The 277,108-nt window shown below is 40.6% G+C and overlaps 31 protein-coding genes, 3 non-coding genes and 1 pseudogene across 57 annotated transcripts; 19 read left to right on the top strand and 16 right to left on the bottom strand.

Moving 5' to 3' along the window:
• The first annotated feature begins 7,855 nt into the window (after positions 1-7,855).
• On the top strand, positions 7,856-11,224 carry LOC115733735 (endo-1,3;1,4-beta-D-glucanase-like). Of its 2 annotated transcripts, none has more exons than XM_048281753.1 (7): positions 7,856-8,131; positions 8,475-8,496; positions 9,524-9,650; positions 9,879-9,969; positions 10,065-10,154; positions 10,725-10,825; positions 11,052-11,224. In XM_048281753.1, the coding sequence occupies exons 1-7, from the start codon at positions 7,981-7,983 to the stop codon at positions 11,190-11,192; spliced, it is 723 nt and encodes a 240-aa protein (XP_048137710.1). In that variant the 5' UTR covers positions 7,856-7,980; the 3' UTR covers positions 11,193-11,224. The 2 variants fall into 2 exon arrangements, with proteins under 2 accessions (XP_048137710.1, XP_048137711.1); XM_048281754.1 differs by having other exon boundaries at positions 11,080-11,208.
• Positions 11,225-21,371: 10,147 nt separating this feature from the next.
• On the top strand, positions 21,372-24,886 carry LOC115728286 (endo-1,3;1,4-beta-D-glucanase-like). Its single transcript, XM_030658633.2, has 7 exons — positions 21,372-21,546; positions 21,890-21,911; positions 22,958-23,084; positions 23,318-23,408; positions 23,504-23,593; positions 24,131-24,231; positions 24,458-24,886. Exons 1-7 carry the CDS (start codon positions 21,396-21,398, stop codon positions 24,596-24,598), a joined length of 723 nt encoding a protein of 240 aa, XP_030514493.1. The 5' UTR covers positions 21,372-21,395; the 3' UTR covers positions 24,599-24,886.
• Positions 24,887-25,470: 584 nt separating this feature from the next.
• On the bottom strand, positions 25,471-27,210 carry LOC115730184 (sm-like protein LSM2). Its single transcript, XM_030660781.2, has 3 exons — positions 27,106-27,210; positions 26,787-26,945; positions 25,471-25,894 (listed from the first exon to the last, which is right to left on the bottom strand). Exons 1-3 carry the CDS (start codon positions 27,106-27,108, stop codon positions 25,775-25,777), a joined length of 282 nt encoding a protein of 93 aa, XP_030516641.1. The 5' UTR covers positions 27,109-27,210; the 3' UTR covers positions 25,471-25,774.
• A 1,462-nt stretch (positions 27,211-28,672) lies between these two features.
• Positions 28,673-44,746, bottom strand: LOC115730183 (BTB/POZ and MATH domain-containing protein 2-like). The gene is made up of 5 exons (XM_030660779.2): positions 44,672-44,746; positions 35,714-36,096; positions 32,567-32,915; positions 30,142-30,418; positions 28,673-29,096 (listed from the first exon to the last, which is right to left on the bottom strand). Exons 1-5 carry the CDS (start codon positions 44,729-44,731, stop codon positions 28,918-28,920), a joined length of 1,248 nt encoding a protein of 415 aa, XP_030516639.2. The 5' UTR covers positions 44,732-44,746; the 3' UTR covers positions 28,673-28,917.
• Positions 38,703-43,675, top strand: LOC115728283. 3 transcript variants are annotated; one of them, XM_048281750.1, is made up of 5 exons: positions 38,703-39,068; positions 39,719-39,899; positions 40,522-40,930; positions 41,282-41,362; positions 42,765-43,675. In XM_048281750.1, exons 1-5 carry the CDS (start codon positions 38,979-38,981, stop codon positions 43,264-43,266), a joined length of 1,263 nt encoding a protein of 420 aa, XP_048137707.1. In that variant the 5' UTR covers positions 38,703-38,978; the 3' UTR covers positions 43,267-43,675. The 3 variants fall into 3 exon arrangements, with proteins under 3 accessions (XP_048137707.1, XP_048137708.1, XP_048137706.1); XM_048281751.1 differs by having other exon boundaries at positions 38,707-39,068; positions 39,710-39,899; positions 40,543-40,930; XM_048281749.1 differs by having other exon boundaries at positions 38,707-39,068; positions 39,710-39,899.
• Positions 44,747-47,887: 3,141 nt separating the features above from the next.
• On the top strand, positions 47,888-49,610 carry LOC115728278. Its single transcript, XM_048282657.1, has 4 exons — positions 47,888-48,033; positions 48,199-48,279; positions 49,207-49,260; positions 49,310-49,610. The coding sequence occupies exons 1-4, from the start codon at positions 47,888-47,890 to the stop codon at positions 49,608-49,610; spliced, it is 582 nt and encodes a 193-aa protein (XP_048138614.1).
• A 525-nt stretch (positions 49,611-50,135) lies between these two features.
• On the top strand, positions 50,136-51,836 carry LOC115742584. The gene has a single exon (XM_048281755.1). The coding sequence runs from the start codon at positions 51,013-51,015 to the stop codon at positions 51,715-51,717; it is 705 nt and encodes a 234-aa protein (XP_048137712.1). The 5' UTR covers positions 50,136-51,012; the 3' UTR covers positions 51,718-51,836.
• Positions 51,837-55,306: 3,470 nt separating this feature from the next.
• LOC115742507 (RNA demethylase ALKBH10B-like) lies at positions 55,307-60,127 on the top strand. Its single transcript, XM_030676830.2, has 7 exons — positions 55,307-55,975; positions 57,554-57,684; positions 57,817-57,934; positions 58,078-58,191; positions 58,285-58,400; positions 58,548-58,702; positions 59,126-60,127. The coding sequence occupies exons 1-7, from the start codon at positions 55,429-55,431 to the stop codon at positions 59,625-59,627; spliced, it is 1,683 nt and encodes a 560-aa protein (XP_030532690.2). The 5' UTR covers positions 55,307-55,428; the 3' UTR covers positions 59,628-60,127.
• Positions 60,128-61,319: 1,192 nt separating this feature from the next.
• Positions 61,320-62,528, bottom strand: LOC115742525 (probable galacturonosyltransferase-like 4). Its single transcript, XM_030676866.2, is given in 2 exon segments — positions 61,320-62,240; positions 62,242-62,528. Coding segments are annotated over 2 exon segments (1,071 nt in total). The 5' UTR covers positions 62,404-62,528; the 3' UTR covers positions 61,320-61,331.
• An 853-nt stretch (positions 62,529-63,381) lies between these two features.
• Positions 63,382-65,477, bottom strand: LOC115742560 (protein RESISTANCE TO PHYTOPHTHORA 1, chloroplastic). Its single transcript, XM_030676947.2, has 4 exons — positions 65,106-65,477; positions 64,528-64,738; positions 63,931-64,100; positions 63,382-63,845 (listed from the first exon to the last, which is right to left on the bottom strand). The coding sequence occupies exons 1-4, from the start codon at positions 65,376-65,378 to the stop codon at positions 63,819-63,821; spliced, it is 681 nt and encodes a 226-aa protein (XP_030532807.2). The 5' UTR covers positions 65,379-65,477; the 3' UTR covers positions 63,382-63,818.
• A 983-nt stretch (positions 65,478-66,460) lies between these two features.
• LOC115742543 (probable indole-3-acetic acid-amido synthetase GH3.6) lies at positions 66,461-69,283 on the top strand. The gene is made up of 3 exons (XM_030676924.2): positions 66,461-66,882; positions 67,283-67,390; positions 67,529-69,283. The coding sequence occupies exons 1-3, from the start codon at positions 66,593-66,595 to the stop codon at positions 68,868-68,870; spliced, it is 1,740 nt and encodes a 579-aa protein (XP_030532784.2). The 5' UTR covers positions 66,461-66,592; the 3' UTR covers positions 68,871-69,283.
• A 1,694-nt stretch (positions 69,284-70,977) lies between these two features.
• LOC115742491 (pentatricopeptide repeat-containing protein At4g02820, mitochondrial-like) lies at positions 70,978-75,046 on the bottom strand. 2 transcript variants are annotated; one of them, XM_030676796.2, is made up of 2 exons: positions 74,742-75,046; positions 70,978-73,097 (listed from the first exon to the last, which is right to left on the bottom strand). In XM_030676796.2, the coding sequence occupies exons 1-2, from the start codon at positions 75,027-75,029 to the stop codon at positions 71,841-71,843; spliced, it is 1,545 nt and encodes a 514-aa protein (XP_030532656.2). In that variant the 5' UTR covers positions 75,030-75,046; the 3' UTR covers positions 70,978-71,840. The 2 variants fall into 2 exon arrangements, with proteins under 2 accessions (XP_030532656.2, XP_048138452.1); XM_048282495.1 differs by lacking the exon at positions 74,742-75,046 and adding an exon at positions 73,955-74,131.
• An 8,631-nt stretch (positions 75,047-83,677) lies between these two features.
• On the top strand, positions 83,678-85,599 carry LOC115742559 (LRR receptor-like serine/threonine-protein kinase ERL2). Its single transcript, XM_030676946.2, has one exon. The coding sequence runs from the start codon at positions 84,108-84,110 to the stop codon at positions 85,332-85,334; it is 1,227 nt and encodes a 408-aa protein (XP_030532806.1). The 5' UTR covers positions 83,678-84,107; the 3' UTR covers positions 85,335-85,599.
• Positions 85,600-87,881: 2,282 nt separating this feature from the next.
• On the bottom strand, positions 87,882-97,433 carry LOC115742514 (LEC14B protein). 4 transcript variants are annotated; one of them, XR_004015576.2, is made up of 11 exons: positions 97,110-97,322; positions 96,253-96,768; positions 95,902-96,021; positions 94,603-94,680; positions 92,936-93,109; positions 91,343-91,420; positions 89,802-89,977; positions 89,155-89,313; positions 88,850-88,910; positions 88,080-88,417; positions 87,882-87,996 (listed from the first exon to the last, which is right to left on the bottom strand). XR_004015576.2 is itself a non-coding variant. In XM_030676846.2 (10 exons), exons 2-10 carry the CDS (start codon positions 96,679-96,681, stop codon positions 88,226-88,228), a joined length of 1,467 nt encoding a protein of 488 aa, XP_030532706.2. In that variant the 5' UTR covers positions 96,682-96,768; positions 97,329-97,433; the 3' UTR covers positions 87,882-88,225. The 4 variants fall into 4 exon arrangements, 3 of the variants coding, with proteins under 3 accessions (XP_030532706.2, XP_030532705.2, XP_030532707.2); XM_030676846.2 differs by lacking the exon at positions 97,110-97,322 and adding an exon at positions 97,329-97,433 and having other exon boundaries at positions 87,882-88,417; XM_030676845.2 differs by having other exon boundaries at positions 87,882-88,417.
• Positions 97,434-103,681: 6,248 nt separating this feature from the next.
• Positions 103,682-106,437, bottom strand: LOC115742486 (gibberellin receptor GID1B-like). The gene is made up of 2 exons (XM_030676789.2): positions 105,904-106,437; positions 103,682-105,177 (listed from the first exon to the last, which is right to left on the bottom strand). Exons 1-2 carry the CDS (start codon positions 105,940-105,942, stop codon positions 104,182-104,184), a joined length of 1,035 nt encoding a protein of 344 aa, XP_030532649.1. The 5' UTR covers positions 105,943-106,437; the 3' UTR covers positions 103,682-104,181.
• A 13,280-nt stretch (positions 106,438-119,717) lies between these two features.
• Positions 119,718-121,953, top strand: LOC115732382 (probable indole-3-pyruvate monooxygenase YUCCA10). Its single transcript, XM_030663018.2, has 4 exons — positions 119,718-120,329; positions 120,725-120,958; positions 121,097-121,219; positions 121,759-121,953. Exons 1-4 carry the CDS (start codon positions 119,718-119,720, stop codon positions 121,951-121,953), a joined length of 1,164 nt encoding a protein of 387 aa, XP_030518878.2.
• A 4,396-nt stretch (positions 121,954-126,349) lies between these two features.
• On the top strand, positions 126,350-127,756 carry LOC115742581 (probable indole-3-pyruvate monooxygenase YUCCA10). Its single transcript, XM_048282656.1, has 3 exons — positions 126,350-126,961; positions 127,364-127,482; positions 127,747-127,756. The coding sequence occupies exons 1-3, from the start codon at positions 126,350-126,352 to the stop codon at positions 127,754-127,756; spliced, it is 741 nt and encodes a 246-aa protein (XP_048138613.1).
• An 8,991-nt stretch (positions 127,757-136,747) lies between these two features.
• Positions 136,748-136,820, top strand: TRNAA-UGC. Its single transcript has one exon. It is a non-coding gene; the product is annotated as a tRNA-Ala (tRNA).
• On the top strand, positions 136,807-142,216 carry LOC115742554 (protein tas-like). Of its 7 annotated transcripts, none has more exons than XM_048282999.1 (12): positions 136,807-137,051; positions 137,130-137,229; positions 137,343-137,451; positions 137,935-138,050; positions 138,806-138,866; positions 138,997-139,119; positions 139,205-139,306; positions 139,396-139,460; positions 139,613-139,659; positions 139,817-139,881; positions 140,353-140,407; positions 141,716-142,216. In XM_048282999.1, exons 1-12 carry the CDS (start codon positions 136,994-136,996, stop codon positions 141,874-141,876), a joined length of 1,062 nt encoding a protein of 353 aa, XP_048138956.1. In that variant the 5' UTR covers positions 136,807-136,993; the 3' UTR covers positions 141,877-142,216. The 7 variants fall into 7 exon arrangements, with proteins under 7 accessions (XP_048138956.1, XP_048138954.1, XP_030532799.2 ...); XM_048282997.1 differs by having other exon boundaries at positions 136,811-137,051; positions 139,613-139,716; XM_030676939.2 differs by having other exon boundaries at positions 136,812-137,051; positions 138,806-138,862; positions 139,011-139,119; positions 139,613-139,716.
• Positions 142,217-143,751: 1,535 nt separating this feature from the next.
• Positions 143,752-145,956, top strand: LOC115742553 (pentatricopeptide repeat-containing protein At2g22410, mitochondrial-like). The gene is given in 2 exon segments (XM_030676938.2): positions 143,752-145,106; positions 145,108-145,956. Coding segments are annotated over 2 exon segments (2,025 nt in total). The 5' UTR covers positions 143,752-143,849; the 3' UTR covers positions 145,876-145,956.
• A 2,496-nt stretch (positions 145,957-148,452) lies between these two features.
• Positions 148,453-150,312, top strand: LOC115728290 (protein SLOW WALKER 1). The gene has a single exon (XM_030658636.2). It carries the CDS (start codon positions 148,572-148,574, stop codon positions 150,153-150,155), a length of 1,584 nt encoding a protein of 527 aa, XP_030514496.2. The 5' UTR covers positions 148,453-148,571; the 3' UTR covers positions 150,156-150,312.
• Positions 150,313-151,226: 914 nt separating this feature from the next.
• Positions 151,227-162,319, bottom strand: LOC115742465 (sister-chromatid cohesion protein 3). Its single transcript, XM_030676756.2, has 22 exons — positions 162,119-162,319; positions 161,783-161,987; positions 161,299-161,411; positions 160,956-161,048; positions 160,625-160,788; positions 160,309-160,545; positions 160,083-160,227; positions 159,801-159,979; positions 159,506-159,648; positions 159,294-159,418; positions 158,231-158,404; positions 157,699-157,860; positions 157,425-157,625; positions 157,202-157,339; positions 156,667-156,870; positions 156,423-156,567; positions 153,538-153,644; positions 153,223-153,360; positions 152,835-153,100; positions 152,636-152,760; positions 151,775-152,083; positions 151,227-151,552 (listed from the first exon to the last, which is right to left on the bottom strand). Exons 1-21 carry the CDS (start codon positions 162,149-162,151, stop codon positions 151,776-151,778), a joined length of 3,405 nt encoding a protein of 1,134 aa, XP_030532616.2. The 5' UTR covers positions 162,152-162,319; the 3' UTR covers positions 151,227-151,552; position 151,775.
• A 962-nt stretch (positions 162,320-163,281) lies between these two features.
• LOC115742503 (NPL4-like protein 2) lies at positions 163,282-167,367 on the bottom strand. The gene is made up of 2 exons (XM_030676826.2): positions 166,149-167,367; positions 163,282-163,796 (listed from the first exon to the last, which is right to left on the bottom strand). Exons 1-2 carry the CDS (start codon positions 167,130-167,132, stop codon positions 163,542-163,544), a joined length of 1,239 nt encoding a protein of 412 aa, XP_030532686.1. The 5' UTR covers positions 167,133-167,367; the 3' UTR covers positions 163,282-163,541.
• Positions 167,368-174,111: 6,744 nt separating this feature from the next.
• Positions 174,112-177,665, top strand: LOC115742427 (rho GTPase-activating protein 2). Its single transcript, XM_030676704.2, has 4 exons — positions 174,112-174,911; positions 175,667-175,787; positions 175,888-176,238; positions 176,670-177,665. The coding sequence occupies exons 1-4, from the start codon at positions 174,571-174,573 to the stop codon at positions 177,279-177,281; spliced, it is 1,425 nt and encodes a 474-aa protein (XP_030532564.2). The 5' UTR covers positions 174,112-174,570; the 3' UTR covers positions 177,282-177,665.
• A 1,165-nt stretch (positions 177,666-178,830) lies between these two features.
• LOC115742431 lies at positions 178,831-179,226 on the bottom strand. The gene has a single exon (XM_030676713.2). It carries the CDS (start codon positions 179,224-179,226, stop codon positions 178,831-178,833), a length of 396 nt encoding a protein of 131 aa, XP_030532573.2.
• Positions 179,227-183,282: 4,056 nt separating this feature from the next.
• On the top strand, positions 183,283-183,354 carry TRNAP-UGG. The gene has a single exon. It is a non-coding gene; the product is annotated as a tRNA-Pro (tRNA).
• Positions 183,355-183,594: 240 nt separating this feature from the next.
• TRNAP-AGG lies at positions 183,595-183,666 on the bottom strand. Its single transcript has one exon. It is a non-coding gene; the product is annotated as a tRNA-Pro (tRNA).
• Positions 183,667-185,743: 2,077 nt separating this feature from the next.
• On the bottom strand, positions 185,744-189,589 carry LOC115742430. 2 transcript variants are annotated; one of them, XM_048282698.1, is made up of 4 exons: positions 189,241-189,589; positions 188,619-188,881; positions 186,109-186,151; positions 185,744-186,075 (listed from the first exon to the last, which is right to left on the bottom strand). In XM_048282698.1, the coding sequence occupies exons 1-2, from the start codon at positions 189,517-189,519 to the stop codon at positions 188,621-188,623; spliced, it is 540 nt and encodes a 179-aa protein (XP_048138655.1). In that variant the 5' UTR covers positions 189,520-189,589; the 3' UTR covers positions 185,744-186,075; positions 186,109-186,151; positions 188,619-188,620. The 2 variants fall into 2 exon arrangements, with proteins under 2 accessions (XP_048138655.1, XP_048138656.1); XM_048282699.1 differs by having other exon boundaries at positions 185,744-186,099; positions 186,136-186,151.
• LOC115742429 (secoisolariciresinol dehydrogenase) lies at positions 185,926-188,285 on the top strand. 3 transcript variants are annotated; one of them, XM_030676707.2, is made up of 4 exons: positions 185,926-186,060; positions 186,171-186,242; positions 186,828-187,343; positions 187,887-188,285. In XM_030676707.2, exons 1-4 carry the CDS (start codon positions 186,029-186,031, stop codon positions 188,173-188,175), a joined length of 909 nt encoding a protein of 302 aa, XP_030532567.1. In that variant the 5' UTR covers positions 185,926-186,028; the 3' UTR covers positions 188,176-188,285. The 3 variants fall into 3 exon arrangements, with proteins under 3 accessions (XP_030532567.1, XP_030532568.1, XP_048138654.1); XM_030676708.2 differs by lacking the exon at positions 186,171-186,242 and having other exon boundaries at positions 185,985-186,060; XM_048282697.1 differs by lacking the exons at positions 185,926-186,060; positions 186,171-186,242 and adding an exon at positions 186,358-186,725.
• Positions 189,590-191,924: 2,335 nt separating the features above from the next.
• LOC115742426 (auxin response factor 2A-like) lies at positions 191,925-198,983 on the bottom strand. 4 transcript variants are annotated; one of them, XM_048283009.1, is made up of 15 exons: positions 198,718-198,983; positions 198,439-198,558; positions 197,895-198,007; positions 196,826-196,921; positions 196,649-196,705; positions 196,225-196,377; positions 195,792-195,876; positions 194,830-194,920; positions 194,500-194,664; positions 194,281-194,400; positions 194,002-194,077; positions 193,702-193,873; positions 192,999-193,552; positions 192,392-192,582; positions 191,925-192,264 (listed from the first exon to the last, which is right to left on the bottom strand). In XM_048283009.1, the coding sequence occupies exons 2-15, from the start codon at positions 198,521-198,523 to the stop codon at positions 192,168-192,170; spliced, it is 2,055 nt and encodes a 684-aa protein (XP_048138966.1). In that variant the 5' UTR covers positions 198,524-198,558; positions 198,718-198,983; the 3' UTR covers positions 191,925-192,167. The 4 variants fall into 4 exon arrangements, with proteins under 4 accessions (XP_048138966.1, XP_048138967.1, XP_048138969.1 ...); XM_048283010.1 differs by lacking the exon at positions 198,718-198,983 and having other exon boundaries at positions 192,999-193,324; positions 193,388-193,552; positions 198,439-198,686; XM_048283012.1 differs by lacking the exon at positions 198,718-198,983 and having other exon boundaries at positions 192,999-193,324; positions 193,496-193,552; positions 198,439-198,685.
• LOC115742428 (probable indole-3-pyruvate monooxygenase YUCCA10) lies at positions 195,573-206,276 on the bottom strand. Of its 3 annotated transcripts, none has more exons than XM_048283013.1 (4): positions 205,565-206,276; positions 204,953-205,186; positions 203,857-204,087; positions 195,573-195,584 (listed from the first exon to the last, which is right to left on the bottom strand). In XM_048283013.1, exons 1-3 carry the CDS (start codon positions 206,213-206,215, stop codon positions 203,881-203,883), a joined length of 1,092 nt encoding a protein of 363 aa, XP_048138970.1. In that variant the 5' UTR covers positions 206,216-206,276; the 3' UTR covers positions 195,573-195,584; positions 203,857-203,880. The 3 variants fall into 3 exon arrangements, with proteins under 3 accessions (XP_048138970.1, XP_030532566.2, XP_048138971.1); XM_030676706.2 differs by lacking the exon at positions 195,573-195,584 and adding an exon at positions 203,600-203,849 and having other exon boundaries at positions 203,965-204,087; XM_048283014.1 differs by lacking the exons at positions 195,573-195,584; positions 203,857-204,087 and adding an exon at positions 203,600-203,849.
• Positions 206,277-229,035: 22,759 nt separating this feature from the next.
• Positions 229,036-229,968, top strand: LOC115742521 (classical arabinogalactan protein 26). The gene is made up of 2 exons (XM_048282903.1): positions 229,036-229,857; positions 229,918-229,968. The coding sequence occupies exon 1, from the start codon at positions 229,284-229,286 to the stop codon at positions 229,755-229,757; it is 474 nt and encodes a 157-aa protein (XP_048138860.1). The 5' UTR covers positions 229,036-229,283; the 3' UTR covers positions 229,758-229,857; positions 229,918-229,968.
• A 564-nt stretch (positions 229,969-230,532) lies between these two features.
• LOC115742520 (protein NETWORKED 3C) lies at positions 230,533-234,077 on the bottom strand. Of its 2 annotated transcripts, none has more exons than XM_030676857.2 (3): positions 233,915-234,077; positions 233,196-233,337; positions 230,533-231,504 (listed from the first exon to the last, which is right to left on the bottom strand). In XM_030676857.2, exons 2-3 carry the CDS (start codon positions 233,308-233,310, stop codon positions 230,741-230,743), a joined length of 879 nt encoding a protein of 292 aa, XP_030532717.2. In that variant the 5' UTR covers positions 233,311-233,337; positions 233,915-234,077; the 3' UTR covers positions 230,533-230,740. The 2 variants fall into 2 exon arrangements, with proteins under 2 accessions (XP_030532717.2, XP_048138859.1); XM_048282902.1 differs by having other exon boundaries at positions 233,196-233,340; positions 233,922-234,077.
• Positions 234,078-254,055: 19,978 nt separating this feature from the next.
• Positions 254,056-257,949, top strand: LOC115742468 (protein TRANSPORT INHIBITOR RESPONSE 1). Of its 2 annotated transcripts, XM_048282489.1 has the most exons (4): positions 254,056-254,744; positions 255,890-256,382; positions 256,719-257,519; positions 257,620-257,949. In XM_048282489.1, exons 1-3 carry the CDS (start codon positions 254,131-254,133, stop codon positions 257,514-257,516), a joined length of 1,905 nt encoding a protein of 634 aa, XP_048138446.1. In that variant the 5' UTR covers positions 254,056-254,130; the 3' UTR covers positions 257,517-257,519; positions 257,620-257,949. The 2 variants fall into 2 exon arrangements, with proteins under 2 accessions (XP_048138446.1, XP_030532623.2); XM_030676763.2 differs by having other exon boundaries at positions 254,057-254,744; positions 256,719-257,949.
• A 5,420-nt stretch (positions 257,950-263,369) lies between these two features.
• LOC115732181 lies at positions 263,370-265,128 on the bottom strand (annotated as a pseudogene).
• Positions 265,129-277,108: the final 11,980 nt, after the last annotated feature.

The raw sequence follows: 277,108 nt of genomic DNA, 5'->3' as shown, positions 1-277,108 counted from the left end.
ACTGTGTGTGCTCGTTAAAATAGCTGAGTGAAATGCGTGAAGCTGTTTTTGGACCTTATGTCAAATTCGAACTTGATGAATTGCAATAAACTGTTATGGTCGTGTAGCTAAGAGGTGCTCCAACTAGTACCTCAGCCTGACAAAGCAAATATGAGTCGCAAGAATCTTGAGATAAATGTGGTCATATGTCTTGAAAATTCTGAGGATGATATTTTGATGTGCAGTGGCCAGTTCTATAGACCCATCCGGGAATAGAACCGGACTGGTTCCACAAATTGAGAACTCGAAAGCACCCATTGGTTTCATGAATCCGCTCAGAAATTGGACCAACGGTCTGGTCCTATACGATTTCTAGATGGGTTCACGGACCCCAGATTTTGAAACCCGTCCTTCGTGGGCAGCTCCCAATTGCAGGGATAGGAACCAATCACCCCTATTTTTTATGTCCAATTTTTTTTAACAATATTGGGAATTCAATTCTTGCTATTTTTCTTTTTCTTTTTCTTTTTTTTTTCCTAAATTCAGAAATAAGATTAATAGTTTGATTCTAATTAAAATTCTCCGGGCCTAATTTATCCTTGAATGCTGTTGCACCCAAATGATGAGACAAATGGTATGATTTTTTACTGTGCGACATTCTCAAAATCTTATGGGAACAATTAGACGTATCACGTCCCTTGTAATCATTCAATTTAACCAAAAGGAAGAATGTACAAGTAGTATGTAACTATAACACATGAGATGATCACTATCGAGAGGTCTAATGGTGAATGGGCCAACTGTCTTTGGATAAACTTCTATACGACCCCGTGTTGTGTTGCTTGGCTACGAGCGCACCTTGTGTGGAGAGAAGTCCCAACTCTTATAACACCACGCTACGTAATTTCTCAAATGCCTTGCTATCGCTATCCATGGTTTTTCGGGCACCATTTGCCCCTGGCCGCACTGTATTTACCAATATCGAGGAATCTAGGAGGCGTTGGAACTCCCTCGAGATCACCGAAGACTTATCCGATCACCGCACAATAGGTTCATGACTAAATTGACACAATTGAAACATTTAGAACTTGATTGGCCACTTTATAATAGGTTTGAGATTTTTGAACAATTTTTCCTGACGAGCATAATGCATAATAAGTTTACGGTTTTTTTTTTTGCAAAACTTTATGTAAACTTATTTTTCTCCTGATCTGCTCTCCCAGTTTGTGAATGTATGTACTGTAGAATAAGTAGGTGGGTTTTTCCTAGACATTTCTAATCTTAGTCAATGGAGCATTAGGTCAGTGAGGGAGTGATCGCTTCTGCTGCGCTTTGGCTCCAGCCAAAGTTTCGCTCCGCGCGGAACGCACGCGTTGCTTCGCGACATGGAAGTCATCTGAATAAAGTTGAAAAGTCAACGGAGGGTGTACAGAACAGGTGGAGCGATGTCATTGGATCCGGTAACACCTATTCGATCAACTGTCTAGATTATTCAATTAATCACGTCGGATTGGAAAAACCAAAGGGCAAATACCATGAATTAAAAGAATACCTTAAATTATGGTCTATTATGACACAAACATGTGAAAACTTTTTTCTGTGTTACTAAAAATCTTAAATTTTCCCATTGCGAATACAAATATGGGCAACTTTTTTTACGTCACAATAAAATCCAAGCTTGTACCGATGTGATTGACTATATACCTTGAACTATAGTTCCAATCGGGATATATTTGTCACGCCGATATAGTTTGGAGTTTTTTATGACATAAAAAATGTTTGGGGTATTCATATCACAATTGGCAAGTTTAGGAAATTTAGTGGGGTATTCATGTCAAAGTGGTCATAGTTTTTACATAGTTTTCGTATTTTACTTTCTTCTTTGTATTAAAGCTATTATTTCTTCCATAAGAAATCTAATATGAATCAACTAAATAGAACACGATATAGAAAAACCAATTCACATATAAATGATTTCAATTATTTTTTTTTTTGTGTGAGATTTGAATTCGGTACTTTCTGCTACAATAGCATATTTTAAAAATTCAAGGTTTTAGATGAATGCGCAGTTTAATATACGATAATTTTGTCATCTAGAGTATCTTTTAACTTCTAAGATTAATTCCATGAAAAATCCTCGTATAATATTGATAAATAAAGGGCAACAAAATCATAGTTCAAAAGTACATTAAATCTACAACTTCCTGACAAGTAATGCTTTCTTACGAACACTTCGCTCAATTGCTTTCTTGATCACCTCCGGGTCCACGTCTCCCCTGACCTCCACCAATTGCTCCTCTGTGTTCATGTCCACGTACTCCACTCCTGCTCTTTCAATTAAATTTCTCCAGTCAATACTAAGAAAACACACCCAAAACGAAATCAATTATGAACTAATTACTCAATTCTTGAGAGCTATGAGCATCACACAACTAAATTAAGGCACAAGTTTACAGAATTTACCCAATTAGTGAGTCACATACATACACACACATATACGTTTGTACACGAATGTGCTATATTGATTATGGTTGTCGGTTGCGGTGGTGGAGGGTGAAACTTCGACCCATGGCCGGTCCTACTCGAGCAGCGCATTTGTTCGGGTTCGGTTCATATAAGATAGAGGTAGTAGTGAAATGCGTACCTCGTATCTTATCTAGTGTCTTCCAAATCTTGTCTCGGCATCCGCGACAGCAATTGATACTTACGAGGAAAACGTGACACTACATCAACGTGTTCAAACACAATAAGATGATTTCACTCACGTAAAAGTTTACATTAGAAGTAGCGATTCAAAGCATTACCGAAATCTGACCTCCCACCCCCCCAAAAAAAAAAAAAATGCATTACCGAAGGCATTGGAACTGGGTGAAGACCTCGTAGACCTTACGCAAGAAGGTGAACCTCGAACGGAGACGGCTTTGAAGGGGGACAAGTCTGAATTGCAATTGACCTAGAATGAAGCAACATATATATACATATGTATGAATTTATGTATATGTATGTATGTATCAAACTGATGCAGAATATTCAATTTTGTAATGGAAATAAGTCTTGACGAGGAAAGGAAATATTGCAGATACAAAAGTTGTTCATTGATTTCTTGATTTATCCTAGAAATTTCATTTAGATTGGAATTATTGTAGAATGTTTGGTTTTTCATGGGAACTTAAATAGGATTTCATCAATCCAATAAGTCAACAGTTTGGATTTGTGTTTCCCATAAAAAGATTCCTCCGATCATCAGAAGTTATTTCCCTTTCTTTTTCTCTATTATTCCTGCCCAAGTTTCACCTTTTATATTTTTATTTGCGATTTCTCGTGCACGGCCGGGTTTTGATCGGGAAAATTACCAAAAAAGTTATAAACCTATTGCATTAATACCAATCCAGTCACGAATATGTTAATTAGACTAATTTAGTTGTAAACCTTTTTTGTTTGGTACTAATTCAGTTCGTTCAGCCAATTTAAGGCCGGAATGGACACCAATCGTCCTACATGGAAACTCCCGCATTGACATGAATTTTTTTTATAACTTTTTTAATTTATTGTAATTATTTTTTTCGTTGCATTTTTATTCTTTTCCCCATGTTCTTATCGGCCGGGGTCGGCCTTGCCGGGCCAAGGAGGAGCGCCGGCGAGGCGCGCCTCGCCAAGTCTGACGGTGCCTCGTGCGATGGCGAGGCTTATCCGACTAAAGTCACCAATATCTCTTACCTTTTTTAAGTTACACTCTTGCGGCAACATTCGCCAACCCCCTTTTTTAATCTTTGTGGCCATGACCCAAACTTGTATCGATATGACAAAAAACTCCGTATCCATTATGGATCGGCAATTTCACTACATGGAATCACGCTTCGCGGGACGAAAACATGGTACACACACAAAAATTCCAACTTTTACTGGGAACTAAAATCCTAAACGACCGACTCCTGCCAGATTGCATCCAGTCTTATTCCTCCTGTTCGTCTTCCTCCCGCCATTTGCATCATCACTCAACGAGCACGGCCCTTTTCCGGAGATGCTTATGAATCGCCGCCTTGATCGCCTCCGGATCCGCGTCCCCTCCGACCTCAACCAACTGCTCGTCTATGTTCAGGCCCACGTTGCTCACCCCTGCTTTCATTCAACCAAAGCTTCTTCTTCATCATCGAGTTGCCAAGGAAAAAAAAAAAAAACAACAACCCTCCCAACCAAAACGACAGGGATCATCAAAAGTAATTGAGAGCCAAGAGCGTGTTACACACGTGACTCGCGAGGCGGGCGTTCGGTTCGAATACGACGAACGTGTAGGTAGTATGCTTACCTTTTATCTTGTATAGTATCTTCACAAGCTTCCGCCGGCATCCGTCGCAGCAACCGATGCTCACTTGGAAAACGCGCTGCATGCACCAACGTTGTTTGATTATTATAGCAGAGCAGAGCTTTTGAATTAGAGTTGGGGGAATCAAAGATTTACCGCCGACATGGGAATTAGGTGCAGATCCTCGTGAAATCCTAGGTAAGGAAGCGAAGCTCCAAGAGTGATGGCTTTGGAGATGGACAAGGCCAAGCCTAGGGCGCTCTATGTCTATATATAATGGAAATGAACGTTGAGAAGGAAAGGAAATCTCCTGGATTTAAAAATTCCCGCTGATTCCTCTTGATTTATGGATTCAACGAGTCAACGAATTTGGATTTGACTTTCCATTTGCTGTTCTTCTCAAGGATCTCGATGTAATGTCTCGAGTTCTCGACATTACCTTGTTTTAAGACATGGTTTCACCGATAGTTAAGGGAACGAGCTTTGTAATAAATCAACGATATTCGTTTTCGATCGAGTGGAAGTTTCCACCGATCATGGCAAGTTGTTTTCCTTTTCCTTTTTCTTTTTTTAAGTTTGTTGCCCGAGTTCCATATTCTTTCCTTTTTTTGTTTTTTTGCACTTGCGCTAGTATTAATCTCGATAGGAAAAATATCATTAAGGCTGCGTTTGGTCGTCGGGATTTCTGGTCGGGATAGAATTAGATAGGATAGGATAAGAAATTTAGAAATTTGGCCATATCTTATCCACTGTTTGGTGAACTGCTGATTTAAAGTCGGATATTCTCATATCCTATCCTATCCCGCATTTAGTAGAAACCGTATATCAATATAAAGGACATATATACCCCTACGTGATGCTCATGAAATATTCCGATCTTATTACTATAAAAATAACGTTCTCATACACAAAAAAACTTGAAAATATGCACATTTTATTAGATTTTCAAACTTCTTTGCAAAAATAAATAATTAAAATGAAAATAGAAACAAATGAGAGAAGAAAGTTGTTGTCATTCTAAAAGTTAGCTTTTATATGACGGATAAGAGAAATTCTATCCGACCTTATCCTACCCTCTCCTCTCAGATTTTTTTATCCTGGTTATATCCCCTCTATATCCGATATTATACTATCTGGGACACCTACTAAACACGGGATAGGATAAAACATATCATATCCCGAGTTTTATACGGACGACCAAACGCAGCCTAAGAGTCTCAAAAGTTATGCTTGTTATAACACCAATATCTCAAAAAGAATTTGTTATAAAAAAATCCCAAACTCGTATTAGTATGACAAAATCATTTGTTTGCTACAAAAAGTCCTAAATTTCAAACTTTTTTTTTATAACTGAGATTTCCCACGTGCAATGGAATATTCCTCGGGATGGTGGGAGTTTTTGTTAATACCACCGGGTAAGTCTCCCAAGACGTGGCCACCGGGAGTCGAACTTGGGACATCATCAATTTAACTGTCTAAGGCTCGGGCGTCTTACCAATTTATCCGACGCCTCATTGGTTCAAATTTTTCTTTTTGATGTGACCTATACCCCAAATTTATATCCGCGAGTTTGTAGCACTACCACCAAAGGATTTTGACGACCCCAAAACAAAACAAAAAAAGAACTTGAGATGTTCGTTTCACGTGGGTGTGATTTAAGATTTTTCATGATACGATAAAAAAATTTCGGGATATTGGTATTACAAAGAGCATAGATTATGATTTTTGGTGGTATTCATTGTCCTCGATAGCATGGCACAAACAAATGAATTGTCACATAGTTGAAGAAGGATCTCGAAATGAAGTATTAATACGAGTAGCATTACTACAACATCAGGTCCATTTTGCTATCTCCATTCGACTTTCACTAATTAAGCCATATTCCACTCGACATCGCAAGTTAATTAGTCGGTAGTTAAGTATTTTGATTTAGAGTGTGTGTAATAAATGAAATCCTTGTCAGAATCGTTGCCACAGAAATGAAATAAAAATTTTTTAGGACGTACTTGTTTTGTAAAAAATAATAATATGAAAAATAATTTTTTAAAATTAATCGTTTGTATTGCTTACAAAAAAAAATCAGCTATTTGCCAAGATGTTAAATAAAAATTATTCTAGTAAATTAATTATTTTTTATTAGCTAATTACTTTCAATAATTAATTTTAAAAATATTTTTCAAATCAATTATTTTCGTGAAACAAATGGGGTAATTTCGCCGACTTGATGGCTTAATGCCAAAAAAAAAATCTCAACTTTTACTTTTGTCCCAATTCTACCGGTCTAATGCAAAAAAAAAAAAAAATGAGAGTTAAGATAGTTTATCCAAATAATCAAATCTTCACGTCTAGCCGTTCTCTGGGACATTGATCCAAACAAATAAGTTGAGATTTTTTTTCATGTCAATTTTGCTCACGTGTAATTCATTAACGTCATGAAAATACCACGCAAGATTAACTAATCATGATTATGGATGAAATGCTAATAGTGGTAGAATACGAGACAAGAAAAAGTTGAAATTTTTTTATGAAACAGAAAAAAGGTTTTTGATATAATTGATACAAATGCTAAAGTTATAGTTTTTTGTTTAGATATTAGGTCGGTAAATTGGGATAAAAGTAAAAATTTAGATTTTTTCATGAGACAATTTTTTTTTTTGGAATATAATTAGGAAAGACCTTAAAAAGGGCGTTTTTTTTTTTTTTTGGGTATTGGGCTCCAATTTGATAAACTTCCCGTTGTTCACGTGTTAACCACATGTTGCACGGCAAATTTGCCGTCCACGTTGTCAGCCGTCAAATTATCGAGATTTAATCTCCTCCGTTGATTGGCATGGTAATGTCAGCCGTCGGATAAAAACTCTTACGTGTCAGTTGTGTACAAGCCCAGGACCCTCTTGACTAGGGGTGTGCATGGTCCGGGCCGGTCCGGTCCCGACATGGAACCAGGGACCAGACCGTAGTCCCGGTCCCCATATTTTCGGGACCAAGGACCGGACCGGGACCGGCGGTCTTGGTCCGGCCGGGTCCCGATCCGGTCTCGGTCCCGCCCAAGAGGGGCCGCTAACTATTGAAAATCTAGTCAACTTAATAAACTATACCATGATAAAAACATAGCGATTCGCTATGACTTTTATGATCGACGAACTTGACCAAAATGTTTGAATTCAATACCAAATCAAGCCATTACATGATAAAAACACCACCAACCGCACTCAAAAAAGCCTGCAAAGAGAAAAGATGACAAAAAACAAGATGGAAAATAAGACTAAAAAGAGAGTCTTGAGGAGGAGAGTGCGACCGTGCAAGGTTGGGAAAAAAATGGGCGGTGGACTTTTATTATTCTGTTTTGTTTTTAATTTTTTTTGCAATTGTTTATATTTATATATAAATAATTATATATTATTAGCGGTCCGGTCCCAATACAAGAAACCCGAGGACCGGACCGCCCAGTCACTGGTCCCATTTATTGGGACCGGAGACCGAACCATCCACCTCAAGGACCGAACCAACCCGGCCGGTCCGGGCCGGTCCGGTCCAGTTTGCACACCCCTACTCTTGACAGACCGACGCTGTTCTTTATTTCTCTGTGTGAGCAAGAAGAGAAGCAACAGAGTTTCCATTACCAACAGTTCCAACTCCCGTGGAAGCTTCTCACTGTCTCTCCATCGCAGAAGAAGAAGAAGAAGAAGAAGAAAGCCATGTCAGACACTCAGTGCTGTGAGAACCCTCCGACACTGACCTCCACGAGTGTCGGAATTGGATGTGTCGCAGAGATCGGAGGCTTGAAAGCTTACATCACCGGCCCCCCTGATTCCAAGCTAGCCGTCGTCCTCGTCTCCCACGTTTTCGGTACAATTTCCTTTCATGGTTTCTCGCTCTTTGCAAAATTTTCTCTCCATTTCCGAATCAGTACCATCACGTATTTGCATAAAGTTTGTTAATTTGTTGCAAGAAAGCTTGAGCTAAGCATGTGTTGCAGAAAGCCAGATTTCTTGTGCCGTTGTTCTTGAGTGTGTGAGTGGAGAAGAAAGGGAAAAAAGCACGATTATTTCATCCTTTGTCCTCACTTTACTCTGTTAAATGTTCCCTGCTCTGGCCAGTCAAGGATCATGTTCCACTTTTAGTGGTGTTTGAAGGCATGTTTCTCTGGCTTGATTCTGATATAACTCAATCTGTGTTTACTTTTATGCAGGTTATGAAGCACCAAAGCTGAGGTAAGCTGTCATCCAATCCCATCCCCCTGGCTGTAATTAGAGAAAAATCCCTCTCTATAACTCCAATTGTTCAGCTTAGTCTTGAGTCATGACTAGCATGTTTGTTCTTGTCCATGTTTGCACTTATCTAGCTAAGTTAACTGAAAGCAACTTTGCTCATGTTAGATTTCATATACGTAGTCTTTGATTCTCAGGCAACGATTTATTGTAACATTCTTGGACGAGGAAGGAGTACATGTATGCATTCGTGGATCACATCGACTGATAGGGCACAAATTGACAGAGTGGTCGGATTGAGGCTGACTTTATTGAGGACTGAGTTATTGAATTATTTGTGAACCTAAAACAGATATTGTGCAAATGAACTACATGTTGTAGTTTAAGACTCAAAACCTGCTTTTACCTTTATTTCAGTGATGAGTTCCTTAGAGAAAAGGTTTACATGTAACATTGCAATCGGTACTAAGTTTTTGTGCAAGAAACTGTCCCCATTTATTAACACTAACATTTTCTTAGTGTACAAGCTTGAGCAAAGCAAACAGAATTAATCACCCCATTCCTTATACAGTTTTATCATGAGCAACTCAATCAACTTCATGAAGAAGCTATCTTTTCTATTGGTCATGACTTCATTGAATAGAATGCGGTTAATTCTCCTTGACTCTGATCAGTTGACATCTCGACTCCTCTTGTATTTGTTATCTGCTGATATCTAAAGGGGGTGCCACTATTTCATGAAATTGCTTCTTCTGAGATGCTTTTACTCGAGATGTTGTGATTCTTTTGTGAGTTCAGAGTTTGCCCTGACAATATCATTTTGTTATGTGCAGTTTTCTGGATTTTCTCATTGATAGATCTGTGTCATAACTGAATTATGTGCTGTGGTGGCATTTTCTCTATCAAGAAAAGCATTTTAATCTACTTTTATTAGGTTTTCAAATTTTGCATGCAGAATATAGCTGTGCTAAAAAATCTATGATTCTGTGCATACTATAAAGACTTAACCTTGTTCGCTTGTGATTTCAAGGAAGCTTGCGGACAAGGTGGCCTCTCACGGATTCTATGTGGTGGTTCCAGACTTCTTCTATGGAGATCCCTATGTACCTGACAATCCTGAGAGACCTATTGCAGTCTGGAGACAATCTCATGGAACTGTATGCTTTTTAGTTCAAGTCTCTGTTTAAAGGTTCTGCTATACTTTATGAGAAATTTATGTTTTCGACAGAGTGTTTTTCCGACTTATAAATCAGTGGTCTTCTTGAGTTTCGCTTTTCTCGATCTACATATGGATTCTACCTATATTCTTTCTTCTGTAAGAGAGCTGACCTCGAGAGTTCTGCTATGGAAGCATTTTCGTCATATCACTTGCTGTTCTTGTATAGGATAAAGGATTTGAAGATGCCATAAGAATTGTTTCTGCACTGAGAAGTGAAGGTGTGTCTGCCATTGGAGCTGCAGGATTTTGCTGGGGTGGTGAGTCTTCTTGTTGCCTTCTTCCACGAGTCTTATCCTGATATAGTCCTCAAGTATTCTATATAAAACTCTTAACTTTGATGTTTGATCATCAGCAAAGGTGGTTGTGGAACTAGGGAAGTCTGATCACATTCAAGCTGCAGTGCTGCTACACCCTTCACGAGTCACTGTGGATGATATTAAGGGTAAGTAAAGCTGAGCAAAGAAGCAGGATCCACATTTTTCAGCGGATTTAGCCTAAAGTGGTCCATGCATTTCTGCTCTTGACCGCTCTCTTGGATGAAACAAATATGTCTCTGGCGTTAATCAAACTAGATTGGCCTGACATGTGTGATCTTATCCTATTGATTTACCTAAAGGCCAGAGAATCTTGAGATGGCGAAACGACTTTTAGCTGTCATTTTTCCAATAACTAACTTTCAGCAGTTGTCTCGTAAAAGGTCTTGATTTTACTACGTAAGTGCACGTAGTTGTATGGACTTTGGTCTCAAAAGTTCGGCAGTGAAATTGACATCATGTTTTGCTATACATTGACCAAGAGCACCAGCTCATAATTCGTTGCTTGTATAGTAAGTGTTCGCTTTCTTCGTTCAATGATAGAATGTAGTGCAGGAGTTTCCATGTTATTGCCACAGACAAGCTCATGTGACAGATTTATAACGATGACGCATATGGATATCAGAGAATATAAGCAATTTCACATGCCCACTTAGAAGCTATGTAGATGATGATCCAACACTGTTTTATCTTTTCAGAGGTCAAGGCTCCCATTGCCGTATTGGGCGCTGAGCACGACAAAATGTCTCCACCAGAGCTGCTCAAGCAGTTCGAGGAGATCTTATCCGCTAAACCCGAGGTAAACATCTCCATCCCTGCTGTTAATCCATGTGTTTGCAGTGCAAGTACTACTATCTTTTGTACGTTTGACCTTTGAGATCACTTCCTATCTCGTGTTCTTTTAGTGCCCGTCGCGAAATTGAGTTTAGCAGGAAGAGTACACTCTCATGAATTGGGGAAATAGCTCTATGTGGATCATAAATGGACATGACTCCTGAGGCTGCGAGATCTGTTACCTTCTGCAGGTTGATGGGTATGTCAAGATATTTGCTGGGGTGGAGCATGGTTGGACTGTGAGGTATAAAGACGAAGATGAAGTGGTGGTGAAGTCCGCTGAAGAAGCCCATAAGGACATGCTGGACTGGTTCACTAAGCACTTGAAGTGAAGATGAACTTGGTCACCTCCTACTGCCTCTACACATCCAAGGAAGAGAATGACAAAGCTCATATCTCTGAACGCTTTTGTATATCAAGATCTGAATCATTCTTCGGTAAAAGTGAATCTTCTAACGCAGAAGCTTAAATCTACGACTTCCTAACAAGTAATGCTTTCTTACGAACGCTTCACTCAATTGCCTTCTTGATCACCTCCGGGTCTACGTCTCCCCTGACCTCCACCAATTGCTCCTCTGTGTTCATGTCCACGTACTCCACTCCTGCTCATTCCATTAAACGTACTTGAATCAATACCAAGAAAACACACCCGAAACGAAATCACTTATGAAGTAATCACTCAATTCTTGATTTTGGTTGTCGGTTCCGCTCTGCGGGTTCGGTTCAAATACGATAGATATAACAGCGAAATGCGTTACCTCGTCTCTTGTCCAGTGTCTTCCAGCAGTTGATACTCACAAGGAAAATGTGAGACTGCATTGTTCGAACGCAATAGGATGATTTCACTCACGTAAAAGTTTACAGTAGAAGTAGCAATTCAAAGCATTACCGAAGACATTGGAACTGGGTGAAGAGCCTCGTAGACCTTTAGGCAAGAAGGTGAAGCTCCAACGCAGATGGCTTTGAAGAGGGACAAGTCTGAATTGCAATTGACCTAGAATGAAGCAACATATATATAAAACGGATGCACAATATTCAATTTAGTAATGGAAATAAGTCTTGACAAGGAAAGGAAATATTGCAGATACAAAAGTTGTTCATTGATTTCTTGATTTATCCTAGAAATTGCACTTAGATTGGGATTATTGTAGAATGTTTGGTTTCTCATGGGAACTTAAATAGGATTTCGTCAATCCAACAAGTCAACAGTTAGGATTTGAGTTTCCATAAGAAGTTTCCTCCGATCGTCAAAAGTTATTTACCTTACTTTTTCTCTATTATTCCAGCCCAAGTTTCATTTGCTTTCCTTTTATATTTTTATTTGCGATTTCCCGTGCACGACTGGGTTTTCGATTTTCGATTAGGAAATTTATCAAAAAAATCATAAACCTATTGTATTAATATCAATTCCGTCATAAAACCGCCAATTGGACTAATTTAGTAATAAATCTTTTTGTGTTGGTACCAGTTCAGTTCATCCAATTAATTTAAGGCCGAAAACCACCGACGTGGAAACCGATCATCCAACGCGCTGACATGAAATTTTTTTAATTATTTTTTTTACTTTTTTTTATTCTTTTCCTCATGTTCTTATTGGCAGCCACAGCAGGTGGGGGTTGGCCTCGCTGGGCTAAGAGGAAGTGCCTACGAGGTCCGAGTGGGAGCACCGGCAAGGCGCATCTCGCCTGGTCTGGTGGTGCCACGTAGGATGGTGAGGCTCATCCGACTAAAGTCACCAACATCTCTCACCAATGCGGCTATATTATTCTTGATAGGGAAAATGCCATAAAAAAAAAAAAACTTGAGTTATACTACGTGGCAACATTCGCCAACTCCTTTTTTTTTCTTTGTCGCCATGATCCAAACTTGTATCGATATGACGAAAAACTCGGTATCCATTACTGATCGGCAATTTTACTACGTGGAATCACGCATTGCGGGACGAAAACATGGTACACACAACAAAAATTCCAACTTCTACTGGTAACTAAAATTCCTAAACGATCGATTCCTACCAATTGTATCGACTCTTATTCCTCCTGTTCGTCTTCCTCCCGCCATTTTGTATCATCACTCAACGAGCACCGCCCTTTTCCGGAGATGCTTATGAATCGCTGCCTTGATCACCTCCGGATCCACGTCCCCTCCGACCTCGACCAACTGCTCGTCTACGTTCATGCCCACGTTGCTCACTCCTGCTTTCATTCAAACAAAGCTTCTTCTTCGTCATTGCAAAATCACAGGAGTTGCCAAGAAAAAACAGGCACCCCCTCCCCCAAAACGACAGGGATTATTTCAAAAGGTAATTGAGAGTCAAGAGTGTGTTACGCGTGACTCGCGAGGCGGGGTTCGGTTCAGTTCAAGTACGATGAACGTGTAGGAAGTATGCTAACCTTTTATCTTGTATAGTATCTTCACAAGCTTCCGCCGGCATCCGTCGCAGCAACCGATGCTCACTTGAAAAACGCGCTGCATGCACCAACGTTGTTTGATTATTATATCAAAGCTTTTGAATTAGAGTTGGGGGAATCAAAGTATTACCGCCGACATGGGAATCGGGTGCAGATCCTCGTGAAATCCTAGGTAAGTGAACCGAAGCTCCTAGAGTGATGGCTTTGGAGATGGACAAGTCCAAACCTAGCGCGCCCTCTCCCTCTCTATATATATATATATATAATGGAAATGAATGTTAAGAAGGAAAGGAAATCTTGTGGATTTAAAAATTCCCGCTGATTCCTATTGATTTATGGATTCAACGAGTCAACGAATTTGGATTTGACTTTCCATTTGCTGTTCTTCTCAAGGATCTCGATGTAACGTCTTGAGTTCTCGACATTACCTTGTTTTAAGACATGGTTTCACCGATAATTAAGGGAACGAGCTTCGTAATAAATCAACGATATTCGTTTTCGATTCAATGGAAGTTTCCACCGATCATGACAAGTTATTTTGCGTCTTTTTTTTTTTTTTTTCAATTTGTTGCCCAAGTTGCATATTCTTTCCTTTTTTTTGTTTTTTGCACTTGCACTAGTATTAGTCTTGACATGAAAAATACCAGTAAAAATCTCAAAATTTATGCTCGTAATTGTTGCAAAAGTAAACGGCGATCTTTAGAATCAACTCAGAAACATAACACCAACTTGAAATATGAGAGAAGAGATAAAAGAGAAGTGAGGAGCAAATGTTAACTCTTTTTCATTGCCTCAACAAGTTTACAAAAGCCTCTATTTATAGGCTAGATGGTACATTACATTGGGAGAGGAAAAACGGCTCATGGAATGTGAAAGGTGCAACATCAATCCATATCAATGTACATCAATGTATATCAATGTATTTGTAACATACATTGGAAGATGAAATGGTGAAAGGTGAAGCATCCACCTATAATTAATATATTTATAACACTCCCCCTTGGATGTTCACCATTTTTATTATACACTGTTTAAACCGCCTCATTAAAAACCTTGCCAAGAAAAACCCAGTGGGACAAAAAACTCGGCGAAGGGAAAAAGAGTACAGTGTGTATAATACTCCCTCTCATTGTAATAGTCATTGCACGTAGGCTGCCTCATTAAAAACCTTTGGCAAGTAAAAACCCTATGGGAAAAAAACTTACAAAGGGAAAAAGAGTACAGCCATAAACCTTCCGGGTTCCATCCTTCGAGGATGGTTAATTCGCTCCCCCCGATTGAAGTAGTCGCCTAAGTCGACGCATCCCTATTCCATATACAAGTTTTTCAAATGTGGAAGTAGGTAGGGATTTAGTGAACAAATCCGCAAGATTGTCACTAGAGCGAATTTGATGAATATCTATTTCACCTTTTTCTTGAAGCTCGTATGGATAAAATAACTTAGGTGAAATATGTTTAGTTCTATCACTTTTGACAAATCCATCACGCACTTGTGCAATACAAGCCGCATTATCCTCAAAAAGTATAGTGGGGGCATCATGAACCGAGGATAAGACACATGAATATTGAATGTGGTGTATCAAAGTTCTTAACCAAACACATTCTTTGGCGGTTTCAAATAATGCAATAATCTCAGAATGATTTGAGGAAGTAGCAACTACACTTTGTTTTACTGACTTCCATGAAACTGCCGTACCTCCACAGAGAATAACAAAACCAGTCCGTGACTTGGCATTATGAGGATCAGACATATATCCAGCATCCGAATATCCCACCAATGTTAAATCTTTGTTTCTTTGGTAAAGTAAACCAAGATCAACAGTTCCTTGAAGGTAACGTAGGATATGTTTAACGCCATTCCAATGTCTTGGGGTTGGATTGGCACTGTGTCTAGCTAGAACATTTACTGCAAATGCAATATCGTGTCCGGTGCAATTTGCAAGATATAATGATGCTTCTATGGCGCTAAAATAAGGAACTTCAGGTCCCAACCTATCCTCGTTTTCCTCTTTAGGCCTAAATGGGTCCTTGTTCAATTTAAGTAAACGTACCAACATTGGTGTGCTAAGAGGATGAGATTTATCCATGTAAAATGTCTCCAATATCCTTTTTGTATAATTAGACTGGTGCAATAAAACTCCTTCCGGGAGGTGCTCGATCTGCAGGTCAAGACAATACTTGGTTTGACCCAAGTCTTTCATTTCAAATTCCTTCTTTAGGCAAGAACGAGCTTCTTCGAGCTCTTTTGGGGTTCCAATTATATTTAGGTCATCCACATATAGGGATATGATGGCAAAGCCATTTGATGACATTTTTATGAACACACACGGATATATTACATTATTTACATATCCCCGCGTCAGGAGGTAATCACTTAACCGATTGTACCACATACGACCTGATTGTTTAAGACCATATAATGATCTTTGCAATTTGATACAGTACATGTTACGATTTTCATTCTTTCCCATATGGGGAATCGAAAATCCTTCGGGGACTTTCATATATATATCGGTGTCAAGTGACCCATATAAATATGCAATCACAACATCCATTAAGTGCATGTCTAGATTCATACTTACTGCCATACCGATCAAATAACGGAACGTAATATTATCCATTACGGGAGAATAAGTAACATCAAAGTCTATACCGGGTCTCTACGAAAACCCTTGGGCAACTAGTCTCGCTTTATATCTTACCACATCATTCTTTTCATTGTATTTTCTTACAAACACCCATTTATATCCAACAGGGATAACATCTTTGGGTATTCGGACAACAGGTCCAAAAACACAACGTTTATTAAGCGAGTCTAGTTCCGCCTTAATTGCCTCCTTCCATGTATTCCAATCTGAACGCTTCTGGCATTCAAGAATGGATTTTGGTTCCGGATCCAGATTATCTTTTGAGACAGTCAGCGCTACCGAGGAGGCAAATGAGTTGTCGACGACAGTTGTAATTCTATCATATCTCACTCCCGTGTTCATATAATTTACTGCAACCTTTATATTAACATCAACCAAATCCTCATCGTTTCCCAAATCAATAGGATTTGGCCGTTCCGTATTCCCGGAATTGTTATTTGGGGCAGCTGCACTAATTTCACCGGGATTGCTTTCCTCTGCGGGAGGCGCATTGGGTGACCGAATGTTTTTTCTTTTCCGCGGATTTATGTCTTTAGCCCTCGTGGGTCGTCCACGCTTCCGGCGTTGACTAGGCTCATCAGACATTTTTGGTCCCAAAGGGATCTCCACTCTAGGTGGTGCGTTTTCTGCAGGAATATGGGACTTAGTCACCCCTTTATGATCGATAAATGCATCTGGCGGTTTACTTGCTAAATGTTGCAAGTTAATAATCTTCCGAACTTCAAGTTCAGTCATGCTTGTACGTGGATCAAGATAATTCAATTGATTTTCCTTCCAGGAAATTTCACGGCATTCTTTAAGCTTCGGGCTTTCTCCCCCCTAATGCCGGGAAATGTGCCTCATCAAATATACAATCGGCGAACCGGGCAGTAAACAAGTCGCCCGTCCGGGGCTCCAAGTATTTTATAATAGATGGAGATTCATATCCCACATAAATACCAAGTCGACGTTGAGGCCCCATTTTGGAACGCCGTGGAGGTGGTATAGGAACATATACGGCACAACCAAATATTCGCATATGGGAAACATCGGGTTCACATCCACGTACAAGTTGAATCGGGGAGTATTCATGATATGCAGTGGGTCGAATTCTAATCAATGATGCAGCGTGCAATATCGCATGTCCCCATAAACTAAAAGGGTAATTTAGCTCTCAACAGCAACGGTCTAGCAATCATTTTCAGGCGTTTGATTAAAGATTCCGCTAAGCCGTTACGTGTATGAGTATGTGGCACATGATGCTCCACGTCTATCCTAATAGCCATGCAATAGTCATCAAAGGCTTTAGACGTAAATTCACCAGCATTATCTAACCGGATCTTCCGGATCGGGTAATCGAGGAATTGCACACGTAATTTAATTAGCTGAGTGAGTAATTTTGCGAAGGCCATATTACGTGTTGACAACAGGTCAACGTATGTCCATCGCGTTGAAGCATCAATCGGGACCATGAAGTATCTAAAAGGTCCACATGCGGGGTGGATAGGCCCGCAGATATCTCCTTGAATTCTATGCAAAAATATAGGAGATTCAACCCTTACTTTAGTAAAAGACGGCCGTATAATTAATTTACCCTCAGCGCACGCATCGCATACATAATCGGTGGGTGAAGGGAGCCCACGATTTGTTAATGAATGTCCAACTGAATGTGTTAATATTCGGCGCATCATATTCGACCCTGGGTGACCCAAACGGTCATGCCATGATTGAAAACATTCTGGGTTTGTAAACTTCGGGTTCATCGCAACATGTTTATTACTCACATTTATGTAAGTATAATATAACCCGGAGGAGAATGATGGTAACTTTTCCATAATTTGTTTTCTGTATCCACTCATCCGAGTTAGATACAAGTATTCTTTACCACCTTCGGTCTCGGTTTCAACGTGAAACCCATTGGAATGAATATCTTTAAAGCTAAGTAGGTTCCTTTTAGACCGTGGGCAAAATAAAGCATCATTAATAAAAATTTCTGTGCCCATTGGTAATATTACACGAGCTTTTCCGGAACCTGTAATTATATTACTATCGCCTAAAATAGTGGTAATATTCCCTTCGCATTTTTTTAATGCCTCAAAGAACTTCCTCTGCTGGAGGATAGTATGTGTAGTACCACTGTCTACAAGACAAAGAATACCATTGTTCTCCTCGAGATAATTGCTCAGCATCATTGATGACTAACATAAAAGAATAAGAAATGAAATTATAATATTAAACGTGAATATTATTCAAAAACTAAGAGAATACATGTGAATAAACATAAATTTATATATATTGCTTAATCTAAATCCAAAAAATGATCAATATCAAAAGATATATTGTCAAGAGATGATTCTTTATCCTCCATAAAGGGCTTGGTTGCAACATTGGCTTCCATTTTTCTCTCATCTTGTTCCCTTTGATAGAGGTCAACCAGGTGCTTTGGGGTGCGACAAGTGCGAGACCAATGGCCCGTAGAACCACATCTATGACAAACATTGGCACCAACCTGGTTAGGTACTTCTGGACCTTCTTTACTTTGTGGACCACGTTTAGGTCCTTGTGAACCTCTATCTCGGCTCTTATAAGGCTGATTTTTCAAGTTACGCCCTTTGCCCTTCCAATGCCAGTGACTCTTGTTTTTATGACGTGCAACATGTGCTTCGAGCACAAAGTGCGATCCAAGAAGACGAGAGTTATGATTTTGCATCAACAACTGGTTGTGCTTTTCCGCTACAAGTAGTGCAGAAATTAATTCTGAATGCTTTGAATAATTCTTTGCCCTATACTTGCTCTGGAGTACAAGGTTATTGGCATGGAAGGTAGATAATGTTTTTTCCAACATTTCAATCTCTGTGATCTGCGGCCCACAGAGTCTTAATTGTGATACAATTCGATGAATAGCAGAATTATATTCTGCTACGGACTTAAAATCCTGAAAGCGTAAATTGATCCATTGAAACCTGGCATGAGGAAGGACCACTTCTTGTTGATGATCAAAGCAATCCTTCAGGGATTGCCATAGAATTGCAGGGTCCTCCTCAGTCAAATACTCGGCCTTTAAATCTTCATGTAAATGGTGGCGAATGAAGATAAGAGCCTTAGCCTTCTAGGCCGGGGTATAATTAGATTCTGGGAGAATAGATCGACTAAGATCTAATGATGTTAAGTGTATCTTGACATCAAAAACCCATGTTAGATAATTACTTCCGGTAATATCTAACGTTGCAAACTCTCTCTTGGTAATGTTTGACATACTTAAAAGAAAATGTAGAGATGTTAGATAATGAAGAGGTAAAGATGTGTTACCTCGAGTGATATCCAAGATTCTAACCGGTTCGTGCTGATAACGTGTTGTAAAAGTAAACGGCGATCTTTGGAATCAACTCAGAGACATAACACCAACTTGAAATATGAGAGAAGAGATAAGAGAGAAGTGGGGAGCAAATGTTAACTCTTTTTCATTGCCTCAACAAGTTTACAAAAGCCTCTATTTATAGGCTAGAGGGTACATTACATTAGGAGAGGAAAAACCGCTCATGGAATGTGAAAGGTGCAACATCAATCCATATCAATGTACATCAATGTATATCAATGTATTTGTAACATACATTGGAAGATGAAATGGTGAAAGGTGAATCATCCACCTATAATTAATATATTTATAACAGTAATAACACCAATATCTCAAAAAGAATTCGTTATAAAAAAATCCCAAACTCGTATTAGTATGACAAAATTATTTGTTTGCTACAAAAAGTCCTAAATTTCAAACTTTTTTCTTTTTGGTGTTACTGATACCCCAAATTTATATCCGCGAGTTTGCAGCACCACCAAAGGATTTTGATGATAATAAAAAAAAAAAAAGCACTTGAGATATTCGTGTCATGTGGGTGTGATTTAAGATTTTTCATGACACGAGAAAAAAGTTTCGGGATATTGGTATCACAATGAGCATAGATTAGGATTTTTCATGGTATTCATAGTCCTCGATAGCATGGCACAAACAAATGAATTGTCACATATTTCAATAAGGATCTCCAAATGAAGTATTTATAAGAGTAGCATTACCACAACATCAGATCCATTTTGCAATCTCCATTCGACTTTCACTAATTAAGCCATATTCCACTCGACATCGGAAGTTAATTAGTCGGTGGTTAAGTATTTTTATTTAGAGTGCGTATAATAAATGAAATCCTTGTCAGAATCATTATCACAGAAATGAAATAATTTTTTTTAGGACGTACTTGTTTTGTAAAATAATAATATGGAAAATACTTTTCTAAAATTAATCGTTTGTATCGCTTAAAAAATCAATTATTTGAGAAGATATTAAATAAAAATTATTCTTGTTAATTAATTATTTTTTATTAGCTAATTACTTTCAATAATTGATTTTAAAAAATATTTTTCAAATCATTTATTTTCGTGAAACAAAAGGGATAATTTCGCCAGGTTGATGGCTTAATGCCAAAAAAAAAATCTCAACTTTTACTTTTGTCCAAATTTTACCGGCCTAATACCAAAAAACTCTCAATTTTAGCATAGGTCCCAATTATATTCAATTTTTTTTATCTCATAAAAATTCCAGACTTTAATTTTTGTTCTAATTCTATTATCATCGGTCTTCCATCCCTAATTACCGTTCGTTAATCCTACATGGCTCGAATTTTCTCACAAAGCTTATTAATGAATCTTCAAAATTGGAAATTGCAGATTTTACGTAACAACGAGATTTAAGATCATTTATCCAAATAGTCAAATCTTCATGTCTAGCCGTTCTCTACGCTATTGAGAATGAGGAGAATCTGAAATGCGCCGCTTCCCGGTAATGTGTAGGGAAAGCAAACAACATAAGAGAAGTTAGAATTTTTTTTTTATATCAATTTTGCTCATGTGTAATTCATTAATGATGTGAAAAATGTCACGTAAGATTAGTTAATCGTGATTATGGATGAAATGTTAACAGTGATAAAATATGGCCAAAAGTAAAAGTTCGAGATTTTTTATGAAACAAAAAAAAATGGATATGATTGGAAAATATGCTAAAATTGAAGTGTTTTTTTTTGATATTAGGTCGGTAAAATTGGGACAAAAGAAAAGTTCAGATTTTTTTACGATATAAATTTTTTTGAATATAATTAGGACAGAAGTTAAGATTGAATATTTTTTTTTTTTGGCTCCAATTTGATAAATTCCCCGTTGTTCACGTATTAGCCACAGTTACACGGCAAATTTGTCGTCCAGGTTGTCAGCCGTCAAATTGTCTCGATTTAATCTCGTCCGTTAATTGGAATGGTAATGTCAGCCGTCGGATCAAAACTCTTACGTGTCAGTCGTGTACAGGCCCAGGACCCTCTAGAGTCTAGACCGAAGCTGTTCTTTATTTCTCTGCGTCAGCAAGAAGGGAAGCAACAGAGTTTCAATTACCAATAGTTCCAACTCCCGTGGAGGCTTCTCACTCTCTCCATTGCAGAAGAAGAAGAAGAAAGCCATGTCAGAGACTCAGTGCTGTGAGAACCCTCCGACACTGAGCTCCGCGAGTGTCGGAATCGGATGTGTCGCAGAGATCGGAGGCTTGAAAGCTTACATCACCGGCCCCCCTGATTCCAAGCTCGCCGTCCTCCTCGTCTCCGACGTTTTCGGTACAATTTCCTTTCATGGTTTCTCGCTCTTTGCAAAATTTTCTCTCCATTTCCGAATCAGTACCATCACGCATTTGCATAAAGTTTGTTAATTTGTTGCAAGAAAGCTTGAGCTAAGCATGTGTTGCAGAAAGCCAGATTTCTTGTGCCGTTGGTCATGAGTGTGTGAGTGGAGAAGAAAGGGAAAAAAGCACGATTATTTCATCCTTTGTCCTCACTCTACTCTGTTAAATATTCTCTGCTCTGGCCAGTCAAGGATCATGTTCCACTTTTAGTGGAGTTTGAGGGTATATTTCTCTGGCTTGATTCTGATATAACTCTATCTGCGTTTACTTTTATGCAGGTTATGAAGCACCAAAGCTGAGGTAAGCTGTTATCCAATCCCATCCCACTGGCTGTAATTAGAGAACAATCCCTCTCCGTAACTCCAGTTGATCAGCTTAGTCTTGAGTCATGACTAGCATGTTTGTTCTTGTCCATGTTTGCACTTATCCAGCTACGTTAGCTGAAAGCAGCTTTGCTTGTGTTAGATTTCATTTCCGTTGTCGTTGATTCTCAGGCAACGTTGTCATATCGACTTATTGTAATATTCTTGGACGAGGAAGGAGTGCATGTATGCATTCGTGGATCACGTCGACTGATAGGGCACTAATTGACAGAGTGGTCGGACTAGGGCCAACTTTATTGATGACTGAGTTATTGAAATATTTGTGAACCTAAAACAGTTATTGTGCGAATGAACTACATATTTTAGTTTAAGACTCAAAACCTGCTTTTACCTTTATTTCAGTGATGAGTTCCTTAGAGAAAAGGTTTACATGTAACATTTTCATTGGTACTAGGTTTTTGTGCAAGCAACTGCCCCCATTTATTAACACTAACAGATTCTTAGTGTACAAGCTTGAGGAAAGCAAACAGAATTAATCACACCATTCCTTATAAGTTCTATCATGAGCAACTCAATCAACTTCATGAAGAAGCTATTTTTTTTAATTGGTCATGACTTCATTGAATAGCATGTGGTTAATTCGCCTTGACTTTGATCAGTTGACATCTTGACTCCTCTTGTATTTGTTATCTGCTGACATCTAAAGGGGGTGCCACTATTTCATGAAATTGCTTCTTCTGAGATGCTTTTACTCGAGATGTTATGATTGTTTTCTGAGTTCAGAGTTTGTCCTGACAATATCATTTTGTTGTGTGCAGTTTTCTGGATTTTCTCATTGATAGATCTGCATCATAACTGAATTCTGTGCTGTGGTGGCATTTTCTTTATCAAAAAAAGCATTTTAGTATGCATTTATTAGCTTTTCAAATTTTGCAAGTGACAACATAATGTTTTCTTGTTGTATATAGCTGTGCTCAACATGCCATGATTCTTAACTTAACGTTGTCTGCTTGTGATATCAAGGAAGCTTGCAGACAAGGTGGCTTCTCATGGATTCTATGTGGTAGTTCCAGACTTCTTCTTTGGAGATCCCCATGTACCTGACAATCCCGAGAGGCCTATTGCAGTCTGGAGACAATCTCATGGAACTGTATGCTTTAATTTTTAGTTCAAGTCTCTATTTAAGGGTTTTGCTATACTTTATGAGACATTTATGTTTTCCAAAGAGTGTTTTTCCGACTTATAAATCAGTGGTTTTCTTGAGTTTCACTTTTCTCGATCTACATATGGATTCTACCTATATTCTTTCTTATGTAAAAGAGCTGACCTCGAGAGTTCTGCTATGGAAGTATTTTTATCATATTACTTGCTGTTCTTGTATAGGATAAAGGATTTGAAGATGCCATAAGAATTGTTTCTGCACTGAGAAGTGAAGGTGTGTCTGCCATTGGAGCTGCAGGATTTTGCTGGGGTGGTGAGTCTTCTTGTTGCCTTCTTCCACGAGTCTTATCCTGATATAGTCCTCAAGTATTCTATATAAAACTCTTGACTTTGATGTTTGATCATCAGCAAAGGTGGTTGTGGAACTAGGGAAGTCTGATCACATTCAAGCTGCAGTGCTGCTACACCCTTCACGAGTCACTGTGGATGATATTAAGGGTAAGTAAAGCTGAGCAAAGAAGCAGGATCCACATTTTTCAGCGGATTTAGCCTAAAGTGGTCCATGCATTTCTGCTCTTGACCGCTCTCTTGGATGAAACAAAGATGTCTCTGGCGTTAATCAAACTAGATTGGCCTGACATGTGTGATCTTATCCTATTGATTTACCTAAAGGCCAGAGAATCTTGAGATGGCGAAACGACTTTTAGCTGTCATTTTTCCAATAACTAACTTTCAGCAGTTGTCTCGTAAAAGGTCTTGATTTTACTACGTAAATGCACGTAGTTGTATGGACTTTGGTCTCAAAAGTTCGGCAGTGAAATTGACATCATGTTTTGCTGTACATTGACCAATAGCACCAGCTCATAATCCGTTGTTTGTATAGGAAGTGTTCGCTTTCTTCGTTCAATATAGAATGTAGTGCAGGAGTTTCCATGTTATTGCGACAGACAAGCTCATGTGACAGATTTATAACGATGACGCATATGGATATCAGAGAATATAGATGGTGATCCAACACTCTTTTTATCTTTTCAGAGGTCAAGGCTCCCATTGCCGTATTGGGCGCTGAGCACGACAAAATGTCTCCACCAGAGCTTCTCAAGCAGTTTGAGGAGATCTTAGCCGCCAAACCCGATGTAAACATCTCCATCCCTGCTGTTAATCCATGTGTTTGCAGTGCAAGTACTACTATCTTTTGTACTTTTGACCTTTGAGATCACTTCCTATCTCGTGTTCTTTTAGTGCCCTTCGCGAAATTGAGTTTAGCAGTAAGAGTACACTCGCCTGAATTGGGGAAATAGCTCTATGTGGATCATAAATGGACATGACTCCTGAGGCTGCGAGGTCTGTTACCTTCTGCAGGTTGATGGGTATGTCAAGATATTTGCTGGGGTGGAGCATGGTTGGACTGTGAGGTATAAAGACGAAGATGAAGCGGTGGTGAAGTCCGCTGAAGAAGCCCATAAGGACATGCTGGACTGGTTCACTAAGCACTTGAAGTGAAGATGAACTTGGTCACCTCCTACTGCCTCTACACATCCAAGGAAGAGAATGACAAAGCACGATCATTTCTAGCAGTAGCGGCCTATCATCTGATGGAAGTCGATGCTGATTAAGAAAATGTATTTCCCTACGCAGATGTAATTTAGCTTAGAATAAACAGACCCTGGCCACTCTCTGGTACATGGCATGCAGTGCCGGGTTCAACTAAAACCTGAATATTTTCCTAGCATGGAGTAACGGGAGCATATTAATTTACAGGTTCCTGCAATATTTGCTTCATGTCAATAAGCACCCAAACGAGTACCGACATGCACGAGACTGCACTGTTGGGCCAACCATGCAGCAGGTTCAAAAGATCTAGGTTGACTAACCATTAAGGTAATTCACCGCAGATGTTCTACTTGCCTGTAAGACTTCCCTCGCGTTAGGAACATAAAAAATTGCACGTCTCGTCCACAGATACGACCAAATACTCTGATTCAGTTGGACCATATAAAGAACGGACTTTGACTAACGATTGCACCTGTGATTGCTCCATAATAGGCTGATCAAGAGCCTAGAGAAACTTCCCCAGCAAAGAGGAAAATGGGAAACATGAAAACAGAATTTGACTAGTAATTTAATAGTTTTAACTCGTTCAACTACAGCTATGCTGCGAGCTGTTCAGTAAAAAAGATTAGAAAGCTCTTTCCCTCTCACCATTTTGCTTCCTCTATAAAGTCTAGATGGATATGACCAGCCAATTTCTGACAAATATCGGTCCGTGTCATAAGCTGTGAATCCATATCATTATTTCTCACAATTTGCGAGATGTAAAGGCAGGTCCTGTAGCATCCAAACTGTATACTTAAACAAAATAAAAACCACTGAACAGTGAAATTAAATTGAGCATACGACAACCATTGTCATGGCCTTGGCAGCACACTTCATGCATTTATGACATAGACAAGTTCTTTTTGCTTTTTTCAGGACATAGGAGGACATAAGAATAGTTCAAATTTTCAAGTTAGTGATCACCTCAGGCAAAAAACAGTTCCCCAGGTGACAAGAAGAGCCAAATTTTCAGGGGTCATAGCACAAATGCTAATGAGACCACTATGTCAAGGTTCCAATATCAGCCAATATAAATTGGTCCCTCAACCATACAAATACAGTTCAAGCATCTCATCGGAAACTTCAACCACCCCTAGCTTCTCTTCTTGTGGCATCATGAAGCAATTCAATATCAACTCCATCAGGAGGTAGCTGAACATACCTCACCACTGATCCTCTGATAAAGCAGTTCCGGACTGACAGCTACAAAAGGCAGAAAAAACCATATTAATCCTTAACGTGTGAGGACTGCCAATGCATAGAACCAACAACTACCAAAATCCCTTGAAACAAACTTAAATCTCCAGAATCTAAAGCATCCAAATAAATTGACTCGACCAAAACTCCAATGAACAAATTAGCTCACAGTCAAACTAAGACAAACTGCACCACATCTCTTGTCCGGTAAAGTTGACCCAGCATTTGCTAATGGAATTAAGGGGACAATGGTAGATTTTATTACAATGGTGAGATTAGCTTTTAGCTTTGCATCCATCAACCAGATGTATAATATCTCAAAAAAACATCACATGTATCCACCAAACATCCAACTTATAATCTATCAGCGCATTACATGTTTAAGAGCCCATATCAAAAAGAGGTCATCAAACTAGGGTTCCAGATTGAAGTGACAATTTCCCTCATTACTAGGGGAGCAACATATTGCATATAATATCATCTTCCACAAGCACGCAACTAACCAAAATATGAACACATTCTCCTTTTCCTCCAAAATTACACACTCTACCGCTCCAAAACCAAGTAAAGAGTTATGTACAATACAGACAGTAACTGGTCCGGCGCATTCAGCACATATTCCCTCTCATAACCAAAGTTCCCCTATACATAATCTGGAGGTCCTACTTTCTTAAGCGAGACTAAGAGACATAATCTGAAGAAGCGCAGTACTAGCCACGGAATTCCTAAAAGTCCTAACCTTTGACAGATCGAACAACCGCAGCCATCACCACAGACGAAACGAATCAAGAACATCATGAGACAGAAGACACTAAAAGCACCAAAACTCAGCTAGAAAGAAGGAATAAAAAAGAAAAAGAAAGAAAGGGAAATCAAGGGAGGAGGGGGAGAGGCGCACCATGTGAGGGTACTTGTCCTGATCGACAACCCTAGTGTTCTCGAGCTTGATGTTGAGGTACTGATCGACGGAGTGGAGCGTGCCCCTGATGGCCAGATCATTCTTCAGCTCCACGGTGACTTCTCTGCCCACCAAGTCCTTGAAGTACGAGAAGAACAACTGAAACACACGACACACAGCGCATCATCGAAAACCTCTCACGGAAACACTAAGTCAAAAATGAAAGACCGCTTCCGATTCTGAGCGAGCAACAGAGAATCGCCGAGCAGCGAAAACCCTAGGCTCGAGTCACAGAAGGAGAGGCTTAAGAGAGAAGTACCATCGATGCGACTGGAAAACTCGCCGAACGACTCCGAGAGAGAGTGAAAGAGAGAGGGAGAGGGGTCGTTTGTGCAAAGTGCGGGCGGCGGGGCGGATTGTCGATTTTATTTTAGGCAAAATTACGTTTTTAACCCTGGAAAGCCATCTGTAGTTAATTTAACCTTTCATGGTTAGTCTATTGGATTCATAGCCGGCTTACCGGGGTTCCCATTATCTAAGGGTGAGCATGATTTCAGGTATCGAGAATTGAAAAATCAAACCGATGGAAATAGGGTACATTTTAGATTTTAAGACATGTGGGATAAGTTTTAGGTTCTAAAAATTGGAGAACTAATTTCGATGGGCCCTACAACGAGCTAATATATTTTTGTTGTTTTATGCATTCACAAGATTTTATAGTATTTCACGATGTTCGATGATAAGTGAGCATTTCTCCCCCCCTCCCCAAAAAAAAAAAGATGATGAACAAGTAATTTTGCAATTCCGACAATATCTATGACTAATAATAAGACTATTACTTTGCTAATGTTTAATATTCCTCTTGTGTTTAAATATAAGTTATGGTTCGTGAATTATAACAGGAAATTGTGGTTATTAGAGGTGATAATTTACTGCAGCCATTCAATTAAGAGCACATGTATAAACTAAGGTAGATCCTGAAATCAACTCAAGAACTTATGACAAAATAGATTCTAGGTTTCAAGGTATGCAATGTAAGATTCATGTTATAACGAAAAATCGATTTTGACGGGCAGGCGGAAGGAAAATGAAACCTTTCGCAACTGCTACTATTTTACTGGATATGTGAATATTTCTAAATCAATTTATTAATTAAGCATAAGTTTCGGTGCCAAACCCAATACCAATTTACAGAGGAAAACAATGCCTTGTACTAGCGCATGGTCGGTGGTTTTGCTTTGGGCACATTTACAAATGTGCCTTTTGTATGGAGCGGATGCGCCAACACGACCGAAACCAGATGTATCTTCCCTTTCTTCCCCGATAGAGGAGATAATGATCCAGACTAAGCTAATCGGACCCGAATCGTTAACTGAATTTTACTCGACCCACCCATTTGCAGACCCCATGCACCAGGCCTCGATTCCGCAATCAAAGACCCATGTCTTTGCATCGCAAGCATCTACTTATGAAGTGAGCTCGCCGCATCGCGCTTCCTTATCATTGCGCTCGTTTATGTTCCTTCAACAATGAGGGTCTGTCCTCACGTTGGACTGACCGAATCGACTCCAACCGAATCGACATTTCTGGCACTTTCTAAACCATCCAGATATCCTTCAAAAACAACAGGCTGTATCTGCAGGCACGATGGATTTTCAGACAAGCAGCGGAGTCACATGAACTGTTTATGGCCATGACATTCACCCTGCGCAAAGCTCTCGAGCCACCCCCATCATCTCTAAATATAGGCACACCCTGAACAATAGCAAGTTATTAAATCTACACACAACCTTTACGTGCAAATGCCTGAGAGAGAGAGAGAGAGAGAGAGAGAGAGACCATCGCTTAATTTCGGATGTCGATGTTGAGTTTGAAGCATCTTGAAGAGTTCTAATTTGGCCGACAAGAACATAAGATTAGAATGACAAATCAAGAAGCAGCTACAAAAGGTTTGCTTCACATTACAACCCAATCAGGACAAAGGAAGAACAAGATTTACATCTCATGCAAGTCAAATGCCAGAAGCTAAGGATAGTTTTTTGCTCCTACATTTTATACTTTTTCAATTCTCTTATCGTTCCCTCTTCTTGGCTACAATTGAAGTTTTGCAGAAAAATACTTTTTCACAATGTCATATTCTTTGCTTCACCCTTCTCCCATTAGCATCACTGCCATCGAGAATGCCTTCATTTCCGTGACTGGAAACAATCATTGATTGCTCAGTCGCTCTTGCCACATACTCCAAGAGTTCGGTCAAGACTGAGGGACAGCTCTCCTTCAAGTACTCAAAACCGTCCGTTTGCATCACAGCTGAGAAACAGATTGGACAAGCTCCCGTTAAATCTCGTCAATCAGATGGCTAGTCAAACAACCAATCAACTAAAAGGGGAAAAAAGCTAGAAGGTAATCAGAGATAAAAATGGTGCAAAAAACAAATCAAACCTAAAAACTAGATCAATTTTCCTTTTTATCAGCCTTTTTGAAGGACTTGCGGTTCATTCTTACACCAACGGAAGGCCTTTTAGGGAACTATTGAAGCTATTGAGAGATTACCAACTACTGACAGTAATGAAGGTTACAAGCTTCTGGTGGTCACGAAGCCAACAAGTACAGTTAAATAGTGTACCTAGTCTAAGGTTAATGAAGCGTTCCCCAACTTTGATAGGTAAAGCATTGTAAGCAAATAGAACAAAGAGCTCACCTTTTGTCTCTATTAGAGTCGTGAGATAAGTAGTGATAATAAAGCACCCAACCCAATGGCTAGGTTCTTTCAGCAAAATCAGTGAGAAAAAAAGACGAAATTAAATCCTATATCTTGCCTGACCTTAAAAGACAAGCAAATTAGGGTCCTCTTGGAATCAGAAAAATTGTTCTTCCATGGTGACCCAGCTACCCTACATTCTTCTTAGTAATTTTAAATAGTGCTCAGTACACAGAGGATTGTACCAATTATTTTTTATCCACACCAGAAAAGTCAAATAGAAACCTAATCAATCCGTACAGGAAAGAGGGTTAAAGTACACTACAATCCTAATTACAATCCCCTATTCACCATTTGTCTATCCAACTTTTGCCAGCCAACTTTAAGTCATCTAGAAGAATGAAGGTGCTGTAAAGATCATCATCCAATGAACCAATGTTTCCGCATGAAACAGTAAATTTCAAAAAGGATGTCTACAGAGAACTTCCACAGAACACATGCTAGGGACAATCAACAATCAATTCTTTCACAAAAGAAGAGAAAGAATATCCAAATTATACTACATACTTTGTCACAAGAGAAACTAACATCAGCATCAAGTTATGATAGAAAGTCATAGGGTGCTATGGAAATAGTTAAAAGAAAAAAACTTACCCCTCAAATTTTCAGGCATCGCCACAAATCTGAGACACACAGCTTTCAACCGAAAGCAGTGGTGCTGCTCTGCCAATGCCAAGGTAGTTGCTACGGTATTTATGGCAACATCCTGACAAAGATTGGCCTCACATAGCAACCGCAGTCTATCAAGGCCATACCTATCTGCTGCTGCAAGTAAATGCTGAGACATCAAAGTTGAAGCCCACTTTGAATCCAGACCAGTAAGCTCTTGAAGATCAGGCAGAGAATCAAAGTATATAAAATGAAGCAATGCCTGCAAATTATAAAGTTTAGTTATCAAGACTTCTGCCAAAGGGGAACCAGTTCATGTAAACAATTGATAAACTTTAGTGATACAGCCAATCACTTAAAAGAGATAATGAATAAGCAACACAATCATCCTCCAGCTCCAGGTTAGTCCGGCAAACCATGCTAATGCTACGATTATGAAGTTCAGACTTTTAACACCACCAGTTCTAACTTGTTTTAGCCTGAAATTTTCTAATAGAAACAATAAAAGGAACTGCTGTTTTCTGTAAAGGATGGCCCATATCCAAATGGCATTCACATGGTCATGACATCTTCACAAGAATTTTTTTTTCGGAAATTGGTGGACATGCATTTTTCCTCTTCATTTCGATAGTTGTACTGGGCCAAAATCATAGTAAATGGAACGGCGATGATGATGATCACGGTGCTGAGGTAGCCGCTACTTGCCAATTGATAATGATAGTGGAAGTATGTATGACGTTATGGTGGCAATAACCACTTACAAGTGCCAAGCTAGAAGCTGACTGACGACCAATGGCAACTGTCCATGTAATAGTAATGGTTGGTTCCATAGTACATCAGAACATGTACAAGGACAAAAAGAAAGAAAAAAAAAAAAAAAAAAAAAAAAAGAGAGAAAAATCTAGTACATCAAAATTGTACAAGGACAAAATGAAAGAAAAACAAACAAACAAACAAAAAAGATAAAAAAAGAATCATATGACTACATGGAATCATAACAAGGTTACCAAAGCTGGATAGGAGTACATTGCAGAAGTAAAAAAAAATTCTGAACCCTCGAACAATCTTAGTATCAGCATGGAGGATCAATTGGAAGAGGTTCAGATCAATCTGAAACCAGCGCTGTCAACCTAAGAAAATTCCCAAAAATATCCATGCCAAAAGAAAGGCTTTCAGTTTTCAGATTATTCAATCTTCATATTTGGATGGCAGAACTTGCATTTTCCTTTAATAATTCCTGACCTTGCCAAATATCATTCTTCTTCATAGAGTCTAAAAAAAGATGATCGACATGAGATGTGCTACGGTGCAACTTACATGAAGCCAAAGAACATTAGTTGTATATACAGTGGAAAAAAACTAAGGAGAACTGAAAAAAAAAAAAACCCAATATCATTTATAAAAGAAAAGACCAATTTTTACATAATTCTCATGGAGCATAAAAGACTTACAACAGCGATTGGTTGAAACATGGGAGTGAAATAAGCCCTTGCTATCACCACAGCAAAATTAGATTTTTTTTTTTTCCTACTAGCATGATTAAGGAATGAGTTTAGACCATAAAAGAAACTTTCCTTTATAGGACAAAGACAAATTTAATTGCATCTGATCAACTCCCAAGACATGCAGACAATGGCCGAAACTTTTACCACATAAAATGCCTTCCCTCAAGTGTACTTTATTTGGCCTTTTAGCAATTTACAATCACTTAAAGCACGACTACCCAGGTTCTCCAAGTAATTTTTTAATTACATCCATCTGATGAGAAAAGGGAAGTCCTAAGTACACAATTTTCACATGATGCAGTATTTTGTACATCTAAACGTAGAGAATAAATGGACAGAGTAGCGTCCAGACATGGAAGAAGTTAAGAGACCAGAAAGACCACACAACAGGAAAGGGGAAGAGAGCTGCCCATCAATGAGAAAGCAAAACCTTCAAGGACACTGTATACCAAATTATATTTCCTTGACTTAATCTATCTGAAATAAACCACACAGTACATTTCACTGTATGCTAAGTAAAAATAAGCACCATATTAATTATTTAACTTTTGTAAAACCTTTTCTGAAAAAGAAATTGCTGCATTTGATTGCTATATTTTTACCCAATAGCACTCAAAAGACTTTAGCCACCTAAATTAATAACACTATTTCAACCAAAAAAAATTAATAACACTAAGCTCAATCAACAAAGACAACACGAAAATGATTCCTGCGCTTGAAAAAAATTAGTTGACATCACTAAACAGACGTGATGATGCTACATGTGAGCGGAAAACTGGAGTGGACTCAACCTAGGATATTATCAAATTAAACATGAATTAGCAGAATCTAGATGCGCAAAGCAGATAAACCAACTCAAACAAATTCCATGACAAAGAAGACAGACAAAGAAGGCAACATTAGACCTTGAAAACTGATGGCTCCATGTCTTCAACTCTTATACGCTTTGTATTTTGATCTTTCATTGGACCATAAAGTTGGGCTCTGAATACAGGGGATCGAGCAGCAAGCACCAGCTTGTGAGCAGGAAAAACTTCACCATCTACGTCAAAACTTACATCAGCTCCTTTCCCACTGTCCAAAAGCTTGCCAAATTCTTGGCCTATACTAGAAGGTGGTACAGGTATGGAGAAAATCTTTGGTCCTTCTGTATGTGATCTAACAACACCAACAATACAACGAACAGAAAGAGTGTCGTCTTTAAGGTAGTCTGATGTCTCAAGAAGACTTCGCTTGAAAAATCGTTTGTAGCCCCTACAGCAATTCGTGGAGATAGGTCATTAAATACTAGATACTCAGACTTACCAAATTTTAGATGAAATATAACACAAATGAAATTTGAGAAACAAAAGAAATGCATCCACTGAAAAACCAATATTTTTTTTTGAAGTGTCATATCAAACCTAACAAGAATGGCAACTGAGTGATCTATCATTGAAAGAATCACAATCAATGACCATGATTTCCAATTGGATAGCCTCATGGAAAAACCCATTCAACAGTCAGATATAATTGGTTGAAGTATTAAACAAATCGCAACAAATTTAGTAATCAGGTCTTCACTTGCATCTCTCTATCAATCCAGTTGCCCCCAAAAAGCACCAAATTAACACCATAAAATTGTAGTGTTATGCAGCGGGAAAGAGATACAAAAGTTTACTACCTTAAATTTACTATAGAAATGAAAAATGAGAGACTACACCCAGCAAAATGGAATGCCTATGCCACATATGTAAGGGATACATGCTTTATAAGGGCCTAGGAGATATCAACCAGGAAATGTAGAATAGACTATTAAAAAATTTAATAGACTGTTGAACAATTTTAATGGATTTCAGCAACTATTCGGATCAATAAGCCCAACCAAAAATTCATAATTGACCTCAGCCATGCATCTAATTGTCCCACCGAGTAAACTTCTTCCCAAGCGCAAGCCTACCTCAATAAAGTGATGGTAAATAAATGTCCAACACTCTTGCGGGAAAAAAAAATCTTATCCTATCACATACAGCAAGCTGTAGGCAGTTCAATAGGTACTACATTGTAGCACCAGCTTCAAACTTTCAAGCTCTCTAGGTGATCTATCATCAAAAGAATCACAATCAATGACCTTGCGATATATTTGGTCGAAGTATTAAATAAATCGCAACAAATTTAGGAATCAGGTCTTCGCTTGCATCTTTATATCAACCCAGTTGCCCACGGGGAAGCACCAAACTAACACCATGAACTTGTAGTGTTATGCGGCGAGAAAGACACAAAAGTTTACTACCTTAATTAACTAGGGAGATGAAAAATGAGAGAACACACACCCAGCAAAACAAAACGCCTATGCCACATGTTTAGGGGATACATGCTTCATAAGGGCCTAGGAGATATCAAAAGGGACACGTAGAATAGACTATTAGAAAATTTTAATACACTATTGAACAATTTAAACGGATTTCAGCAACTATTCGGATAAATGAGCCCACCAAAAAAATATCATAATTCACCTCGGCCATGCATCTAATCATCCCGCCAAGTAAACTTCTTCCCAAGCGCAAGCCTACCTCAATAGAGTGATGGTCAATAAATGTCCAACGCTCTTGCAACAAAAAATAACATCTTATACTAACACATACAGCAAGCTGTAGGCAGTCCAATAGTTACTACGTTGTACTAGCACCAGCTTCAACCTTTCAAGCTCTCTAGGAGATCCATCATCAAAAGAATCACAATCAATTGCCTCGATTTCCCATTTGATAGCCTCATTGGCAAAGCCCATTCAACAATCAGATATATTTGGTCAAATACCAACTAAATCGCAACAAATTTAGGAATCATGTCTTTACTTGCATCTCTCTATCAATCCAGTTGCCCCTGGGGAAGCACCAAATTAACACCATGAACTTGTAGTTGTTATGTGGCGGGAAAGAGACAAAATTTTACTACTTTAAATTTACTAGGGAGATGAAATATGAGAGTCCACACACCCAGCAAAATGAAACGCCTACGCCACATGTTTAGGGGATACATGCTTCATGAGGGCCTAGGAGATATCAAAAGGGACAGGTAGAATAGACAATTAAAAAACTTTAATAGACTATTTGAACAATCCAAACGGATTTCAGCAACTATTCGGATAAATGAGTCCACAAAAAAAAAAAAATCATAGTTCACCTCGGCCATGCACCTAATCGTCCCGCCAAAGTAAACTTCTTCCCAAGGGCAAGCCAACCGCATAGAGTGATGGTCAATAAATGTCCAACACTCTTGCAGCAAAAGATAACATCTTATCCTAACACATACAGCAAGTTGTAGGCAGTCCAATAGGTAATACGGTGTACTAGCACCAACTTCAACCTTTCAAGCTCTCTAGAAGCTCCGAAGCCAGTGAACCAATAGGTTCATCTTTCTATTCCACCACATATGTCTTTTTACATCAAAAAATGCCAGCTTGCATCATATGTACTCCTAAAAGCTTCTCGTGTAACACAAACGTGGAATGTTATTAGAAATTGCCAATCTGCCAGTCCAACAATCATTTTCTGAGTGGACACGCAAGAGATGATGTTCCGGCAGAAGGTCCCAATCATGGAAAAAAGCTCAATAAGCAACCTAAAAGATCAAGCTCACAAAGACCTCGGACTCTAAATGAAGTTCATTTGTCAGTACACTACCATTCCAAAAGTACACTAAATACCTACTCTTCCAACAGTACACTACACAAGATTATCTTACCTTATGCCATACATATATTGCTAACATTCCCAAGAAAAACTCTAATTTTTGTAGAGCAGAGTAAATCAACTACAAATAAGAACTCCAAACGCATCTATAAATAAATGCAATGTGTAACAAACGCCACTGAATAATTTAGCAATTGAACAAACATAAAGTGAAGCTGCTGAAAAAATCACATATAGGGGACAAGCCTATATAAAACCCTCAATCATGCAGCCAAAAACAAACGAAACACCGGATTCTCACAGCGAAATAGAAAGTTCCAAATCCAGGTAAAAGGGTTTCGAAAGGAAAATAAAGAGACCAAAATCTAAAAAAGCACGTACCACATGCTACCGCGATATTTAAGAGTGTAAGGCCCACTGTCGAGCGTCCGCCCAAAATGGCTATGCACTTTGTGCCTCTCCTTCCCGCTCTGATCCAACAGCGTCAACTCGAAAAGCGCCCTCACGTCAGATCCCTCGCTCGCCAGAGCAATGAACAAGGACACATACGCCGCATTGTCCTCGACGCTCTTCCCGTCCGGATAGAAATAGATCGCCCACTGGTAACCCCCTACGGTGAAAGTGTCGGACGCCTTGTACTTGCCGATCCCGATCCCTTTGGACAGCGAGTACCCGTTGATCTGGAAGTGGTGGGAGCCATTGATGGTGTCGGTGATCGACGTCGACGAGGAGGAGGGGGAGGGGGAGGGGGAAGACGAAGAAGCCTTCGAGCTTTCGTCCAGGACCTTTCCCATGCAAGGAGTCGCACAAATCGACGCTCGAACACGCTGCGAACACCCCCCCAAACAACGAATTCCTCTCGGGGAGAAATGGGGGAAATTGGGAGGTGGGGGGGATCGAGGGAATCGGCCGCGAACCCCGATTCCGGCTCAATCCGAAGCGGGGAGATGCGATCGGGGGAGAGAATTTCCCGGGCGGAGAGGGAGGGTTTGACCGGCGAGGAAATCTAGGGTTTGGGATTGGAGGAGGGAATTTGCGATTTCGGGGAGGGGGATTTGGGTAGGGTTTCGTCCGATTGCGAGAGAGGGGAAAGGTAATGAAACGACTCGGACTCTGCATTTGATGACATGGTGTTTTTTATTAAGGGAGGACATTTATTTATATTGTAATCTTTTGGGGCATGTGGTGAGGAAGAGGAGGAGGACCGAGGAGCCCTCCTGGTACGACTCAGAGGAAAAAAACAAAAATGTTCACTCGCATGAGATAATCGTATCGCCAGAGAAAATTCACTGTACCACGTGGCATAAAAAAAAGGGCATGTGGTGAATTTCTTGCTTTTTCTTCTGATTTATGCCGTGTTTGTTTTGAGAAAAGTTTCAAGGACAAAAAATTCAAGAAATTATTTGTAGGAAAATATTTTCCTTTTTTTTTCGAATTAGGGAATTCATTTTCCTAATTTTAAGCATGCATATTTTTTGAGCACGTCACCACCGCCACCTCCACCTCCACCTCTGCCGCTCCCATCTCCACCTATTCCCTTGCAAAGCAAACGAAATTCACAAACCCTCACGCCAAGTTTTGAGCTCGAGCGGCCATGGAGGCTAAGAATTTCGATGCTAGATTCAACCTCAAAGCTTTTGGCTGCCATGGTTGGTAGGTGGTCAAGTAAGAGCAAACGAATATTTTCCTCTTTTTTTTTAGGTTAGAGAATTCATTTTCCTAATTTTAAGCATGCATATTTTATTTTGACTACAATTAATTTTTCGTTGATCGATCATTCTTAGCAAACCAAATGCATGAAGGTTCGGAAAATAAGTTTGCGAAAAAAATCTTTCGCAGCCCTTAGTTGTGACATCTCATCGATTTTCACAACATCGTGGAATTAGTAAAGGCATGTTATTTTTATGATAATATGAGGATAAACGAAATTCGTAATCGTTGCTTGTCATGAATTTCAATGCTCGTGCATTGTATTTGTTGTGATTTTGGGCATTATGTACATGGAATCTCGGTAAAAGGAGCATTTGAAATTAACATTTTGTTTTTTTAGTGAAGACCCAAAATGCATACTTGAAAAGACAACAACGACTACTCGCGTGTTGTAGGCCCGATTGAACATTTTGTGAAAATTAGAGGCCTACGACCCTTTATCCTTAACCTATCAACGTGTTTATTTCACTGAAAACTTTATAGTAGATGAAAGTATTTTTTCGTGAAAAGTATTTTCAAGAAAAGCAATTATTTTTTTTATTTGGTGATTTAGGAAAAGTAATTTCCTATTTATTAGAAATTTCCCCAATCTAATCTTGTTATATTTGGTCTACGAAAACGTTTTCCGTAAATGTATTAAAATCGGAAAAAATAGTTTCCCAAAAAGTTTGCAAGAATACACATCTCGAAATACATACTCACGACAATGCAAAATGATTTTCCACGAAATGCTTGATTAGATATTCCCGAGTGTTTTTTGCTTGATCATTTAAAGTACTATTGTCTTATTGAGTTGTCAAATAGTCCAGACAAGCCTATCAAAAATCCACCTCCACGTTTGGATGTTTCATCGCGAAAAGATTAATTAGCTACTTTTAATTTATTCATGTTGAGGAACCAAAGCATCCAAGGGAATGAAACGCGTTAATTTGGGTTAATTTCATAACGCTCGCGAAAGTAGATGCAAATTCTCAAAATACTCTCCGAAGTACGGATTTTGTCACAAAATAGTCCCTAAAGTGGGATTCGAATCCTCAAAATGTACTTTATAGCGTTTGTTGTAATTTATTGCTGTTCAAGGTGAAACTCATTTTCACGAAATAAACGACTTATTTCTGCATAAATAAATTCACGATGATAAACACAGTGTTCTCATGTTACGATTAGTCATTTTGAGGTTTTTACGTCTCTTACATAGTAGGCCTTACCGACACGAGAAACGGAAAACATACGAAAGTCGTAGGATATTACTTTCGAAAATTACGAGGGGAATTTTGAGACAAAAAATTCATTTTATGCAGCCGTCATTTAGTTATACGTCGGTCGCGGAAGGCATGACGTATGAATTTATTTTGGATAAGCTAAGGAAGAGTGACGCACTTCCTCCCTAGCCGGGCCCCGCGGAGGAAAGATCACGTCCGCAGATCAGCCTCGCCCCCCTCCACGAAGTCAATCAACGGTGGGAACCGGATCATCCACGAACCGGGAACTGCAGGCGGGCGACTGAGAGACACTGGATCGGGCCACTCCTCTTCAAGAAGATTCCAAAAGGGAATCAACACTCCACCACCTCTTCGTCGTATCCGGACGCCAACCTGGAATTTCAATGCTCCATCGCGAGTGAAAATCGTGAAAAATCAGAGACCGCAAATTCTAAATTTCTGCCCGGGCGAATCGCGAGCGTGCGATTTCCGAATTTCTTTTTGTGTTTTTTGTTTATTTTTTTTTCATCAATTTCGAAGATTTTGGTTCAGGGGAAATCGGGAGGTGTGGTGCGAAGGAGGATAAGTCTGTGGTGATTTGACGAAAGGAGACGAGCGGTGGGAGAGATTTTGGCGTCGGAAACTTCGTATCTCTGAGCTGAATTTCTGTGTCTTTCTTCGTCTTCTTCACTCTCTCTCTCTCTCTCTCTCTTTCTCTGTCTCTAGTCTCTCCTATGATGGCAGAGCTCTGCTTGATGGCTTCGCATGGTTATCCTCCGGGGATCGTCCTCAGTCAGGAACCAGGCGCGAGCAGAGTCATGAAGGTGAGTCTCGACTTTCTTGGTGTCTCGGTTCCGTCGTTGCGGGTTGAAATTGAATGAATTAGGGGCGTTTTTTGCCTAGGGATTGCTAAGGCGCTTTTCATGTCGACTGTGTTCTCGATCTTGTTCTTCTTGTCGTAGCAGCTCCGTGCTTGCTGCTTGGCGCTCGATCTTAATTGGGTCATGGGCGTTTTGACCTTTGTAATTTTGTGGTGAGTTGCGGATTTCGGGAGTTTCGAGGCTGCACTGCCACTGTGCACATTGTTGACTGGGCCTGATATGTTGCAGAAATCTGGTTTTTTTGGTAGATTCATCTATTTGAGATCTCCTGGTCACGATTTTCCTTTCACAACTCCATTTTGACCTCTATGCCGGATGCTTAAAGCTCGGTGATTTCAGGTTTAAAGAGAGTTGCGAAGTTGCAATTAAGTTGGGCTTTTCATTGGTGTTTGCACGTTGCGGACTTTTGTCTTTGTTGATTCTGACCTCCTCAATTGTTAGGTGGTTTCGATCTGCATGCAGTGATGTTTGATCAGGATTTTCTTTTGTTCTGGGTTAGATCATCGAAATGGCCAATGTTGGTCACGGTTCAGTTCCTTATTATTTGCATCTGCATTCGGGAAATCTAATTATAGAAAGTGCAGGATCTTCAGCCATTTTTGCCTGGTGCTGGGACAAGACAAGACATTATAAGGTTGGGATCCATGACCATCAGTCCTAATCAATTGAAGGAGTCAGTGGAACCCCTGAATGGACGGTTTGCAGCGAAACAGTGTGTGCAGAGTGATTCTGCGGAGAAAGATCCTGTGATTCTAGATTTGCAAGGTATGCACTTAAGATTAGTTGAAGATCATGTCTTTTTCAAATAATTCGCGCTATATTTCAGCTTGTCCAAAAGGAGACGACTTGAAATAAAGTGTTCGCGTTCTTTCTAAGTATAATTTCTTTCTTTGTCTAAACTTTTTTTTTACAAACTTCAACTCATTGATTTCATTTGATGGAAATCTCACCCTTCATGCTACAGAGATTATGAAATTTTCAGGTCACAGCTTTAAAACATCTTACCACAAAGCAACTTAAGATTCTGAATTTGTATTCATTTGCAAGTGGCTGACGGTGTAAGCAATTATATTATGCCACTTGAATTTATAGAATCATAATATTAATCGAAACTGTACTAGCAATTTAGTGATGGCACTTGCATTTTTTATGGTCAGAAAATTAATGGAAAATGAGTCTCAGCAGCAAATGGAGGATTACTGTTGGGGCTGGTAGAACTGGCTATAGTGCTGAACCATCTATATAAGTTTAGGAGATTGCACAAATCAAGATATGCTGTTAAAGAGGACGATATAGCTTTTGTAGGATACATATTGAAGTGCTCTTTGCAGTTTAAATAGGATACTTGTCATGACAGGTGGTGGTCAAGTAATGTAATTTTTATTTGTTATGATTGCAGATGCTGTGCCCCTAGGCACTGGAATTGCCAAACAATTCACCCTGCAGAGAGAAGTGTTTGACATTAGCATGTCTGGGTTGAGTTATGCAGAAAAGGCTGGACTAGATATGTCTCCACTATCTCATTTAACGGGTCTTCAATCAGTGGAAACTGACATGCATCGCCTGCCCATCATTCCTTCTCTCGTCTACCCTAACTTTCAATTTTCCACTCAGAGCGCTCTCTCAGACTTCATGGGAGATTTGGTTCGAAATTCAAAGATAACCATTGACTCCGATGGTAGAGTCTTGATCGCAGATAGTGGGGCTGAGATGAGGGATCTTCTCTCAATTGTAGCGGAGTTTTACCTATCAAGGAACTTAACTCGAGGGAGAAAGCTTTCAATGCCAGTTCCTTACTTCAGTAGGTATGACAACCACGACTTGACATGCTTAACAATGCTTTAAACGGAGTTTTCTGAATTGATAAATTTTCCTCTTTCTTTCTTGTCCTTATAATTACTTTTGCGTGCCATATGTGATGACTAGAGCTTGAACTAATAGAGAGCACTGTGTGCGTGTGTGGATCTTCTTTTTCGCTTGAATTCACATTTACCCTTTATCATACAGTACATTTTCTTTATTCTGTTGCTTTGAGTTGGAAGTTTATAGGATAAGTACATATGCATTTATTTGAACATCTGAGTTGGTGTTCCTTTCCTTTAGTATTGAGGCTATACTAGTGGGCTAATGGATGTTATAACTGGTAAAATTTTCAGGGAAATGTTTGACAAACCAAGGATTCACATCCATGGGTCTTCCTTGAAGCTTGAAGCTAATGCAGTTGCTCCTGTAAAAAGGTAATTTTGTGCTGAACTTGTAAGATTTGTAGTTTCTTGCACTTTTTTATCAAGTCAGAATAAGCAGTGTCATAGATATTTCTGCCACATCACAGAGTGCGATGTTTATATGTGTTAGTATAGTCTTTGAATAACTTATATTGATCCACGTACATTTTCCGAGCATTGTTGTGTTGGTCGCGTGACCAATGGAAACAATATTTAGTACCAGAAATAGTTTATTTGCCCTTTGTGTTCCTCATTCCTTGTGTTGTAATTTGTATTGGTGCAGATAGTATGATAATAAGATGCTCACTTTTCCTTGCTCTCTTGTCCACCATGATGGATAGAGTTTTAATGGGGATTGCTCATAGATATCGAACTATATTTGTGGAAAATCATGTGATTTAGCAAGAGTTGTTGATTTGAGGGATTAATTGGATGGTTAGCCAAATTTGCTCAGCCTGAATGAGCATAAAATATAAGGTTCTGCCCGTTTCCTAGCGCAGATTACCATTGGACTACCTATTCGCAGATCATAATGGACTCAATTCCACTTGTATTTGCCAAATGAAAGGAAAATACAAACGCTCCGGCTATTTACTTTCAGAAGGAGTAGAAGCGAGATTTGCAGCTGTTTGCATAGCAGAATGAAACAATGTGAACGGATGTAAGCTTTGTTGCCCCGAACACGATTGGTGCTGACCAGACTAGTTGCTACTACGGTAGCAGGAGAGGTCAGGTGGTGACGACTCAAGCTTTTCACACCGGGCATTTCTAGTCATAAGGGAAGAGAGGTCAAATAGTCTATCCTAAAAAAAGACACATGTTTGCCTCTGGTTCCTGATAACTGATTAGCATGTCGATCATCATTGGTTAAGCAGTCTGACACAGTTATTGTTTGAACTGGGGATTGGATAAGGAAGGATAAGAAATAGGGTTGGCATCATATGAAACATGGTTAAAGATATTCAATATCAATATTGGTAGAAACGTATCAATAGTATCTATAAATATTCGATCATTACTATAAAAATAATGTTCTCATACACAAAAAAAACTAAAATGACACATTTTATTAGATCAAACCCTTCAAAAAAAAAAATAAAAAAAATAAAACAAATAGACAAGAAATACTTTACGGAAAGAAAACCATCCGACCATCCACCCCCTCCCAGGATTTTTACCGGGTTATATCCCATATCCGACATAACTATCCGGACCTACCAAACACGGGATAGGATAAAACAATCCTATCCCGAGTTTTATACGGACGACCAAACGCAGCCTTATTGTTTTGAACTCTTTTTTGTTGGATATTGCCTCTCTGATTTGATTGTCCTAACCGGTAGTTTTAATTATTATTGCATATACCAAAGAGCATGGTCCTTACTGCTTGTTTGAATGTGTTGTGATCTCTCAGTCCTGAAAAGAGCAAGCTCAAGCAATTATCAAGGAAAAAGAACAGCAGAAAAGTGAGTAGAGAGAGGGATCTGTTCAAAAGAAATTACTTCCATGCATGCGAAAGCCTTCTCTCCATCCTGGTGGACAAGAAACGGCAGGGGAAAACTGCAGTTCTTTCACTCAAGAAAGCTGGACCGGAACTTCCTGAGCTCCTGAACCAGTTCTCTGCAGGCATTGCTGGTACAGGCATAGCTGTTCTCTTTTCTGTTATCTGTAAGGTGGCCTGTGGACGTGTTCCTTTTTGTGCATCCAAAATGCTAAGCACTGGGTTTGGGTTTGGACTGGTTTGGTTGTCCTGGGCGGTGAATAGACTGAGGGACACAGCTATTGCCATCGGCAAGAATCCTGGAAAATTGAGCTTGAATGAAGATGAGATGGTGAAGAAAGTGGATAAAAGCGTGAGGGAGATATACTTTAGAGCTGCCACTCTAATGGCTGTGGCTGTGCTGAGGTTTGTTTGAGCATTGGGCTTATCACTTCCATGGAGGGAGGATGGTTTGAGAGCTTCTGGGATGCAGTCAAAAGTTGTGATTCGTGATTGAACCTGTAAATGGTGTAATTAGTTTGGGTAACTAATACCTTAGGTCTGTCTGGAGGGGAAGGAATTTTGCTGAAGTCTTTAAGTGATTGGGCTCAAGTGATGATCTGGTAGAAAGTCCAAAGCAGTCAATTCCGACATGATCTTGAGCTCGCCTTAAAGTGTTGTCGTACCTAAGATGCCATAAATTAGCTTGTGCATTAACCAAGCTGAGTTTTGCGTGGCTAGAGATACTCTGTCTTTAACGTAGTTCTCTGTATGGTAATCTTTTCATTCGATACAAGAGTATACTGGATTTTGTGATTTTCTAATCTAATTCCATCTTGATCTGCTGGGCCACTGTAATAATGGTACTGGTAAATCGGTGATCCTGTTGGTTTGGTAAGCACCCAATTCCTTTCCCAGCAAACACCTTAGTTTTTTTCTGTGACATTACTTTCTTTCCCTTTATAAGATCCCAATCGATCTCTTTTTCTCCTTTGGAGTCGTCTGCGCTCCGCAACTTGTTCTTGGTTTTGGGAAACTTTCGTCTCCACTTGCTTGTAGAAGATTCAGGTCTAGTTTATATTACTCCATCATTTTCCTCTCTTTTGTTCATTTTCTTTCCCCAAAATCCTAGAACGGGCAACAACAAAGAGATTGCTCCCGAGAACAAACATGTCAGACCAAAAGATTTCAACGAGGGATGGGTGCATGATAGTTTCTTTATAAAGAAAATAAACTCTGATCGGTACACACACTATATCATAGTTCCCAGTTCGGCTTTTGTTTATGCTTTGAACTTCCTGATTATTGAATTTGTAAATATGCCAACTATATCTAGCAGACGAAGGTAAGGGAATTTGATTGTCGCTGTTGAACTATCAATTGGGTAGTTTTGGAACACGATTGAATTCATGTAGTCTTTCGACCCAAAAATAAAAAATAAAAATTCAAGTAGTCTGTTCTGTCTACCTCAAGCATACCTTTATCAGTTTGCAATTCGTGAAATAGTTTGGGTCCAAATGCACTTGTACCTAATTGAGGACCACAAAAGTAGAATTTGCCTAATGGAAAAGAGAGAGAACAGATAGAGGAAAAGAACTGGTTTCAAACTCCTTCCTACTTTTTTAGTCAGCTCAGTTTCGAGGCTGGTTCCTATTTCTGATCTCTCCAACAACAGCCATTGAAAGAAACTGAAATGAGTTCACATCGTCGTACTCACCAGAACTTGCTCACACAGAATCTTTCAGGCCCTTAAAAAAGCTTGAACACGCACAAGATGCCAAAACAAATGTCCTCTTCGTGCTTTTTCTCGTCTTCCGAAAAGCACCCAGCAGAACGATTACCATCCAAAGGAGGAAATGATTATTCTTGAGCGGAGGATTCCCAGAAAACCCAGCTCTCATCAATTAATAGAGGAAAAAAATGGCTACTTTGTCAAAATTTCCAGCAACTTAAGCAGAATCCAATTCTCACCCCTCCTTTTCAATATGCTTTTCAGATGCTGCTCAAGAGTTTGCCTTTGTTGAAACTGCTGTCGCATTGTGTCTCGCAGCTCTAAAGCTACTCAATCCTCCAGTCTTCTCCATCAAGGCATTTCTAAATTTTCTTCCTTCCAGATAATCCACGGGCGGGGAAATCTCGGATTCAATCGCGAGCCGTTGAATCACTTGGAAACGATTGATAAAGTCCAACTCCTTAAGCAAACTATCTGGGAATCTCGCCTCATATTCCCTCATGACTTATGCTCGACTTAAAAAAAAATGACTTGGTTTTTCGCACAAGGATCACGAAAACTAGTCTACCAAGTTATCCTTATTCCATTCTTCCTTCCAACCTGTCCCCTATTCCACTCCATCTGTATAAAAACTCGACGGAGTTCGGAGCTTTATGAGCTGCACTTGCTCTTCATCTCGTGATCATTTTCTTCGGCACACAAAACTACTCTTTCTTTTTTCCCTTCTGTCTCTGACCGACTATGAACAAGAATGAGAAGTGTGAAAAGCGTTCTTCTGAAGTCTGTGAGAAGATATCCCGTGCTATCTGTCGAATAGCTCGAGGTGGGCAAGCGCCGCCCAATCCTGCACGGTCAGAGGCCGATCCATCCGTTAAGGCCCTCGACATCCAGCCAAAACCAGAAGGTGGTCGTCGAACTACCTTGGTTCTTGGAAATGGCGAAGGAAAGTCCTCCACCTCGGATTCGGGGGCTAATAAACCCAAGTTGGAGAGCACTATGACTGTTGATCAAGGAGGCAAGGGGGGCAGAGATGATATCGACCGCAGGTTCTCCGACTACATCAACAAAACGTGGCTCAAGGTTAGGTCTGTGTCAAACATTGGCGGAGGGAAGAATCATTCGCCTGCGAAGGATACCAGGCAGGACCATTTTGCGGATTATATTACCCGAGCCAAGAAGAAGCTGAGAACAACTTCAGGCATCAGCCGCGGTGGGGGGTAGGAGTTTTTCCTCGAAGGGAAGAGTTGAGACCCACCTAAAGTCTGAAAGTGAATAACTCATCGCAAGTCTCAACTTTTGATGAGAAAGTCGTGATTCTTGTGGTGGTCCTTGTCTGAATGCCATCTTCAGTAGTTATTGGATGCATGAAATGGCTCAAGCTCAACCAGTTGAATAATTTACTTTTGGGATGAAAGCAGCGGGTTTTGTTTTCATCTTTTATGTGGGAAATAAATTTGTAACTTTTCCAAATGTTCTAAAGTGGGAAAAGAGCCGTGGCCATGTGTCGTCTGGGGTTGGTTGAAATCTTTGTAATTTCCATTTGTTCATATGCTTGTGTCCGATTTCAAAATAGTTGACCTTTTCTTGTTCTTTTGAGTGCGCTTGACCTATGTTGTGGCTCTTGCAGTCCAATTCATGAACGGAGTTTGGTTGTTTGAATGTATGAAATATGGAATAACTAACTGCAATTGCCCATGTTTCGAACGCCTAAATTTTTCGGAAACGTCTGCTAAAATCCTTCCATAATCTAGCAGATTCAACTTACAGGAGAATGGAGTACTTGAAGATATAGCTGTGAAGATAAACCATGAATTTTAATAAATCGAATAAACAATACAAGCCATTTCGATACATGATTGAATGTTGTTAGCCATTATGTCCAGCTTGAAGAAAACGTCTCTTCTTGCTTTGATGAACTGCAGATCATCCATTATATTCAGCTTAGACATCTGTTATCAAAATGACATTTGCATTTAAGGAGCAAAATCAGCTTTACCTTATGTAACCTTAGCTATTGATCAAGCTATACCGTACCTGTTTTTCTAGGCCTGTTCGGACACACGGTTCCCCATGTCCCATCGCATTACAAACTGTGATCATAGAAAAAAAAAAAAACCTTTCTAGGGGCAATGACACGTCATTGAACTGAGCGACATGTCATCGTTCCATTAGATGATTGGTTTGACAATGATACATAGATGCCTTGGCGTGCATTAAGAGTTGTTAAATCACTCTATATTTCGTATGGAAAATCAATGAAGCAAGATTTTGCAGCTCTAGCTAATTGCCTTTTCGGTCGGGTCTGTCGGATTGTCAAAAGATTTATTGCGATTATTTCTACTACGAAATAAGCCATTCTTGTTCTATATTTGTTTGAAGAAAATACTTAGCCAATTCCATGCGAGCCATCACCGATAGCGATAATCAGTGATTTGAGAGTTGATCTAAACTTACACGTCATGCATTAGAGATCGAGCACACTACTATGTGCTTCTTATCGCGCTTATGTATGAATTACTTGAACTCGAGAGGGTTTGCAACCCATTGGTGCCGGTCCTAAACTTTATTTGGTTCTTCAGTGCTAAACTAGAAAATGAAGCGCTCTCGCTCTTTCTGGGTATACGTTATTTCTTCATCTAAGCTTGTAGATTACAAACTTCAGCTCGTTGATTTTAATCGATGAAAAATCTTGCTCTTCACGCTACAGAGGTTATGAAATCTTTTCAGGCCGCTATTGATTATCAACCTCACAGTTTCTTGAAACATCATAAGATTCAATGGAAACTGTACATTTGTATAGTCAGAAAATCAAATGGAAACTGAGTCTCCGCAGCAAATGGGGGATTATTGACGTGGCCGGTAGAACTGGCTAAACGGCTGAACCGTCTGTATTGTTTGAGGAGATCACTCAAATGAAGATATGCTGCCAAAGAGGAGGATATAGATTTTGTAGGACATGTATTGAAGTGCTCTTTGCGGTTTAAATAGCATAATACTCGTCCTAAAAGGCGATGGTCGGAGTAATGTGGTGCTCATTACTATGATTGCAGATGTTTGCTCCAGCTCCATGCCGCTAGAGGCACTGGAATTGCCGAAAAGTTCACCATTCGGAAACAAGTATCCAAGTGTAGCATGTCCAGATTGAGTTGTGCGGAAAAGGAGGGACTACATATGTTACTACTATCTGATTTAACGGGTCTTCGGTTGGTCGAAACTTACATGCATCGTCTGCCCATCATTCCTTCTCTCGTCTACCCTGGCTTTCAAACTTTCCACTCTCAACACTCTCTCAGGTTTCACGGGAGATTCAGTTCGAAATTCAAAGATGACCATGAACTCCGATGGCAGAGTCTCGATCACAGATGGTGGGGCTGAGATGAAGGATCTCCTCTCAAGTGTAGCAGAGTTTTACCTATCGAGGAATTTAACTCGAGGGAGAAAGCTTTCGATGCCAGTTCCTTACTTCATTAGGTATGAGTATGACAACAACAACAACAACAACAACCTCATATGCTTAACAATGCTTTAAGAGTAGTTTTCTGTATATTGATCTTCTTTCTTCTATCTTTTTGGCCCTTATGATTAGCCTTGCAAGTCATATGTGATGACTAGAGCTCGAACTGGTAAAATTTTCAGGGAAATCTTTGACAAACTAAGGACTAACATCCATGGGTCTTCCTTGAAGCTTGAAGCTAATGCAGTTGCTCCTGTAAAAAGGTAATTCCATGCTGTACTTGTAAGATTTGTAGTTTCATTCACTTTATGAATAACTTATATTGATTCACATTTTCCGAGCATTGTTGTGCTGTTCAGATGACCGATGGAAACATCATTTAGTACCAGCAAAAGGTTTATTTTCCCTGTGTTTCTCATTCCTTGTGGTTGTAATTTGAATTGGCGCAGAGAGTATGATAAGTTTTTTTTTTTTTTTTTTTTTTAAAAAAAAAATTTTTTAAATTTTTAAAATTTATTTTTTTTTTTTTTTTTTTTTTTTTTTTTTTTTTTTTTTTTTTTATTTTATTTTTTTTTTTTTTTTTTTTTTTTTTTTTTTTTTTGGTGGGTGTGGGGTTTTTTTTTTTTTTTTTATTTTTTTTTTTTTTTTTTTTTTTTTTTTTTTTTTTTTGGTTGGGTTTTTTTTTTTTTTTTTTTTTTTTTTTTTTAATTTTTAAAATTTTTTTTTTTTTTTTTTTTTATAAAAAATTATTTTTTAAAATAAGATGCTCACTTTTCCTTGCTCTCTTGTCCACCATGATGGATAGAGTTTTAAGGGGGATTGCTCATAGATGTTGAACCATATTTGTGGAAAATCACGTGATTTAGCAACAGTCGTTGATTTGAAGGATACAGATTACCATATGACTGCCTATTTTCACAAATCATAATGGACTCAATTCCACTTCTATTTGCAAAATGAAACAAGGAAAAAAAAAAATTGCAGACACTTGCTTCGGATATTTGCTTTCACAAGGAGTAGAAGCGAGATTCGCCGCTGTGTGCATAGCAGGATGTTGCCTCTCTAATTTGATTGTTGTGCTGCTTTAGTTATTAAAAAAAAAAAAAAGGTCCTTACCAGTACTCATTATTGCATGTATTGAAGAGCATGATCCTTACTGCTTTGTTTAAATGTGCTGTGATCTCTCTCTGTCCTGAAGAGAACATGCTCAAGCAACTATCAAGGAAACAGAGAGCAGAAAAGTGAGTAGAGAGTAATAAAGCTGTACTGGAACTTCCTGAGCTACTGGATCAGTTCTCTGAGGGCTGCTAGTCTCTTTTCCGTTATCTGTAAGGTGGCCCATGGGAGTGTTCCTTTTTGTCCATCCAAACTCCTAAGGACCGGGTTTGGGTTTGGACCAGTTTGGTTGTCCTGGGCGGTGAATAGACCAAGGGACACAGTTATTTACATCGGCGATAATGCCGGAAAATTAAGCTTGAATGAAGATGTGATGGTGAAGAAAGTGCATAAAAGTGTGAGGGAGATTCACTTCGGAGCTGCCACTCTAATTGGGCTTAACATGGCTAGGTACTTTGTGTTTAGTATAGTTCTCTGAATGAAAAGATTACACTATGTTGGGTTTTGTGATTTCCTAGTATAATCCCATCTTGATCTGCTGGGCCACTGTAACAATGGTATTTGTGAATTGGTGATCCTGTTGGCTTGGCAGGCCGACCCGATTCTTTCCCTGCGAACGCCTCATTTGAGATCTCGGTCAATCTCTTTTTCTCCTTTCGAGTCGTCAGCACTCCGCAACTTGTTCTTGCTTTTCGGGAACCTTTCACTCTCCACTTGCTTGTGGAAGGCTCAGGTCTAGTCTATTTTGCTCTATGACTTTCCTCTCTTTCGTTCATTTCCTTCCCCTGAAATCAAGAACATGATCCAATAAACAGATGGCTCCAGAAAATGGGAACAAAATAATCAGACCAAAACAATCAAACGTATGGTAAGAACATGAGCAGAAATCCATACAGCCCACCATGTCCGAGTTCCTAGTTCAACTTTCTGGTTAAATTTTCAACTTTCTGACCATTGAATCAGGAAGAAGTCAATTATACCTAACTGACAGATCCAGGAAAGAACTGGTTCCAAACTTCTGCCTTCTGTCCTTTCCTAGGCCTCAGTTTCTAGGCTAGTAGTTCCTACTTCTTGCCTACGGAAAGAAATAAACTGAATTCAGTTCACGTTCACACTGTTGGAAAAGCGAGGCTCTCTGCCAGCCACAGAGAATCTCTCAAGGCCCCTCAAGAAAGCATGAACAAATTACAAGATGCCAAGCCCAAACGTCCTGCTCATGCCTTTCTCCTGTACCCACAAAGGCACCCAGCAGAAGAAATTACCATTCAAAAGAGAGAATGACGATGATTCTTGAGTGGACTGTCTCCAAAACATCCAGCTCTAATCAATTCGTAGAAAGCAAAACTGGCTCATTTTGTCAAAAATATGCAGAATCCGATTCTCAGCCCCCCTCCTTTTCAATATGCTTCTCAGATGTGCTGCTCATGGATGGTTTCTGGCCTCTGTTGAAACTTCTGTCACATTGTGCCTGACAGCTCTAAAGCTAGCCTGATCCTCGGATTATTCTCCATCGTGACGTTTCTCGGGTTTCGTCGTTCCGGATAATCCATGGACAGTGAAAGCGCAGATTCAATCGCGAACCGTCGAGTCTCTAGGAAAAGTTGACGAAGCCGAACTCTTCACGAAAAACTATCGGGGCATCTCACCTCGTTTTCTCTTGTGACTTATGCACGACTTGAAAAGGAAAAATTACTTGGTTTTTCGGCACACGAATCAGGAGAACTACTCTATTAAGTAATCCTTATTCCACTCCAATGGTATAAAAACTCGGCTGGAGTCCGGAGCTTTGCGAGCCTTACTTGCTCTGCACGTCGCCATCTTTTTCTGCAAAACTCAAGTCTACCCTATCATCTTCTTTTTTCTTCTGTTCCCGACTGAACATGAACCAGAACGAGAACTGGGATAAACCTTGTTCCGAAATATGTCAGAAGATATTCTGTGCTATTCGTCGAATAGTTTCGGGTGGGCAAGCCGCCGATTCTGCAGAGTCAGAGGCCGATCCTTCCATCTACATTAAGCCAAAACCAGAGGGTGGCCGTCGAATTACCTTGGTTCTTGAAAACGGCGAAGGGCACTCCTCGATCTCTGGTTTTCCTGACAATCGAGTGATAGTCACCGCGCGAACGGAACCGGCGAAGACCCCAGGGCACCAGGGACCAGGACAATCCGCCAAAATAGCAGCCGCCGCCGAACCAGGATTGCCAGCACGGGGTTCTCGGACGGAGAAAACCGGGCCAGGTTCGAATACAGCCAGGAGGGACGGTGAGGTCACGATAAAGCACGGGGAGAGAGCTGATAAGCCCAAGTCGGAGAGCACTTATCAAGAAAGCAAGGGAAGCGGGCATGATATGGACCACAGGTTCTCGGACTACATCAACAGAACCTTGCTCAAGATCAGGTCGAAGTCCAATGTCGGCGAAGGGAAGAATCATTCGCCCACGGAGGATACCGGGCACGGTCGTCACGACCATTTCGCGGATTATATTAGCCGAGCCAAGAAGAAGCTCAGAACAACTTCAAGCATCGGCGGCGGCGGCGGCGGGGGCGGGGGCGGGGGCGGGGGGAGGGGTTTCTTCTGGAAGTGAAGAGTGAAGAGACCCACCTGGAGGTATGGTCAGGAATGAAGGTTTTCAGCTCACAAAGGTGTCTGGTTCTTTGATTTTGCAAATGGCGGTCCTTGTCAGAATCGACATCTTTGGTTTGTTTAAGTTTAATTACAATTGTGGATTAAGATTATGGATTTTCTCCTTTTCTTTTCTCTTTTCCTTTTGAATGTGCAAAATAATTTTTAACTTTTCCAAACATTGTGAAGTTGGAAAAAGAGTACGTGCCCGGGGTTGGTAATTTCTCATATGATTTGTGTATGATTTTTAAAGGGTTGACTTTTTTCTTTTTTCCATCCGAGTGTGGTTGACCACCTATGGATGAAACATATGGTGTGATAATAGCCTTGAATCTTAATGAATTTGCAGAAATAATATAAATCATTTAACGTGATTTTAGAAGAATTTTTAAAATTCGTTTGGTAAGGTAATTTTTGAAACAGAAATCCATTTGATTACGCAGCTTTTTTTTTTTCTTATCGAATTTTTTTTTTTACTATAAAAGTAGTTTCGAAATCTGTTGAAGAAGTAAAAAAAATTAACTTCTGATCAAAAATTGACTTTTAGAGCAGAAGTGTTGTCGTCCGTCGAATGGGGTAAATGACAAGATCAAACTCCCTTTGCGTCGGAAGCTGTGCTCGTAGGGAATAAAAAAAAATCATTTTTATGGGTAGTGGGACATCAGCTCCGACCAACTTTGAAGTCCCTCGTATATCGAACCGGGGGAAACGACATCGTTCCATCACATGATTGGTTGACGGAATATCCAATCATTCGCTCTTATTGTCGCTCTCCCTCCTTTTCTTTCCTTTTTTTTTTTTTTTGTAATTTCCTGCTTGCCTTGGTGTGCGCAAAGAAAAAGGAAATAATTCACCAAGTTGGCCTTTTTTTTTCCCTTTTACAAATGTGGAAAAATATTCGGAATTGAATTTATTGCATGGCACTATTCATTATTCATTTATCCACGTCTCTTCCCAATCTTTGGAAACTCCGATAATTCATACACCCCCTCAATATAGAAATTCAATGGTTGTAACACTTTCCGATTTACTAAAACAAATTGCAAATACATATATAGTGGTCGCCCTCCCCTCGGCTAGGCGAATGAGGGCAAGCCTCGCCCGCCCGTGCGAGGGCGAACTCCGCTGGTGGCTTGGGGAGGGAAGATGGAAAAAAAAAAGAAAAGAAAAAAAGCAAATAACTAGAATGCCCTTAGTCAAATCCTTCTTTGAAATAATAAAGACATTTCATGCCCTTATTTAAAATAATATCCATTTCATATTCTTATTTGAAAAAAATGAGATCACGTTAAGTCCTTATTTGAAATTTTTCCAAAAATCAATGAGCAATATTATTGCATCTCTAGCTAATTGCCTTTTTGAAAGTTCAATAACTTTCTTTCTATTTAATTATCTTCATAAAAGAGTAAGCTCGGTTTCAGTGAATAATCTCGATCCTTAAAAAATTTTACTCCACGATAGTCGGAACATCCCGTTGCGAAATCCCACAATATAATATTTGACATTCGAGAAATTAAAAAAAAAAAAACCTGGTTAACTCTGATTCGTGAGTCCTTTGTTTGTTACATGTTGATTAAGCACCGGAAGGTCCAATTTTCAGCTCTAGTAAGATATGTCGGGCTCGGTCAAGAAATTTGATGTCCTTGTCCTTTCCTAATAATGGAGGCTTCTTTATGACTCCGGCCTACAGAAAAACATAAGCATCTTTCAATCCATCCACAATGTAAAAGTACAATAAATAAATTGAGAAATTGTCCAATCAGTCATATATCTATTATATGGATGTCAATTCAGCCTTAAACTCTTCGATTTTGCCGATTTAGTCCTAGTCCTTTTGTGCAAAATTCCAATACAATCTTTCCGATCAATTTTCGCCACGTGGCAATGTGCCATGCGGGGCGACCGTCAATGATCGGACTGCCACGTTAGCAATTTTTAGGCTAAAGTCGTTTCCTTATTTTTTTTTCTCTTATTTTAAGATTGTTTCTTTATATCATAGTAATAGGAAAATTAAAAAGAAAAAAAACAAAACAATACAGTTTTTTTTTTTGGGGGTTGATACTAGACACGACCCCATCCACTCGCACCAACCTAACAACCGTTGCAAAAGTTTTAATGCATTTTATTCATCTTGGAATGTGCACCCCACAATAAAAATAAAAATAAAAAATCTAGGATTCCTATGAAGGGTAAATGGTGGTTCAGCTATATTACCAAATACTAATGATTCAACATGCAAGGGTGGCTTTGATTAGTATGGAAGTCTTCCAATTTTAGGAAGTCACTTAAGAATTTGACATTTTGAGTCAAAATGCATTTTGGAGGGTCCGGATTTCTTTCCCCTTTTATATATGGATACAGCCTAGACCTTCGCCTCCAAAATCACCCTCAGTGATCTTACTTGGCATTTTCATGTCGTTACTTAAGTTTTTTCCCAAATTTCTAGGTCCAAGAAATGTCTTTGGAGATGATTTTCCATATTAGCCAAAACGATGTCCTCTTGAATCTAAAATTTGAGTAAAAATAGAGCAATTAGGGGTTGGCTTCCTTAAATTGCTCTTACTCTTAAGAGAGTCTCTTTTTTTCATATCGCTCGAGGATCATCCATTTTGCTTTTCGATCTTCAATCTCTCATGCTCGGGAGTGTTCCATCTCTCGTGGTTGGAAAGCTTGCGCTCTAGATGCTCGAATAGCTTGTGGTTGGAAGTTTTCTATTTCTTTATTGTCAATGGAAATTTTTGTACCGAATGATAGAATTGGGACACGACCTAAAATTTAGGGTTTTTCATGGGATAAAAAAATTGAGGTAGAATTGATATTATACCTAAAATTGGATTTTTTTTATGCAACAAAAAAAATTTCAAGATAGAATCGGAATTTTAGTCTAAAGTTAAGGATTTTTAGGGTATGAAGTGAAATCAATAAATTTAGATCGAGGGGAAATGACTTGTCCTTCACAGGAACTTGCCAAATTGCACTAAGATGATAGCTCACATCTTTTTTTCAATTTCCATCATGTTGATCTTAAAAATGATTCAGAAGTAATGTCACAAATACCAAAATTAAATCCATAATACCTTTTTTGCACTCTAAACTTTGTAGTAATGTATCTAATAAGAGTGCATATATAAATTCACGCCGTGTACCCTCAATTACCAATCATATCATTTTCTTCCATGGCAACAGAGAAACACCCTGTATTTGCTTTCCGTTGGAAGAATTCCGAGGTCCGGACGAAACCTTTGACGAAGTAGTTTAAGGATTTACCTTCTTTACAATCTAAATTCTGCAGCAATGCATCTAATGAGAGTACATATATACATTCGTGCCATATATCTCCAATTGCCAATCATATTTTTTTCTTTCCCGATAGCAGGGAATACCCCGTATTTGTTTTACGTTAGAGGAATTCTAAGGTTCGGACGAGACCTGCGACGAAGTAATTTAAGGATTTACCTCCTTTGCACTCTAAATTCTGTAGTAATGTATTTAATAAGAGTACATATAACATATTCACGCAGATTTTGGAATTATGATAACGTCCTATATAATACGTATGTCTCCCCCATCAACCACCACTTCCCTTGCTCCAATCTCTCTCCTTCTCTCTCGTCTCGAAGCCGATCCGAGACTAGCAAATTTGATACTTTAACGGACTTCTGCCGCGACGCCAATGGCGGCGGGACCCACTTCTCCGGCCAACAACCCGCCTCGTCCTCCGGCGATGCAGATGTGGCGACCATACCCGGTCCTTGCCGCCGACGCATTCGCCAGGGACACGATGGTCGCTTGGTTCCGCGGCGAGTTTGCGGCGGCAAACGCCATCATCGACGCCCTCTGCGGCCACCTGGCGGAGCTCGGCGGCAGAGCGGGGTGGTCGGAGTACGGGCCGGTGTTCTCTGCGATCCACCGGCGGAGGATGAACTGGATCCCCGTGCTGCAGATGCAGGAGTTCTGCTCGATTGCGGACGTGGAGGCGGAGCTGAATAGAGTGGCCGCCAGGAGAGCGGTGGTGGCGGCCGAGGAGGGGTCAGTTGAAGTCGAGGGCGAGGGGAGGAGCGAGAGCGTCGGCGCCGAGGAGGTGGAACAGAGCGGGCGTTTGGAAGGAGAGAAAGAGGCAATTTCCGAGAAAGCGAGGGAAAGTGACGGAACCGGCGGCAATGGCGATTTCGAGACGGTGGACGATTCACCGGCGACAGGGAGCGATGCTAACGATTCAGGTTGATTCGTGGGTTCATGCTCTTTCCTGTGTTTCGTTCGTGGACTATGATATCCAACCGCATGCTGTAGACAAAAAATATTCAACAATTAAAAGTTTTACCAATCTTTTCATTTACACTAAAAAAGTTAATACCATTTTTTTTTTCCTTAAAACATTTTCCTTATATTTTACTGAATTACCAATTTTGTACTTTTCACAAAACCATCTTAGGCCCGTTTTTGTTTTCTATAATCTAAATGGTTCGGGTGTGGAGACCCGGCAATCCCAGACTCGTGAAACACCTCATGAATCCCATGAACTGATTAACTTTATGTCTTTCGGCCCGTGCAGGTGGCTTTGATTAGAGCAATTTCAACGTTGTCTGGTGGGATTTTTTATTTGTTTCTTTTGCGCGTATGCCGAACATACGACCGTATTCGACCAAGAATAAACATATTTAACGCTTAACTATTTTCTTAGGTTTGAATTTGCCGTCAAAATAAAACGGAATTTTCAAAAGTCAGTATTTCACATGACTGATATTAACTTCCAAGTGTTCAAATTTCACTTTTTTTGTCCCACCATTTCTCCGATCTTCTCTCGATCGAACGGGAAAAAAAGACACGGGTCGGTCCTAGGATCTCGAATTCTGTTTTGGGATCGAATTCAACGTCCGAATTCTTTCCTCCTGAATCCTTGATCTCTGTTTTGCGGAGATTCTTGTCGCGAGAATTTGAATCTAGAACTGGGTCGTCGTCGTTCATATGACCTCCCCCCGGTTCTGTTCAACGTCAGACTTCGATGGTTCTTCGAGCGGATGCATGCCGGTGCGCCGAGATTGTGATTGGTTTGGAATTTGGAGCCACGCTTTTCTTGGAAGGCCTTATTTTTGAACCACGCTAAGCAAAAAAACCAAGAGTGACCAGCATCTCAAGATCCGCCACGCCGAACAGTTTTTGGTATGCTGTCTGAAAATCCGATGTTGATCAAGCTCACGGTCTGGTTCCGATTCCAACTGTGACCAGCTTCTTTCTTTTAGTGATTTGACGTTACTTGGGCTTTGTCCGTGTTGATTTCTCTCGGTCGGACCCATTTTGGGTCGTCTGGTCTTTCGATGATTTGGTGTTTCATCCCAGAGGAAGTTCTTGATGTCTCCAGGCCAGTGCAATTCAGTTTGATCTTGCCGGTGTCGGTCTCCGACCGGTATTGGCATGCCCAGAATGACAAGTCAAGCACGATTGCCTTCCTCGTTCCAAGGACATTATTGCTCAAATTGTATGAACTCATGATTGTTTCTTGAACAGGGAACAATCCTAAAATCTGCATTGAAATTTTGGGTGGAGCTTTTGATGGTTGGTAGAATAAGCAATCATCGAGAGCGATTGCTATATTTGCAGCTGTCTTTTGATCTAAGATCAATATGGAATGGAACGACGATTCGATTTCGATGTCGAGTCCTTGATTTCTCCTTTCCTGCAAAGAAAGCAAAGACAGATGGAAATTTAAACTTGTCCTCTTTAGCTGATTGTGGAGCCTCTTTTCCTCCTACAGTAGATATCTATTGATTCACATGCATGTTCCTCTTGATTAACATTAGGTTCACAAGAGTTGCCACCCACACCAGCAAAACTCGAGATATGCTTCGACCACCAGGACTGCGGCAGGCGTTTAACCCGGATCAAATTGACAAAGGGCTTCAAAGCAAAGGAAGCGGTTGAAGGGCATATGGCAAGTGTTTCCATCCAAACTAGAGATCTTTTCTTTTAACGGGAATGAGATTTTGAATCTATTCATCTAGTCTTCCATCCATGAAGAAGACAGCAATCGGCCGTACTGATGGCCGAAAATTGCCGCTGGCAGGTGAACGTGGTGAAGGGTCTGAAACTGTATGAGGATATATTCACTGCTTCAGAGCTTTGTAGATTGAACGACTTCGTTGATGAACTCCGAGCCGCTGGCCGAAATGGAGAACTACCAGGTGAGCTTCCTAAGATGGTCACTGTGTCTGAACAAAAGGGCATCTTTACATTTAGTGTATGAGCTCTTTAATAGAACTAATATACGCAATTACGTAGGCCGATTGCTGATTCCTAAATCATAGTGCAAAATTTGACTTTACAGGGGAGACCTTTCTATTATTCAATGAGCAGATAAAGGAAAACAGGACAGAGTTGATCCAGTTCGGGCTTCCATCTTTCAAACATATAGAAGAAGATACAACAGACAGTGCAAGAAGTAAGTCCCCTAGGATCTTTAATGGGATCATAGTGTGAGGAGTAAGCTTTTCGTTAAGCTTTCCTTAACCGAGCGACCATTTTGTATTTACAGGTAAGATTATGCCCATTCCAGTTCTTCTCCAAGATGTCATAGATCACCTGGTTCAGTGGCAGTTACTGCCGGTTTATAAAAAGCCAAATGGTTGCATCATTAATTTCTTCGACAAGGTACTTTCTTTGATTAACTGCATCAACACGGGTTTCCAGTACTTCAGGACAGAGTTGGCAGGATGTAATGCTCCGTGTAGCGCTCCTAACAGTTTGGTTTTTGATGGTGTTAGATTCAATTTGAAACGGATGAGATTTTTCATGCAGGGAGAACGTTCAAGGCCTTTTCTAAAACCTCCCCATTTGGATCACCCAGTCTCGACTCTTTTCCTTTCCGAATCAAGAGTAGCATTTGGCCGTTCTCTGATGAGTGATCACGAGGGGAGCTACAAAGGCCGGCTCATGCTTTTGTTGAGAGAAGGGTGAGTTATTAGTGATTCTATTGAATCTGGAGGAGCAGATATCTAATTACTCCCTCCCCCCACCTTCCTTCGATCTATAGTTTCTTGTTCAATTCTGCGTAGCAAAGTTAAATAGACGACGCCCTCTCACGACAGAAGACTTAATGATGATGTGCAGAGCTTTTTGCAGACATATGTTATGCAGGACATGTGCTCTGCAACTAACTTTGTTTATATTAGGTGCTGCACTTTCATTTACATTTCCCATTGTTTCAAATTTGCTGCTGAAGAACCTTCTTTCGTTTCCCGTTAGTTAGTTGAACATATATCATGGAAAGCGGTTGGCCACATGTATCGCCATGGGTTCGTTGTTCTTCATCATGAAGCTTCTATAAGTTTATCATGGACATATGTTACCGCTGCTATTGATGATGGATTTTGTAGGTCTCTTTTGGTGATGAGGGGAAACAGCGCCGGCGTGGCAAGACATGCCATGTGCCCTTCTCCAAACAGGAGGGTTGCCATTACATTCTTCAGGATACGACCCGACTCCAACCAAGACCAAATCAAGTCATCAACCGGTGACATGGCCCTATGGCAACCGGGCATGAGGAGCCCATTTGCAGCATCAAATGCAGGTCTCTGTGGCGCTGATGCAGCAGACATAATTCCCTCATTGGGAATCCTCCGTGGTCCGGCGGTCATGTTGCCCCCAATGCACCCTTTGTTGTTAAGCCCCAAGAAGATCCAACCTGGAGGTACAGGGGTATTCCTGCCTTGGCCCGTAAAATCAAGGAAACCGGCACGATACCTTCCACCTCGCGCCCGGAAAGGAAGGGTTCTCGATCTTCCATCACCAGTTGAGACGCATGAAGCGGACTGCACTGCTTCATTAGGAGATACCGGGACACAAACTGGAGTCTCTCTTGGAAATGGCCATCTTTAGGTGCAACCGTCAAGGACTTTTTTAAGTATAGTAAGCATTAACTCGACACTTGAGAAAAGCGAGGGCCCTGAATTTGGCAGATTCTGTGTCGACCGTGTGTCCAATGCCACATACCGAACGTATTGTTCGGTCTGTTAGTATTAATCGCGAAGAAAGTCTGACTTGAACTTAAATCTAACGGAGGCACTGGATAGAGAAACAGAACACTTTTTTGGAAGCTGTGAGCTTCTGTGCCACCATGTTCTCGTGTGGCCTTTTAGCAGGTTTGCTTGTTGTGAAAACAAGGTGTCTGTGCTGTGTCATGATTTCAAATTCCCTTTTTTCGTGTCATGTCTTATGAGATCAGGTTCTCATGTTAGGACCAATCAGTTAGGTCGATGTAATTTCTTGTAGATGCTAATCAAACTGCAAGACTATGATGTTGTGATGACAAAAGCCTTGCTGCTTGACCTGTTCTTGCCGGCATTTCGGTGGCTCATGCATCATTTTGAGCTAGAGAATGCTGCGTACGCTCTCAAGTTGTTCCTGTCTTATTTTGCGAATAGAACCTCAGTAAAATGCATACTTTGTCATGTGACTGTGTCCTTGTTCGGAGGAAGAGAAGAGACGGGCCAGATAAATGTCGATATTACTGTTCTTTGAAAGGTTTAAAATGTTAGATGTCGAATGATAAACCTCATGATGAAACGAAAAAGAAAGTCCAAAATAAAGTATGCCACTCCAGATTAATCGATTTATATCATAGGACTTAACCATGCCAGTTTCACAGTTATATCTCTTCAATCCATTATTTCTCGAGCAAAATCAATTTGGATTGTCAATCAAGGGCGATCAATTTTCCGACAAGTTCTTAAAAAAGCGCACATCTTACGTACCTTTGAAAGTTCTGCAATACTGAGATCATAATTCCCTTTGGTAGGGCGCTGTTGAGCATGGCAAACTTATCAGGCGAAGCGTGTCAACCTAGGGTCGAATTAGAAAAATGCCGATCAGTGGATGATGAGCAGTGGTGTAAGACTGAAAAAATTCAAGAACACTCACCCTTCTCTATTTGCAACATTGCGCTAGGCATGAAACTGCAACAGATAAATCTCAGTTGAGGAACATAAACTAAAACTCAAGACGGTTTAAGACATCTTGAATACTAGAGCATTCTTTCGCCGAGAACTGATGAACAAACAATTAGGAAGCTTCACATTAGCTCCTAGAACGAAGGCGAGTAAGTTTTTTCCAGACAAGAAACCTGAAGCAGAAAAGCGGAAGAAGCTAATATTCACCTTCATTGTTGGTCCGATGAATCAAACCTCGAACGGTTTAACCCCTTTAGACACGGAAGATGAACATACAAGAATTATTTGTCTGAACAAAAAAAAAAAAAAAACAAAGATCGAATAAGAATTAAAAGCTATAAACTTATTCTGGATTATCTGATGATACTCACCATTTGAAATCTTCTCCAAACAAGCACCATCAAGATGAAAATGAATATCTAGTGGATACATAAGGGCTTATGCTTCAAGCAATGTTAGCTTCAAATGTTCTTCAAGGTGTTAATGAGAAAGAATAATCTTTGGCAATGTTAATTTTTTGTTCTTTTTGGTCAAACTACCCACAAATTTTTTTTTCTACAACCCATTTTCTTGGTCCTCTCATAGAGATCAAGACTTCAACCTTTTTTTTTTGCAGCACCCAATATCTTCCATATTATTCCTCTAATGAAGGTTTTGATGAACGGTAGAGATCATAAGGTGCCCACAAATGGTCAACCGTGCATGGCTTTCTTGAGTCCAACCTTAGCCAAGGCTTGCCTTTGCCACTCCAATGGAGGAGGCTTATGGGGCCAGGATGGAGAGCCCTGCATTTGCCTTCGAGATTGTCACCACCCAAGCCATGTTGATTCCATCTGTGGTCAACCGCTTTTATGTTCCCAGCCAAAACAAGCAAGAATGGAGGCAATGAGCCCAAGTGGTATATCCTCTTTTGCTTCTGCACGGCCATCCATTCCTCCACCCTTTGGCTGTACCCTCCTTGCCTCCACTTCTCGACGTCAACAACCATCACGCCGGTGTTGAAATAGCACGGCCTCCGCCCTAGGAACGTCCTCGCAAGGGCAGGGTCTGACCAGAAGAGCTCCGTGAAGTACTTGGTGAAGTTGGCATGGCAGTACTCGGGGGCGGCCAGGACCTTACCCTCCAGGTCCACCTGCCACAGGTCCACAATGTCGTCGACCACCACAAGGTCCGAGTCAAGGTAGACTATACGCTTGACATCGACGGGTATTAGGTCTGCGAGGTAGATCCGTGCATAGTTGAGGGGCTGGTCGAGCGCTTGCCGGATTGACTTGGATATCTTGCCACGCACCCGGTTGGAGTCGAAGCGGTAGACCCGGAAACGGAGGTAGGGGAAGGTGGAGTTGATGCTGGAGAAGACCTCAGGCTCGAGCCGCATGAAGAGGAAGTGGAACTCGAAGTTCTCAGGGCAAGTCGAGTGCTGCAGGATCGATAGGACGGCAGCCATGGTGCCCCTAAGATAATTGGCATCAAGGGTCATGGCGACGTGGATGGTGGCATTGCCCGGCGGGGAGCTGCAGGCCTCGCCATTGCGGAACGCAGGGGGCCTCGCGGAAGACGGGGATCTCCGGAGACAACGGCTTCCGGATGAAGCCATGATGGATGCCACCGGAGGGGGTCGCGGAGGCGGCCGAGGGGCGGCATAGGAGGAGGAAAGACAGGAGGCCAGCGAGGAGTGGGAAAGGAGAAGGGCTCCAAGAGGCCATCCTGCCCTATTTTGAGGGTTTGTTAACGGGGAAATTTAGAGAGGAAGAAATCCAGGAGATGATCAGCCATTGTCAGGCTGGCTAGGAGATTCTAGGAAACCAAAAGGTAAAATCAATGGAGAGAGAGAGAGGTTGGTGAGATTGCAGGGATGAGAAAACTTCTCGGAGGAGGAAGCTGTTTCTCAATTTGTTGTAAGAAGAGACTCATGTCATGTTTATGGCAAGAAATTTGGGCAAATGGGCATGGATTCAGACAAACTTCCCTTTGCCTGCTCTCTCTACAGAAATAGTTATTGGGATTTGTTGTTTTAAGCTTTTGTTTTGCCGCCCCCTCCATTGTCTCCGCAAATGCAGACGAGAGGATTTTTAGGGAAGCTTTTTTTCAGGGTATGCTGTTAGATTCTCTGCCTTGTATCGAGAATTCTAGTGCAAGATAGTTAAAGGTTCCAATACCAATTGATCCGTCAACTAACTACCACTTTCCTGGAGCTATATTAGGGCGGATATGGGTTTGACTAATTGGGAAAAAGAGTCATAGCCCTACCATTTGTGGTCATTGCAGTTTTCATGTCACCTTAAATAGAAGGCAAATAAACAGAATCCCGGACTAAAACACAACAAGCTCACAAACTCAATTTACCTCAGAAAGCTCTTCCATGTGCCCAAAATCTGAATTTAACTTCAATTTTTCCGGCAATGGCTTCGTTTGAACTACGATTGCGGAGCTCCGACATGAAGTAAGTTTATTTTGCTTCAAGTTACAACTGACGTTATTTTCCTCAACTTCTTTTTCGTCCTAGCAAAGGAACCAAGATGAGAGCCTCTTGAGAGGATATTCCATCTCAGAGGTGACAATGATCGAAGATGAAATCATGGTCATGGTCTCTTAAAGCATAACATAAGTACACCTTCATAGCTGTTCTCTACCGACATACACAGTTGGTCTAGGTCTTAATGATGAAGCTCACCTAAGTTGGAGAAGTATGGATGCATGACATTGATTGAAGAAACACAACAACATCTTTATACCTTGAAATTACTCTACAACAATTTTGTTCCTCTTTCCCAAGTTGTATATATGCAAATTCTTGAACGTTGCTCTGGAATCCCTTACACAAAGCCTAGAAAACAAAGATACCAAATAGAAATTCGCAAAGGCAAGAAAATGAGCGGTAACCAGATTTTGACTTCATTGAGGGATCGATTCTCGTGATTATACAAAAAAATATGCTCCCTTCTTTCTAATTGAGGCAATTGCTCAAACGCTGCCAACTTACAGAGAGACCTGCTTCTGATGGTATGTTGCTCATGATAGGCTGTCTATCCATCATGAGGTGAAGGCAGAAAAACTTGCACAGTCAGACACTGGCCTCCGAGCTCATAGATACAGTTAAAGAGATGTCCTTTTTAGGCCTTTACTCTGTTTCTTGAAGCCACCCCATCTGTTTCAAAGAAGGAAAATAACATCCATCAATGGACCATGTATCCTTGAATTCAGAAAGGGATGTCAAGAATGCAAGGCCTTACCTTCCACGCATACATCGCAAAGAAGGCCACGGTATCTGCAGACCAGACAACTGCAAAAGACTTCCAAAAGAAGGGGATTATGACATTGAGTAATGGGATGAGAAGGAACAGATAGTTTAGGGCTTCTTTCTCATTCTTTGAGCAGTCTCGGGCCCGAAGAGAAGGAATTGCTGCAAAAATTAAGCAAGATGTTTATGATGCTGCCTTTAGATTAACAAGGTTGGAGTACATCTTGATCTAGGTGGTAGAGAAAACTCAGATAAACACACTTCACAAGTATTATTTAAGTTCGTCCAGATAATTTCAAAAGCCACCTCGTTCAAAATGTACCTGATTATGGTCTAAACGAGCAATTCGAAACATCAATACTCCCACCAACTCTCAAAATTTGCCACAGGCAGAAACAGCTTCAACCTAGGGGCACCGGACCCTTACCGCGACCCAACAAGTTTTCAGTTCAGTTCCCATCTTTCCATCCCGTGAAATTACCAAACATCCAAATGTATATTAAGTGGTATAAGAAGGGTGGCACTAGCAACTCCATATCTGTTGGATGGTAATCTTAACATTGAGACATAATGTTGGAGGATGACTTACTAAACATCCAAATGGACCACATTCCCATCAACCTCCATATATCGGGCTCGTTCGACGGAAACAAAAGATTGAAAGACAGAGCTCCGCCAAGAAGCAATGAGGCATAGCCTTGCACCTCAAAAACTGTATACAAGGCAGTTCCGGGAACAGCAGGGTTTTTCGTGGCTGTCGAAGCTCTTGGAGCGAAGGTTGAAGCAGTCTTCTGAACCACCTGTTTTTCAGATGCAACGAAACAAGAACATCAAGAACAAAGAATCGTATATAATCATTCAGAGCACCAGACAAAAGTTATGAATTCTTCGAAATTATATCCTCAGTTCCTCCACGTGCAAACATTAAACGCAGGGTCATCTGGATCAGTTCAGCGAGAATTAGAGCTCCAAAATATCTCAGGGGTATTCCATTAACGCGGAATGAGATGCAAGATCAAGCTCCAATGAACTCTGAATCCTAAAATCATCCCATCTTATCTCCAACCCAAGTCGAGAACCCAAAGAGAAAATGCCCCCAAGAATCCGCACAACAAAAAGACTCAAACGGAGCGCACATACCTCAAAAAAGCAAGGTCAAAGACGTACCTTCTTGAGGTCCTTCTCGAGCGCAGCACTCGAAGCTGACGTCGAAGTGGAGGGTCGGTCGGGTTCGTCCGGTTCCGCGGCTTCTTGCTTTTCTTCTCCTCCTTGCTCCGCGACAGCCCGAGTGTCTTCATTCGTTGAACTCGCGACGATCTTGAAGCTCCGGCGGCGAGCTCGAGGAGGATTAGGGAAGGCATTTCTGAGGAGGAAGCTGGAAGGAGCGACCTTTGGTGAGAGATGGCATGCGCAGATGGCCGTCGACGCCAGCATGTTCATCGGCGAATTCTCACTGCATGTCCGTTCGAGAATCGGGGATGGGTCACTCCCTCTCGGGACGGAGATAAGAAACGTAAGGCAGGCTGAGACGGGTCGGATCTAAGGCTGATTTTCATTAATTAACGAATTTAACAAAAAAGTAAAACCTTTTTTTTTTTTTGTTTGCAAGTACTAAAAGTAATAAATGAATACAATGCATATAATATAAATTTAGAAAAATACTTCTCTCCAATACTGTCAAGGACGATACAATCTCAATCGTAGATCTACACATCATCACCACGTATTTTGTATAAAACATTCATTGATTAAAAGATCGTGTAGTTAGAAATAACCGACCTAAAATGCACACGTCATTTGCAAGGTTATTGGAAAAAAAAAATCTTCATAATCTATAAGAAGTCGATTTGGTCGAATATAGAGCTTTGTGATGAGATCGATAAGGCTTTCGGCAACCTATATGACAACCACCAACGGTTACATAATGTAGTCATCGATGATGGTAGAACTTATCGATAATTACAAATAGTGATTATTGATAATCATAAAATACAACTATCACGAATATCTTGTTTCGATGACTAAACCAATTTATAGCTAGTTATTGTAAAGTTGGCTAAGTGTTGGACATAGAGAGAAGGAGAAAGGAGACAAAATTAAGATGCCGATTAAAAGGCATGGATGTCGACCTATGGTAGCGCAATAGTGGCATTTCAAAAGTTGTACACACTCGCGGATAGAATTGGCATGTGACATGCAATTTTAACCGCATGTAAAGTATTAAGTGTTTATAAGCGGTTGTCTTAAGTAACCGATAAAACGATTATTGATGTACTTTTATGAATTTGTTAATGTTAATCAAAGATTTTTAGTGTTCACTAATTGGGAACGAACCCAAACGATAGGATTCTATCAAGAGGCCACCAAAAATAGAATTCTATCGAGATGTATTCTACCAATCCAATACTGCGGTGTTCCGGTTGGACCGGGCCCGGTTTGATAAGTCCGCCACTCGGCCCATTTCTCTAACCGACCACAGTTCAAGATTTCAAGCCTCAAGCTTCAACGGTCAAACTTCAGAGTCAACTTCTGACTTTCAGACAAAACTCACCAGAAAACTCCAAACTCGAAGATCTTCAGGGGGCCTTTTCCGGCTTGGTAAGTTGCGGCAGCCCCCCTTCCCAAAACCTGCCCCACCGTCTTCACCGGACAAGATGACGACCGACGGCGAGATCCTGGAGAAGCTCGAAGGCCTCACCCAGGACGCCGTCCGCCACCAGCTGGAGGCTCTCCGGTCGATCCTCCAGCGCAACGGCGGCGCGCGTTACCTCCGCCCCTTCCTCGGCGGCCATACTGCGCCGGTCGACGTGGTGACTTTCCGGCGCGAGGTCCCTCTGTCTAGCTACGACGACTACGCCGACCACATCAGCCGTATGGCCGACGGGTTTGTCAACGGTGGCGACCCGATCCTGTGTCTTGATCCCCTCGTCTGTTTCTTCTACAGGTACGATTGCTTTGTCCACACAGCAATTCGAAAACTGCTGAAATGTTACCGTAAAAGTTCGGAATTTGATTTTGTTCTAATCTAATTATGGAGAAGATGAGAAGACACGAGGTTCTTTATTTTGTTGAGGGATTTCACCTTCACTGGATGCTTCAGCAGTTTTGGTCCAGTTAATCATAGTTCGAGTATTTTTGTTGAACGTGCCAAAAGATTAATTTACTTAAAATTCGCGTCTTCTTCGAGCTAATCGAACATCTGCTTCCATGGAAGAGTCAGAACGGTGTCGAAAACTGAAACAAGCTAAATAGAAGGAGATTGATGAGTTGATTGACCATTGCTAGTAATGCGATATATAGCTGTTCGGTTGTTGTGGACTATGTTCATTGTGTTCGATTGGCAGCTCCGGAACGAGTTCCATGAGGCCAAAGATGATTCCTTACTTCGACACGCCTCTGTCAAGAGCGGCTTCATTCATAGCTCACCAGGCCGGCGCTGCAGTACTTCGGAGGTAAATTTTCTGTTCCGAATCTAGCAATCTCTTGTTATGCCATTCTTGCAATTGTCTTGCCGTCTCCTGTCACTTTTGTCAATGATTGGATTTCTTCCGAAATGTGCCAGAGTAAGAGGAAGTTTGAATCTTTCTTAGGTTGTTCCCCCCGAGACCATCAGCAAACAAAAGTCTCTGGTTTGTTTATGCCGATAATGTCAGTCATACCAAGGGCGGGTTCAAGGTTATGGCAGCCACGGCATACCCGCTGCACAATAACAAAATGAGCTCATCGCAGTTTCTGTCTGCTTCCATTAGTCCACGAGAGGTCATTCTGGGATCAGATGTCGACTGCCAGATGTATTGCCACCTTCTGTGTGGCCTTAGACACTTCAATGTGATCGACAGTATCCGAGCACCGTATGCCATTGGATTAGTTAGAGCATTTTGCCTTCTGGAGGAGAAATGGGAGGTGCTCTGTGAGGATATAGAAAAAGGGTTCCTGAGTTGGGATACCTCTGACACGGCGATGAAGGATTCCATCAACGAGGCTCTTGGAGGGCCTCACAGCGATCTGTCTGAAAGAATTAGGTTGATCTGCAAAGAGAACTCTTGGGATGGGATTCTGATTAAGCTATGGCCGAATCTGAGGTACATCAAGTGTGTAACGACAGGAAGTATGATGCATTATTACCCAAAACTCAAGCACTATGCGGGAAAAGTTCCGATTTTAGGTGGAGACTACTTCACGTCTGAATGCACCGTGGGCATTAACTTGGAGCCGACACAACCTCCAGAAAAGACCCGGTTTATAGTGCTGCCGACAGGGGCCTATTTCGAGTTTCTCACCTATGATTCCAATGAAAACAGTGTCACTGACAGGGAAATCGTGGATGTCTCGGGTGTTGAGGTTGGGAAGGTTTATGAAGTAGTCGTGACCACTTACAGGGGATTTTATCGGTACCGGTTGGGCGACATAGTCAGAGTGACTGGGTTCTACAACTCATCTCCTGAGCTGGAGTTTGTGATGAGAGCTCCTAGATCTTCTTCCGAGATAGTAACTGAGAGGAACTTGATATCCGTGGTCGAAAAGTCGCAATCCCTGCTTGAAGATGTCTTGGAGGGCGAAATCACTGAGTACGCTTGCTCCTTGGACTTAAACTTGAGCCCCAAGCAATTGAAGATTTATCTGGAAGTCAAAGGCGTCTCATTCGAGGACAAATTGAAGGACAGTATGACCGGTCTTACAAGGTGCTGTGCATTGCTGGAGGACAACTTCGGAGGCATCTACAAGGTGCAGAGAGAAAGAGGCGCACTCCGGCCTCTGCTGGTGTATATTGTAACTCCCGGAAGCTTTGATAGGTTATTGCATATGGCGACCGAGAAGGGAGCTCCCGCTAGTCAGTACAAGCATCCCATGATTATCCGGAATCGCGAAATTTCTGATTTCCTGGAAGGAGTTGCTCTTGCTACTGTATGTTCGGATTCAAAGGATGCCTGAAAATCATCCTAAATTTGTGTCGAGTCTCAACTTGCCTCTCTGCATCATTGCACTTGTCCGGGTAATTGGCATGTTTCTGATGGTGATCTCACCGGCCCCTCTGTGATGGATTTGGGTTGATTATAGTCGTTGATCATGTGCATATCGCATTACACCTGCAAAATCAAAAGTTCATGATTGTATATGACCAGGGATCGTGGTCGAGCCAAGTCTTTCCCCATTTCTTGGGGCTCCATGTCAGGGATGGTTCTAGACATATTTCAGGTGAATGTGTACTTCAATTTGGACATATGATACAGATTTCATTTCATGTTTCCTGTTCTAAATGCGCGACCTTACTGTAATTACCAATAAAATTGTTGCATAGAATATGCATAACATTATATGATCAAAGTCTCTATCTTCTCCGAAAATGAACCTTGTAAATCTAGTATTTTTTTAATGGCCCTACTTCCTAACTTTGCTTAGACAGAAATTCGAGTTAGCTTTATCCATTTCAGCTTAGCTCTTAATCTTACTCCTGTTTTGAGTCCATTCATATAGATTGGTCGAGTTTAAGTTTGCATATTTCATGTCAACCGAAGCAAACTTTGATGATTCCTAGCCTACGAACAATTTAATTAGCAAGCATATTATCAGCATTCGACTCGCTATGAACTGAATTAGTTTTCATATTCAAGTCCAAATATCGAGGAAAAACCTCAAATTCCATTCAAACATTAAAACCCTTTTTGTGTTTGAGATAGTTATTTAAGGGCAAAAGGACATCAGAAGTGTCAAAACTTGTGTATGCCATTCATTTTAGTACCAAGACTTTTTTTTTTTTTGGATAACTTAAGTGCCAATTTTTTTGTAAAAATATCACTTATGTACCAATTCCGATCTAGTTGGCTGGAAATCTCACATGACCTATTTTTATTAGTATTTGCAGTCAACATGGCTCACGAATGTCCAATCAGGAAATTTTAAAAAAACAAAGTCAATTAACTTAAAAAATTTAAAAAAAGAAAGAAAGAAAGGGTGGCACAGCCTCGCCGCCTATCTAAGTCCTCTATCTATTTATTTATTTTTTATTTTTAAAATTGTTTAGCTTATTTTTATGTTTAAAAATCCAAGTGAATTGAATTTTTTTCAAAAATTTACCACATCATATTTAAAATTTAATTATAAATGCTACGTAATCAATTTTGCGGAATTTCTCCGATTTGGCACTAAGTGAACACCGTACATAAATTTTAATATTATAAATAAGAAAAAACGAACCGAAAATGATTTTGTCGTTTCTGAAAATGCCATCTTTTCGAGGTACCTGGATTAGAACTTCATCACCGTTCCACTTTTATATTTTTGGCAAAGTCAAGAATCAAAAGTGGTTTGGTTATCCAGATGTAGAGATGATGCATATTGAGCCAGTTTAGGATAAAAATGGGTGCCTCAGATCTCAGATGTTTACACGTGTCATTGGACAGATGAATTTTTCAATTTTCAATATTTTTTTTGGTCGACTATTTTTTATTTTTTATTGTCAATAATCGAGGTAAGCTTTGGTACATCAATTTCATCACCACCTCGTTCTCTGCTTGGAGAAGAGGGAGTGCATATTTGGTTTAGATCCTATTTCTTTGGATCCTTTTGGAACTGTCCTTATCTTCTTCTGTCAACGTTCAATGACCTCACCAACCTAGTTCTTTGGAGGTGTCCTAGAGGTGAATGATGATCTTCAAGCACCAAGTTTGTGCAAAAATAAGGTGACCCAGTACCTTTATTTGGTTCCCATCCTAATTGTCCGAAGACGAAGAGAGATACCCGCTCGGAATGGTCGACATAATCCCCATTTGGCGATGAGAATTTTGATTTCGCTATAGTTATCAACTTAGTCAATCATGCCCTAATAGCAAACAATCTCAATTGCTAAGGTGATTGGACAGAACTACCGGACAGATGTACCCCATGAACCATGAGATGTCAAGCTTGGGTTATATAGAGTGCAACCTCCTAAAGATTGTGCCACAAGGAAATCATACTATGTAAATACCTCTAATTTGAGGGAGAATGACCTGTCTTTAACCGGATTTGAAAGTGTCTATGCATGGAAAAAAAAAACAAATTGATGATTATCCCTCTGAGAACTCTGTTGTTCAGTTTTGGTTCCAAAAAGGAAGTTACTCACCTAACTTGTCCATTCATCAACTGATTATACATCAAAACACTCTGCCGAATCAAATAACTTCAGAATTGCAAGCTATAATAGAAAAGAACCGAGGGAATATAAGCATGTGAAAACAGGGGTGGCCTTGGCAAGCACTAGGTGCCAAAAGACACTGCACGGTCTGACGTGGGTAATGCAGCCAATGCTTAAACGATCCTGAGAATGTCATTCCTGTTGATAATATAAACTGGAACGACTTTGAATGATTCACATCAAGCGCCTATTGCTCCGACGAGAATACCTGTAATTCTTGTGAGTTGCGACGTTCAACTTTTGGGATTTGAAGGAAGTTCGAGGCTGAATCTTGGTTCGGGGTCCAACTCTCTCCTCCCTACTCCACGGATGAAGATGATGTTCCTTATGGATTTCGATGCCGCACACAAGGCTGTCCATTGCCTCCAATGCTAGCAACCGCTTGAGTAGCTGGTGACCAATTTAAATGAAAAACAAATTGCTTGCACTGTCCAGGACATGGACCTTCCCATATCAATGCCTGCTCTGACAGATAGGAGTGGATTCAACAAAGAAAAGTCGAGAAAAATGCCATCGCCCAATCAACAAATGACTGAATAAACCCAATTAGCTTGTTGACTTGAGGACTTGCAACTAAATCCAGATGAGTGTAACCTATCTCAATTCCACAATATAACTGTCTACCTAATGAATCAACATAAATTATCAACCAATTATGCAGAATGAAAAACCTCAATCATCTGCATCCATATGAAAAGGCATTTTCTTCCTTTATTTTCAAACCTTCGTTAGGAAAATTTGCATGAAACTTCGGTCACGCACATTTTGCTTGTTTCATCCAGTAGCTTAGAAGTGTCATCGTTCATGGATACACCATCTTTCTTCATCCGCTCACCAATAACAAGTGGCATCACACCAGCTCTGGCGTAAGTTCGCAGCAGTGAATTGTAGACCTCGGTACTCACATGGCCAGCATTTCTAAGAATAACTAGCAGTTCCTCTGCTCCTTCAACCTTTCCACACTCTTGCAGGTTCTCAAATAATTCCGCAATCAACTTTCTGTCAAACGTCCATTTTTCAACACTACCAATAGCCTTATTTAGATAATAAAGAGCTTTATCCATCTGCTTCTGTTTCAGATAACCCCATGTCAGAAGCTCCCAAGTAGTGTAACAAGGAGCAACCCCCTTTTTTGCAACCCGTTCATAGAATTTCTCTGCCATTTCCATCTGGCCATTGTTCACGTGAGCAGCAAGAAGTATGTTTGCGACCCTAGGATCGCCAGTTTTAGAAACTGACTCCCATTCAGTATAGAGCTTCTCCGCTTCTTTGAGGTCCCCAAGTTTTACAACTGATGAAATCATGCAAGTGTATTCAGCATCATTCATTTTCGGAAATAATGAATTCATCTTTTTCCATATCCGATGAACCCCGTCCTTGTCTCCCATATTCGTGTATAAACTCAGGAGAGATGAGTATGCGACCCGAGTTTTACGTGAAGTCCTTTTTTCCATCTCCTTTATAGCAGATAATGCTTTTTCCAGAGAGGCATTTTTTATGTAGAGATTGGTCAGAATACTGTAGCTAAACCAGTCAGGAGGTACTTTTGCCTTCTTTAGCTCAAGGAAAACCCTTTCAGCCGTAGCAACATCATTTTGCACCTTGCAGGTCGTTAACCACAGATTATAGGTGACTATGTCTGGTGAAGTGCTCTTCTTCAACTTTTCAATCACTTCGGGAACCTTCTCCAGCTGTGCACTGGACACATACATCGATAGCATGTGGTTATAGGGAAGAGGGCTCTTCAAGAAACCGCAATCAGACATTTTCTCAATTAAGGCCTCAGCTTTGCTGGACAGCTGCTTCTTGGCATAGTTGTGGAGGAGAGCATTGCAGGTATGCTCCCCTCTCATCTGAGATGGAAGATCTTCAAAGAACTTCTCTGCACTGTTAAGCCCACGAACTTTAGCAATCAGGTCTAGGTGAACAGCATAGTCACCGGCTAACAGTTTGATATCTTGCTGTAACCTCATCCATTCACATATCTACAAAGAAAAATACGTAACAGAACATTATGCATTCACATTATAAACATTCTATCACAAGTTCAAGACTAGACTAGTTTTTAAATTACAAGATATGAAGCCATGCAAGGATCGAGACATGTTGGCCTTCTATAAGCAACTTGTTGAGTCTAAGGACATTGAGCTCCTGCTATCAACCGAAAAATTCCTTAGGTACATTTTGTAGGTTCCCTGGAAGCTCTGTTCAATGAAGCAAAAAAAGGCCTTATAGATGTGCCAATAAATGTTATTCCTGCATTAACATCTTCAAGCAACTTTTCCCAAAAACCTCAATGACTTGAAAGATTTATCTGCACACACAACAAGGATTTTATAAAAGAGTTTTCATTATTTAGTACCTTAGAAAGCACTGCAATTGTTTGAGTACGCAACTGACCATAAGTAGTACTTGCCATCTCATTTTGCCGAAAGGCTAAGTATTTATTTATAATAATTAATACTTTTATGTACTTGTCCACGTGGATATTAAAAAAAGACCATTCCCTCTCTTTACATTTTTTTTTTTCAGGTACATCTCTCTCCCATAACTTAATAATCAACATCTAAAAGCTTTAAGCGCTTGGCCCAGTTCAGATAAAAAAAACAAAAAAAAAAATTCACCGTGTCTATGGTAGTACAGTACAATTTCAATAGTAATACCAAGACTAATTGGATATGAGATGCTATAAGTTAACTCATCTTATCTTGTAGTCGGGTCAACTATGGGAATCCACTATTAGGGGACAATAGACCAATTCTGAATAAATGTATAAAAAAAAGGAAGTAGGAAAGGAAAGGGAATAACAGGATGAGGATATAAAGACGGATAACAAGGCTACCCAGTCATTTCTGTAATGTCACCAGCATCAACATCAGCACAATCACAATTAGCCCCTAATTCACCATTTCCTACCACCATTGCTGGGCAACCATGCCTCGTTGCCACAACAAGAACAAAGCACTGCCGCAAACATGGTAACATCTGCACATCTTCCTACCACTAGGGCAATTCTCATCCATTCTCCCTTCTTCCTCCACCAACACTATTCTCGATAATGGCCCCGAGAGATAGAGAGAGTGCGGGTGTTATGCATTGACTAGAATTACAACACACCATTACTGCCAGCAGTAACTGGTATCTCCAATTATGAAGAACTCATCGACACATTTGCAATTAGCGACAAAGATTCTTAATCACCCACTAAATTTTAGTGAAATCAAATTAAACTAAGATCAAGATGTATTCACATGCCAGATTTTCCAAACAATAGACAAGAGGCCACGAGTTCCTTGTCTTTTACTTTTCATTGTCAACTCTTCCGCAACCCATTCAACATCATGTCCCAATCGCCAAAGGAAAGAAAAACAGTACCCATCTAATTTGTCTCATGGTTTTACGAATTACCACCATGTCGAGAAACGTACTCAATACCAACCACTTGCTTAGCTCCTATCTACCTATAAATACGAACTATAGAGCTCCGATATACATATAATTTCGAAATACAGAGCTCTCTTTCAGAGCTTTGCATTTTTCCATCTCTCCGAAGAATCGACTCTTCACTTTGTGCTTCTATACGGCTGACCTCGTAAAAGTAAATAGGCTCAACACAGAGAGAAGAGAACCTCGAGGGCGTGCTTGTAGCGCTTGAGCTTGCGAAGCTCTCTGACGATGCGATTGAGCTCGTACTTGCGCACCGCGCCTCCTTCGTCTTTCCACTTGCGAATGGTCACCACCGCACTGCGCTTCGCGTACACCAGGCTCAGCAGCCTCTTCCCCAGCGTGTCTCCGCCTTTTCTCTTCGAAGCCGTCCCCGGGGCGGAGGCCGCCGACGGGCTGCCCGCCGCCACAGCCTCCGCCGAGAAGTAGCGGCTGACGGTGGCAAGCGATGCGCGGACGGAGCGAAGCAGCATAGCGTACGCGCGCCCTGAATTGCTTAAGCAATTTATATATGGACCTTCACAGTGGACCCCATTTCGAAAGCCCAAAACTTTGTTCGTCCGCTAATTTTTTTAAACAGAAAAGGCCCAAGTTCTTGTTTTTTTGTTTTTTTTTTTTTCAACTCATCTAAGCAGATATGCGTTGCACTTGCATTTCCAAAGTCTTCTAAAAGCCCTTTAACCCAAGACAGGCCCATTTTTTCTTCCAACTTTGCCCTCGCAAAACTTTAGAAATCCGAAAATGCCCTTATCACAAGACACTAACAGACGAGGCTGAATCTAACTAGCGGCGATCGGCGAGGCTAGATTTTGGCGGTCGGCGACCTCGAGCAAGGCTGGCCGACACCAGATTTGGCTCGCCAGCAAGAGTTTGAAGTTTTTTTTGCCTTTTTTTTTTTTTTAAAAGAGAGTAAAAGTCATAGTTTTTTCCAAACAACATTAAAACCAAAATGGCTTCCCAATGTATTTTAAATTAGACTTTACCAAGCATTATTTGCATTTAGAAAAAAGTCATTTCACCTAAAAGTTATTTGCATTCCACACCCCTCCCCCCCGCGTAAAGACTTAGGGTGTGCATGAAAACAGTTTTATTTTCCTGTTTTTCTAATTTTTTCTGTTCCGGGGAAACGGGTTTTGAAATAGAAATATATTTGGTAAAATAATTTCATTTTTTCATTTTTAGGATAAATTTTTGCCCCGGAAATAGGCTTTGAACAAAAATGAGAAGAAGAAAATTTTTTAATTGTCTATTCTAGAACATAAACAAAAATAAAATTTCTCAACGCTCACATCCTCTCCTTTCGTGTGCGGTCTCCCTCGCTCTCTCATCCCCGCAGTCGGTCACCCCCTGTCGATCCCCCGGTCTCCGGGCGTGGTTCACCTGTCTCTAGTCCCCGATTGCCATTCGCCGGCCTCCAGTTGTCGATCTCCCAACTATATAAATTCTTTGTGTTGTTATCAAATGAATTTATGTTTTGAGGAAAAAAAAATTATGTTGTTATCAAACGCGTGTCTCTGCTCAAAAATTCGTCCAAAGAATAAGAATAGAAGAATCTAATTATGGCTAGAAATAGGTTAGGAAAGAGAATAGTTGTCATTCGTGTTTTTATTACCAAACACAAATTACGAGTCTTAAAGGCCATAGATGGTAGAAGTAAGGAAAATGCCACATAGGGCAAGAAATAGAGAAAAGGTTAGGAGTTAGCGGCCTATGTCACAAGGACATGGATTGACACCAAGCCCAATAGAAAATGTTAGGCATGGACTAGTGCTGTGTACATTATTTGGGCCGATCCGGTCCCTATATGGAACAAAGGACATGATTGGTAGTACCGGCCCCCAAATGTTTAAGACCGAGGACCGAATCGTCCCGAGACCGATGGTCCGATCTAGTCCCGGTCCGGTCCCAATAGGACCGCTAATACCAGCTACTTATAGAAATTTAATCCTTGATCCAAACTAACAACTTCCAATCTCAACTATTTAACCTAATAAACATACACATGACTATTGTACAACTATCACATGAGTACTTATAATCCTAAAATAATGAGAAAATACTAAATTAGGAAGAAAAAAACTTAAAACAATTGAAACGGGATTATGCTCCTACATCATTCTCCTCGAATTGGAAAGAATCAAGCTCAAAGTGAGATTACACTTGCATTTCACTAAATCCAAATGCGAACAAAATAATGGGTTTGCATAATATAGTAAAGAAAAAACACATATTGAGTTAAGACAAAACACAATCGGAGACTGCATATTGAAAAACACGATAGGAGGCCGTGTTGCGAAGGCAAAATGCGAGCGTCGAGCGAGAGGAGAGGAGAGGAATGAGTGTCAAGTAAAAGATGGAAAATTTAGGTTAATTAGTTTTTCAAAAAGTCTAATTTTTTATTACACTAACATTGATTATATATATTTTGGGCGATCCACTTCGGTCTCATCCACCATGGAACTGGGGAATCGGACCACCCGATCACTGGTCCCATTTATTAGGACCGGGGATTGGACCGCCCACCTCAAAGACCGGATCAACCCGACCGGTCCAATCCGATCTCCTTTTGGTCCGGGCTGGTTTGATCTAGTTTGCTCACCCCTAGCATAAATTAGGTCGGTCAATTTTTCCCCAATGAGCCACAAGGCCCCTCTCAAACGGTACAATCGAGGCATGGAGGCTCTTTGTTGAATAATAACCTAAATACTCTATTCAAAGTAACTGACGAGACCTTGTTTCTTTGTTCCTTTGTGATATATCAATTATCAATGTACTCTTCCAAATAGTATAAAAATCAAATTTAAGAGCTCTTATGTCTTAGCAAGGGTCGACCGCAGCACCGGACTCAGTCGCCCTGTCATCACAGTCCGGACACGATTTCATTCTATTCCTTAACTCGAATGAAACAGATATCGCCCAAAAGTGGATATAGAAATCGATAAGACATGTATAGGAAAGATTCTCGACAAGATATGTATAGGAAAGATTCGAGATGTCTCGTATTCTCGCACTAGTTATTGTGCACTCTTTTGAAGGGTTTCAGCACATCTGCGTTTGCTTCGTACCACATGCTTGTTCTTCCTTTTTGGGCATTCATCTCCAATTTTTTTCGTAAACGCCATCTTACGAGAGCATGTACAATCCATCCATACACCTGTTGATTCCTGAACCAGTCGTTTTGCTATCCCATTATTTGGAATTTAATGACAATTATTGGTCCACATACACCACATTATCTAGGGCTTTGAATCGTCGAAGCCTAAAAATGAAAATTCCAAGTATGTACATAGGTCCCTAAGCCCCTAAGCTATATGGTGCACACCCAGGCATGCCCATGTCTAGTCTAGATGAACCCACATTTTTTTTTTTTCCTCAGGATGAGTAGGGTCCATCATGAACTAACTCTTTAAATTATTTTCCTAGGTGAACCCATTGTCTAGGATGAATAAAGTGTATTATTGACCAACTCTTTGAACATTTTTTCCTCTATGTGATTTGAGGTGATGTAACCCATGAGGATTAGGTGAACCCACAATTTGCTAGGACGAGTAATTGTGTTATTGACTGACTTGTTTCGATAAAAAAAGAATATGCATATAGGATTCGCTATTAAAATAGAGTTCGCCGTTAAAATATTGTCTCACATCATTATATTCATGTGGTCTCCTTCCGTCTATCAGCGTAACCTTTTGAGTTGGACTTGCTGACACGATGAAAGAGTCGGTGTTATTCCTTTCGTACATGTGCGTCCACCCTGATCATCCAAATTTGACGTGTCGCCCCTATTCTCGAGTTCAAGAGACAGGCGTGGCCCAACAATTATTGGATGGGGCAAAATGAAAACGAAAATAGAAGGCAGATGTGTGTGTAGTGAAGACACATTGAATTTGGGGTGCATGCCTGAACCATCCTCTTGCATTCATTGTCGAAGGTGACCCGAACCGGGAAAAGGACTCTTGAATGCTCATTATTTTGATCTAAATTGCTACCAAAATATTCTGGTCCCCCAGCTATTTCAATGTTTTTAGGGGGACCCACAACTTGGAATATCTAGATGAACATCTTTTTCTTTCGCAATTTTTTACTATTTTAAATTCCTTTATATTTAACTAATTAGAGTGGCCTACAAGAACGTAATCCCCGTCGATGCTTGCTTCGTACTCTTCCTATGTTGTCGTGCAAGAGAAGGCAAATTACATGGGTGATGATAAGTTTTGGACATCCTTTTCATTTTGAAGGAATTCATGTCGGACCATCTTAGAGGAAGCTAAAATTAATTATGGAACTAAGATGAATCTTTTTCACAAAAAGAAAAAAAAATCAACAGGATTCATGTCGGCTCGAGGACAGTTTTGCTTCTTTAATATATTTCACGGTTTGCACAATTGGGTCGATTAAGCCTTTAATTAGATGATCAAGTCCTGTGGCTATCTCAATTCGTGCGAACGCAATTCTTCCGTCGAATCGCTTTCCTAGTAAGCCTAGTCAAATTATCGACATGGGATTGTTAAAAGGAGCGCGGAATGAATAAGTGGTGTCGATATGGTACCACAAATAAAGTTGGCTCATCAATAAACGAGAAAAATAAGGATTTAAAGTGTCTTTATTTTTTTCAAATAAGAGCATGACGTGGATTTTATTTTAAATAAGAACTTGACGTGCCCTCATTATTTTAAAAAATGGCATGACTAATGGTATTTTCGTCATTTTATATTTTCTGATTTTTTTTTTTTTTTCCTTTCTTTTTTTGTCCTTCTCACCAAGAACGGGTCTCGGACGATAGCCGACCACCGGCGAGGGATGGTTGAGGCCGTCTCAAGCCTCGCCTAGGCGAGGACCGACCATACTCTGGCAAGGGTCGCCCAGACCTCGGCCTACCAAGGCCCGGGCTAGGTCGCCCTCGCCAACCCCAACAAAAAGAAAAAAAAAAATAGAAAAAATGAAAAGAAAAAGAAAAAAAAATTAAATGACAAAATGCCCTTATCGGGCCTTTTTTTAAATAATGAAAGTATTTTATGCCTTTTATTTGAGAAAATAAGGCACTTTAAATCCTTATTTGAATTTTTTTTTTATCCTCTCGTTAGGCATAGGTGGCCTGGTGCAGCGACCTCGGTCGTGTTCAGACGAAGGTTAACGAAACCCAAACAGGAGAGAGATATCCATTCGTTTGCCGACTGTAAACAAAGTGGAGAGAGCATTCGAAGCTCCGCAAAGAATCTGCTGGGATTCGAAAGGATCGAGGTTAGCTAGCTTTCAAGTGTTAAGCCAGCTCTGTGGCTTGTAAAAGGTAATTTCCTCACAATTCTTTAACCCTGACATTCACGCCCTTTGATAAGATTTTTAAAATAAACTTTGCTAATATAATAGTCTTTGGGCGATTATGAGGATAACGTCATGTTGCTGATCACAAATTCTCGAAAGAATGAATTGTACGATAATTTTTGAATATTTATTTTTTTTTTAATTTTTTCTATTATAAAATACAAGTTATTAATCCCACAGTAGATTAAGAATAATTACCCAATCAATTTTTTTTTTTACTTCGGCCAGCGAAGAGACGGTGAAAAACATGCAAAACCCCAACACGTAATTACGTGCAGATCAAAGGCAATTCAATAGGGATTGGGGATAGCTGGACGAAAGAGACGTCACACCCAAAGTGCATAAATGAGCGACAACCCACGCCACCCCCAGCAAGCAAAACAAATTCCGACTAGCTATTATTATTTTACCTGAATAGCAGCAGGCTTCCATCCTGCCGAGCGACATGCAGGCACCTCGCACGTGTCTGGGCAAACTAGGGGGGGGTTCGATTTTGGAGCAATTCGTGGATCCGGGCCGACCCGAAGACGAGTCCGGCGGATTTCAACCGCTGTATCGCGAGGATCGGAAGTGGTCCGACGGCCGAGATTCGTCGGGCTCGCACGCAACCCCGGGGCCATGTGAGAGCAGTTGACGATGTCTTTAGGAGTTGTTGGAGTTGGTGCAGAGATTGAACGCTGCTCTTCTCCGGGTGCGTAGCTGAGCCGGTGGGTCCATTTCGATGGCAAATGTTGTCTGCTGGGGTCATGTTCACAGGTATGGCCTCCGCGGGTTTGTGTAGGTAGCACTTGTGCCCTGTGGTGGTTTTGGCCATTCATGGGAACATGTTTCGTTTTGAGAAAGATTCAATGCTAGGGTTTGGACAATAAAATTGGCAATAACCAGATAGCTAGAAAGTCCATTCCAAAAAGTTTGAGCCGATAAGTGAACGGAAATCTCATGTAAATAGGAGATAGGGGGTTAGCAATGGCACTTGCCACGTGGAACATGAAATTTGACTAATAGGAATGGGCTCAAATGCTAAAGGGATAGATCCTGGCTCTAATACCGTATTCAAAAATCCAAACAAAAAATTAAGATGATCAATTGAAAGACTAGACCGCTACATCAGCAATTTACAGCAAAAATCGAAAAGTTTAGAACTAAATTAGCATAAATACAATAGATTTAGGACTAATTGTGTCAATTTTTTTAAAAAAACAATTACCAAAAAAACCATAAACATGTTGCAATTATAACAATTCAGTCCAGAGCCTTTTTTTGCCAATTTAGGTCTAAACCTTTTGCATTTATAACAATTCAATCATTTTGGTTGACCGGCACTAACGTGACGCTTTTAATAATATATATTTTTTTTAAAAAATTGATTTTTTCTTAAATAATTTTTTAACACTAGTTTTCATTGTTATTTGGTCCTACTTTTATTGACGGTTGTAAATTTGATAAAAAGCATGGCATATATAAAGAGAGAAATCCACATAGGAAAGAGCCAAAGACATTCCCATCCGAGCATGCTTTCCGTCCGAAGTGAAAATAATCAAAGCAGTGCAAAACAATCATTTGATAAGTATTCCAATGTAGAGAGTGGTTCAACCGAAATCTGACTTAAGTGCTATGATTGGGCCGAACAAGAACAGCTTAGACGCGACGTAATGACAACTAACCACGAACAGGTTCTCAATTGGCGGTTCTGGATTGACAGACAATCCTTCAATTATTTTGATTTTGTGTTTCGGCCGATTGCTTTAGCGACCCTCCATTATCCAAAAAATTATCAAAATTCCAAACATTCAAAACGCACGTTAAATGACAAAATCATATGTCCTTTTCAAATTCGAACATTCATATATCCTGCCGCCACGTCGGCTTTTTCGGCGTCCACGTCAACGTGGCATTCAAGTGAACGATTTTTTAAAGTTATGACACTTAAGTGAATATTTTGAAAGTAATGACATTCAAATGAACACCGTACAAAAATTATGACACTTCTAGTGTACTTTTTCCGCGATTCGGGATTAACAGACAATCCTTCAATTATTTTGATTTTGTGTTTCGGCGGATTGCTTTAGCAACCCTCCATTATCCAAAAATTATCAAAATTCCAAACATTCAAGACGCACATTAAATGACAAAATCATATGTCCTTTTCAAATTCGAACATTCATATATCATTGTGTGTACAATTTTTTTTTTTTAAAAAAAAAGCATCATTCGAAATTCAAAAGAATTAGAATAATATAACATCGAGTGACCTTCTTTGTGTCGTATCTATTTTAATAGCGCTCGCCCATGCATCCTTTTCATGAAATTTCGAGAATGAAGCTGTCATTTTCTGAATTTTAATATATTTGATGCAAAGTCCAGTTTAGAACAAGGAGGCAGGTAAAGAAAGCAGGATTTGCCGCGTGTGTTAGTTTTTCCACGGGAGTGTCGCTTTCAAATGTTCCAACATCTTAATGGTTGATTAACTTCCTAATCAATTATTAAATTGCTGATTGCGAGGTTTGGGCCGAGTTTGGTCATCAAACCCTTTTTGACTTGTAGGAGATTGTTGCATAGCTTTGCTTTTTAACTGATTCTGCATGATATTGCCTTGATTAATTTATATCATTTATTGTCTTTTTTGGGGTCAAACTATAGAGTTTGTTTGCACGTACTGAATAGATTGCGACATGGAATATTAGGTTTGACCGCCATTGATATATGCAATTTCCCCTTTTTTGTCTCGCGTCAAAGCTGTGTCGTTTCATTCCCACTATGGCCAAACTAAGATTCGCTTAGAGACAATTGATTTATCGAGAGAGTAAAAATGTGGAATAGAGAATTTATTTGATGTCGAAAATGCTAAATGACCTAAGCACTCGAGACATTCGGTTCCAAATCAGCGGTTCAATTCACGGAAGACCAATTCTATTTTTCAAATCGAACCGTCCAATTTTTATCGAAATGAGTGAGTAAGTATTCATTTGAAGCGCATGCCTGCATATGACCTAATTAAGCGACTCCAACATCGAGGACATCAAAAGGTCATTAATGTTTGGGTTTTGTTAGCATGACGGATTTTAAGCCACGGTGAGAGTAACGGTATGTTGTGAACTACAAATTCTTTAAGGAATGGGTACTAAAATAATTTATAATTTATTTTTTTTGTGATTCAAAACAGGCTGTTATTCTCATAATAGATTGAAAGCAGTAGCTTAATCATTTCTCTTTATATTTCCACACAAACTTGGCAATTCCACCAAAGTTGAAAAAGGAAAAGGAAAAGAAAAAGAAAAAGATTCGCGGATTTCTAGGAAAGACAAGCGAGGCAAACCAAAGAGCCTTGGCATGAAGAATGTGAGCGTTACGGACACTCAGACAGGACAACAAGCATTCGATGACGAGCATGATGCGGATGACGAGCAAGCTGGCATCCACCAAGTCAACAGTTGACCGATGACGTGTCGTCGCAACGCCCTCCCGAGCTCACGCATTCGCCGTGCGCCCCCGCCGCACCCGAACCCAAGATCAGTTCGCCTTCAATTGCCTCCCTTCCTTCCTTCCTTCCTTCTCCAGGGACCGAAAAACCAAACACGAGATCGATCACGTGATCCCAGCCCGAGCCTAGCCCCACCCGTGCCAACCTGTCACCTACCCGAGCCTGGCGTACGGGCTGCCACGCAGGCTCGGACAACCGTTTGGTCCCCGATCTGCATTCCCAATAAAGAAAAACCCAGCGAGTAACGCCACCCCAGTAAAAGAACTCGTAACAAAACAGGTACTATTAAAAAAATAAAGAAAAAGAAAAGGGAGAAATGCGTAACCAAAGCAGCCCTTGCAGTGTAGCCAATAGACCAGACCGACACCAGTCCATTGAAAGTGGGTAGCGATTTCGTTCTTCGTCTTCGCCGAGAAGCCAACGCAGGTATCGCTTTTGAAAGAGACGAAGATCCATCATCATCATCATCATCGCCATCACCATCACCGCCAAGCACAAAGATCGTCAACAGTCGAGTCCCGTCTGGTCCTCTTCCCTTCTCTTTCAAGCCACCTCTTCTCCTCCGTGTATAAAATCTTGTTGATAGCCAGTCGCCTCCATTATAGCTCTCACGCTCTGAACCGCCCCAAAAAGTACTCGCCCTTCACGGAAAAAAGCACTTCTTCTTCTCCTCCCTAAATAGCCAGACACCCCGGAAGCAGCTGTAGCCCAACTTTCGATTCCCAAGCCTTGTGCTTGCGTCTCTGCCATGGCGAAGCAGAGGGTCGTGGCGAGGTCTCGCTTTCAGAGCGTGTTCTCGCGCCTGTTATGTGCAATGTGCTTGATCATGGGCGACCGTCTGGGTGTTGTCGCGATCCTTGATCCCAACGACTTCTTGGCCCTCCAGTCGATCCGGAAGTCGCTCGACGACATGCCCGGGTCCACCTTCTTCGCCTCCTGGGACTTCACCGCCGACCCATGCAACTTCGCCGGCGTCCTCTGCGACGCAGACCGGGTGATCGCCCTCAACCTCGGCGACCCCCGAGCCGGCTCTCCGGGGCTGACTGGCCGCATCGACCCCGCGATCGGCCGGCTCTCCTCCCTCGCCGAGCTTACCATCGTCCCGGGCCGGGTCTTCGGCTCGCTGCCGCAGACGCTGTACCAGCTCAAGAACCTCCGGTTCCTCGCCGTCAGCCGCAACTTCCTCTCCGGCGAGATTCCGGCGAATCTCGGCCTGCTGCGGAGCCTCCGGACGCTCGACCTCAGCTACAACCAGCTCACCGGAGCGATCCCCCGCCCCATCGGGACGCTGCCGGAGCTCTCCAACCTCATCCTCGGCCACAACAGGCTGTCCGGCTCGGTACCCCCGTTCGTCTCCGAGTCGCTGACCCGGCTCGACCTCAAGCACAACGGCCTCTCCGGTACGCTCGGGCCGCTCGCCCTCCCGGCCTCGCTGCAGTACCTCTCCCTCTCCTGGAACCAGCTCGGCGGGCCGGTCGACCGGGTCCTGAACCGGATGGACCGGCTCAACTACCTCGACCTCGGCGTGAACCGGTTCTCGGGCCCGATCCCGGGCCGGCTATTCGACTTCCCGATCACAAACCTCCAACTGCAGCGCAACTTGTTCGAAGGGGCAGTGGAGCCGGCGAGCCAGGTGGCGATCCCAACCGTGGATCTCAGCTACAACAAGCTGTCGGGCCAGATATCCCCGATGTTCTCGACGGTGCAGAACCTGTACCTGAACAACAACCGGTTCACGGGGCAAGTGCCCGGGTTGTTCGTGGACCGGTTGCTGGCCGCGAACATCCAGACACTGTATCTGCAGCACAATTTCCTGACGGGGATAGAGATCAATCCGACGGCGGACATCCCGTTGAGCACGTCGTTGTGCCTGCAGTACAATTGCATGGTCCCGCCCGTACAGACGCCGTGCCCGTTGAAGGCCGGGAAGCAGAAGACGAGGCCTACTTCGCAGTGCAACCAGTGGAGAGGGTAAAATGGGGAATTCGGGTAAGTCTCTTGCTTTTTTGGGCAATTTTCCTCTTTTGGACGGAGGGCAAAATTGGAAGGAAAGATACGTATAGGACTGAGATTTGGGGAAATTTTAATTAAAATTGGTGGGGGGTTGGTTTTTGATTCATTTATTTATTTGTCGTTGATAGGTGTTTGGGTAAATAGAGAATAATAAGAGGGCTGGCCTGAAAATTTTATTATATAGATGTTTTGAGGGGATATTATATGCTGCTTTTGAATTACTGCTAGTATTCTTCGTCCAAAAAAAAAAAAGGAATTACTGCTAGTAATATCAATATAAATTTCTGCAATAAATTTTTATTTCCTTTGGAATTATGGTTATATACTTATTGGGGGAGTGTTGGAATCTTATAATTTTTCAATTGCAAAATAAGCGTTCTTGGATCTTTCGGATGGTAATTTGGTCTCCTCGAGCAATTAATTTAATAGGGAGATGGGAAGTAAGATTTCATTTGCAATTGACAAATCTCAAGACCCTTTTGCCCTTGGAGAGGGGGTGAGACGGGTGGAATGATTTCTAAATCTATATATAACACGGAATTTCATGAGAAATTTTCATGTCCTTCTCATTGTAAATAATTATTTATCAAAAGAAAGAAAGATAGGAAGAGGAAGACAAACTCCTCGAACCATCGGACAATAAATAACCCGGAATCTCACGAGCAATTTTCATGCGATTTTTACCCATTTCGGGTGTTTCGAATTGGATAAAAGTCAAAGTTAAAAAGTAGAGCTAATTCGGTAATTTTTTTTTTTTGGGGGGTTGCAGTTCCAAGTTTTTGGTTGGGCAAACAGTTCAAAATGTAGAATGGAGTATAAATGGGCAGACAGAGAATGGTTACAACCATCAAAGACAGGATCATCCATATAATGTTCAGACAAGAGATATACGGATCCATAATTTTTTTACAGTGGGTTGTTGCCAAATCAACCACTCAGGAGACCCTATTCCAATCATTCTGAATTCGTAATAGAGTGGAATTGCATTATTATTATTATTGTTTATTATTCAGACCTAGGCTTAGTGTACACACTACACTACAATCCACGCAGGTGTTGGTCAAAATTAGGCAATGATGTGGGCCCCATCCCCCCAAACTTGCTTTTAACTCGTGCAAGCAAGGCACCGTGATTCAGTGCCAAACGCTAAAAAATGCTAACTAAGTTTTCCAGTTTTGTTTAATTAAATGAAGACCAACTTTGGCACTTCATTTGTAGTTGAGAGCTCCAAAGTGATGATGCCCTCGAGAGGTGAGGGGTTGCGCATAAAAAAAAGAAGGTCAAGCGACAGATTATAACTTCATCCTTTGCTCACCATGCTCCAATAGAAGGTTAAAAAAAGAAGAAGAAAGAAAGAATTGAGGAGGGTTTGAAATGAGAAAAAGAGCACATAGTTCATGGAGAAGTGTGGTTTCCCTCTAAAACTAAACCTATCCATATATATGTCAACCAAGGCACGTGTCCGTCTCTCTCTTTTCGTGTGTCCTTTATTATCGGGATAGTTGTCTAGAAAGTCCTAATTTATTGTGCGGTGACCAATTTAGTTCTAAACTCTCTGTTATGATCAATTTAATCCTAAACCTTTTTGACGATTTGCCCGTGTAATCCTCCTTTCCCGGAAATCAATGGCGTGGATGCCATTACATGATACGGCTGGCGCCGAAGTCGACAATTCTTGCATTTTTTTATAAAAAAATTCTCCGATTTTTTTTATATATTTTTATGAGCCGGGAGTCATCGGCCGAGGCCTCGGCAAGGGCCAAGAAGCCCTCACCAACCACCGGGCAAAGGCTGTGACACTCTCGCCTTTTCGAGATCTCCCTTCGCTAGATTTGGGCAAGGGCCTTGGCCCTAACCAGTGGTCCAATTGCCGTTCCCAACCATGTGTGCACCGCATTTTGTTTTTATGAGTAATAGTATAAAAGAAAAGAAAATAAATAAAAAAAGGAAAAGGAAGAGAAAAAAATTAAGGAAATTTAAAAAAATCTATAAAAACATCCAATCCGGTAACTTCCGGCTAAAATTGGTCGGAGCCATCAAATTGGCAAATCATTAAAAAAAAAAACAAATTGAAAAAGTCGGTACTGGCTGCCGTACCTCTTTGCATTAAGAAATATAAAAATCAAAACTACATTACTCTCTCTTCACAAAGTAAAACCAAAAAACAAAAACCACGTGTTTAATAAATGTCCACGACGCACCGCATCGACTTAAGTACGTAGTCATCCAATTTCACGCAAAAGTCATTATCAATTGCAACGAAATTCTTTCCCGCTTAGGACAAAGCCAAATTGGCAATTTCCAAAACATGTGCATTTACCTATTTACCCCTTTTTTCTTTTCCTCCCTCCCTCTTAAGGGGAGAAGAAAAAAACCGGGGGAGATCTTTATCCCAATCCGGCCGGGACGAGGAGTTCATTTCAGGACTTGCGAATGCGTACTTCGGAAATCCAGTCGAAAGTGGCATAGGACGGGAAGCAGGAACTTAGGCAGATGAGGGTGGTTTTGTCATTACCGACTTCGACTAACGTTCGGTTACAGGCTCGGAGCGACTTGGTCGCCCGGATCGCGAATTTCGCCTCGCCATTTATTTCGGGAAATGACGCTCTCAAGGCAGATGTTTACTACAACGAAAGTAGACCCCGAGCTTGTAAAACAAGCAAACGATGGAACACAGTTCCACTGGAAAGGTCGATTATGTATGTACAACGGAATTCACGAATAACGTGTCCTTGGGGCTTCAGCTTGAACGATGCACCTTCATCTGTACACGAGGAGGAGATTATTAGGACTATATTAACGATTATTTACCCGGCTAGTCCATCAGCATGGGAGCTGCCGCAGGCGGTCTTTTTAATGGACATGTCGCTTCCGGATCCTCTTCTTCATCACCGGGATCTCTATTTCTCCATTCCCCAGGAATTCCCATTTCACAATATCCCCATCCCAAGAAGAGCTCACGATCGTCGGGTAGTCCGGGTGCCAACTGCAGTCTCTGACCGGCGATTTATGGTGCTTCAGGGCCGCAACTTGAGCTCCAGTCACCTATTCAAAGCGAATTCAACCAAGAAAACACCGAAAAATTCTTACATAGCCGAGTACCTACGCAGGGACAGAACACATATGCAAATGTACGGTTTCGTCGGATATGCATCTTGAATGCATTTGACAATGGATGTGACAGAACAATCCGATTGTGATGAGAATGTATCTCATTGGATCTCTTGATCCTCATGCAGAATGTTGAAGGAGAAGCGTGTATTCAGTCGGAGAATCTTCCACTCTTCTAACGAGCCAACAAGAAAGAGAAATACCCGCTCTTTTCCAGCAAGATTTCAAGCGACTGATGTAGGTCAATAGGACTTAAGATTTTAAAGTCATCCTATATTTAGCATCTTCTCCATGTTGATGTCAAAACAGGACAACAACAAACATCATTCTGAAGTAGAACAACATAGAGCGAAAAGAATTACGTACCACATCGTAGATATAAACGCAAGAATCGTACGATCCAGTGTAGATATACTTTTGGCCAGTGCTGCACACAAAAAAAATCATGGAATTAACAGGTTAGTCTTAGAAAAAGGAATCGCCCCCATCAAACTGGAAACTAAGTCGGCATTCAAGCTCATTAGGAGCTTGGTGTTAATCAAACTTGGCCGCTAAATACTCATGTACAGATTTAATTTATTTCTCACTCCATCAAGCAGGCAGCCAAAAGACTCACCAATCAAATATTACCACTTTATTTGAATTTCCAATTAACGTTTGTTTCTTCTTACCTATGCTCCGGGGAGAAGTAGCACCGAATAAGAGTACGCAACACTGAATGGCCTTTATATGTTGCCACTGACCGATCAAATGGGTGTTTCAAATCCCTAGCTTGAGGAGGGTAGTCCATCCATCTGTAATCCCACTCATAATTCCTATAACCTGGACGGCTGCACCAAATCAACCAAAGAAAAAGAGAGTTAAAAATCGCTCTCTCGTCCATCTCTGGCAGAAAAGAGATGTGAGCAAGCCAAATAACAGAGGATCGATGTGAAAGAGTCGACAAAGAGCTCGTGCGGTCATCTATCTGCAAGTCATACATCAATATGCATCTCCAACTTCTTAAGTTCTAATACTTCCATCTGCTCATCCTTTTCATGCTCGTATATGGATTGCAACAATTCGCATGAACATAGTTGTTCACTCAGCTTCGATTTTTAAGTATGCAAATAAGGTAAAATTATGATTTTCAATGTACATATTATTGAGGATGAAAGTAATCAATGTTTTGGAAGTAGAACATTTCCTCAGTAGATATGCTTACTAGAGGAACTTTTTAACATAACCCTTCATAACAAACTGAAAGAAGGCACTGATGTTAGGTGAACTGATGTCGAAACCAAATTCTAGGCAGCACATGCAACTTGAGCACACTAACCAAGTGGTATTAGAGTCCATTTTCCGAATATCCCAAAGTTTGATCGTCTGATCTTTGCCATTTGATATGAAATAACGACCATCACCACGGCTGTCAATGAACGTAATGCCTTCAAGGTGTCCCATCAGAACTCCTGCTGGTTTATTTCTAGCACTCAGGCAACGTCTATCCCACACCTACAAAAATAGTTAGTCATTTCCCGACAGGACCAACATTCCAGCTTGCTTCAGTTCTCCTCTGAGCTCATAAACATATATTCCCTAATTCATTAATATTGAACCATGACAAATAGGGTCGCAACATGATCGCGCATTAAGACTATTGTGCTGTGCTCACTGGCACTGCCCGAGATGAAATAGCAGCATAACAAGGTTTTTTGTGTCCAGATACTTTCTCAGATGAGACAGCAGCATACTTGCATTAATATATCGTTTGAAGGAGCAGCTTGGGAAGGTGGAAAAAAGTGAAACGGCTCTTATAATAAAACAATGGCTTCCACTTACTTCCGTTCGAAAATGCTAAAAAATCTAGGCCAAGAATACAACATCTAGTGGACAGGAAAAATGGTGTTGTAAGTTTAGTCACAATTAGACTGAGTTACGTTGCACTAAAGAAATGAGCAAACCTTCTGAGAATGGAAAATTTAGTTTAAAATGATACTAATTATCAACTACAAAGCCAACGTTTACTTACACCGCATGTCAGGAGAAACCGACATTAACCACGATCAAAACAACAGAAAAAGGAGTGTGACATTGAAAATCAATTGATCTAAGTACTTTTGATGGTGTCTCTTAATCTAATTGCCAAATGAATGCTAATTAATTGTTTGACTGATACATCATGGTTGAGGACGGAGATAAAATAGGTCAACATCAAATTGTAAGAAGCAAGTGGACATTACCATAATCACATGTTTCATCATTACTGACCAGTCCATCAATAGTCAAAATAAGACTTACCTAGTTGTAACATCAATCAGATATAAGGTGAATTCTTGGCTTGTCAAAAAGCTCTGAATACTGGACATGCCTCCTACAGAGTCTTGTTGACAGGGTGAGCCAGCTTTTACTTTTTTTCTCAGATAATAGTCGCGATACTTATGATATTACCGTTTGCAGTTGCGAGTTCTCGCTATGCATGTGTTCATAAATTTGCACAATATGCTTGGTCATTTGCATCACCATAACAACATCACAAATAGGATGATACAAACAATAACAATGAAAAAGCCTTTTCCACCACTGCCTTCTGAGTGATATCAATTGTACACAAGCACATTTGTTTGCATTGGGTGCAAAATTGGCTAAGAAAGTGGATGCACACACCAATTACATAGGAAAATTCTATGAATCACAATTCAGAGAACTGACGAAAAAATTAAAAAGATCCCATGATTGCTAATATAATGACTGGATTATCACCCTTACAAATACATGTTGAATGCGCATCATGTCCGAATAGTTTACACAAGTTAATAACCAAAAACTAAGCAAAAGAGCAGTAACCAAAAGAGATCTAGGGATACTTAGCTTAAGTACCTTGCAGTATGTATCATCACTCCCAGAATAAATTATGTGACCACTTCCATCAGAAAAGCAAACTGTGTTCACATCAGACTGCAAATTAGAAAACGAAATGAGATTCTAAAAACTTGGGGAGTTATTTCTCCAACAGAATTTGATAAAGTAGAACTGTTCTCATTCAGCAATGGAGATGAGAATAGATGCATGAAGCAGGCAAATATAATCGCATAAAATAATGATTAGGTGCAACCAGAGGAACAGACCTGAAGGTAAAGACTCACTGACTCCGCAAATATTCAGGTTCTAATCAACCAATGCACTCATCTCATTCGGACTTATGATGACACCAGAGTATAAGATTTTCTGAAGGAAACTATGTGCATAGATTGCTGTAGAAAACATATCAACTGCATGTAAATTACGTACTCAAGGCACACTGAATCCACAATACAAAGTGCACAAGCAATTTACTTTTTTCCCCATATAATCTTTGAACTTTTGCACTTGCATTTTGATGGGCATACTTCCTCAGCTAAAGATTCAAAAGGAGCAAAAATTCTGACAGAGAAGGCCCTCATTCCTTTTCCAACCTTAAAAGGATAATTGCAAGAGAGATGACAACAGTTTAAGTCCACTTTGACCCCTCTATGACTGTTTCAACATCATGAGTTGGCTCATCTCAACTTTTCTTCCCACAACAATAACCGGAAAGGGAAAGACAACAAAACCAGGAAATTTCGTCAAGCAGCCTCTTCATTTGAAGAATCGTTCTTTGTCTAACAACCTGAGAAAAGAAAGTTGAATCTCCAATTTTGGCATAATGAACTTGCAGAAGCAAGGGTGGAAAATCAAGATGAGTAATCTAGGCAACAAATCCTTTCTCGTAGTTCACTCATTTTTACCAATATCAGATGTTTGCAACATGCAAAACCACTATACTCGAAGACTGAAAATTATATAACTGCCTTGAATCAATAATAGACGTCTGGAGTTTCCAAGATAAAGGAAAAAGAAAAAGAGACAACCGCAGGGAAAGTGGAACTTAATTAATGGTAATGGTCAACCAACAACATTGTCAGGTGCCAATTTTCAATAAAACCAGCTGTACCCAACTCTAAAATGGCGTGGGAAAAAAAATTCTTGGCCTATATGTTAATCTTTTCTGAGATCAAGAATTTGACATATCAGCTGCCCAGAGAGGCTTCGGAATCGCAGCTCACATCATATTGCAGGGACATTAATCGATTACTTTTAACGGTTCTTACAGTTCCAAGGACATTTATCAACTTTTGAATGAAGAGATCTGCCATATCAGATGCCAAGAGAGGTTTGGAATCATAATTCAAGGCCAGCTACCAAGAATCCAAATCATGGCATATTGCTCAGGCAATCACCAATTATTACTGAGGCATAAATATCTCCGAAAGGAGAGGATTTACTCTGGCAGATAAAATCCATACAAAACCAAACTTAAGTCGAACTACATTTGCAAAAGAATACAAGCATCTCTATTGGAACACTGAGCACCAATCTTTTAAGTTCCGAGTAGTTGGTAAGAAGCGTATCAGAAACAAATCCGAAAAAGCACAAGAACTACCAAAGTTTTACCTCATGTGCAGGAATTCTGAGGGAAAGCTTATTTGCCACAAGATCATAGACATATATAGAATCATCACTGCTTCCAGCAATGAGTTCTCGTCCATCAGTAGAAAATTTGACACAGAAGATTCCAAAAGAATATGGTCCATTGTCAGCGGAAAAATTCAAACCCTCATGGATCTCCTGCAGAATAGAAGAGGAATGGAGTCGTATAACCTCAACTCAAGAATGCCAAGCAAACTTATTCTGAAAGAAAATCAACATGGGAGGCAAGATGGCAAATTCCAAGAAAGACGAGCACAATATCTCCAAGCAATAAACCTATCAATCCAGCATTTTGCTTAAAATGAAATTCTTGAGGAAATTGTTTATTTCATCAGTTTCGGACAAGATAAAAGTAACTCCTGCATAATTTTGTCTATTTTTTTTTTAATTTTTCTTTCAAGTGTTTTGATCCATAATTGTGAGGATAGTCAGAAAAAACAGAACTCCATAGGAATTCATTAACCAGCATCACCATAAGATTCACAGAAGCTCAATGTCAAGACTTCCATATGCACAAAAAGCATGTTCATGCCATCAAACTACCACAATTGTAGTAGCTCATAATATTACATTAAGTAGTTCTTGTCCAGCTTAGTGAAGGGAAGAAAAGAGTAAAAACCATCAAAAGGATGCAGATGTGATCATAAACCTGACAGATATTTCGTTTTAACTGCTTCAAAAAGTGTGCAAAGGACACAGGTGCCATGAGGAATTCAAGGTATTAACAATTCAGATTCCACTGCCAAATTTACGAGAAAAATGTTCTGTTAGAAATTGCTGCAGGAACTAACCAAAATCAGTGAGAAATTTGAAAATCTTTTTATTGATCGCTTGATGATTGAATGGGAGGAATAGGAACTGTTTTTCAGGCGCAAGCTTTGATAAGCACAGAAGACCCATTTTAAAGCATATAAAGGATAAACTACAGAAGTACAAGAAATTTCCGATATTTCGAGCCAACCAAAGCCTGGTGGAGTCAGGTTCTAGGAAAAAATCCAAATGCTAAGAGCAGGGGTACTTGGATCTATTCACTGGAGACCCTCAAATCCACTCATAACCTTCTTATTTACTCCAACCAGCTGACTTAGGGACAACCACCTGATGCAGCCATAAGATGATTGAGAAATCATGAATCTGGCCATATTTCCTCAGGCAGAAACTGTAGATGAGAACTAACCAAGACTACACAAGATTAAATACTGTGCATCCACAAGGGGGAGGCACAGAGACCCCTGCAATGCTGCTTGCATGGAGTTCTGAGGGCTTTTAAACTCCCAAGTCAAAACATGCTGAACAAAAGTCTAACAAAAGTGGAGCTCAGAAAGGGACTAGAGAAGAAAAAACCAAAATTCTTGCTTCAGGCTATGTCAGTTATCCAGAATTTTAGGGCACTGTTATGCCCACTAAGAGGAGAAACCCAACTCAACCATGTTGGATTCCAATGAGGGCAAACCATCCTTGTAAGATTGCACATGAATATGAACAATATGAACATATATGCTTAAGAATGCTCAGAAAATTGTCATGGTAGGCCAATGTGTCAAAGATAACATATCGCTTCTACAAAAAGATATTAATCTCTGAATTTAGTTATCTTATATATTAATCTCTGAATTTAGTTATCTTTATACCGTTACGTTTGCAAGAGAATCCACAGCAGCCGAGCTGACATCAACGATATGGACGATAGGTGACATACTTGCATACACCTGCAAATTAGAGAGATATGACATATGTTTTTTTTGCTGAGTAAGCAAGCGTTATTCAAGAGATATGGTCTAGCTATATTCCACTGATGATAGAATGAGCAAATGAAGAAACAAGAAAGCTTCAACCCGCAGAAAGACAATGGAAAAAAATGTGAGTAATAAAATAGTTTGCCATAACAAAATGCTTGAGTTAACCCACGAAAATCAGTTCTCTTGATGCTCATAGAAATTCTTTCTGTCAGGCGATCACTGAAGAAATCCTTACGTACACCGAGCACTGAATTTCATTCCCCATTTTGCATCTAATCTTTTTTCTCCTCTTCCCTAGTGGCATCACAAATACTCTAAAGAAGCCATATTCATGGTAAAAACAGAACAAAAGTCCAATCTAGTATAGTATTACAAATGAGCAACTTGAATTTGAGAATCTGCAACTCATCAATCAAGTGAAAGAGGCCTTTGCATTACTATGAAATAACATCTGGTATGTATAATAATCCTAGCTCCTAGCTGACAATTTCTAGACCATTATCAAGAGCCAACAGCCAATTACATGAAACTATCCAAATAGCACTACTAATTTCCTGAAGCATGGAAACGCAAAAAGGCCAAGTATGAGACGCAACTGTAGCTCTCAATGTACATTCCTATAAGAATGCCTGATGATAAATTGAAGCTAAAGACAGTCGTATCCACATGAAAGAGAGATGCACAATCCAGAAGCAGAACAAAAACGAGAACAAGACTTGAAATATCTCTCAAAATACAGAAGAGTATGTTGGTTTTTCAGAATGCATGACCTCATTAGAAACTCTAAGAACTTGAATTGATGTCCAATTATTTCCCATACATTCTAGATAATAAAAGAAGTGTCATCTTGAATAGTTTCTCTGACCCACTAACACCAGGGGCCAGAGTCGGCCTCCATTCCCCAAAAGTCAAACTTTACCATGAGTCACATGCATAACACTTTTCAGGGGAAAAAAAAAGAACATTTACTATATGTGTGTCAATCAAATTTTACTACATACAAGCATAATATTTTGGCGTAACAAAACTTGTGATGCACGCTGCACGTAAAGTGAGCAACAGATGCTAGCAACATCCATATGCTGTACCTAGTTTCTTGAGACTAAGTTCAGCGAGATGTTCTATGACTTGAAAATACAAAAGCTTCAGGTGACAAACATTTAGCTCCTTGAAAGAGATACATGAACTCACAAGGTAACGCTGGTCAGGAGAAAGAGATGTATCGGTGATTGTCCACCGTAAACTCTTGGCAAGAATGTTCTTCTGACATTTCCATCCTTTATCAACATTATAAATCCTAATGTGACCACCCTGCAGAGGTTGTTGGACAAGTAGGGTTAGAAATCACATTTACCACATTGATACATCTTATACCCTATAGCTAGATAAGAGGATACACCAAAAAAAAAAACCCGACACGGGAAATGTCTCTTAGGCTCAGTTTCTGTTATCACAGGAAGTGGTAAAATGTTGAAGCATAAACACTCTAGTACATTACAATTCCCGTGAAACATATTCAAGTTCCAGAAACACATGTTGTACCTGAAAACCAGCAACAAATAGAGAACCATCGGCTGAAAACTGTGAAACATAAGCTCGACTAGTCATCTGATCCATGAGCAAAGGACCATTACCAGGCACACATCTGCTTAGCATGTGACAGCAATCAGCAGAAGAAAACCTCCCCCTTCCTGAATAATTGCACTCTCGACCTGCCAGCATCTTAACAGTGGAAACAGACAGAGCCCGCCTCCCAGGGAAATCTCGGATCAAATGTTCATGGGGCCTCGACTTCAGATTCGTCAAATGCGCTATCTCATGATCCAAACATCTTGGCAACTCCTTTGGTCCTTGGCTGTTACCAACCTCGTCCAAGCTCTTCTCTTCCTCACATGACTCAGGTTCAATCTCTAGTCTGCTCATTGCATACCCCATCTCAGCAATTGATTGCCAACCAGTAGCCAAATGCATTGCTGTATTTATACCGCTAGTGACGGTAGAATGAACAGCGGCATTGCTTGATCCATGTCCCAGTTAACGGTAATCCCACCACCAGTGCTGCAAAACCAGTTCTTTTCTTTTTAAATACTAGTGGGAAGTACACAAAAGATGGGGGGAACATAAAATTCCGCTTTCACTAAGTGTAAACACGTAGAACACCAACCAACCAACCAACCAAAGTCAAACAATTAAACTACCGTCACGTTACCACCCAAGAAGATGATTTTCCCCCATATGTTACAAATTCTCTCGTAAAAATTCAGCTAAACTCAACTGCATCAGTAATCCACGAGCTAATCTTGCTTTCCCCCGCCATGCTAAGTGGCCAAAATCAAGAATTCAAGCATAAGAATATCACCCAAGAACTATGAGCTTGCACACGGAGCAATAAATTTCGCCCTATTGTCATTGAAAAGGCCCCTCAAATTCCATCGAACTACATGCCCACGATGACAGTCAAAAGCGTCTCGAGTTCAACGACGCATCCCACCCGTCACAAGATTTCATAGAAACCAGACACATACACGAGCCCCGACTCTCATCCGGCGAAGAGAAACTAGAACTGGAAGTAAGGGAGATTCATCAGTGCAACCAAGAATCTGTAGAGAACCACCGACCTGATTCGCGGGCTTGTCTTCTTCTCTGCCTTCTTGCTGAATGGATGATGCCCGAGCTCTTTCTCTTTCTTTGTCCTCCCAAAATCATGCGACTCGGATTATTCCGCGTGTATACCATGTGTCCACCGCCACCTGGTCCAGTCAACGTCGCAGATGTTGGCACTGCACTCGCGTCGCGCGCGCGTGCAGTGGGCTAGCTTTGGGCCAGCAATTCCACGTCAGCAATTACATTCGGCGATACAACGTTGAAGGCCGTAATATTTGCGTTGCGTGTGCGACATTAATTGCATTATTTCTAAGGTTTTGCTTCCACTTTTGGTTCGTAATATGTTCTTGTACTCGGTCATGCCATGTTTAATCCTTTTGCCAATCCTGCATTGACATCGTGTTCATGCCTACTAAAATTTCTTCACAAGGCTTGCAGTCAATCCTTTGATCTCTTTCCATCTAGACGTTATAATACCGAGTAGACGCGACCTTTTTGTTCGTTTATGATGAGAAGTCCGTTCTAAGTCCGATAAACTCTTGTCCCGTTGAATACCCTATTAATTTTTTAAAGACAAACAGAACATGAGTCCAAAGTTGGGAAAATTACCAAAAAAGTCCTAAACTTCTTGTAATTATGCTTTGATCGGCCAAATAGACCGAATTAAAACGGATGCAAAAAGTTTATGACTCAATTGACACAATTAGAATAGATTTAGAACTTTTTTTTGATAATTTTCCTACCAAAAGCTGGATAGATACAAACCGGTTGATGCATAGAAAATCTGTCACGCGATTCTACTTCGAAAAAGGTAAAATCACATATATGTTTACAGAAGGTATTTCAAACAAAATTAGTTCTATCAGAGTCATACATCTGTCTAAGACTATAGAATAAAGCCATCTCCGTGACAAAGTGGGCCATCCTTTTGTACGAGGAAGCAATGCTGAGCTGGGTTAAATTAAGGTCGGAACCATGCCACCTTTTAATAGAAGATATTCTGGGTAATGACATAAATAGTTTTTTAATTTTGATCTAATGTGCAATATTATCCCTAGACTTTTAATTTCTATAATGTGGTCTCTAAATTTTGGTACAATACAATCTTATCCCTGGACTTTTAATTTATTCAACGTGGTCCCTGACTTATTGATAAATGATTTATGTAGTCCTTCCATTTGAGTCTTTTTTCACATAATATAGAGATCAAATTGAAGATTTACCAATAATTCAGTGTCAAATTAAAATTTTAGGGATAACATTGCACATTGCACTAAGGTTCATGGACTATATTGCGCATTGAATTAAAGTTTAGGGATCCTTGGTGTCGTTTTTTAAAAATCAAACACAATCACATTTTTCTTTTCTTTTCTTTTCTTTTACCCTAAAAGCGAAAACAAACTAATGTCTGTTGTATATATTAGCACCCCCCGCGCGCGCGCGCACACACACATATATATGTCTGTGAGAAGGGGGAAGGGCGAGGGGATTAACCCCATCAAATAGGTGGGCCGGGTCGAAAAATAATCTGATTCAAATTGATGCATTTAACTCGTTTTGACCAATTTTCATATATTATAAATCTAGGTAACCCTTACACATACTCAACTTATACCCAACCCAACTTATATTACTAAAACACTTATGTTAAATTAAGAAAAATCATACTCAAACTTAGATGAGCATGGAGTGAACGAGCACGACAACGAGAGAAAGTGAAAAGAGAATTATAGAGATGGATTAGGTCTAAGTAAATTTTGAATTCATTTAACACCGTAATTATTTTGGGCTTTATTGTTCTAAACTCATTTATTTTTCATTTACTGATTATAAATAACCATTATAACAACCTAGCCAATCAAGTGTAGATTAAGAAATGGGTTTTGATATGTGTTCTTTTAATAGATTTAGTACGAAGGAAATAGTTGAGAGAGGCGCCCATCGTGAATTAGAGATGGAGACAACGAAAGGGGGAAAGACAAACATCGTTTATGTAGAAATTACGTTAATAGTCTCAAAATCGAGGTCATCAAGTCAATCAAGCATATTTTTTAAAGTTCAGCAAATGAAATTTTTGTTGATAAGTTGTTAAAAACAGCAAATCGCAACTAATTGATAAGTAGTAAAATTCCTTACATATTCGAGTGGAGTTCAGTTTTACAGGATTTGGTGTAATTACTACTTTAATTTTGACCTTTTTTTTTCCACATCCGATGATAAATTTGTGCTATTGTTTCATTCTTTTTTTTGCAAGAAGCCATTCATATATCAGAATAATCAAGAGGTATGTAGAAGGCTTTCAATTCTAGCAAATCCCAAATAACTGCGAAATAAAGAAAAAATTTAAAAGCACATAACAAAGCACGGTTTGCAGCTGGAAGCACATGCTCAACTCTCGAGAACGGATATGCCAAGGTAAACGTTCGACGACCGATCACCAAATATAGTGATAAGCACACGCCAAGCTCGCTCACTCCATTTGCAAAGACTTGCGGTATGCGTCTAGGATCGATACCCTCATCACCACCACCTTGCAAAAACACCAACGTTAAAATGTTGAAATATATGTAAAGAATTCCCAAATCTATATTTGGATCTAACTCGGAGATAGCAAAATCCCCAAAACTTGACCCAAATCTACATCAGGAAAGAAGAGCGGCCTAATCCTAAAGAGGTTGTGGAGCCATGTCACGAACATCCTCCTCGTTGGTTGTCGATCAGATGAATGGCCGAGCTTGTCTTCACATCCACCCAAGACCAGCAACAGAAATTTATTCACGAACACGAACTCACAGAGCAGGTTGGGAGAGAAAAAAGGCACGAACACAAGAAACATAAAAGAGAAATCAAGCTACGAAAGAGGTAGAAGGGAAGGGTAGGAAGGGAGAGAAAGAGGGAGAGGGGAGATGGGAGGGAGGGAGGGAGGGAGTTCCCTCGAGGGGCAGCTCAGAAATTTTTGAGCTAGATGGCGGCTGCTTCTTAGAGAGAAAGCCTTAGCAGAGGAGGAAAAAAGCCAGCTATTGTTTCATTTGAACACCTCGATTTAAACAGAAGTGTACTGAGTGAAGTCACTAGCTTTTATACTCAATTTGCAAATTCACATATGAAGTTTAACTTAATGGATCATATAAACGTGGTTTGCTATTCACCCAAAGCCTTCAGGTAGGCTCAATTTATTCGAGAAAAATGTGACATTTTTGAAATATACTTTTCAAGAAGTCATTTTCTAGAAGAATGACAATATTTTTGGGTATTTAGTTGAAATCTGAAAATGAACTGAAAAATACTTTTACGTCGTTTGGTATGGAAAATCTAATTTGATTTTCCTAAATAGACATATACTATTCGGACACTAGTAACTTGCACATAGGCAAAAACTCGATATGAGCACTAGAGTCCCGAGTCCGGGCCCCGATGGACCCGACTTGGGTTCTGGACATCAAAGCATATGCACCTAGGACTTGAGCTAGGCCTCGATTGACTCGAACGTGGACACCAAGGGTGCGGCTTCTATTGACCTAGGCATGGCCTTTGTGGACTCGGGCTGGGTGTTGGTGATTTTGAGCTTGAGAATCGAGATCTCGCACTCGACCTTTGTGGACCCGGGCTCGGGTGTTGGGGATTTTGAGCTTGAGTATTGGGATTGTACTCTTGACCATTGTGGACCCGAGCCCCGATATTGGGGCATTGGGGATAAGTGCCAAGGGATCCAAGCATGGTTACTGGGGTCTCGAGCATGGGCATCAAGGTCATGGGCTTGGGCTCGATGGACTCGGGCCTAGGCGCCAAGACCCGATCTTGGGCGCTAGGGACTCGGGAACTAGCGTTTGGGGTACCAAGCATAAAGTTTCGAGTCCAAGTACCGATATCTAGTCATATTTTCGATTTTTTAAAGAGAAAATTATTTTCTTGAATTTAGCATAGGTTTTCCATTGACTAGGAAAAAAAGACCATTTACTCATTTTTCTAAGCGAACCAAACATAAGAAAATAAGAAAAATATTTTTTAAAATGTTTTTTGCGCAAACAAATGGAGCCATAGTATCCTAACTTTTGGATTATCATATCTTGAACTTGGAGGTGCTTGGACAGCAAAATGTTATATAAGATAAACGTCAGCTTACACTAGAAAAAATCAAGAACAAATATTGTAAGGCTATAATGAAAATAAACAAAACCTGGATTTATATAGTCGGTTGGGGCGTTGAGGAATTTCCAGTTCAATAGTCAAATGTCACGTATTCGAATTCCATCAATTGCGTTCGAATTGCTCGTAGTCGGGGCTACATGCACAAGTATGAGTTATTTTCATAAAATTATTAAAAAATCATGGCATGAATAAATAGGATGCCATGAAATGTGAGAATAAATTGCAATCCCCATTTATGAGCATGAAATACAATTTCATAATTTGTTCTTGTCATCATAATTGTGACATTATATGCACCATCCAATGGATGGCAAAATGAAATGTCTCGTATCAAATGTAGATGGAGCTCAACATGAACACAAGATATGTGACCGCAAGATAAATTCATTCAATGCATTAGAAATTTGGAATGGCCGACCACACATTCTCAAAACATCGATCACTTTAGAGATTAGGGATAAGTGCATTAGAAATCTTAAACTTATCACAAAAGTGGAATTGAATCCTAAAACTTTTAAAAGTTATAATCAAATCCTAAAACTTGTCACAAAAGTGTCATCGAATCCTAAAACTTCCAAAATTATAATCAAGTCATAAACTTGTCATGAAAGTGCAATTGAGCCTTAAAACTTTCAAACAATGCAGTCAATGAAATGACTTGATTGGACCAATTTGACAAGTTTTAGGACTTTACACTTTATGATAAGTTTTAAAACTAAATTACACATTCACAACAAGTTTTAGAACTTCCAATGCACTTATTTCCGAGAGATCCATACTCATCATACTATAACTAAATCGATTTTTTTTTTTGTAAGAATACTACACCGATTTCACATGAAAGAAAATCACAAGTTTCTTCGAGAGAAACAAATACATATTCTGTCATATCTATTATGCATTGCGAACCGGTTCCGCGATAAGTTTAGACGGTGTTTCTTTCGTGTGGAATCCAATTGCGAATAAAGGAATGTCTTTTCCAACCAATCAAATGGCGTCTTTATGTTAATCACATTAAAGAAAAATCACAACTTTCTTCGAGAGAAACAAACACATATTCCGTCATATCTTTTATGCCTTGAGAACTGATTCCGTGATTGGTTTGGACGGTGTTTCTTTCGCATGGAATCCAATTGCGAATAAAGGAAGGCCCTTTCCAACCAATCAAATGGAGTCTTTATCCCTAATGACTACTAAACAAAAAGCCATTTTGTCAAACAGTGACTCCATCTTGTCCCTAATAGAAAATGCATTCACGCCAGATGTTCAGGGGACAGTTTGACAACAAAGACATTGGCAACTAGAGAACGCCAAGATAATCTGAACAAGGAAAGATTAGGGAAAATCACTTATTTAAATTGAACCGGTTTGAAGACCCCTAGTGGGGGCTTAAATAAATCACTAGGAGTGAACCGTGTGCAAAGCCGAAAGAGCATATCCTAAGCAAAGAAACAAAGAGATTTTTTAAAGAGGGCCTAGAAAGTCAAATTGAGACAAGGTTCCATGTCCTTGTCCTGCTTAGCTGTTCCTACCACTAAGTGCCCCCATTAATTTAATCCCTATAAAGAGCAACCCCACCATATTAAAAAAAAAAAAAGAATAGAAAATAAGCAAATAACAATAAATTAAAGCAAGTGTCCCCAAAAATTCATAATAGATCCAAGAAATCCCAACCATCGATAGATGGGTTTCCCCTCCTCCAAACAAAGACAAATTCAACACAAGCTCTTTGCTGTTTTCCCAAAGCTCCAAACGCACACTCCTCCATCATCATAAGAATGGGGCAATCACAAGCCGCCAAGAATTAATCAAACCGAGGTGGAAAGATGGCGAGAGCCCATGATTTTGACCCCTCCCCCAATGATTTTCCTCTCTTTCTCTCATTTTCCTGGGAAAATTCTTGTTGGATGGGGGTTTGGCGTTGGGGACATCTTCTGGGATGGTCCGCCACGCCACATGCTTGTTTCGTACCTCGATCCTCGTGTTAAAACTTTTGATTGGACATGAAATTCCTAGTGGGGATGCAAATATGACTAAGTGGAAGATCAAAGACGAGAATCTTGTGCCTTAGCAGAATTTCAAAGCCCTGCACTTCGTGCACTGATGTTTTCTTTTGGTCGACTGATGTTTGCTTATGTTTGTGCAGTGATTTCGTTCGTTTCGCCATCAGAAGAGGAGGAGAAAGGACCAAGTCCAACTGAGAAGGGAAAACATACAGAGGCAAAAGCCTCTTCTTGTATTTGCTCTAGGCCACAAGTATCAGATACATATTTCCATACCAAGGATTGTATAATCAAAGTTCAGAAATTAGTGCTCCTAAGAATGATCATCACCTGCTAAGACTAGATCGATCGACCACCACGCGTCGATGCCACGAGCCCCGCCACCCCAGGAATCCTCCTCAGCTGGAAGCCTAACACAGTGAGAGGTTATAGTAGATGTAAGACGATCCGTCTAATTTGTATAGCAGAGTCCGATCCGCCACGACAAAGGCCACCCTCTCAAGAGACCCGACCGATCGATACAACTCTCATTCATGCTGCCGCCAAGAATGCTAGAACAGCAAAGAGAGGGAAGAAAAACCCTGAAGAAAAATACTACACAACCACCACCGCGATAGATGGAAAACCGAGTACAGAACCCGAAAACAGTCAAGCTTGTGTTATGTATGGACTGCTTCTGCCTGTAAGTAAGTAAAGGTTAAGTGGGTCTTTATATTTAACAGTCAATCTTGACAAAGTTCTTGATCTCCTCCATGAGGCAGTAGAAATGCTCGTTGTTCGGGAGGAAGTAAAACCCAATCGTGGCCTCCTTCAGATATAGCAACTTCACTTCTTGACAGTTCCTTTCTAACCCTTCCACATAAGTTAATTGCCAGTCCTGGAGAAGATCCAGACCCGCCACGACGACGAGGCTCTTTGGAAACTTAAGCCCCTTGAGGCTTTTGCCGCGGGGACCAAAGGGATTGCAGGCAGGGTGGTTGCGGTCTTCCCCTTCGGGGAGATAAGCCCGCCAGTACCAATCGCGTTCCTCTAGTCTAACAAAGTATTTCCCATCTAATCTCATCTCGGATTCAGTTCTTTCTTGCCCGCCAAACAAAGGATGAAGAAGGATGTTACCTAGTATTTCCACCTCGGCCTCGGCAGCCCTGACCGCCACGTGATGAGCGATGTTACCGCCCGAGCTATCGCCAGCTAAATACACATGGACTTTAGAGTCTTTCCCACTCATCAGCCATGGTCTCGACTTCACCCACTTCAGGGCTGCCCAACCATCGTCGTAGGCACAGGGGTATCTGTGTTCGGGCGAGCGGCGGTAATTCACCGACACGACCGCCCCCTTGCAAAGGCCGACGAGGCGGCGGCAGAAGGTGTCATAAATCGCACTGTTGGCGGAGGAGTGGCTGAAGCTCCCGCCGTGGAAGAATAAAATGACAGGGACAGCCTCGGTGGTGCTCAGAGGCTTATCGATCTCTTCAAATCCCCATTGAGACACACCGTCGGGCGCCGGTAAGTACACCCGGTTCAGAAGGCCAGTGGCGCGATGGACATGATCGAACGACAAGACTCCTTCGACAGGGACGGAGTTGGCGGGCACTTTCCGGTCGAGGAACTCAGCCAAGTCTCGATTGAAGGTCCCATCGGGCCGGCGGAGGAGATTGTATGCTAGCTTGAAGTTAGAGATGAGTACCCATGTGTTTAAGGGAACAACTCTCTACAAGAGAAAGAGAGGAAAGACACAAATTAGTGCTTGGAGTGTTTACCAATTGCGACACGAATTCGACATGTTAAACAACAGATCGATCTTTGAGCATCTTGTAGCAAGAAACCAAGAAATTCACACAGCAAAATGAAAAGATCATATCATTGACAGGGAAGTTGGAAATTTACTGGAAAAGGAAACAGAAAAAGGTAGGAGCGAGGATGACCCGCCGTCCTCCAAATGTGAAAAGGCCAAACTCTTCGTCCGATCAAGCCCGAACTTCTCTCCATTTGCTATAATTAACATTGAAATTTCAACCACTAAACTTAAGACAAAAAGGAATCTAAGATAAGACGAGTCCCAAAAAAAAAAAAAAAAACCAGAAGCAGAGGCGCCATCAAACAGATCGTAAATCAGAACTGCGATTGAACAGCACGGGTAGCCACAATCACCCAAATTTTTTGAACTCGCAGTGAGGGAAGGAAAAATCACGGCTTTTTCTCCACAAACCAAGCAAAATCACCTCAGGCATCACCTTTCCAAACAAACAAGTTCGAGTCCATTGCAGGTGAAAGCCTCCAAAAAAATCGAAGCATCCAGAAAAACCCCACAAACCAGATCGCCAAATCACCTACAATTACCATCACAAACTCCCCGAACGCGCAACCACAACTGGGGTTGTTCAAGAAAAGAGAACACCAAGAAGCTGAAGGATCACAGAGGGATTCGAGGAAGCACCTTAGATTCATTGGCGTTGACTTCATTACTACCAGCCATGACACAACGAGCGATCCGAAACCCAGAGGCCAAAGAAGACGACGAACAGCAGAAAGAAGAAGAAGAAGAAGCCTAGACCCAAAACACGAGCTTCGCCACGACAGCCTTTCTGAGAATCATAATAACGGCCGGAGAGTTTTGGAGAGCGATGAAGAAGAAGCTGGCCTGTTCTCTCTCTCTCGCTCTCTGTGTCTGCGCGGGTGATTTGCTGCGTCGTGTGCGTGAGGGTTAATTTGCGCCGGAGATTCCTCGTTGAAGAAGAGAGGAGCAGGGGGTGGTTCTCTGAACAGGGGAAGGGACAGTTCTTCTTCTGATGTAACAAGAGAACAAAGATGGCTCAGACGCAATTTGAGTGAGATCGAAGATCCTACTCAGATACGTGTGTGTGTGTGAGAGAGAGAGAGAGAGAGAGAGAGAAATGGAGAGGGACTAGAGCTTAAAGTACAGACTACAGACAGGGGAGAGGGGGGAGAGAGAGAGTCTAAAGTTAAACGCAGAGGGAACGACGGAGCTGAGCGAGTGGTTAACGGAGACGAGGGAGACGACAAACTGGGGCGGCCGAGCTATACAGTGCAAGTGGGTCCCACTACCTTAAAATAACTGATTAACAAAAAATGTTTTAACAGTATCGATAGTCTCATGAATAATTTAAAATATATTTTTATCTATTATTTTTTTATACTTTTTTTTTTAACCATTCATTCTTCGTAAAATAAACATATCTTTTTTTTTTTAAAAAACATATCCTCTTAACTTTTACCGAATCCTATTTCTTCCCCACTTTGATATTTCTAAATGCTCTTTCGGGTCGATTTATTTTTCACTTAGCTCCCTCAACTTTTGGTCATTTCTACTTTTTCCCCACTTTGAAAATTTTGCATGCCCTTAGGAGTCCATTTACTTCTCACTTAAAATTTCAAGACCTAATTTCAAAGTTATATACCAAATATGAAATATTTTGGGTGTGCAAAGCCACGAAAGCTAGAAAAAAAAATATATTAAACTTGTAAATCATCGTAAATAGAATGTGAATCGAGAATTTCTCTCTTGGAGATCCGTAATCTAAAAATTACTCTTATTATATACCACTTGACGCATTACGTATAGGTGAATATGATTCTCAAAATTGATTTGTTCATTTCATGTACATCATACCTCGAAAGATATTTGATGCTATAGTGTTTCTATTTAACCCAAAAAAAAAAACAAAGAAATACCGTGAGGCAATCGATCAAATCACAAAAGGTTTGCAAAGTATCGATTCCGTTAAAATATCAAATGCAAGATATGGTAAGCAACACACACAATAGGTCATGGTGTTCAAACATGCTTTGATGATCAAATTTACTCGTGTCTAATTTTCATAATCTCACGAGTCTTACATTTACGGAATAGACAAATTGAACCGGTGACGTGATGAATTTTTACCTTAACGAACGAGCTTTCATAAGCTAAAATACATGCTTTTTATATCATTTACAGAGAAAAAAAAATTATTCAGCCGACGGTCGACTAAAGTCGATTCCTTTCACTATTTCATGAAAGAATAATAGTGAAATATGCATTTATTATATGGACCATTTCAAGTCAACATGTTGCGGTTCTAATGTCAACTTCGAAGAATTTTTTTTTTCCTTTTTCTTAACATTTTTTTTTCTAAATCCTATGATTGACTCCCCCTTTTAAGATTGTCGGGGCGGTGGAGGTCCCTCCGACCGATAATAGCCGAGCATATGCCAATGGAATAGAAGCTGTGGTATCAAGTTTCGATTAAACATGCGATTAATTATATTCAATACGAAAAGTTTTCAAAGTTTTGATCGGTAATCCTTGACAGCAGAACAACTACTAAATAGTAAATTCATTTAGATTAACTATTTTAGTGAGTTGATTGGACTAACAACATGCCAATATATACGGTCATGCACCCTAACAATTAAATTATATTAATTAATAAGTACTATCGTTTTATTCTCGTTAACGCGTTTCAAGTGCTAGGTCTTTTACGGAATAGTCCAATTTTGAAGATGTTGTGCGGGGTTACTGTTTATCTTAGTTGTAATTCATCGATTTGATAAATTCAAAAACTACGAACTTTCAATTTTAGTCCATCGTCTGATTAATAATCGAAATTACTGAGAAAATAAAACAAACAAGAGAGACGCCAAAAGAACAAGGGAGGCCAAAAAAACACGCAATCCTTATTGTCCCCGAAGCCCGTCCTATTGGCTCACGCCAGACCACCCCCCGGGGCCCCGGCGGATTTCCCAATCTACCCTCGCTGCCACCCCCAAATCACGAGAAAGCCGGGCGAGGAGGGAGACACGTGTTTTGTCCGGTAGCGGGGTTGGGCGCGTGACGGCATGCCGCTTTTTCATTTTTTTCATTTTCCATTTTCCCCTTTTTTTATATTTATTTTTTAGGAATTATTTTTGCCCCGTCTCTTTCTTACTTTTTTTTTTTGTTCGGCCGCTTGTCGCTGTTGGGGGCAAGCTCGGGTTCTTGTCGTATCCGGTGGAAGCGTGTCGCATCCTTATCGTCGCGGGCGAGCGACACGTGGCACGTTGTCTTGCGTGGGGCCCAGCCGAAACCTGATGAGACGGGACCAGACCTTCCTCTTCATCGTCCCGAAGGACGGGGAGGGACAAAAAAAAAGAGAGACGATTTTGTTGCGGAACGGGGTGGGGGGCGGGGAAGAGCCTTTGAATCCGATACGACGTCCCGAAAACTCTCTACCATGGGCCCCACCCTTTAGCGGGACCCCCCCTCCTCGAGCTGCCACGCGTCCGCCTGGGGTTTCATCTCGAGGTCGTGATCTCCCCCCCACCTAAAAAGAAAACGAATCACGGTTTCTCCCTTTTTCCCTTATTTTTTTTCCCTCCTTTGGGCCAGAACGGGAAATGTGGGAGCAGCAAAATATAATAAGCGAGTTCGCTCCGAAAAAACCGTATTCTTCCGCACCGTCAAGGGCGCGCGTGACAACACTTTCACTTTAGAAGTTAATTTATATTCTAAAATTTAATTTATAATCAGAGAATAACATTTGATAAAAGCATAAAAAAATTACTTCTGAAATAAAAAGCCACTTTATAACGATAAGTGGCGGTGGCGGCGACCTGCGGTGGTCAGTAGTGGGCGCGAAAAAATGAAAAAGAGGTCGAGTGGAAGAAATATTGATGTTGTGGCTTTCTCAACATCCCATAAGCTAGCTTAAAGGTCCAAACTTTTCCTCACAGTTATAAACCGACCACCAACCCCTTCCACAACTCCACGTGGGACAATCCCAACAGTCCCGACGAAATCAAATTCAATAAAAAAAAATACATTAATCCAACTCTTCGTTCTTTTTATACCGGTGTATCGAGCATACTTAATATGGGATAATTCAGATTTGAAAAATAAAAATCACACCCAACACGAAAACTAATGATATTCCTTCTCGGTGCTTATTTTTTAATACCCCAAAACAAAGAAATTATAAAAGAAAAGGAGTAAAATACAATATTGTATTTTTTTTTTTTGGTCGAAAAAATAATATTGTATTAACATGTTGGTCCTTTTGAGTTTGGCCGCATCCCTTGTCTTGTATGAAGGTGGCTAAGCATGTGCCACACACTGAGCATATGCCTTTCTTTTCTTTTGACCTTTTCTTGCCTTTCCAATTTTGTACTGTATCTATCTTATTTTCCCAAAAGCCGCTTTGCTTTCTTGTGCTTGAGTTTTTTAACTTTTTCATTCAATTTAAATATTGTTACCGTCGTGTTTTCGCTATTTTTAAACTTCTTACCACCTGAAATTTTCGCAATTCACAAGTTTCAACCAAAAGATAAAATAAAATATACATAAAATTTTCGCTATTTCGGAGATTTTGTTATATACTATCTGTTTAGTTAATCGTAGTACAAAAGTCGAATATTTTCACATCGTATTATGTTTATTGTTTGGTACAAACGTAACATCAGTGTAAATGAACCTAAAAACTTCACAAACGAGGAAGGTAAGTGCCTCACGACGCTCTTGCCTAATTCATTTTTATTTGCTTAATTTTTATTATTTTTTCGTCTTTTGTTTTTTATTTACTCTTTCCCCTTCCATCATTCTCAAATACAAATATATTAAACAGTATACTATACTAGCATATCCGACCAAAAAAAAAAACTATACTAACATACATAAAATACCTACAATACGTAATAAATATAAATGATAAATATATTTATATTTTATTTTATATTATAAGATTACAAGAAATTTGTATGTATAAATAAAAATAGGAATAATTAAAAATGATGTTTTTTGGTTATTTTTTATATTTTGAATTTTTTATATTAAAATGGAAATATTATTTTTAATTTTATTAATTTAAGAAGTTTGTTATTCTAGAAAAATAACTTTTATATTATGGTTATCATAAATCCTATCGACCTTTATCTCACCTCTCTCATGGGATAATTTTGTTCGGGCTAAATTCCTCTTATCTTGTTGTAACAAATGCGAAAAGCAAACACAGAACACAATGATTTACATGGCTCGATCAAGGTGATCTACGTTCACGGGCGAGGCAAAACAAAATTCCACTATAATCAAAAAAAGTACATATTATAGAAGTCGATCTTATCGGCTGAACATAAGCACATGGCTCGCAAGTCTCTCATGTAAGAAAAATCCTCCATCCGAACGAAAAAACCATAATCGCAAGATAAATAGAGCAAAAAAAAAAAAAAATTCTCGGGGAAACCCCATAGAGATTTTTTCGTACCGCTATAGAGATTTGTTCGCTTGCTCCGAGTTAGGCCTATCGGCGCAACTCTCCGCGTCACGAACTAAATCTTAATTTTTTCTCTACTTTTGGGTAGCACAAAAAAATATGTCGGGCCATGTGATGAACCGGATCGAGTACATAAAATTCAAGACATATTTAACATATCTTGTCTTGAGCAGGTATTAAACATAGGATAAGATAAATTTTATTCTACCTTGAATTATATCCCGATTACCAAACATAAGTGATTTTACTTTGGATATTATTAACGGGTCACCTATACCTTTATCAAGTAAAGAAATGTTGTTTATCGAGATGTTAAATAAAATACCTTCGACTACTTTTACTTTTTATCAAAACACATGCTAACTAATCCTCGCTAGTGTATGGAAAATCTCTCGTCACAAGCATCGAATGAAAGCTTTATTAAAAAAAATATAAAATATTACACCCCCGGAGTGATATGGAGATATTATCATCTTTTACTTCTTCAACCCGTCGACTTTTGAGATTGTAGCCATATTAAACTTCGACCGTGAAGATGATATTGATATGTAAAATTTTGCAAATAGATTTAAAATAAGTGCGCCGGCTTAATGCATTAGAAATTACAATATTCCCCTAACCACTTGTCTAGCAAAATAAAAAAAATAAAATAGTCAGGTTTATAATAAATTCCCACTCTTTTTCCTAAAACAACGTGAGGCCGATGTTGGGTTTTGGCTTGTAGTGCGTTTGGGTCAACAAACTCAGGACAGCTTTTGGCTTCTTGTGCCGTTCGGGTCAATCCCACAAAGCGCGAAAAAGTCTTTGTCGCCTGTTTTATTACACGATTTCTCGTCAGACAGTAAATGCGGGCACAAGAAGATTTTCTTGTTATTTTTGCACAACGTACTTCACTAGATCTCTCTGCTCGTACGACCGTCGTTTCTTCTTCATTTTGGACAAGACGCTTGCTCTCTTCCTTTTCGTGCCCTCTTTTGGATTGAAATGTTTGCAACTAGACGTCAGAAATGTATAATGTTTGCATCGAAAACCATCTCAAATTTTCGAAGGTTTTTGGTTATCAAGGTAAGTGATGAATATCCCTTTTAAGATTTGGTTTGAATAAGAAGAATATGCTCTCTCTATACTTTTTAATGTACTGACAAGTAATTCAATTCAAATTTCGATGCTTGAAACGCACCGGTAAACATAGTACGTGAGATAAATAATCTCAATTTGCCACAATAGAAGACCAAGTTTTTTTTTTTTGGGGGGGGTTGAATATAGAAGACCAAGTTTAGTTACCTCCAAAAATTTGATTTTTCTATTGGTGGTTGGAGACAAGGCGAACCATGTACAGTGGATATAAAAATCAAATCATGAAAGCTCAAACGCATAGATTCTCCATATAAAGTACAAGTTAAAGCAAACCCCACTCGGTTCAATGAATGTGAGGCTTCTCAGATTAAAAGAGGACATGAAAAGAAAAGGCGACCAATCACTAATGTCCATGTTTACCGTGAATTAAGCATACACAACTAAAATAACCGCCAAAGGGTCCAATCATAATCACATGTGTCCATTGCGTAGATGACAATGGTTCACGAGTTAGGTAGGATGAATTTTCGGATAAAGTATAATCGTTCTTGTTTTGAGTGATGTATGAAGAAACGTATGTGACGTGCCAATTATGGTACTAGTCAGTCAACCATTTGTTCGACCGAAAAAAAAAATCAACCATTTGTAACGATGCGAGTTAGAAATTTACACTTAATACAATGTCGTTTCATCCAATAAATTCTCGACGCGTTTTTCCTTAAATTTCTCGAGGGACCGCGAGTCAATATGTGCAAATCAATGATAAGGGAAAAATAAAAAAAAAAGTAAAAACAAAGCAGCATGTGCATTTTCGAATGAGTAGGGGTAAGTTGTTTTCTAGGGCTTGCTCTCGACAATTGATTTTAATTTTCGATAAAGTATACTGTGAATACACACCTTTGAGTGGACCATGTCATAATGTTGACTAGACCGACGAGTTTTCCTAGGTAAATTATAAATAAATATATCCCCAGGCAATCAAACCCGACAAATTTTCCTTAGACTAGACTTTAAGAAGGGATCTACTTGTCTAGAAGAACCTCTCTCGTGAATGATTCGATTTATAGGGCAGAATAAACTAGACTGCATCATATTGGAGTTTGTTGGATGCATGCATCCTAGGCTTAATAAATAAATTTAACACTTTAGGCCTCAAAGTATAGCCTAAGGTTTCCTTCTTGAATTGACTTAATTGGTGCCACTGGTGGAGCAACTTGAGCAAAGAAGAGTAATGGAGAAAAGGGCTAATTTCCTTCATGAATTTACTTAATTTATTACCCTATTTTTGTGATTTGACAATGTAAGGTTGTTGAATGACTTGATTGATCCGTGAGACATGGCATATGTAATAGATTCATATATAAACCTAGTTAAATGCAAAGACAAAGTTAAAGAAAAGTTCTGGTACCGGGTTTGACTTGTGAGCTAGGCACATTTGTGATAATAAGGCCCAATCAAAGATGTTTTTTCGAACATCCCTTTATGTTTGTGATCAAGTGTGATACTAGATAGTTTTTGACTACGATAATTTTGCCTTCAAATTCTTAAGGAAGGCAGAAGAAAAAATTTCAAGCATCTTTCTTATTTCGTTTTCTTAGATTGTAATTTTGATTTTTTCTCGTAATTAACGTGAATCGTGAATGTCATAATGTAGAATGTATGTACCCGAAGTGCCACATAAGGGTGCGTTTTCTTCTTTTCATTCTTTTTTGGTTGTTTCTCAAGGTTGGACCAACGATCTTGGATTGTACTCTAGACCGCACATCCATGATCTCAAGGTCGAACACCAGAGCAAATTCATTTCTCTAGACATAAATCTAAAAAATTAGTAATTGTTGGGGAAAAAAGACGTGAAAGCGTCTCTTTCTGAAAACGGGTTCTTTTTTGTAACGTTGTTTATTGTGGAAGCGTTCCTTAATAGCTCAAGCTTTCCGCGCGCGCATGGCTTTTATGTTCATGATATATCCATACTCAAAAGGAAAATATTTTACCGTTTGTTTTGTGAAAAATGGGGCAATTCTTAAAAATATTTTTCATAAAGCTATTTTTCAAAAAAATGATCGGTATTTGATTGAAATCTAAAAATCAATAGGCAAATATTTTTCTATGTTTGGCATGGAAAATTTATCTGAAGAAAATTATAAAAAATTATGGTTTCAAAAGTGGATTTTAAAAGAGAAAAAAAACCAAGAAAAACAAAAGACATTTTGTCTTTTAATCTTTAGCCTTTCTTTCATTTTCTTTTTTCTCCTCCCCCCCCCCCCCCCCCCCCCCCCTCCCACCCTCTTGAAGGTCTTCCATCCCCAGACGGGAACCCACTGTGGCACGGCAAGCGCCGCCGCGAGGTGCCATCCCAACGCCCTCCACCACCACGCACGCGCCGCCCGCCACCGACCACATCCGCACCCGCCCAGATGCCGGCCCGCCGACGGGCCCGCACACCCCCGAGCCGGAATCACTCCATTTCCGGCGCACCGAGAAAGTGGTGCCAAGCTCAAGCGAGCACGCACCGAACGGCCTCACCCCCACGAGCCTCCCAGGCCGCGCCGACAACGGAAGGGAGCCCCCAGAACCGCCGAACCGAGAGGCGGGAGAACTCCGGCCGTGGTCGGCGAACCACATGTCGCTCCCAAAATGGGCGGGTGAGCCTTTGGCGAAGAGCAGGTGGTAAGATGCCACCACACGGCCCGCGCGACGAGTCAACGATCGCGCCGGTGCGACTGAGGGGTGCTCGAAGGCAGGGCTTCCGGAGCATGCCCGCATGCCGCACAACCAAGGATGCGATTTGCCTCGCCGGTTCTGATGGCGGAGGGGTGATTGTCCGCGCGGCGCGGGTGGTTTTGGGTTCATTTGCTTGGGGTCGTCGAGCCGAAGAGGAACTTGCCGAGGATTGAGAAGATCCGAGCCGAGTTTGGGCGATGCTCGGCCTCCGGCACCGATGAGTTATTTACCACGAACGCCTCGTTTTACGGTTTCTTTATCGCTAGTCCACAAAATCGCCCACCATTAAAACACCCGAAATCCCCCCAAGACTCAAACCTCACTTCCGATCAATCCATTTTCTGGGGGGAAAGAAATAAGGAAGATGGAAGACGAACCACCGGCATTCAAGCAAGAATAGAAAGAGGAGGGAGGAAAAAAAAAACAAAAAAGGCTAAAGTTTAAAACAAAAATCCTCGCCCTATTTGAAATATTTGACAACCCTTATTTGAAACGATATTCACTCTAGACCCTTATTTGAGAAAACGAGGCCACTTCCGGCCCTTTTTTGAAATTTTCCCAAAAATTATTTTTATTTTGTAATTTTAATTTTATTTTCCTTCTTCTTCTACTTGTCATTGGCCATTGCGATGGCTGTCGACCAATTACAGTTGAGGGATAAGCCCGCTAGCCTCAAGTGCACTCCACCTTGTCAATGCCGGCAAAGCCAAGCCTCGCCAGCCTTGGGCGAGCTCGTCCCTCAGCCATGATTTGTTGCCAGTGACAAGCCGAGGAATAAGGAAAAAAGAAAAGAAAGAAAAGATAAAATAAAATAAGAACATAATATAATTAAAAAGAAAAGGAAGGTGAAGGAGTGCAAGAAGGAAATAGTAGGGAAAATGATTTCATGTTTTTCTCACTTTTTTTTTTCCATTGATGGAAAATGTTTTCCTTGACTAGTTTATTTTTCGTGAACAAAATATCGAAAAATCGAATTTTTTTTTTTGAAAGTTATTTTTTGTGAAATAAACAGAGCTTATGTCTCTCTCTTACCCCCGACCTTCTTGACTATTACAACAGTATAACCCACAAAAATGTACAAGAAAGAGGAGCTAATGGGAAGTCAATATAGAAAGAAAAAGGGCAGAAAGATGCCTTAAGTGACAATATTTGTGTATGACACTTACTTTGGTGTCAATTTTTTTTTTAGGTTACTTAAGTGCCAATTTTTTTTAAAAAAAGTTATTTCAGTGCCAACTCCCGTGAGCCTGGCCAAAAATCATACGTGGTAATTTTTTTTATTAATTGACTAATCCTACGTGGCTCACCGGAGATCCTAGTTTAGGCAATTTTGCGGAGCGACTTTCAGTGTCATAAGTTTTAAATTATGATCGTTTGAGTGTCAAGTTTTTTTTAAAGTGATTACATAAGTGCCATAAGTTGTAAAATGTGATTACTTAAGTACCATAAGTTTAAGACATCCCAGCCACATCGACCGAGAGACAACGTTTCTCTTTGCACATGTGGAATTGATTTTTTATTTAAAAAAGCCATATCACTAAATTGTTTGAATTAAAAATGCCATGTCACTAAATTATTTTAACTAAAAATGTGATGTATTTATTTTGATTGTAATCTCTTGCCCTTGACACTTAAATGATCATTTTTTTTCCCTATTTGACACTTAAGTGAGCCGACAAAAAATTTGGACACCAAAGTGAGCTTCATGTACAAATATGTCATTTGAGGTGTTCTTGTGCCAACGAAAAAGTTCGTGCAATGGGTGATGATTGGAGCATGTGATATTGGATCTAACTCCTTAATTTAGAGATTTCAAGTCTCCCCTTGGGACATTCACTTAACTCATGATAAAATGTCGGTCTCTACAAATTATAATTAAACTAAACGGGAGCTCCAATGCATTTGATCATTTCACACGCAAGTTTGATTGAACCCGATGTCACGTCCATGCGAATAAGACGGATGGACATTGAGATGGTGATTGATGGAGATGGTGAGAGTGAAAAAGAAGATGACGCTTTGCGATTCCACGGTGTTTGTTTCTTTTGTACATGATTAGCAGTGGGTATTTTCATTGTATTTAACTTTAATGCATTAGACATGCCTTCTTTGGGTCGATGGTGTTAAGAAGATATTGTAAGATATCTAAAGAAGAATGAGACCGCACGAGGTTGGGCTTGTTAAACCATTTATACACGCGTATATTAGGCCATATCCTTATTTAACAGATTATTTAGCTGGAAATTCTCGACAGCAAAATATCTTTCATCGAAATTCGTTCTTCACCTTTTAAATGTGAAAATAGATCCCGTGGCGATTTTCGATAGGAGAGATCCAAATAGTCAAAATCAACAACGTAAATTTGGCATGGATTCTAATAAAACTATACAAATATGACTCCAACCGGAGTTTGCCTCAACGGGGAGATCTAATAAATACAATTTCAAAGGAAATTGATACATATGGATTTAGAAGAAACTATACAAACTAAAATCAAACCAAAGTTTGACTCAATATTGTCACTACTCATTTGAAATTGCTCCCGACCTCGGACATGACAACGTAGCAACCTCAGGTCGAGCATGCCGCCTCATGTCGGAGGTCTTAAGCTCATATTGAGGTTGTGCGACCTCAAATATGGTGGTGTGAATAACCTTCATTGGAGGTCGGCTAGAGGGAGCAATAACCGAAGGTGGTGTTGGAAGCCAGAGATGGTGGTGGAGAGCGGAAGGTGGTGTTAGAGTCGAGTCTAGGGCAGCGTGCAGCAATCGTGGTGGGCTTTGATAGCAGCAACAGTTGACCTTTGATGGAGGTTGGAGGTAAAACTAGGTGCCGGTCACCGAGGTGGCACCGAGCACCGATACGTCGACGATGCCATCGGTGTGGCCAACAAGGGACATCAAGCTCGAGCAGCCGGGGAGATATCACGAGATAGCAAGCTGCAAGCACGAAGAAGAGGAGGAAAGAAGAAGACAAAGAAATGGAAAAGGAAAGAGAAAAAAATAAAGATATTAATGGACTAATATAATTTGAATTGAAAATCATAATCAAAATTTTCTCATAACTTTTATTGTGTAAACAAGTTACAGCGGTAAAAGACACATGATCTGACACTTCATTTAATAAAAACCTCAAACATTAAAAGTTTAGGTTCTCGATTGAATTAAAAAAAGAAATAAAGTTGAGAAACTTGATTGTAAAATGGCCAAATAGTTAGATGTATGAGATCATCGTATTTATAATTAACCTTGAGTTTTATTAATGAAAATAGATAAGCGTCAATGAACTTTAGTAAGAATTTGAACTAACAAATTCAACAAAAATACCAAGTTGTGATTGGGGTCTTATAGAATTATTTCCTCGTAACATAGACTAAAAGAACGTATTGAGTAAGAATAGAATCAAAAACTCATGTTTCTTTGAGTGCAAAGTAGGGGTGAGCAAAAACATGGGGATACAACCAAATCGGACCGGACCGTACCGTACCTAATCGGCCGATTTTGGATAGTAACCGGCGGGCACGGGTCCGGTTCTCGATTTTAATTTTTTGAAATCAGTGAGTACCGGCTCGATTCATGGTTTCAAGTGGGAACTATCCAACCATCCAACCGGACCGGACCTATTGATATATATATATGGATCCATTGATATATAATATAATATAATTAATTAATTAAAGCTAAAACCCTCAAATTTTCAATGACGTGATCTAAACAAACAAGACCTTTGGGTTCTGAAAATGAAGAGGTCGATCATGTAATGGTCTTTTTCTCAAAAGAGTGCTAAAGCAACTTATCAATGTGATATTGAGCTCGTAGTGCAGGTGACAGATGCTCAGCATCTTTGGCCTAAAGACAAAGTAGTCAAGCTTAACTCCCTGAATTGGAGAGCTTCATCCAGCAAGCAATTTCCCCATGTTCAAACCTCGAAAGACCTTGAGCCTTGCAAGTTCAATATTTGCATATACAGACATGGTTGGTGCTGGTGCATATAATCTTCGTTGGTGCCTTTTTTTAATTGATGTTAGTGATCGGTAGGACCGGTTCTATGGATCCAACCGGGAACCATACCGGACTAGTGATTTAGTTCTTGGGTGGATCCATAGAATGAGCGGGTGGTTCAAATCCAATATTTTCTTGTTGCCTTTGCCAAAGATAATAGTTAGTGTTAACCCTTTGGCATTGCAACCTTCTTAAGCTAAGTGATGTGCAAATTACGTAGCTTCCTCCAGATGTGGAAAGCTGGTCCAAAGCAAGAGGGCTTGAAGGTGGACTTACAGATTCTAAATACAAACCAGAAAGATACCTCTTTAGACATAGTATGGTAGCCATTATGATTTAACGGACATCAATCTTTCAAACTATAATGAGATTAGCGCTTGAGTAACGCGAGATGGTATCGCTTAAAGAACAGATTCAAGCACCATGAGAAATGTTAGAGTTCACTCGTCTAAGTGGATACAGTGTGATTCTCATTATACAAAAAATGACAAAAAATCTCTTTTCAATAGCATTATTTCAAGCTAGCTAATCATGTAAGTCACGATAGCTATGCGAAAATTTATTTTGTTTAGACGTGAAAATTTAACTATATCAAGATGGGGTATGATGCTCATGTCTTTTAATAATTGACTAGTGTACATGACGACTACTAGGCCGAGCATCATGCAAGAAAAGATGGCAGCAAATTGAGAATAAGGTTGGACATAAATTAAATCAAGATGATGGACGGTGTTCATGTACTTTTATTACCAGACATGCACTAGGGTTGAGGGTTTTGCAATCGACTCATGATCAATTGCATGTATATCCATTGCTCACCACTCTTGATTTTTGTCTGTTTTTTTATTCATACGCATGTCTTGATTCCTCATAATTAAGGACATAATCTCACATTATTTAATGAAGGGAAAAGTCGGGACAAAAGTTAATATGGTCAACAAAGTAAAACCCAGGTCGTTAACCGTCACATTGCCTTTTTTGACATCTAACCCTGAATCTAGGGCTTGTGCATTGTTTCCAAATGTACACACATGTAGAGCGCAACGTAAGCGATCGCCAACGACATTTGGAAGGGATTGGCCTCAAGGAATCATGTCTTCTATCCACCATAAAAAGGAAGCCCTACAGAACACACCCACCCACTGAAATCTAGGTTACAAATCAGATAGAAATAGCTAGAGAAGAGAAGAGAAAATCCTAGACTTAATATGGAGGAGGTGGTGGTGCTGATAGTGGGAGCTGGCCCTTCAGGCCTAGCGGTCTCCAATTGTTTATCTCACCTATCAATTCGAAACATAGTTCTAGAGAGAGAAGACTATTGTGCCTCGTTGTGGAGAAAGAGATCATATGATCGCTTGAACCTCCATCTTGCTAAGGAATTCTGTTTACTGCCCTACATGCCCCATGCATCGTCATCCTCCACCTTCATGTCCAGAAAATCCTTCCTCGAGTACATCGACTCTTACATCTCTAGGTTCGGCATTGAGCCCCGGTACTGTCGTTCCGTCGAAGAGGGCTCGTACATCGAGAATGAGAGGAAGTGGAGGGTCGAAGCTAGGAATACGTCAACCCAAGAGAAGGAGGTCTATATGGCCCAGTTCTTGGTCGTGGCAACGGGCGAAAACAGCAAGGGTTTTATCCCCGAGTTGCCCGGGTTGGACGGTTTTGAAGGGAAGACCATCCATTCGAGCGAGTATAAATCCGGAAAAGATTATGAGAATAAAGAAGTTTTAGTAGTTGGGTGTGGAAATTCGGGGATGGAGATTAGCTATGATCTATCAAACTTTGGTGCTCATACTTCAATTGTGATTAGGAGCCCAGTATGGCCTCTTTTCTGTTTGCCTATTTTTCTGTCTTCCATCATTTTTGCTTCAAAATTTGGGCATGCATGGCACGGGCTTGACCTAATTCAAAGTCTTTTTTTTTTCTTTTAAAATGTAAGGTCTTCATATCGTTTTCACTTGCCTTTATATAGGACAATTAATGCACAACACCATTATGATCTTTTCGTCTAAACCTTCCTAATGAGATTTTGAGCTTCAACCTGAAGAGGATTGCAAGATCTCGGTGAATATCTAGCATTTATAGTAAAAAGCAAATGAATAATTTAAATCACATAATAATCTGGTCTATCCCTCAACCATATATATTATTGAGATGGAGAGAAAAGTAAAAGGACAATGATCTATTGATGCAATTGTGCATCTTGTTGCAGCTTCATGTGCTCAACAAGGAGATGGTTTATGTTGGAATGCTATTATCCAAGTATGTCCCAATGACAGTCGCCGATGCCGTGATGACATTTCTTGGGAAGCACTGGTATGGTGATTTGACTAGGTATGGGATCCGTCAACCGGCTAAAGGCCCATTTTACCTGAAAGTGGAGAGTGGAAAAACTCCAATAATTGACGTTGGCACGGTTAAGAAAATCCAATCCGGAGATATTATGGTAAGAGCTACATATACTATTGACATTTTTTCCGTGTTTATTTTCGTCAATCATGCAAAGCTCAAGTGTTTCCTGATCATTTGTGTTTCGACAATTTATAATCATGGTGGCTTTGTTCATTCTGATTTTTTTTTGCAGGTTCTTCCTGAAATAGTGAGAATTAATGGTAATAATGTTGTGTTTCAGAATGGCGTTGTTAAGCGATTTGATGGGATTATCTTCGCAACAGGCTACAAGAGTACTGCAAATTATTGGCTCAAGGTTTGTCCAAGCAACTAACATAGCACCATTTTACTAAGTTTATAGCATTGAATTTCACATATAGACATGTAGTTTTTCATGAAACCCAAGATGAATGTCAATGAACTAGAGAATATAAGCATCACTACACAAAATAAGAAAAGTCTGTTCCCACAAAGTATTATGATTTGGCATGTTTTTTAGGCTGCTCTACTTTTCATGGAGGGAAAGCACCTATAATTGCATTTTCAGCCTTTTGAAAAGGATATAGGATTTGCTTTGTAGATCCACGTACAAGTAGTTTAAGGTTGATTAACTGCTAACGATTTATGCTATACTATATAAGGTGTTAGAATGTATTGAATATGTGCAATTGGTAGATTTGTAGTTTATATAACAGTGTGTTTGAATATTGTGAGAGTCAATGCAATAATAAACTTAGGTAGTTAAGTATTAATTATGTTATTTTTCTTGTACTGAATCAGGATAATGAAGTTATCACGTTATTTACTCTCTCATACTTTCTAATTGAAGGAATGCGGTTTGTCGAACATGTGCAGGATTACGAGTACATACTGAACAAAGAAGGGATGCCGAAACGCCCGTGCCCGCATCATTGGAAGGGAGAGAACAACATTTATTGCGCAGGTTTCTCTAAGCAAGGGTTGGCAGGGATCGCGAGAGATTCGGTGGCCATCGCCAATGATATCAATGAAGTTCTAAACGGAATAAAAGGGAAGACTAAACTGAACTAATCAACTTCGCTCTCCCTCTATCTCTATCTATCTAAGTTGACTGATTTTGAAGTTTGGAATGTAAGAGAGAACGCTTCTAAACGTGGATGCAAGCTCCTAAACTCCGTGTCTAGGGTTTCTATATGAATAGGGATGAGAGGCCTCTGCATGCTTGTTTACTGGTGTGTAATGGTGGTCCGCGTTTTATGTTTTATTCAGCAATTTCCAATTGAGTCCAATGCTAGTCAAAGCTAATCTCTTGAACTTCTTGTTGTGAAAATGGATCTCCCTCATACTCTTGTTGTGTTCTGCTCCTGTTTGTGAGAGGGCACCACTGCGACACATAGGGAATTAGAGTTAGTATGTGTAGTGGCAAAAAAAAAAAAAAATTTGCTTTGAAAACCCACTTATAGGAGGAATCCTGTTATAAATTTCTATAATAGATTCCATTTGCCTCTCAAAATTGAGAAATTTTTAGGAGGAAACATATGATCTCAAATACTAGTTTTGGTGACTAATTTGTATGTTACCATTGTCAAAGTCACAAAATAATTTTGACCATCATCTAGGTAATGATTTATTTGGCCTCGAAAAGATCTTTTACTACAACCGATATTTTAGATTATTAATAGTCAAAACTTTTGTTCTTGTTTTCATTGGGGGTTTCTTTAGTTGTTGAAACTTCATATGTTCACTGAACAAATGACTTGAATGAAATTAACAAAACCTAATAAATTATATCTCATCTTTCCAAACCAAAAAAAGAAATATATCTCATCTTTTCTATAGTTAAAAATAATTTAACTGGATTTTCCTATTAGTTTATTTCTTTCATTAGTTGGATGTCATTATATTTGTTAGAATAAAAGACAATTATTTACATATTTGATAAAATCCAACATTGGAAAATAGAATATATAAACTATGAAGAAGTTATTCTTTAAACAGGCCACGTTCTTTCCGTTATTCAAGTTCTTTTTCAAGCTTATGTCAATAGCATTAAAACAAGTAGGAACTAAGACTGCTCCAAATTTTAGACGACTTATTTTTAGGAATCTATTTTCTTATATGAGTAACTTCGTATGCGTACTTTTACCCCCAAGGTTTTTTTTTTTTTACCACAGTGCCTTGGCTGTCAAAACAAAGACATTGGGAAACTACAATAAGTCATTGTGCCAGCAATTGCAAAAATCAGGGTAATGACGTCGTAAGAGTGTAACTAACCATTTAATATGTTGAGTTAGATGCTTATGTGAAAAAAAAAATGTCTGGGTTGGCGAAAAATTAAGGGAATTGATTGCATGACAGTTTTTGGGTGACTGTTGTACTAGCAGTCCCTTTTGGGTCACAAAAAAATAAATTATAATTAGATAAAATTATTGTGGGGTCCACATTTGTAAGGATTTGTGGTTCACAATGTACTGTTATTCTCACAGTCACCCAAAGAAAATTATGCTAGCAAATCTCAAAAATTAATAGATGACGGCTCCTCTCCCTCTCTGCACCAAGGCCACTACCGTCGTTTGCCTTGCCACCTCCACTAGACTTGGGTTGTGCCACTTGCACCATCACCACCCGTTTGAAATTGCTCCGGACTTGACACCGGAGCAACCTCAGAGTCTAGCACGTAGCCTCATATCGAAGGTCGTATGCTCATATAAGAGGTTGTGAGACCTCAAATATGGTGTGGGTAACCCTTCATTGGAAGTTGGCTAGAGTGAGCGATAACCGAAGGTGGTGGTGGTGGAGAGCCGAAAATGGTGTTATAGCCGAGGCTAGGTTAGCGATGAAGCAATAGTTGGGGGTTTTGGCAGCAGCAACAGTCGACCTCTAATGGAGCTTGGAGATAAAACCAGGCGCCAACGTGGCATCGAGCAGAGGTATGTAGACGAGGCCATCAGGTGTGGCCAACCGGGACATCAAGCTCGTGCAACCGGGGAGATATGACAAGCTGGCAAGCTGCAAGCACGAAGAAGAGGTGGAAAGAAGAAGATGAAGAAAAGGAAAAGGAAAGAGAGAAAAAAATATTAATTAACTAACTTAAACTTGAATTGGCAATCGTAATCAACATTTTCTCATAACTTTTATTGTGTAAGCAAATTATAGTGGTAAAAGACACGTGATCCGACACTTCATTTAATAGAAACCTCTCATTCAGTGATATTAGAAGTTGAGGTTCTCGATTGAATTACAACAAGAAAGAAAGTTGGGACACTTGATTGCAAAATGGCCAAACGTTCATGCATGTGAGATCATTATTTCTATAATAAACCCTAAGTTTCATTAATGAAAATAGATAAGCATTAATGAGCTTTGTTAAGAATTTGAATTAACAAATCCAACAAAAATGCCAAGTCACGAATGGGGTCTTACAAAAATTATTTCCTCATAACATCGCCTGAAAGATCGTATTGATTAAGAATCGAATGAAAAACTTATGTTCTTTGAGTGCAAAATCCAAATGCTCTTGTCTAATAAGCTAATCCCTTAGTATTTTTTGTTATATATATCTCATAACAAAATAAGAGCAAAAATATTATCATGAAAAGGTTGTCCGAGCTTTGCTGTTTTTAGATTTTAAGGTGATTTCAAGAGTTTATAAGGAAAGTTCCCAATAGCTACATGGTAGGTTGCAAAGTAAGGCACGGACCTTGTCTATCCTGGAACCTACACACCCCTACCTTTGAAGACATAATAGGGTGGATTTAATGAATAGAATACTTACACATAATGAACCTTGATTCGCAATACTTTAATTTGAAGTGATATTAGTTTGGCATGTAACAACTTTTATGAGCTAAAAAAGTACACAAATAGAAAAGAGCGTCACACACGAAAAAATGTTCCCAATACATAGAAAATATTGTCAGACACGACGGAATGTTGCCAATAGATGTAAAATATCGTCGGACAAGATGCAATGTCGCCAACCGATGGAAAATGAAGTCAGACACGACGCAATGTTGCCAATAGATGAAAAATTATGTTAGATAAAAAATTATGTCATCCAAATGATAATTTTAAATACCGTGAAAAAGTTGAAATTTTCTTATGCTATTAAAGGATAGAGTTAGATTTTCATTACCGTAAAATGCACATAAAATAATTCTTTTTGATAGACTTTTCAAGTGTTTTTATGTTGTATCGTGCAACAGTTTTTCGAGGTCGGCTACTTTTTTTCCTTGTTAAAAAACTCTATATCCATCTTTAGATACCAAGATGATTTATCATTTTTATGTCCTTAAAAGATATGGGAAATTCCGCTAGCAAGTGATTGTAGGATATGATCCTATGTACTAATTTGCCAAGATACTTCATTTTATCCAATCCAATATTTTCTTGTTGCCTTTGCCAAAGATAATAGTTAGTGTTACCCCTTTTGCATTGCAACCTTCTTAAGCTAAGTGATGTGCAAATTACGTAGCTTCCTCCTGATGTGGAAAGCGAGTCCAAAGTAAGAGGGCTTGAAGGTGTACTTATAGATTTTAAATACAAACCAGAAAGATACCTTTCTAGACATGGTATGGTAGCCATTATGATTTAACGGACAACAATCTTTCAAACTATAATGAGATAAGCGCTTCAGTAACACAAGATGGTATCGCTTGAATAGCAAATCCAAGTATTGTCAGAAATGTTGGATTTCACTTGTCCTAGAGGATATGGTTCAATTCTCATTATGTAAATAATGACAAAATTCTCTTTTCAATAGCATTATTTCAAGCTAGCTAATCATGCAAGTCACGACAACAATGCTAATCTACAATAAAATTATTTTTGTTCAGACGTGGAAATTTAACTAAATTAAGATGGAGTATGATGCTCATGTCTTTTAATAATTGACTGGTGTACATGACGACTACTAGGCCGAGCATCATGCAAGGCAAGATGGCAGCAAATTGAGAATAAGTTGGCCATAAATTAAATCAAGATGATGGGCGGTGTTTATGTACTTTCATTACCAGACATGCACAAGGTTTGAGGGTTTTGCAACTCACTCATTACCTATTAATGGATGTATATCCATTGCTCACCACTCTTGATTTTTGTCTTGTCTTTTTATTCAAACACAGTCTTAATTCCTCATAATTAAGGACACAATCTCATGTAATTTAATGAAGGAAAAAGTCGGGACAAAAGTTAATATGGTCAACAAAGTAAAACCCAGGTCTTTGACTGTCACATTGCCTTTTTTGACATCTAACCCTGAATCTAGGGCTTGTGCATTGTTTCCAAATGTACACACATGTAGAGCACAACGTACGCAATCGCAACGACATTTGGAAGGGATTGGCCTCAAGGAATCATGTCTTCTATCCACCATAAAAAGGAAGCCCTACAGAACACACCCACCCACTGAAATCTAGGTTACAAATCAGATAGAAATAGCTAGAGAAGAGAAAATCCTAGACTTAATATGGAGGAGGTGGTGGTGCTGATAGTGGGAGCTGGCCCTTCAGGCCTAGCGGTCTCCAATTGTTTATCTCACCTATCAATTCGAAACATAGTTCTAAAGAGAGAAGACTATTGTGTCTCGCTGTGGAGAAAGAGATCATATGATCGCTTGAACCTTCATCTTGCTAGGGAATTTTGTTCACTGCCCTACATGCCCCATGTATCGTCGTCCTCCACCTTCATGTCCAGAAAATCCTTCCTCGAGTACATCGACTCTTACATCTCTAGGTTTGGCATTGAGCCCCGATACTGTCGTTTCGTCGAAGAGGGCTCGTACCTCGAGAACGAGAGGAAGTGGAGGGTCGAAGCTAGGAACACATCAACCCAAGAGAAGGAGGTCTATATGGTCCAGTTCTTGGTTGTGGCAACAGGTGAAAATGGCCAGGGTTTTATCCCTGAATTGCCCGGGTTGGATGGTTTTGAAGGGAAGATCATCCATTCGAGCGAGTATAAATCCGGAAAAGATTATGAGAATAAAGTAGTTTTAGTAGTTGGATGTGGAGATTCGGGGATGGAGATTAGCTATGATCTATCAAACTTCGGTGCTCATACTTCAATTGTGATTAGGAACCCAGTATGGCCTCTTTTTTATTTGCCTCTTTTTCTGTCTTCCGTCTTTTTGCTTCAAAATTTGGGCATGCATGGCACGGACTTGACCTAATTCAAAGTCTTTTTTTTTCCTTTTAAAATGTAAGGTCTTCATATCGTTTCCACTTGCATTTATATAGGACAATTAAAGCACAACACCATTATGATCTTTTTGTCTAAACCTTCCTAATGAGATTTTGAGCTTTCAACCTGAAGAGAATTGCAAGATCTCGGTGAATATCTAGCATTTATAGTAAAAGCAAATGAATAATTTCAATCACATAATAATTTGGTCTATCCCTCAACCAAAAAAATATATATTTTATTGAGATAGAGAGAAAAGTAAAAGGACAATGATCTATCGATGAAATTGTGCATCTTGTTGCAGCTTCATGAGCTCAACAAGGAGATGGTTTATGTCGGAATGCTATTATCCAATGTCCCGATGACGGTCGCCGATCCCGTGATGACATTTCTTAGGAAGCTCTGGTATGGTGATCTGACTAGGTATGGGATCCGTCAACCGGCTAAAGGCCCATTTCACCTGAAAGTGGAGAGTGGAAAAACTCCAGCAATTAACCTTTGCACGGTTAAGAAAATTCAATCCGGAGATATTATAGTAAGAGCTACATATAATATTGACATTTTTTCCGTGTTTATTTTCATCAATCATACAAAGCTCAAGTGTTTGCTGATCATTTGTGTTTCGACAATTTATAATCATGGTGGCTTTGATCATTCTGATCTTTTTGCGGGTTCTTCCTGAAATAGTGAGGATTAATGGTAATAATGTTGTGTTTGTGTCGCGACCTAAAAATCGGGTTTTCCAATTTTAGGTTAACAGATTGCCATTAATTAATTTGGCTCGAACTCTCCCAAGTTCTACCAAATCGTGATTTATGGTTCAAATGATTATCTTTCAAAAGATTTTTAATTTTTCGGAGCCGCCACTAATCATTTTTGGTAGGTCGACTAGAAACCTAAATAAAATAGTGGGAGAAAACTATTTTATTTCTACGAATCAGAAATCTTGAGTTCAGGACTTGGTTACATTAATTTATAAAATTAATGCCCTTTCGGTAGCAATTTCTTGAAAAATATTTAGTGTGACAATTTTGATTAATTCTGACTTAAAATTCAAAGGTGCAATTTTTGGGTTTTCTTTTTATGATTTTTTTTTTTGTATTTTGGACTAATTTCCAAAATTAAAAATTAATGAAAAAATGAGGGTGAATTGGTTCAAGATTAACTTATAATTCTCGGGTTTAACTATCATTAATTCCCAAAATTTTTAAGAAAATCTCTTAACCCTAAGCATACATCTTTTTAAAAAAATTGAAATGGATTCCAAAGATTTTATTTAAAGATGCAATCCATTAGATAGGATTTCTAGAAAATCTTATCTTTCTAAAAATGATAAGACGTGGTTTTTAAGAAACCATATCTTCCTAATCTTTTTTTATTTTCCGACACGAAATTTAAAGATATGAGACAAGAATTTTTATTTTTATTTTTGTTTTCTGATTCTTTTTTTTTTTTCAGTTTTTGTGAATGAATTTAAATTCAAGTTGCAAATCTTTCAATGAAAAGGATAATTACGCTGAACTTTTCGAATTAAGTTTCGATCCGAAGCCCGACTGATCGACCTTAAAAATTCGAAATTCTCGCTATGGAAATAATATCATCTAAAGCCTAATAGATAGACTTATTTCCATATGTGCGGTTGTGGATTAGGAAATTCCTAGTCAATCACATTTTGAAAGGCTTTTGATATATTGAGTATATGCGAGGATTTTCAAATTTGTCCCAGTTAAGCAAGTAATATATCACAAGATGTTCGAGAATATTCAACCTAGACTTCAAAATTGGCAAGTGATAATTACAAGATTGTAGGAGAATATTCAATTGTAGATATACGCCAACCTCGAAAAAGCAATCAAATATTCTAATCTTGCAATAGAATTTTTAGACTTGCAATCTAATCTTCAATCCATGCACAATAGGTAACACAATATCGTACAAATTTAAATTTGGAAATATACCTAGATTGCAATATTGTTTTCCCGAATTTGGACTTGCGCCAAACTTGTAGGTCGAACTTCAATTCTTCGGACCAGTCACTCAAGGGTGTCGCACAGGCTAGGACTTGACCTGTGATGAGGTGAATTCGCAGCAGCCAATCTGAGCTTCAATTAATACTAAACGACAAGAATTTCACCTCCCAAAGTAACATAGAAATCAACCCTGCTTGTGACCAAAAATCTGCACCGATTAGTATCAAGTAATTGCCCAAAACAGAGCTGTTTCGGGTATATACCAGCAAAAAACAGCACAAAACAGTGAGTATTTGACCCAAACAGTAGAAATTCAATGTCAAAACAGCAGCCAAATAAGCCCGAATAGCAGCAAACCCAACACCAAAGCAGTGATAAGTCGGTCCTTGAATAGCAGAGAAAAAAGCTGCAAAACAGCAGCTAAAAAGACTGCCCGAACGGTGGGCGATTTGGTCTTTGAACAGCCCCGAACAACTGAGTTGCCAAGCTGAACAGTAGCGCGGCAATTTTGCTGCGGCGGTGGTCGACTTCGGGCGCGGTAGGATCTACAAACCCTGACGAACGAAACTTGAACTGCTTTTGTCCTTTTCCTCAACTGTAAAAACACCAACAACCACTCTCTCGCTCTCGCCCTTTTCACGTGAATTCCAAGATTGTGAGCAGATTAATTTTTTTTTGCCGACCCCCCCTCCCCCTTGTGAACGTCCATGACATATGTATATATAGGTGTGAGATTAGGGTTTCTTGCCCATATCTCTTTTCTATTTTCATTCAAAGGACATATTCTGATATCTCTACGATATTATTGAAACAATTAGCTCATTTATTCTTTAAGATTTGAAATATTATAATAGCTAGATTAATTGCCCCCAAACCAATATTACAAATTTTAATGAATTAATTGCTTTCGTCGCCGGTCCTATAAAATGCAAATGTAATGCATGAATGCTAAAATTAATGATAAAAATGATTTAATTATTTTTTTGTGAGAGCTAAAACTAATCCTCTTTTTTTATACAAGATAAATGATTTAAGAAAAATCAAAATTTAGATGTCAACAGTTTGAGAATGGAGTCGTTAAGCGATTCAATGCGATTATCTTCGCAACAGGCTACAAGAGTACTGCAAATTATTGGCCCAAGGTTGGTCCAAGCAACTAACATAGCACCAGAATACTAAGTTTATAGCATTGAATTTCATGTATAGACGCTTAGTTTTTAATGAAATCCAAGATGAATGTCAATGAACTAGAGAATATAAGCGTCACTGCAAAAAATAAGAAAAGTCCGTTCCCATAAAATATTATAATTGGACATATTTTTTTAGGCTGGACTTTTCATTGAAGGAAAGCATCTATAATTGCATTTTCAGTGTTTGAAAAGGATATAGGATTTGCTTTGTAGATCCAAATACAAGTAGTTTAAGGATGATTAACTGCTAATGATTTATGTTGCGTTATATAGGGTGTTAGAAAGTATTAAACATGTGTGATTGGTCGGTTTGTAGTTTATATGATATTGTGTTTGAATATTGTGAGTGTCAATGCGATAATCAACTTAGGTAGTTAAGAATTAATTATGATATTTTTCTTGTACTGAATCAGGATATTGAAGTTATCACGTTATTCACTCTCTTATACTTTCTAACTAAAGGATTGCATTTTGTCGAACACGTGCAGGATTACGAGTACATACCGAACAAAGACGGGAAGCTGAAACGCCCGTGTCCGCATCACTGGAAGGGAGAGAACTACATTTATTGCGCTGGTTTCTCTAAGCAAGGATTGGTGGGGATCGCGAGAGACTCGATGGCCATTGCCAATGATATCGATGAAGTTTTAAACGGAATAAAAGGGAAGACTAAAGTTAATTAATCAATATCGCTCTTACTCTATCTCTATCTATCTGTGTCGACTGATGTTGAAGTTTGGAATGTATAAGAGAACGCTTCTGAACGTGGATGCAAGCTCCTAAACTCCCTGTATAGGGTTTCTATTATGTAGTGGTGGTCCATGTTTTATGTTTTAGACCGCAATTTCCAATTCAGTCCAATGCAGGTCAAAACTAATCTTTTGTGCTTCTTGTTGTGACAATTTGATCTCTCATATTCTAGTCAAAGCTAATCCTCTCCAACTTGTAAGGGTCGCATACTTTGTGAGAGGGCACCACTCCAACACATAGGGAATTAGAGTTAGTATGTGTAGTGACAAAAACAAATTTTGCAGTGAAAACCCACTTATAGGAAGAATCCTGTTATAAATTTTTATAATAGATTCCATTTTGCCTCTTAAAATTGAGAAATTTTTATTAGGAAACATATGATCTCAAATACTAGTTTTAGCAACTATTTGTATGTTACCATTGTCAAAGTCACGAAATCATTTTGAACATCATCTTGGTAATGATTTATTTGGCCTCGAAAACCTAATAATTTATATCTCATCTTTCTGACCAAAAAAAAAAACATTATGTCTCATCTTTTTATAGCTAAAAATAATTTATAATCCAGTTTATTTCTTTCGTTATTTGAATGTCATTATACATGTTAGAATAAAAGGCTATTGTTTACATATTTAATAAAATTCGACATTGGAAAATAAAATATACAAACTATGAAGAAGTTATTCTTTAAACAGGCCACGTTCTTTCCATTATTCAAGTTCTTTTTAGAAACTTATTTCACTAGCATCAAATAAATAGGAAATAAGACTACTCCAAATTTTAGAGGACTTATTTTTACGAATCCATTTTCTTATATGAGTAACTTTTTTTTTATCGGATTATATGAGTAACTTCATAAGTGTTCTTTTACCTCCAAGTTTTTTTATTTTTTTGGCCATGGCGCCTTGGTTGTCAAAACAAAGACAATGGGAAATTACAATAAGTCATTGTGCCAACAATTGCAAAAATCAGGGTAATAACTAACCATTTAATATGTTTGGGTTGGCAAAAAATTAAGGGAATTGATTATATAATAGTTTTCGCGTGACTGTTGTGCTGATGGTTTATTTTGGGCCACAAAAATAAATAATAATTAATTAAAAATTGTAGTGGGATCCACACTTTTAAGGATTTGTGGCTCACAATGTAATGTTATTTTTACAGTCACCCAAAACTGTTATGTTAGCAAAACCCAAAAATTAATAATGTTGGGTCTCCCCTCTTTGCAGCCATGCCACTACAGAATGTTTTGTGGAATGTTGTGTGGGATGTTTTGCGGGATAGGCTCAGAAATAGACGATATCACGTTTTGGTAAACATTTTGGCCTACATGATTATTATCACCGCTTCCACTTGTACCACCTTGGACTCCACCGGTTGGTGGTATTAAATATATACTTATTATTTCTAAAAATCCCCTTTAGAGAATTCTCACTGTGGGGACTGGAGGTACCACCTGTGCAGCATTTCCAAAAGTGACTTGAGCATTAGCAAACTGAGTATGTTAGCCATATGTTGGACCAGGACTCCCTAACGACTCCTGCCTTTGATCGCACTCCTTGATCGTGTTGATTATCAAAGGCGTGATCGTATATGCTATATGCCTAGATACATAGTTGGCCATCTCGTTCTGATTTTCTTTGAGTATTCTTCTTATCATGGCTAATGTTAGCCGGATTTATCTCCATTTGCTCCCTCTCCTTACTAGTAAGTGGTCTCGATACATTAACTTCACCCGTTTGCACTTGATCTAGAACTGGTTGAATATTAGACGACTCTGACGCACCTATTACTCAATCACCAGGGCGTGGTGAAGATTGCGTTGATTCCTGGTTCTCATCCTCGTTCTCCTCAAATCAACCACACCATCTCACCAAGTGTGCCAAAAAGATGTTTCGCCGGAATTTCTCCGCGACAAAATATTTTTCGCCGAAATTCATTCTTTGGCTTTTAAATGTGAAAAGGGGTCCTATGGTGATTCCGGAGATGAGAGATCTAGATAGTTAGAAAATCAACACATGAGTTTGGTATGGATTCCGATAAAATTACACAAATGTGGCCCCAACCGGAGTTTGACTCAACGGGGAGATCAGATAAGTACAATTCCAAAGGAAATCAATGCAAATGGATTTGGAAGAAACTATACAAACTAATATCAAACTGCAGTTTGACTCAACAAAACGATTTAAAAGCACAATTTCTACCCAAAAATAGCAAACTAAACGCACCTAAAACTATGATGGAGTTTGACTTGATGACAAAGCTTGAATAGGCCTCGATATTGCACTAAAGTTTGACTCGATGGTGCAAAATCTAAGATAAAGACAAACACCGGAATTTAACTCGACGACGAAAATTTGAAAGCTATAGTTAAGGAAAGTAAAGTGCGGTGCGATGAATAAACATAAGATAAATTTTGTTGATTTGTTGGTGGGCTCTTCTAGAGATGCATGGTGGTATTTCTAAATGGTTAAGTAGGTAACTGCCCTTCGGCGGTTATAGCTTTTAACGCACCAATAATTGCTATGTCTATCATCTCCCACATGTTCTTTTGACTAAGTCTTCAAACAGTGATTTTGTTTTATGTGTGGCTTTATATAACTGTCAATAACCTCGCTTCAGCTTAGCCCTTTTGCCAGGACCGGTCATGCCCACATTCTCCACCTTTAGGTCTTTTGAGTCGAAATCTCGGTAACTATCGATAGCATCTAGATTGCCTGTATCAACTCAATTCCTTTCTTCTTTCGTCCATGTGGCCTATATTCACGTCCTTCTACACTTTAAGGACTCATGGGTTGCATTTTAAAGAAACTATCCCATCATTTAATTACATGTTGATAACTATTCTCCCGCCAAGTAATTCAAGGACCAATTTTCATCTTCTCTAGCGCTCCTTGAAAAGTACATGGATCTTTGGCGGGATTACTTTTCATTGGCACCAATGTTTATAGGTTGCTTTATCTATCCTTAACATGCTCTGCCACTTTGGATACACGGCATTATCCTCGCTGCTTGGACAAGTGGCGTTATTCCTCATTGGTACCGATAGCTTGCTTAATGTTTCTCATTGATCGATACCTATGGGGATCCTCACGCGTCCAGTACATGGTCTCTTCGTATCTCAATATTGTCAATATGCTTGCACCTCACGTGTTTATCACATATGTCGATTTCTCACGTGCACAACACATGTATTGGCGGGCGGATTATTTTGAGTGCCAACACAGTTAAAACATTTGAAGTAAACGGTTGCATGAGTAACTTAAGTGGGAAAATTACCGAAAAAGTTCTAAACCTAAAATAATTGTGTCAATTCAATACTAAACTTTTTGCATTTGTGTCAATTGAATCCTAAACTTTTTACATTTACATCAAATTTGGCCAAAAATCACCGACGTGGCACGACCGGTATTGACGTGGATATTTTCATATAACATTTTAATAGTATTTCAAACAATTTAATCGATTGTGTGTGTAACTTTAAGTTGATTTCAAGCAAGGAAATTTTGAGTTTAATTTATTTAACTTGTGCTTTTTTCCATTAGTGTAGCTAGTGTTACGTAGACCTATCAAACGGTTGGATTGGGTCATAAATGATCCAACCAAATAGATCTATTAATTGCGGCTAAAATACATTATTAGTACCAAAACTTGTGTACGGTGCTCACTTTAATGTCAAAATATTCAAAACGATCATTTAAATACAATTTTTTTTAAAAAACACTCATTTCAATGCCAACTTCGATTTGAGCTAGCGTGGCTCGTTGAAAATCTAATGTGGCATATTTTTTTTTAAATATTTGAGCCGACGTGGCTCACCGGAGTTGGCATTTAAGTGAGCGTGAGCGTTTTTCAAAAAATTTGGCACATAGGTAATCTTCTTGAAAATTTTGGTATTTAAGTAATCATTTTGAAAGTTTTGGCACTAAAGTGAGTGTCGTACACAAGTTTTGTTATTTGTGGTGTACTTAAGCCTATTAATTGCAATACAAATCTAGTGACCCCATGTACCCAACCTAGCTGATATTTCTAATGCACTTCTCTATTTAGTTCAATATAGAAAACTCATGCCCAATTTGAGGTGAGAGTGCGAAGTGAGTAAGTGTGAGATTAAGTGAAGGCGAAAGAGAATGAAAAGAAAGTCATAGTTATGGGTTGGGCCTACGTAAAACCCATTTACAACCCATTTAACACTCATATAATGTCTAAATTCATTGATGACCCATTTATTAAATATAACTAACTAATATAACAACTCAGTCTTTCACATATGGGTATATGACCCATTTTGAAAGGTCTAATGCCACGTTGCACTGACGTAATAGAAATGCGGCGTGGTGCCGACATGCCGGGGTCTTCTGAAATTGTTTTTCCCTCCAATTGATCATGGGACAAAGTCTTTTTCGGGAATGAAGATCGCCTTCCTTGAAATACTACAACCTTGTCGTGGGAGAACAAATCTTTTTGCCTGTCCATAGCAAAGACAATCCCAACTTGCTACTCATCATGTACGCATTGGGAAAGAGTGGTTAGCTGCGAGACGAGAGCTCTATACGAATTGAATGCTGTAACGCATCTAGCGGCTATCAGAGTCGGAGAGAGAAAATATTGTATCAAAATAGCAGATCTTGAGTTTAAACCTTTTTAGGCCCCTCCTATTTAACTTGTGATTTTTTTTCATTGGTGTATGGTAGAAACGAAACAAGGCGCCGACACGTCGGGGTCTTCCCAAATTGGTTTTCTGTCCACTCAATCATGGGCAATTCTTTGGGAATGTAGATCTGTCTTACAACCTTGCAATGGGAGAACACTTCTCCTTGTGTCCATAGGCAAAGACAATCCCAACTTGCCACTCACCAGTCACCACGTACGTATTTCTAAAACCTTCCGCTCTTGTGTCTTCTAATGCCTTTGTCAAATTGCCCTTTCTACCTTTCCATTTTTCTACCGGAAACATGGATGGATTACTACGATTATGTCGAGCAATTTAGCGCATGGTTGCGGAAGCGGAACTAGATCGGAGGGAAGCTGCAAATTAAGTCAATGACGGACGGGAGGAAATTACCGGAGAACTAATTACGAGGAACGGTAAAAGGACACGGGAGATTCACGCGGTTCAGTTTGAACGTCGAAACCCATGTCCCGTGAGGTGAGCCGACGAATAATCCACTATAAGATGGAGGATTACAAGGTTATGATATTGCACCCGCTCAAATGTTTCCCAAACCTATAAAACTATATGCCAAACCCAAGTGTTTGAAGCTCTCTCTCTTCTCTTGCCCATCTCTTATCTCGTCCAAACAAATTAAAAGCCGCATCGGTTCGTGTAAAGATTGTCCCCACCACATACGGATTCTTTGTAATCACCTCTGAAGAGGAATCTATCCCCTTTGTCCAAACGTGAAACTCATTTAAACTAATTCACACGACTCTTTAATTTGACTTTCATTTTCTGTTTCCTTAATCTAAATTTTGCCACTCGCGCGATTTTAACCATTCTTTAAAATATGAAATTTTCGGGATTTTGCATAGCATTGAAATGTGGATGTTTAGCTACGTAAATTCCACGTATAATTTTTTTGGAAATTTAAGTAAATATTCAGGTTTTGGCGGGAAAGTACAAAAGTTACATCAAACGATTAAGATTGATTGTCACTAAGCCAACTTTATACATGTTGGGCAATTCCACAAACTCGGATTAGTCACAATTCATAAAAATTTCCAGGTACTGAGATAATATGAATTATATTAAATAAATTATGAGCTTAGAAACAAAAGGGGGATGTAGCTCAAATGGTAGAGCGCTCGCTTTGCATGCGAGAGGTACAGGGTTCGATCCCCTGCATCTCCACCATCTTCAATTTTTGTTTTCTTTTCCTGGCGTTTTTGCTTTTTTGAGTTTCCTCTTGCTTCTTCCCTCCATTATCTTCTTCATCTTGTCTGGCTGCTCCTCCATTCTCTCTCGCTCTGTCGCTTTACCAGAAGAATCTCGCCAGGCAGATTGAGCGTACTCTGGGGGCGTCAATGGCCGTGCCTCTCTTCAACCTCGCTCCTGACCTCTCCGTCTCCAGGCTCTGCTTAGGTTTTCTCTCTCGAAGCGTCATTCCCTGCTCTCTTATCCATCTCTTCCAGTCGCTAACATCGTTTGCTTTGTCCTCAGGAACTATGACTTTCGGCGAGCAGAATTCCATGTCGGAATCGTTCCGCCTTCTCGACCACGCCTTTGACGCCGGGATCAACTTCTTCGACTCCGCCGAAATGTATGTCTCGACGGACTCGTAACACTTAAAATTGAATGTTTGTTTGGCTTGAAAGTTGAATCTCTGTCGGGCTTTTTTTTCCTCTCTTTTGGATTTTCGGATGGCACGTGCAGGTATCCAGTGCCTCAGCGTGCTGATACTCAGGGCCGGAGCGAGGAGCATCTCGGCCGTTGGGTTAGAGACCGGAAAATTCCTCGCGATCGAGTTGTATTGGCCACAAAGGTTTACTGATGTTCTGATTCTTTGTTTTCCCTTTTACGTTGTCTCTCGTTTGATGAGCATAAGCTGATCCTGGTCCCTGCCTGATCATATTAGCTTTGTTTTGCAAATGCTTGACGTAGTAGCATTGCATTTGCTTAAGAGAAAGCATGCTTAGCCGTGTGTTCTCTGGCCAAAGGGGAATGTATAAAGCCTAGGATTGATTTGATTTCCTTGACATTCATTGCATCAGGGTTCCGGTTTCTGTTATAAAATGAGCTTAGAGTGCATTTAGAGGAAGTTGCCTTCGTTGTCCTTGTACAGGGAAGGAAATCATATGTTTCTCTGGATTGTACATGTTAGTAAGGGGCTAAGAGGTATGGGTGTCGTGCTTATCTGGTCCTAAGCCGCATCAATGCAACCATTTTCTTCCTTTCATTTTGCATGGGGTGAATATCTTCAGTAGAGTGTCTTTCTTGTTTTATTTGGCCAATCTTAAATTAACAGGAGTCTTCGATAAAATTTTCCATGAAGGTGAGTGGACCATCTGGGCAAATGACTTGGATTAGGGACGGGCCAAAGTGTTTGGATGCTTGGAACATATCCGAAGCCATTGACAATAGGTAAGTTTCCATGTTGTTCCATCAGACAGGACTTGATATTTCTTCCATCGAAATAAATCAACTCAGCGGTGGGTCCATTTACATGGAACAAATCGTTTGGCTTCCCTCATTCTTCCATAAATCCTGTTTCACGCACTCATCCTGCGACAAATGCTATCAAATCTGGGTTTGTCATTGGATACCTCAGTGAATACACCAGTATTAGGCTAGAAGCAACTGAGTTCCTTACCTCACCTGTATCTCGAAATAAATAAAACCATATTTTCCCACACGTTTGCCCTTACTAAGAAATCTAGTTTTTTGTCATTTTGCCAATTGTTTTTAGTTGGCCAGAAAGCTTTTTCTTGTTCGGGCACTAGTTTGATTTAATGAACCAAAACTGATTCTTTCTCCAACATGATATTCAGGAAAACTCTTCAGAAATACTTGAGTTCTACCACTATCATGGGGTATCATGTTTAAATGTGAAACACTAGTCATCCATTTCTATAACTAAAAGAATTGTGGGCTTTCAAAGTTTGTTAAATGAAGAGCATCGACACATTATTCTGAAGAATTGTTTGTTAAGTATGTTGTTCATACTTGCATTATCTAGCATATAATATCTTGTGACGACTCATTCATTAAGTATGATGTTCATACTTGCATTGTTTGGCATATAATATCTTGTGACGGCTCGTTCATTAAGTGTGATGTTCATTCTTGCATTAGCTAGTATATAATATCTTGTGACGGCTCATTCATCAATCTTGCAGTTTATTGAGATTGAGGACAGACTACATCGATCTTTTTCAAATACATTGGTCTGATCGGTTTGTATGTTGATACAACCCTCTGTTTCTTGATTTTGTTGGAATGGAGTTATAGGTGTAATTACGTTTGGAAGACTGATGATGTCTGATATACTTGCCGAACATTGTGAGATTTTTTCCTTTTTCTTTTTGAGTGCATTTTCAACAGATATGTGCCAATGTTTGGAAAGTTTGAGTATGATCCAACCCATCAGTACAGTGCAATTACCGTAGAGGAACAACTTGAGGCACTTGGCAGAGCCGTTTCCTCTGGTAAGGTCTGCAAACATATTTGAGACTTGGCTCTGTGGATCTGTTCTCATAATATTTTCTGACATCTCTGATTACAAATATGGTTTGTAGATTAGATATGTTGGACTCAGTAATGAAACACCTTATGGTGTCATGAAATTCCTCCATGTTGCCAAGAGAGTTCCTTCCTATCCTAAGGTTGTGTCGGTGCAGGTAGTATTCCTCATTCTTGCTAGGCAATCTCTCTCTTCTTTTCACCGCTGCTTATTGAGACTAAACTTGCCTTACAACCTTTTTATTAGAATTGCTACAGTTTGCTCTGTCGAACTTTCGATTCGGGGATGGCAGAATGTTGCCATCACGAGAGGTATTCGTTTACAACTGAATCCATCACAAACTTTTCACTACGCTACATATCTAAGTGCTAGTAATATTCTCCCTATTTGCAGATGTTCGTTTTGGATCTTCTTGGGTATTCTTTCCTTGATTTTTTTTTCCTTTTTGAATTTATCTCTGCAGGATCAGCTTATTGGCCTACAGCCCTCTAGCGATGGGTATACTTTCTGGTAAATACTTTTTACCTGATGGTGGACCACTAGATGCTCGGTTGAATCTTTTCAAAGGTGAAGCCCTGCATTTTACATTTATCTCTTTATTTCAGAAGTGTTCCCTTGGGATACATGGGCTTCATCTCACTGAAATTGGCATTACCTTCTTGTCCAGGGAGGTATTCAGAAGGAGAATCAAGGTACAACTTGTCCAATAGTATCGTGACGGCAGCAGTCATGGTTGGTATATTCTGTCTGGAGATAAATTTTGAATATAAATCATGCACACAGTTTGAGAAAAGAAGGAAAAGAAACAGAACTTTTAATACCTTTAGTTCATATCTGATGAACAAACAAATTTTGCTGCAGTTTTTTATATAACTTCACCGATTACTTATGTTGCTTGGCAATGTTTTTAAAGTTTTTGTGTTTTAATGGTTGAGACTCTAGGGTCCATCCCCCTATGCGTGTTAAGAGATGATGTAACCATTTGAGGACTTCTCTCTCTCTCTCTCTCTCTCTCCCAAACCACCTGTCCCCACTCCCCCCACCCCCAAAAAAAAGGCCCACCACATTTCTCTAATTCTTTTCTTAAGCTTTTAATGATGCAGCTGCTTTTCATGAGTATGTGCTTCCGCCCTTGGAAACCCCGAGCCCCTTCCCAACCTATGGAATCCTGTACCAACTCTTTTAACCCTGTTTCTATTTCAGGGGTACCTTAAAATTGCAGACAAGTATGGGCTATGTCCTGTAGCACTGGCAATTGGTATTGAACTGATCTCTGAATGCTTCCATATGCGCTTTGTGTTCTATTGTTTGGTCTAGATATGTAAATTCTCCTATTTGGATATCCCTAGGGACCAACGTTTGCAACTTATCAAGTTTTAGTAATATAGATCATACTAAAACCATATCAATGCAACAAAAGCTCCAACCTGTTTATCTTGCCTTCTAACAAAAAATTGTGAGAGATCATACAATTATTCTTTTGTTTGGCTGTGAAAGAAGTATTGTGGAAATCAAATGGCTCAAAGGTTTTAATAAAATGACTTAGTATATTGAGTAGCTTGTTTGAGATAATTTGCCTTTAACCCAGCTGCTGATTAAGCTTTCTTGGAATGCTTTTTTGTGTTGTATATGAAACACCAGGAGTTGTAAGCTGTGTAATCTTTCTTTTATTGATGATGTTGATGCTGTTCTTGTAAGAATCAAGAGGGCTGCATCTGGTATAATATTTAGCCGTGATGATGTTAGGGAGAAAATTTATTTTGAAGGCACAAAGCTCTTTTGTAACTGGGGCTTCTGAGTTGGCTTTTTTTTTTTTTTTTGGAGCCTATGAGTTGGCTTTCTTGCCGATGTTGAGCACGTAGCTGAAGTTGCTTCTCTGCTTTTCTTTTGTTATGAATAAATTATAAACTGAATCACTGAAAAAAAATCACCACACACTCTTCTAAAACCATAATTGGCAACTAAAAGATAATGATACGAGACATATTAACTATTATATTAAATGTCATGATAATTGTGCAGAGAGACTTTTTGGCAACTAGCATCTTGGTTGTGGTAATGAGGTCACCAACCTCATCCCTTTGGTCGCATGTGGTTCGGAATAACTATGCCTCTAACTGAATATATGCTGCCCTCATGTTTATGCCCAGAGGGAGTTGTTAATGCTGGTTGTCTCTTCTTACCTTTCACTAATCAAAAAGTAAAAAAAAAAACAGTCTAGGAAATTATAGACCAACTGGGCAAAAATTTCAGCTTTAGATACATTAATGGTGAAAATTATGTGCCCCCACATCAGTAACTTACTGATACGGACAGGAAGTTAAATTAGCTTTTCACAAGTAGGAGTGAGTTACTGGAGTTCACAATACTGTGCTTCTACTTATAGTATTTTATTGCTCTGACGTCATGTTGAAGCAAAGCAGAGATACAGCATGTGTTCCTTCTAGCTGCATAGACCATGTTTCAGGTGTCTTTTGAAGTGCTATTGCTCTGCATGCTCTCAATTTTTCAAGCTCCTCTTTTGGTATGGCACATTTTTCCTCTTACCGCATGTTGCTTAATGCAGCCTTTGTTTTGAGACATCCTTTGGTTGCAAGTGCTATATTTGGCGCAACCAAGCGTTGGCAGCTCCAGGAGGTTCTTGATGCATGCAGCGTGGAGCTCAGTCCTGAAATAGTTGCAGAAATCAATCAAATTCATGCGAATTATCCAAATCCTTGTCCCTGATCAGTGTCTTCTTGGTTTTGTTATATTCGTCCCGTGCATTATCAGAATTTCGAAAAGTCAGCTAGGCTTGGAGGGCTGGAGAATGCACGGCCCATCCAGCTTCGCCCCTTGACATTACTTGTGGTACTTGGTGTCGCTTGGATCGCGGCAAAGAAGTGAGAAAGAGGTGGAGCAAGTAGATGTTAGAACGAGCAATGCTTTATATTCCTTCGCCTTGTTTGAACAGCGGATAACATAGAAACCAGAGTGGGCCGAACATCTGTGGATGGAGACGAAGATTGAGAAATTTTATTATGCCAAGGTGCCCTCGGAAATTTACTTGTAAGAATCCCAAGTTAATAGGTACGAGGAAACCTTCATTTTCCATCTCATCCTCTCTCATTAGGAATGCGAGTTGGTCTCTCTTTCCTCGGCTCATGTAGAATAGGCTAAGCACATGATCACGAGCCTAACATATATTAAGAAAATTACCAAAAAAATTTTAAATTTATTGTAATTTTGTCAGTTTAGTTTTACACTTTTTTTTTTTTTGGTTAATTGAGTCTCGGATTGTTTGTCTTTGTGTCAATTTAGCCCATCCAGTCAATTCAGTTTACCTTGATGAGATGCAACTGCAATCACGATCGGCCAAAAATAGAGCAAGAGTCAAGACTCGAGATGAGATCGCGAGAGGGAGGCGTTGAGTGGGAGGGACATGACTCAAGCGAAGAGGGAGGCTTTCAACCAAGAGGGATGCGACTCAAACGAGAGGGAGGTGTCTAGCAAGAGGGTGGTGTCAAGGCGAGAGGGCGTGACTCACGGTGAGCGTTGAGCAATTCTGCGAGATGTGTGAGAGTGAGCAACCGTGCGTCGTAACTAAAAAGGAAAAAAAAAAATTGGTCATGTTTGATCCGAATGGGTGGGCCCACACTAGAAAATTGGAATCAAGCCGATATTAACCGGTTCCACTTTTATGAAATGGGAACTAGACTTGCCTCCCGCGGAAACTGCGCGTAACCGGCCAATTCAATTTGTCGCAGGTGGTTCCCATTCGGGCCATTTCTTTCGCTCACCCCTAAACATCATGGCCTTATGCCGGAATAATAAATGTTTGTTTGATGTAATTTTTGTCGAAAAATGTTTGTTATGTCTATACTAGTCACAGTTTATTTTATTGATCCATAATATATCTCTGACCGGTATGTATGTTGTACAGTTGAATGTATATCGACTTGTTAGAAGTAATAGAAATAGCCCATTTACTTCTTGGTTATATAATATATGTCTTAATTCATAACAATTCCAATCTACTCTTTTTAGGATGCGAGCAAATTCAAATTATTCAAAGGTGCTAATATATTTTATCACACGATACGAATGATATGTGGCTGCCATTGATTAGCAATTTCATCCCTTGCCAAAATTCCAAAAGCGCTAGCAGCTCTTGTACCGATTTGGTCTCCTCCTTCAAAACCTTTATCAAACTCCTTTTGATGAGTAAAAAATAAACAGTGGCGCGACACTCACGAGACGAGAATAAAAGGGTACAAGCAAAAATGGATAGACATGAATTTTATCGAAGAATAGATCCACTAATTTGAGATTATTGTAAGGACCACACACATCGAATAGGAACTCATCCGATTTGAGTTCCTATAATGTCGAGAGGAGGTACCACTTATGTGACTATAATCTCCACCAATCATTCAGAAGAAATCGTTTATACATACATTTCTGATTATCGTACTAAAATTAAAATATGAAATCAACTATTATTCTGCAGGAGCTCAAAATCGATAAAAACTCTCATATTTTATGATTAATATTTTATTAAGCCAAATCTATCTAACAATTAAAAGTTAAAATTTTCAAGCGTTTAAAGTCGAAAGAAAAGCTGAATTCTTAGCTCCGCAAATTTCGCAGAAGGTAGGAACGCTGCGACTGCAAAGGGCATTTGAAACTCTGCAGATGTCAACCGAGGACTTCGCTTTCATATGAGGCGTTGCGTCTTTCTCTGCAAGCGTTTCTCTGTTTCCTGCCGGTCTTTGTTCCCTCCTTTCGAGCTCTCTGCCGCTCCTCAGTCTCGACCTTTCTCTTCGAGTTGTGCCCAGCGAACGAAATGGAACTCCACGATCAGCGTGATAATCACAAACCCAGTCCTGTTGCTCCTGGAATCTTGCACCTCCATGCGCCAACTCAAGCAACTCCAAGCTCACATGACCAGGACTGGTCTTATGGCCCACACGTTCCCTGCGAGCAGGGTCTTGGCCTTTTGCGCTTTATCAGACTCTGGAGATGTAAACTACGCGCGCAGCCTCTTCGCCCAGATCGAGAATCCCAATAGTTACATGTGGAATACGATGATCCGAGGGTACTCCAAAGCGAAAACGCCGAGTTCAGGGTTGATATTCTTTTGCCGGATGATAAGCGGACGCGTGGAAGTCGATGGCCGCAGCTTCGTGTTTGCCCTGAAGGCGTGTGAGAGATTTGAGGGAGTTTTTGCTGGGAAGTTCGTTCATTGCAGGATTTGGAAGATGGGTTTTGATTGCGACTTGCTGGTTCGAAATGGGTTGATTCATTTTTACACAATATTTCGGTGTTTGGACCTTGCGCGCCGCGTGTTCGATGAAAGTCCTGCTAGGGACGTTTTCACCTGGACCTCGATGATCGATGGTTATGCCATGCATGGTTGCCCCAACGACGCCCTGCAACTGTTTGACTTGATGTTGTCAGGTGATGTTAAGCCTAACGAGGTTACTATGATTGCGGCACTTTCTGGATGCTCCCAGAAGAAGGACTTGAATGTGGGGAGGAAACTCCATGAACTGATAAGAAAGGAGAACGTGGCTTGTAGCTTGAATTTGCGTAATGCATTAATCGATATGTATATAAAATGCGATTGCTTGGTTAGTGCTAGGGAGGTCTTTGACAACATGGAGACCAGGGATGTCTTCTCAATGACAAGTATGGTCAACGGTTATGCAAAATTTGGTGAGTTAGAGAATGCGAGGATTTTGTTCGACAAAATGCCTGAGAAAAATGTGGTCTCCTGGTCTGCAATGATTGCAGGCTATTCCCAAAATGGTCAACCAAAGGAAGCATTGGAAGTTTTTGCTAATATGAGAGAGGCAGGCTTAGTTCCTGTAGAGAACACTTTGGTATGCGTTCTCTCTGCTTGTGGTCAATTGGGTCGCTTGGAAGTGGGCTGCTGGATTCACAGTGAGTACATCCTTTCTAAGAAGATCCTGGTTTAGTGTCATTCTGGGAAATGCTTTAATAGACATGTATGCAAAATGCGGGTGCATTGATGCAGCTACGGAGGTATTTGTCAAAATGACTGAAAAAGACTTGGTATCTTGGAATTCCATGATCACTGGATTCGCTGCTCATGGGCACGCCGAGGAAGCCCTAGAGCTCTTCCATCACCTGGAAAGCACTGGATTTAGGCCAGATAAGGTCACTTTCTTGGGTGTCTTATCAGCTTGTAGTCATGCTGGTTTATTAAGGGAGGGCCAAGAATACTTCAAGGACATGGAGAGAGAATTTGGGATAGCTCCCCAAATCGAGCATTATGCCTGCATGGTTGATTTATATGGTCGCAACGGCCTACTCAAAGAAGCATATGAATTGATAACTACAATGCCGATGGTTCCCAATGAAGCCACATGGGGTGCGCTTCTTAGCGCTTGTAGAACATATGGTAATGTCAATTTGGGTATGGCTGTAGCAGAAAAGCTATTGGAATTGAATCCTGAAGATAGCGGTATATACAGTCTTATGGCTAACATCTTTGCCAGGGGAAAAGAATGGAGCAATATGAGGATGGTTAAAAGCATGATGAGGGAAAGAAGTGTGAAAAAGACTCCTGGCCATAGCTTGATAGAGGTGGAAGGTAAATTTCATGAATTTCTAGCTGCTGATGGATCGTATCTTCAGTCTGAAGAAATCTGTTCGATACTAAATCATCTAAGCTTGCTATCTAGTTGGGAAGATTCAGTATCATGTGCTACCTTAGGTTGATGCAACTTCATGTACATTCAATTGCTTGTTGTACAGCGAGAGCAACGGTCCAGAATAAAAATGGATAAGATTGACGAGCAAGATTCGCATTCCGACTACCGGAGAGCAAGAAGAGCAACCCTACCAAAAAGCCTCGCAGATTTGCATTCCAATTATAGGTCAAGTGAAATCGAACTGAATCAACTTAAATTGATCATTTCTATGACTACTGTCGTGTCAAATCTGTCGACTCATTGGGTTGCGTGGAGAAAATCTGAACTCTAACATAAGTAAGGATTGAGTTTCCACGGAAATCAGTTTTTGAGCTAGCTAACGGTCGGTGGTCACAGCCTCCATTTGCCATGCCCCAAGGTTGAATAAGTGAAGGGGAAAGAGTAATGTTAAGTGCGATGTTAATATTCCCGAAAATTTGTTTACAGAGAGGAGTGGTAAGGTCAAGTAAATTGATCTGGATTAGAAACAGCCGCAAAGTAAGTTCAAGTGTATACTTCATTTCAACCGGGTTTTCTATACTTTTAGGGGGAAATTGCCCAAAAACTTCTAAACTTATTGCACTTTTGTAAATTCAATCTCAAACTTTTTAATTTTGTCAATTGCATCCTAAATCTTTGTATTTTTTGTCAATTGAGTCCGTCCGATCAATGCTAGGATTTTTTGGACAATTTTCTTCTATTTCAAAGTTGTAATTCGCCTAATGTAGCGAAAGTGGGAAGATAATAAATCAATGTGAAACTTTGCAAATATTTATATACGCGGGAAGATTATTATTATACCTTTTTTTTATTGATTTATTTAGACAAAGCTGTCAAGTTTAGCGAGGGAAATCCGAAATAAAAACTTTAAGCATGGCTTTTCATTCTAAGATTGTTATATTTAAACTCATTTCAAAAGGTAACAAAAAAAAAATTATGGTTAATACCATGAAAAATTTCAAATCGCTACACTTATGATAAATTTATTCCAAACTATTTTTTTGATCACGAAAAATCTCAAATTAGTACACTTGTGACAATCTATCTCAAATTATTTTTTTGACAACGTAAAATCCCAAACTGGAATGTCTGTGATAAATTTAACCAAAACTATTTTTTTTACTAACAAAAATCCTAAAATGGCATACCTATGGCAAATTTACTCCAAAATGGTATTCTTGTGATAATTTTACCATTCGTTAGTTTTCTTTAAATTGATTTAATACCCCGAAAAATCTCAAATTAATAAATCAGTAACAAGCAAAGGATAAAAAATCCCCAAATAGGTACAATTGTTAACTGTAAGGTGTCATCTAATTCAGCAATTTGATAGTAAAATTTAACGAAAACTAATTGAGGATAAATTTGACACAAGTGTCTTGGTTTATGGTAAATTTATCACAAGTATATAAATTTAGGGTTTTTTGTGGTTAAAAAAATAGTTTTGGTTAAATTTGTCACATATGTACTAGTTTGGAATGTTTTGTGATTAAAAAAATAGTTTGAGGTCAATTTATCACAAATGTGCCAGTTTTGAGTTTTTCGTAATATTAACCCAAAAAAATAATTTCAAAATATTATCATCCGAAACTCTATAAGTTTCTCGGTTGGAGATCTACCTCCAAAAGGTTTTTAATTAAGGCTGCATTTGTTTTTTTGAAAAATAAATGATTTGAAAAATATTTTTTTAAAAATAATCTCTTATATCGCTTGCATAAATGAAAAATGAAAAATATTTTTATCGTTTATGAAAATGTTTAGACATATATTATTGCTAATAATGAATATATTTTCATGGACTGAGTTTGTTTGCAAATTGATCATGGGTTCAGTAATCCACGTGTCCACCAAGCTCGGCATGGCCAAATTTTTTTGACACAATCAATTTTATGACCAGGTTGGGCAACGATGTTGAAGCTCGGCCTAGCCCCTCCCGTTCCCCATAAGACGATCACATAAACAGTTTTTGAATTTTTACTAAATATATAATGATATCTCTGAACTTTTAATTTATTTAATATAGTTTTTAAACTTTAGCCCAATTTAAATAATTAAACAAATCAAAAAACATGGATAATTATTTTTAAAATTGAACAAATTTAAAAAATTAAGAGAATTATCATATTTTAATTCAAGTTGAATATCTTATATGAGTAATCCACGTGTGAGGTTTTTTTTTCGTCCATCATTGAACGTAGCGGATTGAAAGCCAAATCGGCAAATTTCTTTAACTTGAATTAATGAAATCGAGATATTGAACATTTTCATATAGACTAGGGACTAAATTAAACATGTACTAAAATTTTATGAAATCACATTGAACAAATTAAAAAATCATGAATAACATTGCACATTTGATTGAAATTCGGATACCGCACTAAACAGTTAAAAACTTACTTGGTGACGTTACATATGATACTAAAGTTTGAGAATTTGCGTTGTTTTCTCAATGAATATTTTAATTTTTTTGTGATTCTTGTTTTTTTGGTCCTTTTTTTTTTTGTGAGTCTAACAAAGAAATAAAAAAGACTAAAAAGAATATCTAAATTTTTTGTTTCACCTTAGAAATGTGGATGTTCAATTTTCGAGAGAGAGAGAGGGTACTGGCAAGCAAGTGGCAACCTAAAACCCTAGAAAGCAGCCTGCCTTGCAAACCATAAAACCTCCAAAGCAGCAAGAAACCATTATTAGTCACCGAAGATCAAAGAAGAACCTTCCCCATCAATGGCGGAACCCTTCGTCTCCAAGACCTTCCCAGTGAAGCCGAAGCTCAAGCCCAAGCCAAGAACCCCCTCCAAGACGCCGGAGTCCAAGTACTGGTCCTCCTTCAAGACCCACCCCGTCGACAACCTCGCCTTCTCCGTCCCTTCCCTCGCCTTCTCTCCCTCCCCTCCCCACCCCTTCGCCGCCGCCCACTCCGCCTCCCTCTCCCTCTTCTCCCCCAACACCCTCTCCCGCACCCACACCATCTCCTCCTTCAGCGACGTCGTCTCCTCCGTCTCCTTCCGCTCCGACGGCTCCCTCCTTGCCGCCTCCGACCTCTCCGGCCTGATCCAGGTCTTCGACGTCCGGACGAGGACCCCGCTCCGCCGCCTCAAGTCGCACGTGCGGCCCGTCAGGTTTGTCCAGTACCCAGTTCTTGATAAGCTCCATTTGGTGTCTGGGGGTGATGATGGCCTCGTTAAGTACTGGGATGTGGCCGGCGAGAGCGTGGTTTCGGAGCTTAGAGGGCATAAGGACTACGTTAGGTGCGGGGATTGTTCACCTGCCGATGCGAATTGTTTCGTCACTGGGTCTTATGATCATGTGGTGAAGCTCTGGGATGTGAGGGTGGGCGATGGCAATAGGGCGGTGACGGAGGTGAATCATGGGAAGCCCGTCCAGGATGTGATCTTCTTGCCTTCGGGTAGTTTGGTGGCGACCGCGGGAGGGAATAGTGTGAAGATTTGGGATTTAATAGCCGGAGGCAAGATGGTTTATTCGATGGAGAGTCACAACAAGACCGTGACCTCCATTTGTGTAGGTAGAATGGGGACGCAGAGCGGGGAAGAGGCAATGCAGCTGAGGATCTTGAGCGTTGGTCTTGATGGTTATATGAAGGTGTTTGATTATTCTAGAATGAAGGTTACGCATTCGATGAGGTTCCCGGCACCTCTGTTGTCAATCGGGTTTTCGCCGGATTGCAACGTGAGAGCAATTGGGACTTCGAATGGTATTATGTATGTGGGAAAGAGAAAGGGGAAGGAGAACGTGGAGAGTGGTGCCAATGCTATCTTAGGGTGGGGCAATGTGGAGGAGCCACAGAGGCGGGTCTTGAAGCCCTCATTCCATAGGTACTTCCACAGAGGCCAGAGTGAGAAACCATCCCAGGGAGATTATTTGGTTATGAGGCCAAAGAAGGTGAAGTTGGCTGAGCATGATAAACTCTTAAAGAAGTTCCGGCATAAGAATGCTCTCATTTCGGTTTTAGGTGGGAATGATCCTGAAAAGGTGGTGGCTGTGATGGAGGAATTGGTGGCTCGGAGGGCACTACTAAAATGCGTCCTGAACTTGGATAGGGATGAATTGGGTCTGCTTTTGATGTTCTTGCTTAAGAACTCGACCATGCCTAGATATTCAAGCTTGTTGATGGGGCTAGCAAAGAAGGTTATTGACTTGAGGCTCGAAGATATAAGAGCATGCGATGCCTTGAAGGGTCATATTAGGAACCTCAAGCGCTCCGTCGATGAGGAGATTCGGATACAAGAGGGGTTGCAAGAGATTCAGGGTATGGTATCTCCTTTATTAAGGATTGCAGGCAGAAGATAGCAATAGGGTTATACTGCATGTAATGAGGTAAAAAAAAATTTATTAGGCCACCCAATCGTGTTTGGTTCTCTACTTTTTTCCCCCTCGAGGGATGAATTTTTGCTGCAATGTGTATTAGTTTCACTAAATTTATGGAAAACTTATGTTTTTACATGGAGATTGGTTGAAGTTGAAGGTACATCTGCCAGGTTTTCTTTTTAATTGGAGGTTTGAGCAAAACAAATTCTTTCCCTTTAGAATATAATTGCAATTCCGTGAGTTTTGTACCTCAAACATGAAAATTAAGAGTCTTAAGACAGTTGCTGTAACTCATACATAAACGTGTGAAGAGAGATTCTATGACCTTGTTTAAGCTGATATATGAGGTTACCTTTTCCTATGACTCACCACATTACTGATGAAAAATAAGGCCAATGTCTAGTTAGTCAGAGTGCATATCCTGAGCAAATAGAGCCATTACATGGAGAAGTGCTAATCCTTTGATGCCAGTGGTGATTGGATGGGTATCAAGGATGCTCGAGTTGTGATGCTTCTCTCAAATGATTACATGAACGAACCAGCTAAGTTCTCGCGACACGGTGTGGATTCTGCACTGATGACATGAATACGGAACGTGGCAAAATCGATAAGAAAAATGCAAAGGGTGCAGTCACGTTGATCGATTATGGGAGTGCTTCAGATGAGTTCACGTGTTGAGTTGTTTACCTCGTCCCACTCTTGATATAACCATATGCATGTTCTTGGGTCATCGTTTGCATTTCCCAGAACTCAGTAAAGGTAGTGAAAATTTTGTCTCGTATAGAGTCAATTGCTCTTGCAAGGCCAACCTCCGTCAACTATCAGGCGAAAATCAGAAAATTGTCTCTTTGGGGACATCTGATGAAATTGGAACGGCGGAAGAGGCAAATTTCAGAAAATTAAGAGTTACTTTGATTTCGTGAGAACCCTGGAGGAGGATAAACGAGTTGACATATCAAAAATTGCAGATTGATGTGATTTGGCTAAAGATGACTGAGGTTTCAGTAGAAACATCGTGCTGTAAACTTGGCTAAACGTCACGGGCTTGCACATCAACACAATCACAACACATGAACTTTTCCACTATCTGAGAGATTTACAAGATTTTTCCCAAGCCACTACTTACATCATTCACTTTCTGCTTTCCACGCAACTACAACAGCCATGCGCATCCCCAAGGGCAAAAAAAGAGAATGAAACCCAGAGGAAAGATCTCGCTCCTCTAGCCTATTACTTCGCCACAAGAAAACTGGCTCTGAATAACAAAATGAGAGAAGATCTACAAGATGGAGAGGCCAGCATCCAACTCCAAAAGTGAGTACATCCATCTGGACCATCGGATGCACACTTGTGGCAACTGTTAATTTAGTTGGAGGCTCCTGCACATGCGAATAACCAGTTACCTACACATTGCATGAAAATAACTGATGAACCAACCATCTACCTATCACGCCGAGTAGAGAATCTCCAACTTTTATAAGCACATGACTTGGTGTTCCTCACGTTAGTGCTCAATCCCTAGGCTTGAATGTGCATCAATACATTTACAACTAATGCAGCCTATTGAAGAGTAAGAATTATACACACAGCACGCACGGTACCTTATGCTCTAGATGCTGTCGAGTCATCTGGAACCCTACTGGAATCTCCCAGCCTACTCTGGCTTTTACTATCGTCTCTTGAAACCCTTAATGACCTCAACTTGGAGGATGACCTTATTGCATGTATCAGAGGAGCCTCGTCATCTTCATCTTCATCCTGCTTTTCGTCTTGACCGTCTTCATGATCAGACGAACCGATTGAATCCTCTTCCTCACCTGAACTGTGCCCATCAAACAGCCTCTTACCCTGGACATTACGCTGCTTACGAGGACGACCTCGGCGCCTCACAGAAACCCCTTCCTTTTCTTCTGCAATTACCCAGTAGGTGAGGAATTAGACTGGAGAAAAGGATTTTGCGATTGTTTCAAACCTAGGCCCAAATATTATTTGCATGCAACCAAGCTATGCAGCCATTGTATGATCCAAGATGCTTCAAGAGCGCAGAGCAACTGACCAGACGTTTTGAAGCCATAACAACAAATAATCCAAGGAAATAGCATAACTCTCATGCACAGAACTCCTAAGCAACGTTTAAGGCACCATAAGTAGCATGATGTATTACATGTGCTTATGGGGGTAGAAATGATGACAGGGATACGGAAAAGCAAGGAAGCACTGAGATGCCCCTGGCAATTCCTAACGTAGCTATAGCAAAAGATTGTGAAAGTAGTTTATACGCAGTGAAAAACAACTTGAACCATTAATATTTGTGGCCCTTTATACCATAAAAAGAGAGCCAGCAGACGCCACAGTCTAATGCCTAAACCAGCAAATTCTCTCTCTTCCGTGTAATGCCTGAAGGTACCACAAACTACCTGAAATTTCACATATAGAACTGCATATGACATGTACCCATGTACCTGGAAGGCCTTCATTCTTTGCATACTTCTCATGTAGGATCTCAAGGAAAATGTGATATGGCCGCCATCCACTGGGATTTTCTTCTGTGTTCACACCCTCGGTCCTATTCTGTACATCCTTAATACTACATCCAAAAGATGAGGTATTATCAGCATCAAAATATTCTCATGAGAATTATGCTAGGAAAGGAAGTCTTACACATCCATGATATCAGGTGCAGGAAGTTTAGATACGAAGTGGAGCACAGAATACTCCAAGAAAGACAGGTGCTTGGGAGCATCCAGAAATGCATATTCGATACCATCCTTGACAATCTTTAATATTTCCTGTCTGTGCTTGTTCCTTGCTGCACCAACAAACATACTAGAAAGCCGAACAGCAAGATCCCTACATTCTTGCGAAGACTTCCCCGTAGCTGATTCATCACTACCTCTGGAAAGTTCCAGCATATGCCGCTGAAAAGCCTGGACATTTCAGACTAGAACATTACATTAGTGTCTATTGATGCTTGTCAAGATTAATCATGAAGACGCATCCCTGTAAAGCAAGTTCCAGATTTCCTTTCTGCAAATGGATAGGACCTGACCTTTTTCAGTGCCTCAAGGAATGTTGTAGAGAGATCATCGTCTTTTTTCCTCAAAACAGTTATCAGGTGTTTGATAATTTCAGCTATACCCGTCCCGTGCATGACATAATGAGAAATTATATCTGAACCAAGATCGTCCTGCTTGAACCAGTAACAACATGTACATCACAACAGCATAAAAGAAAAGTACATGAAGTAAGAAAGATGACCAAGACTTGAAGGCAGTACAGCGCATCACAAGAAAAAATTAGCCTTTTACTTTCCACTCCAGGTAAAAGAGAGCGAGTTTCTCATAAACACAAGATTCACGCCCACCTTGGACACTGTATCACTTGCTACCAATTTTGCTGCAGCAATTACGACTGCATCTCTATTTGTCTCCTCCACATATTCCTTATCCACATCTTCATCTTCTGTCTCATCTGTGTGGCGCATCAGAAGAATATACGCACATGAATTGAAAATTTACACTATAAGATTTGAACCTTGACAAACAGCTCATTTCATTCTCTTCAGAAGTAGCCAGGTGATGATAATTGCCGAGTAGTTCAGGGAAGATTATAAAGAACATGGAACCAGAGAGAAACTTCTATCTACAGGGGAAGACATCCAAACATACAAAACAATATCATCAAACAAAGAAAAAAGCCACGAAAGACATGACTATGGCATCCACAAGCAGCATATCCAATATGACTGAGTCATAAAAAGTAGTCATCTTGCATTTGTCACCATGCTAAATGCTGCATACTAGAGGCTAAGGCCATAAACCAGAACTGCTTGTGAATCAGTTACTCACAAACTGCTTCCAGTATCAGAATGTACACAAGCAAAGTCATAGAAAGCAGTTATGCTGCATTCATTGCAACTTGGGATACAGCATAACAGAGACTTGCGTGATAAACGGGAACTACAGCATGAATTCTTTAAGGTAAAAGCAATCACGCCAATATAATCCATACAATATTTTATGCTATATCTCATGTAAATGATCCAACTAAATACATAATTTCTTTATGCCTTACAGACAACTGAAAAATTTCCCACTGGGCTCATCTTTGTGCAATACATAATTTTGTAGCTGCCAGTGCCAATTGCTATCTAACTTAATCAGTGAAGTCTTCAGATGACTTGTATCACGGACCTGAGACGGGCCCCACCTCCTTCAAGGATTAAGCCACTCAGATGTAAGCCGCACATGTACTAAAAAGGAAAAAGGAGCTATAGAAATTGATAGGCTATTTGTCAAACACTTAAAAAATATACTTTTCCTACTTTTTTACTTTTCCTTAAAAAAATTGAAAAAAAGGAAACAAGATATTTCAAGTTTAAAAATTATAATAGTATTGTGCTTAGTTCTACAGATAAATATTATCTATTTGAAAGGTTTAAAGTGTTTTCTATTATATAAAAATTAACTGTGAGAGCTGGAAGATCAAAAGTAAATGTAAAAAGTTTCTTCGAAACAAACTCACTAACAGTTACTTCATTTGTGGGAAATTGCAATCAGAACCTTGCAAATTTTCATTTTCTGCATATATTCGTTTTCCCGGAGAGGAAGGAAACATGATACCTACTTAGAAAGTGGCCCGTCTCGATGTCATATCCACTGAAGCATTCTTTGAAACTTTTGGACCAAGATCCTCAACTATAATTATATCCAAGAACCACCTTACTACACATGGTCATGAATAACTTTCTATGGCAAAAATGATTCTTAAGCAAGCCCAGTCCTCCCTGACCTTCATCATTGTTTGCGTAAGCCGGTCTTGTGATGTAAAATGGTTGACATCTTTTTGATGAAATGAGAACACAGTAATAGTTGGTCCTTGAAAGACTCGATCTCTATTACCAACAGTCAATTAAACAAGATAGCAAATGGCCACTAGAACTCTGGTCAAATGTCAATGAACCTACTGAACTCAACCTAAATGAAAATAGGATTTGAAAAGTGATTAGATTGTTCAACTTCATTGCGTACGGTTTAATAACATCTTCGAAGTATATAATGTTTTTGGATTTTATTGTTCTTCCCTACCAATCCAGAAAACTAACTGCCAAGCATCTTCTTCTGTAACCTTTCATACCAGATATCATCAGTCCAAAAGAGAAGCTCTGAGGCTGACGATGCATTAGCATAATGGCAAACTGATCTTCTTTTTGGTCCAACTAAGTAACTGAAGCATAGAACAAGGGATATTGCAGAAATAAAAACTGTAAAACCTAACCAAACACAATTTTCTACTGCCACCCATATCAGTGTTAACACTGCGAGTGGCCTCCAAGGGTGCTAAAATAAACAGCAGCAGGGTTACTTCAAACTTTGCTTGGGAAAATAGTAAGGAATGAAAATAAGTCGAATATGGAATGAAGAGTGAAGGCAAATAGAAATATTTCCTTATATAACGTTTTGATGAAAGGGAAAGAGAAGAAAAGAAAGTGAATGTCAAATATAGATTGCATGAGAGAAATTTATCCCTTGAGCAATGATGAAAATGCTGTAATGAAAGCTGGACAGGAGTTCTACTCATTCTCTCCTTTCTTCTCCCCAAATTGGAGAAATTGTGGTATGTGGCCCCCAGAGAAAAACTTTTCCTCTTGCTTTGTAACCATTCAATTTTCTTTTTCTTTGATTTCCCAAAAACTTAAGAAGGCACTTTCCATCCAAATTTTCTTTCTCCTTTCCCCCTTCCCTTTTCTCTCTCCCCAACAAGGCCTTAGTTCACCAGAACATCTGCCACGACTGATGCTGCGGTTAGCAGCATTCTTCTTGTATCAAACTATAAAAATGCAGCAATACTGAGTGATACTGTCTAAACCATAATTGACTCAAACATCATTCGGGCAAGTTCTTCGACTTTGGGCATGCAATATGACTACATCTTGAGCTGACATATTTCAGTTAAGAATAAACAAGGCAGATCTCAGCCATAAGCAGACAATTGCCCCTAAAAAATTATTCATATGATATTGACACTATACTGAAGCAACATAGCAATATCACCATGCACATAATATCTACTAGTCAGCAACAGAAGAACAAAATCATCAGAAGATTGACATACAATCACTTAGCCCAAGAATGAAGGAATACTGGAATATCATAACATATGGTACATGGATATTATACTAATTAGTGATTAAAGTGACAAAATGAGCCAGAGGCTTTATAGCTTTATAATTCTTGACAAAAGGACTACCTGTAATGTCAAGCTGCTGTTCACAAAGTTTCCAAAACTTCTGACAAAGAGAAGAATCTGGAGAGTATCCTAAATTCTCCAAGTTCGTTGAAGAAAAATTGGTCATCCTGAAGAGAAACCATGATTCTGCAAGTATGGTGCATACCTAAAGGATAAAAAATTTGTCAGAGATAATGAGTTCAGCACATTGTTTAATAGCCGGATGCCAACAAAATCAAAGAACCCATAAAGAGGGAGAACTTACTCGGCAAGCCAGCTGATTTCCTAGTTTGCCCACTTCCCCATCTGCCGATGGAGTGTTCAAGAAGTATTCCAGCTGCTCAAACAAGACATTACGCATATGTAACAGAGAGGTCACCGAACCCCTAGACACAGTTTCACTACTCACAATCGAATGTAGAGACCATGCCACATGCAAATACATGTTCAGAAGCAAAAGACTGACAACCTGAAAGAAATAAGCAACAAGTTAATGGAGACATGATAGAGCAGTCAGATTGGGAAAGAACAGAAAGAGAATCGTGGGATGGACATGATAAAACCCACCCATCAATTAAACAACCTTGTATACCCTATAGTAACTGCAACTTTCACAACTAAGGATGGGGAAGTTGCTGCATAATTGTGAAAGTTGCTGCAATGATCCAATGCACATGGACCAGCATAGCAAAGTGATACTAACCTTTTCACTTCTATAGTACTTGAAGTAACACCAAATTTGAAAAATTTCACAAGAAAGGAGAAAAGAAACCACAACATGCCATGCAATATCACCTTACCTCACCATTACTACTTCTGAGACTCGTAAGGATCCTCACAAAATCATCATATAGGCTTCCAACAGTTACAGCCCTCGATAGCTGAAGCTCATAAAGCCTTTTCAAGTTTACCAAAAGAGAGTACTCGTCGTCACCATCCTGCAGGCTCAAATACATAACCCGTTTGACCACAGGAGGGAGAAAGGAGACAGACAGAGACAAAGGCGAAGAGTCCACTAAGTACCTCTACTTCTTTTATTGCAGATTTGACCTTTGCAATAAGTTCATCTTCTAGTTCTTTTAACTGATTACGTGCAAAATCTTGCAGCTCCCCTTGACTTTCAGTAGAGCAGTAGTTCATTGCCTTGACACAAGACCTCAATGCATCCTTCTCACCATGCTTGAAAAACGCCTCTTTAACAAGTTTAAGAATGGATTTGAAGCTCTGAAAAGTAGCAAAGAGATAAATGCCCATGTTTTTTAGTATTGGATACTCAGCATAAGATTTGGAAACACACCTGCTCCTGTCTCTTCAAAGAGTAGAGCTCCAGTTTCATGTGAACTATAATTTCAATAAGAGATGGTATTTTTGCCTTGTCAGCCATAAACTTCCGCAGGAGCTGGGGATAGCTCTTCATCATAGCAACTGTTATGTCCCTTCGGTTGTTTTCAAATGATTCCTATAATTACACCAAAAACATTCATTTACTGCAAGCATCATACAATGAAGAGAAGCTCCTTGACTTAAGGCAAGAACAAGACAACCAAAGCTCAAACAAATATTCTACATAGCATGCATTGACAGATTTAAAAGCTAGTTATCTCTAAAAAATATATATAAACAACAAAACGATATCTGATCAGTTGATCAAAATTCAGTGGAAAATATTAAAATATGCCATATGCCAACTGCCGATCTTAATACTCAGCTTTCCCTCAGACACTATCAGACCTATAAAACGGCGGATATCACTGGACCAACAAATAAACAATTATCCAAAGAAGTTTGAGCAGCATCATAATAACATAATCAGTACAGAGAGGATGCACCTTCTGTGCTTTATTGTGATGTTGTTTCCGACTGTCAGTAGCTGGAACAATCCTCTCCCCCACAGCTTTCTTAACAGAAGCAGAAAGAAGCCGCACTAGGTTGGTCCCATCCTCATCGGTTAGCTCAATCACTGGATTCTCATCCAGCAGCATGGAGATGATACATTTCCAGTCCTGCGAAGGTAAGAAGCTATTTTAATAAAGAAACAATTCCCACTCGATTAATTGCTCTAAGAAACACATATTAGTTTTCTATACTACACCTCTTCTCTTGAAAAGATTGGAGTGATAGAAGTTACTACTTAAGTTCCAATTTAGAACTTGGCCGGTAAAGCGAATCAATGGACAATACTAACCCAACAAAATAAGGAAGAAGCCAATAATCATGCATCCCTAAGGGGACGCAGGGACAAATCCTCAATAACTATTAATATGAATAGAACTGTGAAAATTTTGCTTACTATTTCTTGATAGCCAAAGCCAATTCCACAGCTAAAGAATATAGATTTGTGGTAAACCCCTCAACCAACATACCATACACCAAAATTCCTTAACACAAGCTGCATCAATGACTTAGTTACCACAGTATCCAGTTTACCGTAATCTTCATAAAAAGGACGTACAATTGACTATTTGACAGAAATATGTACATAAGGCACATATGCAATTAATTCTTTGTCCATCTGCAAAAGGATATTCATTAGAAAATTAATGAGACCATTCAAGCAGAAAAGACAGTAATGTGCTTTTTGCTCACAAATTTCCTTCAGTAATTTCTGACGACATTAGTGATAAACTTTAAAGCAAAAATGTGAATGATGACCAGCTTATTGCTGGAGATGGAGGATCATTTTATAGAGATGGTCATCACATGTGCTGGCGCATTGGTCTTGATGAAAAGGACATATACCTTCAACTACTTGTAGCACCAACAAGGGCTCACAATCTCACATACTACCAGAGCTAGATGGAAGTTTCTATCTCTGTCATTCATCTAAATGTAGCATGTAAATATAAATCCTTTAATTTGGATATGCAACAGCAGAAGTTGAATGACTTGCACCTTCATGGCTTTCATGTACTCCCAGACATCATCGATGACATAGATAATTAGAATTGGATCAGTTGAAAACTCCCTCAGTATTTGTATCATTCTGCCAAGATGGACCTCAGATGTGTCATCACTGCCTGGAGAAATGTTTAATATTATTCAAGCATCTTATTGTGGAATCTTTATGTGAACAAGCTAAGAAGCAGCCCAGAAAGATGCACGACCTTTGGATCCTGATTGGGAATTAAACTTTTGAGCAATAAGGTGATCATAAACTAATGCTCCGATTGCATGTCTGATTTCTGGTGGTTCATCAATGAGTAGATCATACAATGGACCCAAGTCATCGTCAGGTAACAACTGATGCCTGCAAGGAATCATGCATCCAAGTAAAAGGGCTTTGAGTAAACAATTAGTAGATGTAAGTGCACACTGAGTGACTAAAACCCTAAACCACACATACACTACAAAACACTCAGATGCAGATGATGTTTCAGAGAAAAGGCCTAACTGAATTACCTTAACAACTGTTTCACAAGTCCTATGCCACATACAGCCACAGATACGTCAATGTCGTCAGCAAGCTCAATCATCCGGTTGGAAAATCTTTCAGTAAATAAGCCCAAAGTTGGAACGTTATCATCCACCTCATACAGATTTTGCAAAGCAATTACAGATGCTTTCCTGACACCGGCATTCTTCAGGTACAATAAGATACAATTACCGTGTTCAGTCTAGAATACACCAAAAGAGAAAGCAGAGCCAACTTTGATCCACAAACAGGGTAACATTTCCATTTACCTTGTCATTCAAAGTCCATCCAAGATACTTCAAATACAAATCCTGTAAGAACAGTGATGGATATGACAAAATCCATACACCAAGTGACTCTATGCATGACATCCGAATATTGGGATCAATGTCTCGATAGCGGTGCACAAATAAGCTTCAAGATCAACACGCATACGTGTTAGGATACTCAGGATAGTTTTGCAAAAAGAAATTCTTTTTAGCTAAAGAAACGCACCCAGTGAAAATTTTGCGCATCATCTCCTCTATCATTGTTATCTGTTCATGAGTCGCCGACAATCTTTTATTCAGTGACTCTAAACGAGGACCCTCAGATCGTTTCTTCTTTTCAGCATTTGACTGCCTCTGAGTAGTTTCTCTTTGTGCACCAAGTGCTTTGGCAACAGTAATAAAGGATGTCACAAGTTGGAGGCCCATCAAGGAGGCAACTTGACGGTAAACTCGTGGAGGAGTGCTGCTCAGCATGAACGCCAACTAATATAAATGCCTAGAAATTTTTACAATATAAACTTCCACAAGGATAGACCACTTACCATGACAAGGCAATGATATAGTCCATGCACTTGTCAAACAAGACTTGATCAAACAGAGGGCCATTTTGACACTCGACAACCAGATTGTTCCAAAAGGTGAGCAAATTATCTTGGAAGTTCTTGAACTCCTTTCTTTTTGAATTCTGGTAATCTTCAACTTCCCCCTTAAAAATAAAAGCATAGAAATCGCTAAGAGCACCACTCTCTAACATAGATTGTAACAGGAAAAGTGCTTAAGCAACAAGACAAGCAGAGCATAGTTTAGCGCAAAGGGGTGGAAGAAAATAAACAGAGGATGTTAAGATGCACGAAAGAAACATAAACGCCATACCTGCTTAGCTAGAGAGACGAGAGCAACCACAACGTCATCAACATCAGTCTCATCAAGAAACTCTTCCTTAAGATAGTATCTAGCACCACAAGCCTGAAGAATTGCCGGTTCAATGAGAATCACAGCTGATACAAGACTATTAGGTAAAACCTAGTTGTCTACCTTTTCTGCAGGATAAAGTTCTAGGAACTGATAAGAAGACTTATTGGTATAAAATGATTTGAGATGTCAGCAGAAAGAAATGTCCTTCAACTGGCTCAGGTCATTCAAATTATTCTCTTTTCTTCAGTCCTTTGCACATTTCAAAGCGATAGATTTACATAGAAATATGGACTAAAATTACCTCAAATAACATGGTTAGAATTTCAACCATCGCAGGCTTAGGATTCTTTTCGTATCTCTCAACCCAAAGCTTAACCACTTGAGGTATATGTCTGCCATTGCCTTTGATAACCTCTGCAAAGATTTTACAATTGCATGAAGTCAACTGTTCAAGCGCGTAACCCATTCCAACAGACGAATTCATTCTTAGAAGCATTCACTTGATCGAAGCAAAATAAGCAAGAAAGCACCTTGTTGCGACAAACCATCTGAACCAAATTCAACCATATATATTCACCATACACACAACAAGCTAATTGACGCCCAAAAAAAAAAAAAACGTAATGTATTGGTACTCCATACTGCAGTAGATATGTAGCAGACAGATCAAAACAAACTGTGCTCAAACCACTCTATTACGCTCTAATTACACGGAGAAGGACAGCTAGGTGCACCAATAAACCGTCGAACATGAGAAAGCACGAAGAGTTGTACAGTAAAATCACCAATGAAGCTCCTGTGGTCAGCTTTCGGGTCAGCGGCTTCTGCGGTCCGGTTCCGCTTGGGTTGAGGACGGAGCTCTTGAAAGTCATCAGGAGATTCCTCCCCTTCAGGACTGCGACCGGCCTCGTCGACGGCTTTCTCACGATTCTCCGTGCCTGGCCCGGCTCTATTGCCAGCGGGGGCCTGCGTCTGAGCCCTCGTCCGCTTCTGCCAAATTCAGACGCGCCAATACCACCGCGTCAGCGCACAAGAACCAGCACACCAAACCCGGAAACGCGCACGCAGAGAGGGAAAAAAAAAAAACAAAAAGAGGAAAGAGAAAGAGGGAGGAGTCTCACGGAGCGGCGAGTGGAAGTTTCAGCTTCCTCCATGGATTTGGTCGTGCAGAAGCTTTGATGAGATGTGGTGCAGAGGAGGGAGGAGGAGATCGGATTGCAGAAGTTGAAATTACAGTGCCCTAGCTAGACCACAGAGAGAGAGAGAGAGAGAGAGAGAGAAAGATGTGTTGCTCTGAAAGTATCCCGCCAACGCCAAATGTTGGTTTTCACGTCGTCGGCGGCCCTACGGCTTTCATTTATTCGCTAATGATTTTTAACGGCGATGTATGACGGCAATAATGCAAGATAATCAGGTTTACCATGAACTAGTAAATTAGATCTGACCAACCGCCAGGTTGACTCGACGTCCAGGGTCAGGCGGACCGACTCGCTAGTTATCATTGAAACGAAACTTGCAATTTTCGAAGTCATTGAAATTACGTCCCTTTTCTAGAAACCGACATCGGTGAATAAGTAAATAATACCTATGAAGATAAGGGCATCCGTCCATAAAATTCATGAAAAATATTCTTTGAACTGACATAGATGGATAAGTAATAATACCTATGAAGATAAGGGCATCCGTCTACGAAATTCGTGAAAAATGTTCGCTCCGGAAAGGTCAAAATAGAAATTCGCGTTTTAATTCAGCACCAGAACTTCAAAGGCTTTGAAACGGGCAGTTTCTAAGACGGATTAACCATAATTTTAAATCAATTTCCAGAATATATCAAATTTAAATCAATTTCTACGACTTAATTGCAATTTTTAAAAATTTTACGACTCAATTTCCTGTCCTGGAGCTGAACGGACAGGAGCATGGAAACTTGCTTTGGTAGCACTGGCATCAATAACTAGTTGATGCTTCTTCGTACTTCAATGACTGATCCATTTGGAATGATTGTCTCGCTTTAATTCTTCCATTTCTCTAAAATTCAACGACACTGCGTTTTTAAGTTACTACAGCAGAGCATGGTAGCAACTAATTGACTGAACAAAGCAAGCACAACTCTGCAAAGATTATCAAATCTTGTCCAATTCCCTTGCTCCCCTGTTACCAAGTTTTGGGCAAACCAGCGCCCGTTTGCCGGGTTCAGGCAAACCTCAGTTTGATCCACTGGGAAAAGACTGCCGCCGCAAACATTTTCATGTTTCACGGTACTTGTGATCCGAACAAACAAATCAAATCACCAAACCCCGCTTCCTTGCTCCCTTCAAATCAATGCACAAATCGAACCATTTATAGTTTGATGAAAGACTTGTACCAAGGATGCATATAAACAGCTGAGTGCATTTTACCCAATCTTCGACCTAGAAAGAACTCTTCAAATCGAAGACATTTTATAGTTTCAGCCACGCATTGCATCAGAAGATGACAGAGGAACTTTCAGATTAACTGCTGATGCCGCGATTGCTCCGTTGAAAATGCACACGATCACGGGCATCACGAACTGCTGGCAACAGACTCAATGAGTAGCTTATAGCCATCTGGAACAGTTTCCTGTTTGCTCACACACTCCGCCAGAGCAGGGACATCGGCACTTATGTCCAGGAATCTGGCAAGTAGAAGCAGCAGATGGAAGTCCGATATCCGCTTCACAAATGGAAGAGATTTTGTGCGGTCCAGATGATTCTTCAGCGCCCTGGTTGTCACGGGATCATTACGGTTCTCAATAGGAAATGTTGATGAAAGTGGACCCTGCATAGTAAAACAAATTTCAGGATAAGGATTTAGCAGCTTGATTCCATCATGCCGTTGCAGGGGGAAAAAATCAGAAATTTATCCAGCACCATGTTAGGCCGCTCACTGGAACAACTCCACAATCTAGAGCAACCAATAATTAAAATTTTGAATGTAGTGTAATTTACCCACATGAAGTCTAACGTTCCAAATTCAACTATGATTGATCCATTAATATAAGGACTTACTACCATCTAAGAGACTCTTCAGATGAAAAAGAGGAAAAAAGCTAAGAAGGTCATTTTAACTCCGAACCCAAGCAAGAGTAGAAATATGGGATCCCCACTCTCAAGTTCCTATACATGCATGTGCACCTGTGCCTGCACTTTCTTGTACTTGCGCAAAAATGGGAACTCTCAAAGAGGGGGTAACCAACAATGTAGTTGAAGTGTACATATAAGGTTACCGTTGAAGAAGACATCAAATTGGTCCAAGTACCAACAATCATCGTATTAGAATCTTTAAATGAGATTTCTCATTTAAAGACCAAGTGGCATTCACCATGACTGAACAAAATGCCCAGCATTTCAAATGTTCAACTCACACAAAATGGCATCAAAGAGATTTCTCATGCCAACAAAGTGCTACTTATTACTCTCGCCAAAGAGGTTGGCCCAGGCAACTAGTATCGCAAGAGAATTCAAACACATGACCTCTCGGAAAGTGTTAGAAACCTTAACCACTAGCCTACACACTTGGTGGTACCATGATACGCACATCACTAACTGTCAAGTGGCTTAAGCACAGATAGGACCACATCCAAAATTACATCCTTTAAAGGGTCAAAGGAACGCATACTCCTTTAATTTCTTTGTGAACTTCACAGTCCTACTTAATCATTTTAATCAAGCCTGTTGCAGGACAAGCTTAACCAAGATACCTAAGAAGGAAATGCCCAAAAAACCTATACCAGTACAACTGCGTGGAACCATATGTCCGTCCAGATCAAACTTATATGCATTAAGAATGCTCTATTCTGTTCACAAACATCATCACAATCTTTTCATTGTTTGACAATCTTAGAAACTAAAAATCAAGACAACTCATCTGGGTGAAATTATGCCATTCTAATCTCATATTGACACAGGGCATGCCAGCACAAAAGATTCAATCTTTTAAGTTATAAACATGCCAAGCAAGGCAACTGCAAGTTTTTTCCTGCAGCAAAGGTATCCAAGTTTGACAAGTATGACAAAATGATTTCATGGCATGACACAGTAACTGGACCAAACATGATTCTCGAAAACTGCATCCAGCATTACCCTCCATTAGAAAACTTAGCAACCAAAGGTCAGTAGCCGGAAGCATGACACATCACCACTCACATTAGATATGACTCATTTGCATGTAACTTATTCAGCCACATGTCCTCCATTGGGTGAAGTCTTGCATATGAAATTCTATCACCTACTCTACATTTCACTATCAATTACTAATTTCAATCATCTCATATGCCAGATGATGTCACAAAATCTTTCTGAGACAATGGACAACCCAATGTATTCCAAACAGATGATGATAACCAGATGGCAATGTCTATTACCAAAAGACTCCTTCAAGCAGCGTCTTCATAACTTGGGCCTCACATATTCTCAACCTGAACCCAGGTTAAGGTGAGCACCTCCTCACTGCCAACTTGACTGTTTGGCATTTATTCATCCAATCTATATTCCCATAGGAAGTGGTCAGCTCAGGAGATAAACAGTATTTGGACAACTAGTTATATTGGAAAATCCTCTCTCATTTGCTGTTTCTCAATCTTCTTGATGCTCTCTAGAACAGATCTTCTCTATTCATTCTAGTGCCAGACCAGCAGCAGTCTTGCTATCACTGCCCCCATCCCAGGAATGTGATGTGATAAAGATACAGACCTATTTGAAAAACATAACTGACTGTGGAAGCCAAAAGCAAATAATCTCTTCCTTTTCTTATTCAGCTTGAGCTTTTTCTACACAAAGGAACTATATCTTTCCTCCTTCAGCACCTAATGATGATATTATAAACATTCCAAGTTCACTTTATTGTAATCAAAATCAAGAAAGAAACTTGCACAAAAGTACATGGCAGGATCACACGAACTTTGGAAATAGTCCCTATCAAAACAGGATTAGCACCATGTACAACAGTAAATACAACTACGATCGACAAATCTAATATCTTTTGGTGAATCTATACCCAAAAAAATAAATAAATAAGCTATGCTTGCACGCAGACCTCTATAAACCGCCAAAATCAACAACAGCAATAGTAACGCGGTCTTTATGGTAAGTTCTATCAAAATAAAAATAAACACATGGCAAGCAAACATACCTGATGGTCGGAAATCTTGACCACCACCAAGAAGAAATCGTTATCCACCTCCCCAGTATCCTTGACTCCCACCATCACATCCTTTTTCATCTTCGAGAGCTTCGGATCCGCGTCCTCACCGATCTCGGTTTCAAACCACCCTTCCTTCCACAGCCTAATGCACATGTCACTCATCTGAAAAGCCTCAAAATGCACATCAGCCCCACCATCCTCATTCACCTCCAGCTTCACTACCGCGGTCACCCACTCCTTCAGGCCGCTCTCCGCATGATACTCCACCGCCTGCAAGACCTCTCGATTCGACAATGTGTAATCCTTCTTGTCCTGACTCACTGTCTGATTGAAGATAAACCCGACCCTTCTCATCCCCAGCCCAACAGCGATGGCCTCCACCAGCCTTTCCTCATCCGGGTCCCTAAGAAACAGCAAGTTCTCCTCCGTCCCCTGCTGCGGCGGCTCGTAGATGAAGTCCACCTCAACCTTCCCCTCCTCCGACACCGTCCCGTACATGAACCCGCCCCGCTTCACCGCAAAGGCGAGCGTCTCATTGACGTAGTGCTGGAACGCGTTGGCGCCGTCGCGGTCGAACGACACGAGCTCGCAGTGCGGAGTCTCCTGGCGGGCGACCCGCATCTGCTTGGCGATCAGGTCGTCCATGGTCATCTTGCGGCCGAAGGAGCCGGCAGGGGAGAAAGCGGCGGGGCGGGAGACGTTGCGCTCGCCCTCGTAGTGGACGAAGACCATGGAGCCGTGGCCGACGCCGAGGGACGACAGTGGGGCGTGGGGGGCCGACATGTCGGTGAATTGGGCGAGATCGTCGTGGGTTTTGGCCAAGAGGAGGTTTTGGTTGGTGGAGAGGGTTTGGCTCTGGAGCGGGATTTGGAGCTGGGATTGGATCAGGGCCTTGAGCTGGGCGACGGTGGCCTGCGGGTCGTCGACCTTGAGACGCTCGAGGCCGTCCCTGGAACGGATTCGAAGCAACATCGCTCTGTCTGTGCGTACGTGTTATGGATTACAGAGATGGGGTTCCAGTGATTTCAAGCTTTTGGGGAAGATGATGGTGGTGGTGGTGATGAGATTGCAGGATCTTATGAAGAAATTTGATGCTTCGATGGAAAGGGAAGGGGTTGAATCGAAGAGTGGAGACTGTTCTCAGGCATTTCTTGGGGAAGGGGAAGAAGAAAAGAACCGAAGTCACTGTTACCGATTGGCTTTCTTCTTCTTCTTCTTCTTCTTCTTCTTCTTCTTTTTCGTTTTTGTTTTCTCCCCCGATTTTCACTTCCTTTTCCAAACACAGACATAAATAACTGCGGTGAAAATCTTAAAATTTATCGTCTATAATTAAAGTATAATTAAATTCTAAAAATTTATCACGAAAAAACGATCAAATCTTAAAACTTGTCACTAAAATATAATTAAATATTATATTTCCAACATATGTAATCAAACGGAAGGATTTAATTTGGCCAATTTAATAAATTTTAGGGCTTAATTATATTTTTTAAAAATTTAAAACTTAATTGCACTTCTTAGTAAATTTTAGGGTTCAATGGCATTTTTTGAAAATTTTAATACTTAATAGGACATTAATAACAAGTTTTAGGATTTTCAACACATTGTCACTTAAACATATTATTTACTAGGATAATTGTCTCAAACCCGGTTAACTTTGACATTATCGCACAATGATCCCTTACTTTAAAAAACTTACAAATTATCCCTCCAAATTTGATATCGTGATGCTATAACTCGCAACTTTTTAAAGTTACGGATTACCCCATCCAAACTTTATATATTTAACTTTAGGAAGCCCAACATTAAATTTCGGGGGTTAATGTTATTGAAAATCTCAAATTGCCCTCATGCGATCCCTCGTTTCAAGTATCGTCTCACGGAAAGTCTTGTGATGCCAGTTTTGAAATTTTTGTTAAACGAATTTTATTTTGGAATAAAAATATATTATGAAGTATGAATTTGGGACTTTTAACGATAGCCAACATTAATCTAATAATGTCTCCAAACGGGATTATATATTGTCACCGCTCACTATGGCTTCGAACTAATGAAAGAAAAATTAGTACACTCAAAACGCAATTGAAATATCTCATTAACTTTTCAATTATCTTTAGATGAGAATATGTATATTTTTTGGGAAAAATCCAAAAAATAGCCCAAAGTCCTCGCGTTTTTTCAAATAAGGACCCCAAGTGAATCCAGTTTCAAATAAGGACTCGAAATGTCATTATTTTCTCAAATAAGGGCTTGAAATGAATATTATTTTAAATAAGGGTTTGAAATAACAATAAAATTTCAAAAAAAAGGCATAATTTCAAGGGCATTTTAGTCTTTTTACTTATTTGATTTTTTTCCTTTTTTATTATACCTTTTTTTTAATCTATTTTCTCAAAAATTAAAAAAAAATTAAAAAGAGAGAGAAGAAAGTGGACGTACACATACGGGTGGGGCAACCCTTTCGCCTGTGGCCATCGCCCCATCCCGAGGGCGGTAGGCAGGGGCGGTAAAGGCTGGTGGGGTCGTTGGTGCCTCGGTGAGGGCAGGCAACCTCGCCGGCCTTCGGCCCCCTTGTCGGCCTTCGCCGACCCCCACCAACGGTGGGCCGGCGGCCACGGGTGAGTGGGGCAGCCCTCTCGCCTATGTGTAGCTTTTTTTTTTAAATAATGGAAAAAAAAAAAAATGAAAAAAAATAAAAAATGTGAAATGATGAAAACGCCCTTTAAGCCGGACCTTTTTTTGAAATATTATGGCCACTTCAGGCCCTTAATTGAAACGCACTATATCACTTTGGGTCTTTAGTTGAAATAAAGTTCACTTTGGGCTCTTATTTAAAAAAAATAAGAGAATTTCATGCCTCTTTTTAGATTTTTCCCCATTTTTTTTAGGAGAAGGAGCCGGCCATCGTTCAGCCACCGCCGAGGGCAAGTGGGCCTTTGTTTGCTCACGATGAGGGCCACGGCCCTCTTTGAGATCCCGCCAAAGGCGAGTGGCGGCGCAATCACCCCAATCCAATCCTTCGATCTCTGTTTAGCCTTTAAAAATAAAAAAATTTGATACGTTTTTCAAACGCCATTGAAAAGAAATCAATACTCCTAATGCGTGGCCAACTTTTGGCAGACAAGCAGTACCATTCGTATATAAATGAATGGAACACGCCCGTTGATCGCTCATACTGTGTTTCCCGGCCAGAGCCAAGATATGTTGCACACGACACGGTTCCGGGACAAATCCTCTCCAGCTCCGTCTCGATCAAGCCACCCAAGGTTCGGTTTGGTTCCCCTAGAAGCATAGACATTCTCTCGGGTCTATGTGTCGTGTCCGACACTCTCTTGACCCTCTTCGACATGCAATCGACCCGTGATTAGTGCTTCAAACACATTAGCGACGTGTGAGTCCAGCATCCCGACATGTCATTTTAATAAACACAAATCAATTTTAAGTATTTTCAATAAAATAGGGACCAAAATGTAAATTTATCGCAAATATACACTTAAGTTATATGTCCAGTCACCCCAAAATTAATATATTCAACCAATAAAAAAAAATAATCATGATATAACAGAAGAAGAAGAAACTCATCGATTAATATAATCCATCATATATATATAAAAATATGCATTTAATATGCAACGTGTTCCAAATTGTCAGAATTCTCTTTTTTTTTTAAAATGACGTGTTGGCATGTCGCATTCTATCGTGTGTCCGTATCGATTCTACTTAGGTTTCTGCATCTCTCTTGGCCGTGCTGCTTGCGATCAAGGAAATCAAGATTAACCCGTCCCAACCCAGAAATGTCGGCGAGGTGCGAGCGTGTCTTTACATCAACGATTTATTTAGAACTTTTGTAACTTTTTTCTTTTTTTTTTTGTCGGAACTAAACCGTTCATTGATATAATAAACTCATGGGGGGAAAGCCCGAAAGATGTCCACATGACAAAGGCGCAGAGAGCATGAGGTGGATTGGCATTTTTTCTTTGCGCCTTAACTATCCAATCCGTCACCATGTTAGACTCTGAAATTAGAAAGCAACTCTTTTACAAGAAAGAACTGGGCCATGGGCCTCCCACAGTTCAGAATCTGGGCTTGCTATGGCCTCAATTAGGAGGAGACAATCCAAGAAAAGAGTTATTGCAATTGGACATTGCTAGGCCCACCATCTAGAAGCCCTGAGCTAAGACATTGTCGAAATGTAATCTTGTTTGCATTTTCGCATGGACTTAACCCAGACGATGCAATCATGTACGTGCAGTCTAAGGGGCATCGCCGGCGGAGTCGGGATTGGCAGAGGCGAGCGTCCCGGTAATGTTCGAGGCAACCATCTCGGCTTCGGGACTAGTTATGCGATAGAAGTTTTTCCTCGGACCGCCATGACAAACCTGGATAGAATCCTAGCACGCACCACGAAAGCTCAAGCCGGTGGCAATCTTCATTTTCTGGATCAGATTATGGTGTGAAAGAGGCGTATCCAAACTTAAAATGTGCAGCTAATTGTACAGGAGATGCAGTCAGTTAATTCTTTAATAGGGGTCCACTGCCAGTACAGGAATCCGATTTTCCAAAAGCGCATTTGCTGTGCGTGTTTAATTCTCTCTATCGGCCTATTTTGCTGTACAAACAATATACATGGCTCGTTAGATTAAGAAATTTTCACAGCACTCGTACACGACGTACGCATAGAATTCAATTTACATTCGCTGTCGTGATTTAAAATCGATTACATTTACATCATGATTCATCGCCTTTCGAGTATCGAATTTAATCGTCGCTTTTCTTCTCCGAGTCGGTTGGTCAAAGTTAGTCGCAAATCGCATGCTCGAGCGGTCATTTGGATCTAACACACCGGTACAATAGCCACCTATACTTTGGCCTTCAATAAACAAAATACCCATTTGCTTTTGTCTTGATTTCTTAAATCAGATCTAGAGAAGGGATTGAATTAAGACATCCAACAAGGTTTTCGTTGTACTTGCCACATGCACACATTCGGAAGATGGGCCATTAGGCAATGATGAGGATGTTAGGGACCTGAGCTGATTAAGAGAAGGGCACATGATCATATCATTCCTTCATTTTAAAGTTATCGATTTGGTTTGATTGAGTACTTAAACTCAAGAAAAGTTTTGTCGAGGACGCTTATTTTAATTAACCCTTTTGGTGGTAACAAATGTAATGCCCAATTTTTCTAAAGCGAAAGTATCGCATCGGCAGTTCTTTTGCAGGCGAAATCGAAGTTCGGCAACTTATATATCGAGAAGCAAGCTTCACGGATTACGATTCAATACAAAATCTATATCGAGTCTCACCGATCAATTCAATATCAGTTCCGTTTCCATCGAAAAATAGCCGAAATTTCAAAACACCTCGAGGAAGAGAGAGATGGAGAGCGCAAACGATGGTGCGAATGGAACGGTCGAATCACACGGGGGAGTATCAGAAACGAGAATCGTCCAGTAACGAAAGCTGAACATCGAAAGACGGTCCGATCGTGTGAAAAGGTACAACGAAAGTGTACGTAGGAGCCCCCCATAAAAAAAATTGGTAAAAAAAAAAAAAAAGCTGAGGAGACGCAACGATCGAATTCGCTTTTTGAAATTCAAACAGTGTGCAAAGTGGATAGAGAAGAGAGAGAGAGAGAGAGAGAGCATTAAGATCCGGTGGTGGATGCTCCTGTTCGCTCGCGTAGGCCCCACCGTTTACCACCCCCTTGCTTTCCGGGCCCTCCCCAGATCGAATCTGGGCCGTGCGATCTGGGGTGAAGAGGGAGGGAGGGAGGGAGATCGGAGATTCAGGGGCGATCGTTCTCCTGGCTGTCTTCGTCCGAGGTCCGTCGTTGAAGGTTTGTTTGTCTGCCTGCTTGAAAAGACGACGGAAATGATTAACGGCGACACAAAACGACAAGTCACGAAATAAATGAATCGCAATTTTTGCATCGGATGCTTCTCTACGGTCTACCCCCCAACCAAACAAAACCGAATTCGATTTGCCTCGGATGCTTTGTTTTGGTTCCTGATTTCGTGTCATTTTGAGACCAATTCCGCTAAAATAGAGAACGATGAGCATTACCAATTAGGGAACATGTCGAGTTTTTCCGACATTTTCATTTTTTTCGCTAGACAAAAGGGTCTTCTCCGCTATGAAGAGTTCAATATTCACGATGGAGGAGGAATACATATCAATCACACCCTTTTTAAAGCGCCGTAATCCAAAGTGATCGTGAGGTTCTTCGTGCATTTCTAGCTTCGTAGTCTGCGTGAACGTGTAGTCTCTTTTAATCGGTGTGCTCGTTCTACGTTTACCCCAAAAATATAAACAGCGTGCGCTATTCGCTCTGTGTTGTATTTTGACAAAAAAAAAAAAAAAGGAAACTCTGTTATACATGCGACGCCACAAAAATAAGTATTTTTTTTTTCATGATATTGTTTTACGATTGATGGTTGTATAATATAAAGCCCAATATAATATGGAAACTGCACGGGAATTTACCTTCATGCTATGGGATCCGACGTGCAAAGGACGGATCATATAGGAAGGTTGGCAGTGTTGCTCCCTCAATATTAAGATGTTTGGATTTTTTAATTAGACTCCTTTTGTTTCACAAAAAATGAATAATTTGGATAACATCTTCCTTAAAATGATGACATGTATTGCTTGAAATAATTAATAAATTTTTATCATGGGCGACAATTTATGTCTCAATATTTCGTAGATGATGAATTTTTTTATTCATTCTTTTTGCGAGGGATATAAATAATCATTTTTAGAAATATATTTTTCGAATCATTTATTTTTCTATAAACAAGGGCGACGCTTGAGTGATTCCTAAAATTTTCCAAATTTTCACACTAAGATCTCTGGATTTCATTCACTAAGCATTATATTTTGTCGAAATTCCTCGTGCCTTCATCTTCAAATTAAAACTCTATATCCTCCACTGCCAATATAAGTCTTATTATACGAATTCACAGAATATGAAGTCGCGCCTTCTTCCAATAGCTTAAACTTTTAGAACATTTGACAGTAGCCCCACAAAATCTCATCCAGCACAATATCCTTAAAATTTTTAGAATATCCCACACTAATGTTATTTCAATAGAAAAGTTTAAAATAGTGCTTGTGAGCTAGTACGGACCGAGCACAATAGCAATAGGGTCTAGACCCGCTCAAAGATGCCTTTGGACACTCGTGGCTCTTAGGTAAAAGATCTAGACGGGCTCATAACCTACTCGCTCCGCCATCAACATCAGGTCTATTAATCGGGATGTTTAACAAAAAAAAAAAAGAAAAAAAAAAAAAGAAGAAGCTAATAGGGTCTTATAGTGGTCGAAATGTCCCGTCTCTTAAATGCTAGCCTGAATGCCTTCATTAAACTCGAACTTAGCCAGTGATGGTGACCAACCGTCAAACCCTTTACATCTCTTTGGTCGGACAAAGCGAGAAACTTCAAAAGAGTTGCATAAAACCCCCTCCCCATAAATAACGGTAAGATCGCATGAAATGGACTCCCCACCTCGTCGGAAACATCAAAACCTGTCCTCGCATCAAGCACTCATGTCCATGTGGACTAACATAGCGTTTTTTTTTCATTTTTTCCCCTTATCTTTTGTGGGCAAAACGAAAAGAGATAAGATCATCAGATCATCCTCGATTCCTCGTTATGATGCGGTTGGCCAACCCACCCGCAAACCCACCTCTTTCTTTTGTTGGGATCCATCCTTTGTTACTGATCTTTTCACCTAAATTCGATGCTCTAATGAATGGTTAGTTAGTTGCTTCCTCGTTTGGCTGAGTTAATGACATTACTACGAACGATTGGATAATGTTCCAATGTGTACAGATCCACTGTCACTGACCAGCCCCGGGAGGTCAACGTGCGTTTCTTGGCGATGGTCAAGTTTCTTCCCCGTTGTTTCGTTTTGATTCGTTGAAAGCAATTTCATTTTCAGTGGGGCCGTGTCTGATTCCTCAGGGGGGGCGGAAGGAGAGAAGAAGAAGAAGATGACAGGTGGGCGTGTGGAGTTGGATCTCTGTTCCCGAAGTGGCACGACCTGTAAATAAGAGTCTGGAGCGAGGTCGAAAGTCCCGACATCGTCGATAAAGCAAGCCTGACGGGAAATTTTTTGAAAAACCCAAGTGGCCGTTTGGGAACTCCCCAAAAGCGAACTCAAGAAAACTCCACAAGCGCACAAGAACAGCTTCAAAAGACCCTGTCTTCAATGCAACCTCACCCACCTTAACTCTCTCTCACTCTCTCTCTCTGCCAAAACCGAGACAAGAGAAGAAAGAAGAACTCGATCCAGATCAAGATAAGAGACCAGGAACAAGAACAAGGAAAAAAACCAAAACCTGTCATTTTTTCGTCCGGCTATTCCATTGAGAAGCAGAGAGAGAGAGAGAGAGAAAGAGAAAGATGGCAGGGCCCGTGATGGTCACAAAGGGCGGAGGGTGCAGCGGAGGTAGCGCCAAGAAGGCGAAGACGGGGCCGACCGCCGCGGAGGACGAGCAGAACCAGCTCTCGGTGCTGGCTCTCCTGGCGACGGCACTGAGGAAGTCCATGGCCTCTTGCAGAGTCGAACGGGGCGACGAGGTGATGGCGGCGGCGACGGCCACGGTTATGACCCACCACATGGAGATCGGGTGGCCGACTAACGTTCGCCACGTCACCCACGTCACCTTCGACCGGTTCCACGGGTTCCTGGGCCTCCCCGTGGAGTTCGAGGTCGAGATCCCTTGCCGGGTCCCCAGCGCCAGGTAACCCAAAATTTGAAACTTCGAGCTGACGAGCTTCGAAAAGCTTGGGTTTTTTAGCCTTTTTTTTCCCCCTCTCCCATTTTGGGTTTTCAAATGTGTTAATGAGCATGAAATTGTGGACAAAAATGAGGTGGATTTTACCACCTTAGGTGCTCTAATGGCGTGGAGTTCAGATCTGAGAGACAGCAAGTTGTTTGGTCACATCCTTTTGCGTTTCTGGTGTGATTTCTTTTCTTGTTGGAGGAGATTTCTGTGCAAGAGCTGAAATTTTTTAGCACTAACTTGATTCAACATACTAAATTTAGCTTCAAAATGTATGATTTTGACTCCATTTTCTCACATTCCTTAATTTGGCTAGTCAAAGTCTTTTGCTTGGGTTGGGAAAGTGAAGCTGAGAGTTGTGAGCAAATCCTGGTTATCTAATGCACCAGATGAGTCTATACTTATGTGTCGATGAAGGCCAGAGCCTTTCTTTACTTGCTGAAAGGTCTCTGCTTTAGAAAGTACCAACGAATTGGTTAAAGCGAAAAAAGTATGGACTTTATGCTCTGTGTCGGTTTGGTTCTTTCTTATTTGTGTAGCCTTTTTGATTTGGAAATTTGTGCTCCTAACTTTTAGGCCATGTTCTCTTGCTTTAACACGAATTTTGATTTTCCCGCGGGCTCGAATCTGTAGTTAGTATGCGTTTGAACTTGATTTGCATGTCTTGGCCAGGAAGGAGAGAAGCTTAATTTTTGGGTTCTTCTCTTTGGCAGTGTCAGTGTGTTTGGAGTCTCGGCCGAGTCGATGCAGTGCTCATATGATTCACGGGGAAATAGCGTCCCTTCCATTCTTTTGCTCATGCAGGAGCAGTTGTACTCGGAAGGTGGTTTGAAGGTAGAATCACTCTCCACTGATATTGTCTTGCAGGCAAAGCATTTCCTAGATTTTGTTTAAGTCCTTGGTTTTCACTCGAACTTCATCGGTGGTTCTGCAGGCCGAAGGAATTTTCCGCATAAACCCAGAGAACAGCAAAGAGGAGCATGTGAGGGACCAGCTGAACAGGGGCATCGTGCCCGATGATATCGATGTTCACTGTTTGGCAGGTCTAATCAAAGCCTGGTTCCGAGAGCTCCCCTCTGGCGTGCTTGATGGGCTTTCCCCGGAACAAGTTCTCCAATGCAACACCGAAGAAGAATCCATCGAGCTAGTGAAGCAGCTAAAGCCAACCGAGTCGGCGTTGCTCAATTGGGCCGTCGGTCTTATGGCTGATGTGGTTGAGGACGAGGAATTCAACAAAATGAATGCACGAAACATCGCGATGGTTTTCGCGCCAAACATGACTCAGGTACTACTTAATCAGATCTCCCTAGATTGCAGAAGTTTTGATATGGTTCTCGGTCTCGTTCAACAAGTACCATCCTAATATTTTTGGAAAAATTGACGTGTTGGTTATGTTGGCCGTGGACCGTGAGGTGAGGGGAGGATGAGATAGTTTACTCAATATCAGTTCATGAGACAGTTCTATTTTCACTTGCTGAGGAAAGAGAAAAATGGTTAGAAGTGAACACTCCAGTCGCAACTGCAATTATCAGAAGTTCGCAAAAACTATTGCCTTTCGTCATTATGATACTAAAAGACTAGCTCAAATTTGCAGGATTTCTGTAATCCTTCCGACAATTGCTTATGAAATTGTCATCGTTGAGTTGAATTTACTAAAACGAAGTTCAACTTGCAAAGAGCAAGAACTTAAGCAATGCGTTCTTCTTTTCTCTGTAGATGTCCGATCCATTGACAGCTCTGATGCACGCTGTGCAAGTAATGAACTTGCTCAAGACTCTGATCATGAAGACTCTCAGAGAACGTGAAGAGGCTACTGCCGGAGGATACTCACCCATGTCATCTCGTTCATCCGGGGGACAAACTGATTATGAATATGATAGTCAGCAAGAGATGGATACCAGCTGTGAGTTAAGAGGGCCAACATCGGACTTTGATGACAACTATGATGCAAATTACAGCCGCAGCTGCGTGGACGAAGATGAAGGCAGATCATTGAGTGAAATGGAGGATTCCTTCTTGAGGCAATTAGAAGAATGCGATCATGCTGAAAATGCAGATGTTTCTTCTGAAAGGCCATTGAGTGAAGTGGAACAAAACTACGGAAGTCCTAGAAATTGCTCGCATGTAAATGATGAGTCGGGTATTTCATTCACCGATAGCAAAAACAGGACTTCCACTTTGATGACTAGCGATGGAGAAGATTCTGGGACAAGCTGGAGGATTGGAGAAGCACAAGTCATTGACATAAAGAGTCCACAGAAGGAACGCGAAAGAATGAACGACATGGAAATGGAAGAATCGTTCTCCTGCATGCCCTCGGATGTCTGACATAAAGATTCCAACAGAAGAAACGCGAAAGAATGAACAACATGGAAATGGTAGAACCGTTCTCCTGTATGCCCTCGCATGTCTGACCAAATGCTTATTTCCCTTTCTTCGGGATCATACTCTGCCGATTTCAGGTGCTGTCTTAGAGTCATGGCTTCGTAATCTTATGTACATTGTACTTCTAGGTGTGTTGGCTTCAAAAAGTGATTGGGAGTGCTTTTTGCTAGTGTTGGATTTTTAGGATCGTGGTTCAGCTCAGGGCTGAGCTGCTGAAAGTTCATGCTTGTTTTGTGGTTTTCTTACCCAAGGATCCTAACCTTGTGATGGAAATCTCGCCCGATTCAATCTATCCGTGAAATTGATTTGTGGTCGGTCTTGATCTGTACTTTCTACCATATGCGATGTAGAAGGAGAACTGTGTGATCCTTCGGTGGATTACCGCTGATTGTGCCTCTTTCGTGCAATTTACATTATTCGGCATTCTTGTGCGATTGTGACCGGTCTATCTTCATTCTCATCGTCATGTTCCTGGGACACGGAGGAGTGAGAGCCTCGAAACAAGTAGTTTCTTTCGCATTTATCGATCGTGCTGTAAGGCAGGCCTGCAATAAATTGGGGACATTAAAGGTGTTTCCTTTTGGTTTTTTGGACTGTCTACTTGTGATGGTGGTTGCATTTGGGTACAAACTTTGGACCACCAAGGTTGTTTTTCTCAAGCAGGAAGAAACAAACCTGCCCTACAGAGTCATAATGGGAGAAAAAATTGCAGAAAATTTCACAGTTTGCCCTTTCCTGATGCTGATGAAATTCTTCTGGTTTCAGTAATGTTGTCATAGGTTGTCCTTGTGTATGTATGACTCAATATGATGATAGCGTGGAGCATTTGACCTCCTGGCAGAAGAAATCAAGGAAAACTTGTAACCAACAATTTGAAGCAGCAGAGAGAGAAGGAAGGCCTAACAGATTCGAAGAATCAGATTGCTTCGGTTCTTGAATGTTTTTCCAAAGCTCTGCTGATGGAAGATGATTAGCAGGTTGACATGGGTGCAAACGAGCATGGTTGGTCGTGAGCTACTTATCGTCGGCTATTTGAGCTTAACCATAGCGACGTCGAGTTTGAGTAACGTTAGTCTCCATGCAAGTCAAAGCTAACGTTCAGCAGCAGTTGCTTCCGAACACTCACTGTGTGCGCTCGCGCTCCCGATCCCGTTCAACTTTCGAGCCGAGATTTTGTGAGTGAGGAATACTTGGTTCTCGAGAATTCGCAGCATTTCACAAGAACTCCACGCTACCGGAGTCTTGTCTTTACTTTACTTGAGCTCAAACTCGAACCCTAACTAGCCTTTTCAAGAATCAAGCCTTGTCCATTCCATTCATAATGTAACATGGAGGCATAGCTCGACGATAAGTTAGGCATATAATTTCCATTCCTATGTGCAATTATTGGCTGAACAAAAGGCGAAAGAATTCATAAACGCCGAGCGGATTGAACGCTCTACGGCGAGCGCCGGAAAAGCCGGCCGGAAAAAGAAGAAGCGCCACCCCAGGATCAAGAAGCCAGGCAAGCCTCCCAAAACAGCTTGCTCCTCTCCATCTCGTTCATCAACTCGCCGGTCGACTCCACCGAGACGCGGGACTTGTACTCCGCTCCCGGAAGCTGGTGCGCGCGGCTGTTCTGCTCGTCGTCGAGCTCCTCGTCCTCCTCATCCTCTTCGCGACCATCTCCGAGCCACGCCGCTACATCGCAACCCCCGACCCCGACCCCGCCCCCGCCCGCGCCCGTCCAGCCGGACGAGTCGCAGCTGCAGGACGCCGCGTCGTCCTCTTCCATCGGAACCTCCTCCTCGTGACCGCCGTCGACCTCCGAGTCCCCCGTGGCTTCGAACAGGAAGAAGGACGAGGCATCAGCACCGACGCCGCTCCTCAGCATCCTCCTGTCCTCCATCTCCTTGTCGTCAGGCAAGATTCGGCTCTTTCCACGAAAGGGTACAGGGATTTCTCATGGGCCTTACCCTTACGTATTAGTTTTGGAGAGAGAGAGAATTTGAGGATTGGTCGGAAGGGGCAGAGGGCACTGTTTAATGGCTACTGCTACTTGTGTCGGGGGGGCATTACCATCACCATTACCATTACCATTAACATATGATGTGGCCTGCCTTGTTTGACACTTCAAAATCCTGTGGTGTCTGAGGAAGAAGCTGTCGGAAAATGTTGTTTTAATTATCGCAGGAAGAAAAGAGAGGGGGTGGAAGGATTCAATTTCAAGGAGATGTGCGATGAACCAACCATGTGCGCCATCTTCCTCCTCCCCTTCCACCCCCCCTCTTCTTCTAGAAACCCAACCGAATTGAATTGCGCCCAAAAAAAAAAAAAAATTGTATTTACAAGTACAACTGCCTGGTTTGGTTAATCAAGCAAAAAAGTCTCTTCTAGAAGTTTTGATGCAATGATTAATGCGTGCATTTTCTTTTTTGTTTGGATTTATTTTCTTGATCAAGAAAAATGGTCAATTCGGGGTAAATTGATTAGTGGGGGTTGTTACTGACTTGGTCTTCCTACTCTTTAATGAATTTGCTGCCCTAAAGCCACGAATTATTTTTTGGCCTACAATTCAAGGGTCGATTTCTCACTACGTGAACTTCGATCGAATCGTGACGGTCCGAACACATTCATTACCGTACCCGAGCCTCGTATTTCTACGGAAAAAAAAACAATAAGACATAAGTTTCACGTGGCACTTTCCTAGATCTTGCATGCCGACCAAAGAAAACACATGAGAGAGTCAAGATAGTGCAGCCGTTGAACAGTCGGGAGAGCGGAAACGGAAGAGGGTTTGCACAAAGTATATAAACACACGTTGATCGATCGGGGCGTCTATATTTAAAAAAAAAAAAATTGGTCGTAGCTGGCAGCGCATCCAGCACAATTTGGCTGACTCCTCTAAATTACTCTCGTGAGGTAATTAGTGCGGGCTTTATCTTAATCGGATGTTACATTTTGTATTACGAAGCAGGAAACATCCTGGTTTGAATCTTAGGGGCCTGTTGACTCTATTTGATCTTCAAATGCAGGAAAAATTATCCAAAAAGTCATAAACCTATTGCGATTTTGTCAATTCAGTCCTAAACCTTTTCACCATTAGCCAATTGAGCCCATCGGATCAAATTTTTTGGCCGGAAATCGCCGACGTGGATGCCGGACATCTTATGTGGCATCGCCGGCGTTGACGTGTATGATTTCTTTGTGATATTTAAATATTCGTCTCATTTCTTTATGAAGTAGGAAACATCCTGGTTTGAATCTTGGGGGGTCTGTTGACTCGATTTGATCTCCAAATTTAAATTTGGACAAGAGAGTTAAGTCGAATGGAGCCGAATGGAGAAGGAAAACTCTTGGGTGCAGTCATTTTGCAAATCTATAAACTCGGGGGAGTTGAATTAGTCCCTCTTGATTTTTGGTAATGTGTTCCCATGAGACATACGACGTGGTTTTGTTATATGTACGAATAGGAAATCGCCGACATGGTAAACGAAAGGATAAAGAGATTATTAATAAATGAAGAAAAAGTGCGATTCTGTTTATTTTCGGCTGATGAATTAGAATTGCGGCGAGATAAGAAATTAACCAAAATTAGATTGTAAAAGGGATTTATGAGATTATACAAAAGTTAACCGGCTGCTTTCGGATTATAGTATTATCGTTCTTTTAGTAAGCTGCCATATTATTTGATTTTAGCGCATGTCATTTTATGTCGTATAAGTAGCGTAGATACCTTCTTTATCGAAATTTCGGGCAAAAGTTCAGGATTTAAGATGCTTTTGGATTTTTTTTTTTTGGCTCGGTAAAGATGATTTTGGTGTACTTTATTACAAAATGGAAAGATTGAGAGATTAAAGAAAATTTGTAGATGCGCATGTAGCATCTGTCTTACTTTTATATGCTTATCACAAGATCATTTTCTTGTATTCAGCTTTTTTTTTCTTTCTCAATTAAAAAATTTGCTCTATAATTTAAACTATGTATATATTGAAAATATAGACTACTATTCCTTAGATTTTGGAAAAAGGATAATATGTTCTTATTTTTAGGATGTGGTTTATATTCCCCTGCGACAGGAAAGCATATGAGTCCCGCTCCACCCTAAGCGAGCGGGGATTAGGGGAAGCCGCCCCGGCGGGAGCCTCAAGGGGGCATCACCCCATAGATACCAAAGAGCTTTTACGATTTAAGACCATAATTTTTCATTAGTAGTTTGGGTTTGAGCTCATGAATAGCTATTACTATATATACTCTTTTTCTCTTATAATTAAGTAATCTAACGAGAAGTGCAATGAGCTAATATAGTGGAAATCCTTTGTTGGACGTAACCCTAGTTTAAGGGTGAACCAGGATAAAATCTCATGTTTCAATTTTCTCTTTCTCGCTTGTTTGACTCCGCTATGATTGTGTACCGATCTTAAGACTTTTGTTACATACATACATACATACATACATACATACATACAAAATTGAGAATATTGACTACTCTTGCTCAGATTTTGGAAAAAGGGCATGTACAGTATGTTCTTATCTTTGAATTTTGTGGCAGCACTCTCTATTTGACTTGCAATTTTGCCATATTGTTTTCATGATCATATTTGGATCGATTGTTCAAGCAGACAACACATTCCTCATCATCTAAAAATTCCCCGAAATCCCTCGAAAAAGTCAACGTTTTCCGTAGACGGTCTTCCGTATTACCGGTCAACTAGGGCAATGTCAGCCTCCGGTATTGCTCGAAACTCCAAAAAAGCCTAACCCAACTCTTGTTCCCATTCACACTTAAAAAAACAAATTGTTCTCAGCACCATTTTCTTGAAAGACCTTATTATCATTACAAGACGACGAAGTCTTTCCGATTTTTGTGTGTGTTTTTACGCGAATTAGTCAAGGCGAAAATTCCTGATGCTCTTTTAAGTTTTCTGAGAATGCACATCTTTTCCGCGATGATCGTAATGTACATCCATTCAGTATGCAAAACAGACAAATTACTGGTCAAATGGTACATGATCAATCTCCCCCATCGCTTCCACCTCCGTGCACGCGCCTCACGTGCTCTTCAGGCTTGTCGCGGCGCTGAGATGATCGGAGGTGAATTCGAGGCGAACGCCCTCTAGTGACGGCCGTGACGTTAGATCGGGACATGTGTCCGTTCGACGAGAGAGATTAATGTCGTTTCATAGATCGAGAGGATCGTAATTCTTTCAATTAATTGACGTACGGTTTCGGATGGGAACTTCTAATTAGAGGTTGACTCTGTACCTGCACCCGTCGAAAATATATTTGTTCTCCTGAGCTGATTTCATTGCCATAATTATTCCAGTCATACCCTAGTTTTTTTCTTTTCTACCGTCTAGTGCGGGATGAGGAACTTAGGCAATGGAACAAAGACCGGCTACGCGCAATACGCGGGTCAATGTTATGACAATTTCAAAGGGCTTGAAATTTTCCACAAGTCAATTCGCGAGACTTCGTTCACTCCCTAAGTTTTCCGTTCGCAAGAAAGAAAGATTCAAAAAGACTTGGTGAGTAGGGAAAAGAACTTTCGATCATCGTATCGGCGAGTGGGAGGGACATTCTCTCTATTCGATTAAAATCCAAAGTAAACCAACATAAATTAAGAGCCACGTCCGATTAAAAGGAACATGCACCTCGTGATATATCAGTGCGATGTTACGCTTCCGGTCAATAGCGTTATCTTTCTATATAATCTTTTTTGGACGAGCAAAACGAGGCCGGTAAATTGCGCTTGTGAGGCCGTGTTGCCATGTGGGGGTACGGCGTATGCATTGGAAAGAAGGATGTTTGTAGTTTTAAGGAGAGCACGAGACGCTAAAACATTCGCAGTTCCGAGTGTTAACCCGAAACCATGCTTACTCTTGAGAATCCGACGTGAAATATGAAAGGGCAGTAGGATAATCAAAGGTGACTAGCGATCTGCAAACAAAACCCGCAGACAAGAGGGCATTTGGTCTAGTGGTATGATTCTCGCTTTGGGTGCGAGAGGTCCCGAGTTCGATTCTCGGAATGCCCCCCACCCTTTTTCTTTTTTGTGTCTCGATGTTTCTCCTCCCCTCATTTTCTTTTGCAAAGAACTAATAAGAAGGAAGAATATTTTAGTTCCTCAATACAACAAATTTATTTTTGCATTCTCGTATTCAACTATTTGCTCGTGTAAGTTTCAAGCCCACATGAAAGGTTTTTGACAAAAAAAAAAATGTAGAAGAAGAAAAGAAGGTGTTTGAAAAAAGATAGACGACGACGAAGAAGTTGAGGGGCATTCCGAGAATTGAACTCGGGACCTCTCGCACCCTAAGCGAGAATCATACCACTAGACCAAATGCCCTTGTTTTGGCATCGTCCGGTATGCTAATTTTAAAAATATGTTCTATGATCCGACTAGGGCAAAGACCGTTGAGCCCGGCCCAAAAAGGGACCCGGTGCTTTTTTTTTTTTTGGGCCCCCCCACCAATAATATATAATTATATATATATATACAATGTAATTAAAAATTATCCAATTTTTTTCCCACTCTTTTTTTATCTTATTTTTCATCTTGTTTTTGGTCATCTTTTCTCTCTGCAGGCTTTTTTAGTGCGGTTGGTGATGTTTTTATCATATAATGGCTGGATTTGGTATTGAACCCAACATTTTGGTCCCGTTCGTTAAATTAAAGCCACCTCTATTGGGAAATGGGAAAGTTTATTCACGTGACTAACCGGACCGGCCCGGACCATGCACACCTAGATCGACAGGGGCTCCCTCTGTTTAAAGCCACCTCTATTGGGAAATGGGAAAGTTATTCACGTGTTAACCACACTTGTGGCAGACCTAGTGTTGTTATGTGGCCATCGTCCTAAGGGGCCACTCGTCTTGTCATTTGCCTGTTTTTATGGAATGGTGTGAGGATCGCGTGAAAAAATATCTTTCTCATTGAAGAAGGCAATGGGATTTGAGTAATGGGGATTTTATGTGCTGGTCATAGGGGATAACTTGATCGGGTAATTTCGTTATGCAACCCAATAACTTTTACGTTCGAATTTCGACGATTTCCATTCTTATCGTCTGCTCACTCAGTGAGTCATGACGATGACACGAGGTGTGTGGCATGTGCTGATGCCGTATAGCGGGAGACTATCTAACAATATACTTTGTCCAAGAAGGAGCCTAACCCAAAAATAATAATAATAATAATAAAGAAGAAGAAGAAATCAAACTTGAGCCATAGTTGTATCTCTGTTGTTTCTGTGGTCATTCGATTTAAAGAGATCGTGCGAAAATCAAAACGATTAGTTGTGTTTGGTTGAGTTTTGAGGAAATGCAAAGTTATTTTCCCAAATATCTTTTGGCTCAAGATGTATTTGTTCAAAATAAATACCGTTTGATTAGTGAACTTTGGTGCAATTTTTTGCAAAGTAGCTTTAAAGTTTAAAAAAAAATTAAAAGAAAAAACAAACATGGGCGATCCAGGCATATCGACGCTTGACAAAAGGTAGCCATCGCGTGACCCCGTGGGTTGCCTTAACACTCGACGATCAACTATCGACAATGCTTGACCTCAACGACCATCAAAGCTTGACCATCGGTGACGCTCGACCTTCGAATCTTGCCTAACAGTCGTGAGGTCAACACCAAAGAAGATGAAACAGGTGGCGACCCAGCTCGGCGGTCCTTGGCGGAGACCCAAGCGTGGTGACCTAAAACTTCAATAATCGGAGAAGACGAACAGTGGCAAGGGCAAGAATGGAATTTGAAAATATTAGCGCGACCAATTTCGGAACAAAGCCCAAGGCAGGTCAGCTTTCAACTTTGTCAATGTTGGAAGTGGTATTTACCGAATGCCCTAACTTTTTTTCAAGAGATTTTAAAAGCCCAAAGTTTCTTGAAAAGGTTAAATCGAACGCATTTTAAGAGCTATGTTTGAATCTCTATTATTTCGGAATGGTCATTTGAACTGAAGAGATTATGTGATAATCAAGAGGATAAGAGTCGGGCACGCCCATGCGACGCATTTGATCACGTATTTACGAACTACCACATCACTAGTATATCAATTTATACGTCATTACTCGTGTAACTAACGAAATTAGAAAATGGAAGTCAAAGCGTACCGTAAAAGGCAATGTCACGAGAAGCACAAAGGTCATTCCTAACCCGTCCGTTTCGATTGGTTCTTGGGAGAAGCAAACTAGAGGGACCACACCCACATCAACGAATTACCCAAAATTCACACACAAGATTCAAATGATCCCGATTCATACGTCAATTTCCGTGTTCTTGTGGTGGGTTCTGAGCAAAACTGCTGTTTTGGAGCTCTAATCAATAATGAAAACCCATCTTTCCCTTTTGGTCCAAAATATTTAAAAAGAAAAGAGACGTTCCCTAAAATGGATGCCAGCTCCTTCAAGCTTTTGATAATTCAGTGGGAACAAAATGTTCCGTGCCCCTTTTACTCCTTCAAGCCACAGCGAAATTGTCTACCTCGATACGACTGCGTCAAGAGCAGCACACAACTTGCGAGTGCAGAACATCTTCCGGTGACAAGTACAGTCACTATGCTGTCTTCTTCTCCCGCTTTGGCCTGTTGTGACTGTGTCCGCTAATGTCACACGAACACCACAGAACTTCTCACATGAACACAATAGAATATCTCTCTCTCTCTCTCTCTCTGATCCATCTCATCTTTCTCTGAGACATCATCTCAAACTATGCTTGGAAGGAGACTGAGAATTGCTCTAAGGTGTGCACCCTCCTCTTTCTTCTTCTTCTTCTTCTTCTTTTTCTTCTTCTCCTTCTTCTTCTTCCTCTTCTTCTGCTTCATGATGTGAGTTCTGAAATGTGCAATGGCGGCAAAACCCTTTTCAGTAACAGCGGCTTAATCAATCAGAAGGCAACTAGCAGATTCTCCACCGACACGGGAAGGTGCGATCAAGTTCTCACTCGATTATATTTAGCAAGATTTTCTGTGTCTGGGTTGGGTTGTATATTCAGACTCAGATTCATCTGCATTTGTTCCCCTGCTGTGTTCACGTTATAGTCTATAAGCTAAGAGACTCTGGTCATGTACTTATGCTGCAACGACCCAAATGAGGTCTTATTCAAGCTCTAGAGCTGGAACACAGAGGTTTATCTCATGTTAAATGACATCTCCATGATCAACAATCCGACGCTACCAGAGCAGATTCACTTGAAGATCTTCCATATCTAGGAGTCCAAGATCAAGAGTTCTACTTACCATTGCAAATCAAAGACAGTCAACCTTCATAGACTATTAAACATACAAAAGTAATATACCTCTTGGCAAATTATAAGCAAGTCGCCTCTTTAACTCTATATTGTATTGATGCTTGTAAGTGTCAGCAGAACACAAGTATCTCACGTATATGAGTTGATTTTCATGAGCAGGGACGATTAATAGTTTACACCCATCCCCTGTTGTATCCTACCCTAAGGAAAACACAGTCATAACCCATTATTATGCTATACTATTCTCATATCATGCCACAGGAAGCTAGAAGGCAAGGTGGCACTGGTCACAGGAGCGGCCAGTGGCATAGGCAAGGCGACTGCAGCTAAGTTCGTCACTCATGGTGCCAAAGTTGTGATCGCGGATATCCAGCACCAGCTCGGCCAGGAAACCGCCGAAGAGCTTGGACCCGATGCCGTCTTCATCCCGTGTGATGTGACTAAAGAATCAGATATCTCAAATGCCGTTGACTTTGCTGTTTCTCGATTCAATCAACTCGACATCATGTACAACAATGCCGGGGTCGCCTGCGGCACTCCGCCGAGCATCACCGACCTCGACCTTGATGTGTTCGATCGGGTCATGGGCATCAATGTACGAGGAGTTGTTGCTGGAATAAAGCATGGGGCTCGGGTGATGATCCCTCGCAGGACTGGCTCGATCCTCTGCACCGCCAGCATCACAGGAGTGCTCGGAGGAACTGCACAGCATACATACTCTATCTCGAAGTCCACAGTTATAGGGACGGTGAGGTCAGCTGCGGCAGAGTTATGCAGGTGAGGATAGTCATGTATGGGGTTGGTTTGGTTCCCAATAGACATCTAGTTACTGTTGGCTCTGGATCACACAGGTTTTCCAGAAAATGTTAATTTATTGTTGGAAATGAAACATAACTTCTCATATTTCTCTTGTGAAGAGTTTGAAAAATTCTTCACTTAATAGGTTCTGCTCTTAATTTTTTTTTTTTTAACCGAGCTTATAATTAGGCTTTGGACTTACTTGAGCCTGTGACTGTCCCCTTCCTCAAGCAGCAGAGGATTTTGTTTTTGACAATCAGTCGCTGCACTAGGCTGTGTGAACCAAAAACCTATTAATAGATAAGAACACATTCCAACTAATTCCCAAAAAAATTCGAATTGAACTAGTAGTTAATCAAATGATATATGATTTTATAAAAGCCATCTTCGCTTAGGTAGGTTGATGAATTTATCTCCTCCACTTGAACCCAGAGGTAGCTGGTTCTCCCCAAAATGCGTTTTAACTAGTTTCGTCAGCTTGCTCTCTCTGTTAAATTGGTTCTTTTCCACCTGTATTTGTAGGTATGGCGTCAGAGTCAACAGCATATCGCCTTTCGCCATCCCAACCCCATTTGTGATGGATGAGATGAGGCAAATCTATCGTGGTGTTGAAGATTCACGAATTGAGAAGATTTTAAATGATGCTGGTGTTTTGATGGGGGGTAATTGTGAAACTAGCGACATTGCCAACGCTGCACTCTACCTCGCATCAGATGATGCAAAGTATGTTAATGGGCATAATCTGGTGGTGGATGGAGGCTTCACGGTTATGAAGAGTCTAGTGTTGCCTGCACCAGACCAGGTGCACTGAGAGTTTGTTTACATGGTTAAACCGTACCAAGTAAGAACCAAAGAATTCTCGACAACAGTTGTATAGAATTGTTCTTGCTGGTCTTTTCACAGATATTTATGGAGCATTGAGTAGGGGTTGCACATATAAATTCCTCATAAGCTTGTTTTATTTATCCTTCAAGAGCTACCTAAGTGATCCAAATTTATAATCTTTAGTGGTGAGTTTCTCTCAGGAACTGATAGTTAGCACATCTCGTACGGTAAGAATGCTCTCAACATAGTCAATTTAGACAGATTCTCTAGGCCAACTAAACCAGATCAATGGAAAATTGACTATGTTAGAACCCTTTTAGCCTCCCCTGTCTATGTAGATGTTTTAAGCAGACCGGGAGAGAGAATTTAAGCCCACAGACCAAAAATCTTGACAAGAGTCAGCTTACTTCAAGCAATGAGAATACGTACCGCTATGACTGCTCTATCCGCTGACAAATCAAATCAATAGCTGCATTCGCTGACGAGAATGCTCCATGAAAGCTATCCTTATAGGAGATCGAATCCAATTCTCTAGCCATGTTTAACAGGATGTCACCCAGGTCGGTTTGCTTCTCCAACAAGGAGCGGTAGTACGAGCTTGCAGCAACCTTGCTGATCTGGACATTAGTCTCCTCCGGGCAGTACTCGTCGTCCAGCCATTTATGCAGAGAAACTCTGAGCCACTCAGATTCCTAGATAAAAATTTTCCCAGTCCGAGAGTTGTAAGTATTGGAATAAGGATATAAATCCCACATACGTGAAAACCGCAAAATTAGCAATTTTCACTGGTTCCGCTCTCAGAGTTCACAAGGAAAAGTAGCTGAGCAGTAACTGGAAAACATAGAAAACGCACATATTCAAAGTCTAAACTTGACAGTCTCTACTTGACTCTAAGACAAATCGTTTTAGCATTGAAGAGAGATAATTTGATCGATCAATCCGATCGCGCGTTTGATTTCATACTGTTCACAGAATGAACCAACATCAGATCATTTCGAATTCCACGTTAAGGACGATCCAAGTTCAAATACAGCAACGCGATAGCGAATACCTCCAGAGCCTTGGGAGCAAGCAACCAATGGTTGGGAATTCTGAGCTCTTGGACGGAAGCTTCATCCTCTTCACTGCTTTTAGGATTACAAACACGAGACCTAGACCGGTTCGCAACGGAGGCGATGAGGTTGACCGGGTGATTTGAAATGAAGCGCGAGCGTGAGCTGGTGGGGAGGGCGATTGGCGTCGCGGCGAATGCGCGGAGAGGATCGCCGCCGTGAAGGCGATTACAGTTTGGGAGGGCGGCGTTCGTGGGGCGGGAGAGCAGAGACGCCATCGCGGGGATGCGGTTTTGCTCGGAGAGAGAGAGAGAGAGAGAGAGAGAGAGAAAAATATTAGCGGAGAGAAGTCGAGAGACGATGCAGAGACGCCATAGCCAACGAGAGCAGAGAGAGAGAGAGAGAGAGAGAGGGGCTTCGGATAAGGAGGGAGGACAGTGGCGGGGGGACCGCGTTGTCTTTTCCATTGTGAAATCGTTGGAGCCCTTTGATTTCAAATGTTTTTCTTATTAATTTTTTAGGCTACGTTTGTATTGTAAATAACGGGGAGAATTTCAATTAAGAGCCGAAGTGCCTTCATTTTTTTAAATAAGGACATGAATTAATCACTATTTCAATTAAGGGCCTAACGTGCCTTTCTTTTTTCAAATAAGGGCATGAAATGGTTATACCTATTCCAAATAGTCAACTATATATTCCGGACGGTCCAGGAGATTTTCTATAAAATACAATTTTAATTCAATTTTTAGTTAAATCAAATTAAAAATTAAAATAGAAAAAGAGGGCAAACATAGTTGGGAGGATTGCGATTACCGTCAAGGTCGTGGAACCCCTCGCCATTGCCGAGTGAGGGCCGCGACCCTCTCCCATATCCGGGCAAGTCCAAGTGAGGACCGCGGCCCTTGGCCGAACCTAGGTGAGGTCGCCGCCCTTGGCTTAATTAGATGTTCAACTGGCCGATAGGGTCGCCGGCCCTCGCCAAGGGGCCAGGACCCAAACAACAACCGACGCCACCCCACCAACGGCATCCACAAGCGGAAGGCCGCCCGTGTTTACTTTTATTATTATTATTATTATTATTATTATTAGAAATAGAAAAAGTAAAAAAAATTTAAAAATTTTAAAAAATAAATTAAACGAAAATGCCCCTTGAGAGGCTCCTTTTTTGAGACCGATATGGCCATTTCAGGCCCTTATTAGAAATAATATTTACTTCAAATCGTTATTTGAAACAATGAGGGTACTTCCGGCCTTTATCCGAAATGAGATCCACTTTGAGCTCTTATTTGAGAAAATGAGGCACTTCGAGGCCATATTTGGAAATTTCCCTAAATAACGAGTAATTGAAAATTTATTTTTCAAAAAATCATCACTTACATGGCTTACAAAATTAAAAGAATGAAAAAATAATTTCATTGCCCGTTCGAATATTTAGACATAAACTATTATCCATAATAATAGTATTACCTATGAGACGAATGATAGACCGATGGACGACAATTGGCACCAACGTGTAGCGAATTGGTGAATGGCGGGTTGCGGATCGGCCATCGATAGATAGGGGCCTGCGACTGACGACGGGGATGTAAGAGAGTGAGTGATGAGAAGAATTCTTATCTATCGTTTCTCTTCCAGGAATAGAAACGTTGAAAATTTTACCTTCTCATTTTTATTCAAAACCTATTTCTGAAACAAAATTTTATTCCAAAAATAGAAAAATGAAATTACGTTACCAAACGAATTTTTATTCCAAACCTATTTTAGAAACAAGTTTGGAACAAATTAGAGAAATAGAAAGTTTATCGTTCCCGCCTTGAGTTTCGACATGATTCAATACAAAACCGAGCGCCATTCAAGCGGAAGGATCTGTATAACCCATCCTACGGCGCATCTTTTCGCGAAAGATGAAAGATAAAAAAAAAAAATCTTTTTAGAACAAATCGCTTGTATCACTTACAAAAATGAATGAATGGAGAATATTTCGTCGCACACGAAAGTGTTTATGACGTAAAATTGTTATAGATAACGAATATATATATTTTTTTACTAATTATTCCGAGTATAGTACTGTTGTTCGGCTGCCCGAACAATCCACACCTAACAAGTTGGTTAGTTTCTCCCTAATGACAAGTATCATGGCCAAATATTGAATGTTGGTGTTTCCTTTAAAAAATTGTCAAAAAGCTTTTAAATCTTTTCCACTTTTGCTAATTCAGTGCCCAAATCTTTTAAATTTATCAATTCAACCCTAAACTTTTTCATCCACCTTTCCTTGATGGCTACCGTGGGAAGTGCATGGCTATCCGGAAATTCATATTGTTAGTAAAAACCAACGTCCTAAAACATGAAATTTCCTCGTACCGTGTCCAAAGAATTTCTACCCCACACTTCACAGTCTCTCCACCACGATTGTCCTCTCGAGCATTCGAACTGGTTCTAGGGAGGGTTACCGATAATCGATACGAAAAAGCAAATTTCCGTCATCCTAGAAAAGAATTACTAAGAAAATCTAGCTGTTTCCTCCCTAGGCTGCACAGAGTGCACCAAGTACTTCAGCTACACACATATAGCAGACGGCAATGAAAACCAGAAGCCCCGGCCTCATTGGCAAGTCATTTATGGTCAGACTCTAGTTCTACGCACCGATGGATGCCAAGAACGAGAGACTCAAGGCTAGCTTCGGCATTCGCTTGTTATGATATCCAGCGATTGCGTTGCCAGGAGCAACCATAGAGATCCGGCATAGTGTGATCGATACAAATTAAAGAAGTTCCAGACGCAATCAAAAGCACAAACCGGCGAGAACATTGTCAACGCGCGCCATATCATCGGCACAAGGCCTGACATAAGTCCCAATCACCATAAAACTCAAGTACACAAAGTGAGAAAGAAACCGTAGCGAGTGACGTGACCGACAGCAGCAGCATTAGGAAGAAGCTACATCAGAGGAGCATGGTCCCGGTTTGCCCTTTTCTCCTTCCTTCGGGCAAATGAGTATCTGATGTACCATAGGGACAAGTTCCCTGCATATACCATCCCTCGTCAGTGACAAAGAACAGCAAATGGTTGACTGGTGTTATTTCCAAATCACAAACGTAAAGAGCAACCATTTTGAGTTTCTGTAATCACAAAAGGGGTAGCGTCCTTAACTGCCAGGTATAATCCCATATTGGCACACTGTCCCCATTGTCATCCATGCATTTCACGTGCCACCCGCTGCTTTCGTCGATCAAGTTTCCATGGAAATCGCACATCTGATTGAGCCGGTGAATGAGGTCATCATAGCCTTTCAACTGTCTGAGGTTGACCGGCCTTCCTGGAGCAGTTCCATTTATGATAACCTGCCATGTAAAGGAGAGATTATTTCCTGAAAGTGACTTTGCAGACTGAAATTTTCCATTAAAGAATCTACAAGGAATAAAATTTAAAGGAGAATGAAACAAGCCTACTAAGAAAAGAATGAATTGCAGGTAGCTGTCTAGCGACAGCTTCAAATGGAAATTGTTTTCAATCTTTCAATCGCATGAGAGACTACAGGATTCAAATTTCTAAATGATGGCAAGCATACACCAATGTTGGGTATTGTTTGTGAATTCCAGGGAAATTTTTCTCCTAGCATTTCAAGCCTGAATTTTTCAAACCGCCAGGCTTTTATGACAGCTTATCAATAGCATTCCCACTTTTATCAGCGACTGAACAGCAGTTACTAATTCTTTGTGTCATGAACAGAAGAGCTAGTTTGAGAAGTTCCTGGTACCTGCACAAAGTCGCAGGGCTTTGATAATGGAGGAACTGAAGAAGGGCTAGACAGTTCACTGGAGTTGGCAACTTGTGGTGAATGGAGCTCCGATACATCATCTGCTAAATTGACACCAAAAACCTTGCATTTGCCAAAGCAATGTGTCTTGGCAATGGTTTTCTCATTATCGTCCTTTGTTTGAGAAGTCATCCGTGCCTGGGAGGTGGAGTTAGCAGGGCTGATGTCTTGTGCTGACAAGCTTTTACCAGGACCACGTCCTGGAGCGATGCATGCTGGAGGCCATTGACCACTCGGACCCAGACTTTCTCTTTTCCCCCCATCACCTACCAAAAATGCACTCTCAGGATGTTGATGACATGCATTATGCACTGCTAAGTGAATTTGACCTTGTGGTGCCAACTCGACATGTTGAATTGGAGTGGGCAAACATGGTACTAATGGTAATGGCCTTGGCACGTTGGATTCATAAATTGGCAAATTAGATTTTTCTTGACCTTGAAAGACCCCCGAATATCTTCGAGACTTTTGTGCAACTGAAGTCCACTGGGATCCTGCAGAGTAGAACTACAATTGATAAATAACAGGAGAGTTACATAGAGGGGAATCTCCCAGGTATCTTGCCTCCAGTGTTTGCCCCAAAAAGCTCATTTCGGTGTGAGATTCATCGCAGGTTCTAAAGCAAAAGTGCAGGGATACTGACCATCCATTATGAATGTAGGAGGCCAATGCAACGGTAAGTTCTGTGGACAAATCCTCTTTAGCGAGGTTGGAAGAATGGCCTGCTTCTTCCTGTCTGGGTCTAGGGGCTCAATATCCCATGGAGAAACTCTTTCTGGGCGTATACATTTGGCACGTGCAGAATCCCATTGCACCTAAAGGGTTGAACAATTCAATTAATAGATGAAGAATAGAACTTTTGAGATGATGAACATCAGCTTTTTTAGAGAATGCATGTTCAAAATGCAAGATAGATCTCAAAGAGAATGAAATTGACGATTACCTTGATACATCTCCAGTCAGAGCCAGGCCATGTCAGCGGGTCAATATCTTCTATGCCTACTACAGTGCCTCCAAGCCTGTTCATGTCATTGATCAATTGAGAAATTTCAAATCAAATAAGAAAGCATACTAATAGCAGATTAGTTCTTGGGGAGGAAGTATTCAGACCTAAAAAAACTGAGTACATTGTGGTTTACGACCTCATCTAATCCGGAAGAGTTAGGACAGATTTTTTTGTAAGAGAAAACAAACTCAAATAGCAAAGGTTTCCGGAAGTCACCTCTGTTCTCCACATCCGTAGTCTTCAAACTTCATCCTAAATCTTTCTCCGATAAAATAGCCATTTGCCATTGCTTTCATGTACTGGTCATAAGCAATGATGAAACCTGAAGTACATGCCCTGTGGAATGCAGAATGTAGTTCACACTTAGACAATTAGAGATACATTCTCACAGTTTCTCAGATACATTGCACACATGTCATGCATAAGATAGTTTACCAGGGACGACAGTACACAGAAAACATGGTTCCAGTAGAAACTGCATGCAAGGCACTGCCTAGTATGCCATGGCGCATGCTGTGGGCAGATAGGACAGAGGATGATGCGGTTGTTTGAGATTTCATCAAACGGCGTACACCAATGCGCACATCTCCATCCCTTCCTCTGCAAGAGTAAAGAAAAGTTATTACCCTTGAACAAAACAACCAGTAGTGAAGCCACAGAAACATCATTCTTACGTCTTTTGTTAGAAAAATTTCAAGCAGAATAGGGCAGCAAGGATGCATCATCAGAGACAGGTATAAGAGTGAAAAGAGAGAGAGAGAGAACCTAAGGAATATGCATGCATCTCCGTCGACCAGCTTCTTTGAAGTTAAAAAATCACTCCAACCTCTTGTGAGCAAATGTCTTTTGGGTTTACCTACACACATCATGGAAAAGAGAAAGATATGAAAAGATGAAATCATGTGGGAAATTGCCGTTCATATTGTAAGAATGGTTCGTTTACCATCCAATCCATGAAATTTGATTTGATTTGACATGCATGGGAAGGGGGAATTACGTCTAACGTTCCATAATAGAGCTGACGAAACAGCATAGTGATTGTTGTCAAGTGCTTCCATGATGTACCAACGATGAACAAAAATGGAATTGCTTATACCTCTTCGTCTAGTACTTTGGTAAATCTACGTATCAAGAAGAATTCTACATGATTCTTATCCGGGAAATGCACGCTGAACATTAAGGAATGCATTATTGTTCAATCAACCGGGATTTTTCAGATTAAAGTATTCGCATGTTAATATGAGAAAATCCCAGCATATCATCCTGGTATCCAAGCAGACTGTTATCTATTTCTATTTATGTTTGAAAAACGAAGGACCACTGCCAGCCTATATTAAAAAAACTTAAGCTATAAAATGAAAGCATGGTTTACTATCTAGAGATTCTAGCCCAACCCCTTGGGGACATGGGGATTTGGCACAAGATTAAAGCATTAAAAATGTTTAGATGGTCGCTCAACGAGAGATTTTGAACACAAGATCTTTTGCTCTAATGCCCCATAGAACTACGAATTAATGGAACTTCTCCATAAATTAAGCTAACAGATGAAGTCATGGTTAATGTTTGAATGTTCCACTTTATACAATCATAGAAATTAAGGGTAGCGTATCAGTTATGATATATATCAGTAGCATCGGCAATAGAAAAGCAACAACCATTGGAGAGCACACAAGGCAATTAGTTCACAATTTTTTTCTGCACTAAGTTATTTGATTCGATTATATTACCACGGTAGATGTGGCGGAAACGCCATTCCTTTCCATGCAAGTCCTTTGTCACAAGATCTTGAACTGGATGGGGCTGTGACTTGTCCTGTAACAACAACCCCAACATGGACATTTGCCCAGAAACGACTATAACCTGAAAAACCCTCCTTCATTTGACACTAACAGCATAAGCTGGAGCACGCATAAGCCATAGTGGGGACATTATAATGTAGCCATTATTCCATGGTCAATAGACGCGTGACCCTGCATGTTTTATCTAGTTGTATATTGTAATTTTCAATTGTATCATATAACCTGTAAACTGGGACCATTTTTTGTACCGTCATCACTCCAAGTTGTTATTTTTAGCACGTAAAAAGCCAAAACAGTTAACCTAGGTCTTACTGCATCTAGCTAATGTACTGAAAGAAAACATCATTGCTGTGACAGCTACCAGGTAAGGAAGGCATTCTTCTGCCGGTCGCTTAGGAAGAGAGCATCCACCATGTGTGCTTATATCAGAGCGAGTCAGAATTTTGACAAAGAAAGGTGAATTGTCCCTTTGAGGCGTTGGTGAAGATTTGCAGTTAGAATTGACCTCATCTTGCTGCAAAATATGCCAGTAGAATGTAAAGATTTGATTAACCACCAATCTTTCAAATGGAAAGAGCACGAGAATTGCACCCAAGATGAATTAATTTAGTTTGATGGCAATAGCATCTGGATGCACATCTCATCACTTACCCAAGATTCCATCACTTTAAGGAAGTAAATTATATGAATATGAGAAATAATTTGAAGCAAGCTCCCGCATGAATCGTTCGAAGTTCAAAGTTGAAAGATGGAGCAAAGATGTATCAAGTTCCACATTTGCTAACCTTTGCCTCTGGGAGCAATGTAATTTGTGCAAACACTTCATCCGTATGAATCTCAGCCTACAGGGAAGAGAGATGTCTCTTAATACCATAGCAAATCAAATTTTAGAATAAATAAGTTGCAAAGTGCAAAAAAACCAGTAGATTAACCAATGCAAGTCTTCTACCATTGAAATATACCTTAAGCTGAACACAAACAACCTTGCAGAGGATTTTTGAAGGCAATTTGTAGATAGGCATTTCCACATCACCATCTCGGTTTGTATATGCCTCAACCTAAGACCAAGTTTATGCAACACGATCACTGACATTAGCAACAGAGGAGGACAGTCTGATACCAAAGTACAAAAGTATCCTAACAAATGATAATACCAACCTAATACGTGGTAATTCCCTATATATTTCACTGAAAAATGGCGGATAAAGAGGTGCAGATGTTTACGAGCTAAAAAAAGGTATATCAAGCCGAGAGAAAGAGTAACGCAGAGCACACATGGTCCCATTTCTACAGTAGAACTGATTCCACTCTAACAATCCCTACTTCCCTGGGTAGTTGGTCTATAAGAAAGCATTATGTAGTTTGTTGGAGAATTACATCACTTTTCAACAAGGCTTTTATTCGATAAGTAACACCGATGAAACTACGACAAAGGCTACAATCCTGAATGTCCAAAAATCGCGTTGAGATGATCTGAGGATGCAAATTGATGTCGTGCTGGATAATTACATTGTTTTTGAACTAGGCACTTTGATTGGTGACACCAATGAAACTACTACAAAGTCTAGAATCTACAATGACTGAAAATCACTGTGCGATGATCTGAGAATACGTATTCATGTGGTGCCCAACTGTTAATTTTGGCTAGGATCATTGGCCAAAAATAACTGATCGATTTTGTTGACATTTTTGAGTTAACACAAAGAATCTCACTTTGAACGAATTCAAAATCTGCACCAAGTGAGTAATGTAAGTGACATAGCTAGTCTGAACATTGCTAACAAACGATTCTGCCCAATTTACAGGTCCCAAAGGCAAGGTGAAGTCCTCAGATTTTGAGTAACAAATCCGTCCTCCCATTGTTGGATCATTCCAATTGGAAGAGGAGGTGAGAGATATGTTTTGCAAGCAATTTGACCGTCAAGAGAATCGTCTGTGGCCTTCTCCCCACCAGTTATTTCCATAAGACTCAAAATTAGACATCATCTGACAGAAGAATCAGGACAAGATTCATAGAAGGGGAGGAAGTACCTGCTCAATGTGCCCTTGGGGGAAGTAGAACACGGTTTCCCCAGCTTTAGGAACATAAACTAAGGGGCCGGCGCAAGCTTGCCATAGTTCCTCGTCTAAATCATCTCCTCTCCCTGCGTCACAGCAGAGAAATTCCAGAGTTTGGAGATGAAACAGTGGCAAGGGAAAGCAGCAATCTACGAGCTCGATCCTCACGAGGGCTTGATCGATCGACTTAAAACCAAAATTCAGAGCGGGTTAACCGTTATGTTGTTCACTTAATTGTCTTCAACACAATAATCAAGCAACGTCTCATCTTCCGAAAGCTAGAACGACGAAACGAAGCAGTTGTGAACGCTAGAAATTCTGTAGAGCCTCCATCCCAGGAATGGGGATGAAAATGAAAGTCAGGCTAAAGTCAACCTCAACCCGCCAGGTAGCAGTAGTCCATCTTGAATCTGAATCATCGAGCTCTTTACATGGCATCTAACCTCTTGTTTCCCAGAAGGACAAACAGACACAGAGGAGCAATAAATAAGGGAGTAAAGGGAGCCAAGAAAATAACCAGTTCCGATGTTGTAGTAGGTGGACGAATGGCCGTAGTTGCTGGATCGTCCGCTCTCGCTTTCGCTCTCGACACAAGAGCTCATCTCTCCGTACCTCTGCGTCAATGCGTCTCGGTCAGCTGCTAAAAAAGCGAGAAAGCGCAGAAAATAGAAGAGAGCTCGCGAGCACGCGAACGGGACGGGGAAGGCGAGTATAACGGCTCAGCGAATTCGGGCCGACTATTGGGCCAAAACTCTCTGTCTCTCTCTGTCTCTCTCATCTCTCTGAGCGTCAGTACCTGCTGCTACTGCTGCTGCTTGTGGCGTGACGAGCCGTCCTCTGAGCGCGTCTCTAGGCGCAAAAACGTCCTGGCAGCACTGTGTCGTACGGCGTGCGAGGTGGCGGTGCTGGTGCTCGTGAGCACTTGTACCGCCTAGAGAGAGAAACAGAAGGAAGGAAGGAGAGAGAAGGGGAGAGGGGCGTTGTGTCGCAGAAGAAATATAACCCAAAGAGAGAGAGAGAGAAAGAGAAAGTGCCTTCTTCGTCTTGGGGTGGGGGGGTTGGGCGATGTTTGCTAACTCTGGCCGCGATACATACGATGAGCGACGACATGTCTGGTTTTGAGCCTGCACCTCGTCTGCATGCATGCATGTCTGATCTTCCCTATGTTCCCATTCCATCATTTTTCTTCATTTTTTTTTTGTTTCTTTTGAGCTCACCGAATAAAAACAAAAATCGAGTATATCAATTTGCCGAAAACCGCGATATGCATAAATTTTTTGTAATTTTATAGATATCGATCCATACGAGATTCGTTTTTTTCCCCCTTGTTACCACGGTATTTAACATAGTCTATTGTAATAAGTTCATCTCAACATCAGTCTCGTGGAAATTACTCCGGACGGCGGCGATGTCGAAGAATTCATCATTTTCTTCTTGGTCATGTCTAAGAGTAACGAACGCATTTCAAATGGCAACATGTTGACTCCGACTTAGATACCAATGTTTGTTTCCTTATACAAAGTTCGTTTTGTATATAGATTGCATCTAAACACTCCCTGGATTTCCAATGTATGTCGCCCTCTAGACCAATGTGTATTGCGCACGCATTTTTTGTTTAATACCAATTAATCTCGTCCTTTCTTCTCATACAAAGTTTGAAATAACTCGTTTTTGGTGCCCCGTTGGAATGTACATTTCTTCTGCATAGAAATGGCGTTCAATTAAGTCGAAATCGTGCTCCTTGGAGGCCTCACTCACTTTAAGGCTTCTTCGGCGTGCGAGAATAATATTGTGTCAGCCGGGCCGGCCCATTCAATGGACCACGCGTAGCGCCAAGTGTCGTTTTGAATCCCACCACACACACACACTCTCTCTCTCCTTTTCTCTCCTCTTACGCTAACTTGCTTTTCTTTTTAAAAAAAAACTCGTTGAAATCTCAACGGTAAATACACATATCATCACCGCGTGTTTGAGCTAATTCCCTAAAAAAGCACAAGCTTTAGGTTTAATGATGATTATGGCTCAAACTTTTTTTTTTTGCCTCATAAAAAAGCACCAACTTTAGGTTCAATGACGGTTACGGCCCGAACTCTTTTTCATCCCATGAAAAATTACCAACTTTGACTCAAATCCCGGATCCGGCCACCATTATTGTAGATTTTATCTTCAGACCTGTTGAGCATTGATGCTTCTGGAAATAGTTTAGCGGCTTGTTCAATTGCTTCAAGTGCTAACCCGTTTTAGCTTTCAGAGATGCATACATTGCAGTAGGCAAGCATCATTTTCACAAATAGAAAAAATCAGATGACAAAACGCCACGACCATTAGCAATCGATGGCCTTCTTTTGGTGGTGATCACATATTTAATCCGCTCCATCTTACAAACTCATTGGATAAGAGTGATGTAGCTAAATAATGAAGAAATCAACATGAAGTTATTGCATACACCTAAGCTCAAATGCATCATGTTTACAAACTTAGTTCCTAAATACTAAATATTAAGAGTCTTCACTAGCTCTTCTTCAAACATAGCTGATCAGCTAAACTAGTCTTAGTGACTAAACTTTTCGAATTCATGACAATGGCAATACCCCTTAATGTAACTCAATATAGATTCTTCATTAAAAAAGTCTTAATTAGTTTCAAATTAATGGTAACCAAATTTGGGACTTGAGTTAAAGTTGGTGATTTTTCATGGGATGAAAAAAAAAGTTCGGGCCAGAATTATAATTGGATATAAATTTGATGCTTTTTTACGAGACAAAAAAAGTTTGAGCCAAAATCATCATTAGACCTAAAATTGGTGTTTTTTGGAATTAGTCTCGCGTATTTTGCATAAAATACTAATTGATCGGGAGATCATTTGATAAAAAATAACCGATAATCTTGTTAGATTATTAAGCTAACAATTTTTCTTTTTTTATTCACGAGGCCTTGGCCCTTGGCCCAGAGAGCTCGACCTTGTGTGTGTCCCCCCTCTCTCTCTTACCATCTCTTCCTTTTTTCCCAACATCTGTGCCATGCTTTTCTTTTCTTTTGTTCTTGCACCGCCCCAGGGCCGCGGAGCTCGGCGCTCGACCCAAGGCTCAGGGCCACCATGGCCACGGAGCTCGACCTCGAGCCTGGAGCTTGTGGTAGGCTGGTAGCCATGGCAGCTTGAGTTTCGAGCACACAAACATGGCCGTTCAATTGTCACTGAGCGACGGAGTGGTGAGGAAGATCATCCTGTCCTCCATCTACGTTGCGTCTGGATCTTCCTCTCCTTCACACGGTCATCGTCCACAGCCTGTGCATCCTCGACTGCAAGCTCTACAACCGGCCCTTCCCCATCTTACTCACCCTCCTCCACATGTTCTTCTGCTTCGCCCTCGCCTTCCTACTCGTCAATGTCTTCAAGGTCGTCGAGCCCGTCGCCATCTTCGGCGACCTCTCTACCTCACCTCCGTTGTCCCCATCGGATAAGCAGGTTATGTGCGTTGGCCCGGTGAAAATTATTGAAAAAGTCATAAAACAATTTTGTAATTCATTACTAATCCTTTTAATTTTTTTAGTTGAGTCCTAAATTTTTTTTACGTTTTATCAATTAAATTCATCCAATCATTTTTGATTAAAAATCACCGACGTTGCTAGCATCCCTTCATGGCACGGTAACTACCGACATGAATAAGTTTTATATTTTTCATTTTGTTCCTATTTTTGTTTACATTTTTCTTTTCCTTTTTTTCCTCCCTCCTTTGTCTGTCGGGCTCAAGCGAGGGCCGCTAGGCTTACAAGGTTGGCCTCGAGTGAGGGTCGCAACCGCTGGGCAAGGAATGGCTCTCCCTTTACCAAATCGGGCTAGGGCTGCCCTTGCTAGCCCAAGCGAGGGCGGTCAACAACCACCCAGGAGAGGGTGTGCCGGTGGCTGGTGAGGGAAACCCTTCACTAGATCGGGCAAGGGTTGCCCTTGCCAACCCAGGCTCGGTCGTCCCTTATCCGAGACTAGCGACCTCCGTTGTCCATTACCAAGCTAGTTGATGGCGGCAGAGAGAAGAAGGAGAAAAAAAAAAAGAAGTAAGAAAATTAAGGCAGAACAAAGAAAGGAAAAATATTAAATTATTTTCAATTTTTATCCACATCGGCGTCGATCATTTCACACAAGATGGCCGACATCCACGTCAGCAATTTTAAGCCAAAATTGATTAAATGAACTCAATTTGACAAACTATAAGAATGTTAAAGATTCAATTATCAAAATGTAAAAATATTAAGAAATGATAAAAATTATAATAAATTTCAAATTTTTTGGATAATTTTTCCGCCGACCTCACGACACCGCGGAGTTCCCCATCACTCCATCGTTCCCGTCTCTCCTCTATTCTATGCCGTGTACGTTTATTCCCCATGCCACGCTTTGGTTTTGACGGCCATTCTTTATACGCGCTCTAAATTTCAAGGGAGATCTATCGGCAATGATCCGACGGACAAAAATATAATCGCTGAGGAGGAATGTAAGTACCGTTCTTGCCCCGGATGCAACATGCTCTTTTGGAGAGCGATGCGTTTGGACTGGGACTTGCATCCCGATGTTGTCTCAATGCGCATGATTCGTCGGAAGTGACGGATTGAAATCGAGGCTATAATAATAATGTCTCGTCCTCTCATGACCGTTGTACGCTTTCTTCTCTTCCTCTCCTCGGGCACACGTTGTGGTCGCGCGCTCCTCGAACCAATCGGATACGTGAGTCAGCCGCATTCGCACCACCAATTTGATTGGACGGGGAGTTGTGGTAGCTTTGGATCTGACGAAACCCTATAGAGGAATTTTACTTTTCTCGTAGATAAATCAAGAGATGTCTTAGCTCCAATGAAATGAGAAATAACAACATGTGCTGCAAATGGAGTGAATACGTTAATTGGTTGTTTTGATCCCTATTGAGGACAATCTAATAATTGTTAAGTATCGAGGCCAGGGGCAACCTTTTGGTATGTGTGTGTGGGGTTTGGGGGGGCTAGCCGAGAGCCGGCGACCCTCCGCACCCGGTCAGGCTCTCAATTCTTCAAAAGCGAAAGAACTGTACACACCATTTTATGAATTTTTGCTTTTGTGTCCTAACATCAGTACCTACATACTGCATATTAGGATCCGTTTGTTTCACAAAAAATATGACGTTTTAGAAAAATGTTTTTCGAAAAGTTATTTTTTCAGAAAAATGACAATTATTTTCAGTATTTGGCCAAAATATGAAAAAGAATAGGAAAATATTTTCTAACGTTTGGTATGGAAAATCGGATTTGATTTTCACGCACTCCTTTAAAAAAATTATTTTTTTCTTTTCATTTTTTCTCATTTTTTATTTTTTTTATTTTCCTTTTAGTTTTGGCTGCAGGCGAGCTCGAGCACGCCAACTAGCATCATGGCGGTCGCCGGCCTTCCAGCTATCGCCAAGGTCCATGGTCGGCGGAGGGAGGAGGAAGAAGGACAAAATAAAATAAAAATAAAAAATAAAAAAAAGAGTATAAAAGAAAAGGAATGTAAATAAGTAGAATGAGGAAAAAAGAGGGAAAGAGGAAAACCTTTTTCCACACTTTTGAAGTTATTTTTCTGTCGTTGAAAAATATTTTCTTTGACTAGTTCATTTTTCATGAACAAAACGCCGAAAAATCCGAAAAACATTTTCCTAGAAGTTGTTTTTCGCGAAACAAGCGAAGCCTTATTACATGGGCGCTGATATAAAGTTCAATCCAAAAAACAACATCAACAGTTATAATAAAAATGGGAAACTAAAGTTGGGATTGGATGTCATCGGCAACGTTCTGGGCATCCGAAGCAGATCCATATAGTCCTGACCTCGCCAGTCCGACACAGTACAAACCCTTCTTCCCCTTCCAGTGATTTGGATAACTTGGTTTCGCAACCCCATCTTTGTTCAACAGGTAATCATCTCCCTGCCACCAAAAAAAAAAAATTAGGGAAATCTTAGACAATAAAAAGTCGAATCGGATAATAAATCGAACATAGAAATCGATCTTGCGTTTTGACGTGGGGGTTAGGGTTACGTGCCTTAAGCCACTTGCTGGTGGATCGCTTGAACCCGGTGCAGAAGATGACGGCGTCAAACGGGTGAGACTTGCCGTCTTCAAACTCCACCACGTTCCCTTCCACCCTTTTCAACGCCGGTAGGACCTGCGCCCAAGTTTTCTATCATCAAAGTCCACGATCCATACCCTGTACGCTGACCACTTAACCAACAAATTACCCAACCATCTTTATGTCAATGCCGTCTTAAAACTTCCTAATTTTGTCATTCGAGTAGTAAGTTTTGGTGTCCAATCAATTTTGGGCCCGGAAACCGCTAACATGATGGTGTGCTACGTAGGATCATCGTCACGTAAGCGATTTCCAGCCATAACTAATCGAAAAAACTGCATCGTAATTTTGCAAGGAGTTTATGATTGAATTGATATCCGTACAACCGATTTTAGGACTGACGAAAGTGGGTATGCCAGAACTACACGTTATATTGGTGTTATGAGGAACACGTGAAAGTAGAAACTTCTGATTTCGTCAACCTGGAAAGCTCAATTGGCTTGCAAATTAAGATAGCTTCGAAGGCCATCATACCTTTTTTTTTTCTATATTCTTGTGGCTACCGGCATAAGATCCGCCTGGAGCCGACAATATATTTAAATCATTACAAGCTGATCGCTTGTGCTTTTAATAATAAAAAAACCTGTTGCGAGTCAACTCAGTGGAATTTTCTTACCTTTACAGATAAACTAAGTCAATTCGTACTAATCATAATTTAACCATGTCTCAACCTACCAGAATAAAGGAATTGAGCTGTTTTGATGACCGGAGCATCGATCGAAAACACTATGGCACGCCTACATTCCTCGGCGGCTTTATCGAGCATATACGTTAGCCTCAAAACCCGATTCGAAATAGGAACAAATTCGAGAGCTTGACTGATGGAAAATCCTTAAATTTAATAGACGACGCAAGATCAAAAGTCGAAAGCTTGAAAGGTTGGAGATCGAATCGTTCGCACCTGAATCTCACCGGACTTAATCTTCTGGCAAGTGCCGACGTCGATGAAGGGGTACTTGCCGTACTGTTTCTTCATGAAGAAAGGACCCTCGGCGGGCCTCCTCAGTCCGTACTTGGACATGTCCCCGTAGACCAGCTTGCTCAGCAGCACCAGCAACGAGTCCACCACGTGAAGCGGGAAATACTTCATCAACCGCAGGCCCAGATTCGCCATCTTCCTCGACAGCACATGTACCTGCGGTGGCAGTAAGTGCATGGGCCCATGAATGGTGTCGCCTTCTTAACTTCGATATGCCAACGACACTCGTCGTAAGTTAACAGAGGAGGAAGATGAAGCCACGCCCGCTGGCGAGGGACAGGGATGTAAATCGGCGTGATCGGCACGGGGGGATTTCGCTGGAAGGTCGAAACATACATGATGTACTACAACGAATTCGATTACAGAGCCATTCCAATCATTGTAAGGACCTAAATGCCTAATCTCAAACTGCAAAATACTTCATAAATCTCGAATGAGGTAAACGAAATGCTTCTTTTCTTCGGAAAGATAGGTTTTTTCTTTCCAGTCATGAAGACAATGCCATAATAATGAGAAAGCAAGCGAAACTTTTACCGGGCTCCGGACTATGATGGAGGTTCTTGCGCCGTGGTCAGCCAAGTCCAGCGCGATCTCCATGCCGGAATTCCCGGACCCGACCACCAAGACCCGGCTGCCATTGAACTCCTTCCCATTCTTGTACAGGGTCGAGTGAATCACCTTCCCGGCGAAGCCCTCGATTCCCTCCACCTCCGGGACAAAGGGGTCACTCGTCTCGCCCGTGGCCACCACCAGGAACCGGCACAGGTACTCCTCGACCTCGCCGGAGCCCACATCCCTCGCGTTGACCCTCCACTTCCCAGCCCCCTCGTCGTAGGCCGCCGACTCTACGGACCTCCCGTAGGCCGGCTCGATGCCGAAGCGGGCCACGTAGTCGTCCAGGTAGCGGAGGAACTTGTCCCTGGGCACGTACTCGGGGTAGTCCGAGGGGAAGTGCATGTGGGGGAGCTCGCAGAACCGCTTGACGAGGTGGAGGTGGAGGCGGTCGTAGGCATATTTCTTCCATATGGAGGCGAAGCAGTCCTCCCGTTCGAGGAGGATGTGGGGGATCGACAGGGTCTTGAGACACGCAGACGTGGCAAGCCCCGATGGCCCGGCTCCGACGACGACGACGACGGCGGATTCTTGTTCGATCGTCATTTCCTTTCTGGCTTTTTGCGACGTCATGTAGGGAGGAGGTGATATTTTGCGTTGGATGATGTATGAACGGGAAGGAAGAGTGAAGTTGGTGATGTTCGTGAGGACTTTTTACATAGAGCTTTGAAAGACCGTTCTCGGCAAAATTAGTATGGAACTTATATTTTAATTTATATTTAGTAGTGGTAAGTCATAAATGGATTGTCTTAAATTTTAAATATTGAATAAATGAAAAATTGAGCAACAATTTGCCACGTTTTTAGAGGAAAAAAAAAGTTGGAAAAGTTTAAGTAGAGAGTTGGAGTGGATGAAGTTAAGTTCGGTATTCAATGAACGCTGGCTAGTGAACAAATACTTCTCTTAGACTTTGAGCTCCGTTTGGAGTCTCTGAACGATGAGTCCAAGCTAGCGCCGTGACCGAACTCGCCGTTTGGAGTCTCTGCATAGCCCACCTCGACCTCTGCCGGTTGGCCTCGTCTGTCCAGCCCAAGTGAGGGCGACCCTCGCCCGAGCCGACAAGGAAAGCCCTCACCTGGGCTAGCGAGGTCAGGTGTCAAGTGAGGCAGGTGATGGCAAAGGAGAGGAAAGGGAAAAAAAAAAAATATAAAAGGAAAGGAAAAGAAAAAGAAAACAAAAAAGGAAAAATTCTAAAAAAGTAAAAGAACGAAAATGCCTTCGATTATGCCTTTCTTTGAAATAATAAAGCACTTCATGCATTTATTTGTGAAAATGAGAACACTTCAAGTTCAAACCCTTATTTGAAAATTTTTCAATTTTAAAAACAAGCTTAAGCGGGTCATAAATAGGTTACTTAGAAACTTAATGTGCTAAACAAGTATCTTAAGTGAGTCATAAAAAGGTATTCTGAATATTTTAAAAAAAAGCAAAATTTTAATTATTATATTATTCGATTATTTTAAATTTGTATTTCTTTTTTTCTTCCCTTGTCTTTTTCCTCCTACGTCCCTTGCATTAGCCAACAACGGCCACCAGTGAGCCTCAAGCTCGATATTATCGTAAAGCCCTTGCCGATTTTCGAAGAAAAAAAAACAAAAAAATTTAGATTTTTTAAAGTGATAAAAATTGTCCACAATGTCTTACATATTTAAAAAAAAATAAGAAAAAATTTTTCTTAGATTGGATTAAATATGGAAAGTATTTTAACAATATGGATCCGATCGGATATTGGTTGGGTCATGTGTGCTCAAAAAACTTGTATTATTTGAACGGTCAATTTAGATCGAATCATTTTCAATTTGACCTACTCATTTGATTTTCGTAGCGGAGCCTACGGACGTGAATGCCGGACTTCCACAATTTTAAGGACACTCGAGTTCACAACGAGTCGCTCGATGCCACTGGTCATGGTGAAGTTGTTCAGTAATTGTTGGTTCGCGATGACAATCATAACAACAGTGGTCCGAGGTTTCGCGGGTCGAGATCCGCTAGACTTTTAGGCTGAATAGCATGGTACCGATTCTTTTCGATAGTGGTCGCTTTATCACATGGGTGTTGCCAACTAGTGCAATGACGATGTGTACCATATGCACTAAACGAAGCCCGACTCATCAACAAACTTGTAGAAGTGACCTTTCATCTTGACGGGATGATTTTTATTAGTCACTTTAAGCTCTATGAAGTAGAATTTGAATATAAACGGAAAATTCTCCAACCAACAAAAAATTTTGTAAATAAGGACATGAAATATCCTCGCTTTACGAAAAAAAAAAAAAAAAGAGTTCCAGCCAAATCTTTCGATGGATCAAAAACATTTTTGCCTTTGTACTTTTTAAGAATTTCTTTTTCCTCTTAGCCGGTGGCCGGTCTCGAGCGATGATCGACCGTCGATGATGCTAGGACAAGGCATGGCGAGGGTCGCCCACACTCAATCCGGCAAGGCCCGCCTCCCCAGACCATAATAAAGACAAAGAAAACGAAATGAGAAAAAATAGAACAAAACATAAATGGATAATTTGGAATTTAAATCGTCTTTGAACAAAATGTCCTTTTCTTTTTGCCAAAGAACAAAATGTACTTGATCGGCAAGAATATTTGATCGGCTAGCGAGGTCAGATCCTTATTTAAAACCGACATGGTCATTTCAAACCTTTATCCGAAACCGTCGTAATTCTGAGTCATCTTTTGAGAAAATAAAGACATTTCAGCACTTTATTTGAAATTCTTTAGAATAAAAATGAAGAAAAAAAATTGATGGAAAAAAAAAATGATGCAACATTCAAATACGAAAAATTAACGGGTATTTCAATAGCACTAATTACACGTAGCTCAATTACTTATTATTTAGAGTGGTGATAATAACACATGTTCTAAGGATATTCACTGCCCTAAAAACTAATTAGAAATAATTTCGCCAATACTCTCGAAACATTCGGCACCCCAATTGCAAAAAGCAGCTGTCGTGCGGGACAACAAGACGGACATGCTCGAATGATGCCTCTTTCACCTTTTCATCTTTTTGTCTTCATTTTGATGATTTGTCTTTTTTTTTAATCATTTATTTATTATTATTTTTTTATTGGGGGCCACTAGTCTGTTTCATTTTGTAAGAACACTCGGGCACACAATGAGTCGCTCGATGCCACTGGTCATGGCGAAGTTGTTCGGTAACTGTCGGTTCGCAATGACAATCGTAACAACCGTGGTCCGGGGTGTCGTGGGTCGAGATCCACTAGACTTTTACACTAAATCGCATGATATCGATCCTTTTCGGTGGTAGTCGCTTTATCACATGGGTGTTGCCAACTAGGGGTGAGCGGTTCCTGGTCCGGTCCTGTTCCCATAAAAACCTGAGAACCGGACCGGTGGTCCCGGTTCCCATAAAAAATCGAGAACCGGACCGGTGGTACCGGTTCCCACTTTTCGAAATCGCGGACCGGACCTGCCACCCTTGGAACTGGGAACAGAACCGGACCGTTGGTCCGATCCGATTCCCGGGCGGTTCTAAGGGTTTCCGGTCCGCGGTTCCGAAAAGTGGATGCACACTTTGATAAAAGACGCGATCGAGCTCAAGGAAACAAGGGCCGGCGTACCACGAGCTCGGCGGATTCAAGGCCTCCTCAATTGGCAGCTCTGGATCGAACCCTAAATGACCTAAATCTAAACAACAAGTAAACGTCATGTTTGTTTTTTAAAAAAAAATAAAAAAAAGGACCGGTCCAGTCCATTCCCGGGCCTAGAACCGAGAATCGGACCGTCCAATCACCGATTCCAATTTCTAAAACCGGGAACCGGACCATCGGTCTCGGTCTGGTCCGGGTGGTCCCGATCCAGGTGGTCTTTTTTGCTCACCCCTATTGCCAACTCGTGCCATGACGATGTGTCCATATGCACTAAATGAAGCCCGACTCATCAACAAACATATGCACTAAATGAAGCCCGACTCATCAACAAACTTATAGATGTGACCTTTCATCTTAGACGGGATAATTTTTATTAGTCACTTTAAGCTCTATGAAGCAAAATTTGAATATAAAGGGAAAATTCTCCAACAAACAAAAAAGTTTGAAAATAAGGAGATGAAATATCCCCCTTTCTTACCACCAAAAAAAAAAAAGTCCCAGCCAAATCTTTCGATGGATCAAAAACATTTTTGCCTTTGTACTTTTTAAGAAGTTCTTTTTCCTCTTAGCTGGTGGCCGGTCTTAGGCGATGATCGACCGTCGATGATGCTAGGACAAGGCATGGCGAGGGTCGCCCACGCTCAATCCGGCAAGGCCCGCCTTCTCTAGCCGTAATAAAGAAAAAAAAATGAAATGAGAAAAAAATAGAATAAAAAATAAATGGATAATTTGGAATTTAAATAGTCTTTGAACAAAATGTCCTTTTCTTTTTGTCAAAGAACAAAATGTACTTGACCGGCAAGAATATTTGATCGGCTAGCGAGGTCGATCCTTATTTAAACCTGACATGTTCATTTCAAACATTTATCCGAAACCGTCGTAATTCCGAGTCATCTTTTGAGAAAATAAAGACATTTCAGCACTTTATTGGAAATTCTTTTGAATAAAAATGAAGAAAAAAAATCGATGGAAAAAAAAATGATGTAACATTCGAATACGAAAAACTAAAGGGTATTTCAATAGCACTAATTACACGTAGCGCAATTAGCAATAACTTATTATTTAGAGTGGTGATAATAGCACATGTTCTAAGGATATTCACTGCCCTAAAAACTAATTAGAAATAATTTCGCCGATGCTCTCAAAACATTCGGCACCCCAATTGTAAAAAGCAACTTGTCGTGCGGGACAACAAGACAGACCGGCTCGAATGATGCCTCTTTCACCTTTTCATCCTTTTGTTTTCATTTTGAGGATTTGTCTTTTTTTTAATGATTTATTTATTTTTGTTTTTGTTTTTGTTTTTTTTTAGGGGTTGGGGCCACTAGTCTGTTTCATTTTGTAAGAACACTCGGGTACACAACAAGTCGCTCGATGCCACTGGTCATAGTGCAGTTGTTCGGTAACTGTCGGTTCGCGATGACAATCGTAACAACCGTGGTCCGGGGTTTCGTGGGTCGAGATCCGCTAGACTTTTACGCTGAATCGCATGGTACCGATCCTTTTCGGTGGTGGTCGCTTTATCACATGAGTGTTGCCAACTAAGGGTGAGCGGTTCCCGGTCCGGTCCAGTTCCCATAAAAAATCGAGAACCGAACCGGTGGTCCTAGTTCCCATCAAAAATCAAGAACCCGATGGATGGTCCCGGTTCCCACTTTTTGAAATCGCGGACCGGACCGGCGATCCTCGGAACAGGGAACAGGACCGAACCGTAGGTCCGGTCCGGTTCCCAGGCGGTTCTAAGGGTTTCCAGTCCGCGGTTCCGAAAAGTGGATGCACACTTTGATAGAAGACGCGATCAAGCTCGAGGTCGAGGAAACAAGGGCCAGCGTACCACGATCTCGGCGGAGTCAAGGCCTCTTCAATTGGCAGTTTTGGATCGAACCCTAAATGACTTAAATCTAAACAACAAGTAAACGTCATGTTTGTTTTTTAAAAAAAAAATTATAAAAAGGACCGGGCATGTCCGGTTCGGCCACGGGCCCTTGAATCGGGAATCGGACTGCCCGATCATTCGTTCCAATTTTAGGAACCGGGAACAGGACCATCGTCCCGGTCTTGTCCAAGCGGTCCCGATCCGGGCGGTCTTTTTTGCTCACCCCTATTGCCAACTCGTGCCATGACGATGTGTGTCATATGCACTAAATGAAGCCCGACTCATCAACAAACTTGTAGATGTGACCTTTCGTCTTAGACGAGATGATTTTTATTAGTCACTTTAAGCTCTATGAAGGAGAATTTGAATACAAGGGAAAATTCTCCAACCAACAAAAAAGTATGTAAATAAGGATATGAAATATCCTCGCTTTCTATAAATAAATAAAAAAAAAAGAGTTCCGGCCAAATTTTTCGATGGATCAAAAACATTTTCGCCTTTGTACTTTTTAAGAATTTCTTTTTCCTCTTAGCCGGTGGCCGGTCTTAGGCGATGATCGACCGTCAATGATGCTAGGACAATGCATGGCGAGGGTTGCCCACGCTCAATCTGGCAAAGCCCGCCCTCGCCAGCCGTAACAAAGACAAAAACAATGAAATGAGAAAAAAAAATAGAACAAAAAATAAATGGATAATTTGGAATTTAAATAGTCTTTGAACAAAATGTCCTTTTCTTTTTGTCGAAGAACAAAATGTGCTTGACCGGCAAGAATATTTGATCGGCTAGCGAGGTCAGATCCTTATTTAAAACTGACATGGTCATTTCAAACCTTTATCTCAAACAGTTGTAATTCGGAATCATCTTTTGAGAAAATAAAGACATTTCAGCACTTTATTGGAAATTCTTTCGAATAAAAACGAAGATAAAAAATCGATGAAAAATAAATAATGCAACATTCGAATACGAAAAATTAACGGGTATTTCAATAGCACTAATTACACGTAGCGCAATTAGAAATAACTTATTATTTAGAGTGGTGATAATAACAAATGTTCTAAGGATGTTCACTACCCTAAAAACTAATTAGAAATAATTTCGTCAATGCTCTCGAAACATTCGGCACCCCAATTGCAAAAAGCAACTTGTCGTGCGGGACAACAAGACGGATAGGCTCGAATGATGCCTCATTCACCTTTTCATCTTTTTGTTTTCATTTTGATGATTTGTCTTTTTTTTAATCATTTATTTGTTTTTGTTTTTTTTAGGGGGGCCACTAGTCTTTTTCATTTTGTAAGAACACTCGGATACACAACGAGTCGCTCGATGCCACTGGTCATGGCGAAGTTGTTCGGTAACTGTCGGTTCGCGATGACAATCATAACAACCGTGGTCCGGGGTGTCGTGGGTCGATATCTGCTAGACTTTTACGCTGAATTGCATGGTGCCGATCCTTTTCGGTGGTGGTCGTTTTATCACATGGGTGTTGCCAACTAGGGATGAGCAGTTCCCGGTCCGGCCCGGTTCCCATAAAAATTCGAGAACCGGATCGGTGGTCTGGTTCCCATCAAAAATCGTGAACTGGACCGGTGATCCGGGTTCCCACTTTTCGAAATCGCGGACAGGATGGGCCACCCTCGGAATCGGGAACAAGACCGGACCAACGGCCAACGTACCACGAGGTCAAGGAAACAAGGGCCAACGTACCACGAGCTCGGCGGAGTAAAGACCTCTTCAATTTGCAGCTCTGGATCGAACCCTAAATGACCTAAATCTAAACATCAAGTAAACGTTATGTTTGTTTTTAAAAAAAAAAGACCGGTCCGATCTGGTTCGATCCTAGGCCCTAGAACCGGGAATCGGACCGCCCAATCACCGGTTCCAATTTTAGGAACGGGAACCAGACCGGATCCCCCTAAAATCGGGAACCGGACAATTGGTCCTGGTCCGGTTCGGACGGTCTTTTTTGCTCACCCCTATTGCCAACTCGTGCCATGACGATGTGTGCCATATGCACTAAATGAAGCCCGACTCATCAACAAACTTGTAGATGTGACCTTTCGTCTTAGACGGGATGATTTTTATTAGTCACTTTAAGCTTTGTGAAGTAAAATTTGAATATAAAGGGAAAATTCTCCAACCAACAAAAAATTTTGCAAATAAGGATATGAAATATCCCCGCTTTACGAAAAAAAAAAAAAAAGAATCCTAGCCAAATCTTTCGATGGATCAAAAACATTTTCGCCTTTGTACTTTTTAATAATTTCTTTTTCCTCTTAGCCGGTGGCCAATCTCGAGCAATGATCGACCGTCGATGATGCTAGGACAAAGCATGGCGAGGGTCGCCCACGCTCAATCTGGCAAGGCCCGCCCTCGCCAGCCGTAATAAAGACAAAAAAAAAAAACAAAATGAGAAAAAAATAGAACAAAAAATAAATGGATAATTTGGAATTTAAATAGTCTTTGAACAAAATGTCCTTTTCTTTTTGTCGAAGAACAAAATGTACTTGACCGGCAAGAATATTTGATCGATTAGCGAGGTCGGATCCTTAGTTAAAATTGACATGGTCATTTCAAACCTTTATTTGAAACCGTCGTAATTACGAGTCATCTTTTGAGAAAATAAAGACATTTCAGCACTTTATTGGAAATTCTTTCGAATAAAAATGACAAAAAAAAATCGATGGAAAAAAAAATGATGCAACATTCGAATACAAAAAATTAACGGGTAATTCAATAGCACTAATTACACGTAGCGCAATTAGAAATAACTTATTTTTTAGAGTAGTGATTGTTGATGGCTAGTGATTTCACCTAGAGGGTGGTGAATAGGTGATAGAGTGTGCTTTTAAGAATTTATTGCGGAATTTAGATCACACAACGTAAAACAGAAATCTCATATGAAGAAGCTAGAGTATATCACAACGACCAAGTAATTCAATTAATACGGGATATGTAATGGGATCGATGCGCGCTGTTCGTGTGTAGTTTAGCTATCACAAAATATTTAAAGTGATCAGAGTAAGAGATAAGGAAAACTGCACGGAGAGATTATAGTGTTTCGGCTTTGGTTAAGTCTACGTCCACTTCTTCGGGCGACAGCCAATCGGCCGGATTCCACTAGTAAGTTGCTCGGAGGTTACGGATCGGTGATCTCCTTGACACGCAGGAATTCACACCTAACGCTCAACACTCATGTGCACACCTCCTCACAATTACAATGGATGGATCAAGAAGTATGTTTGAAATGGAGTACACTCTATCTAGGAATTATGAACACTTTTCCCTCTTTACGCCGATCTCTTTTCCCTTCATTTTCGAGATGTCTTTTATACTCTTCCGCCTCCAATCTAGCCGTTGCAAGGCATCCAGAAGAGATCTCTCCAAATCTACCCTTTTGGACGAGATGTTTGCCAAAAGAAGATTTCTTAGCCGTTGGGGATCGCCAAAGGAAAGTTTTCTCCGCTTAGATCAAACGCCCATACAATTATAATCCCGGGTTTCCATATATGATTTCTTCCATTTGGAAAGTCTTTGTTTGTCTTCTTGGTTTCGCATCCTTGATAGATCTCCATCACCGAGAATCTTTAAGAATGATCCAGCTCGATGGCGTCCGTTGATATGCATCAATTAAGATCAATTTGTATTCCTTTTGTAGTTCGATTCACTGCTCGTGAAGTACTCCTCTCGGAGCTTGAGCGTCATTCCAACGTCCGAGCCAAATCCTTTTGCTCATCGTCCGAGCTCGAACCAGCGTCCGAGACTCTCAGAAACAATATATGAGCCAAATCTTTTTGCCAGATTCAATCTCGTGCATCCCCGCAGCAAAGGATAATCTGCAAAACAAGTAAATCACGGCATTATCTCAAAACACAAGAGTACTTGGATTGTTTTGTCAACTTCAAAACCATCTAGGGATTTTTCTCAACAGTGATAATAACACATGTTCTAAGGATATTCACTCCCCTAAAAACTAATTAGAAATAATTTCGCCAATGCTCTCAAAACATTCGGCACCCCAATTGCGAAAAGCAACTTGTCGTGGGGGACAACAAGACGGACCGGCTCGAATGATGCCTCTTTTACCTTATTATCTTTCTGTTTTCATTTTTATGATTTGTCTTTTTTTAATCGTTTATTTATTTATTTATTTTTTTTTTTTTTTTAGGGGAGGGGCCACTAGTCTGTTTCATTTTGTAAGAACACTCGGGTACACAACGAGTCGTTCGATTCCACTGGACATGGCGAAGTTGTTCGGTAACTGTCGATTCGCGATGACAATCGTAACAACCGTGGTGCGGGGTGTCGTGGGTCGAGATCCGCTAGACTCTTACGCTGAATCGCACGGCATCGATCCTTTTCGGAGGTGGTCACCTTATCACATGGGTGTTGCCAATTAGGGGTAAGCGGTGCCCGTTCCTATCCGATTCCCATAAAAAATCGAGAACCGAACCGGTGGTCCCGGTTCCCATAAAAAATTGGGAACCGGACCGGTGGTCCCCGCTCCCACTTTTCGAAATCGCGGACCGGACCATCGGTCCGGTCCGGTTCCCGAGCAGTTCTAACAATTTCCGATCCGCGGTTCCAAAAAGTAGATGCACACTTTAATAGAAGACGCGATCGAGCTCAAGGTCGACGAAACAAGGGCCAGCATACCATGAGCTCGGCGGAGTCAAGACCTCTTCAATTGGCAGCTCTGAATCGAACCCTAAATGACCTAAATCTAAACAATAAGTAAATGTTATGTTTGTTTTTAAAATAAAAAATAAAAATAAAAACCGTTTCGGTCCGGTCCTAAGCCCTAGAACTTGGAATTGGACCGCCCGGTCACCGGTTCCAATTTTAGGAACCGGGAATCGGACCGAATCCCCCTAAAACCGGGAATCGGACCATCGGTCCCGGTCTGGTTCGGCCGGTCCCGATCCGGGCTATCTTTTTTGCTCACCCCTATTGCCAACTCGTGCCACGACGATGTGTACCATATGCACTAAATGAAGTCCGACTCATCAACAAACTTGTAGATGTGACCTTTCGTCTTAGACGGGATGATTTTTATTAGTCACTTTAAGCACTCTGAAGCAGAATTTGAATACAAAGGTAAAATTCTCCAACCAACAAAAAAGTTTGTAAATAAGGATATGAAATATCCTCGATTTTGGGAAAAAAAAGAAGATTCCCAGCCAAATCTTTCGATGGATCAAAAACATTTTTGCCTTTGTACTTTTTAAGAATTTCTTTTTCCTCTTAGCCGGTGGCCGGGTCTCGGCGATGATCGACCATCAATGATGCTAGGACAAGGCATGGCGAGGGTCGCCCACGCTCAATCTGGCAAGGCCCACCCTCGCCAGCTGTAATAAAGACAAAAAAAAAACAAAATGAGAAAAAAATATAACAAAAAATAAATGGATAATTTGGAATTTAAATAGTCTTTGAACAAAATGTCCTTTTCTTTTTGTCGAAGAACAAAATGTACTTGACCGGCAAGAATATTTGATCGGCTAGCGGGGTCAGATCCTTATTTAAAACCGACATGGTCATTTCAAACCTTCATCCGAAACCGTCATAATTCCGAGTCATCTTTTCAGAAAATAAAGACATTTCAGGGTTTATAGGAAATTCTTTAGAATAAAAATGAAGAAAAAAAATCGATGGAAAAAAAAATGATGCAACATTCGAATACAAAAAATTAACGCGTATTTCAAGAGCACTAATTACACGTAGCGCAATTAGAAATAACTTATTATTTAGAGTGGTGATAATAACACAAGTTCTAAGGATATTCACTGCCCTAAAAACTAATTAGAAATAATTTCGCCGATGCTCTCGAAACATTCGGCACCCCAATTGCAAAAAGCAACTCGTCGTGCGGGACAACAAGACAGACAGGCTCTAATGATGCCTCTTTCACCTTTTCATCCTTTTGTTTTCATTTTGGTGATTTGTCTTTTTTTTAATGATTTATTTATTTTTGTTTTTGTTTTTGTTTTTTTTTAGGGGTTGGGGCCACTAGTCTGTTTCATTTTGTAAGAACACTCGGGTATACAACGAGTCGCTCGATGCCACTGGTCATGGCGAAGTTATTCGGTAACTGTTGGTTCGCGATGACAATCGTAACAACCGTGGACTGAGGTGTCGTGGGTCGATATCCACTAGACTTTTATGCTGAATCACGTGGTACCAGTCCTTTTCGGTGGTGGTCGCTTTATCACATGGGTGTAGCTAACTAGGGGTGAGCGGTTCCCAATCCGGTCCGGTTCCCATAAAAATCCAACAACCGGACTGGTGCTCCCCATTCCCATAAAAAGCTGAGAACCGGACCGATGATCCCGATTCACACTTTTCGAAATCGCGGACCGGACCGTCCACCCTTGGAACCGGGAACAAGACCGGACCATCGGTCCGGTCCGGTTCCGAGGCGGATCTAAGGGATTCCGGTCAGCGATTCCGAAAAGTGGATGCACACTTTGATAGAAGACGCAATCGAGCTCGAGGTCAAGGAAACAAGGGCCGGCGTACCACGAGCTCGGCGGAGTCAAGGCCTCTTCAATTGGCAGCTCTGGATAGAACCCTAAATGCCCTAAATCTAAACAACAAGTAAACGTTATGTTTCTTTTTTAAAAAAAAAATAAAAAAATGGACCGGTCCGGTCCAGTCCGGTCTTGGGCCCTAGAACTGGGAATCGGACTGCCTGGTCACCGGTTCCAATTTTAGGAACCGGGAATCGACCGAATCCCCCTAAAATTGGGAACCGGATCCTCTGTCCCGGTCCCGATCCGGGGGGTCTTTTTTGCTCACCCATATTGCCAATTCGTGCCACGACGATGTGTACCATATGCACTAAATGAAGCCCGACTCATCAACAAACTTGTAGATGTGACCTTTCATCTTAGATGGGATGATTTTTATTAGTCACTTTAAGCTCTATGAAGCAGAATTTGAATATAAAGGGAAACGACAAACAAAAATGTTTGTAAATAAGGATATGAAATATCCTCGCTTTCCGAGAAAAAAAAAAAAAAGGAGTCCCAGCCATATCTTTCGATGGATCAAAAACATTTTCGCCTTTGTACTTTTTAAGAATCTCTTTTTCCTCTTAGTCGGTGGCCAATCTCGGGAGATGATCAACTGTCGATGATGCTAGGACAAGGCATGGTGAGGGTCGCCCACTCTCAATCTGGCAAGGCCCGCCCTCGCCAGCCGTAATAAAGACAAAGAAAACGAAATGAGAAAAAAATAGAACAAAAAATAAATCGATAATTTGGAATTTAAATAGTCTTTGAACAAAATGTCCTTTTCTTTTTGTCGAAGAACAAAATGTACTTGACCGGCAAGAATATTTGATCAGCTAGCGGGGTCGGATCCTTATTTAAAACCGACATGGTCATTTCAAACCTTTATCTGAAACCGTCGTAATTTTGAGTCATCTTTTCAGAAAATAAAGACATTTCAGGGTTTATTGGAAATTCTTTAGAACAAAAATGAAGAAAAAAAATCGATGGAAAAAAAAATGATGCAACATTCGAATACAAAAAATTAACGGGTATTTCAATAGCACTAATTACACGTAGCGCAATTAGAAATAACATATTATTTAGAGTGGTGATAATAACACATGTTCTAAGGATATTCACTGCCATAAAAACTAATTAGAAATAATTTCACCGATGCTCTCGAAAAATTCGGCACCCCAATTACAAAAAGCAACTTGTCGTTCAGGGACAGCAAGACGAACAGGCTCGAATGATGCCTCTTTCACCTTTTCATCTTTTTGTTTTCATTTTGATGATTTGTCTTTTTTTTAATCATTTATTTATATTTGTTTTTGTTTTTTTTTTAGGGGGCCACTAGTCTGTTTCATTTTGTAAGAACACTCGGGTACACAACGAGTTGCTCGATGCCACTGGTCATGGCGAAGTTGTTCGGTAACTGTCGGTTCGCGATGACAATCGTAACAACCGTGGTCCGAGATGTCGTGGGTCGAGATCCACTAGACTTTTATGCTGAATCACATGGTACCGATCCTTTTCGGTGGTGGTCGCTTTATCACGTGGGTGTTGCCAACTAGGAATGAGCGGTTCTCGGTCCGGTCCGATTCCCATCAAAAATCGAGAACCGGACTGGTGGTCCCGATTCCTATCAAAAATCGAGAACCGAACCGGTGGTCCCGGTTCCCACTTTTCGAAATCGCGGACCGGACCAGCCACTCTCGGAACCGGGAATAGGACCGAACCATCGGTCCGGTCCGGTTCCCGGGTGGTTCCAAGGGTTTCCGGTCCGCGGTTCCGAAAAGTGGATGTACACTCTGATAGAAGACGCGATCGAGCTCGAGATCGAGGAAACAAGGGCCGGCGTACCACGAGTTCGGCGTAGTCAATGCCACTTCAATTGGAAGCTCTGAATCGAACCCTTAATGACCTAAATCTAAAGAGCAAGTAAATGTCATGTTTGTTTTAAAAAAAATTTTTTAAAAAGGACCGGTCCGATCCGCTCCTAAGCCCTAGAACCGGGTATCGAGTGGCCCTAGAACCGGGTATCGGACCGCCCGGTCACCGGTTCCGATTTTAGGAATCGGGAACTGGACCGGATCCTCCTAAAATCGGGAACAGGTCCATCGGTCCCGGTCCGGTCCCGGCGGTCCCAATCCGAGGGGTCTTTTTTGTTCACCCCTATTGCCAACTCGTGCCATGACGACATGTGCCATATGCACTAAATGAAGCCCGACTCATCAACAAATTTGTAGATTTGACCTTTTGTCTTAGATGGGATGATTTTTATTAGTCACTTTAAGCACTCTGAAGCAGAATTTGAATACAAAGGTAAAATTCTCCAACCAACAAAAAAGTTTGTAAATAAGGATATGAAATATCCTCGATTTCGAAAAAAAAAAAAAAAAGATTCTCAGCCAAATCTTTCAATGGATCAAAAACATTTTCGCCTTTGTACTTTTTAAGAATTTCTTTTTCCTCTTAGCTGGTAGCCAGTCTCGGGCGATGATCGACCGTCGATAATGCTAGGACAACGCATGGCAAGGGTCTCCCACGCTCAATCTGGCAAGGGCCGCCCTCGCCAGCAGTAATAAGACAAAAAAAATGAAATGTGAAAAAAATACAACAAAAAATAAATGAATAATTTGGAATTTAAATAGTCTTTGAACAAAATATCCTTTTCTTTTTGTCGAAGAACAAAATGTACTTGACCGGCAAGAATATTTGATCGCCTAGCGAGGCCAGATCCTTATTTAAAACTTACATAGTCATTTCAAACCTTTATCCGAAACCGTCGTAATTCCGAGTCATCTTTTGAGAAAATACAGATATTTCAGGACTTTATTGGAAATTCTTTCGAATAAAAATGAAGAAGAAAAATCGATGGAAAAAAAAATGATGCAACATTCGAATACGAAAAATTAATGGGTATTTCAATAGCACTAATTTCACGTAGCGCAATTAGAAATAACTTATTATTTAGAGTGGTGATAATAACACATGTTCTAAGGATATTCACTGCCCTAAAAACTAATTAGAAATAATTTCGCCGATGCTCTCGAAACATTCGGCACCCCAATTGGGAAAAGCAACTTGTCGAGCGCGACAACAAGACGAACAGGCTCGAATGATGCCTCTTTCACCTTTTCATCCTTTTGTTTTCATTTTGATGATTTGTCTTTTTTTAATCATTTATTTATTTATTTATTTATTTATTTTGGAGGGGGGGAGGGGCACTAGTCTGTTTCATTTTGTAAAAACACTTGAGTACACAACGAGTCGCTAGATGCCACTGGTCATGGCGAAATTGTTCGATAACTATCGGTTTGCGATGACAATCGTAACAACTGTGGTTCGGGGTGTCGTGGGTCAATATCCACTAGACTTTTACGCTGAATCGCATAGTACCAATCCTTTTCGGTGGTGGTTGCTTTATCACATGGGTGTTGCCAATTAGGGGTGAGCGGTTTCTGGTCCAATCCGGTTCCCATAAAAAATCGAGAATCGGACCAGTGGTTCCGGTTCCCATCAAAAATCGAGAATCGGACCGATGGTCCCGGTTCCCACTTTTCGAAATCGTGGACCGGACCAGCCACCTTCGGAACCGCGAATAGGACCGGACCGTCGGTCCGGTCCGGTTCCCCGGCGGTTCTAAGGGTTTCCGGTTCGTGGTGTCGAAAAGTGGATGCACACTTTGATAGAAAACGCGATTGAGCTCGAGGTCAAGGAAACACGGGCCAGCGTACCACAAGCTCGGCAGAGTTAAGGCCTCTTCAATTGGCAACACTGGATTGAACCCCAAATGACGTAAATCTAAACAACAAGTAAACGTTATGTTTGTTTTTTAAAAAAAAAAATTTTAAAAGGACCGGTCCCGTCCAGTCCTAGGCCCTAGGACATGGAATCCGACCGCGCGGTCACCGGTTCCAATTTTAGGAACAGGGAATCCGACCGCCCGGTCACCGGTTCCAATTTTAGGAACCGGGAACCAGACTGGTTCCCCCTAAAATCGGGAACTGGACCATCGGTCTCGGTCCGATCCGGGCTGTCCCGATTCAAGCGGTCTTTTTTGCTCACCCCTTTTGCCAACTCGTACCATGACGATGTGTGCCATATGCACTAAATGAAGCCGGACTCATCAACGAACTTTTAGATGTGGACTTTCGTCTTAGACGGGTTGCTTTTTATTAGTCACTTTAAGCTTTGTGAAGCAGAATTTGAATATAAAGGGAAAATTCTCCAACCAACAAAAAAGTTTGTAAATAAGGATATGAAATATCCTCTCTTTTTGGAAAAAAAAAAAAAGAAGAGTCCCAGCCAAATCTTTCTTTGGATCAAAAACATTTTCGCCTTTGTACTTTTTAAGAATTTCTTTTTCCTCTTAGCCGGTGGCCGGTCTCAGGCGATGATCGACCGTCAATGATGCTAGGACAAGGCATGGTGAGGGTCGCCCACGCTCAATCCGGCAAGGCCCACCCTCGACAGCCGTAATAAAGACAAAAAAACGTAATGAGAAAAAAATAGAACAAAAAATAAATGGATAATTTGGAATTTAAATCATGTTTGAACAAAATGTCCTTTTCTTTTTGTCAAAGAACAAAATGTACTTGACCAGCTAGAATATTTGATTAGCTAGCGAGGTCGATCCTTATTTAAAACTCGGCATGGTCATTTCAAACATTTATATGAAACCGTCGTAATTCTGAGTCATCTTTTGAGAAAATAAACACATTTCAGGACTTTATTGGAAATTCTTTGGAATAAAAATAAAGAAAAAAAATCGATGAAAAAAAAAATAATGCAACATTCGAATACGAAAAATTAATGGGTATTTCAATAGCACTAATTACACATAGCGCAATTACAAATAACTTATTATTTAGAGTGGTGATAATAACACATGTTCTAAGGATATTAACTGCCCTAAAAACTAATTAGAAATAATTTCGCCGATGCTCTCGAAATAGTCAGGACCCCAATTGCAAAAAGCAACTTGTCGTGCGGGACAACAAGATGAACATGCTCGAATAATGCCTCTTTCACCTTTTCATCTTTTTGTTTTCGTTTTGATGATTTGTCTTTTTTGCAATCATTTATTTATTTATTTACTGTTTTTTTGGGTTGGGGGGGGGGGCCACTAGTCTATTTCATTTTGTAAGAACACTCGCGTACACAACGAGTCGCTCGATGCCACTAGTCATGTCGAAGTTGTTCGGTAACTGTCGGTTTGTGATGACAATCGTAATAGCCGTGGTCCGGGGTGTCGTGGGTCAATATCCACTAGACTTTTACGCTGAATCGCATGGTACCGATCCTTTTCGGTGGTGGTCGCTTTATCACGTGGATGTTGCCAACTAGGGGTGAGTGGTTCCCGGTTCGGTCCGGTTCCCATAAAAAATCGAGAACCGGACCGGTGGTCCCGATTCCCATCAAAAATTCGAGAAACGGATCGGTGGTCCCGATTCACACTTTTCGAAATCACAGACCGAACCGGCCACTTTTGGAACGGGAACGGGACCGGATTGTCGGTCCGGTCCGGTTCCCAAGGGGTTCTAAGGGTTTCCGGTCCGTGGTTCCGAAAAATGGATGCACACTTTGATAGAAGACGCGATCGAGCTCGAGGTCGAGGAAACAAGGGCCGGCGTACCACAAGCTCGGCGGAGTCAAGGCCTCTTCAATTGGCAGCTCTGGATCGAACCCTAAATGACCTAAATCTAAACAACAAGTAAACATTATGTTTGTTTTTAAAAAAAATTAAAAAAAAAAAGGAGCATCGGTCCGGTCCGGTCCTGAACCCTAGAACCGAGAATCGGACCGCCCGGTTACCGATTCCAATTTTAGGAATCGAGAACCAGACCGGATCCCCCTAAAATTGGGAATCGGACCATCGGTCCCGATCTGATCCGGGCGGTCCCGATTCGGGCGGTCTTTTTTGCTCACTCCCATTGCCAACTCGTGCCATGATGATGTGTGCCATATGCACTAAATGAAGCCCGACTCATCACCAAACTTGTAGATGTGACCTTTCGTCTTAGACGGGATGATTTTTATTTGTCACTTTAAGCTCTATGAAGCAAAATTTGAATACAAAGGGAAAATTCTCCAACCAACAAAAAATTTTGTAAATAAGGATATGAAATATCCTCGCTTTCTGAAAAAAAATAAAATAAAATAAAAAAGGAGTCCCAGCCAAATCTTTCAATGGATCAAAAACATTTTCGCCTTTGTACTTTTTAAGAATTTCTTTTTCCTCTTAGCCGGTGACCGGTCTCGGGCGATGATCGACCGTCGATGATGCTAGGACAAGGCATGGCGTGGGTCGCCCACGCTCAATCTGGCAAGGCCCGCCCTCGCCAATCGTAATAAAGACAAAAAAACCAAAATGAGAAAAAAATAGAACAAAAAATAAATGGATAATTTGGAATTTAAATAGTCTTTGAACAAAATGTCCTTTTCTTTTTGTCAAAGAGCAAAATGTACTTGACCGGCAAGAATATTTGATCGGCTAGCGAGGTCAGATCCTTATTTAAAACCGACATGGCCATTTCAAATCTTTATCCGAAACCGTCATAATTCTGAGTCATCTTTTGAGAAAATAAAGGCATTTCAGGACTTTATTTGAAATTCTTTCGAATAAAAATGAAAAAAAAAATCGATGGAAAAAAAATATGAAGTAACATTCGAATAAGAAAAATTAACGGGTATTTCAAGAGCACTAATTACACGTAGCGCAATTAGGAATAACTTATTATTTAGAGTGGTGATAATAACCCACGTTTTAACGATATTTACTGCCCTAAAAACTAATTAGAAATAATTTCGCCGATGCTCTCGAAACATTCGGCACCCCAATTGCAAAAAGCAACTTGTCGTGCGGGACAACGAGACGGACCGTCTCGAATGATGCCTCTTTCACCTTTTCATCTCTTTGTTTTCATTTTGGTGATTTGTCTTTATTTTTAATCATTTATTTATTTATTTATTTTTTTTTTTTTTGGGGGACACTAGTCTGTTTGATTTTGTTGACTTGGCCTCTTCATCATTGAATTCCCGAGGTGACGCGGTTGCCCAACGAGAACGTCACCGATGAATGTGTTTGCCAATGTGTCCTTTTGAGCCAACTTTGGACTTGCCTTTTGGAGAAAAGGTCGCAATGTGAACTTTAATGTGGTCTAAAAGGAGCAACCTTGCTGAATAAGAATTGGGTAGGAACATGTTTTTTGAGGATGAGACTTGCGGCGGGTCCGTATAATGATTCTCCATGGTGGTCGCGTCATGTAGGTTGGGTTTGAATCAGATCGGGATTTGGGGGAAAAAGCTCTCCGAAGGGAAGGAGAAAAAAAAGGACGACACGAGGATTGTATGTGACATTTCACGGTCTTTGTGACTAGGCCCGGTGGAAAAACCAATCGGATCGGCTTGACTTAACGCACTCGATGAAGTTGAAATCTACTTAATGTGGTAAGTCGGGGTTACTCAATTCATTCGATAGCAAAATTAATTGGCGACAACTAAAACCTCGTCAAATACATCGGTGAAACCTAACAATAGCTATCATCGTTCTATCTTTGGAAAGAAATTCAACAAAGTTACTTGTAGACTTTAAATTATCATCTAATAACTGATTCATTTTACTTCTGGAGCTTAAGATTATCATCCCTCAAAATTCAGTATTTAATTTTTCAGCACTTACCTTTCAATTTTACTAGATGGGTTTTGATCCAAGTAAAAAAAAAAATCATTAAGCAATCTGAATACAAGGAATTTCAGTATTATCTTTGCATGCAACAAAACAACAAACTTCATTTCTACGTAGGCTTAAGTCTAATAGACCAAGGAAAAGCTGTCCAAAAAATTTCAGACCTATTGCGGTTTTGCCAATTCAGACATAAACCTTTTTATTTTGTTAATTAAGTTCTAAACCTTTTAACGTTATGGTAATTGCGTCCACTTGATCAATTTTGATCGGAAATTACTAATGTAGACATCTGAAGTTCTACATGTTACAGTCGGTTTCTCCCTTCCGAGTTTCTAAGAATGCATCGAACGGATGGATGTGCCACGTGTCGGTTTTCAAGTGGCTGTTACTTAAAGAGTCCGGCGTTATTATGGTGTTCGTCACGTCTGCTTTCCTTCACATCTTCCAGTCAGTTAGTTATCTTTCATCATGTGAACGAGTACGATATTTTTCAGATGCTTCCACATCATCAAGAGATCCATCCATCTAATCATCTAGGAAATGTCACGCGACAGCTCACGTAACAAATTCATCTTCTTTGAAAGGAGAAAGAAGAAGAAGAATGATTGATAAAACATAATTTACGATTAATTAGGTGAACCATCGCATGATTCTTTGATTAGTTTAAATAAAGCTTGTTCCAAGTTGATGACTTGTGAAGGAAAGTGAGGGATTTCAATCCATTTTCAATGGATCTTGATACACTTTTCAAAATAGAGAAAATACCCAACCGCACTTCACGTTAATGGACTCAAATACTTGATTTTTTTTCCTTTTGTGATAATAACGCAAATGATTCTTGAATTTTGGGTCAATATGTAATGTCGTCTTTAGACTATTAAATTGTGCAATATGGTTCCTGAACTTTGACTCGATGTACAATCCCATCATTAAACTTTTAATTTATTCAACGTGATCCCTAAATCATGAGTAAATTGTCAATGTAGTCCTTTTTGTTTACATCATTTTTTCACAGTTCAGGAACTAATTGAACATTTACCAACAGATAGTTAAGAAATTACATTAAGCAAATTAAGAATCTAAGAATGACATTGCACATTAGGTCAAAATTCAAAAACTATTTGTATCATGTTCCCTCCCCCCCCAATTTTTGTTTCCGCTATAACGTGAGTACCCATGATTACAACTATCAATAAAATAAGAGAAAATACACATGGTTGCAACTCACAATGATCCAATGGAGAGTCAAATGAATATACCCTTGGTACGCTACTGCTGCCACGTCATCATCCATATATATATGTATGAGAATTGAATAAGTGATCATTCATGCGACATAGGTTACAAAAAGAGGCGTCAGTCCGGGGACAAAGACGAAGTAACTTGCAAGAAAATATAGCATGATCACACCAAAAGTTGTCATCATATCTCAAAAAGGCCCTCTTTATATGGAAAGTTCATATAACTTTGGGAGATTACCCGTTCATGCGTGGGTAATATTCATATATGAGGAAAGCATATTAATGAATTTCGTAGGGCGCGCGTGTGTATATATATGATATAAATCACCGGAATTAACCAACAAAACAATTAAAGATTCAAGCCCTTAAGCCTATCCAAATCCAAATATTGAACCTCGGACTTGTTCTACTTTTTATGTCAATAATAATACCGAAGTATCATTTGCCAAGGAATTTGTAATGGCGGAATTTGTCATCTCGAAATACTAAACTAACCGGCTCGGGGTCAATGCTCGGCAAAGGAAATCCGACTTGTGAAGGCATTTCTTCCTCTCGTCTTCGTGATTGTAATGTTTTGGTTAGTGGGGTTGGGTTTGGATGAGCGAAAAGGAAAAGAGCCTATTAAGATGCTTTTATTTGTAGTTGCGCTTGTAAATGGCCACTAAACTAAGTCAATGCTCGATTAGCAATTGATCGATACGGCTTTATCATTCAATCAAAACGGAAAGTCAACGCCGCCCGACCACACATTGTTGCGTGTGACTCGCGCAAATTGAATTTTAAGACTCGGGTTTGGGCTGGTTCGATGTCAAATTAAAAACCGGGGTTAGGCCGAGTCAAGATTTGTTGAGACTTGAGAGCCAGAAAAGAAGAAAGGGCAGGGCATGATCACCCCCTAGTCCTCTCTTCATGTGTAATCTCCGGTAAAATCGATGGACGGATGCTTTCGGACACATTCAAGCTGATGGGCCGGTGGCCCACTTCCAATTCTAGGCCCAAGAGGAAGGAATGAAAGAGATCGATATGGCCCATAAGAAGAACATAATATACAAAACCAAAAAAAAAAACTTTTTTTTTTCAAATTATTGGGAGAGCCTATAGAGGAAAAAGGAAGAACTTTTTGTACCAAAAGGAGAGAAAAAGGAAAGGAGAGGGTCTAAAAGTACAAGCAGCAGTCTAGGGTACTTCTGCATTTTTTCTCGTTCTTTTTAAGCTGTTCAAACTTTTAGTTTCGATAAAAAAAAAAATTTTTTTTTTTTTATATCCAGTTCTTTCAAAGATTGAAGCTGTTCAAACTTTTAGTTTCTGATAATTTCTTGTGCTAGTAGGTATAAGAAATCTTATTTGACTATAAAAAAAAATGATTGATTTACTTTCTATATTTACCATATATGATCTCCGTTCATTAATCACATGAAATATCGAGAGGAGCTTTGGATGTACGAGTTTTAAGAAGACGCTTATTTCAAATTAGGGTTCTCAAGAAACAGGCGGAAACTTAAAATAATATGGGCTAGGAACCGCTGTTAATAAGTATTCACCTCACTTGGAGACAACCCCTTCAATTGAGTATCGTGGGAAGGCTTGAACCAGGACTCCTCGATCCAATATCCGACCCGACTCGAAACCAACGTTACCCACCCAAGAATCGGTTCTTGAAAACTAGCAAAAGTTGATAAGTTCCCATCTAAATTTTTAATTAAAAAAAAGATTTTTCTTTTAATCGCGTTGAACCTTTTTGGTAACGATATGAATAGACAATATAAATGTGGTGATACGACATGGACCGGCATGTTTGCCACTTCACTCGATGAACTAATTTTATGAACTTTCTCAAGGGAATATTGAATAATTGTTCGAGTAAGTCTTGAGCGAGCCCCTCCCGAAAGCTTGATGCAAATAAACAAATTTTTGCTCTACGTCTCCGAGCTATATATCCTCGTTCAAAGAAATTCATCACAAAATCATGCAGATGATCAGTTTAAGCTTCAGTCAAACTACAAAGTCTCTCATCTGCCAAAAGGAGCAACAACCGAAAACCCCAAAAGAGAAAGAAAAGCCCTGAAAGTTCGTTCATGATTCCGGCGGAGTTTTCCCTCCGTGCAGATTCTGAGAAACCAGGTTGCCAGTTGTGGCCGCGTGCTCTTTGCACTTCTCGGGGCCTACTAAAATGGCTGAGAAGCCACACGTACAGCCTGGTTCGTTGTTCTTTTCTGGGCATATAATGCAATTGGATGGAGCTGATGGGGATCAGCTGCATGTACTGTGCACGTCGCCTTTAATTAATGATTTCTTGTCATGTTTTAGAGGGGTAAAGCAAATTCCAATCGAATTCCACAAAGGGAAGAAAACATTGGTCTTCCTGATGAACATTTCAGTATTTTATATAGCTCTGGAAGTAAAGGTTGAAAGACAAGACACCTCAGACGTTCATGTGCATCCCTGGAGAGATAAAACCAGACACCCACTTTGTCATCTAGTGTGGAAGTGTCGCGTTGCAGAGCTGGGAATCATCACAGACGGATCCCAATAACCTTCTGTCCTCTCCGTGATCCATCCATCTCTCTCTCTCTACCTATAATGATGCTCGATCATAGCCTCATCACTTTATCCTCATAATTCCCGCATCATCCTTCTCTCTCTGTCTCCCTCTGTTTCTGGGACTCAGACAATTCACAAGAGTTTCCTAAGAAGAGGACCTGCGATTACTCCATCGTTCAATGGCTCCTCTAGGTGGGTCGCTCTTGGCAATGCTCATGCTCTCCCTGTCCTACGCTTCGCTGGCCACCTCGGCCTCGCCCCAGAAGCTGCTCTTCTCCACCATCTCTGCAGCACCAGCGACGCTACCCAGCGTCGCCCCTCAGTCCTCCACCTCCACCACCGTCTCGGCTGCCCCGTCATTCCTCCCATCCTCCCCTCTCGCTCCCTCCCCGGCATTGTCCCCCGACATCGCCCCGCTCCTTCCCTCCCCTGGCAGCGAGGCAGCCGCCCCTGCCGCGTCCACGCAGCCTATAATCCCGTCCAGCCCAAGCCCGCCGAACCCAGACGACATGCTCGCTCCCGGGCCCAACACCGCGTTGCCTCCATCGGGCGCCTTGCCGGTCTCGGCCTCGCCAAGGGTTGGGAATTCGTTTGTGGAAGCAGTCCTCTGTTCGTCAGTAGCATTGTGCTTGGTGTTGCTTCCTGTCATGTGAGTGCAAAAATTTGCAGTCTGCCCAAGTGGGTGCTTTTGCTTTACTCTCGTCATTGCAGATTCAAGATTCGCTTTTTACAATTCATAGTACCTGTTTGTATGTGAGAATTCTTTTTTTCTTGGCAAACGAAGTGTATGGCACAAATGTAAGTTTGTCATAGGACAGCAATTCTATCCCTGCTTATATAAAATAATTGCTATTCTTTAGTTAACTGTTCTTATTGTGCTCTTTTCTAATCGGGAAGAGAGTGGAAAAAAACCGAAAAAAACAAAGAGCTAGTGAGCCCCATGCAGGCCCTTTTGGGAGTGGTTGGGGGTCTCTTGGCATGTGCTCCTTGTTCATCTTTCTTTGTTGGTATTGAAGTGTTTTGAGCATCGCCACTGCCACTTCACTGTAGGAAATTCACTTTGATTCTTAATCCTGTGCTCTGGCAGACTCTGAATTCTGGTAAAGTGGGTGTCTAATGTGAATTCTGCCTAGCCACCGTCGTAAAAGATGGTGACTTTGCCTGTCACTTCAACTGTTAGTATCACTAGTTCTCTCTCTCTCACTTTAACATTAGGAAATTCACATCACACGAAATCACAGTGGCTAATTTTTATCCAATTGACCAAAGATAAGGTACTAAAAAGAGGGCCCTTGTTTCAATGAGGGAAAAAGTAAAAGTGGGATTAGGTAGTTCAGAAGAGGAACTGCCGGTGGAAAGATGAAGAGGACAATGTTGCTTGGGATTGAATAATGATGTTAATCTGCAACAGCACATGCGCGCTTAATAGACTTGCCTAATCATGCCATATATCATTTAAGCTACAGCTGTAAAAGATTACATAACTATTACAACCTGATCATATGAAAGCAAACCTAATGATTGAGAAACGAAACAGACATTTTTTAATTATGACCCTAACTATGCTTTTAAGTCTTGATTATAAAGCACTCTCAGTACATGTTCATATACTAATTATGTTACAAGACATACCCATCTACAGAGCCACAACTGTTGGTGGGGACTGTGAAGACCCATTGAACAGCTTCCCCAGAAATCCACCCTTCAATTTGTCAAAGTCAAAGAGGTTAAACTTCTTGGCTGCTCTAGCAACAATGTGCTTCTTAAGCCTCACATTGTCATCCTTCAATACTCCCAAAGTCAGACTCAGCTGCCTTATCACCTCCCTCTTCTCTTCATCCTTCTGCACCAGCTTCTCCTTCTGCATACTGTTCTCCTCCCTGAGCCTCTCTATTTCTTCCTTCAGCTTCTTCACTTCGTCCTCGCTGAACCAGCTCGATCCCGACTCTTCTTTCGTCTCTTCGTGGGCCTGGGCGTCGTCCTTTTCGTGAGAAGCCACGGTTTCATTCTTCTGACAGGGCTTATGTCCCGCGGATTCGGTGTCCTGGCGCCTGCCTCCGGTTACTTCCTCCTCCTCAGGATCCTCGACTTCGGATTCAGTGTTCTCGTGCTCAAAGGACTCGGAGTAGCTGTCGTAGTTTTGGTCCATGGCCGACATTGACTTCTCATGGCGATACTTGTTACAGGAAAATGGTGACCCGACAGTTGTCAGGAGGCGAGTCCCCGCTTCAGACTTGAGCTGGTCATACCGCTCAGCCAAAAGGCGGTGCGCGCGGTAGAAATCTTCCACCATGCTCATCAGCTCGGGCCTCTTCTTGTAGTACATCTCTGCTCGCTGAGCAAAAGAGTCCGCGTCTCCCTCGATCAGCTTCAGCATCGCTTCTGTCTTGTCATCTAGCTCTGGATGAAGGGCACAGAGAGCAATCTTTGTCAGCAGGTTCAGGATCGCAGCTTTGTCCAAGAAGATTGCACAACTAGGACAGATGGACTATAAAGAGATGACAACCTATATTTACAAGTTATGGATTTTACTTGGGATCCAAAAATTCCTAGAGCTGCCCAGTCTACAATACAACAATAAATTGATTCGAAGAAAGTAAGGAAGCTCCATTGTGAAGGCAGAACATGATTACTACTTCACTAGAAACATTTTTATCCATATTATTAACGAGCTCCATACTTTATCAACAAAAACGGACCCATCAACTCTCACAAACAATCCGACCAAAAAAAAAAAATCTCTCACAAACAAAAAGTCAGTCTCTTTGTGGTTATGCTTCAAGTAAGATGGAAGAAGCACATAGAAAAACAAGTAGGCCCCTAAAAGCAATGGAAATAGCAGATGAGAAATGTAATTCACCTTGAAGCATTCCATCAACAGATTCATCATCATATCTAGGAAAGCTTGCCCTTAAGTAGATTGCCATGGGCCCAACAGATCATTAGACCATAAAGAGTGATCTTAGTGACAACTAATTGATGAGTGAAGTTTCAGAGACCGCTGCTAAAATTGAGGAGCTGAGTGCCTTGTGGGCCTCAGGTAACAGAACAGAATGGAACACCCAAAGAAATAAATCCAGCTTCTATATGAGAGATGCTCAGTGTCCAGAACATAAATTAAATTAAAATTATCACTAAAATGAAAAGATATAAATCAAACTGTGCAGTGTCATAGACTCATAGTTACTTTTACTTCTGCCTAGACAAAATGGGTCCAAAACTAGCATCATCCACAAGCTTTGGCGATAGCAAGCGGAATCAAGATGAGAAAAGGAACAATGTCGAAGGCCAAGTCTCATGCGCATAAACGACATCAACAGCCACGAGAAGTTTCAACCAAGAATGAGTTGCCACAAATCCACAGAATCAAAATGAGAGTCACGAGTCAAGAGTATGAATCCTGGGCCTGGATTCAGGAAAATCTCCCTTTCTCTAAAGCCCATTTAGTAACAAAATTGCAGCCACCATTGATTTTGTGCGGTGAGGACCCCCCTCCATCACCGCAATCTCTCTCCCACACAAACACACAAACACAAAAGGGCACATGCTGTCGAGATTGGTATGTCTAGACTGGAAATATCACATGGTAGATGGAGATCAACCAGTGGAAGTGGAAGGCTGTGTAACTCTCTCACATGGATCCAGCACTTCTGTCACTACTTCTTTCTAATTAATAATCATAGAAAGTCACAGCGGCCCCACTGTGGATTACTGCAAATTTCATCCCTTCACAGATCATGGACTTTTGTGAGCACTAGATGCAAATGAATCTACCCACAAGAGTTACCCAACATCAAGTTAACCACCATTGCCTGTAATCTCTCACTTGCCAGTCAATATGCCCCACCAGAAAAGGTAGGCGCTGAAAGAAACAAAAGAAAGACAGACAATTCGAAATTTCAAATATGAAACTAAAGGGGACACGCTACCCAACGGTCAAGAACAGCAAAATGTCAGCCATATCTTCTTCTTCTTTTTTTCCCTTCTCTTTTTTGTTTTTTGTAGGGTTGATTTCGAGTTCTCATAGAGAGACGATAGAACAGAAAATCACTAACCAGAGGGTGAGATTTCTTTTTTCCCCCATTTCGTACCTGATAGTGTGGACTGAAGCCACGGTGAACGCTTGGTTGTGGTGTGGTGGCTGTCGAGCCACCACCACTGCGAATGCGAGGGCTGCTTCTTCATCGTCATCACCATCCCCACCATTTTCTCTCCAACTTTCTTGTACCTTACCTTCAAATGCCAGCGAAAAGAGATCAAAAAAGGAGGGTTATAAAAGCAAAAGAAAGGCGAGCCAGATGAATCGAGAAATGCTCTGAATTTCAGCGTATGAGACAAGAGCTCAGATTGCATTCAACCTTCGAAGCAGTTGGTTGGGGCTTAAATACTGAATGAGGAGTGATCATAAAGGAAAAGAATCAAGCCCAATATGGAAACTGATGCCATGAAATGTCCAAAAAAATTGGTCTTTTTACCTCTAAGCAAAAGAGGGAATTCTCCAATCTTCAAAAAAAAAAAAAAAATGGCAAGTTTGACCATGACTACCAACAAAAATGAAAAACTGGGAAGCAGAAGAAACGGAAAAGGCAAGAACTTTAAGCACCAAATCCATCGAAACAAGAGCAGAGAAATCTGGGCTTCAAGTCCCTTCTAAATTCAAAAGATAGAACGCATTAAATAGCCCCAAAAACATATCAAACTCACAAGTTGCTTGCTTATTTGACCGATCTCTGAGTTGCGTACAGGAGGAGAGTGAAGAGAAGTCGAAGAAAGGGAGAGAGAGAGAGAGAGAGAGAGAGAGAGAGAGTACCTTGATGGAGGAAGGAACGGAGTGCCTTCGGTTTCTCCAAAGCGAGACTCGCAGACGGTGGGAGCGTCTGTCTAAGCTCGGTGTTGGCTTGTCCGTTGACACGAAGCCCAATCTCTCTCCCTCCTCGTATCATATGTGATGTGACTTTTGGACTTGCGGCCGAATTTGAGTTCCTCGAAGTTTGCGACTGTGTTTGTCTCTCTCTCCATATCCCTTTTTCCTTATTCTTCAATTTTTTCAAAAGGAGGATCCAAAAAGATCATGGCCTCTTCAATCCAATCCGACGTGGTAGACCGATGCGATTAGCCTCGCCTACGAGTTCAAAACAATGGCAAAGCTTTATGTCTATTATTCTGGCAGCCATGGAGCATTGCTATGATTCTTGCCCCTCCATACTCTTTTGTCAAGGGAAAGCGGCGCAATTAACCTTAGCAAATTTCGCAATGATTTAGGAATTTCAAGAGACAATGGCACTTCTAAAGCTTCATTAAATACACTCGATTAAGAATCTTGTCTAGACGGTCACTCCCTTTATGTCAATATAGACAAAAATAGTATTAATAATAAAAATCCTTTCTGCCATGAGCACTCTGTTTCGTGGCAAGGCACACCGTGATCTCAATAACTACGTTTAAAGTTTATAGGAAAATAGATTTTAGGAAATATTAACGCCAATGCAAATGAAATTGTAAGAGGGAGACAGTGGAAAGATTGTTCTTACCTGATGGGGTAGTGAATAGCAACTTCTATTACCTTAATAATAGTAATAAAGAATGACTGGAAAGGAACAATCACGATTATTAGCTTTTACGGAGATTTGCGATTCCCCTTGAACTCTCAGTCACTATATGCCGTATTGAGTCATGGTTTTGTGCCGGATCTTTATCAGCTTTTAAGATCAAACAACACCTACCCAAAAAAAACAATCACGATTATATAGAGGAAAGGACGGACTCTTGGCTCCGCCCCGTCTGATCAAGGGTTAGAAGTTGAATATAGATAGCGCGTGAAAAGATAATCAAGGAGCCTCATGCATTATTGGACGATCGGCTAGTGGCTCATTTGTCCAACCTTGGACGAGAAGAGGAAGAGAAGTCGGAGCCGCAACTCTTTTTCTCACTTGCAATTATGCTCAATCACTTCGCATCAGAACAGTGGCTTCTAAAAGCGATTGTAAAAACTTAATCGATGCCATCCATCGAAAAGGTCTTTGCCCTTGGAGTACTCGGCATTTCGTAGCAGATTACCGCTTCCCACTTCAACACAATCCAGGGTGGTGTTTGGCGAGGACTTGTAGGCCCAACATGGAGCTACTCATGCTTTAGCGAATTGGGCTTTTACTTAAATAGGAAAAGCATCTTCCTTTTCTTTTCAAAATCCCCTTTTAGACGGGGTTAAGTCACCGGGATATAAAAGCCAAGATATGATATGTTTTATCCTATTATGTGTTTATCATCTATCTAAAATAGGATAAAGAGGAATATAGCTAGGATAAAAAAAATCCCAAGGGAGGAGATGAGATTGACTAGAATATGATTTTTCAAGAGAGTCGACACAAGGAAAATCGTGTTTTTTCCATAACCATCGCATCTCCTCCATGTTGGGCCGCCTCTCCGCCCCATTGGGCCACCTCTTTAGAAGGGGTACGCCTCTCCAGCTGCGGCATTTGTGAAGTGTGGCTGCCTCTCCGGTGACACTAGGCTAGGATCTCCGATCACAAAGTTGAGTATCTCCACAATCTTATTCTTTAATCGATTTTTTGGCGTGATATGAGATTACGTTTCTTCATTTTTAACTGCTCAAACATTTCCCAACATTTGAAAGGGGTTTCGACATGTTATGAAGAACTCAAGATTTATCATCGACTTTCAAAAAGGGTCTCAACATTCGAAAGAGCTCTATTGGACGACCCGAATTGAGTGCATCTTCAACTAGCAAAAAGAGAAGGAATAATTGGATTATCTTAACACTTGTTTATTGGAAAAATTACCAAAAAAATCCAAATCTATTGTAATTGTGCCAATTCAATTCTAAATTATTATTTTTTTGCCGATTTAGTCCATCCGACGAATTTTGACCGGCCGGCTGACGACCTTATATTATAATAATTTTTTAAAGTTTTTTTGAATTTTGAATTTTGAATTTTGAATTTTGAATTTTTCCTTCCACTTTCCCCTATTCTCCCGTGCCCACGAGAGTTTCTAATACCATGGACGACCAACGAGGTTAGACGACTAGGGACGATCACAGCAAATGACCGGCAAGGCTCTCGCAGGTCTTCATGGCCTAGCGAGGTCAAGCCTCGCCAAATGCGGGTTGGGAAAATTACGGATCGGGGGATTTGGAATCCTTCAACGGGGGTTAGTTTCATGGAGGAATAGGAGCGTCATAGCAAAAGACAAGGAAACAAACCTAAGTGTCACAATGATGGTCCAAATCGATAGAAACGAAGTTGGATTTTCCGATCCGATCTGTAATTTTCAAGGCCGGGCAAGGCTTGACCTTGCCGGATCTAGGCCGGCAAGGCTCGCCTTGCCTAGCCATGGCGAGGTCGACGAGAGCCTCGCCCGTGGTCTTCCGGTCGGTAGCGAAGGTTCGGCAACCGATGAAGAAGAACTAGAATAGTGATGGGGATGGGGAAGGGGAAGGGGAAGGGGGGAAAGGGAAGGGGAAGGAAAAGTGGAGGAAAAAAATAAAAAAAAGGAAAATTATAAAATCAAAAAAATTATTATAATATTACGTCATTGGCTAGTCGGTGTCCACGTCGGCGCCGGTAGGCCAAAATTTGCGGGATGGATCGAATTGACATAATTGCAAAAGATTTATGATCGAATCGGTAAAATAAAAAGGTTTAATATTGAATTGATACAATTGCAATAGACTTATGCTTTTTTTGATAATTTTCTCCTTATTTATTCACTCAACAAGACAACGAGTAAGGCCAACGGGTCATTCCCAAAGGATCCGACTCCAAATCAAGTAATTATTTATTCATTCGACAAGACAACGAATAAGGCCGGTGAATCATTCTCAAATGATTCAACTCCACATCAAGACCACAATTCTACGGGTCTACTCCGTCAATGGCACAAATGTCTACTCAAGAATTATTCACTCATCAAAACTCATCGTTGAATAATTTCTAAAGCATACTGATGTTTATAAAGTCAATCTCGATCGCGACTTGTCTCTGCTCATCCGACTTTAAATCCATAGTTCACCAAACAGTAGATAGGATATAACAAAATCCTTATATTTCTTATCATAATCCTATCCTAACTAAAAATCTGGACGATTAAACGCAATCTTAGGATTTTTTTTTTTATTTATTTATCTAATATAGCCTTATTTGATGTAGGTGCTGGATAGCCTTATATAACCGTTAAAACTAACTACTACACTCCTTTTCATCCTCTATTCTCATCCAAATGTCCACCGCCATCTTCTCTCAGATCTCTCTTTGAAAAGCCATCTAAATATCTATCTCAATAATCAAACCTAGTCAATAATTATGTCCGAAATCTCAAGCCAAATGATCGATTTGCATCATCTTGACTTAGCTAATTGCATGTCCTGTCGGGCGGCAACACCATTTCGCCACAAGATTCCCGAGAACTTGGATAAATCATTAGTGTTTAGGCGTAAAAATTAACTTTCAGAAAAATATTTTTCTCAATTTTGCGATTGTTCGCTTCATGAAAATAAAATAATCAAGAAAAATAATTTTCATAAAAAATTTTCAAATATTTTCCTGAATTAAAATTATTTTGAAAGTTAATTTTCACCAACCGAACCTTACATGGAGAACTATTTTCCCAACACTACAAAACTTGATTGGATTCACCGTCTCAAAGTGGCAAACAATTCGTCATATCTCAAAACCCGATTACAAAGTCTGTGCGGGCGTCGGGGATCCGATTTGACCAACCCGGTCGCATCCTGAAAAATAATTCTCCTCAAATCCAAGGGTCCCGACTGAAAACCTCTAGGACCGAGCCAAGCCTTCGCAGTTTAGATGCAAGCATCGTCCGCGAGACGAGAGCCATCGAATCGCAGACATCCAATCACAGCGACAAACGACGAGACATACAAAGAGATAGAAGAAAGAAGGAACTCTCAGATTAGCATTTTGGCACGTTCTTCACGGAGACCCACAACCCATGTCGGGATTCGACGATCGAAATCCCGCACGGTGCGCATAATTTGTTGCGGGCCGCTCCTGCCGAAATCTCTCTCATCATCGAGTCCGGAAATCACCAAGGCAAGATCGCAGAAGAAAAGGAAAGAACGATTCACAGAGCCTCCAGCGTAAAAATCCACTGGAAGATCCAATTCAATTCTGGGGACGAAAGAGAAAGTAATGACGAGAATGAACGAGAAACGCACGGATCAGGAGAGGAAGCTTTGCGTCGACGACGGGAGCTGGAGGAAGTGAATTTAGGGTTTCTATTTATATAGGTCGCCGCGACGAATCCTAAAAGGGCCGGGTCTTAGCTCAACTATCACGGGCCGAGCCCAAGTCTTGCGATTCATCAAGCCCAGTTTCGGCGTAGCCCAAAGAATTTGTCCATGTCCACTGGACCTCGAAGCAAACGTCGGTCTAGAACCCGATTCTCGACCCGACCAAACCCTCATCAGAACAAATTAGATTCCATGTAGGGTTCAAATTTAATAAGAGGAATATATAGAGCAAGTTTGGGTTACCCCTTTCCTTGAATAGGATATTATGATGACCTACCACTCGAATGAGGACCGAGGCGGGATAAAACCCATCGAATCAAGTTTGTGGATCGGTATGTATATAATTTTTTGGGTCGAAACCATCCAATGTTCATTTAACTAGCCATAAAGTAAGAACAAAGCTGATTAGTATCTGAACAGAGTCAAGCTCATGAGAAAGAATCCCTTCCCCCCTATTGGCTTATGAAGCCCCTCTATCCCAATAAAACCAAAATTAATGAGCTCGGTTACACCTCCAACACTCCTCTATTTAGAGAAGCATCGATGAATCCGAATGACTCTTCGGACTCATTTCTGGGAATTGGCTAAACGCACGTGTGCACTAGATTTATACCGATCTCATACTCGAGTCAAAGCACCTCCTACTCAAGAGTAACTTAAAGAGCATAGCCCGCAATGTTGTAAGTAGAGCATTACCGAAAAAAACACGGAGGATGGACGGCGATCTGCGTGCATCCAAGGGGATTAAACGATACGAAGATTAAGACATCCTAATTTAAAATTACTAAGCTTAGATCCCATTTCCCGATGCAATTTGCCACACACCCTCCACGAAGGGTGTGATTTCGGTAAGAGCTTGAGTAGCCATTGCCATCATTGTCAACAGGGAGAAACAGTAGCAGGAAGCGGGAGAATGATGGAAGTAGCAGATGATTGGTTTGATTGAAGCCATGGACGAGAGATTTGTAAATAATTTCGTTTTGCAAGGCCCCTTAAGATTTTGAGTGGGTCCTGATCATCAAACTGCCACTAATTGAAGACTTTGGGTCAACAACATTCATGGCGATTGGACCAATCCATGATTGCTGTCTGGGCCCATGAACACTTGGTAAAGGGTAATAACAAATTATTGAAATGCTGTGTTGGGCCTTGGGTTATATCCTCGTCAACCTACTGGAGCTGACGGAAAAGTTGCCTGTCTTTTTCATATTCCCCTCATTGCTCATGATTGTTTTGACCAACCTCTCTCTCTTTTATTTTTTATTTTTATAAAGACATAAAAATCTCAATTTTGAATCAGGAATTTACAATTCTATTCTAATAGTATTGAGATGTTACCAAACAAGTCTAGACTCAAGAGTCATATGGGAGAGATACAAGCTGTTGCTTCTTCAACCCATGGCTTGATGTGTGATGAGAGATTGTTGGGATTATTCCACATTGATTGTAGAATGGGATAGTGGTCGGTTCATAAATATGAGAGAAAATCTTATCTTGTAAGCTAGTTTTTGGGATGAAAGAAGCTCAAGACCACATCACCCAAATTACCAACGATTACGGATCCGAGAGTCAAACGAGAGAGATGTGGATTATTGCACCAAAGACCCGATGTTTGAGGTTATCGAAAGGGTTGTTGATAGGTTTGATGTGAAATAACCCCAACAAATCGAAGTGTTTGTAAGTACACAAAATGTCCAATGAGGTTTCTTCGGCACCAAATTCAGCCAAATCCAACCAATTAGGTCTACCGGAGTTACGTGCCGCGCCTCCCACGGGGTTTTGTTGTCATCATCCCCCTCAGTCACTCTTCTAGGGTTTCTTGTTCTAAAGAGAAGGCATCCCACAATGGGGCATGTTCAGCATTCGCTTCTCCATTTAAGATCTATCACGTGTTGGGTTTTTAGGGAGAGCATATACCATGCAACGAATACCGCACGTGATAGTGATGACGCGATATTAACCAATTAATCACCATTATCTCCAAGGCCAGGAAACCCATCTGCTTGGCGCCCTTTTCCATTTCGATCGGACAACCACACGGTGCATCCGTCACATAAAACAACTTCGGGCCTTTCGACCTTATCATTTCCCGGTCTAAATGTCAATAAGGCTTAAAGAGAGGATGTGCCCTATTGGTTGGGTGGTTGAGGCCATCATTGTGAATGAAGAAAACGCTCATCTTGACTTGGGCATAATGCAATCTGGCAATCTAATAATTTAAATTAGGCAGGTCACAACCGTATGAGCCGCACACGTACCCCTGCAAATGTCTCGTGTTACTAAACTTTTGCGACATTAAATGTTTACAAGCTACGTGCCACCGCATATGCCCAAAAGCGCCTCTGCCGTGAAATTAACCCGCAAGTTTTGCCCTACATGCATGTAGGTCTCCACATTGATTAGCATTAGGTCAAGCTCCCATTTAATTTCCCACGTTTGCTCACGCTTCCTTTTTTTTTTTTTTTTTTAACGCATGTTCTTTTCCAAGCACGCAAACAAAAAAGTTAAAAAAAAAAAAAAAGCAATCGTGCGAGGGAATTTGTACTCTACACGCCCTTGCATCGCATGCGAAAATAACAAAATTTATAAAATCCGTCAATGATTGAGTTTCATCGGTCTATTGATTAAGGTTATTGTATACGAGGAATCTAAATATTTTGCTTCGGTTAATCTCTACAGGGTATCGAGCCTTTCTTAAACATAATTAGCGAGGGCCCGCGAATCTTGGAAGCATAAATCATCTAGTGATTAGTACAATTCGTCCGTACGGTCGTTGGAGCAATGGTGGTGAATCTAGCGAGAAGATAGTTGACCGGAGACGGGAGAGACGTTGCTCCGGTTTCCCACGCCATCCCCGATCCCCCTCCTCCACGTGCTCTTTGGGGTCCTTTACGAACTCTATCGGACCTGGTTTCGTGCTTCCCAAAGCGTTGCTGTCTTTTCGAAATTAGATCCATACTTAAAGCTTAATTAAAGTGCATCATTATGCATTTTAATCAAGGGTAAATTACAAGAGTTGACAGCTAATTTAGCTCGTAATTCACGGTGCCACTGACGATTTTCCCTTTTGGACAGTTCATGAGGAATGGAAGGAGGTGCCTTATCGTATGTTATTCATCGAGTTTTTCGAAGCAATTAATGCTGTTGAAATTTTGATCTCATCGGCGGGGGCATCGGACTATTTCGAAGGCCAGAGGTTGCGAAGTATGTTTCTTGAATGCGTTTCGAAATTTAAGATAGTTTTGTCTTGAATTTCGAATTTCTCGTGGCATCGTGGTGGCGGCGAGATTAAGGAAAGAGTTCAAAGGCATGTTCAGAAAATATCGTTTTACCATTCCATTTCCATTGAAATATCTGAGATTGAATCATGGTTATGTCGCTTTATGATGAAACACACCCGTGTTGAATTTGTCATTTGAGTTTATTTAACGAATGTTATATATCTTCACATCTTTTTGGCCAATATATGGACGGCCTTAATCATTCCAAGAAATTGAAAAGACGGCGGTAATATTTCATCACCTTAATGAATACCTTTTTCTTAAAATGGGAACATATTTATACTAACTTTTACCATGTAAACTTACTCAAATTGAAATAAGAAAAATGGGCTTGAAACCCAAAAAAAAAAAGTGTTAGTCCCACTCAAAAATTAACACCAAGTTTCTGCATGTGGGTTTCAATGAAATCTTTGGATTTTAATGTCAGCATCTTGAGAGCATGCTTTTTTTTTTTTTGTGGCCCCATTGGAAAGGGAAAAAAAAAACATGATAGGGACAACATAAAACCATAAGGTGGGTGGTCCAAAAAGATAATGTGCAAAAAGTGGATAAGTAATTTGTCAAATGGATTGCAGCCACGGGTGAGCCGGTTCAACGGGTGGTCCAACCGCGAGGAGGACCACAACAATCGATCATTAGTGAAAATCGAAAATTTCGATTCGAAGGCCCTCATCATGTTTTCTTCTCTTTTTGGGGGAAATTGATGATTCAAAGCTGCGCAAAAGCATTTTGGTGTGAGGGCACACCAACTGATGGTCCCCATTTGGAATAGGATGTATGTATTGGTGCATTCGTACGTACGTATGTACGTACATATGTCGATTGCTATGTATTGGTTTTGGTAAATTTATATTCCTCTGGATCGTTCAAATGGTAACTCTGAATATGCAAAACAGATGGGTACGGACGATATATATAACAACAACAAGAAGGAAAAGGATTGAATAGAGGAACTCCCGAACTTTTGAAGATTTCGGATGGGTCGATATCAATGGTGACTCATTATTTCAATAAATCATTTCTTCGGACAAAAGAAGATTATGTAAACACTTACTCGAAATCTCACTTATCGGATTCCACTGTGGAAGACATAATTTTTTCTGAAGAATTTTCCATGTATATAAAAATCTTAGGCAATTTTTTTTTAAATGATAGCTTACAAAAATTGTTGAGCAAAAAATATGTTTGTCGTCCACGGAAGTAATTAAACCTAAATTATTGTCTACAAAGAAGAAAAAAAAGAACTTCAGTTACTAATTATTTTGAACGATACAAGTTTCGTTTTTGGAAAAAAAAATGTTATTTTCAAAATTTGAGATTTAGGGGCAAAATCATGATTGCGTAATAATAACAAAAAATAAACTTTTTGCCTTCATATGTCATTATGGTGTATTGACATTGAATGTATCGTGACGGATAAGGTAAGACAAAGTGTAGAGTCTATGCGAATAATGCGAAAATGGGGACATAGTGCAGTACACGTTCATAAGGAGCCAAAGCAGAAACATTTAATTTCGGTACTTGCTTTAGCTGATTCAAAAATTAAATATCAAAATAAATCAAAGTCATCGTAAAAGCCAGAGAGACAAAAAAAAATTTAATTAATTTCACATGGTTCTACTTTAGTTGGGATGGATATGCAAAGTGTACTGCAAACATCATTAAAAATTTTGCAGAAATTGTCCAGGGGTAGCACGGGAGAGAAGTATCTGCCAGGATATGCATGTGAACGACAACCGTGCTCTTTTCGAACTCTATTTCTGATCATTCGCTGGACGAGTTTCTAAGTAGAGATACACGTTTAATAATGATATAGAATTTCTATTTTCAAAAAATAAATTTATTTGATAACATCACAAAATTTGTACAGAGGCCGGTGGATGCGAAGGACAAAAGGAAAATGAGAGTTGGAGGTCGGAGATAGGCGGCGGACGGTGGCGATCGGGGACCGAAAAGCCGATGGCTGGGGACCAAAGATGGGTAGCCGGAGAATGGTGATTGACGGATGACGAACGGGAGTAAGGATGTGAGAGAGACGATCGACGGATGGCAGCAAGGATGTGAGAGAGGTAACTGGCGGCCGATGAATGGTAGCTGGAGCCGGTGACGGGTGATCACATGGCCGGCAGATGGTGAAAGCCGGTAGAGACTCGAGAGAGGCGAACGGCAAATGGTGATCGTCGTAGGGACGCAAGAGAGGCAACAGGCCAACGATGATCAATGAATGGTGGTCAGCGAACGACGACACAAAAGAGAGAGAGTGAACAATGAGAAAAATTCTTATTGCTGATTTTGTTCCAAATATAGAAAAGTAGAAATTTTTTACTTTTTATTTCTGTTTCATATATAATTTTTGGGCAAAAAATTTGTCCCGAAAATAGATAAATAAAATTGCACTACTAAACGGATTTCTGTTCCAAACATGTTACCCGGAACAGAAAAATAGGAAATAGGAAAATAGAACTGTTGTCATGTGAGCCCTAACTAGATGATTCACCATTTGAAATTGAAATGATTTTTTCTTAACTGATATGAAAGAAGTTGCAATTTATGAGTGATTTTTTTGCGAAGTAACTAGAGAATACTTTTCGATTGTTGAAAAAAAAAAGATTTTGAGTTTCAAGTGTTGTCAATTTACCTCAAACCTTTTTAATCACACCGATACCCCCAAACTCCTATCATAAATTGTCAGAGACAGTACAATCTTAACCATGAATCTACACATCATTATCGCATGTTTTGTACAAAATACTTATTGATTAGAAATCACGCTGATCGAAATAACCGACAGATCTATCGGATTATCGGGCTAGGAGCTCCCAATCCAAAATAACCTTCCCTCCATATGGTCAATAACTTGACAGCGCAGCGTGCTTGGCCGTTAAAATATGACGTGGTAACGCTTTGGATCGACGTCACGGTATTAGTATGCATCTATTATCACATCAGATTCGTTTGCTAGGCGTGTTGAGAATTGATGGCTCCGTTTATTTCACAAAAAATATAACATTGACGGAAAATGTTTTTCGAAAATTCATTTTTTCGAAGAATAACAGTATTTTTCGGTATTTGACTAAGACACGAAAATGGTTTTCGAAAATTCTTTTCTTTCTTTCTCTGTCGGCGACCTAACACAAGCAAGGGATGAGCCAAAGAGGCTCGGCCATAGCCACGGGCAAGCTCGACCTCTCCTGTGGCCGGTCGTCGGCCGTCGTCGTAGCCGGAGATTGGTGGAGGAAGAAAGAACAGATAAAAAATAAATAAATAAAAATAAGAAATAATTAAAAAGAAAAAAAAGGATGTGAAGTAGTGGAGGGAAAAAAAATCAAATCATTTTCTACACTTTTAAATGTGTTTTTTTCCCATGGATAAAAAATATTCTCGTTGATTAATTTATTTTTCGTGAACTAAACGCGGCAAAATCCATAAAACATTTTCCCCGTAAGTCATATCACGTTTGGACGGTACTCTGTAAAAAAAAATCACGTTTTTCTTATGTGGAAAATCCGCCCAAATCTTGGATACCCATGCAATCCTCTCTTTCCGACAGCAAAAGGCGACAACAGTACAGCCATCTCGCCGCGTCCGATGTATATGATTTCATGGGAGACTTGATAAGGACGGAGAAATTAGGTAAAAATTAGTGAGGGCTTGTCGAGCACGTTTGTATTACTATTCCATGTTTTTAGATGTAAAACATTCAACGGGATTAGGACGTAGTCGCTGTCTTATTGTCCTCTTCTATCTTATTGCTGAATCCACACCTAAAGATTAGCCAAAAAGCGCACTCAAATCATTTGGGCACATCATCGTTTAAAATTTGTCAGATTTGACAGCCAAATATGGTGCGAGTGCACAGCAGAAAGCCCAAACATAGGAGCCTAAATCTGAGCACGTCGGGAGAAATCCGATATCATTATCCTAGGAGATTATCAGAGAGAGGCTTAAGTCTAGGCGCTGTCACGAAAACTATGCTGCTCATGAGATTTCTTTTCTTGAGGTATTTACCCATTAATCAATCATCGTTTCGTTATCATATATTTCGAATTCGCAGTGGAAATTTGATGCTTTTATCCAAGCAAATCGCCAAGAAAAGCCCAAGTCTGATGGCCCCCAATATATTAAACCATTCCACTTTTCGCATCAATTTTTCTAATGCGGGACTTTTCAAACATAATTTGCACGCGAATCTCCATGGTAGATATAGATAGAGTGGCTATGGACAAAAAGCCCGGAGACTCGGCTAATACTTTTCGTTCGATGATCGAATCTAGTGGACACGCTAAAATGGTCCATAACACCTTCCCGTTAGTCGACACCAAAGGGCATCGAATGGTCATGGAATCCCCCTAAAACAAAAATAACAACAACAACAACTACAACGCCGGAATCCGGTGTCCCCAGTACCAAACCAAAAGCAGATCATCATCGTGCATTATTTCCGACGGCTACTCCTACTTCAATCCATCGCAGAAAGATCTCCCATCTTTTGGAAAAATTTTGAAGACAAAGGGCAAAAACCAAAAGCGGGCAAAGCAGACCACGACCGGCCGCCGCCGATTCGACTTCATTAAGTTGCCGGCAGCTACATGCAGCAGACCCTTCCGCCGCCGCCTCCGGGTTGTCCCTAGCCCACCACCGCCTTCCTTTCTGTCTTCCCCCTCTTGGAAACCCATGAAAGGGAAAACACCTCGAGCCACCATAAATTCCCCCACCTGTCCACATCCGACCAAGAACGACGTCGGATGACGAGATTCAACGTAAGCCGGTCTGGTGGGGGAAGTCGCTCGGCAACGCAATACCTAAGGGGACCCTCGCACGCATTAATGACGGCGGAAGAGCAGTCCGTGACGTCAATGTTGCAGTGAATCGAAGGTGGCTTGACGGGGGGGGAGTCGGAGGCCGCGAGGCATTTGTCAGGTCCGTGTCGAGTGAATTCATCACGGTACTGCTAGTGAGAGAAGAATTGAAGTCCAATAAGTAATGCCCGTCGCTCTTGTCTCGATTGCTGGTCATTTTGCGGGCCACGGATCATAAATTCATTCTGAATTTCGATTTTTCAAGTTGAGATGATGTCATACCGACACTCGAAAAAAGGAAAAATTACCGAAAATGTTATAAATTTATTGTACTTGTACAAATTCAGTTATAAATCTTTTTGTTTTGCTAATTCAGTCTTAAACATTTTGTATTTATGTCATTTCAGTTATTTTCGATTAATTTTGTTAAGAAGTCCTTGACGTGAATAACTTTTAATATTATTTTAATTTTTTTGAATATTTCTTCTTTTTCTTTCATTTTTTACTTCACTTTCTTCGTCCTCCAATGGGTCGTGGAAATCTATACACCGATTAGAGGCGAGAGCCAGGAGGTCGACCTCACTAGTCTCTAGCGAAGCTTGCCCCCACTAGCCATTGGTGAGGCGCGACCTCACCCAATGACAGCTAGGTCAAGCCTCACCGGGGTAGGCGAGGCTCACCCTCTCCAATGGCTGGAGGGGGCAAGCTTCCCTAGAGGTATGAGAGATTAACCTCACCAGCCCTCGACTCTAGCTAGTCGCCGAACCACGAGGATCGGCTGGAGGGAAAAAAAAGTTAAGAAAAAAAATATTCAAAAGACTATTAAAATATCATAAAAAAATTATCTTTATCGAAGCCGACCATGTCATGCTAGCGATTTCCTGTCAAAATTGATCGGATGGGCTGAACTGGAACAAACGCAAAAGTGTTTGGGACTAGATTGGCGAAAAAATGGTATAAGATTGAATTGGCATAATTAAAACAGATTTATGATCTTTGTTTTTTTTTGGTTAATTCTTGCCTTGAAAAAACTTATCAGGAACCCAAGAAAGTTATGGTTTTCTTTCTCCCCCGGTTGTGGACAACTTCCTGGACCATGTCTTTCACTAATTTCGTCGAGTGTTAAGAGACATCACCTACATGCACACTCCGTAGATTTTATTCACCTTCGTAACCCATCGGTCGGGACGTCGGTGGTCCAAAGTTTCCTACGACTAGGAATGGAGAACTTATGGCCTGGTTTGAAATTCAAACTCTTGGGGCGATTGCTTCGGTTCGACTCCATGCCAAACACCAAAAAAAAAAAAAAAAGAAAGGAAAGGAAAGGTCAGCAAATTTTTTTTTTTCTCTCGATAAGAAAAAAGCGCAACGTCTGTAGCTCATTTTTATGTAGCGATTGAACTAGTCTTACTCGCGCAAATGTCAATGCAGACGCTCGAAAAAATTCCAGTTTTTCTGCTATCGATCTCATTGGGTTCCTCGAAAACAAAACAACGCGCCGCGCCGAGCCCACCTTCGACGAAGAAAATCGAAAAATGTCGACTGATTTTTGCTGGCGGTCCGTCGGACCGTGCTTCCTCCGCTCGCAAGTTGCGACCTGCAAATCCGCTGTTCGAGTTCGTCCCTCGATTGAATTGGAATTGCTCGCCCCCGGTCCTGTTCATGCACGATTTGACTAAACCGTTGAAGGAACCCAAACAGAGAACAAAAACCGCGATTCCGGAAGAAAAAGTAACGGACATATGAAAGGACCGGACCACTTTTCTCTGTTTTTACCCTATTCCTTATCCCCTTTGGAAAATCAGTCCCTGTCTTTTTTTTTTTTTTTTTTTAACTATCTAATCTCAACATGTATTTTCCGCCCAAAAAAAAAAAAATTCTCGACATGTATTTCCTTTCGTGCTCATCGGGATCAACAGTCAATCGTTAGGTAACACTGATAAAAAAAAAAAAGTCAACATGTTAACGAATGTCAACAGTACAATTTGAGATACGTTATTCTATATGTTCTTGTTACGTTCGTTCACTTGAAATTTTTTCTGTCCATTCATTAAGAAAGCGTTCATATACGAATCCTACGCTTGAAGTTTCAATTTTTTATGTGAAGTCCCGATTCATTTTTAGATCCATTCATCTTGTACTGACGACCTTTGAACCTAATCAAAGAAATCGAGCAAACGTGAGGATTCATCTAGACCGAAGAATTATTTAGGTGCATCATTACATGCCAAGTATCGTTTGTTGTTGCCTCATTCTTCTTTTTTCCCTTATGAGAGGATTATACTCCGACGGCGATAATCGATTCGGATAAAGTTGTGAGACGAGATGCTCGAAATCTCTTCCCTAATCGGTCTTCAACGCTTTTATGACGCAACCCTCCAAAATAACGGCACTCTTACTTTTTTCGGGGTAAAGCGGATTGTTTGAATCGGTCCATATGGACTTTACAAAAGAACGGTGCATCGAGCGGAGCTCGTCCTACGATCTCCTTGTCTCGGGATCACGCAAATTTCACGCCATAATCCCCAAATCCGATGATTCACGACCCGTCGGCTGGCCGTCCTACGGCCGCGCGCCTCAAGCTCGTCCCGCTGCTCAAAGCCATACACGGTACACTCCGTCCACCGCACCAACGTCCATGTTCGCACTAGGGGGTTGGACCACGAACATGATTGATGGAGGCCGAGTAGAGACAAGAATAAAGCGTCCATCTTTTGGATTCCCTTCCCCCTCTTTTTCCCCCTCTAAAAACACCGAAAGAAGATACACGTCTAAGACCACGTCTTAGGTTGTTCTTTTTTTTTTTTTTTTTTTGGGATCAGAGTCTTAGGTTGTTCACAAGGCAAAACTCAATGATTCGATCTCAAGAGTCTCAGCAACACGCGATCATCTACTGATCGTAGCCCTACATTTTTGACTAGGGGCCCCCACGGCGTAGCCAATCAGATCCAAGTCAAATAAAAATGGCCTCTCGATAGTTTTGTCTTTTGGTTTGTTTGGGGTGCATCTGCTTCTCGCCACTCCTTCTTAACGACGACAAAGGACAAGAAAAATTTCAAAATGATGACATGACGTGCCCAAATTACCCCCCGCTCTTCAAATCAATCTCGCACCGCCCCAAAGAAGTCGCGACATTACTTGATGCTTTGTCCATGATTTGATAGATCATGGGAATGGGATGGTTCATGAATCATGAGTGACCTTCAACCGAGTGCCTGCGTTAAAAACAAAGTCGAGATGTGAAAGATAATGCTTAGATTTGCCATCGGGTCGCGAAATTACACGTAATGATGCGTCCCTATTAGCTTCTAGATGTTGGACGATCAAAATGCTCGCCGTCCATGCAGCCTTCATTTCGATTTGGACTTGACATATTAGATCTGAAAACTTAATTACGAGGATTAGAACGTGAAAAAAGTCATGGTATGGACCTACCATGATGCGGGCGATGCTGATCTTATTGCATAATTGACCAAACAAATCGATCGCCTCTTTAGTTGGCAAAATCATTAATTTCGCTAAGCGCCTTCGCAGAGAGATGTCATTCAATCAGACCGAGACATTGACAAAAAAAAAAAAACACACAAAATGGAAATCTCGCGAAATAGTACATTACTTTCCAAGACGAGGCATCGCGAAAGCTATATACATATTTTTTTATCAACTCGCATCCTAACCATTAGTCGGTTCCACCACAAAGCACCGTAATCGAGTTTAATTCCTACATCGGCACTCAAAATTATGAACGGCAAAAAGAAAAAGTTGCGACATCTATTGATTTTTCATGCTAATGGGTCCTTCAAAACGGCATCTGATGAGTAATAACCATCTCCAACCCTTCTCTCGCTTTTCATCTTCTTCATCGATTAAGAGAAATATTTAAGCTTGTGTAAAATCTAATTAATTTAACAAAACATTTCTATCCTAAGTCCTAGGCAACACAATGCCACATCAGATGGGCATCATGTGATGCCCCACGCGCATTTCGCTCGGTCCCATCTCTCTCTTCACGTGCAAGGGATTATTCGCGCTATTTTAATTTGATCAATTAGTTAATTCCTCCCTAAGCATCAATAATGAGATAATCTAATCTGCCCAAAGGCGAATTCACCAAATCACCATTATTAAATTTTTTAACGTATAACTTTTTTGTTTAAATACCACCCACCCGAGTGGCGCCACTGGAGCACGCACTCTTCCTCTCGCAAAAGGTTGAGTGTTCGAATCCCGAGGCGTCGCGGGGTGACTTACCCGGTGGCATGTGTGTGGTAGCTAGCACGTGTTGCCCCGGGGTTTACCCCCAACTGTCGATCGTGCGGGGATTCTCTGGATAAAAAAAAAACCTTTTTTGTTTAAATTTAATTTCTCCGGAACTAAATTAGCGGGCGGTATCGCCACAAAAATGGTACAGCAAAGTCCAAGCTAAATACCACCCGAGGGGAAAAGAGAGATTCCCGGAGAACCGTGCGTGGCACTCATTAATCAAATCTCAGCTGATGAATTGTTTAATTATCGATTAGCATTAATTAAGGTTTGATTAGCCAATAGAAAAAAACCCCACTTTACGTGCGAAACAACTCAGCCCATGAATTATTTGTCCGAATAAAGACAATATATTTTCTCATATAAGCTTTTGCTGCTTCCTAAAGAAAAATAATGATCATGTTTATTTTCGACTCCAATTTTTTGTTTTTTTTTAGGTGGGGGGGAGTAGAGACAAGCTCTACGGTTGCCATCGATAAGGGCGCCAAAAGCCCCGAGAGGACCGAACCGACGGCGGAGATCGCTGCCTTTTAGGGACGCGAGGCGTGGACCGCACGATCTTTTACCGTCAGCTTTTAGACATAAAAAGGACAGGTCGATGGAATCCATACTCCAGGACTGTGCCAGCCCATAATACCATGTCCTTTTCATCGGACGGTCGAGATTGCCCCTCGCACATGTGGAGCGAGGACGCCACTGTGCCCGCGGATAAGGGGTGGACCCGTCTTTTCAGCGGACAGTCAATTATTTACGGTGTTGGCCAACGTACGTGGACCTCATGTAACGGCGGGGCCCGCATCCCTTTTCCAATATCTCGCAAGCTTTATATATATATACAGGGATGGAAAAAAAAATTATCTGTGTGAAAAATTTAGAAAAAGAAAAATCAATATCTTTATTTTTCTTTACTTTTTTTTTGTTGTTGCTTTTTTTGGGTTTCTAGTATTTGCGTTTTACTTATTACCCATCTTCTCTTTGTCCGTACGCTGCGAAAGGGAAAGGGAGGAAGTCGGTAATTTGACGGTCTTGATTGAGATGCAACGTGCGCTCGTCTGCAGATGTTTAATTAATCACCCCTTCCCTTTTATCTTATTTTATTTAATCATTTCTCCACATTTAATTATTCAGCTTATCAAATTGTATCTACCTCACATTACACAATCAATAATCGAAGTACCTTAATGTTGCTCTTTCCTTGAATTACCCACTTTTGGCTTTTTTTCTTATTCATTTTCCTTTTGTTTTTCAACCCTATTTGCGGGAGTCGAACCCCGCACACATAATACTAGCAATCCCCACTTCAATTCTCTTTACCAACATTGCCACATGTCTAGCCATTCATTTCTACTGTACAGTAACCTTTTTTTTTTTTTTTTAAGCATGGACAATTTTATCTTAGGATAATTGACACAAGTGATCAGTGAATTTTGATATAATGTGCAAATGTGGTCCCCGAATTTTTAATTTGATAAATATGATTCATGAACTTTAGGCCAATATATAATGTGGACCATGAACTTTTAATTTGCTCAATGTGGTACCTAAACTTTTAGAACACATGCAGCTTAGTCCCCGAACCATAAAAAAATATTTAATATTGTCCCTAAACTTAAATAAATGAAATGATTATATTGAACGTCTTTCTATAGTTCAATGACTAAGTTAAACATGTTTCAAAAGTTCATGGACCATATTGATCAAATTAAAAGTTTATGGATCACATTGAACGTTGAATTAAAGTTCAATGATCATATTGATCAAATTAGAAGTTCAAAAATTGCATTACAAATCGAATCAAAGTTCGAAAATTATTTGTGTCATTATCCATTTGTTTTGCCATTTTGTCCCTTCCCTTTGGGAGAGCGAGAGCCTGAAGCTTCACTACTAGACTAACTTTAACCACTTCTCCGTGTCACACCACACAATTCTAATGTTTTCCATCCTTTATTACCATCCATTTAATGGCTTAACAAATTATCGAAGACTTTGGAGTTCATCATGAAGAGTGTTATCGATGCTCGTTAGATGCTCCGAATAAAAATATATTCGAGCCTCGAAATATTATTACATAAATCACGATAATATTCGGTGCGCCGTAAATAATAAATTGTTACATTAGGCGTGTGATAAGTTCGACAAACAGATCAGGGCCGTTGATCTATCTCTCATCACGACCTGAAAAATGTTGTTTTTTCTTTTCGTTTTTTTTTTTTGTGTGTGTGCGTGGACAAATCTAGATAGATGAAAATGGGGTGGATTATGTAAGCAAATGTGAAAAACACTGCAGGGGGGGTCAGCGAGCAGCGTCCCAGAAGCGCCACCGTATGAAATCAGTGACCCATGATTGGACGGTCGTGATGTCATGATGCCCTTAAAAACCTTCACATCAGATCATTCCCCCGATTTCCGTTATTAATAAGAAGTATTTAATCACCCCCCTGTCCAGATTTTGCTTGCGGTCCCCACCGGCAAGCCTACTCACATCCAGCCGTGCGATGCCTTCCCCCAATCATGAGATTCCTCGCGACGGTGCAGATTGCTACACTCGATCGCCTCCCCTTCTCTCAGCTCGATTCACCCGCCAAGGGTAGAAACCGAACCGTATCGCGATATCTTCGTATTCTCGCGCGGTAAATCGATTTTTGTCTCCTTTTTTCCTCCTAGGCCAGCTTGTGAAAAAAAGATCAATAGATTTCCATTTCATTTCATTTCATTTCTACGAGGTTTTTCCCAAAACATGGGCGGAGCATTTATTTGAGATAATACAAACCCATTTAACACATTCATTGATTTTCTTGAAAGATAATTTGAGCTCGAATCGAAAATTGAGCTCCCCGAAGTGAAATATGATTTGATAGAAAATCATATGTTAAAAATGATTCATAACTTGTTTTGAGAATTTGCTTATTTTAAAAAAATTCACTCTGCATGATATTAACTTTTATGAAATCATTCAAATTAGGAAATTTGAAAATGAATGAGAAAAAAGCTATTGCTCTTCTTTTCTCCTCTCGTCATCCCGTTCGATGCCCCTACATTTTCACCGAGACCGTCTTCTCAAACCCTCCACCAAACGCAATCGCATTTCGAGTTTAACTTCGCCCCGACTCATCCATCGACGCACTCAAAAAAGAAAAATGAAAATGTTGAAATGGTAAATATGTTTCGTCTTCCATGCTTTAATATCTGAGTTTGAATCGCTGTATTTGTGAGTTTTGAAACTTGTAATGGATGTCCTAAATAATGATCGGGCCGAGTGAAAATTTGTAGAACGTTGGACGAACCAAAACATTCACGGCTAAAAAAGCGAACAAAAAAAAAAAAAAAAAAAAAATCCTTATCTTCTCTCTCTCTCCCTCTCTTTTTCTCTGAGTCTACACTCAAATTCTCTTACATACTTGTTGCTCTTTCTATGTATTTTTGCCATTTTATGCAGCTCACAGACAACCAAAGACTCGCACTGAGCTCCTCTGTATGCCCATCCAGATCTAACCCCACTTCTCTCTCTCTCTCTCTCTCTCTCTCTCAGCCAATCAAGAAGCCAAGCTCCATTCTTTGCTCGCGAGTTTTCATGGCGCACTTGTTCCCGGAGGAGGTGCTGGAGCACGTGTTCTCCTTCATCGGCTCCGACAGGGACCGCAATGCCATCTCCCTGGTGTGCAAGTCGTGGTATGAGATCGAGCGCTGGTGCCGGAGGCGCGTCTTCGTCGGCAACTGCTACGCCGTCAGCCCCGCGGCCGTCGTCCGGCGCTTCCCGGAGGTGAGATCCGTGGAGCTCAAGGGCAAGCCCCACTTCGCCGACTTCAACCTCGTCCCCGAGGGCTGGGGCGGCTACGTCTCCCCCTGGATCGCCGCCATGGCCCGCGCCTACCCTTGGCTCGAGGAGATTCGGCTCAAGAGGATGGTGGTCACCGACGACAACTTGGAGCTGATCGCCAGGTCGTTCAAGAACTTCAAGGTCTTGGTTTTGTCCTTTTGCGAGGGGTTCTCCACAGGCGGGCTCGCCGCCGTTGCCGCTAATTGCAGGTTCGTCTTCTTTTCTTCTGGGTTTCTTTTAGGGTCCATAGGTTTTGATTTCTGGGAATGAGGGTCTGTGTACCGCGAGGGGTTTTCTCGATTTGTGTTTTAAGATTCGTAAACGAAGTGAAAGTTCGTATCTTTCCGTGAAAATGCGATTCGTTAATATCTCCTTCTTTGTTCTTTGATGGGCAATCAGCGAGTTGGAACGCTTGTCGACTCTTGGGGGTGTTGCTTGTCGTTCAGTTGGGATTGTCGTCAAATTTGATTGCTTTTGCTGCGTTTTGAGGATAAATGATGATGAATGAGGATTTCTTTTCCTCCCTTTTTGTCGATGTTCTGTTCAGTTCGCATTCCTGCTTAGGCCTTCTATGATCTTTTTTTTCCTCATTTTTTGCTGTTCGCCATTTGCATTCGGGCATTCGGCTGCCTGTTTACCGTTTGCCGACGCTAAATGTCTGTACTTTCCGGAAACTTTGGTCCGTTCTTGGTCCCTGGATTGGCAAAAGTCACTATCCCAAATGTTAAATTAATCGCTTTCTGCTTTCTTTTTCTCTTAGATCCGGAGGGCTTATGTTGATGGGGGATGATATCATGGAGAATATGGCTACCGTTGCTTTCATTTTCTTTCCTCTTGCTGTTCTTATGTTACAGCTTTGTATCAATTGGCTACATCTTGTATAGCGTGGGCTTTTTGGTTTTTAGATTCTTTTGAATTAGTGAGTTGGAAAGGGATAACTTTTGTTTGCCCATGCGTCAGTCCTTTTATCTCCGTATAGTGATAAACTCAGAAGAATCTTGGATTTATTTGATTTTGTCATTTTCAGATCCTTTCACTTCTTGAATGCTTGGCTCGGCATCTGTACGGGAGAACAAATATTTCAAACTGTGAAATGGATGGACGATGTGTTTGATCTCTTTTTTCTGACGCCTGAGATTAATTAAAAAGGCTTGCAATTGTGTTGACCTGAACACCTGTTGTTGCGACTTTGTCAACAAAATTTGGTTGACATCTAGTGTTGATTTTATAGGGAATTGCCCTCTTAACTCCACAGTCTGCCACAATTTTTCAAAAACTCAAGGTTATGCCTTTTTTTTTGCAAAGATCCTTGTGAACACCGTTGGTTGACGCACTAAACTAATTGCATGTCCAGGAACTTGAGGGAGCTTGACTTACGGGAGAGTGAAGTGGAAGATATGGGTGGACATTGGCTCAGTCATTTCCCCGATTCATATACGTCACTCGTATCCCTCAACATTTCCTGCTTAGGCTCCGAGGTGAGCTTCTCTGCCTTGGAGCGCCTGGTGGGTCGCTGCCCCAACCTGAGGTCTCTCCGACTTAACCGCACTGTGCCTCTTGATCGCCTTGCCAATTTACTTCGACGGGCCCCACAGTTGGCTGAATTAGGCACGGGCGTTTACTCTGCTGAACTGAGGTCAGATGATTTCTCGAATCTAGTTGGCGCTCTAGCTGGCTGCCGAGAGCTGAGAAGTCTGTCTGGCTTTTGGGATGTAGTACCTGCTTATCTTCCAGCTGTATATCCCCTATGCTCAGGGCTTACATCGTTGAACTTGAGCTACGCTACCATCCAAAGCTCTGAACTTACAAAACTTATCAGTCAATGTCACCGTCTGCAGCGCCTATTGGTATGATTGTTTGACACGTACTTGTGAAGATATTTATATATTTTTGTTTTTGGTCGGAAGATATTTTCTTTGCATTGGTAGTGTTTTGTGTAAATTTTGACTTTCAGTGAAAGGATTTTGCTTTTATGAAGTGATTAGTCGTTCCCGAGTATTTCTGTGGGACGAGATTTATGATTCTTCCCTACTTCATTATCAATTACTTTATAATCAAAGATGGCTGATAAACTAATTTGTAATTGAAAATTCATGGACAAGACTCTGTTTCCCCTCTTTAAGTTTCTTTTGGTACTGAATTATATGTTTGTTCACAATAAACGAATTGGTATGATATTTCAGGTACTTGATTATATTGAAGACAGCGGTTTGGAAGCCCTGGCTGCGTCTTGCAAAGATTTACGGGAATTGAGGGTGTTTCCTTCTGAGCCCTTCAACCGTGAACCAAATGTATCTTTAACAGAGCAGGGCCTCGTGTCAGTGTCTGAGGGTTGCCCCAAGCTTCAGTCAGTTTTGTACTTCTGCCGCCAGATGTCTAATGCGGCCTTGGTTACCATAGCTCGGAACCGTCCTAACATGACTCGATTCCGACTTTGTATCATTGAACCACGTTGCCCTGATTATTTAACTCTTGAGCCACTCGATACAGGCTTTGGAGCCATTGTCCAACAGTGCAAGGATCTCAAGCGTCTCTCTCTATCAGGTCTTCTAACCGACCGCGTGTTTGAGTACATAGGGACTTATGCGAAGAAGCTTGAGATGCTTTCTGTGGCATTCGCTGGAGACAGTGACTTGGGACTGCACCATGTGCTATCGGGGTGCGACAGTCTTAGAAAATTAGAGATCCGGGACTGCCCGTTTGGTGACAAGGCGCTCTTGGCCAATGCTGCAAAGCTGGAGACAATGCGATCCCTTTGGATGTCTTCTTGCTCAGTGAGCTTCGGAGCATGTAAGCTGCTTGGTCAGAAGATGCCCAGGCTTAATGTTGAAGTCATTGACGAGGAAGGCCACCCGGATTCGAGGCCTGAAAGCTGCCCTGTTGAGAAGCTTTACATCTATAGAACGGTTGCGGGGCCGAGGTTCGACATGCCTGATTTTGTTTGGACAATGGATGAGGATTCTGCTCTGAGGCCTTCTTGACAGGTTTCGTTCAACCGCTTGCTTTTTTTCCTCGTGCCCCTATGATGTGGTGACTGCGACGGTCAAAGCAGGTACTTGCTCTTCACTGCCCTCTTTCATGCAGGTCTAATTTCTTGTTAGCTTAGTATTAGCAGCTGTTATTGGTGTGACATTAGCTGTGGGAAAGGTATACGGAGGCTCAAGAGCTCTCTAGCCGAAGATTTTGCACTTGGCTGAGCTATGGATACCAATGCATTGTTAAATAAAAGGGGAACCTTTTTGTTGTTCTTGTAGCTGTTGTTGTTGTATGTGTATCAAGACATGGTAATTTAATTTGGGCTAGCATTGTTGTATGCTCCTTCCAGACTTCATAAACGTTTAAGGCGATTGACATTGGACTTGTCTTGTTAATGTGAGAGAAACCTTCCCAGGAAATGAGGTATTAGATTCGGCATCGGTTCATTTCTCCTTTCTGTATTTCCGTAATGCGAACCTCTCTCCCACCCCTTCTCTTTTCTCCCCCGTCACAGCCTTCGCCCCAACTCCTTTGTCTGCTCGTCAAGCGTGCAATGTCATGACCACTTCAGCGATGATGGTGGATCTTCCTTTAATTGTGGCTAATGGGTTCTTTCGTGATCTGTTGGTCTCTAATAGAATCTTTCGTAAGATTGATGACGGATTCTTGGTTTTCCTTCTCTCTAGATTATATTGTGCGGTTGTTCCTCCTTAGCTGTCGTAGCCATTGCCGTCACGATAGTGTGCCGTGCCTCCATGATGGTGGTCCTTTGTTTGTCATCCCCTCGCATCCATGGCAGAAGTTCCTCTCGAGTCTTCCAGTATGATAATCCGGGTTTGATTGGGACAACACCAGTGATCTCAACTTTCTTAAGACCTCCAAATCCGTAGTACATCGTGCATGCCGACTTTTGTTGCTAGAGTTGAAATGAGACAAATCGATTCTTCCATTACAAAAACTGCTTCTGATCACTTCTGAATATCCCACCTTGACCTCTGTTGAATGGACAGTTTGTCCCATGCAACAGTGCATGTAAACTGGTATGCAAGTGAAATGTGAGGACTCTTGTCTGATGTGTCGCTTTTTGTAATTCTGCATGCAAGATTTGATTTTTCTGTAGTTGCCGTGCTGCATGCGTCTATTTCTCTCTTCTTGGATATTATCCCTCTTTAATCAAGCTCTCGTCGGTCTGGATAGTAACATTCCATAGTTTTGGTCCTCCATTTGTTGTTAATTGTGCTGCTTGAGTCTTTAGATTTTCAGTTAGTGCGATTGAGTCCTTCCTTTCAACATTCACGATTCGTGTAATCAAATGATGTCGTCGTTGCTGCTTAATTATGCTGAGAAGGCATTAGAAAGAGTGATACTATTCTAAGATTGGTTTAATTAAGATAACAGCAGAAAATTCTAAGAGATACAAGGAGAAGGAGAGAGTCGAGCGAGGACAGCCCGGCAAGTCTCTAGGTGCTGCCGACCTAGAGGCAGAGTACGGCTTGCAACCGGTTGAGGTGGGGGGACTAGACTTAAAATGAAGGTTTCCTTGAAAGTCCATGTTCGCTGTCTCCTTATAAAAGTAATATAAGAAAGGCCGACGCTGCCATCGCTGGCTGACGCTGCAAATTCTTCTGCTGCCGCAGCGCATATTCTTCCTTCGTTTCTCTATCCGACATGTACTTAGATTTATATGTTGAATTGATAAGGGATTGGGGGTAGGGCGGGAGAGTATCAGGTCTGGGATTCGATACCCAGGAGTATCGAACAAACATGTGTATAAAAGAGATGAGCGAGACAAGCCAAAAAAAAAAAAAAGGAAAGGAAAGGAAAGAAAAATTTATGTGAATTTTTATAAATTTGAATGCCAGTTTAAACTTTCCTTTCTGTAACAATTTAAGTTCATTTTCTCGGATGAATCCAGATCACGTTTTCTCTCTTCTAAATTCCTTCCCTAAGGCATCAACATCATATCATACCGATATGAAATATTTGAAATACGTGAAGCGAAATTCCAGGATGTCAATATTTCTTGGTCAAAGTATAAGTTTTTCTTCACTCGTTTAGACTGACCATGGGAATGAACGACGAGACGATCATCGCCGTTTACGTCTACTTTCGGACGACTGCTATCGACTTCAAGATGGGGACACGGACACAGTCCGTCTCCTCGTATTTTCCTCGAATCTACTCAAAGGACGACATGTGGCGGAATTCTACAAGTTCAGACAGATTCAAACGACCAGTCTTTCTTTTCACATTCGATTGGTTTTCAAGGAACTACTTGGCAGGAACCTTCGGAGTTCGAGACACGGAGACTTTAAATGTCCCGAGTCTACTCTACCCTACCTCCATTTAAGTCTTAGTCTTCAACAACAATTGGGTCTTCAGTCTTCCGCAACCAGATCCTCCCCGGTTCAGAGGTTTCTGCAATTCCCCTTATCACCCTCCGGGGGCTGCGAGCTTGGAGAGAAACGACAGTTGTGAGAGCTCACTGTGATGGGAAAGGCCGTGTGTTGTCCTTATGAGGAAAGCTCTGAGATTCCCGGGTTCCTCATAGCGCTTGTCATTGCCGTCGTGCTCATGCTCTCGTGCTACTCCACTCCGCGCCGTCGTCCGGTAGTTGCTGTTCGTTACGTCTACTGAGAGTTTCCTGCGTTGGGAGATCTCCCGGTGCTTTTCTTTGGGTACGTTTACGCGGAGACTTTTTGTTATTTCGTCATCTATGGATATGAGGATCATTTCTGATTATTCTGTTCCGTCCAGTTTGCTATGTTTTGCTTGTGCTCGATTTTGAACTGTCTGCTCTCGGATTGGTTTCGGACTCATGGTTCTGAGTTCGAGTAATCACTTAATGTTTTCAAATTGTGTTGCAAGCAGCTGCTTCTATATGTTTAAGATTCCAGGGCTCATCCGGGCAGTCTTTGATCGTTTCGTACAAATCGCCATGATCTCGTTCAAAGACGAACATCATAATCGATCATATTTGGAAAATTTACCAAAAAAAGTCCTAAGCTTATTGCAATTATGTCAATTCAGTCTTAAATCTTTTTTTTTTTTGCCGATTCAGCTCTAAATCTTTTGCAATTGTGTCATTTTTTTTTTTTTTTTTTTTTTTTTTTTTTTTTTTTTTTTTTTTTTTTTTTTTTTTTTTTTTTTTTTTTTTTTTTTTTTTTTTTTTTTTTTTTTCAACCCCCCCCCCCCCCCCCCCTTGGTTGGGTTTCCTTCTTTTTGGGGGGGGGGGGGTGGGGGGGGGTTTTGGGAAGGGGGTTGGGGGGGGGGGGGGGGAGGAAAAAAAAAAAAAAAATAAAAAACATAAAAAAAATTACAAAAATCAGAAAATCAAAAAAAATTAAATTATCCAGGTCATGGCCGGCGTCCATTTTAGCAAAAACGGATGGAATGAAATGACACAATTGCAAAAGGTTTAAAAAAAAAATTATAATAGGTTTAAAACTTTTTTGATAATTTCCCCATCATATTTTCGTTATTGTTGGAAAGAAACTCAATGATATATCAGACGTAATTCATCTAAAGAGAGCAACGATGACACACAAAATGTAAAGGAATCACAAGCTAACGAACTTATGTTGCCTTGTGTCCTAGAATACGCAATCAAGAGATGATGTTTGTTAGGGGCAATACTTTTCGGACGAAGATGTCAGGGACAGTACAATCTCAACCTAGATTAACACACTATCACCGGGTGTTTTGCATAAAGTAGTCATTGATTAGGAAATCGTGTTGTCAGAAATAACTAATAGTACCGTCAAGTTATCGGCTTTCGTTCGGCCTCTTCGTGAATCATGAAGATTAGGAAAATCATAAAAGGAAAGAGGAATGAATTCCATGCCAAATCATGAATTGAAATCCTACGTTATTCACATCCGCAACATACGATGGCGTTCGTAATCGTAGTGTAATTTCTTGTTTAACACTAGACGGGTTAAACGGGTGAGTTAGGTCGGGTCATAAATGGTCTACTCCAAATAGACCAATTTAATCCGTTATCACCTATTGATTGCAATGAAAACATAGTGACTCATATCCGGCTCGATCCGATCCGATCCGACCCCACACATGCCAAATATATACCCGACCCGCCACATATTCCTAAATTACTTCCATATTTAAATGAAATCTAGGAAATCTCGTACCCAAAAGCAGAACGGTGCACGGGGGTGACATTCCATGGGTGACCAATTTTTCCCTTCCAACGGTCAGTGTCTCTCCATTATTATTTGGACTCGGTGCACCAACCGACTTAGCGGGAACGAATTGAGATTGCATAACCATGTCGCCGGGGGGCTCTCATCGTTGTTCCAGGTTCGATGATCATCTTCTCTCCTTCAATCAAATCCCTTCTGTCCATCAACGACAAAGAGTGGGTTGGCCTTCTTCCTCTTCTCAGCTTCTCTGTCTCCGACTTCACATAAAACGTAGTCACTCGCCTGGATCTTGCGCCACGAGCCGACTTTTGGCTCGAACATGAATTGTTTCTTGTGGCCAACTAACTCGCCGCGCGTGTTCCGGATTCCCGTCCTCTGCTTGCCCTTCCAAGTCCCTGAACCGGCGGTCCTCTCTATTGGGGTTGTCCCACATCGATTGTGGAAGAGGTTAGTGGTCAGTCACACTACAAAAAAACAAGGATTTAGCAACTGCTTTTGCCACGAAAATTTTACCGAAATTCGTCGCTAAATTAATTTGCAACAAAAACAATATCGTTGCCAATTCAGCGTCGCAAAACTTAGCGACGAAAAATTGCGAGGTTTGTCACTAATTTGCGACGAATATAAAGTTTGTCGCTAATTTGCCATGAATCACTTTGTGGAAATATTCGTCGCCGATTAGCAATAGATTTTGCAACGAATAAATTTGTGGCAAATCAGCGACGAATTTCGTTCATCGGAAATGTCGTTGCTATTTAGAAATGAACTTTACGACAAATAATGTCATGACAAATTAGCGACGAATTTTGGTCATCGCAAATGCTGTCCCCGTTTAGCCACGAACTTTACGATGAATGGGGTGGATTTTGCAATAGTTTAGCGATGAATTTTGCGACGGATATCGTTCGGGGATGAATTTAGCGACGAGATTTTGTTTTTGCCATACGTTTTTAGCAACGAAATTTAGCGATGAATATTGTTCAGCAACGATTTTTGTGACGAGATTGTCTCTTGATGCTGCGTTGTTTGATGTCTCTATTAACCCGGCCAGGATTGCATACAACAAAGATATTAAAGAATATTCAAAACGGGGAGCGGCGGCGCGCAATAGCCGGGAGAATCTTTTACATACTTATCGGGATATGTAAAAATGATAAAGTAAGAATAAGAACAAATGGTACATAGATATGACTGCCCTGCATGCTTATCCCCACCATGGTAGCTGAAGCTGATCCTTGAAATAATGACATCTAAATATGGTCACCTCTATATTTACCAAATGCACCACCATCCAGGGACTTGCTTGTATCTTCTCATGAGCTTAGTGTGTATATCCATTTTTTTCTCACTAAAGGCAAACTTGCTCAGGAGCAATATTTCTCTGAAACAAAAAGCATAACAACACTAGATCATCTATCTGAGCATGGAAAAGGAAAGAAAATTGAAATCAACTAGACTGACAACAACCAAATCACTCTGTCCAATTGCCAGTTGTTGTGTCATATCAGAATAATGCCATTTGTAGCAGAACTTAACCAACAAGGTAAGAACATACTCCTACGAGGCCAACAATGGGCCTGGGGACAAGATAACTATAATACAAATATCCGAAAACTGAAGCGATACTTGACTAGTTGATTTGGATTCTTGTTCTTCTACGTTCACGTGAGGCAAGCAATCTCCAAACATCATTAATATTCACAGCTGGTCGTACCTTGTACACCGGTTCAAGTATTGAAATCCTGAAAGAATAAAAAGGAGGCCGACGAGGACAGCACATGTATCTTGACGAGTGAACCGTCGGTTGATCAGAGAAAAAATAAAAGAAAGGAAAAGGCAATGTGCCATTGAAAGATGACAAGGTCTTCCTGTTTTATGACCATAATATGCTTGATAGTATCTTGCTGTATTGAAGAGTACCTGAATGGTGTAATAATAGTAAGTACTCATCGCAATAGGAAATGATTGAACATATGCTTCTTAATGACAGAGGACATTAGTTGGCACCCTCATTTTCAGTAAATGTGATAGACATTGCAGCCTTGCAGGCCATATTCCTACTCTAAGAGAATGGAGAAGAGAGAAGACTCAATTCGCATAGCAGTATGACACATAAGTTGTAAAGATACGTAGATTAGATCAACTGAAAATGTAACAAATCATAAATGGAGTTAGGAACCAAACTCCACATTGATGACAGTAATCAAAGCATTTTGCTCCATGATGATCCTAGCGCTCTATGCTTCTACCATCACGCTTCCTATGAATCAAAGCAACAATTTGCTGAGCCACATTATTTTCCAAACAAGGGTGCTGCCTACATCAATTGTCCGTCAAACTAAAGTTAGTCTTGCAGGATCATGATGTCGTTTTGTCCTCAAACTAACACAAACACTCAGTAAACAATATATTCAGCTATGGAATGTGCATCAAGATGATCTATTGCTGGATAACAAGTCAAATGCTCAATCAATTTGAACAATCCACAGGATTGAAGTAAACAAACCCATTTGCACATATTGAGTTGCACAAAAAGGGCTAAGAGTACCTCCTCTGGATGCGCAATAGCATAATCATATTGCCCGCGAGTCGCTTCATCTTTCAAAATCTGCAACTTCACAATTATTTAAGCTCCACAACAAAACCAGCTAAGTAAGAGTAGAAACCACACTAGTTGGCTGATGTCTCATGGCATATAATTCATAGAGCAGTTGAAAAATATTGCAACTCAGTTAACGTGAGCACGGTTAGTGCAAACTTTGCTGCATCAAAATCACATCACACTTCGCACACAATTCGAATGATTTGATTCAAAACAAGCTGCATAGACCATTGAAATTGAAAAATCCAGTGACCAACAATATCGTGATTGAGCTAAAAGCAAGAGTCCCACAAGGCTATGAACCTCGTAAGCATTGGCTATCTTTACGAACACCTTCCTCGACTCCGGATCTGGGTTTTTATCAGGATGCTCAGAAACGAAATACGCAAAACCATCGCACGGAAAGGGAAAAAAATAAATTAAAAAGGGAATCAAACCCAGAAACGCATGGACAGCGAACGTACTATTTCAAGGAGAGCTTGTAGTAAACTCTCTTGATCTCGGAAGCATTCGTACCTGCGAGACCCTAGAAATTACAAAAACAACGATGAATCCAGAAGTCCTCCGATAGCGTAATGAGGTTAATTTCACGATCAAATGGGCGAGCACTGAGCAGAGAGCTGAGCTGACCTAGGAGATCGTAGCAGTCACCCTCGTCGCAGTAAATGGCCGCCGATCGAGCGGCAAGGAGTGAGAGCACAAGGAGCCAGTGATGGTGCGCCACCGGGTCGCCGTTGCCGACTTCCGGTGGCCTTCACGGTTGGATTTCCTTTCCCCCGAATCGGAATCAGCATCTCGTTGAGGTTGTCCGATGTGCAAATCGGGAGGCGACGGTGGAGGCGAAGTCGGAGACATGATTGGGAGTGACATAGAGCACTCTGGAGCATAAGATGGAGAGACGTTTGGGTAGACATGGCCACGGGCCAAGAACGGCCGGAACCGGAACCGGAACCGGAACCGGCCCTTGAAGGGGCGGTCTCGGTTCTGGTTCGGAATGGCCGGTTCAAGGGCTGGTTCAGGTTTCGAATTTAAAATTTAATTTTAAATAATAAATTATGAAATAAAAAATTATAATCAAATTGTATATTGTAATCAAATTTGGGAGGAAAAAAAAGGAGAGGGAAGAGACTTGAACTTAATGAATTATCATTAAACGTCTACGTATCTTTTTGGGGATAGAAGAATTAAAGCTCATATAGTTCTTTTACCTTTGATAATCCCAACTTACCTCATCGTCAATCGTTGCTACCCATTGTGGTACCCGTGGCGGTGGTATCTCTATTATCATTATTGAAGAATTAGTCGTCTTGATCCAGCTATTGTTGTCAAAATTTGGCCTTTGTCCAATCATGGCCAGAAGCTTGAGCCTCCATAACATTCGGATTTAATCTTGAATAACGATCGTCCAAAATTAATCCTCTAGCGCTAAATGCTTGTTCAACTAGAATTGTTGAAGAAGAGGTTGTTAACATCAATCTTGCGATGAGACCGAAGATTGGGAATTGGGTTGAATGAGTCTTCTACTACTCCAAAATTTTGAAATCTGTGCTATGTTCGGAATCACGTAATTCAAAAGTAATGGTTAAATAATTTTTTAATTCAGAAATATTACCTGTTACTCCATTTTGTCTTTTTTGTCTACCAATGAGTAGATTGTACCTTCTACTTAATCTACCACTCTCTTCCCTTTGTGAGGCACTAGGTTGAGAAGATCCACTATCACCTAAACCATATCTACTACAAAATTCATTATATAATGCTACTATAGCGTCTTTAACCTTTACTTGTATAGTTTTAATATCTATTGTTTCATTCAAATGTAAACAATCATAATAATAATCATTTAGATAATCATACAAACCATCTCATTTAGTACGTGGATCGAAACTAATAGCAACCTGTCGCGACCTAAAAAAAAACGCAAGTCGGGTTGATTTTCGGGCTAATGGATTATCGGGTTAATTAATTAACTAACCTAACTCGGACTCTCCCAAGTCCATACCAAATCGCAACTTAAGGTTCAAATAATTAACATGCAATGAGTTTTGAATTTGGAGTCGCCACTAATCATTTTCGGTAGGTTGATTAGAAACCTAAATAAAATAGCGGGAGAAAACTATCTTATTTCCGCGAACCGGAGATTTTGAATTCGGGGATTTGGTTACGAATTTCTCTAACGCCCTTCGGTACCATTTTCATGAAAAATATTTGATTTGGCAATTTTGATGGATTTTACTTGAAATTCAAAGATGCAATTTTTTGTTTTTTTATCTTCTTTTTATGAGAATGTAAAATATTGAACTTTGTGCGATATACACCATGGATGATTTAGAAAGAAAGAAAGCGCAACCAAGCACAGTATTTACAGAAATAAATTAACATGTAATAATGCTAAAATTTGGAACACGTGGCATGTCTAAAATAAACAAACAAATGTTCAAACCAGACGATTACATTTTTGTAGATTGAGATGGAAATGATTACCTTCTATTACACAAAATCTTACTCACATACACGTTATAGCTCCCTTCAAGATCTCGGGGAAGAACGCGGTTGTCGTCGAAAATGGCAAGCAATGGCGTTGTTGGGTTGCGAGGGCGAAATATGTGTCGGGACTCGTCGAAGATGATGCTCGACTAAAACACTTTTCTTCACTCTCGAATTTTCTCTTCGATTTTCTCAAGAACTCTCTTTTCCTCTCTAAAAATTCCTCTCAAAAACTCTCTCAAAACTCTCTCAATTCTCTTCCACTCTTCCTAAAAAACTCTCTCAATTCTTTTCTACTCTCTCTCTCAATTCTCTTCCACTTCCCCCTTCTCCAAACTCTTCTCAAGAGCTCTCTCTTTTATAGGCAAAGTTCTTCATCCTTCATTCTTCACCTTCCATCTTCATCTTCTCTTCTTCATCTTCATTTCTTCACCTTCCATTTTCATCTTCCCTTCTTCATCTTCATTTCTTCACCTTCCATTTTCATCTTCCCTTCATTATCTTCCCTTCATCATCTTCCCTTCTTCATCTTCTTTTCATTATCTTCCCTTCATCATCTTCCCTTCTTCATCTTCTTTTGGTATTTGCGATACAGATCCACGGAAGTTCCAAGTATTTGCAATACAGTCCTTGAAGTTTCAAATCTTCTCGGTATTTTTCCATCCCGTGCCTAGTCTAGACGCATGCTAAATTAAGTGTTCCTTGCCCGATTATATGCCAATGCAATGTACGCTAAAAATAAATATGTGAGATGATTTTTATTTAGAACTAAAATTAGTTCTAATTTTTATGCAAAAAATAGATTAGTCAAAATTTAGGCGTCAGCCCTCTTTGAGTGGAGGCTCGTGGAGGTTCCGCTCAAAGACAAAATTGAATCCTAAATTTTGACAATGCAAATTATGGATGAACTTTTTGGCGGGAGTTTTAATCCCATTTTCATGTAATGAAGTGATGCATGATATGCAAGATCATAAATAACATGTGTCATAATTTCCCTTTTTCATGTTAGAGAAATCGCACATGGATCGCATACAAGAATACTTTTTTACCAAATTTCTCGTAAGCTAATGGTTCTCTTAATTTCCAAGCTTCTTTTTGCAGATGCAAGGATTTTAAGGTATTTGGCCTATCCGTTATCAGAGACTTCTCCCTAATGCAAGACAGCGCAAGATATGTGTGTCGTTTGAGATCACAAGAGCTACGTCGTTGTGAGTCGAAAGAAGTGGGATCAAGTTCACAAGAGCTACGTCGTTGTGAGTTGATTAAATGTCGAAATCGCCAGTGCATATGTCTTCACGATTCGATAAAGGGGAACCAAAATCATAAGAGCTACGTCGTTATGATTTGGTTTGGATAAAAAATATGGGTGCTTATGTCTTCATGATTTGATAAAGGAGCCGAAAATCATAAGAGCTATGTCATTATGAGCCGACTAAAGGTCAAGATCACCAGTGCATACGTCTTCGTGATTCGATAATCAAATCATAAGAGCTACGTCGTTATGATTTGAAGAGATGTCAAGATCGCCGGTGCATATGTCTTCACGTCTCAGAATTGAAACCATAAGAGCTACGTCGTTATGATTTGATAAGATGTCAAGATCGCCGGTGCATTATGTCTTCACGTCCTGAGATTGAAACCATAAGAGCTACGTCGTTATGATTTGATAAGATGTCAAGATCGCGTGCATATGTCTACGACTTGACAAAAAAGAGGCATATTGCCGAATTGAACAATATTTGATAGGAGCACCATCGAATGGAATCGATAAGTACAAAAGGGGCATATTGCCTAATTGAATCATAACAACTATCATGAGAAGAGTTGTTAATTTGAAAAGGGGTTCAAAACTTACCGGGTTCTCCAAACGATTAATCAAGGAACGAAGCGATTCTTTGTATCGTACCGTAGGCATTTGCCAACAAAACTTGCTCATTCAATAATCCTTGGAAGAATTTGAGACCTTGGGAGGGAACTCGAACATCGGGAATGTATTACCTATCATAGAATGTCGAGGTAACACACACAAACATATTCAACAATGAGTATAATGCAATCACTCATACTATGGTTCATGCATAACCATTCTGTCAAGTTTGCATTACCAATTTTGTCCAGGGAGGTTTTCATATTACGAATACCTCGAATGTGAGCTGAATGGGGGACTTCCAAAGGGCTTTCTCTCACTCTCGAGAAAAGCTATTTATCCTGCCAGGATTCAAGAGAAATCACTCAATCTTTCCATCATCGCATTCGATAAGGATCCAAGTAATCTCGCAATTGATACGACCGAGCCGATCCGGAGGTCTTGATTAGGACCGTAATGAGAGCTAGGTCAAAGGTTTACAAATGGGACTCTAATTGAGTCAAGGCTGCCGAAATGAATTTCTTCATCATCTGCTCAGTTACAAGTCAAGAGCCCCGCAAAAATGAGAGAGAAATAATCTTGCTCGAACTTCTTCGAGTGATGCTTAAAATCATTTAACTCTACGTTAACTCAAGTACCCTAATCGAAGAGACTTTGGAGGGTTATAACGTAGGCTAGGATTGGGGACCGAGGAACGAAAAGGCTCGTTTTGGCTCGAAAATTAAATGAGAAGGGGCTTGACGTTGGTGATCATCGCCGACTAGTCACCGATCTTGGTCTTCAGGAAATGTCTTGAAAAGAATACCATCATTGAATGAGGGATGGTAGTTTTCTACGAAAATTGCACTTTGCAAACCGATTTCTTGGGGAGTCTTCTTCACAACAAGTGTCTTCAAGGATTTGCAAGAGACACAATGCAAACATGTACATGGAATTTACAACTTAACATGCAAAAATGTACATTCAAAATTCAGACGTACTTTACAAATGAATGTGCATTGGCCTTACTTTTGGTAGGCACTTTGCTTTTCCTATACTTGAAATTTTCATATGAGATCGGCCTTTGCTTTTCTTACTCCCGACTCTCATTTTTCTTTTTTTCTTCTTTTTTTCGAGAAGAGATTTCTTTTCCTTTTTCTTGGAGACCTCTTCGACATCTCTTTATTTTGCCTTTTTTTTTTTTTTTTTTTTCGAGAGCGGGCCCTTCTCCTTTAAGCCGAGTTTGCCTCTCCTTTTTTTTTTAATCCCATGATTTTGAACCAGGAATTACAACAAACATAAACATTTACAAAGAAAAATTATGTAAACATAAAAAATCTAGCATACAAGAAATGAGTCCATTCGGGAATTCTCTGTTGACCCGACCATCTCCAATTCTAATCCTTGGGAAAATGCTATCTTCGTCTTTGGAATGAGCAAATGATCACCAACAAGGGTTTAAGAAATGAATTTGCAGGCTCAAGTGGGCTATGCAAAGAATGAAGTGTATAGGATAGAGAAGTGAATGCTCTTCATCATCCTAAGGCACTTGAATTAAAATTCGAGTATAAATGCAAAGAAACACCCGAAGATTAATGTTAGTCCCAGCAAGAAAATTTCTAACCATTTACCTCGTGTTGCCTGGAATTAACTCGTCTGGACCCGATGTGGGGTGGTTCTTGAGGGGTAAAGAAATGAAACCACCGCTCAAAAGGGGTAATCAATGGATAACTTGAGTGTTTAGGATAGAGAAATGAACGCCTCCGTCACTTCAGTTATCGTACCTTTTTGCGAAAACTCTTTACCTCGGGGAATGCGGAATTTTGCCACCGTTCATCTCGCCTGAAAAAATTGGACGTGTTTGGGAAATGATTGCCTTTCATCATCCTGTCATGCCCCATTCCATACATTTGATGTATCTTATGTAGTTCATGTTCCTTATTCAGAGTTGGTAAATTAAACATGAGGAACAGTCATGCACAAACTATGCAATGTATGAGTGTTTTCGAGCATATAAAATGCAGCAACTTTTTATCTTGGTGCAAGCACGTAAGAAAATTCTTAAGGGCGTGGATTGTGAGTTGCCCCTGCTCATGCAAATGAGTTGCAAAACTTCATTATCTAGTTTGAGACATGAGATTGTCAAAGGCTCCAAGAATTTCTCATTTCATTAATTTTTCGGGAGAAGGGATACTTCCCTATCCGGAAAGTGACCTGTAAAAATCAAAAGGGAAAGCGTCAATGTACGTTCTCATGTTCTAAACGAGTTGAAACGATACCGCTTTACCCTTGTACGACTTTCTTGTGAACTTTGAATTGAAAAGATCAACTCATCCGGATCGGATTGTATGTCCGGATGTTATTTCTCCAGGTTAATACCAGGATGAGCTTCAATCGGCATTGAAAAAAGGTTTTTATTAATCTTTGTACATTGATGTCAAATCCCGGAGAAGACCCCCGACGTCATTCCCCCAACCACCGGAAGTGTTGTATTTTTGCTATATTGTTCTCAAAACAGTTGACCCCTCGACCCCAGAATAAAATAAGCATAATTTAGAGTTTGAAATGACCGCCAATTGGGACGATACGGAGTTACCCATCTTTGAGCCCGCTGGCCTTTTACTCGTATTCTCCCAAGTAAGGCTATTCGGATTCTCTCTTTACGGGCGTTCGGGCGTCGTCCACAAATTGATTTGCTACAGGGCCTAGCTTAACAAGGAACTCACGCAATTGATAAGGGAGGAGAAAATTCGCCCTTTAACTCTAGGCAAATTCTAGACAGCTAGAAAGTAAAAAATATCCCACGCAGGGGGACTATACATGGAATTAAAGAAGTATTCATGCGAAATTGGTTCCACCTCTTTTTTGACCATTCCAATGATTGACATTTTGTCTTGGATCATACACCAACGATCGTTGTTCAAGGATCCATAATCACTTCTTCGGATTACAACCTTGGGGGGTTTTTTTTTTCAAACCGGCTGATCAAGGTGGTGAGCTCATCATCAAAGTAATCTTCGATTTTTCGAGCAATTGATACTGAATTGGGCGGTTAATTTAACACGACAAATTTCCCACTTTGTTTTCGAGCCTTGAGCTTGAGCTTCCGCCATTGCTCGGGAACTTGTAGGGATGATCAACGCTAGAACCATCAGCGGAAGGTTGGTATGGCATGTATTCTTGATTGGGAAGTGGCCGGGTACCTTTTGCTCGGTAGGTTTTCCCGGTATTGATCTTCCAATCAACTTTGGTCCGGTCGCCTTGATTTTTGCACTACGGCTTAGCCAAAGGATCGATTGGCAAACAATGTTCGACAATGGAACGGTCAAGACCGGGCATATGCATAGGACCGGAAAATGTCCCGGTAATCCTTCAGAGCTTAATCAAGCGCTCACCTCTTTGGAAAGGTTTGCCCCGATCTTAACTTCTTTAGGGTTTTCCGCATCGCCTAGGTTGACCGAGATAGTTTGTTCACTGTCAATGGCTTGATCTCCTCATGTCGTTGAAATCCCGACGAATTTCCTCATAATCATCTTGGACTCATCTAGGTCGTATACTTCTAAATCCACTAGGTTTCCCTCCTCATGTATCCCCCATGATGACAAACTTGTTGGTCGTTGGTTATCGTCATCGGGTTGGTGGCGATGATTAAAGTTTAGCGGTGAAGGCGACCATCATTTCTTCCATCTTTGAGGACATCATCCCTTCAAAGCGCTCAGTCAAGGAGCCAAGTTTCTCGTCTAGGGCGTACTAACGGCGGCCATCCTCTTTGCGACTGATCGAGTAATATGTGGAGGATCCGTGATAAATTACTTGCGTAACAAACGCAAAATGAGTACGGGGAGCAAGAATAGCGAGCCGGCCCATGACATCCCTCTAGACTCAAACGAACAAAGTGATTATGATCAAAGGATTGAAACATGTAATTTTCAGTTTGTCCGCTTTACGAAAAACTTCGTATTAATTCGCATGTTGATCAAAACGTGTCCAAATTTTATGAGCTTGTAGGTGAGAAGGTGATGAACAACTTTTATGTTGGCCAATCGGACTAGAAATGCACGGATCAAAACAGTTTAATGTGTCTTTCCAAAAAATCACGTTCAGAAAACTGTTATAACCGCATGTTGTTGAAAAAACGAAGGGCCATCTTAAATTATGAATTTAATTCTGAAATTTTGCAAGATATTAGTTGAAACATAGGTCTACAACTTTCGTGTTTGGCACTTACTCAAAGCTCGATCGTAGAATTTAGTAAAAATCGCACAACAGGAATAAGCCAAATCAAATTGAGGACAACGATGAAATTTTAAAAGCTGCGAAGAAAAAATTGGAAATAAGACAATGAAACTTCTAAACAATCAACCTAAACCATGGACCGGCCCAAAATAAAAATGAGATAACAGAGTACAAGAGACAAGAAATTACCTCTCATACGAAGAAAATGTCAATCACAAATACATGCGCATGAATTGTGAGTTTAAATCTTATTCTATCTATCCAAAAGGCTTTTGCAAAGTGAAATGATGAACGAAACGACATGTCGCAGCCTACTTGAGTCATCATGACTAGTCGCAACCTCGCGTACAATAGTCATGACTAGTCGGGTCCAATCACTTCGGCTTGTTCGGTCGACAAGGGCAATTCTCATGCATCGTAGCCTCACATGCATGAGAACAACCCTTGAGCCATTTTTTGGAAAAAATTTTCGGGATCCAGATGGGATAACCTTTAGCGAAGCCTTACCGCCAAGGTTAAAGGACCATCTAAATACCATCTTAAAACTATTAGTGTGACCCAGGTCCGGTCACGGGTTGTGTGCAATGTAATGCAAAGACGATAAATCATGCACAACAATTAAAAGCAAACACCGCTTCAATGATTCAAAAGTTAAATCACAATTCCAATTCACCAAGCTCGCAAAACAAAGGGTTAGCCGATCACTCCTCCCCTTATAACTCCCAATCTGCAAAAACATTTAACACCTAAGAATGAGAATTTAACCAAAGTTTACCAAATCAAGTGATTTCTTTTTCATGAAATTATCTGGCCTAAATCCTCTTTGGATCCCCGATTGAGTCGCCTAAGTCGCGGACCTAAAAAACGCAAAGTCGGGTTGATTTTCGGGCTAATGGATTATCAGGTTAATTAATTAACTAACCTAACTCGGACTCTCCAAGTCCATACCAAATCGCAACTTAAGGTTCAAATAATTAACATGCAATGAGTTTTGAATTTGGAGTCGCCACTAATCATTTTCGGTAGGTTGATTAGAAACCTAAATAAAATAGCGGGAGAAAACTATCTTATTTCCGCGAACCGGAGATTTTGAATTCGGGGATTTGGTTACGTGATTTCTCTAACGCCCTTTCGGTACCATTTTCATGAAAAATATTTGATTTGGCAATTTTGATGGATTTTACTTGAAATTCAAAGATGCAATTTTTTTTTTTTTATCTTCTTTTTATGAGAATGTAAAATATTGAACTTTGTGCGATATACACCATGGATGATTTAGAAAGAAAGAAAGCGCAAGCACCAGAGTATTTACAGAAATAAATTAACATGTAATAATGCTAAAATTTGGAACACGTGGCATGTCTAAAATAAACAAACAAATGTTCAAACCAGACGATTACATTTTTGTAGATTGAGATGGAAATGATTACCTTCTATTACACAAAATCTTACTCACATACACGTTATAGCTCCCTTCAAGATCTCGGAGTGGAAGAACGCGTTGTCGTCGAAAATGGCAAGCAATGGCGTTGTTGGGTTGCGAGGGCGAAATATGTGTCGGGACTCGTCGAAGATGATGCTCGACTAAAACACTTTTCTTCACTCTCGAATTTTCTCTTCTGATTTTTCTCAAGAACTCTCTTTTTCCTCTCTAAAAATTCCTCTCAAAAACTCTCTCAAAACTCTCTCAATTCTCTTCCACTCTTCCTAAAAAACTCTCTCAATTCTTTTCTACTCTCTCTCTCAATTCTCTTCCACTTCCCCCTTCTCCAAACTCTTCTCAAGAGCTCTCTCTTTTATAGGCAAAGTTCTTCATCCTTCATTCTTCACCTTCCATCTTCATCTTCTCTTCTTCATCTTCATTTCTTCACCTTCCATTTTCATCTTCCCTTCTTCATCTTCATTTCTTCACCTTCCATTTTCATCTTCCCTTCATTATCTTCCCTTCATCATCTTCCCTTCTTCATCTTCTTTTCATTATCTTCCCTTCATCATCTTCCCTTCTTCATCTTCTTTTGGTATTTGCGATACAGTCCCTGAAGTTCCAAGTATTTGCAATACAGTCCTTGAAGTTTCAAATCTTCTCGGTGTATTTTTCCATCCCGTGCCTAGTCTAGACGCATGCTAAATTAAGTGTTCTGCTTGCCCGATTATATGCCAATGCAATGTACGCTAAAAATAAATATGTGAGATGATTTTTTATTTAGAACTAAAATTAGTTCTAATTTTTATGCAAAAAATAGATTAGTCAAAATTTAGGCGTCAACACAACCAAATAAATAAGAGGACTGCATGCATAATAATGCAGCCATTTTGCTTTCGTTGCTATATCGGTTGGAGCTAATTGAACATCTTTTTCATATTCACAAAAAATACCAGCAATGTTAACACATTATATTAAAAATAAATGTGTAGTAGGATAATAAACACCAAATAAAGTATAAGTTGCATCATTAAAACTTTCAAAAAATCTAAAAATTCTTTGCAAACAACCCAATCTTGCAGGAGTAAACTAATTTCGAAAATATTATTTGAAATAAACGTACATAATAAATCTTTATAAGCAAAAGATTGATGAAGCAACTCATAGATAGAATTCCAACTAGTCGGAACATTTTTTTGAAATCTTTTTGATTTTTGTCCATGTGATTTACAAAATCTGCCCCATTCTTTCATAACTTGGGGACAACTCCATAAAAATTTAATTGCTCTTTTTATTGGGGTGAGAAAAGCTTCAAGAGTTCGTAAATTATCTTGTACACATAAATTTAAAACATGGCAAGTACATCTAATGTGAAAAAATTATTCGCCAAAAGAGGGTTTACAAATATTTTCTAAATCGGGAATAGAAGCAGTATTTGACGCGGCATTATCAAAACCAACTGAAAAAACTTTATTAATCAAATTATATTCTTCTAAAACTTGTCTAATTGTTCTATAAATATTATTGGTCGTATCCCTTTCATCAAACACTCGAAATGCAAGTACTCTTTTTTGAATGTTCTAATCGTCATTTATCTAATGACATGTGATACCAATATAAGAATGAATTTACCAAGGAACACTCCAAATGTCACTACCAATATGCACACGTTCATTGAAATCCGTAAAAAAGTTTTGCAAAACTTTTTTTTATTTTTTATAAACCCTAAAAAGTTCGCGTTTAAGAGTAGTTCTCGGAAGAGGTTTTGCTTGAGGAGTACATGCAATGTTGATAAAAAAAATTCAAATCAAAATTTTCACCAGTAGTAAAAGGTAAATGTTCAACAGCAACATATTGAGCTAATGTTTCTTTATAAAGTTCATCACTATAACGAAATAAGGGAGAAATATTATGATTGACGTATTTGGAAATTTGTTGTTGCCTGGTGTTGATCCCAACTTGCATTACATGTCTTTGCATTAGATGCCAACGGTATGTTCCATAAATATCTCATTTATTAAAATTGTATAATTTCGTACAATATTTATAGTTTATCTTATACTTGTCTCCGCTTACATGTACTTTGTCGTAGTGTTGCCAAAAGTTAGATGTACTCTCTCGGGTCTGTCATTCCGGCCCTTTTGCTGTCGACGTTTTTTCGACGCCGGTAGGAGGATGAAAACTTTTTTGCGTTGGGTAGGGGTGAGCGGTTCTAGGTTCCTTACAGGTTTCACCTCAAATCTGGAATTTACCCGTTGGAACATGTTCCTCATTTTTTGGAACTCGGAACCTACCCGTCATACCTTGGAACCCGGAACCTACCCTTATCACAGGTTCTAGGGTCGGTTCCAAGGTACCCGAGAATCCTATCAATTTCTGTTATTTTCTTTTATTTTTTCATTTTTAGTTAAGCAAAATGACAGTGAACGCTACAACATCTAAGAGAAAGTAGAGGTGAGTGATTTTAGACTCTGTATAGGTTATATTTAAAACCCGAAACCAATCTATTGGAACACGTTTATCATTTTTTGGAACTCGAAACCTAAAAATTTGTTTGGCTCCAAATTATACACTTATCATCGGATGCCATAGAATATTATATGATCGTGCAAAAACATATACCAAGAAAAATATAAAAATTTATTTTAGAATCTAAGGTCTAGGTTCCAAGTTCCGGATAGTGGAACTCGGAACCTACTCGTTGGAACAGGTTCCTCAATTTTTGGAACCCGTAACCTACCATGTATACCTTAAAACCTAGAACCAAACCGGATCCTACGGGTTCCGGTTCCAGGTTCTCCGTTCTACCCCGGAACCATGCTCACCCCTAACGTTGGGACATG

The sequence above is a fragment of the Rhodamnia argentea genome, chromosome 7, assembly GCF_020921035.1.
Source record: "Rhodamnia argentea isolate NSW1041297 chromosome 7, ASM2092103v1, whole genome shotgun sequence".
Lineage (NCBI taxonomy): Eukaryota > Viridiplantae > Streptophyta > Magnoliopsida > Myrtales > Myrtaceae > Rhodamnia > Rhodamnia argentea.
Note: the sequence above shows the minus strand (reverse complement) of the source record. Positions and strands in the feature narration are given on the sequence as shown.

Bases quoted from the DNA above. Each gene is read 5' to 3' on its own strand.
- LOC115730183 (XM_030660779.2), bottom strand. From the start codon at position 44,731: ATGAGAGCTGGGTTTTCTGGGAATCCTCCGCTCAAGAATAATCATTTC. The intron at 32,916-35,713 runs GTACGTGCTTTT...GAATTGCTGTAG, and splicing joins AAATATCGCGGTAGCATGTG to GGGCTACAAACGATTTTTCA. The intron at 29,097-30,141 runs GTAAGTTTTTTT...TCTGTTTCTCAG, and splicing joins GATGCCTGAAAATTTGAGGG to CTGTGATGCAAACGGACGGT.
- LOC115733735 (XM_048281753.1), top strand. From the start codon at position 7,981: ATGTCAGACACTCAGTGCTGTGAGAACCCTCCGACACTGACCTCCACG. The intron at 8,132-8,474 runs GTACAATTTCCT...ACTTTTATGCAG, and splicing joins CCTCGTCTCCCACGTTTTCG to GTTATGAAGCACCAAAGCTG. The intron at 8,497-9,523 runs GTAAGCTGTCAT...TGTGATTTCAAG, and splicing joins TATGAAGCACCAAAGCTGAG to GAAGCTTGCGGACAAGGTGG.
- LOC115742427 (XM_030676704.2), top strand. From the start codon at position 174,571: ATGGCAGGGCCCGTGATGGTCACAAAGGGCGGAGGGTGCAGCGGAGGT. The intron at 175,788-175,887 runs GTAGAATCACTC...GTGGTTCTGCAG, and splicing joins ACTCGGAAGGTGGTTTGAAG to GCCGAAGGAATTTTCCGCAT. The intron at 176,239-176,669 runs GTACTACTTAAT...TTTTCTCTGTAG, and splicing joins TCGCGCCAAACATGACTCAG to ATGTCCGATCCATTGACAGC.
- LOC115742514 (XM_030676846.2), bottom strand. From the start codon at position 96,681: ATGCATTTGGCTACTGGTTGGCAATCAATTGCTGAGATGGGGTATGCA. The intron at 94,681-95,901 runs GTGAGTTCATGT...TCTAATTTGCAG, and splicing joins CTCCTGACCAGCGTTACCTT to GTGTATGCAAGTATGTCACC. The intron at 88,911-89,154 runs GTAAGAAGAAAC...TTTTGTGTGCAG, and splicing joins TACTTCTCCCCGGAGCATAG to CACTGGCCAAAAGTATATCT.
- LOC115742431 (XM_030676713.2), bottom strand. From the start codon at position 179,226: ATGGAGGACAGGAGGATGCTGAGGAGCGGCGTCGGTGCTGATGCCTCG.
- LOC115742521 (XM_048282903.1), top strand. From the start codon at position 229,284: ATGGCTCCTCTAGGTGGGTCGCTCTTGGCAATGCTCATGCTCTCCCTG.
- LOC115742491 (XM_030676796.2), bottom strand. From the start codon at position 75,029: ATGCTGCTTCGCTCCGTCCGCGCATCGCTTGCCACCGTCAGCCGCTAC. The intron at 73,098-74,741 runs GTTCTCTTCTCT...TTTTCTTTGTAG, and splicing joins GCTACAAGCACGCCCTCGAG to ATATGTGAATGGATGAGGTT.
- LOC115742543 (XM_030676924.2), top strand. From the start codon at position 66,593: ATGACGACCGACGGCGAGATCCTGGAGAAGCTCGAAGGCCTCACCCAG. The intron at 66,883-67,282 runs GTACGATTGCTT...TTCGATTGGCAG, and splicing joins CTCGTCTGTTTCTTCTACAG to CTCCGGAACGAGTTCCATGA. The intron at 67,391-67,528 runs GTAAATTTTCTG...AATCTTTCTTAG, and splicing joins GGCGCTGCAGTACTTCGGAG to GTTGTTCCCCCCGAGACCAT.
- LOC115742503 (XM_030676826.2), bottom strand. From the start codon at position 167,132: ATGTTGCTTCGAATCCGTTCCAGGGACGGCCTCGAGCGTCTCAAGGTC. The intron at 163,797-166,148 runs GTATGTTTGCTT...TTTACTATGCAG, and splicing joins TCAAGATTTCCGACCATCAG to GGTCCACTTTCATCAACATT.
- LOC115730184 (XM_030660781.2), bottom strand. The intron at 25,895-26,786 runs GTGCGCCTCTCC...TGCCTTTTGTAG, and splicing joins AGGACAAGTACCCTCACATG to CTGTCAGTCCGGAACTGCTT.
- LOC115742520 (XM_048282902.1), bottom strand. From the start codon at position 234,047: ATGATACGAGGAGGGAGAGAGATTGGGCTTCGTGTCAACGGACAAGCC. The intron at 233,341-233,921 runs CATCAAGGTACT...CGCTGGCATTTG, and splicing joins AGGCACTCCGTTCCTTCCTC to AAGGTAAGGTACAAGAAAGT. The intron at 231,505-233,195 runs GTACGAAATGGG...CCCTTCATCCAG, and splicing joins GCTTCAGTCCACACTATCAG to AGCTAGATGACAAGACAGAA.
- LOC115728290 (XM_030658636.2), top strand. From the start codon at position 148,572: ATGGCGGAACCCTTCGTCTCCAAGACCTTCCCAGTGAAGCCGAAGCTC.
- LOC115742584 (XM_048281755.1), top strand. From the start codon at position 51,013: ATGAACCAGAACGAGAACTGGGATAAACCTTGTTCCGAAATATGTCAG.
- LOC115742507 (XM_030676830.2), top strand. From the start codon at position 55,429: ATGGCGGCGGGACCCACTTCTCCGGCCAACAACCCGCCTCGTCCTCCG. The intron at 58,192-58,284 runs GTAAGTCCCCTA...TTGTATTTACAG, and splicing joins TACAACAGACAGTGCAAGAA to GTAAGATTATGCCCATTCCA. The intron at 58,401-58,547 runs GTACTTTCTTTG...TTTTTCATGCAG, and splicing joins TCATTAATTTCTTCGACAAG to GGAGAACGTTCAAGGCCTTT.
- LOC115732382 (XM_030663018.2), top strand. From the start codon at position 119,718: ATGGAGGAGGTGGTGGTGCTGATAGTGGGAGCTGGCCCTTCAGGCCTA. The intron at 120,330-120,724 runs GTATGGCCTCTT...ATCTTGTTGCAG, and splicing joins CAATTGTGATTAGGAGCCCA to CTTCATGTGCTCAACAAGGA. The intron at 121,220-121,758 runs GTTTGTCCAAGC...GAACATGTGCAG, and splicing joins CTGCAAATTATTGGCTCAAG to GATTACGAGTACATACTGAA.
- LOC115742554 (XM_048282997.1), top strand. From the start codon at position 136,994: ATGGCCGTGCCTCTCTTCAACCTCGCTCCTGACCTCTCCGTCTCCAGG. The intron at 138,867-138,996 runs GTATGTTGATAC...TTTCTTTTTGAG, and splicing joins TACATTGGTCTGATCGGTTT to TGCATTTTCAACAGATATGT. The intron at 139,120-139,204 runs GTCTGCAAACAT...TATGGTTTGTAG, and splicing joins GAGCCGTTTCCTCTGGTAAG to ATTAGATATGTTGGACTCAG.
- LOC115728278 (XM_048282657.1), top strand. From the start codon at position 47,888: ATGACCATGAACTCCGATGGCAGAGTCTCGATCACAGATGGTGGGGCT. The intron at 48,280-49,206 runs GTAATTCCATGC...GATCTCTCTCTG, and splicing joins GCAGTTGCTCCTGTAAAAAG to TCCTGAAGAGAACATGCTCA. The intron at 49,261-49,309 runs AGTAGAGAGTAA...CTACTGGATCAG, and splicing joins AAACAGAGAGCAGAAAAGTG to TTCTCTGAGGGCTGCTAGTC.
- LOC115742428 (XM_030676706.2), bottom strand. From the start codon at position 206,215: ATGACGTCGCAAAAAGCCAGAAAGGAAATGACGATCGAACAAGAATCC. The intron at 204,088-204,952 runs GTGCGAACGATT...ACTTGGGCGCAG, and splicing joins TTAAGTCCGGTGAGATTCAG to GTCCTACCGGCGTTGAAAAG. The intron at 203,850-203,964 runs GCACGTAACCCT...TTTTGGTGGCAG, and splicing joins CCACCAGCAAGTGGCTTAAG to GGAGATGATTACCTGTTGAA.
- LOC115742430 (XM_048282698.1), bottom strand. From the start codon at position 189,519: ATGGCGTCTCTGCTCTCCCGCCCCACGAACGCCGCCCTCCCAAACTGT. The intron at 188,882-189,240 runs GTATTCGCTATC...ATTTTTATCTAG, and splicing joins TTGCTCCCAAGGCTCTGGAG to GAATCTGAGTGGCTCAGAGT.
- LOC115742465 (XM_030676756.2), bottom strand. From the start codon at position 162,151: ATGGAGGAAGCTGAAACTTCCACTCGCCGCTCC. The intron at 160,228-160,308 runs GTGCGTTTCTTT...TTGATCTTGAAG, and splicing joins ATGCGCAAAATTTTCACTGG to CTTATTTGTGCACCGCTATC. The intron at 159,980-160,082 runs GTAAATGGAAAT...TTGTACCTGAAG, and splicing joins GATGGACTTTGAATGACAAG to AATGCCGGTGTCAGGAAAGC.
- LOC115742468 (XM_048282489.1), top strand. From the start codon at position 254,131: ATGTATTTTTGCCATTTTATGCAGCTCACAGACAACCAAAGACTCGCA. The intron at 254,745-255,889 runs GTTCGTCTTCTT...TTGCATGTCCAG, and splicing joins GCCGTTGCCGCTAATTGCAG to GAACTTGAGGGAGCTTGACT. The intron at 256,383-256,718 runs GTATGATTGTTT...ATGATATTTCAG, and splicing joins ACCGTCTGCAGCGCCTATTG to GTACTTGATTATATTGAAGA.
- LOC115742486 (XM_030676789.2), bottom strand. From the start codon at position 105,942: ATGGCTGGTAGTAATGAAGTCAACGCCAATGAATCTAAG. The intron at 105,178-105,903 runs GTGCTTCCTCGA...TTTCTCTTGTAG, and splicing joins TCAACGCCAATGAATCTAAG to AGAGTTGTTCCCTTAAACAC.
- LOC115742429 (XM_030676707.2), top strand. From the start codon at position 186,029: ATGCTTGGAAGGAGACTGAGAATTGCTCTAAG. The intron at 186,243-186,827 runs GTGCGATCAAGT...ATCATGCCACAG, and splicing joins TTCTCCACCGACACGGGAAG to GAAGCTAGAAGGCAAGGTGG. The intron at 187,344-187,886 runs GTGAGGATAGTC...CTGTATTTGTAG, and splicing joins GCTGCGGCAGAGTTATGCAG to GTATGGCGTCAGAGTCAACA.
- LOC115742426 (XM_048283009.1), bottom strand. From the start codon at position 198,523: ATGAGCTCTTGTGTCGAGAGCGAAAGCGAGAGCGGACGATCCAGCAAC. The intron at 194,665-194,829 runs GTTCTCTCTCTC...TTACTCTTGCAG, and splicing joins GATGCATGCATATTCCTTAG to AGGAAGGGATGGAGATGTGC. The intron at 193,874-194,001 runs GTAATCGTCAAT...TCAACCCTTTAG, and splicing joins CTGACTGGAGATGTATCAAG to GTGCAATGGGATTCTGCACG.
- LOC115742560 (XM_030676947.2), bottom strand. From the start codon at position 65,378: ATGAACATGCTGGCGTCGACGGCCATCTGCGCATGCCATCTCTCACCA. The intron at 64,101-64,527 runs GTAAGTCATCCT...TAATTTTTGCAG, and splicing joins GTGGTCCATTTGGATGTTTA to CAATTCCTTCTCTTCGGGCC. The intron at 63,846-63,930 runs GTAAGGCCTTGC...TCTTTGAAACAG, and splicing joins TTGCGATGTATGCGTGGAAG to ATGGGGTGGCTTCAAGAAAC.
- LOC115728283 (XM_048281749.1), top strand. From the start codon at position 38,979: ATGATGGCAGAGCTCTGCTTGATGGCTTCGCATGGTTATCCTCCGGGG. The intron at 39,900-40,521 runs TAAGATTAGTTG...TTGTTATGATTG, and splicing joins AGATTTGCAAGGTATGCACT to CAGATGCTGTGCCCCTAGGC. The intron at 40,931-41,281 runs GTATGACAACCA...TAAAATTTTCAG, and splicing joins CCAGTTCCTTACTTCAGTAG to GGAAATGTTTGACAAACCAA.
- LOC115728286 (XM_030658633.2), top strand. From the start codon at position 21,396: ATGTCAGAGACTCAGTGCTGTGAGAACCCTCCGACACTGAGCTCCGCG. The intron at 21,547-21,889 runs GTACAATTTCCT...ACTTTTATGCAG, and splicing joins CCTCGTCTCCGACGTTTTCG to GTTATGAAGCACCAAAGCTG. The intron at 21,912-22,957 runs GTAAGCTGTTAT...TGTGATATCAAG, and splicing joins TATGAAGCACCAAAGCTGAG to GAAGCTTGCAGACAAGGTGG.
- LOC115742559 (XM_030676946.2), top strand. From the start codon at position 84,108: ATGGCGAAGCAGAGGGTCGTGGCGAGGTCTCGCTTTCAGAGCGTGTTC.
- LOC115742581 (XM_048282656.1), top strand. From the start codon at position 126,350: ATGGAGGAGGTGGTGGTGCTGATAGTGGGAGCTGGCCCTTCAGGCCTA. The intron at 126,962-127,363 runs GTATGGCCTCTT...ATCTTGTTGCAG, and splicing joins CAATTGTGATTAGGAACCCA to CTTCATGAGCTCAACAAGGA.